We start from the raw sequence: 253835 nt of genomic DNA on the forward strand, positions 1-253835 counted from the left end.
CCTGTGCCCATCAGCAAACTCTTAGTCCTGGTTCACACTGAGATAAGAAGTTTGTACAGAATGTCAATCACTAATCACTAAGTACATAGATTAGTTCTTCTGGCACACTTTGGAGACAAAGCTTTCTTGATGAAGAAATAGTACATTGGTTTACAATCTGCCACAAGGGTTTCCTCTTGTATGAACTGGTGCTTCGAGGAGCATTGCCTTTGAGGTCCTTTACACTCTTATGGCATCAGCACTTACTTCTATTTGAAAAAAGTTCATTCAAATCAACATCTCTAACCCTAGCTTCTCCTCAGAGCTCCAAACCTGCATCTCTAGCTGCCTGCTAGACCCTAATCACCACCAACAACCTTTATATTCCATTAGCTCTTTAAATTCAACAAGTAAAAACTAAATTCACACCCAAATGCTTTTTAGAAACAAATAAACCAACTTACACACCTCCAGATATGTCTTCTTATATAAATTTTAATCATACACTAATATATGAATTCATTTTCCTTGTGAAAACTTTTAAAGTTACAGATAAGGTCCATTTTGCATACCACCAATAATCAAGGTCCATTCCTCTCATCCTCAGAATCATCATTGTTGACAGTTTGAGTTTTGGTATCCTTCTAGACATTTTCCTACACATTTGCATACATATACAAAATATGTACTTAGATAAGACATTGTTGTTTTTTCACATCTTGGTGCTATCATATTGTAATGTATCATTGTTAAATTGTTCTTTTTAATCAACAAAATATTCTGTAGATTTTTCCATGTCAATACATACAGATATATTTAATTCTTTTTAAATTAAATTTATTGATGTAACGTTGGTTATAACATTATATAAATTTAAGGTGTATAACATTACAATTAGAAATCTGTATACTCTATTGCATGCTCACCAACAAAAATTTAGTTTCCTTCCATTACCATATATTAGACTCCCTTTATCCAATTCACCCTCCCCCACTCCCTCCCCCTCTGGTAGTGACCATTCTGTTGTCTGTGTACGTATGAGTTTCTTTTATGTTTTGTTTTGTTAGTTCATTTGTTATCTGAATAGTAAAAAGACACCCATCGTTTATTTAGGCAGTTGCTATCTAAGGACCTTGTGTTAGAAACACTTCTATATGTTTAGGAAACCACTCCATTTTCCTCCTGGGCACACACAAAAAAATCACAGTGGGGCAATATAACTAGTTCTGGACTATGGAAAGTAGAAGTAAGTGATACCTTCTATTTCTAAGCCTGGGTGCTAAAATCTGCAACAAATTCCTCTGCTTTCTTTTCCTTCCATATTAATCACGGGGGCCACATGGGAACAATGGTGGTATTACAAGATTGGGGAAACTGGACCTCTGTATGGAACAGATGATCCCTCTCCTCATTGACCACATTGGACTGCCAAGTGAGCAATCCTTTATAATAAAAACCTAATATGCAAATCGACCAAACAGCAGAATGACCGGTCATTATGACACGCACTGATCACCAGGGGGCAAACGCTCAATGCAGGAGCTGCCCCCAGCCCACAGGCCCCAGGCCAGCCAAGGCAGGTGTCCTGCTGGTTGCCCTGCAGAGGGAGGTGACCAGCGGCAGTTGGGGGGGGCAGGGCCAGCGAGCAGGTGGTGCCAGGCTGGCCAAGGCAGGTGCCAGCAGGCCCCCCCCAATCACCCCACCAGTCACCCCACAGATCAGCCCTGATCACCAGCCAGGCCTAGGGACCTTATTCATGCACGAATTTTGTGTATCGGGCCTCTAGTATCTTTATAGGGTTAAATCATTGAGATTTTAAAATTGTTTATTACAACATCTATCATTGCTTATCCTGACTAATACAGACCTTTAGATTGTTTCCAACTTTTTGCCATTCCACACAATGCCACAGTAAACAACTTGTGCATGTGTACAGTTGTTTTCCTATGATAAATTCCTTTCTTACAATTTATACTTTGCTCTAGCTTAAACCTCATTATCATTATTAACTACTCCCATTTTTTGTCCTCTTCTCCATCCAATTAGTTAAAAGTTTTGGTAATTTCTCTTGCATTTCTCCTTTTTCTACCACCTCCTAATATTAACTCAAGTCAGGGCTTCTACCTCACATCTGGTCTCACTTGCTCAATCCTCTATCCACTCTAATCTATCTTCACAACCACAGCTGATCTAAGTCTCATAAACCACCACTTTGATTATGTCACTATTATTGCTCAAGAAAAAAATCACTAGTTCTTCATTCCTTATGTGAAAAATTATAAACACTTTGAACTGAAACTTAAGGGCACAATCTAGCTCCATTCTACCTTGCAAACTTTACCATCAGCTATCTCCACAAAGTACATTTCAATCAGAAGGACCTCTTCTTATATCTAAAATTGCTGCCTATATTCACAATGCTGCTTTTTCTTTTCCTCTTCTCTCTTATTCTGAGTGAGTTCTATTCATCCTTGAAGACCAATATTATACCCTTTCTTTTTGTGAAACTATTTCTGATCATTTTGCCTCACTGGAATCTACAAATCTACAAATTTCTTTAGCACTATTAATTTATTTTTGACGCATGAATACTCTCTCTTTAAATTTTAGAACAATCAGTTTCACACCATCACCCACATCAAGACCTCTCTATAGAATAACACAGCTTTCCTATCTGAAATATTCTACCATACACTTCTTTCCCCTTTCTACTTAGGAGTACTATGTCTCTCTTCCACCACTCATATTTCTTCTTTTGGTATTTTTTTCATAAATATTCCCATATCCTCAAGATCAGTTGCTCTTTCTCTTCTGGCCCTTTTCCACTGCCCCAAAAGATTCTCATCTTTCCTTACCAAAATTAGGATCAAAATGGGTAAGGGTGGGAATTTACAAGTACAGTTGTTGATAATTCAAGAAAAGCAGGAGCAGCAAAGATCTTGTGGTCATGTTGGGCATCTGCTGGGAATTTCATAAGAGAGAACAGAATCCTATATCATTAAAGAGTAATATGCAAATCAACTGAACAGCAGAAGGACCAGTTGGGGGGGGGGGGTGTGGAGCCGGTGGCAAGCAGGAAGTGCCAGGCCAGCCAAGGCGTGTGCCAGTGGGTAGAGGGAGGAGATGGTGATGGGCGGGGGGAGGTGGCAGCAACCAGTGGCAGTGGAAGGGCAATGAGATGGGGGTGGCGATGGTCGGGCCGCTTTCCCCTGATCAGCCTGCCGTGGCCTCCCACAGAGGACATCCCCTGAGGGCTCCCAGACTGTGAGAGGGCATGGGCTGGGCTGAGGGACACACAAATTTTCATGCATCAGGCCTATAGTTTAGGTGTAAAAATGGGTAGAAGTCATCCCAGGAGTTCCAGATAAAAAGAGAGGATTAGGAAATCTGGGAGAGGACAATTCCAAGGCAGAAATTGTGGCAAATATGTGACTAGATCCTTGTATTGAGAAAATAGGCTGAATGAAAAGTAAGGACCAGGTGCTCAGGGGGTGAAAAAAATTACCACTCCCAGGCAGCCAAGAATTTATAGTGGCTTTATCATTTTCTTCTTTGTTCCATTCATGATTCAACCAAAAACTCTAATTATGGTTGATGTGTGTAAGAGAAGTGCTGATGCAACCAAATGAAAGAATGAAGAGCCATATGCTTTAATATAAAATTAAACATGATTTTTTTATTTAAATTCTTTATTGTTTAAAGTTTCACATAAGTCTCCTTTTTCCCCCATTGACTCCTCCCTGGCTATCCTACCCCCCAACACGTGCCCTACCTGTCTTTGTCCATTGGTTATGTTCCCCCGCCCTGTCTGTGTCCATTGGTTTTGCTCATATGCATGTACACAAGTCCTTTGGTTGATCTCTTACCCCCTCACTCCCTGCCTTCCCTCATGGGTTGGACAGTCTGTTCGATGCTTCTATGACTCTGGTTCTATTTTTGTTCATCAGTTTATGTTGTTCATTATATTCCCCAAATGAGTGAGATCATGTGGTATTTATCTTTCTCTGACTGGCTTATTTCACTCAACATAATGCTCTCCAGTTCCATCAATGCTGTTGCAAATGGTAAGAATTCCTTCTTTTTTACAGCAGCGTTGTATTCCATTGTGTAGGTGTACCACAGTTTTCTAATCCACTCGTCTGCTGATGGGCAGTTACACTGTTTCCAAATCTTAGCTATTGTAAATCTGCTATGAACATTGGGGTGCATGTATCCTTTCTGATTGGTGTTTCTTTTTTCTTGGGGTATATTCCTAGACAGTCTCTTCAATAAATGGTGTTGAGAAAATTGGACAGATACATGCAAAAAAAATGAAACTAGACCACCAACTTACACCATACACAAAAATAAACTCAAAATGGATAAAAGACTTAAACATAAGACAGGAAACCATAAAAATCTTAGAAGAAGCCATGGGCAGCAAAATAGCAGACATTTGTCATAGCAACATCTTTACTGATACATCTCCTAGGGCAATGGAAACTAAGGATAAAATAAACAAATGGGACTACATCAAAATAAAAAGTTTCTGCACAGCAAAAGAAACCATCAACAAAACAACAAGAAAGCCCACTGCATGGGAGAACATGTTTGCCAATCTTATCTCCGATAAGGGATTAATATCAAAAATTTATAGGGAACTCATACAACTTAACAAAAGGAAGATAAATAATCCAATCAAAAAATGGGCAAAGGATCTAAATAGACACTTTTTGAAAGAGGACATACAGAAGGCCAAGAGACATATGAAAACATGCTCAAAGTCTCTAATCATCTGAGAGATGTAAATCAAAACAACAATGAGGTGCCATCTCATACCTGTCAGAATGGCTATCATCAACAGATCAACAAACAGCAAGTGCTGGTGAGGATGTGGAGAAAAAGAAACCCTCGTGCACTGCTGGTAGGAATGCAGACTGGTGCAGCCACTGTGGAAAACAGTATGGAGCTTCCTCAAACAATTAAAAATGGAACTGCCATTTGACCCAGTAATCCCACTTCTAGGGATATATCCCAAGAAAACTTAAACATGATTTTTAAAATACCTGTGCAGCCTCCTCTAATATCCTTAAAGCTGCCAAAATTCCTAACCAGAATCTCAACTAAAACCTTACTTTATCCCATTCCTAATTAAACCAGCTTCTTTTCAAGTACTAGCATAAAATCCACACTTGTTTCAACATTACAGTTCATTTTACTTAATTATTAGTACAACAATATTCTCATACTAGTTGTCATTACAAATATACAACATTTCAGCTGTATCATGAGGCAAATAGGATTTATGAATGTATCTATTAATGTACACATCTTTATCAAGTTTCTGATATAAAATGCATTCCTAGTTCCAAGCAACTGCTTTACAATCCAGCTTTAAAAGCACCACCTATTCTTCACTTTTCTATATGTTTGTTTCTTGTCTCATCAAACAACACATAAGCACCTCAAAGTTAGGGGAACCTGCCACTTTCACCTCTTATCCCTCCCCAGGGTTTCCCAAACATTATGCCAGGCACACAGCCTTCATATCTAGGGACAAGGTTCAGATAAGAATTCAGGTGAATGGCAAACCAAACCTGCCTTCTCCATAGCTATTTCTTTTCCTTCCCCTTTTCCTTCACCACCACATTTCTTTTTTTAAAATATATTTTTATTGATTTCAGAGAGGAAGGGAGAGGGAGAGAGAGATAGAAACATCAATGATGAGAGAGAATCATTGATTGGCTGCCCCTGCACACCCCCATGGAAGATCGAGCCCACAACTTGGGCATGTACGCTGACCAGAAATCAAACTGTGACCTCCTGGTTCATAGTTCAACGCTCAACCACTGAGCCATGCTAGCTGGGCACCACGCTTCTTAAAAGAGTAATCTGTCAGGGCAAGTCAATCAACTCTGAATTAGTTTCCACATCTGTGTCCTGGGAAACACAGTAATTAATTGGTATAAAGTGCCTGGCTATTTAATAAAAGTGGTCCATCATTATTATCTCACTCCTTGGCTCACTATCAATGAATTACCATTACTGATAGTGCAAATCAGACATCTCCCCCCCGAATGTGCCAGAGTAAAAAAAAAAAAAAAAAAAAAAAAAGGATTGAGCAACATTGTCTGAGATGGCACTGCATGGATTTCATAATTTAATTTTCATCACTGCCCTGAAGATCCCTAATAAACTCAGGAGTGCTCCCCAGCCTTGATTTGAATAGAAGTCTTTATGCCAAGCCCAGTAAAGGTACGCAGACAGAAGAGTGCTCCCAGCATGTGTAAATCCAAATGCTTCCAAGAGAGCTTCATGTCCTACAGGATAACATTCCCTCTGGGCTAGAAGTGGGGCTGCTTTTAGGCAAATAGAAGCTTTTCTAGAACCAAAGGAGTCAGTAGGTCTGTGGGCCTTACTCTCCATAAGGGATCTCCAAAACTGTAATTGATTGCTCACCCTATCAGAAACAAAGAACACCCTCATTATGTCTTTACTTATGTATATGTTATAAAAACTACAGCACAATATACAAAAAGCATGCACTATTAGATATAGATAAAAAAGCATCGGCTGCTAATCATTTTGGTTATGTACCTACCTCAGTGTACAACAGACCCTTAGAGCTAGGTTTGCTGTTATTGAAATATTTTTAAATTCTTATTTCAAAGTTAAAAGAGGGATAATCTGCAGTCTTCACTTCCTTTCATCTGATTCGTGTCTCAGCATACTTTGCCTGAGCTGCTTCTGGCACCATTCTACTAAATATGTTCTCTTTAAAATCACCAATACCCCAAGTACTGAATTAAGTGAGCCCTCCTCCTGTCATTATCTTTCTTGACCACATCTCTCCAAGTATTTAATACACATCTCTCCACTTTTTCTTCCTATCTCTTTTATTATTCATTCTCTTCCTTCAACAACTTATCTTCCTGTGTCTATCCCTTAAAGGTTACTATTTCTAGAGGTCCTATTCATAATGCCCTTTTCATGTTTCTGCAAAGTTTTCCAGGGAAATATCCATTCCCATGGCTTCAACGACCACATTGATGATACATATTTTTTATCTCCAACCTACACACCTCTCCTCTACTATAGACACATATATTGAATTATCTATGGATATCTATTAATGGCACTATCATCTATCAAGTCACCTAAACTAGAAATCCGGTAGTCACATAAAATGTTTCTTTCTCCCCAGTAACCACATCCAATTAGCCACAAAATACTATTATAATAGTCTTTGGAATTTCCTTTTAATCATATTCCTTCCTCATTATTTATATTGTCACTGCTTTTATTAGACTCTTATCACCTCTCACTTGCATTTTTGCAACAGCCTTCTAATTAGTTTCTTTGCATCCATTCTTGCCTCCTTCCAAACTGTCCTCCATGTACTTGTTGAAGTAAACTTTGAAAATTGCTAGTAATTCTGCCCCCAAATATTCAATACTAAATATAAGTGCTTTAGCATAACATAGGAAAGTCCTTTGTCATCACTAATTTCCCTTGCTAGCAACATCATCTGACATTGCTTCAATAAAACTGAACTTCTTGCAGATTCTTGAAAACTCTATTTCCCTTTATATTTCTGTATCTTTGCAAATGCTATTCCTTAGGCCCAGAATGACTTTTCCCTTTTTCAAACATATCTGAAATGTCACTTCCTCTGTGAACAATTTTATGGTTCCCTGGGCAATGATAGGCTATTCCTCTTCTGAGTTAGCATTTTATCCAGGCATCTAATCATCAAACTTATTACTCTGTATTTGAGTGATTTGTTTGTGGATATATCTTGAAGAGAGATCTGTGTGTGGAGCTGTAAGTCTATCAAAGAGAGAGGATTGTATTTTATGTGTCTTTATACCTTCAATACCTACTACAGTGTTTGGCACACAATAGGTGTTCAATAGATGTTTGGTGAAAGGATGAATACGGTTGGCTGCCTAGAAAGGCACTAAACCAAAAACAAACATAATAAAATAAAAAGAACCCCACAGTATTGCATGCATTGAGATCCATGGACTGGTTGGAGCTCAAGCATCTGGGTTCACAGTGAATATATGAACTCTATTCCAAAGGTGCCTAAGGCAATGATGGAAGATTCTATAGCAGCAACTGGAACTACAATAACCAAGAAGTTACATTATTTAGTTAACTTATAGTACTGTGATGTTCCTTTCTATTCTTTAGTATGCTCATTCTTGGCACTGAAGGAAAAAACCTTAGCCCTTAGGCTAGTGGTAGAGGTGGGAGTAAAAGGGGGAGTGATGATTAGTTGACTTCTTCAGTCTCATTCACACATTTTGGTTTCCATGGAGTAGTGAGAGCACATGTGTGATGTCGTCAAGACTACAAAATTGTCAGTCTCCAAAGAAGTCAAACCTCTTTTAAGAACTCTATCTTCTGACTTATACTCACCCACCTTCACAAGTCACACAAAAATGATCTTTTATCAAAGGAGGAAAATCTATGATATTTCAGTATGTAGTCAGTCAATCTAGTTGCCTCTTTTGTCATCATACCAGAAATATGTCTTGTTGGAGCTTAATATAGCACAAAAGAATGAGAGGAGTGAAAATTCAAATAGAACTCGGCAGAAAGAAAGTAGTTAAAGATAAACAGTGAGTCAGCTTTTCAGGCATTGCAATAGCTAATGATACCAAGGAAAACATGGACATTCATGCAAATCTCACCTAGGTTTGCTGACTAACTTTGTTGTCAAAGAACTATATTTTTCATTAAATTGACTAACGATAGGAGGAAGGTTCAATGGGGACCTGGCAAAGCAGAGTCTGATACTCTGCTATGGATTGAATTGTGTCTCACCAAAATTTGTAAGTTGAAGCCCTAACCCTCAGTGTGATGTTATGTGGGTGAAGCTTTTGGGAGGTAATTAGGTTTATATGAGGTCAGGAGGGTGGGCCCTCATTATGAGATTAGTACCTTTTATTTTTTAATTTAAATTTTTTTATTATTGACCCTCCTCCCTTTGCCCTCACCACACTATTGTCTGTGTCATGTATGCATCTATGCTCGTTAGTTAATCCGTTCAACTTCCTTTATCCAGTTCCCTTACCCACTCTCCTCTGGCATTTGTCAATCTGTTCCAGGTATTCATGCCCCTTGTTTTATTTTGTTCATCAGTTTATTTTGTACATTAATTTCACATATTGGTAAGATCATATGATATTTTTCTTTCTCTGACTGGCTTATTTCACTTAATACCTTTTAAAAAGAGACACCAGAGAGCTTGCTCTATTACTCTCTCTTCATCTTATGAGGACACAACAGGAAGGAGACCTCTGCAAGCCAGGAAAAAAAGTTCTCACCAGAACTAAACGATTCTCATGTCAGACTTCCAGTCTCCAGAACTATGATAAATAAATCTCTATTGTTTAAGCCACCCAGTTTATGGTATTTTGTAATGGCAACCTAAGCTGATTAAGACATCCTAGACTTCCCCCAAGGGGTGGCAACCCCGAGTAATTAGTGATGAGTTATTTAGTGTATATTGCCTGCTCCCAATTCCTCCAACACTTCTATTCCTCAAGAAAAGTCTCAAATTGCATTGAAATCACTTTTTCCTGCTCTTCTTGTTTGTCCTCCTCAAAGCTATGTTTATGTGAACAATTCAAGATATTTTCATCCTCAAGCCCTTTATTTCTTAAATTCCACAGAAGCTTGCAGATTGGGCAGAGTTTTCTTCTCTACTCCAAGCCTCCATTTCTTCTATGAAGAAGAAGTTGTGGAGTAGAATGATGCTGCTATTCTGTGTTGCTATTGAAAAAAAAGAGTAAAAATTCTTGGGAAATACTGAAAGCACAAGAGAGGATTTTGAAAGGAAACAATATTTTCAGACAAGAATGGGAGGAAGTGGTTAATGAAAGCGGAAGCAGTATGGAAAAAAGTTCAGATGCCTCCTACCACAGATTTAGAGTGGACACCAAACAAATAGGAATGGCAATGGCTGGAGTAATGTTCCCTTCTATCACTTTTAGAGAGCCTGACACAATTTTTAGTAAAACTACTCTCCCCAGAACTATATTGATTTGGAAAGTATCCACTTTAGGGATTCAAAGGTAATGAACTACAGATGGATATCTAACTCATGAGGCTATTAAATAAATTAAATTAAATAATATGGAAAGTGTTTAACATGGACCCTGGCTTATATTAATCACTCCATAAATGGGAGTTGGTGGTGGTGGTTAAATTGGGGTTTTTCTCAGGAGGTCATGGTTCAATTCCTGGTCAGGGCACATGCCCAGGTTGCAGGCTCGATCCCCAGTAGGGGGCATGCAGGTGGCAGCTAATCAATGATTCCCTCTCAGCGTTGATGTTTCTATTTCTCTCTCCTCTCCCTTCCTCTCTCTGAAATCAATAAAAACATTTTTTTAAAAGTTATAGTTTCCTTATCAAAGTAACTGCGTTCCTGACAATGTTAGGTTTGCTCTGAGTCAGTGTTGTGGTGACATCAATTGTGGTAGTGACGGAAGTTGGTTGATAGCAGCCCTGGAAAATAACTTGAGAAGCAGTGAATCATGAAATAGGTGAAATGCACCATCCATCCTGCTACATGAGCTTAGGAGCCATTAGTGACCTCTCTCTCTCTCTCTCTCTCTCTCTCTCTCTCTCTCTCTCTCTCTCTCCTCCCTCTTCTTCTCTCCCTCCCTCCCTCTCCCAAGTCTCAATCTATTGCCAATCTCTATTTCTCCTCTTAACTGCCTAACTGTTCTCCCAACTTCTCTATTCCTCCCTCATAGTCTATTCAAAAAGAAAAGGTCAGTGTAATCTTCTTAACATGTAAATCAAGACATACCATTGACCATAACAATTTGAACACATGCCTTTACCTCCATCGCTTTGCCAAATCTCTCTAAAATGACAGTAATTTGGGGAGAAAATGATTATAGCAATATAGTTTTTGTAGCTAGAAAATAGAAATACAAGGGTAATTTCCTGAGGAAATTGAATCCAAAACTGACAGTGGAGGTAAGTTGATAAGCAGCACAATTCACAGCAAGAATCTCCAAAGGCTCAGCAATTGGTAGTACCAACACTTTCAGAATTTGGGGTGAAAGTGAGGCTGAAAGTAGAGTATTGATTGAATTTTTATTAAGCAGTTAGAGCCCAAGATCCCATCCACAACTTCACACAGTTTAGTGATTGTCTCTAAGGACCTAAGTTGATCCCCAGTGAGTCCCACATCCTGGTGTTCATGTCTTTGTGTAATTCTCTCCCCTTAAATGCTGTTGGGACCTGTGACTTATTCCTAACCAGTCGAATATGGCAAAGATGATGTGATTCATTCTTATGATTAGGTTATGTAATATAAGGTTCTGCCTTAGCAGACTGGAGCCAGGGCCTCTTCTTGTGAGCTTGATGAAATAAGAGGCTATGCTGGAGAAGCCCACATGGCAAGAAACTTCCAGTGGCCTTAAGAAACTGTATGTGGCCTCTAGGATCTAAGGGTGGCCTCAGTCAACAGCTAGCAAAAACTAGGGTCCTCATTCTTATGGCCACAAGGAAATAAATTCTACCAAAAAAACTTAATGAGCTTGGAAGCAATTCTTTCCCAGTCAGTTCTCTAAATGAGAATGCATCCTTCATTGCAACCCCTGAGACCCTGAGTAGAGAACCCAGCTATACCAGGCTTTAACTCCTGATGCGTAGAAAGTATGAGATAATCAATGTGTGTCATTTGAAGCCACAAATTTTGTGGTAATTTGTTACCCAGCAATTGAAGACTAGTGCACTCATAGTCTACAAGTCTCACTCAATATTCTGACCTTTTAATAAGCTTTCTAGGAACATATTCATAAATTTGAGCAAATAGCCAAGGATGATTCAATATCTGAGGAGAGCTCCTATATCAAAGATAGAGATCTAAACCAACAAAAAACCAAGAACTGGGATTAAAAAAAAACAACCAAAGAAATGAAAAATAACCATTATTATTCTCAAAGAGATTGGAGAAGACATAGCATTCATCAAACAAGAACAGAGTGATTTTTTTTTTCTAAAAGGATACTCAGAAAACAAGAATTACTATTACAAATTCCTGCTCTTGAACACTTATTAGTAAGTGTTGTATAATAAGGAATTTGTCTGGTCTTTGTCCCAGATTCCTGGAATGGAGCTTCTAAACCCTTGGAATTTCTTGAGTGATAGGAGTATCTTTGTTATTCATGGTGGGTCTCTGGAATAATCTCCGAATTAATGTTAATGAGGTGACTCATGGTGGGCCCCTAGATAGTTTCAGGATGGGAGTTGACCATGCTGGAAAGATCATCCATGTTATTAGAGGGTTAGGGCTTTGAACTAGATGATATCAAACCCAATTTAACCTCTGGGGAAGAAGGGGGATTAGAGATTGAGTTAAATCACATGGTCAATGATCCAATAAGTCATGGCTACATAATTAAACCACAATAAAAACTCTTCTAGGATAATGATGAATCTTGATCCCATTGCAGGGCAGGGGAATGGAAACTTCCTTTGGGGATCCTCCCAGACCTCACTCTATGGGTCTCTTCATTTGGCTACTCCTCATTTGCATCCTTTATATAAAACTGTCATTGTAAACATAGTGTTTTCCTGAGTTTTGTGAGTTATCCTAAGGAATTATCAAACTTTAGGGGGTCATGGGAACCCCCGAATTTGTAGCTAGTTGGTCAGAAGTGTGAGTGGCCTGGGGACCCCTGAAAGAGGGCTATCATGTTTGGAATTGTGCACTTAACCAGTAAAGGATGCACTAGCTCTGTGCAGTGTCAGAATTGCACTGCAGTATTGCAGAAGAGTTAGAAGATAAAACTGAGGAGATCACCCAGAAGTAGAGCAAACAGATAAAAGAAGAGAAATAGAAGATAAAATATAAGCAAATTATAGGATCAGTGTAGGGAGTATAAGATAACAATGCATTTCAGCAAAAAAAGGTCAGGAATATTGGAGAGAAAAACATCAAATAAATAATTCAAGAAAATTTCTTACAATTAAAAGACAGTTTTAAGATTGAAAGGGCCCACAGAATGCCCACAATGGAAGAAAATAGATATGCACCAGGGTATATCAACGTGACACTGCATACTAAGGGCAAAACAAAAAACCTAACAACTTCTAGAAAAAAAAATTAAAGGTAACTGATAAGGGATCAGGAATCAGATGGCTTTAGACTTCTCAAAAGTTAGGATCTAGAAGATAATAAAGCAACGCCTCCAAAATTATTAGGGATATCACAGGATAAGAGCAATGCCACAAATCTAGACAGCAATTAGGCCATTTTGGAGCAATTCAAAAGTATGTCTCCCAGAAGATGAAGTTGATAGAAAAACCAATACATCTTCACATATTGGGAGAAGATTATACAATTGGAGAACAGTTTATAGGTGAAGCAATACTAAGTATATAGAAAATGAAAAAACTGAATAAACTAGATAATTATCAGCTCCATTCAAAATAAACCAATGTGCAAAAAGAAAAAGTAATTATAGTATGCTACATAATTCAATTGTGGATAGAATTTCCATAGTCAGAATATAAACACTAAATATTGATACAAGCAAAATTATAACACAACTGTATTGCGAGAGTGGTAGCATGGAAAGTTTGTGTTTGTGTATGCATGGGGGCTGATGGTGATAATGAGCTAAACTCTCCTCTTCCATAAAATGCTTTAATCTGAAAATTATTAATTGGCTTTATAAACATATCATTTAACTAAAGAAATTGAGTCTGGGGAGTAGTTAATGGGAGGGGGTGTGCCAGCTATGACAAGTAAGTATTTGTTTTGTTTATAAAGTAAAAATTTTAGAAAATAAAACCACTTTAAAAAGAAAATTTATAGGAAATCAAAACCACAATGAGATACCATCTCACACCTGTTAGAGTGGCCATTATCAACAAGACAAGCAATAATAAGTGTTGGAGAGGTTGTGGAGAAAAAGGAACCCTTATCCACTGCTGGTGAGAAGGTAGACTAGTACAACCACTATGGAAAGCAGTCTGGTGATTCCTCAAAAAACTGAGAATAGAGCTACCATGTGACCCAGCAATTCCTCTGCTGGGTATATATCTGAAAACCTCAAAATCATATATTCACAAAGATTTATGCACCCTATGTTCATTGCAGCATTATTCATGGTGGCCAAAACATGGAAACAACCAAAATGTTCTGCGATAGAGGACTGGATAAAGATGTGGTACATATACATGATGGAATACTACTCAACCATAAAAAGGATGAAATATTGTCATTTGCAACAGCCTGGATGAATCTTGAGAACATTATGCTAAGTGAAAGAGGTCGTCAGATAAAGCTAAGAACCATATGATTTCACTCATGTGGGATATAAAACTGAAACTCATGGACACAAACAGCAGTGTGGTGGTTGCAAGAGGGAAGGGGATGGGGGGGAAGGGGGTCCTAATATATGGTGACAGAAGAAGATTTGAATTTGGGTGGTGGGCACATGGTACAATATACAGATCTTGTAACATAAAATCCCACACCTGAAACCAATAAATTCATGTTGACCAATGTCACCCAATAAATTTATTTCTTAAAAAATGGAAAAAAAGAAAATGTAAATTAGAATATATCACCAAATTGCTTTAAACTCCTAGTGGTTTACCATTACAATTAGAATAAGATCCTAACTCTCACATCACTTACATGGCTCATCATGATCTAAATCCTACCTACCTTACTTCATCTCATACCACTGTTCCCTCCCCATCTCTAGTCTCCAGCCACTCTGGTCTTCTTTCTCTTGTTCCCATCTCGGAGATTTTGTGCTTGCTGTTCCCTCTGCCTAGAATCACTCTCTTAAATGCTTTTTGTGGCTGGATCCTTCTTTTCATTCAAAATTCAACCAAAAAAAATTGCCTCTTTAAAGGTGCCTTCCACAAGGCACATCCAAATCAAGGGATGGTCTAAAAGTCAAATGATCTGTACTCTTCAAAAATGTCAATGTCATGAAAGACATATAAAAGATGGGAAATATTCTAGATTAAAGGAGACTAAAGAGACAGTAACAACTGAATGTAATCTATGATTTGACTATCTATATTTTTAAAAGCTTTATGAAGCATTATTGGGATGATTGTAGAACTTTACTATGCATTGTGTATATGATGATAATGAATATATCATTGTTAAACTTCCTAAATATAATAATTATATTGTGTATATATAAGAATGTCCTTGTTCTTATGAGATACATGCTTAAATGCTTAAAGTAACTTTCAAATGATTCATTGAGAGAGAGAGAGAAGAAAGAGTTATAGATATCAAGTAAATGTCACAAAATGTTTAAAAAATGGTGAATATTAACGGATACTTACATATGTATTCACTATATTATTCTTATAACTTTTCTATAGGGTTGAAAACTTTCCAAATCAAATGTTGATGGAAAAAAACATCTTAAACTTTATTTGGGTTTAATGATAGCAATATTGGTGAAGTAATTCCAAACTTTTGAATATAAGATTAAGTGAATGAGTAAATATATTGACCAAAGTACCATTTTAGGCACTTTCTGTCATATTATCCTGTTTTGTTTTCTTCATTGTATTTATCATTCTCTAAAACATTTTTTAAATTTATATTTATTGTTGAAAGTATTACAGATATCCCCCTTTTTCCCCATTGACCCCCTCTACCCCATTCCTGCCCCTTCACCACACTATTGTCTGTGTCCATGGGATATGCATATATACATATAAGTTCTTGGTTAATCTCTGCCTTTCCCCCCAACCCTTCCCTCTGAAATACATCAGTCTGTTTTGTTGCCTACTTCAATGTCTCTGGATCTTTTTTGTTTGTCAGTTTATTTTGTTCATTACATTCCACATATAACTGAAATCATGTGATACTTGTCTTTTTCTGACAGTCGTATTTCACTTAGCATAATACTCTCTAGGTCCCTCCATACTGTTTTAAAGGGTAAGAGATTCTTCTTTCACAGCTACATAATATTCCATTCTGTAAATGTACCATTCATCTACGGATAAATAAACATTTTTAATTTATGTATTTGCTTGTCTTTTTAATGTCTGTATTTCCCTAGGTCCTGTCCCATAGTGCTAATTGAGCAGAGATGGTGTTTGCCTTATTTACTGGTGCATCCTCAGCATTCAAACAAGTACCTACCACATAATAGATGTTCAATAATTACTTGTGGAATGAATGAATAAAGCAATTCCAAGAAATCTTAGATAAAATCAATGTTCAGGCAAGTGCAATTTTTCCCCTAGGGCCAAGTTAAGGCTTTGAGACCCAGTTTGGAAAGGGCCTTGTTAATGCAGAGGTCTGTGAAGCTGAGAGAGAAAAAAAGAGGGGGGATTTAGCCTCCTTTTGGCATATGGATTGTGGCTAAAGGGATTAAGACCTACCAGAAATGGCAGTAGTCCTAGAGGTTTTTTTCAACCAGAGAAAAGGGCCTTAAAACTACATGGTAAATGATGACAGAGAGGTCCTGAAAATTGCTCCTTAATGCTTTAATTTTCAACTGAGTTATGAGTCACCTTGTCCTTGCAAGTCACTTCAATTGTGTATAGACTCTTCCCTGAAATTCCCTCTTACCAGAGAACCAATGAATTGTGCATTTTGAGCAAATTCTCAGTAACAGAGGAAAATTACAGGGAAAGAGGTAAAGGGGCATCTAAGAACACAACAGGTGATTCTTCAGGGGAAAAGAAAACTATCTTTCCTCCCAACTATCTTTATCACAGCAATTCTACCTGTCAACCTCTCTTTTTCTTAATTTCTTTTCCCTATCTGTTTTCCCCTCCTTTATCACTATCCCCTACCCCTGGCTGGTGCCAGAAAATATTGTTGAGAGTGGAAGGGTAGTAAAGTAATTTTGGGTGGGAGCCATTTTTACTAAAATAATACCTTTTCCTTTTTCAGATAAGAACACACACACACACACACACACACACACACACACACACACTTTCAAATATTGATAATGATTATCGCAGCTGTCTCCAGTATTAATACCACACCATGAAGTTTCTAAGATTATTTTATACTCTTCCTAAACACCATCATCTCAGAAGTACTATCAGTTCTACTCTCCCAAACCCCCACCCTACCCCTATCAATGCCAGTGACAGGTCACACCAAATTTTGCCGATATCTTTCTTTATGGCATTAGAGTGATCTGTTTTCTCTCATTAATCCGAGCTCAGTTTAGAATCTTGGCAGTTCAGGACCGAATGGCTGTTTCTCATCAGCTATCCCCTGTATCTAAGCCATAGTAAGTCAAATATTCCAAAAAGATGATCCCCCCTTTTTTTAATCCTCCTTCAAATTGCCATCAATCACTTAGTTTGCTTTCAGGCCCACAAACATCTCACTCTTGCCTGTCTAAGAAGACCTTTCTGTCATCTCCTTCATTCCCCTGGTCATTCATCATCAGTTAGAATTTTAAATTAGGGATTCCATTAGCATGTTGAGTCCATGAAAGCCAAATGACCCATTATGGACTGAATCCAAATATATAGGCAGGTGGTTAAGCAGGTCCAGCCAACAGCCTTGGCATAAGCCTTGGCAATGCAGGCCTGAAACTAGCGGTAGCAGCAAAAATCAAGAATTACGTTTTCACAAATGACCTCAAATTAACTATGCCTGCTCAAGAGGAACAAAATAGATCTGTAGATGCTTCCAGTACCATGTACACTGCCAATGATAATTTTTCTCACTGGTTGTTTTTACCATGTCACACCAATACTAAAACCATCTTCATTGGCTCCAAATTACCTTTAAATCAAATGTTTAAACTCTTTAGTCTGGCATTCAAAGCCTTTTACATCTCCCCTTCTTCCTACCACTTACTCTCTACTAACCTCATTTCTTATCAATCCATGGTACGGTCCTTTTACCTCAACCAGCCTGGCGTATTCTCACCACCATATTTCCTCTCTCTTTGCCTATAATGCCCATCCAATTCCTTCTTGCTGATCTATATTAATTACATCATTTAAGACCCACTTCAAGATTTGCCCCTTTCAAGAAGCCTTCCATGATTCACTCACAGTATCACTAATATTTTGTGCTAGAACAGACTTTATAGCTAATTGATCAAGTTCAACTTTACCCCACCTCCATTTTTCAGATGAAAAAACTTGAGTCCCAAAGCAATTAAATGATTTGTATAAGATAATGCTGTGAGTTTACTGGTAGAAACTTAATCTGAGGACAGATTTCCTGACTTCATTTGCATTTTCCTTTCCATACCATCACACTTTGTCCCCACTGTCCCACCCCACAAACAAGTATAAAGAAAGGGTGATATCATGATCATAAACTGGCATCTGTATTTGGATTGGTTTTCACCTGTATTTGGCTAATGTCAACCACCAAGTTCTAATAATTATTGAGGGAACAAATCATGTCTAATATTTCTGCACCCTCATCTCCTTCCCCATGGCATCTTATAGAACTGTATATACCTCAGACTGGCAGCAAATGTATCTTAACTGTGGAATGCTTAACTTCAAGAAAATATAAAAACAGAACAAATATAACAAATACACTCTGGGTGGATTATTTTATTACATACATATTCAAAAAGGTTCCTCTAAACAGGACTTCCTATAGTGAGCTTGGTTACAGATCATTAACTATTATCCAGAGAGAGAGAGAGTGAGAGAGAGCGAGCTGAGAAACCTCAAGGTAAAAATGTAAGAATAATGGCTCCTCTTAAAGGCTCAAGAAATAATAGAAGGGTATTAAAACAGACTTTCCACTTTGCAATCCAGAGGATTTACACAGTCTTTGTCTCACAACCCCCAACTCAGCACTACGTTCTGGTCTTCCTCAGCTGGACATTGAGTGATACAAGTTCTAAATGTCTGTTCCGCCACTAATTATCTCCATGACCTAAGACAACATCACTTAATCTCACTGGACTTGTGTTTTCTCAACTGTAAAAGGTTAGGGAGTGGAGTGGAGGATGGAAGTCCAGACTTACTTTGCCTCACACATTTGTTGTGAAGCTCAAGATGATATATGTGAAAGTACTTTAAAATCAAAAAGTATTTATAAATTCAAGTTATTAACTTCTAAAATCCCATTTCTGTCTTAGTCAAATCCTAGGAGATTAGAGCAAGTGAAGGATAACAGGTTTGCATGTTAATTACATCTAAATTAATTGTTTAAATCATCTACTTTCTCCATAAATACGGTGGCAGGAGGTGGTGGGGGGGAGTTTGACAGCTGCTAAGACTCAGGAAAAGCACCTATTTCTTCCATAAATTTCTCTAAAAGGGAGGGTTTAGGGAAATTGAAGATATTGGTTAGGGGAAAGAGGGCTTCCACTCTAGTTCTACAGTGTCATTCTCTCATTTAATAATGAAAAGAAAATTTAAAAAGAGGGAGGAAAGCTTTAATTTTGCACATGTTTCAGGTTTTCTCTCCTTTTCCTTTCCAGCACTCCTAGCATGCCTGAAATCAAAGGATCTCTGTGCTGGGGGTAGAGGTGAGGTAACACGTTGAATACTCAAAGATATGACCCCACTGTACTGATCTATCCTTCATCTAGCCCAATTAGATAACTTATATAGCATGTCCAAATGCCCCAGGTTAGGGACCATGTCTGCCCTGGGATAACCATGTCCACTCAAGCCTCTGTGGAGATGGTCATCATTCGTGTTCACATGTAGCTCTTGGTCAGTGTTGTTCATTTAGAAAAGAGCCTATTAGGAAATCAACAATCAGCTGAAATATAAAATACTGTAAAAAGCAAAAAAAAAAAAAAAAAAGACATCCTAACCAGTAACCTGCAATGAATCATATAATTAACAGACATTTTCTGAATCTTTACTATGGTCTCAGCCCCAGGTTAGGTTTTGAGGAAAATACACAAGCATCTAAATAAAGCTTTCTCTGAGACCCCTGGACTATGGGGGAGAAGAAGGTATAAATAAGATACAGCAAAGATGCCTGGAAGTCAGGCATCAATTAACCCATTCTAACTATTACCACCAGCCATATTTCCATAAAGCAGTGTATTCAATGCTGGGTTGAGGAGAGACTAAAAAGCAAAAGTAAACCTTGTTATAACATAAGGCAATAAGGTAGCTTGTGATGTGCCAATAATTTTTCATTAAATTAATCATAATACAATCCAGGCAGTATATATCTAGCAACCGACCCTAATGGAACAAAGGCTATGTGCAAACAACCATTTTAGTATTCAGCCTCAAACTGACCTTACAGCAAGAGTTTACATCATAAATTTTGGACTCTGTGATTAAGAATAGATTTATAGACAAGAGTACCAATGAACATATATGAAGCAATAGCTCCAAGTCATCCCCTGCTGGTGTCCTGCTTGAAGACACGCTATCTATGCCAAAACCCCACCCCATCATTCTAACCCAAGAGGCCATCCTATTCAGTGACTCCTCCGCCTTCAGCCCTTCTGACTATATGCTGCCAGGTTTTAGTGAAAACAAGATTTAAATGTGAGATATTGGCCCCTTCTAAAGACAAAGATTTCATCAAAGTCTGAACGTGTGAGAAGTGAATTACCAGTGTAGGCTTACTGGCTGGTCAGATCTGGCATCTGGGTGTTTCAGTCCTGAATTCTTAGGGTTAAAAGCAGCTTGGCTGCTTGAGTGTAGGATAGGAGAGAAGAGAAAAAGCCCAAGGAGGGTAAAAAGGAGGAGCTCTTTGTGTGGATTTACTGAAGGGAGGCCTGTCATCAGTGAGGGAACTTGATAGGGCTCACCTCCCCAGGGCTTCCCCTACTCCAAAGGTTAGGCATGGTCCCCACACTAGCTTAGTAGCTACCAAGCAATGTAACCTTTCTGCAAAAGGGTGGGCTTAAGCTGTGTTGCTGCAGTGAAGGTCTGGGAAATATAGATCTCATCAGAGATTCTGGTCTTGGGAGGAGGCGAGATGAGACTGTCTTCTCTGGTATTATTTACTGCTGGGATGTAGTGTAGGGAACAGAAAAATGCTGCAGATTTTAGAAAATTCTGGGTGGGTCAGTGTCAGTAGGAAAAAGAAGAGGAATTAGTGGAGGATATAGTCTGGGAGGAGAGGGTGAGAGGAGGGGCTGCAGAAGGAGGGTTGCTATCCACAACTGCAGCATTATGTGTCAGAGATAAATTCACTTGTCATCTTTCAAATTAGGTTTATAGGTACTCCTCCCCCCAACTCCCACACAGCAACGGCTTAATGGGTGGTCTTCTCAGTTTTTAATTGCAATTTTGCAGTATATTGGTGCCTAAAGTCTAGGTCTGACTGAGGTGATGCTTTGTATGTATGTGCCCATAAAAATAGAGAGAGCTTCTGAAGTCTCCCGATGTAGTGGGAAGGGTGCTGCGGCAGGGACCGCTGTTCTCTTCGCCAGATAATCTTCTGGTCCCTAATGTCAGAGTGCTTCCTAGGAATCAGGAGGTGAAAAAGATGTGGTGTTGCAGTGAATTTCCCCCAGTCCAAGACACACACACAAGCAAACACACACATACACAGTAACAAGTTCAGTAAAAAGTCCTGCTGATGCCTGGGAAGTCCAGCTAAAAGCAAACGGCAGGATCCCATGGTCAAGGCGCGCCCTACAGACACCCGGATCACTGCGGAGACCTGGACAGCCAGAGCATGCAGTCCCGCAGCCACTTCCTGGGCACTCTTGCCTAGCTCTCAGAGCTATATCTGCAGGCTGTGGAAAATCAGTGCTCAAGCCCTCCCTCGTCACATACCTTTCCCAAAGCACTTCAAACCCTGTACCTAAAGGCAAACCGCTCTGATCTGGCAAAGCTCAGAAATGCAAAAAATGAAGGTGGGGAGGCAAATTTTACTTCAATGGAAAGGATGAAAGGATTGAACACACACACACACACACACACACACACACACACACACACACACAAAGAACCCTGTGCTGGTTAATTTTTTCCCCAGGGTTAGCAAAAAGAATTACTTGCCCACAGAGGTTTGGAGATGGGGGTAAGAGGTTGGTCCGAGGCTAGGTTCACCTGCTGCTGAGGTGAGAGAGCAGACACAGGAAGGAAGCTGTTCTGAGCAGCAGCTCACAGCAGAGTGAATAAGGGGATGGCAAAGACCCTCAAGTTCGCTTCTGGCTTTTTTTTTTTTTTTTTTTTTTGCATTCAAGTCACTAAAGGGTTAAGCGCGGCTGGGCTCCAACTCCCCCTCTCTACTCCCCCTCCCCTATTGTCTCCCCCCTCCCCTCCCATTCGTCGCTAGGAGGTCATCAAGCCTCTGTCCAGTCGGCTTTCGCAAGCCCCTCTGATTCCCGCCCATCTGGCCCGTGGCTGCTTACGAAGAGGTGTGCGCACACCGAGGGGCGTGTTTCAGCTCTGGGAGACGCTGAGAGCCCCGGGTTAGAACTCAGAGCTCAGAGCAGAGCCAGCCATGGAGTGGGGCGGGGTAAAGTTTGGCACCCTGCAAGGGGTTGTCGAACTAGAGGGGGCGGGGCGCCCAAGGGTACTTTAGCCCTCCAAGCTCAGGGGCACAGGCTGACCAGACCTGAGGCGGTGTGAAGCCATGGACCGCGGGGCAGCCGCGGCCCGGGGCACTGCCCCGACTCAGGATGGAGAGCAGCCCTCGGAATCTTCAGAACCGCCGCCGCCGTGGCCGCCGCCGCCGCAAACGCTGCTGCAGCCGGCTCTTCCACCGCTCCACGCGCCTTCGCCAGAGCCGGCACCACAGTTCTGTCCAGAGCTTGCTCCAGAACCCTGTCCGGAGACGACCCCAGAACCAACTACAGAACCAGAACCAGAACCAGTCCCAGAACCAGATACAGAACCGGCGCCCGAGCCGACTCCAGAACCAGCTACAGAACTAGACACACAGCCAATCTCAGAACCGGCCCCAGAGCCGGTCCCAGAACCAGCCACAGAACCGGCCCCAGAGCCAGTCCCAGAACCAGCCACAGAACCGGCCCCAGAGCCGGTCCCAGAACCAGCCACAGAACCGGCCCCAGAGCCGGTCCCAGAATCAGCCACAGAACCGGCCCCAGAGCCGGCCCCAGAACCAGCCACAGAACCGGCCCCAGAGCCGGCCCCAGAACCAGCCACAGAACCAGCCACAGAGTCCTGCCCTGAGCCGGCTCCAGAGTCCTGTCCGGAGCCGAGTCCAGCACCTCATCTACTGCAGTGTCCAGTGATCACTCCAAAGACGGGTCTAAAGACCTCGGCATCGCCCCGAACGCCAGTGCCCCTGTCTAATATAAAGGTAAGAAAAAGACCCCCTGAGGCAGGCGAGGCCAATGGCTTTCGGGCTCTCAGGACTCTGGGTACCCTTAGCATCCCATTTGGCTGCCAACAACCAGAAAAGATGCTCAGAAAGATGCGGGGATGGCAGAGTGGGAAGGGGTTGGGAAGCGGGAAGCAACATGTGGAAGCGAAAGTGAGCTATTTGGGGCTAGAAACGGGGTGACAGCATGGGGTGGTAATTGGGACAGTTTTTTTCTCAAGGGGAGAAGTGACAGTGTGGCGAGCACCTATATCTTGAAAAAGAGACGGAAGATGCTCCCAGGGAGCGCAAGAGACCTAAAGAGGTGTTTGGAGCTGGCCCGGGATACACAGGATGGGATTGAGTGGGGACAGTGGAACACACCTCTTAGCGGTGGTCACTGCCTCACTGCCGCAGAGGCCCAAGCTGCGGAGCACACTCCCTATCTGCTTGGCACCCTCCCTATCACTGGGGAGGGGGTCCTCAGCTGGGGCATAACTGGTGGTTCTCCAGGGAGGTGCCCTGTGCCTCTGTCTGCTGCTGGACGCTGGTACTCCGGGTGGGGATGAGGGGATGGGCGGTGCCCACGCACACTGCAGGGGAAGGGAAGGGTTCGCCTGGGAGGAGGGGGAGAGCATGCGTATGTTGAAGCCACCGTTCATCTGTCTGCAGGATTTCCCAGCAGGTAGGTGCAAACACACTGATACAGTAATGGGTCCCTTCACAAGCAAGGTGACTGGCATCCTGCACCAGGACCACTTCAAATGGTACAGGAGCCCCGGTTTAGCGGCGTGAAAATAAGAGTTGCTATTTGAGAGCATGTAAATGGGAATCCTCATCTCTTCCACTCTTTAGAGATGCCTTCATAAATGATTCACTTAGCCGGGAAAAGAAGAGTGAAGAGTCCTCGTCACTGGCCCGGCGGGGGGGGGGGGGGGGGGGGTGGTGGTGGGGGGAATGAAGAAGGTTATCACTGTTTGCCTTGAACCCCAGAAACGAGTGCCTGCTTTTCAGCCGGAGTCTGTCTGTCTTTCTTGCTTTCTCTGTACTTCCCCTACTCTTCCCGTAAACTTCGCTCCACCAGACTGTGAAAATCATGGTAATGCATACATACACCTTCATTTAGCTTCCCCTGCAGGAAAAACAAAACACAGAAACAAACAAATAACATACCACACCAACAATGCCCATTCTTCCTGCTGCGTAGCAGGGCGGAGGGACAAGGCTCTGGAATTCTTCTGCTGTGGACCGCACACTTGTAGAATGTAGGGGGAGGGGGCACAGGTTGGCATCGTGCAAAATAGAAATGGAAGCAGCCTTGGTTGCTTTCTGAGTTGTTGTGAGCGGGGAGGATTGACTTTGCAAAATAATTGCAAAATTAAACGACTAAAAAAAAGAGAAAACCTAAAGGGAAAAGTTTCAAAGGGGAAAATACAGATGTTTAAAAATAAATAAAACAGGATCGTAGGAGACTAAGACAATTTTAAAAATCTAACAACCCTGCTCTCACCAGGAGGTGGGTCTCTCCCCTTCTTACAGTGGCCCTTCCCTGCAGTGATCTCCAGAAGGGAAAGGGCAGGGCAGCTAGACCTGGGAGGACACTCTAACCAGGTGCTTGCTCTTGTCTTTTTAAAAAGAATTTTCATAAAGCTGGTGAGAGGGAGACCAGTAGTGTCCACCTGGCCTGTGGCCTTCTTAAGTGACATTTTGAGAATGTGGCCGAGAAACTAACACCTGGGGTCTTAATTACCAGGCTGACCAGTGAATGTGTGGTCTCTCTGGTCTCCAGAAGTCTGACTGGAGGCCAGAACTACGGGATGAGCCCTGTGGCAGTGGGAAAGCGTCTCTCACCAGCTTGACTGGAAAATGTCTGTTGTCAGACAGATAAGGAGAATCAAGGTAAAGGTAATCAGGTTAGCTTCTTCTACATAGTACCCATTAAGGTGATTAGCTCAGAGGCACTTACTGCCCTGGCAGAGGACCCCGACCCCCCCCCACCCCCCCCACCCCGGGGGTTTGACTTTGCCCTTGATAGAGCTGGTCATTCATTCAGTCACTTATCTTGCAAAATAAGGTTAAGAATCTTGCCCTAGCTGGTTTGGCTCAGTGTATAGAGCGTCAGACTGAGGACTCAAGGGTTCCGGGTTCGATGCCAGTCAAGGGCACTTGCCTGGGTTGTGGGCTCGGTCCCCAGCAGGGGGTGTGCAGGAGGCAGCCAATCAAGGATTCCCTCTCATCATTGATGTTTCTATCTCTCTATCCCTCTCCCTCCCTCTCTGAAATCAATAAAAATATATTTGGAAAAAAAGAATCTTGACTATCCACTAAGGGGGCCATGTAGATGAACTCATCAGTGACTCTAAAGGATTCTGAAAGATGCCGATTATTTCTGCCTGAACCCTTCTCCAACACCCTAGTTGTTGCTATGCAATTGCTTGCTATAGATGGGACCATCTCTTCAGTGATAGGACCATTGTCTGCTGTATCCTCCTCAGGCAAATAACACCCCACAACCTGCTGACTTGCATCTTAACATTCAAAGTAAACAGGTTTCCATTTTACCTGGGGTGGCATTGTACTCAGACACTGCCTCCTTGAGGCAAACTTGCGGTGGAAATAAACACACAGGCCACACACACACACACACACACATTCAGAGATCAAAACAAAATACAGTTCTCATCTTACAAAAAAATTCTACATGGCAAGTATAGTCAGGACCAGTAGCATCCAACTATCCTGGTAAGTCAAAGAATGAAATGAACAAAACCAAGTGTTTGAATGTGACTGCAGGTTTCTCCCAGATAATTTTGCTGACTGGTATTGCAGTAAAAACAAAAAATACACAGCATCTTCCAGAGTGTAGTCTGCTTTTGGGGTTTGAGAACATGCTAATTGCAAATCTATGCCAAGAGTCAGGGTAGAAACTGATAAAAGGAGGTTCATGTTTTCTTTCTTTCAGAATAGCTACCAGGATAACAGTCAGTGAACTAAACCTGTCTATTTCCTTCCTTTCTAAAATATTTTGATTTTCAGGAAATGAGCCGTTGTCTCCCACCTGGTGGCAGTAAGTGTAAGTAAGGATGTGTGAATTGGTTCTTTAACAATGCTATAACTCTCTAGGGGGGAGTGGGACTTACAAGACATGGACCATGTTTGTTTTTCTCCATTCAACTATAGTTGAAGACAGTTTATATTTTAATTCATTGGATTTTGATCATCTAGGAAATTATAATCACATCATACAGGTGATTGATGAAAATCTGAGAATACATTTTTTGTGGCATATATTTCTGGGGTGGGGAGGGTATCTGTGTGCCACTCCTAATGATTACACAGCAATTGCCATTATACCCCAAACCATAACAGAACTGTATCCTGGTATTTTTTGCACACATTTTCTTGCAAAGTAGCAAGCATTTGTTTATATGATATCTGGTAATTTTTATCTGAATACACAATCTTGCCTATTTCTGAGCTTCCCAAAGTAGATATTGTGTCTCCCTCCCACCACCTAGTACAATTCAACCCTCCATATTTTTGCTTAATAAACACTTGTTGAAGCTTGAAACCTATCAAATCCATTTCCAGCAATGATGCAGAGATGGCTGCTGTGAATGAATAAAAATGCATTCTCAATGATTTCAGAGTAAGAAGTAAATGCTTTTTTAAATAGCCTGGAATTCATACACCTCGAGGGAATGCAGTCAATCTTTCCATTTTCAGAATGGATGTTACAACCATAATTAAGAAGAAAAGTACTAACAATTTCAGAAAAATGTTTTGGAAATTGTCCTTATCCTCTGCAGTCCTGACAGCAACATACCAAATATGTTGTTGTTTGTTTCAGGGGTAATAAATTTTTATCTTCAATAAACAGAATACCTGCAGTGATTGTAGATTTAAATGTTCAACCTGTTGAAGGTCAAGATGAAATTGCCTTCATTCCTCTTAGGTTCCTTCCCCCTTCCTCACTAGGTTTTGATCATACCATCTGACTTATTTGGTATATTCTGGAGCTCCTGAACATTTGCAGCAGAATGTTTCGGAAAAGATAATGAGGTATTTGGTCAGTGGTCTTTCTTTCCTGGGAGTACAATTCTTAGTGTTTATGAATAGGGCTTCTGCAGATCTGTTGCCCAAAAAGAAAAGCTGAGCCACTACCCCAACTGCTTACAAGGAAAGGGGAAATCCATAGAGGCCAGGAAACCATTCAGGAGCATTATAATAAGGATGATATAATTCCTTCTGCTAGTATGGCAATTTACAGTTTGCTTTCTTCTGCATTATTAACTCTTGTATTCCCCTGAAGAAGGCAGCAGGGTGGAAGAGGGCAAAAATAAAATTTGACACCTAAATAACAATTTGTCATGTATGGATTTTTAAAACTATTTAATATATGGCTTTCTGTGACACATAAAAATCTTCATTTGTCTAAAGACAATCTTTAAGCTGACATTCTATCAGTCTGGCTTTTTTTCCAAAGCAATGACTTCTGTTCCCTGTCTGATGCTCCCAGAGGGGACCATCATAGAACAGGAGCCTGAGAAGGAAGGAGACGCTGCACAAGACCCTGAACATATTACTTCCCCCAAAAGACCTTTATTTTGGAAAGAAAATAAATAGAAATTCTGTTAGGGATAGGGTATCTAACCTTTCCAAAGCCTGCTGACTGTAATTTCCTCAGTGGAAAAAAATAAATTAAGTATTAAAAAAAGAAAACATCCATTCCTAAAGAGAGATGCCCCCACCCTCAGCAAAACAAATAAACCTTATTCTCAAAATAGAAAAACAAATTTATGAATTAAAAATTGAGAGAAAGGAACAGTGACCCCAGATAATAGAACTCATTCCTCCCCTGAAATATTTTAAGAAAAAAAAGAAAGAATTTCTAAAGGGAGTGGGTCCTCACCAAAGCCCATGAAAGTTATATCCTTCAGAGAAAAATTAAAATTGAAAAGAAAGATAAATCATCTCAAGGTAAATAGTATTTCTAACCTTAAAAAAATTATGAAACTTACACACTTTATTTGTGCCTCACAGCCCATGTCCAATCCCTCACAAAAATTATGGAGGCAAATATAAATCTTCGTGGGGGGGGGGGGCGGGGAACCAATCTCACCAAAGCTCCCTAATGTTATTTTTTTCAATTATATGAAATTTCCAGGATAGGCAAATCCTTAGAGACAGAAAGTAGATTAGCGGTTGCCAGGGGCTGGGACAGGGAGTTAGGGAGGGGGAAAAGGGGAGGAAGTGGGGGTGATAGCTAAAGGATACAAGGCTTCATTTGGGGGTGATTAACATGTCCTGAGATTAGATAGTTGTGATGGTTGCACAACCTTGTGAATATACTAAAAACCACTGATGTGTACACCTTTAAATAGTGAATTTTATGGTGTGTGAGTTATGTCTCAATTTTTAAAATAGGTAAAAGAAAGAGATCATTTCTCCACCTTCAAGATAATGAACCTACTACCTTCCCACAAATAAATGATCAAATGAATAAATAAGAGGAAAGTTTTTTTAAAGGAACTAAAAGGGAGAGAAATCCTCTTAAGATTAGGGCCTCCATTCTCAACAAAGGAAATAACTTTCACTCACACACACACCTCTTATTTTTTCTTTTGAGAACAAACAAACAAAACAGGAAATACTTTGTTGTTGTTGACAATATTACAGATGCCCCCCATTTCCCACCCTCCTTTGCCCCCCTCCACCAGGAAGATTCTTTCAAAATTATCAGTCAATGAAATTTACTAAACCCTCCACCCTAGATGTACACAAATGTTTTAATTTAACAAAAAGAAAGAAATATGAAAGGACGGCTCCCTGATCTTAAATCTCCTGAATTTTTAATTTACAGAAAAGGGGAAAAATAGAAATAAATCACCCCCAAGGGGAGATGCCCCATTCTCACCAAAGCACATGAACCTTATTATTAAAATATACTTTTCTTAAGATGTCAAAGAGAATTAATAATAAAAAGGCATGCATGGAATTGGATATTATCAATGAAATAAAATCCTCTTAAAAAGAGGAGAAATGCTCCATCCTCACAAAGACCCAAGGACTTTTTTTTGTGTCAAAATGCAAGAAAAACAAATGCAATTTTTAAAAATAATAAAAGGAAATCCTTCTAATGGGAGCTAATCCAAATTCATCCAAACCCAAAAGCTTTATTCTCAATACAGGAAATTTTAAAATTGGAAGAATAAGTAGAAAAGGTAGGGAAACAAAACCAAGAAAGTCTTAAGGAGAGATGTCCCTAGCCCCTTTTCTCTCAAAACAAGTGAACACATTCTTATTTGGGAGTGAGCCAAGGAAGAAAATGAATGGGCTGTTTTAAAAGAGAAACCTCGTGTTTAGGGAATAAGATTCCACCAAAGTCCCTGAACATTTTTCTCCAAACAAAAAGAAACAGGGAGCCCAGCTGGTGTTGCTCAGTGGTTGAGTGTCCACCCATGAACCAAGAGATCCCCACCCAGTTGGATTTCTGGTCAGGGCACATGCTTAGGTGGTGGACTCGATTCCAGTAGGGGGTGTACAGGAGGCAGCTGATCAATGATGATCTCTCATCATTGATGTTTTTATCCCTTTCTCCCTCTTCCTTCCTCTCTCTCTAAAAAAATCAATAATGAAAAAACATATTTTAAAAAAAGAAAGAGAAAGAGAGGGGAAAAGAGAGGGAGAGAAAGGAAGGGGGGAAGTAAAATAGGGGATAATTTGTAAAAGACTAAAAGGGAGAAATTCTCCTCAAAGAAGGTGCAGCAATGTCTTATAGAAGATAATGTATATTATTCCTGATGATCAACCCACTCCACCCCTGCCCCCCAAAAGAAGAAAAAAAAATCACAACGTTCCCTTCTAAAGTTTCTCCAAGGGAAGATACTCCTGATCTTATTTATTCCAAATAAATTATTCTTTTTTAAAAAAGAAAAAAATCCTCCTAAGGAGGGCTCCCTAACCTCATTAACGCCAATGGCCCTTATAGCTTCTCCACAAAACGTAGTTTTTAAAAATGCAAATTATCCAACTTAAAAAGGTGCTTCCTCAAACTCACCAAAAGCAAGGAATCTTTTTATCCAGCGATTTTTTAAAAAATTGTCCCATCATAAGAAGAGATACCATCAACTTCACTAAAATCAATAGACCTTATTCTTCTCCACACCCAAAAGGAAAAAAAGTAATTTTAAGAGGAAAGAAGAGAAATTCTAATGGAAGGCAAGTTGGCTATAATCTCACCAACACCGCTGAACTTTATTCCCCTAAAGAGATTTTTAAAGAAAGAGAAAAAAGAGAGAGAGAATCTTTGTCTTTTAAGAAAAAGTGCCCTCCACCCACCCCACTTGAAAGACTAGAAAGTATTATACAAAGAAAAGGTAATATTCTAGAATGGTGCCAGTGAACCTTAAATTCAGCACCTGAGGCTGAATGGTAGTAAAACTTTAATCCCAGCCTGGCTTTCTTCTGTCCCCCAGACCATTTCTGGTTACCTTCCCATCAGTCAGTCTGTGCACTCAGGAAAGGCAAATCCTATCCATGGAAAACAAAACTATGATGGCTAACCTTCTAGGGAAAAATCATACCTCTTTTCCAAACCAAACAGAAATGATTTGGGGATTAGCTGCATTGCTGTTCTCCTCTAATACTATAGAAGCTCAAGAGTTGAGGATAAACTCTAAAGTAATGACACTCTTACTATTAACTTCCAAATCAGATGCACACCCCTACCTAGCAGAGAAGGACCCTTAGCCAGTTCAATAATGAGGTTTTACAGTGGTTGTCTAATCATGTGCTCACTGTTCTGTAGAGTGATAAAGGGCTCAATTTTTACAAGTATATAAAATTTGAAAATCTTATTTACAAGCAACGAATACAATGAAATGTTTTTCAATTTTAAAGCTTCATTTACTTATTTAAAAATTAAATTGAGTGCCCACTGTATGTCCTATCTGTTTAGCACTGAGGATTCCACATTGTGCAAAATCACATAGATGAGTCTTCCTTTAAGCAACTCTGGAAAATGAGATACCAAAACAGATATCCATGAAGTGATTATTTGTTTTACCAGATGCTTTACTAGATTCTCTCAGCATACATCTTCTTTTACAAAAATTTAATGTAATAAAATAAAGGAATAAATGCTGATTTCAGATAATGTGGAAAAATCAAAACTTTTTAAAAGTAAGTAAAATTTTGTAGCACCCCACCTCTCAAGAGATAATTGCTGTAAATATTTTTTAATTTTTTTATTTTTTATTGATTAAGGTATTATATATGTGTCCTTATCCCCCATTGCCTCCCCACCCCATTCCTATTCATGCTTGCACCCCCTTGGTGTCTCTGTCCATTGGTTATGCTTATATGTATACAAGTCCTTTGGTTGATATATTTTTATGTATTTGTTATTTAATTTCTCTGAATATATCTATGTATGCTCATAGTCCACAATAGGAACATGTTAGGGAATGTGCAGTTTTATCTCAGGCTTCCCCCTACCCCAATTACTTCCCTAATTTAAATCAGAATGTGTGTATTGTTCTACATAGTTTTTAGAAAAGACTTGTTAAATTTAGCTTTACGTTAATCCAGTGGTCGGCAAACTCATTAGTCAACAGAGCGGCAAACCACGGCTCTCGAGCTGCGTGTGGCTCGTGAGCCGCAGTTTGCCGACCACTGCAATCCAATCAGATGCCTGAATAATATGATTGATTAACATACTTGAAACATAACTGTTCAGGGATCGCTTTGCAGTATAAAGCAATGAGAGTATACATTTTATGTAGACACATTAGTTGTGTCTACACAAACAAATACCCCATATACAAATGGCAGTTTGAGCCCACATTTACTAACTGCGCTTTTTTGGACATCCAGATTTCATTTGTCTAGCTAGCTTTTATGACTTGGGTTTGAAGTAGGTGACCTGGGACAAAATCCACCTTCTTTCTACTGTTAAATTCACAAGAGGAAAATCTAAGTTTCTGAGACTTTATTGGATCCTTTTTATTTATTGAATGAATTTAACACGTGACACTGTGTAAGTTTAAGGTGTACAGCATGGTACCTTGATATATTATAATATTATTGCTGATATAGTTATATTTATCACATAACTATAGTATAATATTATTATCTATATCCATTATACTGTGAATTAGCTCTCTATGGCTTATTTACTACTCATTACAAGTTTGTACCCTTAAACACCATCACTCTTATCCCCTCCCCCATCCCTGGTAAACACCATTTTACTCTATTTTTTACAGGTTTAACTTTTTTTTAGATTTCACATATACATGATATCATATAGTACTTGTCTTTCTCTGCCTGACATTTTGATTAATATAATGTGCTAAGGTTCTACTAGGTCACTTTTAATAGTATGCAAAAATGTACCGTTGGCTTTATCTCTTTAATACAAAGTTACCCTGAATCATGCTCATCTGGGTACCTACTATTTAGAAAAAATACGTATGTGTGAGGACATTATCAAAAATTGTAAGGAGACAGAATATTCCATTCATCCAGCTTTCATTAACCAAATGTGGTAGAAAATTGAGAGCTAATAAACTATACAATCCAACCAAGGTTGAGTCAGTAATTTAAAAGGCAAGTGTAATGTGGTATTGCATAGATCAGAATCTTCAGCATTGTTGGATTTCATCTTTCAAAGCATTGCAGGTGTTCGTTAGCTGTTTAAGCCTTTGCTTTAAAGAACCTGTAGAAGAGAAATTGGCTTCTGAGGACAGGATTCCCACCCCATTTTCTCCCTGATAGCACAGGGTGATTCACCTGATACTGTGGGATTCTGAGAGATAAGTGTGATGCTCCCACCATGAGCTTTACAAGAGGCAATGGTCATGGGGACTGAGGAAGCACATTAGGAAATTTATTGTTTCTACCTGTTCTCTTCTGGGAGTTTGCAGCTTGAGGCAGGCAATGAAAGTTATCTGCTTTCATTTAAAGTGAAATTGTTAATCTCCTTCACTGTGAGTAAAGGCACTTAAAATCAGGAAAGTTTTCATTAATCCCGGGTTCTGTCAATTGAATCCTCACTCTGCTTGAAGCTGGCTCAGACATCACAGCACTATCCTCTGAACCCCAACTCTAACCTCTAACAGTAGTCTCTTAGTCCCATTTTAGAATTACCTTGATTGTTCAATTTCCCTTAATAAGTGTCATTACATTTATTATGTACCTTTAACATTATTTCGTGATTTGTTTACATCACTGTACATGTACCTTGCAGTATAAAAGGAACATTGTGATGTCACTTTATGAAACAGCTAGGCATAAATAGCAAAGAGAAAAAATAAATGAGGCTACAGAACAAGATTATTGATTTCAGAAAATTAACTAGTTAGTGCCCTTCTCACTAAGTTCAATTAATGTTTACTGTGACCATTTCCCTCCTGCCATACTTGAGTAAAAAGATAAGATTTTTCTTACTCAGAATTTTGGTAAGAGACTGTTAAGACTAATTAAAATGATAATTTTGGCATTTTCATGGTCTCATTTGTTTTAATTTACTCATCTTGTTGACAAGATCTCCAGGACATTTTGAGGGTGGGGCTTCACTGGTTTTACATAAAAATCAAAGCACATAATTGTAGTGGCTCTCTTCATGGTTTTCCTAATACATATATTGCTTTTCATTCGTGAATCTTCCTTCTAGAAATTCCTGGCAAAGTCTTACTTTGCCTTTCCATCATCCCTCATCAGCACTAAACTTTTTAAAGAGTTCCTTGACCTCTCTTCTAGTGGTGGAAAACAAAGCTAGACATTTATAGGCAGCTTCAAAGCTTGCTTTTATTTGAGGGGTGGAGTGTTTGTGTCCAGTATTGTATGACATCACTGTAAAGTACACATAAACATATCTACTAATTAGTCCATTAAGTGTTCAATAATAAAGCAATTGGTTTTTTAAATTTTACAATATGATATATGTTTGGAGGATTGTTACATGAATATTTTAGAGTGTTTTCATGATGTTTGAGGAAATTGTTGGGGTTTTTAACATGGTACAGGAATTCATTATTACTTTTCCAGTTTAGAATAATATAATAAAGTTTCCCACTATTCAAAATTCACTGTCCAACAGGGATGGATTAGATTCAGCTATGAGGGACTGCCTGATAGCAAATTCACTTTAACATAAGAAATTTAGGGTGGGAAACAAAGGAGTTGTTTGAGATAAATGGGAGGGATATGTCCTCCTCAAACCTAGAGAAAACAGAAATTAAATTAAGCAGTGACAGTGAAAGATACCAGGTAGAAGCAAGGTTATGCTTGAATTGGGCAGGTGAGGCCAGAGCCTACAGGCAGCAGTGATGCCTTAATATATAGAGTTAGGGGGGGGGGGGGGAGCCAGTTTGATAGAATTACAGAGTACAGACTGAAATATTGTGGAAAGTAAAGTAGGTGGGGAAAAGTCCTATTGAAACCTTGAAGGCAACTGACAAAATTGTGTATATCATCTGACTGAGGAGGTGCAAGCACATTGGAGGGCTATTAATTAGTAAAATATCATGGCTAAAGTGGAAGGTTTACTGATGGGGCATATAATTAAAAACTATCTAAATTTTAATTTTTTTTTGTATGTTGAATTCCAAACTAAATTACGAAAACTAAAAATTGGAAAAAATAATTACATTATCTAGTATCCTTTTTTCTACTGTTTTGGGACTTTTTTGACCCACATTCCACTTTTATAAGAGTCTGGTCTGTTTTCTCTATTTCTACATCAAAAGTAAAAAAATCATGATGGAATCCAGTGAAACCTTTTCTCTTCAGTATTGTACATCCATATAATGTCCTGAAAAGGGCCTTTGGGATTCAACTAGTCCAGTATTTTTAAAACCTTTTTAGCAGAATCTTTGCATCTTTTTCTCAATGAGAGCCCAATATTTAACATAAATACAAGAAGTGTTTCATTAGTTCTCTTCTATGCTAAAATGGGCTTCTGATGTACCTTCCCAATTGTTTTTTAACCTAATAGGAAAGTAAGTTTGCACTCCCTGCAAGTTGGCTTTATTACTGGTTTCTTAGCAAGGATGCTGGTGATGTAGGAACACATTAAATCGTAAAGAAAGTAAGTCCGAGTTTAAAATTTGGCCTAAAATATTCCAGAAAGTACATCATACTCTCCAGGAAACATGTCCATTCTTGAGATTTCCTCTCTCCCCCCACCTTAGGAATGTTACAACTATCTAATAAAGTGGTTTGTCATAACATGCACTGTCTTTGCTTGTAGGAACATTTTTATTATTGGGGATTGTGTTTCTGACCAAGGACAGCATACCAAGTAAATTGTAGAAATATCTAAAAATATGTGGTAAAACCCCGTCTATAACTGTAAGCCTCTGTAATAATTTAAAACAGCAAAATTGTTCCAAGTCCTATAAAATGGGCATAAATGTACCATACACATTGATTTTGTAAGATTCCCCAGAGTACTATAAAGTGTACACACAGTACATAAAAGAACCAATTTTACGTAAATTAAATGTATTGTTATTATTTATTTAGAATCTGTACTCTGTCTGCATCCAGAAAGGATATGAAGTATTCTACAAAATTAAATGCATATAAAGCAGGACAATTAGGCATAAATAAAAACAGGATAAAAACAATTCAAAGCAGTGGTGAATGGGACTTTAATATATACTAGTTATAATAAATCCTAATTACACATTCAATTAGCAGCACTTTTGTTTGCTGCCTTTGGTGGTTGAAGAACTTGGGGGAATGATCTGAAATGACTCAGGCCTCTATAAGTTGGTGTATGAGAAAGTTTGAGCCTCATTTTTATGCAATACATCTTCTTGCATTAAGCTGCAGCAACTATAAAATGAAAAACTAAAGTTTGCCAGGATTGTGGCATAGGTGTTAATTAGCTGTCCTAGAAGGCTGCAGGCGCAAGTTATTTTGGTGTGCTTTCATTTTTCTAATATTCTCATGCATGTTTCTGTGAGGCATATACATATGGAACTTTCTCAAATAAAATACTATTGCAAATAAATTTTATTTTTCAAATAAATCCAAATGGTATCTTATAGCCCAGGAATTCAATAGTTTGGACTCTCTAGATTGAAAGTTACTTCATGTTGGTTCTAATCATAATTCCACTTACATAGCTGTGCAATATACAGTAAATTGCTAAATCTTTTTGTGGTTTTGCCTTTGTGTCCCTTGAATGAAGCCAATAATATGCCACTGACCCAGCTCAGTTCATCAGTCTCCTTCAGTGAGTCTTAACTGGTTTCCCATCTGGGTTAGGTGCCCTCCCTCTGGGCTACCATAGTACCCTATAAAACCCTCTGCTTCTTTTTTTTTAAACTTGCTTGTTTGATATTTTTGAGATTAAGAGGCACTTTTACATAAATTATCTTTTCTTTTTTTTCTCTATTTTATTTTTGTCTATCACCATTTATCCCCCATATACCCTCTTCCAACTTCCCCTATCCCTCCCCCCACAATCACCTCACTGCTGCCCATGTCCATAAATTCATACTCTTTTTAAAAATTTTTTGCTCAATCCCTTCATCACCCCAACCCCCCACCCAGAGCTGTTTGCCTGCTTTCTATAAGTCTGTCTCTATTTTGCTTGTTAGTCTGGTTTGTTCATTAAATTCCACATATGAGTGAAATCATATGGTACTTGTCTTTTTCTGACTGGCTTATTTCACTTAGCATATTTCTCAAGGTCCATCCATGCTATTGAAAAGGGTAAAATTTTCTTCCCTTTTTATGGCCAAGTAGTATTCCATTATGTAAATGTACCATAGCTGTTTTATTCACTCATCTACTGATGGACACTTGGGCTGCTTCTGGATCTTGGATATTGTAAATAACACTGAAATGAACATGGGGATGCATATATCCTTTCAAATGAGTGTTTCAGGTTTCTTCAGATAAATTCCCAGAAGTGGAATTGCTAGGTCATAAGGCAGTTCCATTTTTAGTTTTTTGAGATAATTCCATACTGCTTTCCACAGTGGCTGCACCAATCTGTATTCCCACCAACAGTGCACAAGGGTTTCCTTTCTCCACATCCTCTCCAACACTTGTTGTTTGTTGATTTGTTGATGATAGCCATTCTGACAGGTGTGAGGTGATAGCTCACTGTGGTTTTAATTTGCATTTCTCTGATGATTAGTGACAGTGAGCATCTTTTCATATGGCTATTGGCCATCTGTATGTCCTCTTTGGAGAAGTGTCTATTCATGTCCTTTGCTCATTTTAAAAATTGGATGGTTTGGGGGTTTTTTTGGTGTTGAGCTTTGTAAGTTCTTAATAAATGTTGGATATTAACTCCTTATCAGATGTATCGGCAAATATGTTCTCCCATTCAGTGGATTGTCTTTTCATCTTGTTGATGGTTTCCTTTGCTATACAGAACCTTTTTAGTTTGGCCAAAACCGGTTTGGCTCAGTGGATAGAGCGTCGGTCTGCGGACTGGAAGGTCCCGGGTTTGATTCTGGTCAAGGGCATGTACATTGGTTTCGGGCACATCCCCGGTGGGGGGCGTGCAGGAGGCAGCTGGTCGATGTTTCTCTCTCATTGATGTTTCTAGCTCTCTGTCCCTCTCCCTTCCTCTCTGTGAAAAATCAATAAAATATTTTTTTTAAAAAAAAGAAAAAAAACTTTAGTTAGATGTAGTTCCATTTGTTTATTTTTTCCTTTGTTTCTCTTGCCCGAGAAGATATATCAGAAAAAAATATTGCTATAAGAAATATCTGAGATTTTACTGCCTATGTTTTCTTCTAGGATTTTTAAGGTTTTGAGTCTAACATTTAAGTCTTTAATCCATTTTGAGTTTATTCTTGTGTGTGGTATAAGAAAGTGCTCAAGTTTCATTTGTTTGCACATGTCTGTCCAATTTTCCCAACACGATTTATTGAATAGATTATCTTTAGCCCATTGTATGTTCTTGCCTTCTCTGTCAAATATTAATTTATTATAAAGGTGTGGGTTTATTTCTGAGCTCTCTATTCTGTTCCATTGATTTAAATATCTGTTTTTATGCCATGCCATGCTGTTTTGATTACTATGGCCTTGTAGTATGATTTCTCCAACTTTGTTTCTCAAGATCGCTATTACTATTCAGAATCTTTTGTGGATCCATATAATTTTTTTTAATATTTGTTCTAGTTCTGTGAAAAATGCCATTGGTATTTTGATAGGAATTGTATTGAATCTGTAGATTGCTTTGGATGGTATGGACATTTTAATGATGTTAATTCTTTCTATCCATGAACATGGTATATGCTTCCACTTATTTGTATCTTCTTTGGTTTCTTTCTTCTGTGTCTTATAATTTTCAGAGTACAGGTCTTTTACATCCTTGGTTAAATTTATTCCTAGGTATTATATATATATATATATATATATATATATATATATATATATATATATATATAGTTTAAAGTATTACAAATAGTAGTACATAGGTCTAGGTCTCCTTTTCCCCCCCCCATTGACCTTCCCCCAGCCTCCCCTACACCCCAGCACATGCCCTCACCCCACCCCCACCCCCAGTGTCTTAGGTCCATTGGTTATGCTTATATGCATGTATACAAGTCTTTTGGTTGATCTCTTACCCCCCCCCCACAACCTTCCCACTGTAATTTGACAATCTATTCAATGTTTCTCTGCCTCTGTAGCTATCTTTTTGTTCATCAGGTTATAATGTTCTTTATTATCCATAAATGAGTGAGATCATGTGGTATTTTTCTTTCACTGACTGGCTTATTTCACGTAGCATAATGTTCTCCAGTTCCATCCATGCTGCTGCAAATAATAAGAATTCCTTCTTTTTTACAGCAGCATAGTATTCCATTGTGTAGATGTACCATAGTTTTCTAATCCACTCATCTGCTGACGGGCACTTAGGCTGTTTCCAAATATTAGTTATTGTAAATTGTGCTGCTATGAACATAGGGGTGCATATATCCTTTCTGACTGCTGTTTCTGTTTTCTTAGGATATATTTCAAGAAGTGGTATTACTGGCTCAAATGGCAGTTCCATTTCTAAATTTTTGAGGAAATGCCATACTGTTTTCCACAATGGCTGCACCAGTCTCCATTCCCACCAGCAGTGCATGAGGGTTCCTTTTTCTCCGCATCCTCTCCAGCACTGGTCCTTTGTTGATTTGTTAATGATAGCCATTCTGACAGGCATCAGGTGGTACCTCATTGTTGTTTTGATTTGCATCTCTCATATGATTAGTGACTTTGAGCATGTTGTCATATGTCTCTCAGCTTTCTGTATGTCCTCTTTCAAAAAGTATTTATTTAGGTCCCTTGCCCATTTTTTGATTGGGTTGTTTATCTTCCTTTTGTTAAGTTGTATGAGTTCCTTGTAAATATTGAAGATTAAACCCTTATCGGAGATAACTTTGGCAAACATGTTCTCCCATGCAGTGGGCTTTCTTGTTGTTTTGTTGATGGTTTCTTTTGCTGTGCAGAAGCTTTTTATTTTGATGTAGTCCCATTTGTTTATGTTCTCCTTAGTCTCTCTTGCCCTGTGATCTATGTCTGTAAAGATATTGCTACAACATATGTCTGCAATTTTGCTGCCTATGGAGTCTTGTAGGATTTTTATGGTTTCTCATCTTACATTCAAGTCCTTTAGCCATTTTGAGTTTGTTTTGTGTATGATGTAAGTTGGTGGTCTAGTTTCATTTTTTTGCATGTATCTGACCAAATTTCCCAGCATCATTTATTAAAGAGACTGTCTTGACTCCATTGTATGCTCTTGCCTCCTTTGTCAAATATTAATTGAGTATAATGGCTTGGGTCAATTTCTGGGTTCTCTATTCTGCTCCATTGGTCTATATTTCTGTTCTTGTGCCAGTACCAGGCAGTTTTGAGAACCATGGCTTGGTAATATAGCTTGGTGTCTGGTACTGTGAACCCTCTTTGTTCTTCTTTCTCAGGATAGCTGTGGCTATTTGGGGTCTTTTTTTATTCCAGATGAATTTTTGTAGAGTTTGTTCTAGATCCTTGAAATATACCATTGGTATTTTAATAGGTATTGCGTTGAATCTATAAATTGCTTTAGGTATTGTGGACATTTTAATGATGTTGATTCTACCAATCCCTGAATATGGTATGTTCTTCCATTTGTTTATGTCTTTCTCTATCTCTTTTACCAATGTCCTAAAGTTTTCCGAGTACAGATCTTTTATGTCCTTAGTTAAGTTTATTCCTAGGTATCTTAATTTTTTGGTCCAATGGTAAATGGGATTTTTTTTCATTTCTCTTTCTGTAAGTTTATTATTGGTGTATAAAAAGACCATAGATTTCTGGGTGTTAATTTTGTATCCTGCTACATTGCCAAATTCATTTATTAGGTCTAGTAGTTTTTTTATGGAGTATTTGGGGTTTTCTATGTATAGTATCATGTCATCTGCGAATAAGGACAGTTTTACTTCTTCTTTTCCAATTTGGATGCCTTTTATTTCTTCTTCTTGACTGATGGCTATAGCTAGTACTTCTAGTACTATGTTGACCAGGAGGGGTGAAAGTGGGCATTTTTGTCTTTTTCCTGTTCTTAGGGGAAATGAGTTTAGTTTTTGCACATTGAGTATGATGTTGGCTGTAGGTTTGTCATATAAGGCTTTTATTATGTTGAGGTATGATCCTTCTATTCCCCCTTTTCTGAGAGTTTTTATCAAGAAAGGGTGTTGTATTTTGTCAAATGCTTTTTCTGCATCAATTGATATGATTATGTGATTTTTGTCTCTCAGATTGTTTATGTGATGTATCACATTTATTGATTTGCGGATATTGTACCATCCTTGCATCCCCAGAATAAATCACACTTGGTCATGGTGTATGATCTTTCTAATGTACTGGTGAATCCGATTTGCTAGAATTTTGTTGAGAATTTTAGCATCTATTTTCATCAAGAATATTGGCCTGTAGTTCTCTTTTTTTGTGGTGACTTTATCTGGTTTTGGGATTAGGGTAATGCTGGCTTCATAGAAAGAGCTTGGAAGTGTGCCTTCCTCTTGAATTTTTTGGAATAGTCTAAGGAGAGTAGGTTTTAGTTCTTCTTTGAATGCTTGGTAGAACTCCCCTGTAAAGCCATCCAGACCAGGGTTTTTGTTTGCTGGAAGATTTTTGATCTCTGCTTCAATTTCTTCGGTACTTATTGGCCTATTCAGGTTTTTTCATTCTTCTTGGTTGAGTTTTAAAAGCTTGTATTTTTCTAAGAACATGTCCATTTTATTTACGTTGTCCATTTTGTTGGAATACAGTTGTTCATAGTATTTTTTCATAATCCTTTGTATTTCTGTGGGATCGGTTGTTACTTCACATCTTTCATTTCTGATTTTTTTTATTTGGGTCCTCTCTCTTTGCTTCTTGGTGAACCTGGCTAGAGGTTCATCAATCTTGTTTATCCTTTCAAAGAACCAGCTCTTGGTTTTGTTGATCTTTTGTATTTTTTTTTGTTTTGTTTTGTATTTTTGGTCTCTATGTCATTTATCTCTGCTCTGATCTTTATTATTTCCTTCCTTCTGCTTACACTGGGCTTTTCTTGTTGCTCTCTTTCTAACTCTTTGAGTTGTAGGGTTAGATAATTTATTACCATTGTTTCTTGTTTTTTGAGGTAGGCCTGTAGAGCTATGAACTTCCCTCTCAAGACTGCTATCACTGTATCCCATGGATTTGGGATTGTTGTGTTTTCATTGTCGTTTGTTGTCATGATGTTTTTTATTTCTTCTTTGATCTTTCTGGTAACCCAGTCATTGTTTTATAGCATGCTATTTAGCCTGCAGATGTTTGATTTTTTTATTGTTTTTATTGTAGTTGATTTCTGGTTTTATGCCATTGTGATCTGAGAAGATGCTTGATATGATTTCTATCTTCTTGAATTTGAAGAGACTTTGCCTGTGTCCCAACATATGGTCTATCTTTGAAAATGTCCCATGTGCACTTGAGAAGAATGTATATTCTGTGGCTTTGGGATGTAATGTTTTGAATATGTCAATTAATTCCATCTGATCTATTGTGTCATTTAGGATTGATATTTTTTTGCTGATTTTTTGTTTAGAGGATTTGTCCAGTGGTGCTAGTGGGGTATTAAAGTCACCTACTATGACTGTATTGCTGTCCATCTCTCCCTTGATATCCTCCAGAAGATTTTTATGTATTTGGGTGCTCCTATTTTGGGTGTGTATATGTTTACCAGAGTTATATCTTCTTGTTGGATTGCTCCCTTTAGTATTATGAAGTGGCCTTCCTTATCTCTTTTTATGTCCTTCACCTTGAGATCTAATTTGTCAGATATAAGTATTGCTACCCCAGCTTTTTATTTTTTTCATTTCCATTCACCTGAAATACCTTTTTCCATTACTTCACCATCAGTCTGTGTGAGTCCTTTTTTTCTGAAGTGGGTTTCCTGTAGACAGTAGATACATGGGTCATGTTTTCTTATCTACTCAGCTACCCTAGGTCTTTTGATTGGGGCATTTAATTCAATTACATTTTAAGTTATTATTGATAGTTACTTGTTTGTTGCCATTTTTATTCTTTATGCCTTCATTCCTTCTTTGCTTCCTATTTCTTTTTTTTTACACCAGACCCTTTAGCATTTCTTTTTTAAAAATATATATCCTATTGATTTTTTACAGAGAGGAAGGGAGAGGGATAGAGAGTCAGAAACATTGATGAGAGAGAAACATTGATCAGCTGCCTCTTGCACACCCCCTACTGGGGATGTGCCCACAACCAAGGTACATGCCCTTGACCGGAATTGAACCTGGGACCCTTTAGTCCACAGGCTGATGCTCTATCCACTGAGCCAAACCAGTTAGGGCCTGTTAGCATTTCTTGCATTGCAGGTTTGGTGGTGATAAACTCCCTTAGTCCTTTTTTGTTCGTGAAGCTCCTGAGTTCACCCTCAATTTTGATTGATAGCCTTGCTGGGTACAGTATTCTTGGATTCAGACCATTCATTTGCATGACTTTTTATATTTCAATCCATTCCTTTCTGGTCTGATGTGTTTCTGTTGAGAAGTCAGTCGCTCGTCTGATGGTGGATCCTTTGTAGGTAACTTTCTGTCTCTCTCTGGCCACTTTTAAGATTCTTACTTTGTCATTGGTGTTTGCCAATTTAATTATAATGTGCCTTGGCATCGGTCTTTTTTGGTTCATTTTCTTTGGGACTCTGTGAGCTTCTTGGACTTGTCTGAGTATTTTCTTCCCTATATCAGGGAAGTTTTCTGTCATTATTTCTTCTATCACTTGCTCAGTTTCCTCTCCTTCTGGCATCCCTATTATGCAGATGTTGTTTCACTTCGTGTTGTCCCAAAGTTCCCTTAGGCTCTCCTCTTGTTTTTTAAGCTTTTTTCTAGATGCTGCTCTGCTTGGGTATTTTTTCCTACCTTGTTCTACACTGAATTGCCAGTTTATTATGATCTCTGAACGCATAATAATCTGGCCACTCAGTGTAGCTCACTGATGTGGTCCTCCACTTCTTCTATTTTACTTTTGATGCTTTCTACTGAGCTCTTTATTGCAGTGATGTCATTTTTCATTTCTTCTTGTTTCTTCTTCATTTCCTCTTGGTTCTTACACATATTGTTGAATTTCTCCTCTAATCTTTTCAGCAACCTTATGACTGTTTCTCTGAATTATTTCTCTGACATATTGCTTGCCTCCATTTTGTTTACTTCCTTTTCTGGTGCTGCCTCCTTTTCTTTGATGTGTGGGCTGTTTCTTTGTCTCCCTGTGATCTCTCCTCTCGGGTGTCTGGTTATGTAGCTCTCTCTCTCCTGTGTTGACTTAAAGGCACAAAATACAACACAACAAGGCACAACACACAAGGCACTGAACACAAATGTATTCATGATACTAATAACCCCAAATAAAGGTGATTACCAGAGAAAAGAGAATTAGGGCATAAAAAAACACAGGAGTGCAAAAATGATATTTAGAAAAGTAAAAAAGTAAGAGAGAAAAGAAAGAGAATAAAAAAGAAGGGGGGGAAACTAATTATATGGGGAGAAAACTTCAATAGAACAACAACTAATAAAAAATGCAAACAACTAACACCCAGATATGAATGAAATATCATTCACAGACTATGCTGGCCCCAACATCCGTGGATTTTGTGGGGCGCAGACTTCCTCTGTACCTCTAGATCCTGCTGCACGCGTTTCTCCCTTCAACCTGGATCAAAGACCTCACCTTTCCCTGAGCGAAATCTGACCTTTCCGTGAGAAGGTGCAGAGCTCATCTGAGTCCACATATTTGTGCTGCTTGAGACTCAGTGTTTGTGGGTTCACAGCTGGTCCCTGGGTGTTCTGGTTGTAGGGTCCCAGGAGGTATCTGATTCTTCCCAATTGAAGGTAAGGCTAGGCTTTCTATCACAGCCACTCTCCCCTTCAAGATGGCGCAGTCTCTGTGGCAGAGCTGGTCGCTCCAGGAGAGATTTCAGCAGCAGTGGAGGCTGCTCAGTCAGGGGAGCCAAGTCAGGCAGTCCCAGACAGTCCCTTGGAATATAGCTGTCCCTCACTCACAAATAGACACTCCCTATCCATCTGCACATTCTCCTTTCATTCTCTCACTCACACACTATCTTGCAGCCTGCCTTCCCATTGACAGCCATCTTCCTCTCTCTATTTTATTATTTTTGAAGCAATTATGAATGGGATTGTTTTTTAGTTTCCCTTTTTGATAGTTGATTATTGGTGTATAAAAATGCAACTGATTTCTGGGTATTTATTTTGTATTCTGCTACTTAACTGAATTCATTTATCAGGTCTAGTAGTTTTTTGGTAAAATTTTTAGTGTTCTCTAAATACAGTATTATTTCTTGCTTTTCAATTTGGATGTCTTTTATTTCTTCCTCTTGTTTGATTGCTGTAGCAGGACTTCCAGAACAATGCTGAATAAGAGTGGTAAAAGTGGATTCCCTATCTTGTTCCCAATCTTAAGAGGAACACTGGTAGTTTTTCCCCATTGAGTATGATGCTGGCTGTGGGTTTGTCATATATGGCCTTTATTTTGTTGAGTTATGGTCCCTCTGTTTCCACTTTTCTGACAAACCTCTGCTTCTTATTCGTCATATATCCTGAAATTATTAGCTTGCATATCTCGTTAGGGCTATAAGGACAAGGCCCTTAGAGTCTAACATCTGTCTGTCACTCAATAAATGGTGGCTGACCTACTTTATAAAAATACTAGAGGCCTGGTGCATGGATTCACGGACCAGTAGGGTCCCTCGGTCTGGCCTGCACACTCTGTCATTTGGTCTGATCCTCACAAGCCAGGCTGAGGGACTCCACCATCGTGAACTGGGCCTCTAGTATGTACATAAGATTTTTGGTCAATCTCTTCCCCTCCTCCCTCCTCCCTCCTTTCCTATGAGATTCATCAGTCTGTTCCATGTTTCCATGCCTGTGGTTTTTGCTCCTGCATTAAGCGTCTGCCCCCTGGTGGTCGGTGCGCATCAGAGCTCCTGGCCTGTCGGCTGGTCAGCAGTCAGCCTGTCACTTAGGTTTTTATATACTAGTATATAGAATCTGTATATATAAAAGGCTAATATGCCCAGTGTCCAACCATCCTACCAGTCGCTATGATGCACACTCACCACCAGGAGGCAGAGGCTCAACACAGGAGCTGCTGTGATGCTCACTGGCCATTTACAGAGAAAGGGCACCACAGACCTGGTGCCCACAGAGCATTTGGCATCCCCCAAGTGGGACACAGGCCCCACCACCACCCCAGAGTGACAGCCCACTAAATCGCAGCTGAAGCTGCTGAGACCCCATGGCACAAAATGCAGCCCATGGCCCAGCCAGAAAACAATGGCTGTGGGTGCCAGGTAATGATATGATGTAGCAACGCCTGGCTTCCTCTTCCTAGCGACGAGCCTCCTTGGAGTTTCTTCAGCCCAGGAACACGACTTGCTTTATAGCCAGGTAGAAACATTTTACACTTTAACCAAATGTCTGTGAAGCATTTTCCCGTGCCTCATTTCATTTGATCCTCACAGAAGTCCTGGAGTAAGTAGATAGGAGACTCGGTGGAATCCTACTTTCTTTTCATTAGCTGAAAAATGGATATTTAGAAAGCTTAGAAACTTGACCCGACTGAAAAGAAATAAGAAATGGTGGACCTTGAAAATGACTTCAGGTTTTCTTAGTGCACAGAATATAGTCGAACACTGCTGCAGTTAAATATTTTACCCTTTGTTCTCCCTGCATGATCTACAATAATAATCTGCTTCGTGTTGATATTTACTGTGAGTTGCTGACAATTACCTGAAAGAGAAGTTGGGGTGCTTCACTGGGCTGGGAAAAGTTGAGTGAAATCTGAAATCAGGTCTAATTAAGCAAGTTTATTATATATATATATAAAAGGCCGAGTTGACTCGCGCATGTGCAATACATATAAAGCTCTCGCTGGTGCCAATCGCATGCATATGTTTCAATCTGTCATTGTCGATTGTGAGTAGCGATATTAAAATATTTCTTCTAATTGATTTCCTTTTAATGTGCATGAATTCGTGCACCAGGCCACTAGTAGATTATAAAGGCTGAGTGAGAAATTAGATTTAAAACATGTATTCTAAAAATAAGAAATATTCGATCTCAAACAAAAGAAATATGCAAATGCTAGCTCATCTCAGTATCATTTATATATGTGCCATGATACTCAGTGTTAACACTTTAGGTATATAGATAAGTTTCAATATATTTACCCCCCAAAATGGACTTAGCAATTCAGATGCATTATCCGTAGGTGATGGTAGACAGGGCTGCCTCATAGCCAGAGGGGTGTTGTGTTTTCTAGCTTGCACAATGGAACACTATACGTAATAGCAGCCTTGTATTGATCATGTGATCTTGAATTACTGGTCTTTGGTCATAAGCATAGTTCATTTTGATAAAAATAAAAACAATGAGTTATCAGTTCATTTAAGAAAACAAAATAAAAATTTATTAAAACACTCAAGCATAGCAACCCTAAATTTTATACTTAAGTATATAGAGAGCAGGATTAAACACATAACTCAGTACCAGTTTCATTAATCTTAACTGATCATCATAATTTAACCTATTTATGGTATCCTTTTCACCTTAATTGAAAAGCTCTTAACTCATTACCTCGATGAGAAATTTCTCCTGTAGCTGGCACTTGTATTTGGAGCTAGATGTCAGTATGACTATTCTGAGGCTTCCCCTTTCTTGTGAGGACTAAGAAGCAACAACTAGACTTTGATATCCCTTAGGCAATTCAAGTTTTATCCAAAATAGCTTCCTACTAATTATAAGAAAGCCTTGCCCTGAACTTGAAAATGGTCTGATCAGGAAAGAGAATATGAAGTCTCAACATAAACAGCAGGAAACTCCAATCAGAAGCAACAACTTCTCTCTTTTTTTTGAAAAAACAATTTAATTTTAGAGAGGGAAAAGGAGAGGGAGAGAGGGAGAAACATCAGTGATGAGAGAGAATTATCAACTGGTCGCCTCCTGCACAGTTGCCTCCAGCAAGCCCCCCACCGAGGATTGAGCCCACAACCAGGGCATGTGCCCAACCAGGAATTGAAAGGTGACCTCCTGGTCCATGGTTCGATGCTCAACAACTCAGGCACACCAGCCAGGCCAACTTTTCTCTTAAATGAGATAGACTTCTACCTTTTCTAGAATAACTATTAGGCAGGATCACCATATAAAGTTGTGTTTGTACACTATATGAGGCTGCCATGTCTAAGGATGGGACATCTTTCACAAGTAGATAGATAGATAGATAGATAGATAGATAGATAGATAGATAATAGATAGATAGATGATAGATGATAGATAGATAGATAGATGATAGATAGATAGATAGATAGATAGATAGATAGATAGATAGATAGATAGATAGAGATAGATAGAGGATAGAGATTTCTAGCAATATTCCTGCAGGTGGCAGTCAAGTGCCTATAGTGCTAACAAAATTGGTAATTATAAAAACTTTCTGACAAATGAAAGTAAAATACCTTTAGCAAATAGTGCCTTTTCCTGATGTATCCAAAGGTGTCTTATGGGCTCATCCTGCTACTAATTTCTTACATTTAAATGCAATGGCTCCCTTAGGAACTCCGTAGAATCCTATAAATCATGTGCTAAGAACTGATATCCAAAAGTACTTATTTTATTAATTACATTTAACCTGAGCATCAGATTAAAACAGAAACCTGTAACAAGGATTTGAAACAAAATTTCTAAGGGTGCAGACACATCCATGGGTACACACTAGTACATTCACTCCCAGGAACATACCCAAGTTCATATACTCCAAGAATATATACTCCAATAGTTGAATAGTGGGATATAAAACTGAAACTTATGAACACAAACAGCAGTGTGGTATTAGCCAGAGGGAAGGGGGTCCTCATATAAGGTGACAAAAAATTTGACTTTGGGTGGTGGGCACATGGTGCAATATACAGATCTGTAACATAGAAACCCACACCTGAAACCTATATACCATATTAACCAATGTCACCCCAGTAAATTTAATTAAAAAAGGAAAAGAAGATGGATGTTCTAGAGAGATTTTTCAATCAGATAGGAGAGGTACTAAGTCAATATATATAGGAATTTTCCCTTTAGATGTAGAACTAGATAAATGTCATTAGATTTTAAAGCTTACTTTATCATTATTTCACTTAGAAGAAGAAAATCATTTTGTGTTGCCTTTCCTTCCACCCCTTTTGTTTTGAAGCTGCTACCAAAGAATACTGACAACTATATTTTCCTACTATCCCCTTGTAATTTGAGGTTGCAGTATAGCATGGCAGACACAATTTTTGATGCATGGATTTATATCCATGAGAAGAAGTGGATAGAACAAAGATATTCTGTTTATGCATTAATATTACAACATTTTCTACTATAAAAATACCTGAGCTTTAAAATGAGATTTGGCTGCTTTGACAAGGTCTCAAGGTCCTTTGTAGTGGACAATATCATGTATAACCAACTCTCCATTACTAAGTGAAAATAATACAGATTTAGGTATTTAATCCATGGTGCCAAGTAGCCTTGAAATTTCATGAAGGAACTCATGGCAGGCCATGTCTCTTGTCCTCTGGGAAATTCTTAGACTCAGTAGTTTAAACAGAACATTTAAATTCCAGCTATAGTAATTTAGATACTGCTTAAATGGTTGCATTTGCTAAGCACACACCTCAGAAGATAGGCAGCACTGCACTTCTGGGAAGTGTGAAGCAAATTAAACCGATTTATCATCCTGTAACAGGATCAAGTTCTGTCCACAGCTGACACTTAGTGGAAAGCTGCCACTTAAAGCCCACCAATAGAACAAGGTGGGAAGTATCAAAATGTCAGGGTACCAACATCCGAGTTACCATCATACCTGCACTCAGCTGAGTTGTTACTGTGTGGATTATAAATGAAAGCTGGACATTCAACAACCAGTATATGATGAGGTGATGTCATCAGAAGCCTAGAGAATAAAGAGAAGTTTCCAAGACACACTGAAACATAGCATGACTTGGCCTTGGACCTCTAGCAAATGAGTGTGTGTTCAAGCCATTCTAGCCAGGAACTCTCAAAAATAGAATATATTTTTACATATTGAGTCAAAGCTCTATCTTTGTTTCAAATGTATGGGGAAAAAAACCCGCCTGGCACAAGAAGTGGATAACACTGGCCTCAAGGTTTATATAAAGCATGGAAGAGATTGCCCCCACACTAAGTATTTAGAGCCATGGGTATGCATGGCTACTCATTACTCTCACCTATACTACGTTCTGGCATGAAGGACAACAATATGCACCTTATTTTTCAAGTCCATATTTCAGAAAGCTGACATACACATTATCTTTGATTTGGGATGCAGTGAGGAGGGAAGAAAAAGAAAAGAAGGAAAAAAGAAAAGAAAAGAAGAGAAAAAGAGGAAAGAAGAGAAGAGAAGAGAAGAGAAGAGAAGAGAAGAGAAGAGAAGAGAAGAGAAGAGAAGAGAAAAAAGAAAAGAAAAGAAAAGAAAAGAAAAGAAAAGAAAAGAAAAGAAAAGAAAAGAAAAGAAAAGAAAAGAAAAGCACCCAAACTTCATTATCCTTTCTAGGCTTAATACTAGGAATTGACTCTTTGTTGCCAGGGGCAGCTTCATGGGAAAAGTTAGTGTATCTGGAGACATCAGGCACGAAAGTTTCAACTTGTTTTAGAAGCTGTTGGGTCACTATATACTCTGTGTATCTGAGCAAGGGTGGGCATAATACTGATAGCAAAATGGTAGCACTGGGGTAGTTGTGAGACAGCTCAGCTCTTAAAGCCAGAGTGCTTTATTATTTATTGGCTTTTCCCTCTAGGGAGCTTGGTAACTAGGGTATGTGCATGACCCATTGCATTCTTTGCTCAGGGGCAGCATAAGATATCTGCTATCTTGGGTAAAGGGAGGGAAAATAAACAATCAAAGTGGTAGTCAGCCTTTTCTCTTTACCAAGTGTCTTCTAGTCCTATTGGTGATGAACTCTGTAGTAGCAGTTTCAATCAAGACTTTCAACAACACAGCAGCCACTTCCTTTATAGAGTGACTATTGGTGGGGCATTTGGATATTTCATCACCTTTGGGCAGGTTTTTCCCAGCTTCTGTTTGAGGAGAGGAAAAGTGGGACAAGTGAGGGAGGAGACGAAGCTTGAAATGGGTAATATCTCAGATGCTGTTACTTCCTTTATCTCCTTTCTGACTACTCCCTGGGCTGCCATTCTAAGGGGCCTTTATATGGTACTTGGATTTTGGTGTGAGTGTGTCACTCACATTCCAGAGCTGGGATTTCTTGCCAGCAGTAGCAGAGCAGTGGTGACTCGACAAAGAAGGAAATTGATATTATTTGTGAGAAACCAAGCTAGTGTGGGCAGGCTGTTGAAGCTGTGTAGACTGACAACAATGACTTCCGCCTTATCCTGCCTTTACTCTAGGATAAGAGGCCCAAAGACTAATTATAGGTAAAAATACCATTCATTTCATTCTAATATCCTGACAATTATTTTGTCAGGGTGAATACAGAGGCACCTCCCCATACCTCCCAACTTCACAGATCCCTGCTGTACCTCTTGGATAGCGAAGACCATTATTCTTAGGGAATTCTGCAAGGGAAGTTTCAGGTCAGGGAGCAGAATGGAGCCCTTAACCTTTGTGGAATGTAGGTTGATTCATACTGTTGGGGCACCTTACACAGTGACTCATAGTAGATACCTGATCTTCTGAGACACCACTAATAAGGGATACTGGTCATCCAGGGCTCATTATGAGCCCTGAATAACCATGCAGGCATTACAGACTCTAAAGAGAATAGGAGAATCTATTTTGAAGCTCACCTACTTTCCCACTCTGTGCATTATTGAGTGCATTTGTGGCTTGCTGTATACTTATGCACATTCATATTTATTTGCCCTTGCTGATATACTAGTATGTGTGTTTCTCTTCCTTCCAGTGTAAGTTAGTGTTTCTGTGTAGAAGTCTAGCATTATATTTTTAAGTCAAGTCCGGTGAGTTGCATTCTCAGGAGAATTAATAGAACAATTTGTTTAAAAAGCACTTTTCACCCACAGATGTCCCTGAGAAGACTGGTCTGATTACAAAAAGGATCAGTTCAAATCAGAACTCTTTGAGAAGTTCTCAGAAAATCAAATAGCCTGATTTCATATCAGCCATTTGGGATCTAGGAAAGAGTACTGGGGCTAAAGCCTGCAAGCTGGAGGTACTGGGGATGGGATGAAAAAAAGATAAGGAGAGAAAGAAGATTTGGTAAAAGGTTAAAAACAATAATAATAACAACAGACATAGTCCCTGACAGATGCCTAATTTCTCTTTCAATGTTTGGAAATACCACACAAATAGCAATTGCATTGAGATGTCCAGGTAGCTAGAGATCTATTTATTTTGCATTTAACCAAGGGTCAAAGGATCTTTGCTGATGTTTTTGCTTAAGGGTTCCAAATAAACTTTCCACCATGTTTATCTGGGGGTGGACTGGGGTAAAGGTAGTTTATTCAGTACTTAAGTTATTTTTAGATCACCTTTAAGTCACTCCTTTAGAAAAAAAGCAGCATTTATGCCCTGAAGGATTTCCAAAAAGAATACAGAAAGGCTGGGTTACAGCCCCCTCATTCCTGACTCTGAATTTCCTACTGGGAATCTGAGCAAGGCACTTGAACTCTCTGTTTGCCCTGATCTCAAAGAGTTATTGTGCAGATGACTGGAACTGGTTAAATAGTGATACAAACAAAAGCTAAGTACCAAATACCTAGCCCTACCTTAAGGCAAGTTGAGTTTCAACTCAACTGATAATGACAACTAGTCAGTGCTTGGCAATGTAAACTCATGGAATCTGATTGTCCTCATACAAAACACCTAAAACCAGGGTCTTGCTATGAGTTCTGTTTCACTGAATTTTGAATCTTACTAAAGTAGGCATGTCAAGGATTATTTGTACAGTGGTCTTCGGTCTCAACTTCTGTAAAAAGATATACTGCTTCTTCTAAAAGCTAAAGAATTTCAGATTTTTTGCCTATGTAAGGCAAAATTTGGAAATTTTCAGGGCAAAAATTTTACAGATTAATGTAATATTATATATAATAGTCGTGTTTTTTCTAGTTTTTTCTAAATGGATGACAGTACAATTTAAAGGAGAATTACAATTTTATGAGCTATTCCCCCCCTTGTTCACATCAGGCATGGTAAGTAAATGTAGTCAATAATATTGTAATAACTACGTATGGTGCCATATGGGTATTAGACCTATTGGAATGATCACTTCGTAAGGTATATAAATATATAATCAATATGTTGCACACCTGAAATTAATACAATATTTTATGTCAACTATAACTGAAAAATAAGTTTTAAAAAATAATTCCAAAAGAGCCTTGCTGGCATTGCTAAGTGGTTAGCGTCGACCTAGGAATCAAGAGGTCAGGGCACATTTCCAGGTTGCGGGCTTAATCCCCAGTGGGGGGCATGCAGGAGGCAGCCGATCAATGATTCTCTCTCATCATTGATGTTTCTATCTCTCTCTCCTTCTTCCTTCCTCTCTGAAATTGATAAAAAATATATTTTAAAACATAAAATAAGCAAAAGATATACACAGACATTTCATCCAAGAGCATATACAGATGCCAAATAAATACATGAGAAGATATTCAATATCATTAGCCATTAGAGAAATGCAAATTAAGACCAAAATAAGATGTCACTATATGCCTATTAGAATGGCTAAAATGGAAAACTAGTGACACCACCAAATGCTACAGAGGATGTAGAGAAACTAGATCACTCATACATTGCCGGTAAGAATGCAAATGGCACAGGCACTCTGGAAAGTAGTTTAGCAGTTACTTTTCAAACTAAAAGTAGAATTACCATATGGGCCATCAATTGCACTCATGAGCATATATTCCAGAAAAATGAAAACTTATTTTCACACAGAAATGTGTACCCATATGTTCATAGCAGCTTTATTCATAATAGCCAAATACTGGAAACTACCCAGATGTCCTTCAACGGATGAATGGTTAAACACATTGTGGTACGGGCATTACATGGAATATTACTTAGCAATACAACTTTGATGAACCTCAAGGAAATTATACTGAGTGTAAAAAGCCAATCTCAAAAGGATACACACAGAATAATTCCATTTATGTAACAATAGTAAAATAACAAATTATAGAGATGAAGAACAGGTTTGTGGATGCCAGGGGTTAGGGATGGGAGGGGGCAGAGGGAGTGGATATGGCTATAAAAGAGTACCATAAGGGAATATTGTGCTGATGGTATACAGTTCTATATCTTGATTGTCGTGATTACCCAAAGCTACACATGTAATAAAATTGCATAGAGTGACACACACACCACACACATACAACGAGTTCATGGATAACTGGTGAAATATAAATAAGCTCTATGAATTGTACCAATGTCAGTCTCCTGCTTTTGTTTCTGTACTATAGTCATTGGGAGAGGCTGGGTGAAGATTGCATAGGACCTCTATACATTTCTTTGCATTTTTTCCATTAATCTATAATTATTTCCAAAAATTTTAAATATTAAAAAGAGTAACATTTTTGAATACTGTTACTATACTTGTTTTATATGTAAGGCATAATTAATTTATTTTTGTATGAAAAATAATTTCTGAGCATTAAAAATCATTTTCTGTCTTTTTGTGCCTTCATTTTCCACAATATTTTTCAAAGTACAGCCTTTAATGTGAAAAGATGTTAATTTTCTGGTGTAGGGATGTGATAGTGGAAATGGGAGGTACCTGAACACAACTGAACCTAGAGACTTACAGCCCATTATTAAAGTACTAGGAGCCCAATGCATAAATTCGTGCACTTTGAAAGGAACTGCGGGCTGCGAGGCTGTGGTGGACACAGGGGCAGGTCTCAGCCCAACCTCCATGCCCCCACCCAGGCCCTCCCACCACAGGCCCTGGTCCTCTGTCTGCTGGCAGCCCCGCTCCTGCTGCCCCCACTCCCATGGGCTGACAGTGCCAGCCCCGCTCGCACCTGCTGACAGTGTGGAGTGGCTGGGGCCAGCACCAGCAACAGGTGCAAGCAGGGCTGGCACCGTCTGCGGCTGCAAGTGGTGGCTGCTGCCCCGATTGCCCCTCAGGAGCAGGGGGAGGTGGAGAAACCCTGAGGGGTGATCGAGGCCAGCAGCTGCTACTCGCACCTGCTGATGGTGCTGAGCAATTGAGACAGGTGCTGGGCACCGGCAGCAGGTGCTAGTGCGGCTGTCGCCAGCAGTGGGTGCAAGCAAGGCCATTGCGGGCAGCAGGTGCAAGTGGGACCTGCTGGCCCTGATCACCCCTCAGGAGCAGAGGGAGGTGGTGAAGCCCCGAGGGGCGATTGGGGCTGGCAGCCACCGCTTGCACCCACTGATGGCACCGAGCGATCAGGGCTGGCACCAGACACCAGTCACATGTGCAAGTTGTGGCACCGGCAGTGGGTGTGAGCGGGGCCAGCGCTAGCAGCAGGTACAAGCTCCTGGTGGGACTGCGGTGCGTGGGAACAAAGACTTTTAAGTAACCACCAGAGGCTTGCCCCAATGACAGCGACCAGCACTCCACCTTGGTCTGGCGCCCCCGCTCACCTGCTCCACCATCCTGCCACAGCCAATGCCCACCATATTCTGGGCTCTTCTGCCTGCTTTCAATGCCTTCCATGTTCCAAACATGCCTCCTGGTGGTCAGCACATGTCATAGCAACTGGTTGTTCCACCATTCAGTCTATTTGCATATTAGGCTTTTATATGTATAGATAATCAATAAATCAAATAGGGTTGTTTGTTTAGGATTTTGTCAGTCCTAGTTGTGGCACAATGACTAAAAATACATGTATATTTAGCTTTTAGAATGTATTTTATGCTTCCATTTAAATATGTTCATGAAAGGCTGAGTTACTTCATATTCCATTCAGAAAATAGATGGTATTATATCTAACATTAAAGCAAAGTACCCAGCAAAAGCAAAATGCCTGTCTTGAGATTTGAAAAGCATGTTTCTCACATGTTTCTTAGCTCTTAGTTGCTCTAAGTTATTTATTATGTTGAGAGATGGCCTTCTGACATTCCCCTTGAGGAAATTAAGCATTTTTATTCAAGAAGTTTCTTTTAGAGTTGTAGGTTGCATTAAAATTTAGAACTCAAAAAGAAAATTACGTTATCAATGGACTTTATCCATTTGTTGAATTGTATCAATAAGATTGAAAGCAGTTTGACCCAGGAAAATAATATCATGTCCTCTTAATTATCAATCTACTGAAAGGTTTCTACCTAGGCAACATATATATTCTGGGGGAAAATATGTGGCAATAATATAAAATGAACCTAACCTGTAAGACATTTTGACATTCTTAGAAATAGATGTTATTGAGAAAATATGGCATTTTACTGCACTTTAAACTTGGAGAAGGAAAAGTACTCTCTAAGTGTAGCTTTTAAGGTAATGAGTTATGAAGATGATAACCTACCTCCTCATTGCCTTTGTGGGATGTCAAAAGGATAAATCAGGCAGAATGTACAAAATATTGTAAGCTTCATGGTAATTGTATGCTTGATACTTTTTCCATACAATAAAAGGTTTTACACACTGAATTCTACCTTCCTGATATCCCATCACTGACATCTTTTCTTCCATCATTTCTCCTTTAATTTTCTTGTCTGCTGACTACAGAACCACCTTCTTTTATCCAAATATCCATATATCCACCTTAGTTTCAAACCTTTAATCCACATGTCCTCTTACCTCTGAACATGCTTTTTGGAGGACTTGTATATGCAAGACTCAATTAGGAAACTGAGGAAGACCAAAGAGCATCTCAAGGCACCTCTGAGTTCTTAAATTAGGAGATGGTAGGTATATATATTTTATTCATTTGGGGGTCAGAAAGATTGTCCCCTTTCATACTTAGTCAAGGTTTATGAGGTTTTTGGCTCACATTTCCTTTACTTTTCATTATGTAAGATGCTACTCCTGGCTAAAAATAGTTCAGTGAATCATGAGCCAGAAAAAGAGTCTTACCTTGTCTCTAGGTGAGAAAGAACTGGAAAAATAAAAAGGTCCATCAGTTGGGAATACCAAGGTGAACTGCCCACTGGAAAACCACAGAGATCATAGGCAGACAGGGAATTTACGTATAGCTTATTTCTCTGTAATACCCAAAGGGAGTTCATTGGCTTGGGCAATCTCTACCTTCTCTACACTCACTTCTCTGCATTAAAAGTGCTCTTGCTGTTCCACTGGTGTCATGTTAGTAGAGCAAATCTTCAGCTGCTCCTGCAGAATTGAGAGCTGAGTAGAATTAAGATTTCCTTTCTCTGCATCAAGGGTTAAAGGAACTTTCTCAGCATTAAGAAGAAGGAACTTTTAAGAAAAGTAAGAACAGCCATTTGGAGGGGATAGCTTAAGTATATAGTCATCCCATATAGCCATGGACAAGGAGATGGACTTATTGACTATGAAACCCACTCTAATAATCTTAAACTCTTCAAAGGTATACAGATAAAATGAGAAGACCCATTTGCTAGATTTCATTGTATAACTACACATTTAGACTTCCCTTGAAAGCTCAAGGCACATAAATGACAAAGTAATATAAGAAGGGATTGTAATTTTTGCATTGGGTTGGCAGAAGTTAAGTAGATAGTTGTAGACCACTGGGCTCTGTCCAATAAAGTCATTGGTCTTACTAGTTGGTATGATAACACCCTGCCTTAGTTGTTTGTTATGCAGGAAAATGGCCTTGTGATATTTACTTTATTTTATTTAACTAGCTTTGAGTTTTCTAGGTTATACATGTAAAAGCTAGTCATATCCTTCTAGGTAATTGCCTTGAATTAGGATATACTATCAGAATACATTGCCACTAGGTAAGTGGTGGTTGCTGCCTTAGTTATGGCAGATTTTAGCAGCATTTGAAATAGTTTCCCATAGTTGTGGTTAATGGAATACAACAGAAGAGGATGTTTTCAACTCAGACCTTCAGAATTTTTTGGTCCTTCAAAAATTACCTCAGTTTTAATATAAACATTAGAGAAGATTAGATTTGAAATGTCTATCTGCTAACTTAAAGAGATACAAACACTTGGGTTCACTGATCCTAACTGCTCTAATCACTCCAGGCTTGAATAGAACATTTAACTTATCTTAAAACTTCCTACCTATATAATCAGGAACCCTTCTAATGCTCCAGATTTTGTTTTCTGGGGAAGGAGTTCAAAAGCCCCAACACTATGAGTATCTTTGTGGGGACAGAAGGCACAAATTCTTCTACAGACTTAAGTTTAATTTTCTATTTATAGTCTTTATTTCCTTTCCCAGTAATCCCTGCTCTGCTCCTCATGGGAAGGAGAGAGTCTGTGCTTGCATGTACTAATCCACAAAAATCAAACACACTCTAACCTCTGGTAGTAAAGACCCACTAGGCTTGGACTATTAGTATGTAAACTATGCTCCAATATTTGGGGCAAAACACTGATTTCAAATTGAGCCCCCAATATGCTGTTTCAACCACATATATACTCACACTTAATAAGCCTTGTGTTCCAATTTAGGGTTAAAAAATATTATCACCATAACCACGGAAGGAAAGAAGAAATATGTATTGACTTTCTAATGAGCTCTAAGAACTTCCATGCATTCTCTTGATCTTTATTAAGAGTTAAGTGTCATATGTGCTTTTGTAGCTAAAAATTCTGAGGTTTTTGCCCCAAAACATACACCTAATAAGTGATGAGTGGAGTTTCAAATCCAGGTTTATCTAACTCCAAAATCTATACTTTTTCTATACTAAATTGGCTTTTGCCTGAATATATGGCTTTGGAAATGTCAGAATCTTCATGTGTTTCCTACAACAGCAACTGGCTTTTAGGAGCCAATTTATAGGAGCATTTGAGAACACCCTTTCTCACTGTCTTCCCCAAGTGTATTTTGCCCCACTTAATTTAACTTTATAAACATTCATCAAATACTTATAATGGGTAAGTTGTGGCACTCTGGGCACTGTGCCCATCAGACATAACTTGGTTATGACAAGTATTTGTGATTTACCATGAGAGTTTTATGCTGAGGTTTTCCTTTCTGACCTGCTCAGTTTTGGAATAATTTCTATTCCTGGTCTCAGGCTTATCCCTGCCATTTTTAATTTTATGGAAGGTTACTTTATGGCAAAAGACTTGAGCGATATTAATAGTTTTGCCTGTTATGTCTTGGTCTTCCCTTGTTGAAGCAAGTGCCAAATTTTAGCATCTTTATCTGAAGTTCTAGTAAGGAGATGGTGTCTTGGAGAACTGGTATGACTTGCTCACAATCAAGTTATTGCTGGAGTCCAAACTTCATGGAATTCAGTGCCTATTAAGCGCACTCTCTCCCAATGCTATATCGCTGCCCATACTGCACTGTGTACAAATGTTTCTGTGAAAAACACAAACTGGATCACTGAGATCCCTTGTGGTTTTGCAAACTATCTTCTCTCTCTCTCTCTCTCTCTCTCTCTCTCTCTCTCTCTCTCTCTCTCTTTCTCTTACACACACACACACACACACACACACACACACACACACACACACACTTCAAATCAACCCTCACTTTCCAGGAGAGGCAACATGTATTGTATAATTAGAAAAAAAATATGTCTAGGCTTTATAATCAGACAGACTTGGGTTCAAAATCGTCCCTCTTTGTATCTGTGTGTGATCTTAAAGAAGTCATTTGGCCATTCTGACATTCAAAACCTGATCTATAATATGATGTTAATAATACTTACCTTGCAGTGCTGTTGTGGGTATCAGTAGTAATATATACAATATGCCTAGCAGGATGCCTAGTCATAGTGGGCATTTCAGAAAAGGTGTGGATATCAGACACATGTTTATAAGTACATTACTCTTTATCATATGTATGGAGGGGTGAAAAGGGCAAGAAGAGTTAGCTGAGTTTCCATATTTCTTTGTGCATCATTTTTAGTGTGTGTGTAGTGCTATAAGTGAGTCTGTTTCACACTGGATTTCCCCTTGCTATCTCCCCTCCTCCTTCCCTCTCTTAATCCTCGTTTTTTAAGCCCTGTTTCCAATTAAAGGGCAGCCACCTACCCCTCCCAGAGGACAATTTTGTCTACTGTTTATTTTCTTGTGTGATTCAAGTGTAGCTGACCCCAGATCTCAGCTGATAATCTTTCTCTACCCATTTCAGTCAGTGCTGCCTTCTCCCCAGCAACTTTGAACAGAGAGATGCACACACAGTGATTAGAGCACAGTCTCAGAGCCAATGAAATGGTGCCTGAGAGATGGTTCTAGTGCCAGTGGTAATCCTATGTGCTACTGGTGGAAAGATGAGAATCTTTTGTCATCTACAAGGTTGTTAACCTTGATGCCACCCCCAGCCTCCTCTCCAATGCAATATACTTATCCTATTTTGATTTATTTTCTACTCCCCTTCACCTGTTCAAGGTCTATCAGCTTGAGTTAAAATATCACTGATATCTTCCTTCCTCTCTCTTTCTTTCCCTCTCCCTTAGTGCATTTGTACTTTTCTTGTGGCCCCTTCTGAATAGGCTCTCAAGAGTTAAACTGCACAAAATCCAAATGGCAATAGTCAGCCTTGATCTTAGCCCTGTCCAGTGAGTGTTAGAATTTAATTACTGTGGTTAGTAGCCATTTAGGAGTTGAGCAGTCTTAATCCCTTAAACATAGCTTGGCTAGAGAGGGGGTGTAGTTCTACCAGGTGTTTGCCTGCAAGGAAAAGTTGGAAAGGGCTGTAAGCCTAGATGGACATAAATGAAGGGCCAAAACTACAAGAGGATAGCAGTAGGTCTTAGGGTAAAGCATATGAATAAGCTGTGGGAAGTGGCCACTGGGAGGGGGAGGCAATAGTAACAGTACCACTTTCAGTCTTTCCTAGTAATATCCTTGCAGAATGCCTTTAATCAGTAGTTGCAAAGCCAAATTAATTTTTCATTATCACTACTAGGAGCCATCCAGGTCAGAAAAGACTTTCCCTTTGGGCTCAGCATGGTATTACCCTCTTTTACTACAAGGATGCCTGCCAATTGCACACTGATTACACCATACTTCTTTACCAGCAACAATGGTGGAGAGTTATATTGCAGGATGGCAGAAAAGGGATAAGAAGGAGAAACTAGGCTTTGAAAAAGAGACTGCTAATTAAAATGATACCAAATAACACAGAAAACATACAACTTAGAGATACAGTGAAAAGAGTCTTATACTGGAAGTCGGAAGACCAAAACTAGTTTACACATAGTGACATTGGGTCCTTACTTAAGTCACAGTCTTCTTATCTGGAAAAAAGCCAATGGCATTAAGTACCTTCCCTGCTCCTCAGGGTTGTTTTCAGAGTCAAATGAGAATCTTCAAAGTCTCTATAGCTGACAAACTGCTGTGTAAATTAAACAATTATTACCTTACTTAAGCATTTAATATTAAAAACAAAAACAATAGCCGAGATTCACACCACCCATCTTCCCCCCAATCCTACCTCCTGTTAATTGACAAAAAGGTATAATTAGCAATAAGACCAATTATTTAAACCTCACTTTTTTTATCTTTCACTGAGGAGTAACTGGTCTTCCATGTCCTGTAAAACTCTGAGAGATTTTTAGCTCTGCCAGTTATTAACCTACTGGGGAAGTTAACTAATCTCCTCAAGCCTCAGTTCTCCATGAAATATGATTTAACTAGAGGCCCAGTGCACAAAATTTGTGCACTGGGGTGTGTCCCTCAGCCCATCCTATACCCTCTCCAATCTTGGACCCCTCGGGGGATGTCCGACTGCTGGTTTAAGCCAAATCTCACAGTCGGACATCCCTCTTGCAATCCGGGACTACTGGCTCCTAACCATTCGCTTACCTGCCTGCCTGATTGCCCCTAACTGCTTCTGCCTGCCAGCCTGATTGCCCCCTAACCGCTCCCCTGCCAGCCTGATTAATTCCTAACTGCTCCCCTGCCCACCCAATTGCCCCCAACTGCCCTCCTTTGCCGACCATCTTGTGGTGGCCATCTTGTGGTGGCCATCTTGTGACTATATGGGGGCAGCCATTTTGGGGGTGGCCATCTTGTGATGATGTGAGGGCACAAAGGCCACCTAGGCTTTTATTAGTATAGATATGTGTTTCCCACATAGTAAAGACCCACCAACTGTTAGCAATTGTTAGTATTATTACTCCAGGAAGCTTGTTCCTGTTGAGCCCCTTTTACCAATTGTCAAAGCTTTTCAATTTTGTTACCTGGCCAGTAATTTCTCTGGAATCAAGGCTCACAACATAGTGTCTTCCTTGACAGATTAGTGTATTCTGCAATCATAGCTGTTCCCTTCCCTCCAGTTTGGTGGGTTGTCAAACTACCATGCCTCCTGCCTCCATATGAGGCAATTTTGCTCAGCCAGGGACAGTCCTCTTCTCAGAGGCTACTAAGCTATCCACAGCTTTAGAGCTTGAGTAGAAACTCCCTCACCCAATCCACAAGCCAATCTCACCCCTGAGGTGCCCTTACCTGAGAACTTGTTCCTGCTTTTGACTACCACTGGTGGAATAAGACAAATAAGCATGCAAACACACACACACACGCATATAAATGCACACACATGTGAATTGGTGAATTTCATCTTCCCACTATTGCTGCAGAAGAAAGCAGAATCAACACTTCTAGCATTCTTTTCTGACTACAAATCTCATGATTCTTATCAACACGACTTCATAAGGCTGAGAAAAAGTAAAAACAAAAATTCAACATTCCCTCTTTATTATCTAACCACTTCATCCCCAGAAGACCTGTTAGTGAATGTATTCTTAGGTCCTATGCACGCCTTCAGATGGCTGTCTGCATGGGGCCAGTTTGGCAATAAGGCAATCTCTCCAACTCCCCAATTATTAGGTGATGTGGGCTTACTACACCCACATTATTAGAGACAAGTGATGCCATGATTTGAATGAGACAGATATTTTTAAAGCCCAGTGAATAGAAAGCAATGCTGAGTCTTCATCACTCTCTGAGTTGTAGCCAAATGAGCAACAACTTTTCATACTTGGAAAGTTCCTCTTGGCATTAGGTTGAAAGCATTTAAAAATAGCTCTAAAGGTTGAAGTCCCCAGATTTAGGAGCTCCAGGACATGGTTCAGCATGTTGTTACAAAGTATTAACATATGCAAAATGTGGGATTATGACATTTCAGACACCTCTTCAAAGAACTATGGTTTTTCTTCCTCCCCATTTAGTAAATCATTTGCAGTATATGGTCTCCGTTAGCTAAACTAATGGGAAATCTGTACACATTATTCATCCATGGCTTTTCCTGCTGGGTGAAATAATGGCCCCTGGGAGAAAGAAATAAGTAAATTGAAGTGATTCCCAAGTTGGATCAGACACTCAACCTAGATCAGAATGATCATCATCTTGTAGATGCTAAATGGCTTTTTCAAGGACTCATAGTTCAATGCAACAAAACCAGCATTCAAACCTGTGTGAAGGTCTGGGAAGACTCAGCCAAACTTCCCCCTTCCTGGTGGCTACTAGTCCCAGGGCAATTACCAAGAGCCAGGTTATTGTTTTCTGTACTTTGTCAGCATGGGTCCAAATTGCTCACCTCCTCCCTAAGCCCCAATTAGTGATTCTTACCCTCCCTAGAAAACTACAATAATAGAAAAAGGAAAGGGAGAGAGAGCAGAGAGATTTGCAAAGACATATGTTTTTAATGGTCCCAGTGGACTCGTTTTAAAGTCACCAACCCTTGATATTTATCTAATCAATGTACTCTCACCAAGGCAAAATGACATATATATACAGTCATTGGAATGTTGTTCATACTAGAATATGATTTTAAACCACTGTCCATCAATAGGAGACTGTTTAAAATAAATCACATTAAATCACATTACATTCATACAAAGGAATGTTATCCTATATAATAAAGAGGTAATATGCAAATTGACCCTCACACCCTCACATCACAAGATGGCTGACCCCATGTTGTCACAATATGGCTGCCCCATGTCATCACAAGATGGTTGCCCCCACATCATCACAAGATGGCTGCCCCATGTCATCACAAGATAGCCACCACAAGATGGCTGCCCCTACATCATCACAAGATGGCCGGCAGAGGAGGGCAGTTGGGAAGACCGGGCTTGCAGGAGAGGGCAGTTTGGGGGTGACCGGGCTGGCAGGGGAGGGCAGTTGGGGGTGACTGGGCTAGCAGAGGAGGGCAGTTGGGGGTGATTGGGCCAGCAGGGATGGCAGTTGGGGGGAATCAGGCCTGCAGGAGAGGGCAGTTGGGGGCAACCAAGCCTGCAGGGGAGGGCAGTTGGGGGAGATTGGGCTGGCAGGGGAGCAGTTAGATGTCAATCAGGCCAGCAGGGGAGCAGTTAGGGGGCTATCAGGCTGACAGGCAGAGTGGTGAGGGGCAATCAAGCAGCCAGGCAGGCTAGTGGCTAGGAGCCAGTATTCCTGGATTGTGAGAGGGATGACCAGGCCTGCGGGATCAGGCCTAAACCAGCAGTTGGACATCCCCCAAGGAGTCCTAGATTGGAGAGGGTGCAAGCTGGGCTGAGGGACACCACCCCCCCCCCAGTGCACGAATTTCATGCATCAGGCCTCTAGTGTAATTATAAAAAGAAATAAGGCAGCTCAGTATGTACCAATATTGAAAGAGCTTCATTATATATTATGTGTTGAAAGCAAGAAACAAACATTGTGCATAGAATGCTGATTTACATGAAGAAGAAATAATACATGTATTTATATGTTTGCACATGTGTATAAACTATCTTTGGGATAACATTCAATAAGCTCATTAAAGTTTTTGCCTATACAGAAAAAAAGTAGCATCATTTTAAACTTTATTTTATTTCACTAATAGAGAGCAGGGACATGGAGAATCCTTTATAGTTCTTCCTTAGCACAGGAGGCTGTGGGAGGCATTTGTAGCTACAGTCCTTACAGACATGAGCAATAAGAAGATCTCCTTCCTCAGTGCTAGGGTGCCCAATAGGTCTTGGTTTACCTATGACTTTCCTTGTTTTAGCAATGAATGTCCTAGAAAAACTGGGATAGTTAGCCAACCCAATCCTCATCCTTTTGCTGCTGCCCTTAGCTAGCCAGGCTTGCTAGTGCTGGGGAGGGAAGCTTCCAGTAGCCAGATGAATGGAGCAGTATCACAAGTCCCTGTCTTCACAATCCACAAGCAACCAATATTTATAGAGTGGCAGGCACATGCTCTGTGAGGTATCCTCATCTAACAGACAAGTAAATTGAGTCTCAGAGAGGTTAAGTGATTTGCCCAAGGTCACACAGCTAGTAAGTGCTGGAGCCAGTCTGTCTGACTCCTGCCAAGTCAACAGGACCCTGGGGAATATAAAGCTTTTCAGCAAAGCAGCAAGCCTGGCCTTTCTTAAAGCCTAAGGCACCCGGAGTTACATTTTAACTAAATCAAACATTGTTGCTCTGAATCAACTTTGGCAGGCCGGAGTTAGGAAATGGCTTTCTTCCCATCACCCTTGGCCCCAAAGCAAAGACAATAGATGTTCCAGGTTTTTTAACTGAAGGAGCTATGGGCAAATAGCTGCTTTCCCTGGTTGTATACATAGTGGGAGTCTGGTTTTCACTTGGGAAGTAATAAACTATTCATCCCCAACTTGATTCAGCCTCCCTCCCAAGAACAGCACGAGAATAACAGGTAGTGGTACGTGACATGATGCTTGCCTACTGTTTGATTGAGTGATGGTGGAATTCAATTTGGCTATCTAATAGGGTTCCTTTTGCTAGCAAAAGGCAAAAGCATCCCTCAAAACCTCATCCATCAAAAATCCACTGAGCCACAGAAAAACAGACGTAGCATTTATAGTAGAAGCTTTGGGGACTGGGGAGGAACATAGGAAAAGGTCACGGCAGCAGCTGTACTTGCCCTTTTCCAATTAAGCATCAGGCAGGTGTTAATTATATAGAGGAAACTGGGCTGCTTTACAGGCCCTGTTGAGATATTTTATAGGAGATATTTCATAAATATGGAGCAAGGGAAGTGCTTACTTTCACTGTTGATAATTCATTTATACATGCTGAGTTGTAGAGCATCAAGGGAGAGAGCACCTGTGCCAGGGAGCAAAAATTTCATGGAATATTGGACAATAGTGTGGTGATGGTAGGGGGGAGGTGGAAGAGGGTATAGAAGGGATAAATGGTGTTGGGGAAAATATTTTAATGATAAAATAAAATAAAATTTACTCTCTTAGCAACTTTCAAATATACAATACAATATTGATTTTTTAAAAAGAATTTCTGCCTGACCGGCATGGCTCAGTGGTTGAGTGTCGACCTATGAATTAGGAGATCAGGGTTTGATTCCCTGTCAGGGCACATGCCCAGGTTGTGGGCTCTACCCCCAGTAGGGGACTTGCAGGAGGCAGCCAATCAGTGATTCTCTCTCTCATCATTGATGTTTCTATCTCTCTGTCCCTCTCCCTTCCTCTCTGAAATCAATAAAAAATATATATTTCAGGGAATAATGTATTTGGAGATTGGATTATCAGAGAACCCAAAAGGAAATTAAGCAGAGCTTTTCAAAGTTCTAGCTTTCTCTGTAAGGGATGCCACAGTTTAGGCAAAGACTTTTTGCCTATACTTGGGACCTGAATTACCTATGCCTTAATAAGTCCTGTATTCTTGGATTTAAATGAAGCCAAATGACCTACAGTAATTTAACTCAGCATGACACTCAGTCCACAAAATAGCCAGTCTTGAGAGTTTAAGAGGAAAGACTGCAGTGCTATTCGTATTTAAATGTGAGGTAGAATTGGCAGGAAAGACTAGGAAGCCTGCCTGTAGTATGTTCTGGTTTAAGAAGCAGCAGGTGGGTCACATGGCATTGCAGTATGCATGAGGACCCTATTATCCTTCATAACTTCTTCCTATCTGTAGCATCACAAATACTGATTGCCACAGGAATGTGGCAGCTTGGACCAAGAATGTGTGCCCCATTATATGAAGTATCTATATACCTGTAAAGATGGTCACCAAGAAAAATTTCCCATATAGAATGCTGTTTCTCATTGCTTTACATAACATGACATGCATTTTTCTGACAAATATTTTAGCCCCAAGATGCTGCAAAATCTCAAAAACGGAAAACAAACATTGGTGATCTTTTTTTAGAGGAAAAACTTCAATTGGCTTGATAATGTCTTAGAAATAAAAATGCATGGGCAAGCCACTTAAGGAAATTGAAGTTCAAAGTGTCTTTTATAGAGCAGAATTGAGTTAGCTGCCTTTCAGAGGGTGCCTGAGAGGATTCAATAACTAAAGTAAAAGCATTTGATCAATTGCAAAGTGTTGTATACATGTGAATTCTCATTATTCTTCTATTCAATCTTAGTCACTTTAAAAATCAAAAGAACTTATCTCTTATCCACCATGGATTACCATTTGCCTCTTGGAGGGAAAGTCCTTAACAGTTTAGTACTGAGTTCAGGTATCCCCTGCTTTTTGAAAGTTCACTTTATATCACTTCACTTTTACGAAAGATCTATATCAGTACCTGATTTTGCTAACAAAAGAAATCAGAAGAGGAGTTTTGCTCTTATAAAAAAAAAAAGGCAAAAAGTGAAAATAATGTTCAGCATTTGTTTTGCAGCAGCTGTTACAGAGGCAGTGTGCACCCTGAGCAGCTGGAGTGGTACCTCCTAGTTCCTTCCCCTGGGAAGTCAGCATCTCAGCATCAAGCCCTCATAGCTTTGAACTGTGTCTTTAAGCATCTGTACTTTATCTTCATTTATTTTGTGCATCTATTAGCAAAATGTGGTCTTGGGTATCAGAATAGCCTAAGAGAGCTTGGGTGTTACACTTAGTGTAAAACTGGAGGTAATAAAGTTATTTTATGTCTTATGTGTTATCTATATATGTATATATATAAAAGCCTAAGCCACCAAATGACCAAACTACCAGTCAACTGGTCACTATGATGCACACTGATCACCAGGGGGCAGATGCTCAATGCAGGAACTGCCCCCTGGTGGTCAGTGCACTCCCACAGCGGGAGCACTGCTCAGCTGACCAATAGGCACCAGACACTGGGCTCATGGTTGGCATGTGCAGCTGTGGGTGCAAGCCTCTCCCACCTCCGTGGTAGCACTACCGAGCAGCAGCGGCAGGAGCAGCGGGGCCAGGATGAGTGGAGCATCGCCTGGCCCGAGCTCAGGCTCCTTCCTAGCCACCTGCCACTTTACACACTACTACATCCCTTGGGTGATGTCTGACTACCAGTTTCAGGTGGGGATTGGGCCAAAACTGGCAGTCTGACGTCCCCCAAGGGGTCCCAGATTGCGAGAGGGCACAGGCCAGGCTGAGGGACCCCACCACTGCACAAATATGTGCACCAATCCTCTAGTTTAGTATAATTTTGTAGTTTATTTTTTGGGTCTGGGAATCTTAAAAAATTTTTCCATATAAATTAATGATAATTGCTTCTTCACTTTATGCCATTTCCACTTCCCACAGATTTCATGGAAATGCTCTACTTTCAGATAGCAGGGCATGGCTCTATATTCAGAGCTGTTCACAGAATACCTTTTAATTCTTAGCAATCTACTGTTTTCTTTTTCAAAACAAAGTTTGGGGGCATAGTGTTTTCACTCTGTGGTATACATATTAATCAGGCACTCCCAGTTTTCTTGTCATGGGTAGAATAGTGGAAAGAGCACAGAGCTCACCAGCATTCTGTAATTGTGCATCTTCAAGCAAAACAATAGAAAATGCCCAAGCCTCAGATTTACCATCTGGAAATTCGAGGTAATACTCTACATGGTTGTGGCGAGGGGGCAATGAGATGATGTTATCTGCAAGAGGCCAGGAACTGGGAAGCACTGAGCAAATACTCTTAGGGAACAGGCAAGGGCTCTCCTTCCAATTCCTGCCTTTACAGGATGTGCTTGTTTGTTTGTGTCTCCCAGTTTTTGTCTTACATCCTATTAAGTTTACCGGCCCCAGACAGGTAAAGGTTGATTTGCATGCACATATTTTATTGACCATTAATTGATTTTTAGTTTCTGCTTACACAATGGTTTCTTTAGAAACAGTGATTGGATTAGTACATTTCTCCTGAAGGGAAAACAGAGTTTAAAAGGTAAGGAACTTTACCTTCTCCCAATCCAGGTTTAGATAGTTGTTGAAGTTCTGAGTGTATGATATAGAGCCTGTGTTTAGAATTTTAAAAACTTCTTTAAAAGAATTGTATGGCCTTCTAACCTTTCTCCCTACTATACATAAATTATATCAACATTTATATGCTCCCAACTTAGTAATATACAGAGTAGCCAGATTATTATGATCTCTGAATGCATAATAATCTGGCCACTCACTGTATATCCTGTATAATAAAAGGCTAATATGCAAATTGTCCCCTCGAGCAGGAGTTCGACCAGCAGGCCGACCAATCTCCCATGTCCCCTCCCCCTGGCCAGGCTGGCCAGACCCCACCCATGCACGAATTCATGCACCGGGCCTCTAGTATATATATATACACACTCACACATATATATACTGAGTGGCCAGATTATTGTGTGTTCAGAGATCATAATAATCTGGTCACTCAGTGTATATCTCAAATGTATAGGCTCTTCACACACAAACTCTGAACCCTTACACTGCAACCTCCTCTGATGCCAGGAATACCCACCACTCACTCACTTTGTCCTCTAGACAAAAGTGATAGTAGTTATAATTTAGAAATTGCAAAATGGTTGCCTGTGGGCTCACTTTGGTATGAATATGAGTGTGTGTTTTTTTGGGGGGTCTCACAATTTTTTTAATTCAATTAGTTGCTAACATTTCAATTTGATAAAATTTCACACAAATTTTAGCCTGGATTGCTAGCTTCCCTTTAATAAAGGAATGAGCTAGTAACACTTGTTAGGGTTCCATAACAATCACCTAAAACTTGGTAGCCACTTGGCTTGGGCTCTTCAGTTCCCCTACTAGGTTTTGTTGACTATTCTGTTATCAACCAGCATGGAACAGACAGCCCTGCACTTAAAGCTAGTTCATTCAAAGTGACCAATTTAATATCATAGCAGAGAGAGGAGATTACTGTTCTTTGGTTAGTGTACCCAATGACAGGGTATATGAGTGGATAGCCACTGTCCTGGTGGAATCCCTCATCTGAACCTGAAGGTAAACATTTACAGCAATGTACATGAAGCCCCAAGGCTCTTTCAAATGGTTCTGAGCTTAACGTTGTGTTTGTCTACATGGATTGCTGTTCCCTCCTCCTCCACTCCCCCTATTCATACCTTTGAGACAGGAAATGTGCCTGCAACTTATTTAGCTGCCCCAAAGGGCCTAGCAAAAGGTGGAGTCCATAGTTGAAGCTCAGAAAATATTAATGAGGCACTCTATCCAATGATAATTGCATCACAAAGTCCTTCTTTTCTTGACTTGACAAATACTGGATTTATGGAATGAGAATTTAAGGTTTTGATGATTTTCTGTGTCCTCAAATTAACAGATTAATAATTATTTTTTCTGTGTTGAATGAATAGCAGGACATCATTAATTATCATGGAACAAGTAAGGGAAGAAAAAAATAATATTTCTTAAGTAGCAAGAAGGGGAATTAAATAATGATCATTAGTAAGGGTTGATAGAAGGAAGTAACTTAGGAGAAGAGGCTAATTTATACTTATTTCAGTATTTCAAATCACCAGTGGCTTGGAATTTTCTCAAGGGACCAGAAGGTCCAGGGTTCTAGGAATTTCTTGAGGAACAAATCTCCCTCCATGTTTTCTCATTGCCACCTCACTCCACCATCCTACCCCTGAAGAGAAGAGAGTGCTGGATATGGCAGCAAGGGTAAAAGAAAGCCGTTAAAGGTGACAAAGGATTTAAACTGAAAATTGAGGGAAGGGGAAAATATCCAGCCAAAAGTTGTAAAAATGAGCTATTACATTGGATACTATATTGATAGAATAAGAACAGTAGGAGAAGCATTTAGTAATTAACAGAGTAGAATAACTCAGGGAAAAGACAGGAATAATGGATGTGGCTCCAGTTGTACAAAGTTGGAGCAGTTAAAATTTTGAACTTAAGTGTTTAACAGAAAGGGATATTTATGACTGCCTAGATTTTATAAAGACTTAGTATAGAATAATAAATGGTGTTGAGGTGAGAAAATCAAATACCATCATTGAGAGTATATACCATAGGCTACCTGACCAGAGAAAGGAGAATGATGTAATCACAATGCTTAGACAAGACTTTTCTCATTGAGGACTTAGTTTCAACAATTTAAATGTAATTTCTCACTCTCCTTGCCATCATTTCCCTTCCCACAAGATCTTATTGTTTTCTGTCTTGATTCCTTGGTGCCATCCTATCTAATAAAGAGGGAATATGCAAATTGACCATCACACCATCACAAATATGGTGTCACCCACAGCAGAGGCAGGGTTTCCATAACACAAGATGGCTGCACCCACAGTGGAGGCCAAGTTCCCGTAACAAACCTTAACGAGCAATCAGCAGGGACCTGAGGCTGCATGGTGCTGGGCTGAGGCAGGGGACCTGAGGCCGCACCCCCCACCAAGTGAGGCTTCATGGGGGACCTGAGGCTGCGCTCCCCACCCCACCCGACGGGACTTGACAAGGGTGGGGCTGGCTAGGTCTGAATCTTGCCCAATTTTGAGGTGCTGCGGATGGGTGGGGACTTGACTCTGGGTCCTGCAGCACACCCCAGACTCTGACAGGAGGAAGATTTTCATATACATTTTACTAATTTTCTTTGATCTCTAACACTTTTATTATAGAGAAAGGGTAAATAGCAATATTAAAATATTTCCTCTAATTAATCCTTTTAATGTGCATGAATTTCATGCACTGGGCCACTAGTTCTTTTATAAGCATCTCAAGAATAGTACAATATGTTGAAACTCCCATAAATTCTCAAGAGGACTCAGGTAAACACAGATTGCTCATAAACTGACTTTTCAATGGACATACAGAGGTTCTGTCCACCCTATTGGTTAGAGAATTGAAAATAAAGTGTAATAGATGTATGTATATGTGGGAGAACAGGAGTAGCAAAGGATTGTTTAGGTTGGGGTCCCAAACTCAAATGCCTGCTGGAGTCAGGTGTCCCATCTGAAAAGCACAGCTGCTATTCCATTCCAACAGATTGTTGCCATGTGAGAACATAGCTCCAAGGTTACCAAACATTCTGAATATTCTAAAGAAGCAGAAACTTAAATTTTAATGTGAAATGTTCTGCCTTTTAAATAGTATCAACTAATTTAAAACTTTGAAATATATTAGGTAGGCCAAACAAAATAATTCCACAACCACTTAATGGTGATTCTAATTTAAGTGATAGATGGAATTCATGACACAGCCTTGATTTAGTTACTTAAACTAAGCCTGGCTCTTTGTCCATTCAGCATAGGTTTGGTTCCAGCTTGGTTGGTGTGAGTACTTTTCCCAAATAGCAGTCTTGCGTGTTGGTTTGTATCTATAAATATAACTGAAAACTTGCACAATGATAAAAATGGTAAGTAGATTCTATGTTTGGTTCAAGTCAGTCTATTCAACAAGTAACTGAGAAATCAGTGGTCAGACTCTGAATTATGTAAAGAAAGTAATCAGAAGGCAGTAACTTTTTGCTCTCTAATCAGACCATGAATCCTTTGAAAGCTATGGTAAAGACTTTCGATTTGGTCCTAAAAATATGTGGAAGCTATTGGAAGTTTGTGAGCAGGGAAAGGGTATGATCTAACTTAATATTCTAAAAGGAACACTCTAAAAGACCTGATAGGAAGGCCCTGTCTGGAGCTACAACCTGTAGACATCAAGAAAGTCTGCCTTTACTTAGTGCAATATGTTTCCCTACCACTTTTTTATTAGGCATGTTGTTCTCATAGTCATGTGTTAATGTCTCTTCTCCACATCTCCTACCACCAATGGAGATGTTCTCCATGGCTCTTAGGCCACTATCCTAAGAAATGTATAGCTTATATCATACTGAATGTGTTATCCAAAGGTAACCAATGCATTTTCTGATTTAACTAACTTCCTTGAGTTCTTTCCTGGCCCTCAGGCCATTTCTCAGATGTGTAAAAGATATGGAGCCTTCCAACTATCTGATCTTTTCAACTTAGAGGACAAGTGATATAGTCTTGCAAATTGATCTAATTACTCAACGCTATGCTTCTATCTTTCAGAAAATACTGAAGGAAGGACCTTTGCTGAAGAGCTGTAACTCCTTCAAGAGATGGAAGCTTAGATATTTTCTGGTTCGAGGACAAAGGCTCTGCTTTGCACACCATCCTGCGGTAAGAGAATACATAGCATACGTGTGTGTGTGTGTGTGTGTGTGTGTGTGTGTGTGTGTGTGTGTTAGTATGTATAAAATCTTGTCCATTGGGTTAGCGTGTGGGTGCCAGAAAATGTGTTATGAGGACACTTGGCAAACATTGAGGCAGAAGTTAGTCTTCCTTTAACTTGGACTTTTGGGGCAAGAGAATAACTTTTCTCTCCCCTCCCCTTCCCATTTTCCTCCCCTTTCATAAGTTCCTCAGTTAGCTCTTCTGCACCCAGAACCAACTACATAATTTGTGGAGCCCAATATAAAATAAAAATATGGGCCTCTTATTTAAAATGGAAAGAGAAATGCTAATAAAGATACAAAAATATAAAGCAATGACTTGTCGGGGCATCTTTTATTTGTCATTAGATGTCATTGTAAGTAAAGAAAAAATAAAAATTTAAATTATTAGCAATTTTGCCATCTTTGTATATTGTACAATGCCAGTTTTAAAAGCAAACAGGAAAGCATTTAACTCATGAAGAACAATCAAAATTATACAGTTTGCATATGGTGGTTCATACACACACATATATTTTGTTCTTACCAGTACACAAAACTACACAAAAGTAACTCAACTGTTTTTATTTCACATCTTGACACTTATACATTCTACCAACACTTTCTAAAAGGAAAATGAATTATGGGTTTCCCTATCATTTCCTTTCCTTCAATATTATAACTTTCAACATAAATGATTGGCTAATTCAGGGAAGTAACATATTCAAGAAAGAATATAAGAGGGTTACTTGGTTGTTCATGTTTCTTAGAACACCACTGCTATGTTTGAAACAAGTTCTAGTTCCAACCAAAGATGTGGTCTCTGAGGGCTGTCAGATCCCCTACTCAGTCATAGATGTAACATGTTTATTTTATACTTGTTTTGAATCTCACTGAACTTTCACACATCTTGAGTCCACTGGAATTCTATGATCATGTGTATCCTGAATTCAAATAAGTGACAAGATATGGGGTGGACATGCGTATTGTGCATATCTCTTCTGCTCATGTTCATGACCCATTGTCCCACTGGATTTCACTTATAAAACACAAGTTAAATGATAAACATATTAAAAATTTCAAGACTGCAACAGCAGAGCATTAAACCAAGTGTGAGGCCCTTCTGAACATGATGTCGTTTATGACTGCACAGGTTGCATACCATTGAAGCCAGTCCCCTCTGTATACATAGTACTGATTTCCTGCTGCTGGCTAGGTGTTACCTACTATAGCCAGTGTATAACAAGACACAGCTTTAAAACTAGAAGGGATTAGCAACAAAGGCTGTTGGCTGATAAAATTGGAGCTACTAACTCCTATCTGCTCCAGTAGGCCCCTAGCTAGACCTCATCAAATTATCTTCTCCAACATAAACCTTTAGTTTTGGATAATTCTGAATTACCCAGGCCTTCCTATAAATCCACATCAAAGTTTTGGAAAGAGTTGTGTTTGGTTTAATATGGTTTGTTTTTTATTTGTCACATGTTTTATCAACAAAAAGCATGATGCTAAATAAATCCCAGCACTCAAGCCAGAGCAATGATTACATCATGACTGCCAAAAATGCCTATTAGTGTGTGTGTGTGTGTGTGTGTGTGTGTGTGTGTGTGTTTACTTTTTAGTGTATCTGCCTCATTAACCAGATGGTTCTTTTTCCTTCTCCCTCTTATCTTTCCAGTTTGCACACTTTGAAACTGTTGATCTGTCTCATGTCGCCTTGGCAGAAACTAGCTGTAGAAACCTTTGCCACAGTTTTTGTGTAAGTAAGGTTGAGAATGAGTGAATGGCCCAGGGTGGGAGCTATCTGGGAAGAAAGTTTACCACACCTACTTGTTTCCTTTTCGGAGTTCAGGTCTCCCAAGTCTTCTTTGATCCCAAATGTATATAGAAATCCACTTAAAATAGCATTGCAATCAAGTGCTAAAGCTTATTCATGTAAACACTTTGACCATTCCACCATAGGAGGAAAAAAGTGATGGCCCTATTCCCTATTACCAATCTGTGATAAAACTGAGATGATTTGGGAGTAGGGGAATGACTATTACAAAATCAATCCTAATGAAGGTGATTTAGAAAATCACTGGGAGGCTTTCAAGAGACTGCTAATATGTTACCAAAAATATCAGGATAATCAAGCTATATGACATACTCTCCTTTGATGAAGCAGATAAGAGCCTAAATCCAAAGTGAAAACTACCCTATCCTCAGATTACTAATGAGAGTACCTCAAAGAAAGCAGAGGATTTTCTGCTTTTCAAGGATTTGGCACTGCTGAAATTTCATAAGGCTTTGGGCACTGAAGTGAGTCCAGATCAGAAAGCTCACTGAAAAATAGCAAGTCCATTGATTCAGGTATTCTCCTACCTATCTCCTCCCAGAACTGTCTCCTCCCAGCCTCAGTGTTGGATCATGGAGACTGGGTTTCCTCTTCAGGCAGGTAGAAGGTTATACTTAGCAGACTAAAAAGCTACAGGCCCAATATCCTGCTTCTGTGGCTGGTCCGCATTCTATTCGCTTTTGAAAGGAGAGTAGGGTCTAGATATAAGAGAGACCCTACTCTCATTTCTCTCATTATATCACATTTACCCAGGGTAAAGCTAATGATTTTGTTGACCTATACCCAAAAGCTTAATTTTTGGCTGGTGAGCATACAGGCTAATGTTTTTGGTCTCCACTTTACAAAGAAATCCCAAGGGCTAGGTTGCCCCTTAGCCTAATTGAAACACAGAGACACTGTCCATCAGCCCCATACAAAAATGGATTTCGCCCAAAAGAGTGGTTATTATCACAATTCCCACTAGTTCTTATTCCCATTTATCACAGAAGGAAAAATAAATTGCTAGTTCTAAGATGTTCGGGGTTGGTAGTAATGGCAAGTAGGGCCATTGAAGCAATGACTGATGCTATTGCTATCCATGTCCCCTCATTCCCTCTGGGAAAAGACCAATTCATGGCCATAGTCTACCTCTGTTAGACCCTCAGCATGGATTTTTCATTCTTGCCTTGGTTCTTGCAATAAGCAAGATTAAGGGATACAAAGGTAAAGTTCTCTTCAGGTTGTCCCTGGCTGTAAGAAAAAAATAAGCTAGATTTTTAGATTTCTCACTCCATTCTCTCTTCCCAAACAGAGAGGCACACCTTTATGAACCATATACCCTTAAATCATCTTTTTAATTTTGTTATTGATTTCAGAGAGGAAGGGAGAGGGAGAGAGATAGAAACATCAATGTTGAGAGAAATTCATTGATTGGCTGCCTCCTACACGTCCCCTACTTGGGATCCAGCCCACAACCTGGGCATGTGCCCTTGACTGCAATGGAACCCAGAACCCTTCAGTCCACAGGCCTACACTCTACCCACTGAGCCAAACCAGCTAAGGCCCCTTTTGCCATTTTTAAGTAGACAAAGCAGTAGTGAGTAGGATGTTCAAACAACCTCACTTGAGGTTTAAAAGCATGTGCTCCAGAGCCAAATAATCTGGATTTCAATGCTGGCTTAGCTTTTTACCTGTTAGGGGGCCCTGGGCAAGTCATTTAATTTCCTTAGCCTTGGTTTTCCTGACTATGAAGTGGGAAAAAATCCCTATATCATGGGGGTGTAATGAAGATTGAAATAACTAATATACATACATGGCAATAGAACAATACAAGGAACATAGTAAATGCCATTAAAGTGTTATTTGTTACTATTATCATTACTATTATTTTGGGTGGGGATTTAGGGAGCTGCAAGTGGTTCTGGGAACACCTGACTTGTGTTTAAAAAGTTGCTTGGGTCATGCTTGGTAGACCTGTCTAGGCCCTTGAGAATTCACAGGCTCTGTTTGGGGGCAAATTTGTGGAGTGTGAACCAGCTAATAATGTGACTTTTTGTTTAGGTAATCACACCACAACGAAAACTTACCCTGGCTGCGCCCAACCGGAAAGACATGGAAGAATGGATTAATGTCATAAAAACTGTTCAACAGGGAGAAATTCGTAAGGTAAGGAAATAGTAGAGAATCCACGCAACACTGAAGTATAAACTCATAATTGACTGAGTTAAGCCATCTTTCAAACGGGGAAATAACAAGATGGAAGCAGAGACCATCTGGTCAGGAATTATAGATGAACATCATTAGGAAACCTATTTAAAACTATTTATAAATAGCAGTGATTCACTTGAACTCAGACCTTGAAAAGTATGTGGTTTAGATACCTCTGTACACATTCATTTGATATGTAGATGTCACTATATGTCAGTGGATAAGGCACTCAGATGTATGTGAGCATCTAATTTAGATGTTCTTATGTTAGAAATCAGTAGTCTTGACTTGGGTCTGCTGAGTAACTACAGTAACAGCTAAGGAAACAGACTCAAAAAGGAAAAGCAGACCAAAATGAAGCAACCACTCAGTGGCAAAGCTTATATCATTAACCACTACATAATTCTGCCTTTATGTTTATTATCTACCAGAAAAGAAATGTTGAGGGAAGAGCAAGGAGTGGTCCTACTCAAAGCTTAGCAGGGTTCTTTTTCTCTGTAGCAATATCAAACCCCACTGCTGCCTGCCATAAATGGTGCCACCATTCAAACTCTGGGCTATGCCTTCAGCCCACTATTTTGCAGACCTACCACAGTTAGAAGTCACATAAGTTTTAAAGGGGAAAGGATTTTTGTCATTTGTTTACTTAGAACAGTGTTTGGCACATAGCAGAAGCTCAACAAATATTTGCTGAATGAATAAATGAGGGTAATCTATTATGAAGCTCTTGGAGATAAAGGGGAAAACAAATATACCCTTTAAAAAACCCTGATGTCTTAAATAACTAGCAAAGGGTAGAATATTGTTATAGGCATTTGGGAAAAAGCAGTGCAGACTTGGTAATAATGGGTTTTAGAAGTAAAATCAATGCCATGGAGAAAAGCTATCTGTCCTCACTCCCCTAGATTTCTTAGGCTTTTGACCACTTAGTTTCATAATTATACATTCTGCTAATCATGGCTATGAGACATCACAAGTTCATTGAACTGGGGCCTACATACCTCTCCACATATCATTAAGGCCTCTCCTAGGACATATTGAATATGATTAATTGAGAAATTCTTTGCTTAGAAACTGAAGATGGTCTTTGTGTGACTTAGGACTCAACATTTCACTCTTTTGTTATCTTCTTCCTTCCCTGATGGAGAAGCACATCCTGTCCCTCCTGCCCACCCACAATGAGGCCACTATGGCACAGCACTAGAGATAGCCACAAAAAGAAATTATGACTTCCATGCTCCCATCTTCCCTTCTGTAGAGAAATCCCTTTCCTTCCCCCAGTTTATCTCTATCCAAACTGGAGCACTTCTCATGAATCACATATTTTCAATTTGGTGAAAAAGGCCACATAGGATATTTTGAATTTTAATTATTATTCTGATAATGCAAAAACTTCTAAAGTAATCCATAAGAGCACTTATCTGTAATTTCTGGCTCAATTGAATTAAACACCTTGTTGTTGACTACCCTGCACAAACTACAAAGGAAAAAAAAATAACAATCTGCCTGTTTACACTTTTGAAAGTTGAGTTTCAGGTTGTAATCACAACCTCTGTAGAGCTGCTCTCGGGACCTAAATCTATTAAGGAATACTTTTAGCTGAAAGTAAAATGTCTCACCACCAGCATCTTAGCAATTCATCTTGCTTAAGGCTTCGAAAGTCAAATATACTTTCTCTCATATAAAGCTCAACTCCAATGATCTGTTCTATCTTCTGTCACAACCAATGCCTGATATGGGTTGAAGAAAGATTAATAATTAACTAAGTGGTTTATTAAAGTCACTACAAAGCAATTGGATAACTTATTGGAAACTAGTCAGTACACATTAAGGAGTGAGTTCCTACTAGGTGCCCAGTTCTGTTCTATAGAGAGTTGGAAAAAAAATGTGTTGCTGCTCCTTACCACAGTAATATTTTTAGGTAGTTGGGGGAGACAAAATATACACAAAGAAATAGTTAAGTGACAGTACTCAAGATAAATAACAATTTTCAGAGATGTTACAAGGCAGTGAATGACTGATTGCCAGATTAATAAAACAGACATTAAAGTAGTATGGGAGTTCAAGGCAGGAAAACATAAATATGGGCTGGAGTACTCTGGGAAGAGTTTATAGAAGAAAAATTTGTGACTGAACTTGAAAGATGAATAGGATTTTATTGGTGACAGGGGATTAGGGACAGGCGGAAGTCCTGAGCAGAGGAATTGACATAAGCAAAATCTGAGTAATAGAAAAACAGAAACTTTTTGGAATAGAGTGAAAGGGGACTCTATTTGACCAGAAGAGTTTGGGAAAGTGAGTTTAAGAAATGTGTATGAAGAGGTAAGTTGAGCTTTATTCTGAAAGATTATCAATGTCAGGATAAAGAGAAGGGAAGAATTGCAACATGAACAAAGTTCAGTTTAAGGATGGATTAGAAAGGGGAGATAGTTTATCAAAGGAATACTTTACAAATATAAGCTGGATTAGACAAGGGATAAACTGGAGACCAAAAGATCATAGAGGAGACTATAAATTAATGCAGGAAAGACAAAGTTAAGCCTCAGGATGAGGATAGAAAGGGAAGACAAATAGTAGATACCAAGTTGGGGTGGGGAGAACCAAAACATATGAGAGGTAAATGAGAGAAATAAGTCACAGGCAAATTAAAGGTTTGAGCCTGGGAGACTTAAAGAATAAAAGAGAAGAATGGAAATAGAGCTACATGGAAAACTAGATTAAAAGTTTAGCTCTTTCTATTAATTGTCATGAAACCATTAACTATGGGAACAAGAATGAACCTTAGAAGTAGACTACAGATTTTAGACTCTAAAGCATCTTTAGATCAAGTCATGTAGCCTTTACTTGAATTACCCCAAAGATGGGGAACTAAGACTCTTGCAAAAGACTCCTTTCAATGTTCCTAAAGTTCTAAATTTTAGAAAATTCTTTCTTCACCTTTGGCCTAGTAGAATAACTTTCTAACATTCAGTGTGAGCTGAAAGAATGGTATCAGCTGCCATTTGAGGTAGAAAGCTCCATGTCATTGGAAGCATTTATTTATTTATGTATTTATTTTTAGAAATTTTCAAATTGTTTAGAGAGATGAGAGAGAGAGAGAGAGAGAGAGAGAGAGAGAGAGAGAGAGAGAGATGAGAAATATTGATCAGTAGCCTCCTACATGTGCCCCAAAGATGATGGAACCTGCAACCTAGATATATGCCTTGACTGAGAATACAACCCGCCATATTTGGTGTACAGGATGACATTCCAACCAACTGAGCCACCACTGGCAGAGCTCACTGGCAGTATTTAAAACAAACTAAACAACTTTTTAAAATACTGTATAGAAAATTAATTTTTATAGTGACATCAGCAAGATGGCAGACTAGGAAATCTCAAAGCTTATCCTCTCCCCTACAAAAACAACAAATAAACAACCATGTGCCAACTAGAATGCTTATGAGAGTTTCAGAATACTATAAAGAAGCTGCAGAAACTCTATGGAGCATAGAGACAGACTCGCCACATAGAAAATCATAGTAAGCCATTTACCTACATAGCTCCATCCTCTAGTTTGGCAGAGCTTGAGGCCAACAGTAATTCCCTTGGCCTGATCTCTTCCTACAAGGGAAAAGGAGAGCAGAATTCCAGCAACTCTTGAGAGGCTGACTAAGTGAAAAACAAAATCTAGAAATATGGTGTCTACAAGAGACTCACTTTAAAATTAAACAGCATAGGCTGAAAGTAAAGGATGGAACATATATTTCATGTAAGTGGTAACCAAATGAAAGCATGTGTAGCTATACTTATATCAGACAAAATAGACAGTATATCTAAAACTGTCTTTAGAGACAAAGGAGGACATTATCTTATATAATAAAAGGCTAATATGCAAATTGACCAAACAGTGAAACAACCGGTCGCTATGACCATCAGGGGGAAGATGCTCAACACAGGAGCTTCCCCCTGGTGGTCAGTGCGCTCCCACAGGGGGAGTACTGCTCAACCAGAAGCTGGGCTCACAACTGGCGAGCACAGTGGCAGTGGCGGGAGCCTCTCCTGCTTCCGCGGCAGCACTAAGGATGTCCGACTGATGGCATAGGCTGGTTCCCCGCATGGGTCGGACATCCCCCGAGGGCTCCCGGACTGCAAGAGGGCACAGGCCGGGCTGAGGGACCCTCCAACCCCCAAGTGCATGAATTTCGTGCACCAGGCCTCTAGTTTATATATATAAAGAGCCAGGGTCTGTAATGACCAAGGCTCCACTGAACACCAGAAGTCAGTGCTGGGTTGCCGTGGTGACCCAGCACTGACTGCCTAGGGGGCTGCAGATCAGGCCCAGAGAGAGACCTGCAGAGAGAGAGAGGCATGGTCTTATCCGCAGCCTCCGTGGCAGCTGTTGATCAGGTGTTGCCTCTCTCTTTCTCTCCCAGCTTCGCCAGCAGCCGTGCCTCTGTTTCTCTCTGGGCCTCCTCCGGGGCTGCTGATCAGCCCCGCCTCTTTGATCAGGCCCAGAGATAGGCCTGGAGACGCTGACTAGCATAGAAACCAACCAATCACAACCTAACCTGGGTGAACTGTGAAGGCAGAACCTAAGATGAGGGCTGCAGAGGGGTTTTAAGGGCAACAGCTGTTTGGTGTAAGGTGTAAGAAAGTGGTTCAATTTTTTAATGACCAGTTTGGCAGTATAGTGCATATGGCTGGCTATCAGTCCAGATATAGAAATTATGTGTTTTTGTCTGCCAAGAGCATCTCCTCTTGCTGAAAAAGGCTTCCCCCCATTTAAGCAATCCTATCCTATATAATCTATCTATACTAATAAAAGGGTAATAAACTAATTAGACTGGGTCGACCAGCCATCTTCCAGATGTCTGACTTCCTTACAAATAAAGCCATGGTGGTGGTGGCTGAGGCAGAGGCAGTTAGGGGTGATCAGACTGGCAGAGGAGGGCAGTTCAGGGATAGATCAGGCCGGCAGGGCAGTTGGGGGCAACCAGGCCAGCAGGGGAGGGCAGTTGAGGGCAAGATCAGGCCAGCAGGGTTTAGGGGCAATAAGGCTGGCAGGGGAGGGTAGTTGGGGGCGAGATCAGACCAGCAGAGGGTTAGGGGCAATCAGGCTGGCAGGGGAGGGCAGTTGGGGGAGAGATCAGACCAGCAGAGGGTTAGGGGCAATCAGGCTGGCAGGGGAGGGCAGTTGGGGGCGAGATCAGGCCTGCAGGGCAGTTGGGGCAACCAGGCCGGCAGGGGAGGGCAGTTGGGGGCGAGATCAGGCTGGCAGAAGAGGGCAGTTGGGGGCGAGATCAGGCCGGCAGGGGAAGGCCATTGGGGGCAAGATTGGCTAGCAGGGGAGGGCCATTGGGGGCGAGATCAGGCCGGCAGGGGAGGGCAGTTGGGGGCAAGATTGGCTGGCAGAGGAGGGCCATTGGGGGCAAGATCAGGCCAGCAGGGGAGGGCAGTTGGGAGCCACCAGGCTGGCAGGGCAGGGCAGGGCACTTGGTGGCGAGATCAGGTCGGCAGGGGAGGGCAGTTGGGGGCAATATCAGGCTGGCAGGGGAGAGCAGTTAGGGGTGATCAGGATTGCAGGCAGGTGAGTGGTTAGAAGCCAGCAGTCCCAGATAGAGGGATGTCCATAGGTATCAGGCTTAAACTGGTGGTCGAACATCTCCCAAGGGGTCCCCAATTGGAGAGGGTGCAGGCTGGGCTGAGGGAACACCCCCCCATGCACAAATTCTGTGCACTGGGCCCCTAGTATAATGATAAAAGAATCAATTCAATACAATTATAAGTATATATGCATGTAACATCAGAGTACCTACCTAAATATATAAAACAAATAATGAAAGATCTGAAGGCAGAACTTGACAGCAATACAATAATAGTAGGGGACTTCGCTACCCCATTTACAATAGTGGATACATTTTCTGCAGACAGAAAATCAATAAAGAAACACCTGACTTGAATAACACTATTGACCAAATGGACCTAACTGAAATATACAGAAATTTATACCCAACAATAGCAGAAGATATATTCTTCTCGAGATTCTTCTCAAGGGCACACAGAATATCCTCCAGTATAACTAATATGTAAGGTGACAAAATAAGCCTTAGCAGATTTTAAAAGCATGGATATCATTCCAAGTATCTCTTCTGAACATAAGGTAATGAAATAGAAATCAATAACAGAAAAAAAAGAAAAGAAAAGAAAAATTCACAAATACATAGAAACTAAACAATTCAGTCTTGAACAACCATTTGGGTAAAAGAGGAAATCCAAAGGAAATTTTAAAAGTATATTGAGAAAAACAAAAATGAAAACACAACATACCAAAACCTACGGATGCAGTAAAAGCAATTATAAAATGGAAGTTTATAACAATAAACAATACCATTAAAATAGAAAGATCTCAAATAAACAACCTAACCTTACACCTCAAGTAACTAGAAAAACAACAAACAACCCAAAGTCAGAAGAAGGAAGAAAATAATTAAAATTAGAGCAGAATAAATCAACAGAAAAAAAAATTAAGTAAAAAAGATGAAGAGGTGATTTTAAAAAAAAATAATAAAATTGAAAAACCGTTAGCTAGACTATGAATAAAAGAGACAATTCAAATAAATAAAATCAGAAATGAAAGATGAAATATTACAACAGATGCCTCAGAAACAAAAAGGATCATAAGGAACTATTATGAACAAACTATATAACCTAGAAGAAATGGATAAGTTCCTAGAAACATACAAACTACTAAAACTGAATCAGGAAAAAATATAAAGCCTGAACAGACCAGTAGCAAATTAAAAAATTGGATCAGTAATAATAATAATTTAAAAAAACTCCCAACAAAGAAAAGTCCAGAACCTGGTAGCTTCATGGGTGCATTCTACTCAATTTATTGAAAGAAACAGTTCATTTGAAGAATTAGCGCAAATACTTCTTTTTAAAATATAATTTTTATTGATTTCAGAGAGGAAGGGAGAGGGAGAGAGAGATAGAAACATCAATGGCGAGAGATTATCATTGATCGGTTGCCTTCTGCATACCCCCATACTGAGGATTGAGCTCAAAATTCATGACTTCCTGATCAGTAGGTCAAAGCTCAACATGTAGTCAGCTGAGCAAGGAATTCTTTATACTTCACACTCTGTGTACTAAATATCAGAAAACATGCTAAAAATATGAATGTGGTAAAGTCTCCTATTATGACTCAAAATGTGTTACATTTCTGAAAATTCCTAACAGAGAATGACCCTATTAAAATATTTTGTGAATGTGCCTTTTGCCATGGAAGATACTTTTAAAAACATCATTTGTGAAGTATTTATGTTTCTATAACTTTTAACTTCCTTAGTCCTCTTTCTAGTTAAAGAGTACAGCAAATCACAAATTAATTCTTTCTGGGTTTTCCCCAGGATTTTCCTTAAACTTTATTGTATCAAAATAGCATTTTAGTTTGGCTACAATTAAAGAGAAAAAAGTATCTATATTTTTTTAGAAAAAAAGTATATATAGATTTTGTACACTCAAGCTTGCTTGATTTGTTACATTATGTCAGTATTAGGGACCATCCAGTTCAACAAATCCTACTTAAGAAAAAAAAAAAAAAAACAGGCAAAGACACTACAAGAAAAGAAAACCACAAGAGAGTAACCCTGATGAACATAATGCAAAAATCCTTAATAAAATCCTAGCAAACTGAATTCAATAGCACATTAAAAGGATCACACACCCTGACCAAGAGGGACTTAGGGCAGTGATGCAAAAGTGATTTAATATATATAAATCAATCTGAAAACAAAATGAAAGAAAAACCACAGGATCAACTCAATAGATGCAGAAAAAGCATTTGTCAAAGTTCAACACCTAGCCATCATTTAAACCTCAACAAAATAGGTATAAAAGAATCTTATTTCAATACAACAAAGGCCATATATAAAAAGCCCATAGCTGCCCAGGCAGTGTGGCTCAGTGATTGAGTTTCAACCCAGGAACCAAGAGGTCACCGGTTGGATTCTGGGTTGGGGCACAGGTTGCGGGCTCAATCCCCAGTAGGGGGTGTGCAGGAGGTAGCTGATCAATCAGTGATGTTTCTCTCTCATCAATGTTTCTGTTTCTATCCCTCCCCCTTCCTCTCTATAAAAACCAATAAAATCTTATATTTTTAAAAAGCCCATAGCTAGCATTATAATCAACTAGTGCCCCCATGCACAGATTCATGCACATTGAAAGGAAATTAATTAGAAGGTGGCCAGCGGAGTGGTGCTGGGCGAGACGGGATGGGCACGCCTTGGAGCAAACCTCCTGTGGTCCCTCCCTGGCCTGCTGCACCTGGGGCGGCACTGGGGCTCGAAGGGCGTCTGCGGAGTGAGTGGTGTCCCTCCAGCAGGTAGGGTCCCTCTGCCTGGCCTGTAGGGATCGGGCCAAAACCAGCTCTCTGCCCCTAGGGGTCCCAGATTGGAAGAGGGTGGTTCTTGGGTGACACACCCCAGAATTGGGCTCCCCCCTCTCTGGTTCCAGGGTGCATCACCCGAGAAATGCCACTGCCAAGTCACCACAGCTTGGCAGCTCCTGCTTTGAGCATCTGCCCCCTGGTGGTCAGTGTGCATCATAGCTACTGGTCAGACAGTCAGACGGTTGCTTAGCCTTTTATATATATAGATGGGGGAAACTGAAAGCTTTCCCTCTAAGATCTGGTACAAGTCAAGGATTCCTACTCTAACCACTTCTTTTTAACCTAGTAACTAGAAATCTTAGCCTGAGAAAATAGCAAGAAAAAGAAATAAAGGCACCCAAATTAGAAAGGAAGAAGTTAGATTCTTTCCATTTGCAAATGACATAATCATATACATAGGAAAACCTGAAGACTCAATAAAATAATGGTTAGAACAAACTAATTCATTTTAAAAAATCAACATACAAAAATCAATTGGGTTTCTATACACAAATAACTATTCAAAAGGGAAATTAAGAAAACAGCTCCATTCATAATAACAAAAAGTATGAAAAACATAGAAATAAGTTTAACAAAAGAGATGAAAAACTTGTACACTAAAAATGACAAATCATTGATGAAGGAAATTAAAAAAGACATAGATAAATAAATAGATATCAAATGTTTATGAATTGTAACAATTATTATTGTTAAAATGTGCATACTACCCAAAGTGACCTACAGATTCATTGTAATCCCAATCAAAATCCCAATGGCATTCCTACAGAAATTTTTTTAAAAATCTAAAATTCATATGGAACCTCAAAAGACTCCAAATAGCCAAATCAATCTTGAGAGAGAAGAACAAAGTTAGAGGCACCACATTTCCTGATAACAAAATGTATTGCAAAGCTATAGTAATCAAAACAATATTGCACTAACATAGAAGCAGAGAGTAGAATGATAGTTACTAAGTGCTGAGGAAAGAGAGAATAGGAAGACATAGGTAATGGATACAAAGTTTCTTATGCAGGATGACTAAATTCTGGAGACCTATCATACAGCAATGTTACTATAGGTAACAATAATTTACTAAACACTAAAATGTGCTAAGAAAGATTTTAAGTATTTTCAACACAAAAAAGAAGGAAAAATTTGGTAACTATCAGAAGTAATGAATATGTTAATTAGATTGATTGTGGTGATTATTTCACAATATATATGTATACCATATCATCAAATTAAATTAAATATATACACTTTTTTAAAAATATATTTTTATTGATTTCAGAGAGAAAAGGAGAGGGAAATAGAGATAGAAACATCAACAATGAGAGAGAATAATTGATTGGCTGCCTCCTGCATGCCCCCTACTGGGGATCGAACCTGCAACCCGGGCATGTGGCCTTGACTGGAATCAAACCTGGTACCCTTAAGTCCATAGGCCAACACTCTATCCACTGAGCCAAATCAGCTAGGGCTACACACTTTTTAACTGTCAAATATGCCTCAATTTTTTAAAAAGTCACTTAAAAAAGAAGACTAGATGAATTCCAATATTCCTTTAAACTTGAAAAGCTGTCCTTCTAAGTGACCCCGTGAGACTAGCAACCAGGGGAGCAATGGGCAGCAGCAGCTCCTCCCGGGCTAACCTCTAAACTTATCTTAAGGCCACCTTTTCTCTGACTTTCCAGAGGGCTGACAGCAACCCTAACTTGGCTCACTTCTTTCCCATAACATTTCTAGAAAGCCAAAGCAGCCCCACCGAGGCTCTCCTGTTGCTACTTCTACCCTAACTACTGTCCATGGCTTTAATAAAACTACTCTTTAAAAAAAAAAAAGCCTAGCTGGCAAGGCTCAGTGGTTGAGCATCAACCTATGAACCAGGAGATCATAGTTCGATTCCCAATCAGGGCACATGCCCGGGTTTTCAGTTCAATCCCCAGTAGGGGGGCATGCAGGAGGCAGACGATCAGTGATTCTCTTTCATCATTAATGTTTCTATCTTTCTCTCTCTCCCTTCCTGTCTGAAATCATTAAAATATATTTTAAAAATAAGTAAACTTGAAAAGCTTATTATTCTATGATTTCATTAAGTAGATGAGAAAACTGAACCTCAGAGTTCAGTTGCCTTGCCTGAAATCACAGTTTATATAGCAGAATTGAGTTGTTAGATCTCCTAACTCTTAATCCATGCTCTTGGAAGGACATCTTAAATTCTTCCTAATTAATTATCTTCCTTTTCTTTTCTAATCCCCACTTGTGATTACGGGGTAGTCTGATGGGCAACTAAGTGGTACAAGCCAGACAACTTGATTGTATAGATAAACAAATAGATTCAAATTGGCTAAATGACTCTCTAACTCATGCATAGTGTCTCCATGACTAGTGGTTTCCTCAGGATGACCACAGTTCATGCTAGTTGTCCCAGCATAATTACTTTTAGCTCCCCATTTTACTATTAAAGTGTCCTAATTTAGATTATATGGCCACCCTATTAAAGGCCAAATATTCTGTATACATGACACAGTTTATCATCTGCATTCAAATGCATTTTTAATCTGTGTCAACTATCAGAAATGCCTGTAATGACATACTGTCATAACATACTGTCATTGTTATGATTGCCATTACAATGACCACAAAGTGGGTGAATTAAAACAACAGAAACTTATTCTTTCATAGTTTTGGCGTCTAGAAGTCCAAAGTCAAGGTGTTGGCAGGACCTAAGTCTCTCTGAAAGATCTAAGGGGTGATCTTTCTTTGCCTCTTCTTAGCTTCTCGTGATTATAGGCAGTCCTTGGTATTCCTTGACTTGTAGATACATCCAATCTCTGCCTCTATTATTACACTAGAAGCCCAATGCATGAAGATTTGTGCTAGAATGGGTTTTCCTTTCCCTGGCTGCCAGCACCGCCTTTCCACTCGGCCCAGCCCCTTTCTGCTCAGGCCCTGGAGCCGCTTCTTTCCGCTCCAGCCCTGCCTTCCCACGCTGCCCAGAGGTTCTGAGAGACTGGGGGCGGGGCAGAAAGCCTGTGTCATCGCCATGGTGACGACGCGAGCGTCCTACCTGCCCCCCGTTACTCAGGTGCCTGTGTATGCAAATTAACCACCATCTTTGTTGGGTTAATTTGCATACCACTCCTGATTGGCTGGTGGTGTAGTGGAGGTACGGTCAATTTACATGTTTGTCTATTATTAAGTAAGATGATGTTCCCCCTGTGTCTGTGTCCAAATTTCCCTCTTCTTATAAGAACAGTTATTGGATTAGGGCCCAATAAAATCCATTATGACCTCTTCTTAAGTTAATTACATCTGTAAAGACACCTTACATACAACACAAACTCACCCAAAGTTGGATGCAACCAAGTTTCCTTATGGAATAGGATGCACATAAGGAATATAAGTCCCATCTCTTCAACTGCTAAACCGAAACAACGTCCATTTTACATATTCTTTTATATTCTATAACTAATGAGACAATGAATTTCAATATTCTACCCAGGCAGAGCTCTGCATTTCTTCCATTTGTCCTGTAAAACCTTGCACATTCTAGGAGAACTCACTTTTGACTCTACTTGAATGATCTGTTTAGGAAGCTGTCTCCTCCAATAGACTATGAGCTCCTTGTGGCTCATTCATCTCTGTAACTTTAATGATGCAAAGTGGGCCCTTATTAATTATTGGGGGAGGTAAGGAGATAGGAAAAAAGGAAGGTACTTAATAGAGTTATAATCTAGTAGCTTAGGAAATAGAAAGTTGCTGGGAGCTCAGAGTGCCAAATCCAAGACTATGTCACCTCCTCATGACTCTCCACTTCTGATTATTTTGAAACACTGTCAGGGTCTCAGCATGCAATAAACATTACAATCATCTTTAGCTCATCAAAGTACCTTTCCTTTTCATAAGCTTTCTGATCAACCAAGCAACAGTTTAGTATATAACCAGCATGCCAGAAGGAGGAAGGAGGGATTAGAGTACCCTGTACAGGCTATGTTTTAGATGGATAAACTGATCAAATTTAAACACTTAATGCATGGGAGCCCTCAATAGCATGAGCTATCTCTCTAATGAACAAACTACTATCAGCTGGCATCAAGGAGAATATACACTGAGTGGCCAGATTATTATGATCTCTGAACACATAATAATCTGGCCACTCAGTGTGTGTGTGTGTGTGTGTGTGTGTGTGTGTGTGTGTGTGTGTGTGTGTATTAGAGGCTTGGTGGGGGGGACATGGGCAGTTGGCCAGTCTACCTGCTAGTCAAACTCCTGGTCGAGGGGACAATTTGCATATTAGCCTTTTATTATATAGGATATACACTGAGTGGCCAGATTATTATGCATTCAGAGATCATAATAATTTGGCCACTCAGTGTATAGTTCTTTTTAAAGTCTTGTCATGCCTTTACACACCCAACCCATTATAATCCTAATATATAAAAACCCTGGGTCCATCACATCCACAACAACTGGAGGCTTGACCAACCAGAAGTCAGTCCTGCAGTCAGCACTGGGTTGCTGTGGCGACCCAACACTGACTGCTGATGGGGCTGTGAATCAAGCCTGGGGAGAGGCCTGAAGAGAGAAGCAGAGTCTGATCCATAGCCTCTGTGGCAGCTGTTGATCAACACTTGCCTCTCTCTTTCTTTCTGGGCCTGGCCAGCAGCCTCACCTCCATTTCTCTCCATGCCTCCACCAGGGCTGCTGATTAGCCCCTCCTTTCTGATCAGGCCCCATTGATAGGCCCAGAGATGCTAACTGGCATAGAAACTGACCAATCAGAACCAAATCTGGGTGAAGTGCCAGGAGCCAATGGCTGCCTAGGAGGCAGAGCTTTTGACACTGACTGGCATAGAAACAAACCAATCAGAACCAAATTTGCTGGCAGAGGAGGGCCATTGGGGGAGAGATCAGGCTGGCAGGGGAGGGCAATTGGGGGTGAGATCAGGCTGGCAGGGGAAAGGTTAGGGGGGGTGATCAGGTTGGCAGGTAGAAGTGGTTAGGGGCAATCAGGCAGGCAGGCAGGCAAGCATTTAGGAGCCAGCAGTCCCAGATTGTGAGAGGGATGTCTTACTGCCGGTTTAGGCCCAATCCCACATCCCCCGAGGGGTCCCAGATTGGAGAGGGTACAGGCTGGGCTGAGGAACAACCTCCCCCAGTGCACGAATTTCATGCACCAGGCCTCTAGTGTCAAGAATAAAAAAACTGAACGTGTAAGCCTATGTCTACATTCCAGAGGAAGTCAGAGAAGGAAAAGTCGGACATTCATAAGAATTAGAGAATAAGAAGAGTCCTATAGAATGCACACCTAGAACAAACGGGAGTTTTTTTGTGCCTACCTCTTCCCTTATCCTTTAAATTCCAAAACTAGTTGCTGGTATACCCTGTGCCTGTCCCACAGTCATGAGAGTCAGGCTGTGATAAATGCAGAATTTATAGGCAGGTTAACAGTAAATGTCAAATTCAATACCATGAAAGAGGACACCAAATATGGTGTCATTCCATGAGGGCAAAGACTTTATCTTATTTATCACTATATTCCCCAATGCTTTGAAACATGCTAAGCACATAGTAATCACTCAGTAAATATTTGTTGAATTAAGTTTGAATGGATTAAATTGATTAACCAGGAAACTACTATAGGCAGTCAGAGCATGGCATTCAGAAAAAAAAAATGCTTGGGCAAAAAGCCCTTGAGATGAAACTGTGGCAGCAGTGGGGCTAGGAAGGGGAATATATATTTCCAGGATGTAGGTAAAGCCTGACAAGCACAGAGTCAGAACCTTGCCTCCTTCCTTTTTTTTTGCTTGGCCAGAGGACCTGGATATCACTGAATTTCCAATTCACCACCTCCTTTTACTGACTACTCAAAGAGAGTCAAGGCCACGGCTAAAAGAACTACTTTTGCTTAAACTAAACCAATGCACCATAAAGATCATTTGGCCAAGCACCATAAAGATCATTACTCTACCTTTAACTTCTATTCCAGGATTTACCCCCCTATTCTTTTCCCTTTTAAAAATCTGTGTGTGTGTGTGTGTGTGTGTGTGTGTGTGTGTGTGTGTGTGTGTGTGTATGTGTGTGTTTAGAGGGGAACAGGGGTGAGAGATTTGTTAGGTAATGACTTTAACATTCATTCTTCCTCTTCACATGCTCTGAAGCCTTAGCAGCAGATTTTCTAGCCTTACCTAATTTGTCTCTGTGATTAATTCTCCATTATCTCTGATTTATTTTAGATACCGTCAGCAGAAAACAACCCTTACCTTATTGGAATGCACTATTGGTATTCTAGCCACAGCCCTCGGACCCAACACTGCAATGTTTGCCGGGAGAGCATTCCTGCCTTATCAAGAAATGTTATCACCTGTGAAGGTGCATTTCTGATTTCTTTTAAAAATGGAGTTAAGTAGATAGAGATAGAGGTGAAAGAGCTCATGTGACTTTAGTATCACTGACTCACACTATGTCACTGACTCTAGTGCAGTGATGGGCAACCTTTTGAGGTTGGTGTGTCAAACTTCGCCAAAAAACTGAGCATAACTCGGGTAGTGTGTCACTTTGAGGAAAAATCATTATTTCACAAATGTTTCATCCTCAGGAGCAGCAGATGTTTCATCCTCGGCATGCGGCCGCCTCAGCGGCCGCGTGTCATCAGAAATGGCTACGCGTGTCAGTGCTGACACGCGTGTCATAGGTTCGCCATCACTGCTCTAGTGTAAGGTTAACTCTGACACTTAACAGAATGAGGAAAGGAGATGGGAAGAATCTTTCATGAGAGGGGATTCTTATGAATCAAAATGGAGGACTGGGTCTGGGAGGATCAAACAATATGGTCAAAAGGGTTGGAAAAACATAAATCACCTCATTCTTATTGATTTCCATTCAAATCAGACAGCAGAGAATTGCAATTCAGTAAGAATAAAAAGGAACTGAATCATATGGAAAATTGGCCTATGAAAGTACATCAGGACTATTTAGATGCATATAGGTTCTAACTTTCAGAGAAGCTTAGGGAAGGGAATTAGACTCTTCATTATTACCAGATTTACATCCATCTTTTTTCTTCCTCCTTTTCACAGTATGCAAAGTGAAGTCTCACAGATTATGTGCTTTGAGAGCAAGCAAAGATTGTAAGTGGAATACTTTGTCCATCACTGATGACCTCCTCATACCTGCAGATGAAATAGTGAGTACCAGCCATTCTCTCAGGCACTCTTTTCTACCTCCCCTTCAGTCAGAACACATAGGGGAAGGAAGATTTCTTCCTGTCTTCAGACAATCCAAGTAAGCTTCTTCCCCAGGCTCATGATCCAAACATTCTAGAATGATTAAGGCCCCCCACAACTACCTGTCCTTGCTCACTAGCATTTGAGTGGGGGGGGGGGGGCAGGACTAGGAGGAACTTCCTTGCAATTACCTAATGTCCTTCATGGGATAGTATAGTTATTCCAGCTCACTCTTTCTCTCCTTATATCTAAATTCTACTTCTTGTCTCTTTTTACCCTTCAGGAAACTATGCCCCATCAATGGGTAGAAGGAAATATATCTGTTAGTTCTCAATGTGCAGTATGTCATGAGAACTGTGGCAGTAATCAAAGACTTCAAGATTTCCGATGCCTCTGGTGTAATTCTACGGTAAGACTCTTCTCATCTCCTTGATACTTAGAGAACTTGACTTGTAGAGAAGGGGTGGATTGAGGGTTGACTGTGCCTACACATAGATAGACCTCTCAGAGACTGTTACATCTAAATAGATTATGCAGGTTCCAGAGTATCAAGCTCAGTATCCTGCCTTTCCAGATCTGGCTATGGAGTCTCTAAGAAAAATATTTAAGACTCTCATGTTTTATGGTTCTTAATTGGTGAGGCCCACTAGCAAAAGGGAAAAGCTACTAGGGAAAAGCTTAATTCTCTTTTGACAGTCTGGGCAATTAAAAATTAAGTTCTGAATATACTGTTAAAAAAACCTTCTCCATTCCTCAATCAACATTTCCTAGAAACTTGTGATCTTTGTTAATTAGTAAAGGTTAATAATAACACATTCTTATTTCTACTATGTATTGAGAGTTTTATACACATGATCTCATTTAATCCTTACAACAACCCTAAACAAGGCCTCATTGTCCTCATTTACAGATGAAGAAAATGAGGTTCAGAAAAATGAAGTGATTTGCCCAAGGTCATGCAGCCAATAAGCAAAATACTCTTGATTGATACATAATTCTGTAAAAACCATGCTCTTAACTACAACACTAACATATCTCTAAGTTAGAGATTCTAAACTGGGTGTGATTATGCGCCCCCGCCGCCCACAAGACATAAAACAATGTCTTGGAGAGATTTTTGATTGTTACAAACAGGGAAAGAGGGTGTGCTTCAGGCTTCTAATGAGCAGAAGCCTGGAATTCTGCTAAACCTCCAAAGCACAGGGCAGCACAAAGTACTGTCTGGCCCAAAGTATCAATAGTGCCAGCACTGAGAAAGCCTGATCTAGACTTTCTAGTCTTTTAGGGGCTACTTTCAAACTGATTATTCTAGACAAGAAGAAACCAAACTATAAGCATCTTCTTAGAAGATTCTAGTTTCCTCTGCCTAGGTCCAGCAGATGGGTACCATCTTTGTGCTCTCCCTCTGCTTTGATCCAGCTCACAAGCACCACCTGGAAGGGACTTGTACCTGCATTGGGTGCCCTGATTTTTGTGGCTGCCACCAGGAGACACCTGTAGATCACCTGGATATGATGACCAGTGGGGCCTATTGCTGATAGGTTACACAGAACTGTAACCAATGCAGAAAGAGTTATAAACCAGTTATCACCCTCAGGGCATAGCAAGAGGGAACAGTCTGAGAAGTTCAGTCTTTCTGTAAAAAGAAAAAATATATTCTCTTTGAGACAGCATGGGGAAATATGGGATGGGTTGGGGGTTGGATGGAGGGGGCAAAAAGGAAGAAAATGGGATACATCTGTAATACTGTCAACAACTTTAAAAAATAAAAACTAAAAATATAGATTTGAAAGATGGCAGCATAGATAAATGACTGTACTCGCCACTTCCCACGACCACATAAAAATTACAACTAAAATATAGAAGAACCATCATACAGAACCACTGGAAAGCTGGCCAAATGGAAGTCCTACAACTAGAGAAGTAAAAAAGAAAGCACACTGAGACTTATAGGAGATGCAGAGGAGCAGAATGGACTGGTTCTGCACCCATGTGTGCTGCGTTTTTAATCGAAGGGATATGTCTCTGTGGAGGCCACCCAGAAGAACAAGGGGTCCCAGCTCCACACCAGACCCTGAGCCCAGGGTCCCAGGGATGGGAAAAGAAGTTGATATGGGCAGTAAGAACTATGAGCTGTAAAAACCAGTGTGGATTGGGGCTCAGTGACACAGAGGCTGCTGGAGACCCAGCTGCTCCTCTTAAAGGGCCAGCACACAAACTGAACTTACAAGGTACCACTTCCTCTGAGCTCCAGCACCAGAGCAATGGTCTGGGGGACACAGACACATCCAAGGAGGAAATGGATTGTCTGGCAACAAGGCAGTAACACGGGGGTGGCTTCCTCCCAGATGAGGTGCTTGCAGAGATCATTGTTCCTATGCTGGGACCTCCCTCGTCTCAGGGCTGACTGGCAGCCATTTATTTTTGCTCCACCCTGGTGATTCCCTAAGACAATGCATCATCCAATTTGCAGGCCCACCCAACCTGTGGGCAGTGGATTTTGCATATGAATGGTCTGTCCTTGCTCAGGCTAAAATCTGTCAAACAAGCTGCAGCTGTGTCAGGGAGCAACAAACCTATCAATAAAAGGTCCAAGACCTGACACCAGCAGCAGCCTGCCTTGCTTTATAGCTGAGCCTCATCTGGGCACTTCCAAACCTGATACAAAGAGGAGGAATCTGCAGAACTTTCTGTAGCTCCTGCTATGTGTCCCCAGGCAATGAATGACTTTGCCCCTCCTTGGAGACCCAAGAGCCAGTGTTCCAAGTGGCCAATATCAGACCATAACAGATTACAACTCTTCACATCCATAAGCAACACATTCAAAGCATAGACTCAGTGAGCACCAAAGCCCCACTGAAGCAAGTCCTGCTCCATAGGGATGTCTCCTGCACAGCAGATTTCCCACTGTAGTCCCAGCTGGTCCTCACGGCCAATTGGCCTGGAGGTCAATTCCTCCCAGTGACAGCAACAGCAATCAAGGCTCAACTATAAGAAGACTGTGCTCACAGCTCACAAAGGGGTGCACCTAGAGCTCCCAGCTCAAGTGACTGGGGAGGCTGAGCCACTGGGCCCTATAGAACATGTACTACACAAGGCCACTCTACCAACTTAAAGAGACTTAGCAGCTCTACCCAATACATAGAAACAAACACAGGGAAGTAATCAAAACGCAGAGAAAAAAGAAACATGTCACAAATGAAAGAAATGGAAGAAAGCAAACTACTGCATATAGAGTTCAAAACCATGGTTATAAGGTTACTCAACAATCTTCTAGAAACCTCTCACCAAAAAAGCCCACAAACAAACAACAAAAACAAAAAAAACACCCAACCAGAAGAACAAAAAGGAAATAGAATCCAAAAATGTGAAAATAGTGTAAGGAGCCTCTGGGACAACTTCAAGCATACCAACATCCACATTATGAGGGTGCCAGAAGAAGAGAGAGAGCAAGATATTAAAAACTTATTTGAAGAAATGATGACAGAAAACTTCCCCTACCTGGGGAAAGAAATAGACTTACAAGTCCAGGAAGCGCAGAGAACCCCAAACAAGAGGAACCCAAAGAAGACCACACAAAGACACATCATAATTAAAATGCCAAGAGCAAAAGACAAAGAGAGAATCTTAAAAGCAGCAAGAGAAAAACAGTTAGTTACCTACAAGGGAGCACCCATACAATTACAATTATCAGCTGATTTCTCAACAGATACTATGCAGGCCAGAAGAGAGTGGCAAGAAATATTCAAATTGATGAATAGCAAGGACCTACAACCAAGGTTACTCTACCCAGCAAAGCTATCATTTAGAATTTAAGGTCAGATAAAAAGCTTCACAGGCAAGGAAAAGCTAAAGGAGTTCATCACCACCAAACCAGTATTATATGAAATGTTGATGGGTATTCTTTAAGAAGAGGAAGAAGAAAAAGATAAAAAATATGAACAACAAAATGGCAACAAATATATACCTATGAACAATTGAATCTAAAAATCAAAATAAAGGAATAATAAATCTAATGAACAGAATAAACTGGTGAATAAAATAGAATAAGAGGCATGGAAATGGAACAGAATGAGGATTCTCAGAGGGAAGGGGAGTGGGGGTGGGCAGGAGGGGATTAAACAATTATCTTATATGCATATATGCATTAGCTATTGACACAAACAATAGGGTGGCAAAGGTCTGGGGTGGGGTGGGAACCAGGTGGAGGAGGTAATGGGGGGGGGGGGGGGAAAGAAGGACATCTTTACTAATCTCAAAAGTAAAGATTTTTTAAAAGGAAAAAACAAACATAAATAATAAAAATATAACAAAAAGAGATACAGGAGATAAAAAGATACATGAGATAAAGATTGTGGAATTCAAAACAAAATGTGGTGTGAAGAGTTCCACAATGGCAGTGGGTTAACTGGAAGTTACATTGATGCTCTCCCAGGACTAAACTGGAATTATAAATAAAATATAGAAAATTCACCCTGAATAATCAACTGAATACTAGCTGGAGAGAACCCTTATAACCAAAGATGGAAAGTGGAGACCACATAGAGACTGGTAGAAATGCAGAGGCAAAAGAGGGCAGGCTGGGTTCCCATAGACAGCAGCTGAAGTTCTGGAAGGATATCTCAGCTGTGGGGGGGTCCCACTGACAAATATGGGGTCTAAACCCCAAGCTGGACTCCTCAGCCCAGAGCACCAGAACTGAGAATGGTGCCCACATAACATGTGGTTGTGAAAATCAGTGGGGTTGCTGTTTGCCAGGGAGAGATGGCTGGAAGTGCAGGCACCCTCTTAAAGGGCAAAAACCATAAAATTTCATGTGCAGCCACTCACCTTGACCTCTGGCATAGGGAGGGCAGAGTGGACTAGAGCTGTGCGAGGAGAATTCATGGTTGAGGACTCTGGGTTAGAGTTTGGAAGGCAGCCACCCCCATTTCATGTGCTGAGTCATTCATCAATACTGCAGAGGAAATCTTTCTCAGGCAGACCTTTACTATCCAGGCACCTTTATCCCAGGGGTGAAGCAATTTCCCTTCCCTGTTGGAAAACCTCCTGCCCCACCCTGTTCAGTCTACACTTTGCTGTGGTCTATAGCCTGAGGTTCATTAAGAGGCTGAGAATAACAATCAGACTGCAGGCAGAGGTGGATTTCTGGATGCAATGAGTCTTTTCCTGATCTTGTTCTGGACACAGGGGTAGGAAAAACAGACCCTGGTGCACTTATTTTTCCTTTCCAAAGGCACCCAGCCCAAGCAGAGGGAGCCACAAGTTGTGCATTGCTGATAGCTCCAAACATGGTACTCAGGGCCAGTCACAAACAGCATTTGGACATTATCCTATACTAGAGATTTGGAGCAGTAGCAGATCTACCTAATGCATAGACACAAACCAAAACAGGCAGCCAAAATGGAGGAAAAAAACCTAAATGAAAGAACAAGAGAATTCTTTAGAAGAGCTAAACTAAATGAAGATAATAAATTTCTAATCTATAGAGTTCAAAATAATGATAGCAAAGATGCTCACCAGCATGAGTAAAGATATAGTAACTATGAAAAAAAGACCAGTCAGAAATAAACAATGACATAGCACTAATAAAGAACACAGTGAAAAAATACACAGCAGATTAGGTTGAAGCTGAGGATTGGTTCATTGAATTACAAGACAGGGTAGAGAAAATCACTCAATCAAATCCAAAAAGAAAAACAATTAAAAATAATAATTGAAGAAGAGGTTAAGGAAGCTTGTGGGACAACATGAAACATAACATTATTTGTATAATAGGAGTGCCAGAAGGGGAAGAAAGTGAGCAAGGGTAGAGAACATGTTTGAAGAAATAATGGCAGAAAACTTCCCTAACCTGGTGAAGGAAAAGTCACACTAGGTCAGGAGGCACAGAGATTCCCAAGCAAGAAGAACCCAAACAAACCCACACTCAGACACAACATAATTAAAATGCCAAAATTTAAAGACAAAGAATCTTAAAGGCAGCAAGAGAAAATAAATTTGTTACCTATGAAGGAGTTACCATAAGGCTTTCAGATGGTTTCTCATCAGGATCTGAAACTGATATTATTATACCCAGCAAGGCTATGATTCAAAATACATGGTGAAATAAAGAGCTTATCAGACAAAGAAAAAAAAAAGACTAAAGGAGTACATCATCACCAAGCCAACACTGCAAGAAATGCTGAATGGACTGCTGCAATGAGAAGAAGAAATAGAGAGAAACAGGCTTACAGAATTAAAATGGCAATAAATAAGTACCTATAAATAATAACCTTAAATGTAAATGGGTTAAATGCTCCAATCAAAAAACGTAGGGTAGCTGAATGGGTAAAAAACATGATGCAATTATATGCTGTCTACAAGAGACCTCCCTGGTCACAGTGCTGACTGGCAGTCATTTCTGTTCGCTCCACCCTGGTGATTCCCTAAGATCCCACCTCATCCAATTTACAACCCCACCCAAGCTGCATGCAGCAGCTTTTGCATATGAATGGTCTTTCCTTGCTCAGGGTAAAATCTCTCAAATGAACTGCAGCTGGGTCAGGGAGCCCCAAACCCATCAATAAAAGGCCCAACACCTGGCACCAGCACCAGCCTGACTTGCTTCACAGCTGGGCCTCGTCTGGGCACTTCCAAACTGGATACAAAGAGGAGGAATCTGAATATCTCTCTGTAGCTCCTTCTGGGTGGCCCCAGGCAGTGGCTGACTCTGCACTCCCTGGATACCCAAGAGCCAGTGTACCCAGTGATCAGTATCAGACCATACCAGATTACAACTCTAAACATCCATAAGCGACTCACATAGGATGAGAGTGAAGGGAGGGAAAAAATTGTCTATGCAAATGAAAATGAAAAAAAAATGGAGTAGCAATACTCATACTTGACAAAATAGACTTCAAAATGAAGGTCATCACAAGAGACAATAAAGGTCACTACATAACAATAGTGGGATAGATCCAGCAAGAGCTTGTAAACCTGAGAAACATATATGCATCCAATATAGTAGCACCTAAATATATTTAAAAAACACTTCTAGAGGACTTTAAGGGAGAAATTGACAGCAATACAATCATAGTAAGGGACTTTAAAATCCTGCTGACTTCACTGGATATATCTTCTAGACAAAAACTTAACAAGGAGGAGAACAAGATGGCAGAACAGGCAAGCCCCATGCTGCCTCCCACAACCACATAAAAATTACAGCTAAAATACAGAATAACTGTAATTCCTAACTGCTAGAAAGCTGGCTGAATGGAAGTCCGACAACTAGAGAAGTAAAGGAGAAAGCACACAGAGACTAGTAGGAGGTGTAGAGGCGTGGAATGGGCTGTTCTGGCACCCACATGTGCCACTTTTTTAATCCTGAGGGAGATCATCTCTGTGGAGGCTGCCCAGAGGGGCAAGGGGGCGCAGCCCCACACCAGACACCCAGCCCAGGACCCCAGAGCTGGGAAAAGAAGTCACTGTAACTAAAAGCTGTAAAAACCAGTGAGGATAGAGGCTACTAGAGACCCAGCTGCTCTACTTAAAAGGCCAGCATACAAACTGAACTTACAAGGTCTGCTTCCTCTAAGCTCCAGCGCCAAGGCAAGGATCTGAAGGACACAAACACATCCAAGGAGAAACTGGATTGTCTGGCATTGGGGCAGGAACTTGGAGGCAGCTTTCTTCCAGATGGAGGTGCTTGCAGGGGTCATTGTTCCAATGCTGAGACCTTCTGGGTTGCAGGGCTAACTGGCAGCCATTTCTGTTTGCTCTGCCCTGGTTATTCCCTGAGACCCCGCCCCATCCAATTTGCAGCCCCACCAAACCTCTGGGCAGCAGATTTTGCATATGAATGACCTGTCATTGCTCAGGATAATATCTGTCAAACAAGCTGTAGCTGGGTCAGGGAGCCACAAACTTATCAATAAAAGGCCCAAGACCTGGCATCAGCAGCAGCCTGCCTTGCTTCACAGCTGGTTCTTGTCTGGGCACTTCCAAACCTGATAAAAAGAGGAGGAATCTTCAGATCTCTCTGTAGCTCCTGCTGGGTGGCCCCAGGCAATGAATGACTTTGAACCTCCCTGGATATCCAAGAGCCAGTGTACCCAGTGGTCAGAATGAGACCATACCAGATTACAACTCTACACATCCATAAGTGACACACTCAAGGGGCAGACTCAGTGAGCACCAAAGCCCCACTGAAGCAAGTCCTGCTCTATAAGGGGTTTCTCCTGCACAGCAGTTCTCCCACTGTAGTCCCAGCTGGTCCTCATAGCCAATTGACCTGGAGGTCAATTCCTCCCAGTGACACCAACAGCAATAAAGGTTCAACTACAACAAGACTTTGCACACAGCTCACAAAGGGGTGCATCAAGAGTATCCACCTCAGGTGATTGGGGAGGCTCAGCCACTGGACCTTATAGGACACCTAGCACACAAGGCCACTCTGCCAACTCAAGGAGACATAGTAGCTCATTTTCAATACATAGATACACAGGGGAGTAGCTAAAATGTGGAGACAAAGAAACATGTCACAAATGGAAGAAAGCAAAATACTGGATATAGAGTTCAAAATCACTGTTATAAGCTTACTCAAGAACCTTCTAGAAACCTCCAAGGGAGTTAGTGAGACTTTCAAGGATCTTAGTGAGAATGCAAAAAAAAAAAAAAAAAAGGGACCAACTAGAAATTAAACATACACTGACTGAAATAAAAAAATAATATACAGAGATCCAACAGCAGACTAGAGGATCACAAGAATCAAGTCAAAGATTTGAAACACAAAGAAGCAAAAAACACTCAACTGGAAAAGAAAAAAGAAAAAAGAATACAAAAATATGAAGTTAGTATAAGGAGCCTGTGGGACAATTTCAAGCGTACCAACATCTGAATTATGGGGGTGCCAGAAGAAGAGAGAGAGCAAGATACTGAAAACCTATTTGAAGAAATAATGACAGAAAAATTCCCCTACCTGGTGAAAGGAATAGACTTACAAGTCCACGAAGCACAGAGAACCCCAAACAAGAGGAGCCTAAAGAAGACCACACCAAGACACATCATAATTAAAATGCCAAGGGCAAAATACAAAGAGAGAATATTAAAAGCAGCAAGAGAAAAACAATTAGTTACCTACAGGGGAGTACCCATACAACTGTCAGCTGATTTCTTAACAGAAACTATGCATGCCAGAAGGGAGTGACAAGAAACATTCAAAGTGATGAATAGCAAGGACCCACAACCAAAGTTACTCTACCCAGCAAAGCTATCATTTAGAGTTGAAGGTCAGATAAAAAGCTTCACAGACAAGAAAAAGCTAAAGGAGTTCATTCTCCGCAAACCAGTATTATCTATATACTAGGGGCCCAGTGCAAGAACTTGTGCACTTTGAAAGGAACTGTGGGCCATGAGGCTGAGGTAGGCACAGAGGCAGGTCTCAGCCCATCCTCTGCGCCCCTACCTTGCCCCTCCCACTGTGGCCCCTGGTTCCCTGTCTGCTGGCAGCCCCACTCCCTCTGCTGCTACTCCCATGTGCTGACGGTGTTGACCCCACTTGCACCCACTGACGGCACGGAGCAATTGGGGCCAGCGCCAGCGGCGGGTATGAGTGGGAGCAAGCAGCGGCTGCTGCCCCAATCGCCCCTCAGGAGCAGAGGCAGGTGGAGAAGCCCTCAGGGGAGATCAGGGCCAGCAGCCACCGCTCATACCTGCTGATGGTGCAGAGTGATCAGGACCAGTGTCAGGCACTGGAAGCGGGTGTGAGCAGTGGCTCTCGCATTGGCTGCGGTGCAAGTGGAGCCAGTGCTGGCAGTGGGTATGAGTGGGGCCAGCGCGGGCAGCAGGTGCGAGCGCTGGATGGGACCGCAACATGCTGGGCAAAGAATTTTCAGTAACCACCATAGGCTCGCCCTGATGACAGCGACTGGTGCCATGCCTTGGTCTTGTGCCTCCGTTCATCTGCTTCACCATCCCGCCACAGCCAATGCCCACCATGTTCCACACACACCTCCTGGTGGTCAGTGCATATCATAGTGACCGGTTGTTTGGTTGTTCAGGTTGTCCCGCTGTTTAGTCTATTTGCATATTAGCCTTTTATTATCCTATATAATAAAGAGGGAATATGCAAATCAACCACCACTCCACCACAAAGGTGGCAGCACCCACAGCGGAAGCAGGGGTTTCCGTAACACAAGATGGCTGCGCCCACAGCGTAGGCCAAGTTCCCATAAGGAGCCTTAATGAACAATCAGCAGGGACCTGAGGCTGCGCCCCTCCCCCTGCCCCTGTGGTGCTTGACAGGGGACCTCAGGCCATGCCCCCCACCTAGCAGGGCTTGACAGGGGACCTGAGGCTGTGCCCCCACCCTGGTGCCAGGTTGGAGAACCTGATGCCATGCCCCCCACCTGGCAGGGCTTGACAGGAGGCCTCAAGGTACGACCCCCACCCCAGTGCTGAGCCAGGGGACCTCAGGCTGCTCCCCCTGCTCCAGCCAGGTCAGGGACATCAGGTTGCAGCCCTCACCTTGGCGCCAGGCTGGGGGGACCTCAGGCCATGCCCCATGCCCTGGTGCCAGGATGGGGGACCTCACACCACACCCTCTGCCCATCAGGGCTTCAGGTGCGCCCCCCTACCCCAGTGCTGGGCCAGAGGATCTCAGGCTGTGCCCCCCCACCCAGCAGGCCTTGATGGTGGACCTCAGGCTGTGCCCCCCCACTCAGCATTCCTTGACGGGGGACCTGAGGCTGCACCCCCCTGCCTGGAAGGGCTTAACAAGGGTGGGACCAGCTGGGTCTGGATCTAGCCCAATGCGGGGGGCTGGCTGGGTCTGAGTCTCATGCGATTTTGAGACACATGTGGGTGGGTGGGGACTTGACTCTGGGTCCCATGGCATACCCCAGATTCTGACAGGAGGAAGATTTTCATATACATTTTACTAATTTTCTTTCATCTTTGACACTATTATAGAGAAAGGGAAAATATCAATATTAAAATATTTCCTCTAATTAATCCCTTTTTAATGTGCACAAATTTCATGCACAGGGCCACTAGTATAGGATATAAAAGGCTAAGTGACTGACCATGCGTCCATCCGACCAACCGGCATAAAGGATGGCATGCTTTATGCTATAGATGTGAAAGAGAGGAGAATATAAGTGTGAAGTCACAGAAATATTTGTTAGGTTACTATAGAAACATCACCTGTCTGTCAATGCATCAGATGTTTTCGCTTACAATTTTGGCAATCTGATCGAAAAGATTGATACTATTTGATAGCAATATGCTCATTAATGGTACAGGGTGACATTGTCACATTATTAAATAAACATCAAATTGTGATGCTTCAAATAAAACAAATGAAAAGTGTATGGAATTGATGAATGACAAGCATCTTAACAGCACAAAACATAGCCAAACACATTTACAATTCAATCTAAACAGTCAACATTAATATTTGATAATATTTCTAAACTAGAGGACCGGCGCATGAAATTCATACATGGGGGGGGTGTCCCTCAGCCCAGCCTGCACTCTCTACAATCTGGGACATCCCTCTCACAATCCAGGACTGCTGGCTCCCAACTGCTCGCCTGCCTGCCTTCCTGATTGCCCCTAAGCACTTCTGCCTGCCAGCCTGATCAACCCCTAACCACTCCCCTGCCAGCCTGATTGCCCCTAACTGCCCTCCCCTGCCAGCCTCATCACCCCTAACTGCTCTCCCCTGCTGTTCTGGTCCCCCCCAACTGCCCTCCCCTGGAGGTCTGGGTCCCCCCACACGGGGTCCCCCCCTCCCCTGCAGGCCTGGTCCCCCCAAAACTGCCCTCCCCTGCAGGCCTGGGTTCCCCCCAACTGCCCTTCCCTGCAGGCCTGGTCCCCCCCAACTGCCCTCCCCTGCAGGCCTGGTCACCCCCAACTTCCCTCTCCTACAGGCCTGATCCCCCCCAACTGCTCTCCCCTGCAGGCCTGGTCCCCCCCAACTGCCCTCCCCTGCCAGCCATCTTGTGTCCACATGGGGGCAGCCATTTTTGACCATATGGGGGCAGCCATCTTGTGTGTTGGAGTGATGGTCAATTTGCATATTAAGCTTTTATTAGATAGTATAAATTATATAATGTTTAATTTTCTATATTTTTAAAATATTTATAAAAGTCATTAAATTAAAAAATGAATGTTTATTTATGTATGTGCGGCGCATATGACACACACTGGCAATTTAAAAATAAATGTTTACTTACGCATGTGCAATACATATAAAGCTCTCGCTGGTGCCAATCACACGCATGTGTTTCAATTTGTCATTGTTAATCTTGGATTTGGTTGTTTTTGTTGACATTCAACATAAACCACCACATCGCTATTTATTCATCAGTTTTCAATAGTGGACACAATTCTTTACTTTATCTTTTATTGTTATTTTATTATCTTTTAATATTAATAATAATAGTAGTAGCAGTAGTATTATATTTTAATAATTTTGATTTGTTTTAAATATATACATATCAAATAATTTTATAATACTATTAGTGGCCCAGTGCATGAAATTCATGCACATTAAAAGGGGATTAATTAGAGGAAATATTTTAATATTGCTATTTGCCCTTTCTCGATAATAGAAGTGTCAGAGATGAAACAAAATTAGTAAAATGTATATGAAAATCTTCTTCTTGTCAGAGTCTGGGGTGCACCATGAGACCCAGAGTCAAGTCCCTGCCTACCCACGTGCACCTCAAAATCGTGCAAGACCCAGACCCGGCCAGTCCCACCATTGGACTAGATCTAGACCTGGCCGATCCCACCCTTGACAAGCCCCACCAGGCGGGGAGTGCAGCCTCAGGTCCCCTCACCCAGCACTGGGGTGGGGAGTCATGGCCTGAAGTCCCCCAGCCCCAGCCAGGGCACAGGGTGTGCCTTGAGGTCCCCTGTCAAGCCCTGCCGGGTGGAGGGTCCAGCTGCAGGTACCCCAGCCTGGCTCCTGGAAGGGGGGGCGCAGCCTCAGGTACCCCATCAAGCCCTACCAGGAGGGGAGTGCAGCCTCAGGTCCCCTGTCGAGACCCACTGGTCAGGGGGGGCATAGCCTGAGGTCTCCTGGTCTGGGGCAAGATGAGCAGCCTGAGGTCCCCCGGCCCGGCACTGGGGTGGGGGATCACACCTTGAGGTCCCCCATCAAGTCCCGCTGGGTGGGGGTACAGCCTGAGGTCCCCAGGCAGGGCCCCAGGGCAGGGGGAGCAGCTTGAGGTTCCCCATCAAGCCCCATTGGGTGGGGGGCATGGCCTGCGGTCCCCCTTCAAGCCTTGCTGGGTGGGGGGAATGGCCTGAGGTCCCCTGGCCTGGCACCAGGGTGGGGGGTGTGTCCTGAGGTTCCCTGTCAAGCCCCATTGGGTGCAGGGCATGGCCTGAGGTCCTGCATCAAGCCCTTCTGGGTGGGGGGCATGGCCTAATGTCCCCCGGCCTGGCGCCAAGGTGTAGGGCACAGCCCGAGGTCCCCTGTCAAGCCCCATGAGGGCGGACGGGGGGCGCAACCTCAGGTCCCTGCTGATTGCTCTTTAAGGCTTATTAGGGGAACTCGGCCTCTGCTGTGGGTGCAGCCATCTTGTGTTACGGAAACCCCACCTCCGCTGTGGGCACCGCCGTCTTGTGTTACGGAAACCACCGCCTCCGCCTCCGCTGTGAGCGCCACCATATTTGTGGTGGAGTGACGGTCAATTTGCATATTCCCTCTTTATTAGATAGGCTATTATATATAGAGTATTTTGACATGTAATTTTTTTGCAGTAACATAATTACCAAACAAATCTTTCTTTTCGTTTCCTAATATGAAATGTTGAAGGGTATTCTTTAAGAAGAGGAAGAAGAAGAAAAAGATAAAAAATATGAACAACAAAATAGCAACATATACAGACCTATCAACAATTAAATCTAAAAATCTAAATAAAGGAATAAGAAATCTAATGAAAATAAACTGATGAATAAAATCGAATCAAAGGCATGGAAATGGAACAGAATGACAATTCTCAGAGGGAAGGGGGAATGGGGAGGAGGGAAGAGATTAAACAAAGATCTTATATGTATACTAGAGGCCCGGTGCACGAAATTCATGCACGGAGGGGGGTTGTCCCTCAGCCCAGCCTGTACCCTCTCCAATCTGGGTCCCCTCAAGGGATGTCCCAGGGATCGGGCCTAAACGGGCAGTCGGACATCCCTCTCACAATCCAGGACTGCTGGCTCCCAACTGCTTGCCTGCCTGCCTTCCTGATTGCCCCTAACCGCTTCTGCCTGCCAGCCTGATCACCCCCTAACCACTCTGCTGCCAGCCTGTTTGCCCCCAACTTCCCTCCTCTGCCAGCCTGGTCACCCCTAACTGCCCTCTCCTGCAGGGTTGATCACCTCCAACTGTCCTCCCCTGCAGTCTTGGTCCCTCTCAACTGCCCTCCCTTGCAGGCCAGGTGCCTCCCAACTGCCCTCTCCTGCTGGCCATCTTGTGGTGGCCATCCTGTGTCCACATGGGGGCAGGATCTTTGAACACATGGGGGCAGCTATATTGTGTGTTGCAGTGATGATCAATCTGCATAGTACTCTTTTATTAGATAGGATAGAGGCCTGGTACAGGGGTGGGGGCCAGCTGGTTTGTCCTGAAGGGTGTCCCGGATCAGGTGGGGGTTCCCATGGGGCATGGGGCGGCCTGAGCGAGGGGCCTGTGGTGGTTTGCAGGCGGGCCATGCCCCCTGGCAATGCAAGCGGAGGCCCTGGTATCTGGAATTTATTTTCCTTCTACAATTGAAACTTTGTAGCCTGGAGCAGAGCCAAGCCTGGGGCTCCCTCCGAGGCCCGCAGCCATTTGTGTTGGGGTTATAATTGAAACTTTGTTGCCTTAAGTGGGTGGGCCTGGCCAGGGTGTGTGGAAAGCTTTGCTTCCCCTGTTGCCGACGGCAACCCTGGCCTGCTCTCTCAAGCTCCATTCTGCCGCCATTTGTTTGAATTTGTTTACCTTCTATAATTGAAACTTTGTAGCTTGAGTGGAGACTTAGGCCTGCAACGGCTGGCAGAAAGCTTGGCTTCCTCTGTTACCTAGGAAACCTTGCTCTCTGTGGCTGTAGCTATCTTGGTTTGGGTTAATTTGCATAGTAGCTCTGATTGGATGGTGGGTGTGGCTTGTGGGCGTGGCTTGTAGGTGTGTCGGAGGTATGGTCAATTTGCATATTTGTCTATTATTAGATAGGACTAGAGGCCCAGTGCATGATTGAATCATGCACGTGTAGGGTCCCATACACGCTTTCGCTTTTCGCGGTGGATCTGGGTGCCTGTCCGCTGGTGCCGGAGCAGACAGGCACCCAGCTCCCCCACTTTTGATGGTTTGCGGCCGCTGAGGGGGGCTACCCTGCTGTTGAGAGGCGCAGGGGGCGCCCCCTGCGCCTCTCAACAGCAGGGTAGCCCCCCTCAGTGGCAGCAGATCCGTGCCTCTCAATGGCCCCAGCCACGCTCCGCCCCCGCCGCGCCGCGCTCCGCCGCGCTCCGCCCCGCCCCGCCGCGCTCCGCCCCCGCCACGCTCCGCCCCCGCCGCGCCGCGCTCCGCCCCCGCCGCGCCGCGCTCCGCCCCCGCCGCCATCTTTGTTGGGTAATTTGCATACTCGCCCTGATTGGCTGGTGGGCGTGGCTTGGGTGTAGCGAAGGTGCGGTCAATTTGCATATTACTGTTTTATAAGGTAAGATATGCATTACCTATTGACACAGACAATAGGGTGGTGAAGGCCTGGGGTGAAGCAGGACCCTGGTGGAGTGGGGCTGTGGAGGATAAAAAGAGGGATCTGTAATAATCTCAACAATAAAGTTTTTTAAAAAGCTCCCCAGTAACAAAACTGAAAATCTGAAATAAAAAAAAAAGTATAACAAGGAAACTATAAATGACACACTGGATCAGATGGATTTAGTTGTCATTTATAGAATATTTCACCTCAAAGCTGCAGAATGTACATTCTTCTCAAGAACACATGGGACATTTTCAAAGATAGACAACATGTTAGAACACAAAAAAGTCTATACAAGTTTAAGAAGATTGAAATCATATCAATATTGAAATCAGAAAACAATGAAATGAAATTATAAATCAACTACAGTAAACACACTAAAAAACATTCAAACACATGGAGGCCAAATATCATGTTATTAAGCAATGAATGGGTTACCAATGAGGTCAAGAAATAAATTTTAAAAGTTCATGAAAATTAACCAACAACAGCCCCAAATTTCTGGGATATAGCCAAAGCAATCCTGAGAGGGAAATTCATTGCACTACTGGCCGACCACAAAAAAAAAATAATAATAATAATAATCACTAACTATTTAATCCTACAAATAAAAGAATTAGATAGATAACAAGAAAAGCCCAGAGTAAGTAGAAGGAAGGAAATAATAAAGATGAGAGCAGAAATAAATGACATAGAGCCTAAAATATGATACAAAAAGTCAATGAAACCAAGAACTAGTTCTTTTAAAGGTTAAACAAATTTGATGAACCATTAGTCAGATTCATCAAGAAACAAAGAGAGAGGACCCAAATAAATAAAATCAGAAATGAAAGCGAAGAAACCACTGACACCACAGAAATACAAAGGATTGTAAGAAAATATGATGGCTCTAGCTGGTTTGGCTCAGTGGATAGAGCGTCAGCCTATGGACTGAAGGGCCCAGGTTCGATTCCAGTCAAGGGCACATGCATGGTTATAGCTCAGTCCCCATTGAGAGGGCATGCAGGAGGCAGCTGATCAATGAATGTCTCTCATCATTGATGTTTCTATCTCTCTCTCTCCCTTTCCCTTTCTCTCTGAAATAAATTTTAAAATTTTAAGAAAACACAAACACTATGAACAACTATATGCCAATAAGCTGGACAATGTGGATGAAATGGAAAAATTCCTAGAAAAAAATAAAAATTTCCAAAACTGAATCAGGAAAATCAGAAAACCTGGATAGGCCAATAACAACTGATGAAATAGAAGCAGTAAGAAAAAAACTCCCAGCAAACAAAAGGCCTGGTCTGAACAGCTTCACAGGGGAGTTTCACCAAACCTTCAATGAGCAACTAAGTTATCCTCCTCAAACTATTAGAAAAAATCAAAGTGGAAGGAACACTTCTAAGCTGTTTTTATAAGGCCAGCATTATCCTAATTCCAAAACCAGATAAAGACACTACAAAGAGCCCTAGCCGGTTTGGCTCAGTGGATAGAGCATCGGCCTGCGGACTGAAGGGTCCCGGGTTTGATTCCAGTCAAGGGCACATGCCCGGTTGCAGGCTCAATCCCCATTATGGGATGTGCAGGAGGCAACCAATCAGTGACTTTCTCTCATACTGATGTTTCTCTCTCTCTCACCTTCTCCCTTCCTCTCTGAAATCAATACAAATATATTTTTTAAAAAGACACTACAAAAAAAGAGAAATACAGGCCAATATCCCAGATGAACATAGATGGTAAAATCCTCAACATAATTCTAGCAAATAGGATCCAGAAATACATTACATTACAAAGATCATACACCATGGCCAAGTGGGATTTATTCCAGGGATGCAAGGCTGGTACAATATCCACAAATCAATAAACGTGATACATGACATAAAAAATGAGAGACAAAAATCACATAATCATATAAACTGATGCAGAAAAGGCATTTGACAAAAATTCAATACCATTTCTTGATAAAAAACTCTCAGCAAAGTGGGAATAGAGGGATCATACCTCAACATAATAAAAGCCTTATATGACAAACCTACAGCCAACATCATACTCAATGGGCAAAAAATAAATCCATTTCCCCTAGGAACAGGAACAAGACAGAGATGCCCAATTTCACCACTCCTGTCTGACATAGTACTGGAAGTGCTAGCCATAACAATCAGACAAGAAAAAGAAATAAAAGGCATCCAAATTGGAAAAGAAGTAAAATTGTCATTATTTGCATATGACATGATATTGTACGTAGAAAACCCTAAAGACTCCTTAAAAAAATACTAGAATTAATAAATAAATTTGGCAATATAGCAGGATACAAAATTAACACCCAGAAATCTATGGCATTTTTATACACCAATAATGAACTCTCAGAAAGAGAAATTTAAAAAGCAATCCCATTTACCATTGCAAGAAAAAAATTAAGATACCTAGGAAAAAATTTAACCAAGGAGATAAAGGACCTGTACTCAGAAAATTACAGGATGCTGACAAAAGAGCTAGAGGAAGACAAACAAATGGAAGTATATACCATGTTCATGGATTGGTAGAATCAACATCATTAAAATGTCCATACTACCCAAAGCAATCTATAGTCAATGCAATCCCCATTAAAATACCAATGGCATATTTCACAGACTTAGAACAAACTCTCCAAAAAATCATATGGAATAAAAAAAGGCCCCAAATATCTGCAGCAATCCTGAGAAAGAAGAACTAAGTTGGAGGGATCACAATACCAGATAGATATCAAGCTATACTATAAAGCCTCTGTTCTCAAAACTCCCTATTACTGGCACAAGAACAGATATATAGACCAATGAAACAGAACAGAGAACCCAGAAATTGACCCAAGCCATTATGCTCAATTAATATTTGACAATGGAGGAAAAGCATACAATGGAATCAAGACAGTTTCTTCAATAAATGGTATTGGAAAAATTGGACAGATACATGCAAAAAAAATGAAACTAGACCACCAACCTACACCGTACACAAAAATAAAATCCAAATGGATAAAGGACTTAAACATAAGATGAGAAACCATAAAAATCTTAGAAGAAGCAATAGGCAGCAAAATAGCAGACATATGTCATAGCAATATCTTTACTGACACAGCTCCTAGGGCAATGGAAACTAAGGAGAAAATAAACAAATGGGACTACATAAAAATAAAAAGCTTCTGCACAGCAAAAGAAACCATAAACAAAACAACAGGAAAGCCTGCTGCATGGGAGAACATATTTGCCAATGTTATCTCCTACAGGGAACTCATACAACTTAACAAAAGGAAGACAAACAACCCAATCAAAAAATGGGCAATGGCCCTAAATAGATACTTTTAAAACAAGACTTAAGGAAGGCCAAGAGACATATTAAAACATGCTCAAAGTCACTAATCATCCAAGAGATGCAAATCAAAACGACAATAAGATACCACCTCACTCCTGTCAGAATGGCTATCATCAACAGATCAACAAAGGAGAAGTGCTAGCGAGGATGTGAAGAAAAAGGAACCCTCGTGCACTGCTGGTGGGAATGCAGACTGGTGCAGCCACTGTGGAAAACATTGTGGAGTTTCCTCAAAAAGTTAAAAATGAAACTCCCATTTGACTCAGTAATCCCACTTCTAGGACTATATCCCAAGAAACCAGAAACACCAATCAGAAAGGATATATGCACCCCTATGTTCATAGCAGCGCCATTTACAACAGCTAAGACTTGGAAACACCCTAAGTGCCCATCAGCAGATGAGTGGATTAGGAAACTATGGTACATCTACACATGGAATACTATGCTGCTGTAAAACAGAAAGAACTCCTACTATTTGCAACAGCATGGAGGGACCTAAAGAGTATTATGTTGAGCGAAATAAGCCAGTCAGAGAAAGATAAGTATCACATGATCTCACTCATATGTGTAATCTAATGAACCAAATAAACTTATGACCAAAAAGAGACCCAGAGTCATAGTAATATGAACGGACTGTTGAACCTCAGAGGGAAGGCAGGGGAGAGTGGGTGGGAAGAAATCAACCAATGAACTTGTATGTATCTATGCATAACCCGTGGACATGGAGAATGGGGTGGTGAGGGTCTGGGGGAGAGAGGGAGGATGGGAGTGGGCTGGAAGAGGTTAAGGGTGGGGGGAAGGAGGACCTATGTAATACTTTCAACAATAAAGCTTTTTTTAAAAAAATGGATTAAAGACATGAAAATAAGACATGAAACTCCTAGAAGAAAATATAAGCAACTAAAAGATAGATACAGAGACAGTAAAGCATCAAACAGACTGTCAAATTACAGGGGGAAGGTTAGGGAGAGGTGGGGGAGATAAGAGATCAATCAAAGGACTTGTATGCATGCATATAAGCATAACCAATGGATGCAAAACTCTGGGGGGTGAGGGCATATATGGGAGTGGGGTGGGGGGGCAATGGTAAGATATGTACACATATAATACCTTAATAAAAAAAATGGGGAAAAAAAAGAAAATATAAGCAACTCCTAGAAGAAAACATAAGCAGTAAGCTCCTTGACATCGGTCTTGGTGATGATTTTTTGGATTTGACAATAAAAGCAAAGGTAAATAAAGCAAAAATAAACAAATGGGGCTACATCAAACTAAAAAGCTTCTACACTGCAAAGAAACCATCTACAAAATCAAAAGGCAACCTACTGAATGGGAGAATATTTGAAAATTATATATTTAATAAGGAGTTAATATCCAAAATATATAAAAAACTCATACAACTCAATACATCCCATTAAAAATGGGCTCAGATGCCCTAGCCAGTTTGGCTCAATAGATAGAGCATTTGCCTGTGGACTGAAGAGTTCCATTCCAGTCGTGGGCACATGCCTGGGTTGTGGGCTCGATTCTCAGAGGGGGCATGCAGGAGGCAGCCAATCAATTATTTTCTCTCATCATTGATGTTTCTATCTCTCTCTCCCTCTCCCTTCCTCTCTGAAATCAATAAAAATATATTTTAAAAGAAAAAAAATGGGCTAAGGATCTGAATAGACATTTTTTTCACCTAAAAAAACATACAGATGGCCAACAGACACATATAAAGATGCTCAACCTCATAAATATCAGTGAAATGCAAATAAAAATCACAATGAGATATCACCTCATCCTGTTAGAATGTCTATTATCAAAAAGACAAGTAAAAACAAGTATTAGCCAGTATGTGTTGAAAAGGGAACCCTCCCCATTGAGCGAGGCTGTGTCACGTGGCCTAATGTTGGCGTGACGGTTGGATGCGGGCGCGGTACTGCGGGTCCTGATTGCTGCAGCTTCTTGTCAGTGTGATGAAGATTGGCACCCAGGCCATAGAACCTGTTCCTCAACATCTGCTCTTTACTGGGACATGCATCTCTGCTCTGCTAGTTGCTCAGATACCATTTGCTTTTGACTCAAGATGATTTGATGTCTTATAATAAACTTATTAACCATGATGGCTACACAGACATTAAGCATAGACAGTTATCAAGATGGGCAACAAATACAAGTAGTTACAGAGTTAAAAATGGAGCAAGATCCCAACTGCTCTGAACCTGTTGTGGAAGGAGTGAGCCCTCCCCCTGTGGGGTCCCAGACACCGATGGATGCAGACAAGCAGGCCATTTATAGGCACCCACTGTTTCCATTATTAGCTTTGTTGTTTGAAAAATGTGAGCAATCCACGCAGGGCTCAGAAGGTACAACTTCTGCCAGTTTTGATGTGGACATTGAAAATTTTGTAAGGAAGCAAGAGAAGGAAGGAAAACCCTTCTTTTGTGAAGATCCAGAAACTGACAATTTAATGGTCAAAGCAATCCAGGTTTTACGTATTCATCTTCTTGAGCTGGAAAAGGTTAATGAACTCTGAAAAGATTTCTGCAGTCGATATATTGCTTGTCTAAAAACGAAAATGAACAGTGAAACTCTCTTAAGTGGAGAACCTGGAAGCCGGTACTCTACTGTCCAATCCCAGCAGATTCAAAGTGCCATCACAGGCACTCTCAGCACCCAAGGAATTGTGGTGCCTGCATCCGTGCTGCAACAGGGAAATGTAACTATGGCAACAGTGGCAGGTGGTACAGTTTATCAGCCTGTTACAGTCGTCACTCCTCAAGGTCAAGTGGTGACACAGGTGTTGTCAACCTGGGACAATCAGAATCCAGAACTCCCAGCTTCAGTTACAGTTAAACCAAGATTTGAGCATCTTGCATCAAGACAATGGCTCATCCAAGAACAAGAGGGGAGTTCTGCCAAAACATGCCACCAGTGTGATGCGGTCCTGGCTCTTTCAGCAATTAGGGCATCCCTACCCAACAGAAGATGAGAAAAAACAGATTGCTGATCAGACAAAGTTGACACTACTCCAAGTTAACAACTGGTTCATCAATGCTAGAAGATGAATTCTTCAGCCGATGTTTGATTCTAGTTGTTCAGAAATTCCAAAAACAAAGAAGAAAACTGCTCAGAACAGACCAGTTCAGAGGTTTTGGCCAGACTCCATTGCATTCGGAGCCAAACAGCCACCACCCAATGGGCTCGCCATGTCAGAAGGAGCTGTTGTGACGATCACCATGCCCATGAGCATGGACGTGGACAGCCTCCAGTCTCTGTCCTCAGACGGCGCCACCCTGGCCATGCAGCAGGTCATGATGGCGGAGCAGAGTGAGGACGAGTAAATAATGTAAATAAATAATGTAATTAATTAATGTAATTAATGTACACCATGGTGACTATAATTAATAATACTGTATTGTACATTTGAAAGTTGCCAAAAGAGTAAATCTTAAAAATTATCATCACAAGAAAAAAAATTTGTGACTATGTAACATGACAGATGTTAACTAGACTTATTGTGGTGATCACTTTGCAATATATAAAAATATAAAATCATTATGTTGTATACCTGAAACTAATATAATGTTGTTTGTCAATTATAATCTCAAATAAAAAAAGAAGATTCTTGTATCCTCTGGTTGTCTTTTCATTGTTTTTGCATAATTAGTCAAGGTTCATGTCCTCTAAAAATGGTATAATTGTCCAGGAAGTGGTGCTTGAAGATGTCATAAATTTCAGAAAAATGGCCACTAGTGTGGAAGACATCAGAGTCTCAGCTCTGTCACTTCCAAGCTGTTTGACCTTAAGCAAAATCCTTTACTGCTATCAGCTTTGGTATCTTCATTTCTAAAATGAACTTAATGTCTTCTCTACCACACACAGTTGTTGTAAGGATTAAAGTGTAATAGCATATTATTAGGATTAACACTCTCATGCTGCAGGTAAATTCCCCATTTTATAGTCCACTATGTTTGTACCTTAAGACTGGTGTCCTCTCAGTGCCTATGATGGGTATCTGCTGAAAGCCACCTTTGAAAGAAACTGAGTTCAGAGGCCACACTCAGGGATAGTTCAGGCTCCAGGTAGAGCGAGGGTGTCCAGGTTGAGTCAGGGGTATGTGTATGGCACTTAATCTCAGAAAGGGAGATTTGAAAACTGTGTGCTCAAATCTTAGAATGGGAACTCAAGACTGATCAATGTTATTTCTTTCTTGTCATTTCAGGTGCATGATGACTGTAGAAGGCGGTTTTCCAAGGAATGTTGGTTTGGCCGTTTCCGAAAATCAATCATTCCTCCAACCGCCTTAAGCGACCCTAAAGGAAATGGTGAGTAGCTAAACTTTAATCTCAGAAATACACTGGGGAGGAAGGGAAGGTGAAAAGATTGGAGAAAAGGACTGCAATTAAATTATTCTCCTTAGCCAGTTAAATATTTCTGAGGAGTAGGAATGTGCATATGTGTAGAGATAATTCATTTCTCTTTAGACCTTTGGGATGGTGAATGTTGATATTTATGGTGTATATGTATGTGGGCATATTCTCTGTAGTCTCTGTCACAATTGTTTCTGAATGATCAGAATTGGAAAGGCTCTTTCAGACTGTTGGCTCATCTGGAGCTTAAAGTCAACTAAGTCCCTTAATCCCTCTTCACACTTGATGCTGCTAAGCTAAATTTCTATTGTCTTGTTCTGCTGCAGTGTATGTCCTCAAGCCTAAAGGTCAAGCTTAAAATTTACCCTTTTTTTGTCTTGTTGATGCATCTGCCCATCTGGGTACTTCAAAGTTGACAAGCTAGCCTTCTATGTTTTCATTTGAATTGATTAAAATTGTTGAATAATACAGGACATTCCCTTAAAGTTAACATCAGCCTATACAAAAGCAATCTTGTGGACATAAGCATTTACCTGGTTATGAATCTGCCTGACATTGCTACATTTCAATCTACATTGCCACCCAATTTTAATCAAATTGTTCACAAGATTCTCTGGACAAACTTGGCCTTGCTCAAATGCAGATGTTCCTAACTCTGAGGTAAATGCTAAATGGGGTTGCCAGTGTTTCTGTTTTCTTGGGATATATTCCTAGAAGTGGGATTACTGGGCGAAGTTCTATTTTTAATTTTTTGAGGAAGCGCCATACTGTTTTCCACAGTGGCTGCACCAGTCTGCATTCCCACCAGCAGTGCACTAGGGTTCCTTTTTCTCCACATCCTCGCCAGCACTTTGTGTTTGTTGATTTGTTGATGGTAGCCATTCTTACAGGTGTGAGATGGTACCGCATTGTCGTTTTGATTTGCATCTCTCAGATGATTAGTGACTTTCAGCATGTTTTCATGTCTCTTGGCTTTCTGTATGTCCTTTCAATAAGTGCCCATTTTTTATTGGATTGTTTATCTTCCTTTTGTTAAGTTGTATGAGTTCCCTGTAAATGTTGGAGATTAGGCCCTTATCAGATATAACATTGGCAAATATGTTCTCCTATGCAGTGGGCTTTCCTGTTGTTTTGTTGATGGTTTCTTTTGCTATGCAGAAGCTTTTTATTTTGATGTAGTCCCATTTGTTTATTTTCTCCTTAGTCTCCATTGCCCTAGGAGCTATATCGGTAAAGCTATTGCTACGACATATGTCTGATGTTTTGCTGCTTGTGGATTCTTCTAAGATTTTTATGATTTCACACAGTCTCTCTTTTCTGGGTCTTAGCACTTATTTTTCATCCCCACCCACCAAAAAAAAAATCTTCATCCAGATATCTGCATTGCTCACTTCTTCACTTTATGCAAGTCCCATCTCATATGTCACCTCCACAGGAAAGCTGTCCCTGACCACCTGTCTAAAATAACACCCCCTCCAGTCTCCGTTCCCTTTTCCTACTTAGTTTTCTTCATATCACATTATTTTTAATATTTCTGTGTTATGCTCTGTCTACCTCCATTAAAATACAAGTTCCACTAGATCAGAAATTGTTGCTATCTTGTCTACCACTGTATTCTCATAATATAACAAGGACGAGCACAGAGAATGCCCGCAATACATATTTTTTAGATAAATGAATTAATGTTTTAACTACTATTGTGTTAACATATTACCTTTTGTTTAAAAAATGTTGAAAAGGGTACTACTTTTGGATAACATGTTCAGGGAGAGTAACTACTTCAAAGCTATACTTCTGAAAGGATATAGCAGATGCCCCTTAGCTGAATCCTGGAAAGCCCTGAAAATTTGGTGCATGACTGGCTAGCTGGCTTAGACATTGGCCCACAGAGGAAGACTGCTTTAGATTTTTCCAGGCAAAACAGCCATGCAATCTTCTCAAGTCAGCACTTTTTCTTCAAGCTCCCTTTCACACAGATTACAATAAATGGGACATCTCAACCCACCCCCCAGCCCAAACCAATCAGGACCGAGCCACATGCTTTTTTCCCTTTGCATTTATTTTTGCTGAGGTATCCCTAGAAAGCCACAAGCTCAGAGGTTTGGAGGCTTACTATTTGTCTACCATCTCCTAGGGGGGGGCATTGCTCAGTGCCTATTCCCCTGCCAATAGGCTCTAAGACTCATAAGGAGCTGGCAGGCTTTGGCAGTTTGGAGTGCTGTAATGATACTTCTCTATGGAGAACTTCAGTGTTGGAAGCTTCTCTCTTGTTCAGATAATTTCCCTATAGTCTTTTCCCCACTCAAAGTTGGTGTGACAGCTTGGAGTGCTCTATCCGAGCCCAAGGGGAGTCACTAAAGCTCCCTGCTTCACCCCACATTGAAATGTTCAATCATTTGTTTGTGGATAAAAGGCAGCCTTTCCTCCTCTCTTTCCTGACCTGGTATCTTCTCACTATGAGAACCAAGGCAGACCCCAGGCAGAGAGTGGACTAGTTGATGTGCTGATCCTCCTTCTCAGCTCTCAACCTTTTCCTTCTCAGTTTCTCCTCAGCATTTTATTAATTCTTGGTTGTGGCACCAATTTTTTATTCCTTATATTCCAACATACTCTTGTGTATGAACCTGTCTCCTCAGCTTAAGAGCAGGGGCTATACTCCAGCAATATCCAGCATGCTTATTAGAATGTAGTAGTTGCTCACAAAATGTCAGCTGCAGGGCAACAGTTGGAAAAGCCCCTTGGGTTTTGTATCGATTTCCCCTCTGTTCCTCTATCTCAGAATCTAGGATAGAAGGAAACTCTGGGAGATATTGGAAATGTCTATTAGCTTGATTATGATGATGGTATCATGGGTGTTTGCTTATGTCTAAACTCATTAAATTGTATACATTAAATATGTTCAGTTCTTTGTATATTCATTGTACCTCAAGAAAACTTTTTTAAAAAAGTGTTTGCAAAATTTAATATTAAGTTATATCTTGTTTCCATCTCAATGACCTTGTTCTTTTTTTCCTTCTTTTTCTCTTTGTATCAGGCCAATTAGCAGTATCTTCAGACTTCTGGAATCTTGATTGGTCATCAGCCTGTTCATGTCCCCTTCTCATCTTCATCAACTCTAAAAGTGGCGATCATCAAGGAGTCATCTTCCTCAGAAAATTTAAGCAATACCTTAACCCATCTCAAGTGTTTGACCTGTCGAAGGGTGGACCTGAAGCCGGGTAAGCATGGCATAAGGGATATAGTGGGTATATAGAAGGCTTTGCCTTTTATACATTCTAGACTAGGATAGGCTTCCTGGAATTAGTTCTAGTATCTGGGCAGGAAATACCTATTTTCTGAAGTCAGGACACAGACACATAATTCCTGAGTATTTGGGGTTGACTGGTATTTTGGAGGACTTTCAGCCCTCTCCCAGAAATCCTTTCAAGCCCATATCCTGCTCTCAGATTTGCTCCACCTTTTCTGGTTAAAAAGAAGTAAAACTGTCTCCTTACCTCAAAGGAGGCAAATAGATATTGCTGTCAATATTTCCTATCATTCATTCCCCCCCTCCTCCCCAATGGGGCCAAATAGTTATATCTCTACTACAGGCCTCTTTTATTTGAGGACTATCTGGCTTTTCAGCCCTGGCTTCTGTGAGCCCATTGGCCACCATGTGAGACACTCTTCCTGGACCTCAGCAGGTAGATTTAGCTAGGTAACTAGTAGCTTCCAGAGCAAGGTTTGGCATAGGATTAGTATGGGCTAAGGCAAGGCCTGATTTCCAGGACTGCCTATGGGAGCATTGCCTATAATTTTAGGAAAGCAGAGAGATAGGGGCTAAGGGAAAGAAAGATGTAGCTTGTTAGCAGGGTAAAGAAGGAACAGTCCTTGGGCCCTTTGTAGGAAACATTGTAGGAAAGAGTTGTAAAACCCAGCAGTCCATTAAATGTTTCCCTTTTCTCCTTTTTCTTCCAGGCTGTCCATGTTCAAGAACTTTGTTCGCTTTCGCATTGTGGTTTGTGGTGGAGATGGCAGTGTCAGCTGGGTCTTATCTCTGATTGATGCCTTAGGATTGCATGAAAGGGTGAGTCCCTAGCTGACTCAGTTTACCCATTGCTAGGAAGACTGGAGTGTGAAGCTTCTCATCCCAAAAAGTCCCTAGTCTTCACTCTCCCTGTCTGTAAAATACATGTTTCCCATTGGTTTGATACTTAACCTGACTGGTAGATTTCCAATCTAAGCCTGCTCACCTAGACCAGTGGTCGGCAAACTCATTAGTCACAGAGCCAAATATCATCAGTACAACGATGGAAATTTCTTTTGAGAGCCAAATTTTTTAAACTTAAACTTCTTCTAATGCCACTTCTTCAAAATAGACTCACCCAGGCCGTGGTATTTTGTGGAAGAGCCACACTCAAGGGGCCAAAGAGCCGCAGTTTGCCGACCACGGATCTAGACCATTTTCTGGTTGTCTATCTGTGGATAGAGAAATGAGGAAGTTAACAGGAAAAAAATGAGCAGTGCTCTATTTTCCAAGACCCAAAGTGAAGATTTGAAGGGGAGGAGAACAAACAAAAGTGGCCTCAGGCAACGTTCAGCCCCTAATTTCCTCCACCTGCTGAGGCAATTGATTTCCTTCCTTGAGTCTCAAGAGTAGCAGAAACTTTCCTCTACCTCTCCCCCCTTTTCCCTAAGCAACACTCTGCTCTTCTGAATCCAGTAGCTTTGTCTCTCAAGACACCTTATGTCTTTGGCCCAGCCTAAATAGAAATCTGTGACTATATTTTTCTTTTATAAACATAGCTATACATATTAGCATATTCCGTCAACTTTTCCCTTTACTGGGTAGGCTCTGTATGGCCAAGAGTGGGGCTCAACCCCTTTGGGAAAATTTCACTCAATTTCAAACATCTTCCTAACATAATTCCCAGAACCATAAATCCCTTACTGCCCCTGGCTTTGAGACCACAATCTTTCCCAAAGAATGCCTTCTGTGTTCTTTTATGGGTGACTCTTCATAGTTCTGTCTGAAAAGGGTACCTGGTTTTGTTCTTGCAGTGTCAGCTGGCAGTCATCCCGCTTGGAACCGGCAATGATCTGGCCCGTGTCCTAGGCTGGGGTGCGTTCTGGAACAAAAACAAGTCACCTCTGAACATCCTCAACAGAGTGGAACAGGCCAGTGTGAGAATTCTAGACAGGTGAGTGGCTTAAAGATCAGGCTATTTTGCCTTTTCTACTTGTACACTAGTTATTTCCAGTTACATCATTTAAATCAGGAATGCTTTCATCCCCCTCTAGAGCCTTTATGTCTTCAGTTTGGGGGAGTTTGGGAGGTAGGGGACTTGGCTATTAGGAAAGCAGGGCCTACTATGTATCCTTCAAACATCACTGAAGCCCCTCATCAACTCAAAATATCCTAAATAAACATCCCCATGGGTAAATTTCAAGGGTTCTGTGAACCTTCTTTAAATTGCATAGCTATGTAAGCACATTTTTTCCTTGGGGAAGTGTCCATCTCTCTATTCTATTCTAGAATAGTATAGAAACTATTATACACCTTCATTGAGTTATCAAAGAAACTTAAAAAATGAGAGTTCATACACAATTAGCCTAAACTGTCTATGCTTTACAGAAGATAGAGTATTGCCATCTTATCTTCTGATAAGAAAGGCTTTCTGTGCTGGGGCATAGTATTTGATATATGATTTCCCATGAGGATATCTTGGGTGCTTTCTCAAGATACCAAGCTAGGACCTATCAGAAAGATTCTTGTTCAGTGGGTCTTGGATAGGGCCTGATATGTGTATTTTATAAAAGCACTTCAGGTGATCTTGATATTTACCTCTGGTTACGAAGCACTGCTTTCTGAGAACCCTATGATGGAATTCCTTCCATCACATTGTCCTAGAGAAGCCATGGGGACCCTCCTACCTTGTAGTATATCTTGAGGTCAGGTGACCTGAGATAGCTTGGGCATCCCCTACATCTCTCCCCAACACATAAACATTTTTATCTCTTTTTCACATGTGAAACACTGATACCAGCCTGTGATGAAACAGAGTCCTAAATGTCTGTCTGTCTGTCTTTGAACTTCATTTCAGATGGAGTGTGATGATTCGTGAGACTCCCAGACAAACCCCATTGCTAAGAGGACAAGTTGAAATGAATATACCCCGATTTGAGGTAATTACTACCCAGCTGTATTTCAGGCCAATATCTTTATTGCACAGTGGAATAATAGGCAAAACCCAGAGAGAAGCTATTGTATTTTCTATGAGCTTGATGAGAATGAGATCATTGAAAATTGGGGACGTGTCAATCAGCAACTATTTACCAAAAATGGTGATAGGTACTGTGGGCATAATTCATTCAGCCATTTACTAGTAATTATTCATCCACTCAAAATAGGTATGGAAAATATTTATGAATTAACTACTAAGTGTGAGATACTGTTCTAGCAGCTGTTTTTATATGCTAGTTGTTAAAGAAGAATGACAGTCCATCCTGTCATAGAGCTAATAGTTGCAGTGGTAGAAAAAATTTATTAAGTAGTATGAGTGTTAGTATATAAAGAAGTAGCAAGGGTGGTAACACCCAGCAGGTGTACCTAAGCCAGTCTGGGGGAAATCAGGGAAAGCTTCTCAAAATAACTACCATTTCAGAAGATATTTTAAGGACCAGAGTTAACCAGGATAATGGGAAAGAGGAGGCCTCTTCCAAGTGTGTGTTGTTCCAATGGCAAGAGAGAGCATAGAATATTCACACAACTGAAATGCATTCATAATGGCTGAGGCATAGAGGCCAGGGCATATACAGGAAGTTCTACTAAAAATGAAACTGGAGAAGTAATCAGGAGCAGGCCAGGAAGAACATGGTAAACAATGGTAGGAAGTTTGAACTTTTATCCTAAGAACAATGAGAATTATAGAAGATTTTTTTTTTACCTTATTAGGAAATTTTTCAAACACATAGGAAATGTTAAATGGTAGATTCTACCATTAACATTTTAATATACTTTATCACAATCTATCCATCTATCCATTCTGCTATATAATAGAAAGGTTTTAAGCAGGGGAGTTCCATGGTAGGTGGAGAAACAATTGAAGGAATAAAGATTAGAAGAAAGGAGAAAGACAGATGTAATTGTCTAGATCCGTGGTCAGCAAACTGTAGCTCTTGAGCCACATGCAGCTCTTTGGCCCCTTGAGTGTGGCTCTTCCACAAAATACCACAGCCTGGGCGAGTCTATTTTGAAGAAATGTCATTAGAAGAAGTTTAAGTTTAAAAAATTTGGCTCTCAAAAGAAATTTCCATCGTTGTACTATTGATATTTGGCTCTGTTGACTAATGAGTTTGCTGACCACTGGTCTAGATAAAAGATAATGATTTGTACTGATGAGGTGGTAACAGATATAAGGAGAAGTGGACTCATTTAAGATATATTAAAGAGATAGGCTCATCAGGACTTGGTAGACACAAGTTGTAGTTAAAATTACAGACTCAAGAGCCAAACTATCTGGAATTGAATCCTGACTCTGCTACTTATCAGCTACCCCTTTTCCTATGCCTCAGTTTTCTGTTCTGTGAAACTGGGATAATAATAATCCTTATTATAAGGACTAAATGAAAAAATATATATAGTGTAGAACAGATCCTGGCACATAGTAAGTGCTATATAAGTAGATGCTGTTATTATCTACTAGAGGCCTGGTGCACGAAATTCATGCATGGGGGGGCCCTCAGCCCGACCTGCACCCTCTCCAATCCAGGAGCCCTCCAGGAATGTCCTACTGACGGTGGCTTAGGCGCACTCCCCATGGTTCTCTGCTCTCTGCAGGGCCTGCCTGCTCCACACCATAGCGATGGGCAAGAAGGTCCTGCTGGGTGCTTCCTGCGGGCCCGCTTGCTTGCTCACAGGTCACTGCAGCTATGGCCAAGCAGGCCCTGCTATCTGCTGTCAAGCTACATGGCCGCCCTCGCCTCCCAGGGCTGGCGATGGTCCCAGGAGGCTGTGGGCTTGGTGCCCATCCCTGGGACCCAGGCCGCTTGGCATCACCCCACCCCTGGCCGCTTGGCACCTACATATGCAAATTAACGGACCATCTTTGTTGGGTTAATTTGCATACTCATGCCTGATTGGCTGGTGGGTGTCGTAGAGATACGGTCAATTTGCATCTTTCTCTTTTATTAGTGTAGATAATAATAAAAGTATAATATGCTAATTAGACTGGATGTCCTTCCAGACATCCTTCCTTCCATACAAAGCCATGGTGGGCAGAGGCTGAGGCAGAGGCGGCCGCCATGGCAGCAGGGGCCAAGTCCTTCCACTAATTTTTGCATTGGGCCTCTAGTTACTAGTATTATTATATAAGAGGATATAATCTGGCACTGGGAAAATGTGGGTTCAAATCCCAGATCTATTATTTACTATCTATGTAATATGAGATTGTTCATTTGAAACAAGGAACAAATATTATCACCTTTATATGAGTTTTAACCTTTTGCACTCGGATGTTGAGTGTGACTCAACATGGTTAGCATCGGTAGCAGCTTGAGAAAAAAGCAAGCGAGTGCAAAGGGTTAAATATTAATTTAAATGAGAGGAAACAATATAGATCTTTTATTTTTAGAATGACCACAAAGCTAAGATTATGAGGATCTTCAAAAAAATTCCTTAATTATGATTATTTCCAGAGAGGCAGTTGCATTGATGGTAAAGAGTCAGTAAGAAATAATGAGGGAATGAGGATGGGCAGCATACTATGTCACATTGCTAAGGTTCCAAGTCTGAACACTCCTTTTCTCCCTAGGCTGCTGCCATCCAACACTTAGAATCTGCAACCACTGAGTTGAACAAAATCCTGAAGGCCAAGTATCCTACAGAGATGATCATCCCAACCAGGTCAGTCTTCCTTTGGCTCTCAACCTTTGGGGTTTTTCTTGCCCCTCATGGGCTGTCTTCAGTCAGAGGTAGGATTCATTTTAACAGTTTGGGGTGTTGAGGCCAAGGAAAGTACAGTAAATCCTCACTTGACATCGTCAATAGGTTCTTGGAACTATGGCAAAACAACATATAGTTAAATCAGTTTTACCATGGGCTAATTGATATAAACAATAGTTAAGTTCCTACGGCATCTCATGAACATTATAATAAAGTGATATTAAACAATACTATGTTATTTGAGGGTCTGCTGTATATGTTTATCTTTCCAAATCAAATTTCTCCCTACTCAAACCTACTGAATAAAAATATCAGGATAAAAAGATGAGATTGGGATGAGGGGTCGTGCTACTCCTAAAAGACAAAATAGCAAACCAGAGATTTGAAAAAAGGGGAGGAATTGTGGTCAAGATGGCAGAATAGATAAACACTAGGTTGACCTCCTCTCATGACCACATCAAAATTACAACTAAATTACAAAACAACCACCTTGGCCATTGTAGCTCATTTGGTTGGGTATCATCTAATGCACTGAAAGTTTGCCAGTTCAATTCCCGGTCAGGGCACATGTCCAGATTGTAGACTCAATCCCTGGTAAAGGTCATTCAGGAGACAGCTGATTGATGTTTCATTCTCATGTCAATGTTTCTTTCTCTCTTCCTCTCTCTGTAAAAATCAATAAAAAAAATATAATTGCAAAATAACCACTATTGAGAACCACCTAAAGGCTAGCTGAACAGAATTACTATTACTAAGGATGCAAAGAGGAAGTCATATTGAGACTGGTAGAAGGGATGGATACACGGAACAGGTAGGTCCCTCACTCATGATGTGGCAGTTTTCTTTTTTTTTTAATATATTTTTATTGATTTCAGAGAGGAAGGGAGAAGGAGAGATAGAAACATTAATGATAAGAGAGAATCATTAATCAGCTGCCTTCTGCATGCCCCCTACTGGGGATTGAGCCTGCAACCTGGGCATGTGCTCTTGACTGAAATTGAACCTGGGACCCTTCAGTCCATAAGCCGACACTCTATTCACTGAGCCAAACCACCTAGGGCAGTGGTCAGCAAACTCACTAGTCAACAGAGCTAAATATCAACAGTACAACGATTGAAATTTCTTTTGAGAGCCAAATTTTTTAAACTTAAACTCTTCTAACGCAACTTCTTCAAAAGACTCACTTAGGCCATGGTATTTTGTGGAAGAGCCACACTCAAGGGGCCAAAGAGCCGCATGTGGCTCGTGAGCCACAGTTTGCCGACCACTGACCTAGGGTGGTGTGGCAATTTTCAACAGAAGGGAAAATTGTTGGTTCTGCCTGAGAATCGGGGAGTCCCAGCCTCACACAAAACTCACCAGCCCAGGTATCCAGTGCCAGAAAGGAAGTCCCTATAACATCAGGCTATGAAAACTAGTGAGGATTGTGGCTGAGTGATATGGATGGCTACTGGAGTCCCAGGCACTGCAGGTCTTAAAGGGACTGCACACATACTCATACTAGTGGCTCAGTGCATAAAATTTGTTCACGGGGAGGGGGTGTCCCTCAGCCTGGCCTGCACCCTCTCCAATCTGGGACCCCTCGGGGGATGTCCGACCCTAAACCGGCAGTCAGACATCCCTCTCGCAATCCAGGACTGCTGACTCCTAACTGCTCACCTGCCTGCCTGCCTGATTGCCCCTAACCACTCTGCCTGCCAGCCTGATTGCCCCCAACTGCCACCCCCTTCTGGCCTTATCACCCCTAACTGGCTCCCCTGCTGGCCTCATCACTTCCAACTGCCCCCGATGCCAGCCTGCTTGCCCCCAACTGCCCCCCTGCCAGCCTGCTCGCCCCCAACTGCCCCCCCTGCCGGCCTGCTCTCCCCCAACAGTGACCCCCTGCTGGCCTGATTGCCCCCAACTGACCCCCCTGACAGCTAGCTTGCCTCCAACTGCACCCCCCTGCCAGCTACTTGCTCCCAACTGCCCTCCCCTGCCAGCCTGCTCGCCCCCAACTGCCCCCCTGCCACCCTGCTCTCCCCCAACAGTGACCCCCTGCCGGCCTGATTGCCCCCAACCACCTCTGCCTTGACCCCACCACCATGGCTTTGTCCGGAAGGACGTCTGGAAGGTCTCTTCGAAGGTCTCCCAGTCTAATTAGCATATTACTCTTTTATTAGTATAGATGCTCACAAATTCACTCACTCTGAGCTCCAGCATTGGAGCATCAGCTAAAAAAGCACCAATGACATACAAGAAGGAGCTGAATTGACTAGCTCCAAGGCAAAGGCTAAATGGGAAGGAGACAGGGCAGCTCTCCTTGGGATAGAAGTGCTGGCAGAAGCCACTGTTCCTTTGCTGAAAACCTCCCTTCACTCAGGCAGCAGATGCAGTTGGATGCCAAATATGAGCTCTCCATTAACTTGGTTAAGACCATTCACCCACCCTGGTGATTTGCTGAGACCTTGCCCCACCCAATTCACACATGCCCAGACTAAACCTCTTGCAGAAGCTTTTCCACACAAGTTGCCTTCCACTGCTAATGTTGTGGATTTCCTTAAAATTTCTCAAAGGTTCATAAACACCAAGCAAGCAGTAGCTGGCTTCGGCATGCCCAAAATCTCTTGCTAAGCAGCCTGAAGCCCAACACTGGTGGCAACTGTCCTCTCTTCACAGTATAACAGCTCTCAGGGGCCTCCAAGCCCAGCACAGATTGAAACAAACCACAGATCCCTTTGTAACTCCTACTAGGTGGTCTTGGGCTGGACGGAGGCAGTGGCTGACTTGGCCTGCACCAGAGCCCCTCATAAGAGGCCCCAGAACCAATAAACCTAGTAGTCAGCTTCAGACCACACCAGACACCACCCAAACAGCTTCACGTATGACACACCAGATTCAACAAGCACCAGAGCCCCAGTACAGCAAATCCCACTCAGTGGGGTCAGCCCCCCGCACAACAGCTTGTCCACTATAGTTATGGCCAATCCTTATTGATAGTCAATCAGAGAATCAATCACATACATGACATGCCAACAGCAATCAGGGCTCAACTACAATAGGAGAGCACACATGACCAATAAAAGGGACACCCCTGAAATACCAGGCTCAAGTGACCAGAGAGACTGTGAACCACATGACACCTATTACATAAGGCCACACTGCCAAGACTGGGAGACATAGCCAATATACCAAATATATAGCAACAAAGGAAGTCAGCCAAAATTAGGAGACAAGGAAGCATGTCCCAAATGAAAGAACAGGACAAAACTTCAGAAAAAGAACTAAATGAAATGGAGACGAGCAATCTACCAGATGCAGAGTTCAAACCGCTAATTATATGGATGTTCAATTAACTTAGGGGAAGAATAGACACACTCAATGAGAACTTATAGGAAACATTTAAAAAGAGATAGAAAACATAAAAAAGAACCAGTCAGAAATGAAGAATATAATAACTGAAATGAAGAATATATTAGAAGGAATCAACAATAGATTAGATGAAGCAGAGGATCAAATCAGCAATCTGGTAGAAAAGGTAGCAAAAAACACTCAATTATAATAGGAAAAAAAAGAATTTTAAAAAATGAGGATAGTTTAACTCTCAGACAATCTCAAGCACACCAACATTTGCATCATAAGGGTACCAGAAGGAGAAGAGAGAGAGAGCAAGGATTGAGAATCTATGTTAAGGAATAATGACTGAAAACTGCCCTAATCAGGTGAAGGAAATAGACAAGTCCAGGAAGCACAGAGGGTCACAAACAAGATGAACCCAAAGAGGCCCACACCAAGACACCTCATAATTAAAATGCCAAGATTAAAAGCAAAGAGAGAATCTTAAAACTAGCAAGAGAAAAGCAGCTACTTATATACAAAGAAACTCCCATAAGATTGTCAGCTTATTTCTCAGCACAAACTTTGGAGGCCTGAAAGGATTAGCACAAAATATTCAAAGTGATGAAAATCAAGGACATACAACCAAGATTACCCTACCCAGCGAGGTTATTGTTTAGAACTGAGAGATAAAGAATTTCCCAGTCAAGAAAAAAACTAAAGGAGTTTGTTCCCACTAAACCAGAACACAAATAATGTTAAAAGGACTTCTTTAAGAAGAAAAGAAAAGATTAAAAATATGAATAGGAAAATATTGGAAAGAAAACAAATTCTCACTGATAGAGGTACACATGTAATAAAAGCAGTGGATCAACTAAAATACAAAGCTAGTACAAAGGTTAAAAAGTAAGAAGATTGTATATAATTACAACAATAAATTGAGGGATACATACAAACACACACAAGAGGTGAAAAATAATGACAAAAACATAAATGTGGAGAGAGTAATTTAAAAATGTACTTATTTTAGAATGTGTTCAAAGTTAAGAGACCATCAAATTAAAATAGATTGCTATAAATATAACTTGGTATATAGGAAGCACATGGTAACCGCAAATAAAAAAAATCTACAAGAAAAAAAGAGAAAGGAATCCAAACACAACACTATAGAAAGTCATTAACATATAAAGAAAACAAGAGAATAGATAGATGATAGATAGATATATAGATAGATATAGATAGATATAGATACCTCCCAACAAACAGAAACTGCAGAAAGAACATAAAAGAACTACAAAAAACACTCAGAAAAATAAATTATAAAATGTCAATAGCTAAATACCTGTCAATAACCACTTTAAACGTAAATGGAGTAAATGCTCCATTAAAAAGAAAAAGGGTGGCTGAATGGCTAAAATATCAAGACCCATACATAGGCTTCCTACAGGAGACCCCTTCAGATCAAAAGACACAGACACACACAGACTAAACATAAAGGGATGGAAAAAGATATTTCATGCGAAAGGAAACAAAAAAAAGCTTGCATAGCAATACTTATATCAGACAAAATAGACTTTAAAACAAGGAATGCAATAAGAGACAAAAAGGGCATTTCATAATGATAAAGGGACCAGTCCAACAACAAAAAAAAACTCTCGCCCTAGCCAGTATGGCTCGGTGGATAGAGTATCAGCCTGTGGACTGAAGGGTCCCAGGTTTGATTCTGGTCAAGAGCATGTACCTTGGTTGTGGGCACATCCCCAGTGAGGGGTGTGCAGGAGGCAGCTGACCGATGTTTCTCTCTCATTGATGTTTCTAACTCTCTATCCCCCTCTCTTCCTCTCTGTAAAAAATCAATAAAATATATATTTTTTAAAACAAAATAACTCTAATAACCACCTATGTACGCAATATAGGAGAATCTGAATATATAAAGCAAATTTGTCAGACATAAAGGCATGTATCTCAGTAATACACTCATTAACATCAATGAATATATCATTCATACAGAATATCAACAAGACAACAGTGGCCTTAAATTACACATTAGACTATATAAATGTAATGAATATTTTTAGGACACTTCAGCAGAATATACATTTTCCTCAAGTGCACATAGAACATGTTCCAAGATAAACTACATGCTGGGCCACAAAACAAGTCTCAATAAGTTTAAGAACATTGAAATCATATAAAACATCTTCTCTAATCACAATGGTATAAAAGTAGAAATCAATTATGGGGGAAAAAACTGAAAAACACACAAACATATGGAGGCTAAATAACATGTTACTAAACAATGAATGGGTTCACAAGGAGATCAAGGAAGAAATCAAAAGATGCCTTGAGTCAAATGAAAATACAGCAACCCCAAATCTATGGCACACAGCCAAGGCAATTCTAAAAGGAAATTTTACTATATAGCAATACAGGCCTGCCTCAAGAAACAAGACAAATAAACAATCTAACCTTACGTTTAAAGGAAATAGAAACAAAAGAACAAATAAAGCCCAAAGTGAGTACATGGAAGGAAACAATAAAGATCCAAGGGTAAATAAATAGAGTCTAAAAACACACCTAAACCAAGAGCTGATTCGTTGAAAAGATTTTTAAAAAATTAGTAAACCTTCAGCCAGTTTCATCAAGAAAAAAATAGAGGAGGCCCAAATAAATAAAATCAGAAATGAAAAAGGAGAAGTGATGAACCAACACTACAAAAATACAAATGATTATAAAGAAACTAGAGGCCTGGTGCACGAAATTCGTGCACGGGGGTGTGTATCCCTCAGCCCAGCCTGCACCCTCTCTAATCTGGGACCCCTCGAGGGATGTCCGACTGCCCGTTTAGGCCTGATCGCAGTAGGATCGGGCATAAACGGGCAGTCGGACATCCCTATCACAATCCAGGACTGCTGGCTCCCAACTGCTCTCCTGCCTGCCTTCCTGATTGCCCCTAACCGCTTCTGCCTGAACTGCTTCTGCCTGCCAGCCTGATCACCTCTAAACACTCCTCTGCCAGCCTGTTTGCCCCTAACTGCCCTTCCCTGGGGGCCTGGTCACCCCTAACTGCCCTCCCCTGCAGGCCCAGTCCCCCCCAACTGCTCTCCCCTGCAGGCTGGAGTCCCCCCAAACTTCCCTTCTCTGCACGCCTGGTCGCCCCCAACATCCCTCCTCTACCAGCCTGGTCACCCCTAACTGCCCTCCCCTGCAGGCTTGATCACCCCCAACTGCCCTTCCTTGCAGGCCTGGTCCCTCCCAACTGCCCTCCCTGCTGGCCATCTTGTGGCAGCCATCTTGTGTCTACATGGGGGCAGGATCTTTGACCACTTGGGGTCAGCCATCTTGTATGTTGGAGTGATGGTCAATTTGCATATTACTCTTTTATTAGATAGGATAGAGGCCTGGTGCATAGGTGGGAGCCAGCTGGTTTGCACTGTAGGGTGTCCTGGATCAGGGTGGGGGTTCCCTTGGGGCATGGGGCAGCCTGGGCGAGGGGCCTGTGGGGGTTTTCAGGCCAGCCACACCCTCCAGCGACCCAAGTGGAGGCCCTGGTATCTGGAATTTATTCATCTTCCATAATTGAAACTTTGTAGCCTTGAGTGGAGGCCTGAGCCTGCCAGGGTGTGCGGAAAGCTTGGCTTCCTCCATTGTGGGGGAAACCCAAGCCTCCTGCTCACTCCATGGCCACAGCCAGCTTGGTTGGGTTAATTTGCATAATCCCTCCTGATTGGCTGGTGGGTGTGGCTTGTGGGTGTAGCAGAGTGATGATTAATTTGCATATTGCTCTTTTATTAGATAGGATATTATAAACAATTACATGTCAACAAATTGGCTGGCCTGGAAGAAATAGACAAAAATTCCCAGAAACATACAATCTTCTAAAACTGAGTAAGGAATAATCAGAGAATCTTAATAGACAGATTACAACTAGTGAAATTGAAGCAATAATAAAAATAGGTAGATAGATGATAGATATAGAGATAGATAGATGATAGATAGATAGATAGATAGATAGATAGATAGATAGATGATAGATAGATAGATAGATGATAGATATAGATAGATAACTCCCAACAAACAGATGGTTTCACAAGTGAATTTTACCAAATATTTAAATAATAATTACTACTATTCTTTTCAAACTGTCCCAAACATCAAACAGAATAAAATACCTAGGAATAACTTTAACCAAGGTGGTAAAATACCTGTATTTTGAAAACTACAAGACATTGAAAAAAGAAATTGAAGAAGATACAAATAAAATAAAGGATATACTAGTACCATGGTCACAAATCAAGAATTAACATCATTAAAATGTCCATACTACCCAAAGCAATCTACAGATTCAGTGCAATCCCTATTAAAATACCAATGGAATTTTTCACAGAACTAAAACAAATTATACTAAAACTTTTATGGAACTACAAAAGACCCTGAATAGCCAAAGCAATTTTGAGAATAAAGAACAAAGTTGGAGATATCATGCCAACTGATCTAAAGGCTATACTACAAAGCTATAGTAATCAAAACAGCATGGTACTGACATAAAAATAGACCCAGATTAATGGAAGAAAATAGAGAACCCAGAAATAAACTCATGTTTATATGATCAATTAAGCTATGACAAAGGAGACAAGGATATACAATGGGTTACTGAAAGTCTCTTCAATAAATAATATTGGGAAAATTGGATAGGTACATGCAAAAAATGAAACTTAATCACTTTGTTACATCATATGCAAGAATAAATTCAAAATGGGTTAAAGACTTAAATATAAGACCCAAAACCATAAAATTTCTAGGAGAAAATATAGGCAGTAAAGTCTTTGACATCACTCTTAGCTATGTGTGTGTGTGTGTGTGTGTGTGTGTGTGTGTGTGTGTGTGTGTGTGTCCTTGGGCAAGGGAAACAAAAAAAATAAATAAATACAAATGGGACTTACATCAAACTAAAGAGTTTTTTGCACAGTGAAGGAAACCATCAATAAAACAAAAAGACAACCTACTGAATGGAAGAAGATATTTTCCCATGATATATCCATTAAGGGGTTAATATCTAAAGTATAGGGTGTCCCAAAAAATGTATACACACTTTGAATGATTATAAAGTCAGTGTTTATTAACATAGAGTTCATTTTCAACATTTAAAAGAATCTATAGAAATGATTTTTTTGTCAATGCCTGTTTTCAAACTGATGACCGTTCTCATCCAGGCACTGCTGATAATGTGAAGTGATGGAATCGCAAACATCAAGAATCATTTCATTAGGTATTTGAGCGTTCTCGATTTGTCAACTATTGCCAGTTTCATACCGTAAACTTTATCTTTTATGTATCCCCATGAAAAATTCTAATGGCCCTAGCTGGTGTGACTCAGTGGATAGAGCATTGGCCTGCAGACCGAAGGGTCCCAGGTTTGATTCCAGTCAAGGGCACATACCTTAGTTGCAGGCTCCTTGCTTGCCTGGGACCTGGTCAGGGCATGTGCAGGAGGCAACCAATAGATGTGTTTCTCTCACATCAGTGTTTCTGTCTTTCCCTCTCTCTCCCACTCTCTCTAAAAATCAATGAGAAAATATCCTCATGTGAGGATAAAAAAAAAGTTTAGTGGATAAATTTTCTTTGTTTAAAGCTTAATCTGGCTTCACCCATTATTTCAAATCAGTTACACCTGAAAAGGGGTGAAAATTTAATTTTCAGCTATTAAAGTGTGTATACATTTGAATAATTATAAAGGCAGTGTTTGTACTTCAACTGCATTTTCAAACTTGCAGTAGCATTTTTGGATGAATTTCCTTTGTTCAAACTCAGTCTGGTTGGAAAAAAACAAACATCAATTGAGCTATCAGCTATTAATGTGTGTGTATACATGATTTGGGGACACCCTGTATATAAGGAAGTCATACAACTTAACACACACACACAAAAATAACAACAAAATAAAACAAACAAAAACCCAATTTAATTAAAAAATGGAAGAGGACCTGAATAGACACTTCTCCAAAGAGGATGGCCAAGAGACATATGAAAAGATCAGCATCTCTAATCATCAGGGAAATGCAAATTAAAACCACAATGTGATGTCACCTCACACCTGTCAGAGTGGCTATCATCAATAAATCAACAAACAGCAAGTCTTAGCAAGGATGTGGAGAAAAGGAAACCCTCATGCACTGTTGTTTGGATTGCAAATTTGTGCATCCACTATGGAAAACAGTATGGAAGTTCCTAAAAATATTAAAAATAGAACTATTATATGACTGAGCAATTCCACTTCTGGGAATTTACCTGAAGAAAAGCCAAACACTTATTTGAAAAGACATATGCACCCCTATGTTCATTGCAGCATTACTTCCAATGGCCAAGATAAGGAAGCAACCTAAGTGTCCATTGATAAATAGATAAAGATGTGGTACATATATACAATAGAATAATATTCAACCATGAAAAAGAATGAAGTCTGTCATTTAAAACAACATGGGTGGACCTAGAGAGTATTATGCTAAGTGAAATAAGTTAGACAGAAAATATGTGGAATCTAAGAAATAAAATAAATGAATAAACAAAACAGAAGCAAATTTATAGATTCGGAGAACAAATTGATGGGTGCCAGGAAAGAGGAGGTTGAGGCTGGGTAAAAAAAAAAAAGGATTATGATGTACAAATTGCCAATTATAAAAACAGTAATGGGGATATAAAGTACAGCATGGGAAATATAATAGATAATATAATAATAACTAGACGCCTGGTGCACAAAATTTGTGCACTAGGGGGGATCCCCTCAGCCCAGCCTGCACCCTCTCCAATCCGGGACCCCTTGGGTGATGTCCAACAGCCGGTTTAGGCCCAGGATTGGGACCACTGGCTCCTAACTGCTCACCTGCCTGCCTGCCTGATTGCCCCTAACTGCCCCCCCCCGCCAGCCTGGTTGTCCCTTACTGCCCCCCCTGCCAGCCTGGTCACCCCTAACTGCCCCCCCTGCTGACCTGGTCACCCCTTACTGCCCCCATGCCGGCCTGGTCACCCCCATCTTCCCCCACCCTGTGGGCCTGATCGCCCCATGCAGCCTGCTGTTTGGTCATTTGGTAGCCCCTCACTGACCCCCCCCCCCGCCGGCCTGGTCACCCCATGCTGCCTGTTGCTCAGTCATTTGATTTCCCCTCACTGACCCCCTCTGCTGACCTGGTCGCCCTACACAGCCTGCTGCTCAGTCATCCATTTGGTTGTGATGGTCGCTTAGGCTTTTATATATATAGATTATGTATGGTGTCAAATGGGTACTTCACTTATTGGGGTGATCATTTTGTATGTTATATAAATGTCTAATCACAATGTTGTACACCTGAAACTATTATAATATTGTATATCAACTTCAATTGAAAAAATTTTAAATTATTTTAAAAAGGTAATAAGCCAGTCAGAGAAAAACAAGTACCACATGATTTCACTCATATGTGGAATTTAATGAACAAACTGAACTATCAAGAAAAATATAGACAGACTCATAGATAGAGAGTAGGCAGACAGTTTTGATCGGGGGTGGGGGCAGTGGAGGGTAGAAGGATTGAGCAAAAAAGAAAATAAAGAGAGAGGGAACTCATGGACATTGACAACAGTGTGATGGTTGCAGGGGGGGGTAGTTTTAGGAGGGCATAGAGGAGCTAAATGGTGATGTAAGAAATAAAAATCCTCTCTAATAAAATGGTAATATGCAAATTAACCATCACTCCGCTACATAAGCCACGCCCACCGGCCAAACCACGCCCACCAGCCAATCAGGGAGAGTATGCAAATTAACCCCAATCCAAGATGGCTACAGCCACAGAGAGCAAAGTTTCCCAGGTAACAGAGGAAGCCAAGCTTTCCATAGCCGTTGCAGGCTTAAGCCTCCACTCAAGCTACAAAGTTTCAATTATAGAAGGTAAACAAATTCAAACAAATGGCGGCAGAATGGAGCTTGAGAGAGCAGGCCAGGGTTGCCGGTGGCAACAGGGGAAGCAAAGCTTTCCACACACCCTGGCCTGGCTCACCCGCTTAAGGCTACAAAGTTTCAATTGTAGAAGTTGAATTAACTGCCACAGAAATGGCTGCCGCCCCAGAAATGGCTGCCGCCCCAGGCTACAAAGTTTCAATTGTAGAAGGAAAATAAATTCCAGATACCAGGGCCTCCCCTTGGGTTGCCAGGGGGCGTGGCTAGCCTGCAAACCACCACAGGCCCCTCGCTCAGGCCGCCCCACACCCCAAGGGAACCCCCACCCTTATCTGTGACACCCTTCAGGGCAAACCAGCTGGCCCCCACCTGTGCACCAGGCCTCTATCCTATCTAATAAAAGAGTAATATACAGATTGATCATCACTGCAACACACAATATAGCTGCCCCCATGTGGTCAAAGATCCTGCCCCCATGTGGACACAAGATGGCCACTACAAGATGGCCAGCAGGAGAGGGCAGTTGGGAGGCACCCGGCCTGCAAGGGAGGGCAGTTGTGAGGGACCAGGCCTGCAAGGGAGGGCAGTTGAGAGTGACCAGGCTTGCAAGGGAGGGCAGTTGGAGGTGATCAACCCTGCAGGAGAGGGCAGTTAGGGGTGACCAGGCTGGCAGAGGAGGGAAGTTGGGGGCAAACAGGCTGGCAGGGGAGCAGTTAAGCATCAACCAGGCTGGCAGCGGAGTGGTTAGGGGGTGATCAGGCTGCCAGGCAGAAGCGGTTAGGGGCAATCAGGCAGGCAGGCAGGCAAGCAGTTGGGAGCCAGCAGTCCTGGATTGTGAGAGGGATGTCCGACTGCCCGTTTAGGCCCGATCCTGGTGGGCAGTCGGACATCCCTCCAGGAGTCCCAGATTGGGGAGGGTACAGGCTGGGCTGAGGGACAACCCCCCCCCACCATGCACGAATTTCGTGCACCGGGCTTCTAGTAATAAATAAAAACTTTAAAAAATATTTTTAAAAGGGTTACAGAAGGGAAACACAATATTTCATACCATTCAAGAGCATATTATAGCTCACTATAGTAGGGACACCTTGCTTTTACTCTGACACTAGGAAAGGTCTCTGTGGTATCTACGATAGCTCTTTTTTCTAGCCTGAACAACACATTCTCCCCTTCTAAATATATGGATCATTCATTCCTCCAGGACTCTTTGGAGGGTTACTGCCAAGCCTACAACACTCTCCTTTGAGAAACACATGCCACAGGGAGAGTTCCCCCAATATCATGTTTATACTAAACTAGTGGCCTGGTGTCCAAAATCCGTGCACATTAAAAGGGAGTTAATTAGAAGAAATATTTTAATATTGCTATTTGCCCTTTCTGTATAATAGAAGTGTCAGAGATGAAAGAAAATTAGTAAAATGTATATTAAATCTCCCTCCTATCAGAGTCTGGGTCACGCCATGGGATCTAGAGTCAAGTCCCTGCCCACCACCCGCACACACTTCGAAAATGCAGGGGACCCAAATCTAGCTGGCCCCACCCCCATTGGGTGAGACCCAGACCCAGCTGGCCCCACCCCCATCAAGCCCCTCAGGCTGGGGGCGCAGCCTCAGGTCCCCAGGCCCAGCGCCGGGTCAGGGACACAGCCTCAGGTCCCCCAGCCCAGCACCAGGACAGGGGTTGCAGCCTGAGGTCCCCCGGCACTGGGGCAGGTGGGGCAGCCTGAGGTCTCCCAGCCTGGCACTGGGATGGGGGTGCAGCCTGAGGTCTCCCAGCCCGGAGCTGGGGTGGGGGCATGGCCTGAGTTCCCCCGTCAAGCCCAGCCCCCCACCTCCCCCCAGCGTCATGTCAGCACTGAATAGGGATGCACACAGGCAGTGTCACATCCCTAGCTGGGGATGCAGGCAGGCAGCTTCACCTCAGTGCAGGTTGGGGATGCACTCAGGCAGCGTGATGTTAGCGCTGGGGGTGGAAGTCCCTGCCCCTGTCCCCACCCACAGACTGGTTGTGACTGGGACACCGTAATGGACAAATTAGCATATTACCTCTTTATATGTATAGATTAGCTGGGCCCTTGAGCTATAGCTGATTTGACCCAGGCTGAAATTCTTGAATTCTGCTTTCTGAAAATTTGGAATTAGGACTATGAAATGCTAATTAAACTCTCTTAGGTACTTGTATATTTTACTATAAATACATGAAGAAGCATGGAAAAAAACAAATAGAGAAGGGAGAAGGTATTATGGAGGAGAGGCAAAAGCAGATGGAGGGAGGAGATACCTGGAAAGAGAGACAGAGAGAATGATGAGGAATATGGAGACTAATCTACATACTATATAAAAGCCAAGTGACTGAAACAACCAGAATGACTGGAATGACCAGTCGCTATGATGTGCATTGCTGCTGACCAACTGACCTGATCAGGGGCAGGGCTGGCCAGCAAACCTCATGCAGCCCCTCCCCCTGGCCGGCCAGGCCCCCAATCAGTCCCCCTCCTCCCCGATCAGGGGCAGGGTAGGCTGGACAACCTCCCATGGTCCCTTCCCCCAGTCGGCCCAGCCCCGATCAACCCTGATCGGGGAGGGCCAGCCAGACTCCACCTGTGCATTAATTCGTGCACTGAGCCTCTAGTGATATTATAAGAAAAAAGGGCTCTAGATCTCATGGTGCATGTCACATTGTGCTATCTATCTCATCTTTCCAGATTCCTGTGCTCAGCAGTGGAAGATTTTGTGGTTGATATTGTAAAGACCTGGAGTCAGATAAAACAGAACAATGCAACAATAGCGTCTGTGATTTTGAAAGTAAGTTTCCATTCCTTTTGTCTTGCCCTCTGTGGAGCCAGGTGCTTCTCACTAGAAATTATAAAAGAAAAGCAGGGAGGAGCAACTCCCTGATGGTGAAAAGTCCACCTCATCAAATTCCATATTTTACTAAATGAAGAGTGACACTATTCATGCTTATATATGTATCATGTACCTAACTATATGCCAAGCATCTGCCCACATCAGGCACAAGTGTACACCAAGCATGTATGCACATGGTTGTATACCAGAACATGCTTGAAAACATGTACAAAAAATACATACTAGAAATATACTCACATTTGCCACTTTAACAACAGCAACAATAGATAACAATTATAACAGTACTTACTCTGTGCCAGGAACTGTTAAGCACTTTTAATTTATTAACTTATTTAATCCTCACACTTGTCTTGGAATACAAAAGCACAAGGTTAGGTAACTTGCCTCAAGTCACAAACTATTAAGTGATATAGCTGGGAATCAAGCCATAATTACTCAGCACATTCCCAAACATACACATATACAAAGGCAGACACACCAGGCACCCATGCAGGGACATGTCCACATCCATAGGATCATGCCCATGAAAATACCAGTTCAGAAATATATAACTTTCCTCAAGTTGTCCATATCATTTTATAGCCCAACTAGAGGCCCAGTGCATGAAATTTGTACATAGAGGGGGTCCCTAAGCATGGCCTGCACCCTCTCCAATCCAGGACCCTTCAGGGAATGTCTGACTGCCAGTTTAGGCCTGGTCCAGTTGGACATCCCTCTCACAATCCAGGACCGCTGGCTCCTTAACTGCTCACCTGCCTGCTTACCTGATCGCCCCTAACCACTCTGCCTGCCTGCCTGATTACCCCTAACCACCTCTGCTTGCCTGCCTGATCAGCTCTACCCACCTCTGCCTGCCTGCCTGATTGCACCTAACCCCTCTGCCTGCCTGCCTGCCTGATCACTCCTAAGCACCTCTGCCTGCCTGCCTGATGCCCCTAACCACTCTCCCCTGCTGGCCTGATCACCACTAACCTCTCTCCCCTGCCACCGTGGCTTTGTCCAGAAGGACATCTGGAAGACATCCAGTCTATCTGGTCTAATTAGCATATCACCCTTTGATTAGTATAGATATGACATGAGAAAAACTTGGCAACTGGCACTGGTTCCTACAGCTGTTCAGAAACAAATGAAATCTGTTTGATCCCCAAACACTTTTCAGTTATTTCATCACATCTACCCAAGTATTTCTTTACCCAAACTTTCATCTCCCCACAGATAACTTTCTATGCTCAATGTTCCTGGCCAGCTACTACCCCTTCCCACCTCTTCCCATATCACCCCAGCACCTCATTCTGTCCTCTCAAGCACTGGTCCCTTATAACAATGTCCTGTCTCCTTTCCTCCCTATACAGAGCGACTTGATATATGACAAGCTCAGTGTCCTGATTGATGTCCTGGCTGAGGAGGCAGCAGTTGAGAAGAGTGCAACAGTATGTGCAGATAGTAGCAAGGCAGATGGAAAGCCCTTCATCCCTCAAATAGACCACATAGCCAAGTGCAAGTTGGAGCTGGCCACAAAGGCCAAGAATCTCCAGAAATCCTTGAAACTCATTGTATTCCAAGTTGAACAAGGTAAGGGTCCCGGGGTTGTGGAGATTGAGGTAGGACAAAAAGAAAGTTCTGGTGAATGGTTTACTGATCTCCCTCTCTGTAAGTTTTCTACTTGACTCCACTACCAAAACTTGACTAGATTCTGCATTCACATAGCATCCAAAATCAGTCCTCAGACTCTGCTGATTTGAAAAGTGTCAGTCCTTATGATAAGCTGCCACTTTGGCTCCTCCTATCTCCCAGGCACTCAACTCTTGCTACTCATTTATTTTTGGAACTAATGCTCATTCTAAAAAATTACAGCTGTTCAAAGCTCTGTCAGCTTCCACCCCCAGCCATGAATTTTTCCACCCATTCCTGTTTCCATCCAACCACCAAGCCTGTGACTATGTTAGAAGGAAAATAGTACTTATCTCTTCATGTCTTGCACAGTATCAATTAAGCACAAGGGCCCTGAGAGTGGTCCTGGCAGCTCTGAAATTGATTGCCATTTCCCAAACTCATGAGAAGTTGCAAACTTTCAACTCAGTATGAAAACTCTTTCAACTCCTTCAACTTCTTAATTTAACATTTTGGTTCCCACTTCTTCCCACAATGCTTCTTTGAAAAACAGATCAGAAGATGGTATAAGACCAAGTGTGTTCTACCTGAGCTATTGAAATTGAGCAGATGTCCATGTAAAAGTCCTTTGACTTTTAGCCATGGTACCTTCTTCTGCCTTGGTACCTTTAAACACAACCTCAGCCAAATTTCCAAGAAAGAAAGGAAATATCCCTTCTGCATTGTGAAAGAATTGAACAGTCAGTTTGCCTCTATTTCTGTAGTAGTTTCCAAGTAGTGATGCTTAGATTACAACCAACCCTCAGCCTGCTCCATCAACACATAAGTCAGATTTTAGAAGTGCAGTTTGTGGCTATGGGATAGAGAAAGCCACCCCTGTTAGGATAGAGATTGAACCTATGTGCTTTGGCATAGGCTGAGCACCTGAGCTATACACTATATAGAAATGAAGGAGACTTCTCAAATATTTTGTGTATGGGTAAGACATTTGAGTGAAAGAATGGCATGTTCCTAGAGGCTCACATTTGCAGAAAAAGTCATGTGAGTAAATGAATTAACAGAGAGCTAATAATAGAGGTAGAAGAGCAGAGGGTTTCCCATAGTGCCCCACCCCCTTCCCACAGCTGGCCCTGAGCTTCTACTCACAATCACATTTACTGGGTGACAGAAAAAGAGTGACCAGTAAAACAGAGAAAGCTCGAGCATGGATATGAAGAGATATGGGGGCAATACTGTAAGAAACCTGAGACTACAAAAGTATCATGGAGGAGAGGTGATGGTCCAAATGAAAGTCTCTGTTGTCTAACCACACACTGGCATTAACTAAATAAAGGAAATTCTGGAGAAATGCCTGATAAATGTGACCAATCCTCCCCCCACCCCCACACACCACCCTTTTTTACTTCACTTTCCTTCCCCTTCCCTTCCCTTCCCTTCCCTTCCCTTCCCTTCCCTTCCCTTCCCTTCCCTTCCCTTCCCTTCCCTTCCCTTCCCTTCCCTTCCCTTCCCTTCCCTCCTTACTTCCACTTTTTCTCTAGTTCTGGATGAACAAAGCCGACGGACGATATCGGTTAAGAACTTTACTTCAACTTTCTTCCCGGAAGATGACTCAGAAGATATTAGCCAGACGAGCCCAAGACACCGTAAGGATATTTCTGTTCTTCTTCTCTTATTCTACCCTTTATCACTGTCTTCTAGTGGCAGAAAATAAAGATGTGTTTTCATGCATTTTCATTTAGCCATAATCCTACTCTGCAGTATATTCCCCTTCCTCTTTCTCAGAAAACTCACACTATTAAGACCCCATGCCAATGTCCACAAGTAATGACGCTATTAGGTCCTTTGAAAAGGCTGGCCTGATGAAATCCAGCCTGTGAAGCTGTTTTCACTGCTAGAAAGCAAGTAACTCAGCTTCACTGTCCTCTCAGTGGAAGCACCTGTCTATCCAAGATGATCCCTCTTTGGAATGCAAACCCTGAATGTTATCTCAGAGAAAGTCATTGAGCTTGACCCTACTTCCACAGACAAAATAGTGTGAAACACAAGTGAAGACAGGGATTTCTTGTTTGCATCTGACACCAAGGTGATATCATTTGTGTCTAGGTTCTCGTTGTGGCATTTTGTCTTCTATACCTTCTCTCAAAAGTGAAGACCTAGATAACCTTAATTTGGAGCACTTACATTTTACACCTGAAACTATGTAAGTATTTAGCCTTATGACCTTTTTATGGCTTTCTTTTCTCTGGTTAAGAGCATAGCCTAAGAATGCCCAGAGTCAAATCTTTACTGTACTTTACTAGTTGTCCAACCTTATGCAACCAATATGAGCCTCAGTTTCCTTACATGTAAAATAGAGGTAATTGTAGAACTTGTCACATAGGTTTGTTGTATTTATTGAGTTTATATATGCAAAGTACTTTCACTGAGCAGTGCTTGCCACCCATAGTTAAATGCTATATGTGTTAATATTTATTATTGTTGTTATTATTATAAACAATAAATGTTAGCTGTTGTTCTTTCAAATGACTTGTTTTTCCACTGTTGCCTTTAACAGTAACGATTGAAGGGACTAAAAGAATAAATGGGCATTTAGGGGAGTAGTCAGTAAATCTAAAGATGTTTGTCTCACTAGCCCTACTAGTTTAGAATATTCCCAGCAGCCAAGTTCTGTCCTATTCACTCATTTTGAGTTACATTAAAAAGATCAGTTAGAAAGACCTCAATTTCTGGACTGTGGTTGAGGGAAGCAAATCTCATGTGAGAGATGTAGGGTTAGTTAAGTAATGGCTACACTGTACCCATTTTCAGTTTCCCAAACGAAGAACACAGTAGCAATTACTGAAGTTTTTTGCAGCTTTCCATTTATTCCTCTCTCCAGCCCCCACTCCCTTCTCCTTCACCATTGGCTTAAGTTCATAGACTTACCTAATGAGTTTTGATCAATGGTGTGCTACAAAATGTTTAAAACCAGCTCTCTGGATTGGGGAAAGGGAAACCCTGATTTATTTCCTGGTATAAACTCTCCCACCATAATCTATTTCAAGCTACTTATACAATTCCATTAAATTTAGAGTTGAGAAGTGATAGGAATAATCAGCTGACATGAACTGGTACAAACAGGCTTCAGCACACCACTGGTTTTGATGTCAACACCTGAGAAGAATGCAGAAGAATAAAAAAACTGCCTGACATATATCCTCTTTTATCAGTCTTTTCTCCCAAATGTGTGGTCACTTTGATTTTTGGTGTGAACACACCACAAAGGAGTTCAGACATATCTTAAAAAAATAGTGCAGGCTTTACTCTCATACATTTTTTATTGTTTTTAAATATGTTTTTATTTATTTTAGAGATAAAAGAAGGGAGAAGGAGAGAGAGAAAAATTAATATGAGAAAGAAACATTGATTGGTTGCCTCCCATATGCACCCCAACTAGGAACCAACCCCACAACCTGGGTATGTGTCCTGACCCGGAATCAAACCAGCAACCCTTTGGCACAAGGGAGGACACAACCAACTGTGCCACACCAGCCAGGGCTACTCTCATACATTTTTATCTGAGATACTCAAAAGTTCTTTGTGGGAATAAACCAATGACTCTATTCCCCTTTATTATATGTGGAAAAATATTGGCCACTCATATCTGAGGACTTCCAAAGATTATTTCTTTATTATGAGCCCCAAATCCACTGAATCCTCCCAACTAGGTGGGTGCCCTCTTTTACAGCTAACAATGCTAGTTGTTAACACAATAGGAAATCTACCTGTGCTTCCCAAGAACATTAAGGCTTATGTCCAATGTATAGGAGGCCTTCCTTCAGTGCTTTTTTATCATGCATATGAAGTCTGCTGCCAATTAATAATGGCACCTCTTTTGTGCACCAATGTCTGTCCTCCTCTTCGCTTTGCCTAATTTCAGACGTTTCAAAGAAAAGTGCGTCATGAACAACTATTTTGGAATTGGACTGGATGCTAAAATTTCTCTGGAGTTCAACACCAGAAGAGATGAACACCCAGCACAATACAAGTAAGGAAAAGAAACTCCTCTTCCTACATGAAGACAGACAATAACCATATATACATAGTATATTGCTACATACCCTACCTCTCAGACAACCAACAGAAATAAGAGGTCCTTTGGAAGTAAAACACATTAGTCCCAAGATTATCCTAATGGTACTGCTTGCCCCGAATGTTAACTTGGTCTGTGATGACTCTGCATTTGGCATCCTGAACTTTGGCTGCCTTCTTAATCTAGGCATGTAAGTTATTGTGTAGACACAACTAACTGTATTACTGTTATTTTAAACAGATTACATTGACTTACCTTTGTTCTGTGAAAACTTGACCAGATCCTAGTAGGGGCTTCAGGTCTGTTTTTTATTAACAAGGATGCAAAGTATCAACTGACTAGTTATTTGTGTTACCAACCTGGTTCCCTTGGACCTACTTATTTTAGATTATCATTTCTGTTCCACTGATTTATGTGTTTATTCTATACAAATACCACACTATCTTGCTAACTGTAGCTTTATAGTTAGTTTTGAAATTGAGAGATGAAAGTCCTCCAACTTTGTTCTTTTTCAGAATTGTCCTAGTTGTTCTAGGTATTTAGCATTTATATATAATGAAACCATTTTTATAGATAAAGCAACTAAAGTGCCCAAAGTATTTGTTGTTTAAAACATAAAACAAGTAATTTTATACTAGCCTTCTTACATTTCAAAGCTCATGCCCTGTGGTGGCTTATTTCTGTGGCTTTACTTTAAAAACAAAAACTCATCGACACAGACAATAGTATGATAGTTACTAGAGGGACAGGAGTGTGGTGGGGGCATTAAAGGATAAAGGGGGTCAAATATATGGTGAAGGAAGATTTTATTTTGAGTGGTGGGCACACAATGCAATATGCAGATGATGTATCATAGAATTGTACACTTGCATATAATCTTATTAACCAATATCACTCCAATACATTTAATATAAAAAGAATTGAAGGTCAGATAAAGAGCTTCACAGACAAGAAAAAGATAAAGGAGTTCATCACCACCAAACCAGTATTACGTGAACTATTGAAGGGTATTCTTGAATAATCCTATATAATAAAAGGCTAATATGCAAATCGACCAAACGCCAGAACGACTGGTAGTTATGATGCACACTGACCACCGGGGACAGAGGCTAAACACAGGAGCTGCCCCCTGGTGGTCAGTGCGCTCCCACAGGGGGAGTGCAGCTCAGCCAGAAGCTGGGCTCATGGCTGACAAGTGCAGTGGCAGTGGTGGGAACCTCTCCCACCTCCACGGAGGTAAGGATGTCTGACTGACGGACATCCCCCAAGGGCTTCCGGACTGGGAGAGGGCACAAGCCGGACTGAGGGACCCCACGAGTGCATGAATTTCATGCACTGGGCCTCTAGTAATTCTCATATATAAAAACCCAGGGTCCATAACATCCAAAACGACCAATGGCTCGACCGACCAAAGTCAGTGTGGGTTGCTGTGGCGACCCAGCACTGACTGTGACCACTTCAGGCACCCTGACCCAGCACTGACTGTCAAGGAGGCTGCGGATCAGGTGTGAAGAGAGGCCTGGACAGAGAAGCAGGGTCTGATCCGTAGCCTTCGTGGCAGCTGCTGATCAGCACTTTCCTCCCTCTTTCGCACCGGGCCTGGCCAGCAGCTGTGCCTCTCTTTCTCTCAGGCCTCTGCTAGGCTGCTGATCAGCCCCACCTCTCTGATCAGGCCCATTGATAGGCCCAGAGATGCAGACTGGCATAGAAACCGACTAATCAGAACCAAATCTGGGTGAAGTGCAAAGGCAGAACCTAAGGTGGGGGCTGAGGAGGGGTTTTAGGGCAACAGCTGTTTGGTGTAAGGTGTAAGAAAGTGGTTCAATTTTTCAATGACCAGTTTGGCAGTATAGTGCATATCGCTGGCTATCAGTCCAGATATAGGGATTATGTGTTTTTGTCTGCCAAGAGCATCTCCTCTTGCTGAAAAAGGCTCCCCCACCTAATTAAGCAATCCTATCCTATATAATCTATCTGTACTACTAAAAGGGTAATATGCTAATTAGACTGGGTCGACCGGCCATCTTTCGGATGTCTGACTTCCTTCCAGACAAAGCCATGGTGGTGGGGGCTGAGGCAGAGGCCATTAGGGGTGATCAGGCCTGCAGGGGAGGGCAGTTGGGACAACCATGCCAGCAGGGTAGGGCAGTTGGGGGCAAGATCAAGCTGGCAGGGGAGGGCAGTTGAGAGCAAGATCAGGACGGCAGGGGATGGCCGTTAGGGGTGATCAGGCAGGCAGGGGAGAGCAGTTAGGGGTGAGATCAGGCCAGCAGGGGAGGGCTGTTGGGGGCAACCAGGCTGGCATGGGAGGGAAGTTATGGGTGAGATCAGGCTGGCAGGGAAGGGCAGTTGGGGGCAAGATTAGGCTGGCAGAGGAGGGCAGTTAGGGGCGATCAGCAGGCAGGCAGAGGCAGTTAGGGGCAATCAGGCCTGTAGGGGAGGGCCATTGGGGGCAACCAGGCTGGCAGGGCAGGGCAGTTAGGGGCAATCAGGCAGGCAGGCAGAGAGGTTAGGGGCGATCAGGCAGGCAGGCAGAGGGGTTAGGGGCAATTAGGTAGGCAGGCAGAGGTAGTTAGGGGCGATCAGGCAGGCAGGCAGAGGGGTTAGGGGCAATTAGGTAGGCAGGCAGAGGTAGTTAGGGGCGATCAGGCAGGCAGGCAGGTGAGCAGTTAGGAGCCAGCAATCCCCGATTGGAGAGGGTGCAGGCTGGGCTGAGGGAACTCCCCCTCCCACTCCCATGCATGAATTTCATGCACCAGACCACTAGAAATAATAATAATAATAATAATAATAATAATAATAATAATAATAATATAAGAAGAAGAACAGATATGAACAATAAAATGGCAATAAATACAAGCTATCAACAATTGAATCTAAAAATCAAAATGAACAAAGAATCTAATGAACAAAATGAACCAATTAATAAAATAGAACCAGAGGCATAAAAACATGGAACAGACTGACAAATCTCAGAGGGATGGGGAGCGGGAAGAGATTAACCAAAGAACATATGCATATATGCATACCTATGGACACAGACAATAGGGTAGTTAGTGAATGCCTGGGGTGGGGTGGGAACTAGGTGGAGGAAGGTAATGAAGGGTTGGGGAAGGGAGACATCTGTAATACTCTCAATAAATATTTTTAAATAAATCAAAGAAAAGGATAAATAAAAACTCATAGTAAACTCTAGCCAACCTTTCTAGTGATTGTAAAGCCCTCTGCTTGTTTTGATCAGAGATCCTACAATCAGCAGGATCCTGCCCTTTCTACCTCCACCCCAAGTCTCCTGATATATTTGCCTGCCCCATCTTCTCTCCACTGGATCCTCCTCTATAATCTACCTAGTAAACTTAAGTCTAATTCTATAGCACTAAATTAAATTATTAATATACAGATCTCAGAAAAATCCCTCCTCTTTGCCAGAAAAAAAGAAGTGCTTCAAAGAAAAGGTCATATGTTTCAAATGAAATTGATTCCAAGAAGCTGAAATCTTGAGCTCCTAGAATGGTACTTGACAAGGTAGCTAGTGTCTACCAGCCAGCTATACTCAAAGCTTTTTATAAGCATTACTTGCTGAATATTGGCTGTCTCTTCCAAGTCTGAACCAATATCAGAAGCAATGAAAATGGCAAACTTATGTACCGATAGGATGCTAAAGCATTCAAGGGGGCCAGGAACCCATTTCAGCAGATGTTTGAATGGAGATACCAGTTACACCATCCTAGCATATCCTCTTGTGTTTAGTTACCATTCAATATGACTCCTCTCTATATGAAGGCACTTGAGGAATAAAATGGTGTCCCCTCTTGCTTTTCCTCATCCATTTACCTTTATATTATTCACCCTGTGGCTACCTTTCTCTACTTTATCTCCCTGTAGTAGCCGCCTTAAGAACAAGATGTGGTATGGTCTTTTGGGAAGCAAAGAACTTTTGCAGCGCTCTTATAGGAACCTGGAAGAACGAGTGCACCTGGAGGTTAGTAGAAAAGAAGGTACTCTTTCCTGAACATAGAAGAAAAAAAAAAGAAATCTCATGACTTTGGGAATCAGCTTTCCCCTATATTCTTGCTTCTCTCTGAGCTTTACCTCTGATCCTCACAGCTCATGGGAGGAAGGCATGAAGATAGATTTCCATTTTATGGTTGAGAAAATGATAGCATGAAAGAAGACAGAGCCCTTCCCCTATCTCTATAATGTTCCTTCACATTTCTATCTTTCAGTGTGATGGAGAAGCTATCTCTTTGCCAAACCTGCAAGGCATTGTAGTGCTCAACATTCCCAGCTATGCTGGAGGCATCAACTTCTGGGGAAGCAGCACAGCAACCACTGTAAGTATGAAATAAGGGACAGGGAGGGAGAAATGTTTGGTCCCTCTAAGATATCTCAGAAAGGAGAGTTGGACTCACTGGGGTAGAAAGAAAGTGGACAATGAGGGGATAGGAGGTGGGCTGGGAACCTTTGTTGGTAGCAGCTGTATAAGCAGTATTTTTATTAGCATTTCAGAATACTAAAAGAGAATCAACCAAAGACCCCAGGATCAAATCAATTCTTAGGTGTCACCTGGACTTTGAATTTTTCATTCCTCAGGCCTGACAGATCCTAATAAGGTTACCTAAGCCATGCTCTTTTCTCCAAAGAGGTCTGTCAATAAAATCTCCTGAGAAACTGGAAATGACCATTTCCTCTAAGCTCACTCAAGAAGGCCATGAGGCTAATGGGACTAGCCTTGGGCATTTATTATGCTAGATTAGACAGAGAGAGAACCAGCGCAGAGCAGTGATCTCAAAAGGAACTAAGAGTTATTATCTCAGTGCCCTTTTCCCAGGTGGGCTCCTGACCTCATCTTTCCCCTTTTAATATATAGTTACTCCACTCTTCATGAGCTAGAAAAATTCTCACTAGGAGCCTTCAAAGCATACCTGTTCTGTGATAGACAATGTATGGTTTCTCAAGTGGATATGTGACACAGTTCTTCCTCCTCAGGAATATGAGGTACCTGCAATAGATGATGGAAAGCTGGAGGTAGTGGCAATCTTTGGTTCTGTACAGATGGCAATGTCCCGTATCATCAATCTGCATCATCATCGCATTGCCCAGGTAGGCAGGGGCTGGGTTGGCACCAGAAAGGGACTGAGCTCTGTAGCTACAATGCAGAATATGGAGTTGTCCCAGAAATTAATTGGGAATAATTGTCAGGGTGGAGTGTTGAGGTTATCTGGTGGACAGCAAGGTACTGGCTAAGGTTGGAGACAAAGGTGGTAGGGGCTGAAGGAGCAAAAAGCCCATAGATTGCAGGTATTTCATCCCTGAAATAATCTGATTTACATCCTTGCCAGTCCTGCTTCAGATACACATTATGGCCATGACTGTGGTATTATCAGATTGGTCTACAGTAGTTGCCTCATTTTTCTGCCCTATTCTCCCTCCTCTTCCCTGGCAGTGCCGTGAGGTGATGATAACCATTGATGGTGAAGAAGGTATCCCAGTGCAGGTGGATGGGGAGGCCTGGGTTCAGAGGCCAGGCCTTATCAAAATTAGATACAAGAACGCTGCCCAGATGCTGACAAGAGATCGGGTAAGAAAGGAAAGGCTTGTCTCGGGCTCCTGCATTGTCTCATGTACAACTCTTGCTGAGAACTGAATAATTCCAGTCAAGCAGAATTCCTCAAAGGGATGCGTGTTTGCTACTTATATAAGTCACCTCGATTTCTTGCTAGAAATGCACACCCCGGGCCACACACCAGACCTAATGAATCAGAATGGGGATGGGTAGTTTCTGGGAACTTGCATTTTTAAACAACCCCCTCCCCAAGACATTCTGATATATACTGACATTTTCAAACCTCTGTCTAAGAGAGTGAGACAAGGAGCTTCCCTCCTATGGTTTTAGACAAAGCTGTCCTCTCTCCACTGCACATAGAGCTAAGACTTTGGGTAGTTAAAGAGAAATCTGTTCTTTCAACAAGAGATTCTTCATTGACTATGGTCTTTAGGCTCCTCTAAGGTTCCTTAAAGTGCTGCATTCATAAGTGTCACCCACTTCTGCTAAGCCATCTAAATCTAGAGAGGAGTCATTATTGATCATATGTTCAGTGCTTGGACGCTTTCTTCCATTCTGACCTGAAGACAGTCCTTAGAAGCAGCAACAAAGAGGAGAGGGCAAGTCTAGTTTATAAACTGCCTACATTGTGGTGGACAGTTTAAATATATTATCTCAAATAGGTCCTCCCAACAATTTGATAACATAGATACACTTATTCCCATTTTATGGGTGAAGAAAATGAGGACCAAAGAGGTTAAATAACTTGCTAAAGGTCTTACAACCAGTAAATGATAGAAGGATGATTCAAAATTAAATCAGATATTTCTGGTTCTAAAGTCTATCACAACATATTGCTTAGATTTGGCAAAGAAAGGAACATGAAAGATGCTCCACTATCTTATTGATAATGGTGCAAACATATAAGAGTATCTGGAAGGCAGACGTCTATCTGATTGAAACATATTGTCCCAAAACTCACAATAGTAACAACAACAGCAAAAACTAAAAGTGCCTAGTACAGAAGAGACATTGAATAAAATGATGGATATTTGTATAGGTGTGTAGTTGGGTGTATGGGGGGTGAAGGCCTTCTTTTACCTTTACCCACGATACCCACAAATTTCAGACTCACATACAGATCTGTCACATGCCCTCTTAGCTACATAAATCATTAGGATCTGCCACTGTCTTCATCTCCAGGACTTTGAGAACTCAATGAAAATGTGGGAGTGCAAGCATACTGAAATTCAAGCTGCCTCTCAACCCCAGTTGGACTCCCAGGAATCTCAAGATAGCCTCTCTGATGAGGAGTATGCCCAGATGCAGCACTTAGCTCAGCTTGCTGAAAACCTCATCAGCAGGTAAGTGAAACTAGCCTAGACACAGGGCTGAAAATCCTAAAAAGGGATATAGGAAGAAGCCGGTTTGTATCTATTGGCTACTGGGGAGCTTGTTCTCAGAAAGAAGTTTTACCCATAGCTCTGAAGTTTGACAGTTACCCTGACAATCCAAATAGGAAATGGTCTTTGTGCTCAGAAATAAGCCAACTTGGACCTCTCCCATTAGACCCAGAGATGAACTTTTATTTCCTCCTATTTTCCCAGACCCAATAGGACTAAGAATGTTTATCCTTTCCCTTAAATATCAGCAGGGCCTTGGAGTTTCTGGAGTCATCTGCCCTCCTATACTATGGCCTCCCACTGTCCTGAAGCACCTACAACTGAGACAAGATAGACAAAGATGAATACCTAAAGTAGAGACAGTTTTTTTGGCATAGATGGCTACCTAAAGAAAAATAGAAATAATAGGAGGTGCCAATTTGGGTACCCAGGGCTTTCTATTCTTAGCCAAGCCCTCACCAGCACCCCAGGACAGAAGTCCTTCAGAACTACAGACTTATCTATCTGTCCTTGTTTTATTACAGACTTACTAACCTGAGCAAGGTCCACCAGCATGTATCTGTCCTCATGGATTCTGTGAATGCCAGTGCCAAAATCCTGGATGACACGTTTTATGGCCAAGACAGCAGCAATGAGGCGGGTGCAGCTTCCTGTACTCCCATTGAGGTACGGGTGCAAAGGGCAAACCAAATAGAAAAGGTGATGAAAAGGAAGGAAGGGAATACGTCCTAGGCTGCATGAAGAAATTGGGCAAATGATATGTCAGGAAACTGATGGATGAAGTGGAAGGGAAGGCAGGTATTCCTTGACTGTTACAAGTCCAGAGTGGCTACTAGGGGAATCCTATAGCAGATTTCATCATCTGAGACCTAGCCTTCTTCTCTGATAGCCACCTACCACACTGACCTTAGGGGGAAAAGGGCAATTAAATGGAGAGAAACTTGACCTTGGCCCTTCTTAATTCCAGGTAACCTGTTAAGGCAACACCTGTCATTGAAACCTGAGCTCCAGGCTGCCTTGGTTTCCCTCTTAAAGGGAAATATCCAGATGAGAATGCTTTAATGTTTGATGTTAAATATGCCATCCCATCACTTTACCCATTGCCAGAAGATTTATGGGATGCTTTTATTTTTAAAATATTTTTTATTGATTTCAGAAAGGAAGGGAGAGGGAGAGAGCGGTAAAAATATCAATGATGAGAGAGAATCATTGATTGGCTGCCTCCTGCATGCCCCACACTGGGGATCGAGCTTGCAAACCAGGCATGTGTCCTGACTGGGAATCGAACTGTGACCTCCTGGTTCATAGGTCAACGCATAATGACTGAGCCATACCGGCTGGCCTATGTGATACTTTTAAAAAGTAATTTTAGTGCTAGGCAAATGATACCAAAGGGCCACATATAGAGACAGGGCTTCCTAAAATGTTGGTTACCTATATATTTGGGGCCAGTTCCTAGTTAGAGGAGGCCTTGAGTTTCAAGAAGAGAGAAGGTTGGGCCTAACTTCACCTACCATGGGAAAGGTACTGGTAGTTTTATTCCAGTGGCAGCAAGTAGCCTCAAGGTTACTCTTTGGTTTTCATAATTCCTATTTTCCTATGCCCATAGCACTCAATCAATGATGTCAAATGCCAAATTGTGCTGTCCCACTTCATAGGATATGCCAATACAACTACAGTAGTTGACAGCTGGCATCAGTTCTAATTTGGTTCCAGTGCCTATGCTGTACTAGTTGTATTATATTTTGAATATTACTTTTTTACCTACAGCCACATCCCACTAGCCTGTTCCTCCCTTCCCACAGAGAAGTCAGCTGCTGCATACTTACTAACCAACAACTCCTCTGTCTTTGTCCTTTCCCTCACTTTCTTTTCCATTTTTCTCCTCTCAGGCTCTAAGCAGAAATGATGCAGTCGATGTTACATTTAGTCTTAAAGGGCTCTACGATGACACCAAAGCTTTTCTGGAAAAAAACTTGGTGAGTGGAGGGGGTTGGAACAAGGGAGGGCAAAGTATCCCATCTGAAGATGATCATGATCTATACTTGGTTCTAGGGAATTGGAAGACCTGGAGGAGCATTTTAGCCAGGTGCTTAGCTGGCAATCCCTGCTGTGTTATACTCACCCAGGGTTGTCATTAACTGTGTCACTTCATAGGTTATGCTAATCCACTGGACTGCCATATCCTTGAATAAAAGTCTCCCCCTCTCCTTTGGCAAATGTCTCCTAGATCTAGGCCAATAAAAAGTAGGTTGTTCCCATCATACCTAAAATAGCTTCAGTAGGAAAAGGTGAGCTCTTTCAAGCTGCTCTGTATCTCCCAGGTGTCCACATACCTCTCTCACCATGAAGACAGTATGGAATAGTGGGAAAAGTTGGGAGACTCTAGGTTCAAACTCCAAATCTGCTCCTTACTAACTATATTAGTTTCCTAAGGTTGATGAAACAAAGTACTAAACTCTGGGTGACATAAAACAAGAGAAACTTATTGTCTCACAGTTCCGTAGGCTAGAATCCTGAAATCAAGGTATCAACAGGGCCATATTCCCTCTGAAACCTGTACTGGAATCCTTCCTTGCCTCTTCCTACCTTCTAGTGACTTCCTAGCAATCTTTGTTGTTCCTTGTGTTATAGATGCATTACTCCAATCCTCCATCTTCATGTAGTGTTCTCCCTGTGTCTCTCTGTCTTCAAATGGCCATCTTCTTATAAGGATAGCAGTCATACTGGATCGGGGGCCTATCATATTGCAGTATGACCTCATCTTAAAAATGAATTACATCATCAATTACCGTATTTCTAAACAAAGTCACATTCTGAGATACTGGAGTTAGAATTTCAATATAACTCTTTGTTTTGGCAGGGGAGGGAAGGAGGGGGGAGAACACAATTGAATCCATAACACTAGCTGTGTGAAATAATTTCACCTCTCTGGATCTCAGTTTCCCTATCTACAAAATAGAAATGGTAATCTCTACCTTTCCAGGTTGTTGTGAGGATTAAGACAATTATTGTATAACATCAGTTTGATAGATGGTAAATTTTATTAGCCTTAGGGAAAATGGACTGAGGCTAAATTTTTGAGCTACAAAAATAGTTGCATGTTTCACAGAAGGCAAAGCCCATAGGCACACATGGTGAGTGTGCTCTGATGAGTCAACTGATCATGATTACCCCACTTTTGGGTTGGCTGTTAGGGCAATGTGGCAGGTGCTGTTCTTGCTTATCATCTAATTATGGTTTATTTGAAGAGGGGCTTCTGAGTTGATATTCCAAGAAGTGCATCCACTTCCCCTTTTCCATTTACACACTAATTGGCACACTGCACAGGCAGTGGAGTGCCTAAGGCAATCAGGTCAGGTTGACCCAGAATCTGAACCCCAAGCTAGAGTCTTTCAGCCTTAGACAATAGCAACAGAAATACCTTCTATATATTAGCAGAATTCAATGGCCTTGCCAGTTTGGGTAGCAGGAAATATGGGAACTTGGACTTTCATTGCCACTCAAACTTCCTTGAGGCTCATGGCATGAATATTGGTTCCTGCTAGCCAACAACCCAAATTGAGCACACAGCATATTTAACATAAGGCCTGATAAGGACCCACACACACATCCACACATCCAAATGAGACCAGGGGTCAGGCAGAAGCTAACTAAGAATGACCAAGCATCTCCAGAAAGGCTGTTTCATAGAAGGAGCATGGAGATAAGACTTATTTCATTTAGCCCTAGCTGGTTTGGCTCAGTGGACAGAGCATTGGCCTGTGGACCAAAGGGTCCCAAATTCTATTCTGGTCAAGGGCACATACCTTGGTTGCAGGCTCCTCCCCAGTCTGGGCCCTGGTCAGGGTTCGTGCAGGAGGCAACCAATCAATGTGTTCCTCTCACATCAATGTTTCTCTCTGTCTTTTCCTCTCCCTTCCACTCTCTCCAAAAATCAATGGGAAAATGTCCTCAGGCAAGGATTAACAAAACAAGACTTATTTCATTGGGGGGGGTTGTTATTTCTCCCCTTGAAAGAGGATACCGCAGAGCTCACTGTTGGCAGCTGGATATAGATTTATGATAAAGTAAATACCACCCAGGAACTCCCACTTTCCTTATTTGGCAACCTCATATGTGTTGGGACAGGAACCAAGAAATAAGCACCCAAGTCCTCTAAGTCAGTTTGCACATCTACCTCAGAGAAGAGTCCTAGACAAGTTTTCCACTGGAGCCAGAAGGACAGGAAAATAGAGTACAAGACTCAGGCCCACCCACCTACTATTTTTCAGAGCCTGAGTCTCCAGATGCCAAATATGAAGTCATTAGGAAGCCATTTTATTGCTTTACTATTATGATTAGGAATAATTTTCCAAGGCCTGAAATTCCTTTCTTTTCTATACCTTTGGGTTTGACTACCAAAGTGTTGTTAGTAGGTATGCCCCTAAGGACTCCCTGCCCCTTCCCTCTTTACCTTGAAGTGATGGCAATTTCTATCTGACACCCATTCTCTCCCATCCCACTGTCATGTGTACACAAATGTCCTATGCATCTGGGCTACTTTGTATTGTCCTAAATCATTAGCTGTAAAACAAAATCAAGAGATATTTGTCTCTCTCATATCCCATTCTGAGTGGTCATAACCTCCAGCCTCATCCCTCACTCATTCCACCTGCCACTTATTTGTGACAGTTGGCAAGGTTCCATTATGGCTGGTACATCAAGTGGCCACTACAAGAAGCCACATAAGGGCCAGGTTGAAAGTTGAGTGTATGTCAGGGGGGAAAGATGAGGCCAAGTTAGGTGAGCTGGAAATCATGTCCAGGTTGAAAATATCAGCATATATCTATACTCCCAGCTCACTATTTACTGGAATATGAACAATCTCACCTATGTTGCTGGTCTAGAACTTGGTTTGTCTGAGTTGGAGATTGTCCCAGAAGAGTCCATTTTAAGTCTCCCATGGACTGAGTAGAGTTCATTCTGTGGGTGCTGGGAGTCGCTAAGGAATACTTAAGCTGTGTTTCCTGAACCTGTAGGACAAGCATTCTGGAACTCATTTCTTACTAAGAGTGAATATATAGGGGCTAAAGCACAGCCTGAAGAGGCAGACCCTCTTTGCCAGGAGGGGAAATTGAGCCAATCTCTCTCTAGGTCTCTCCTTACTTCACAAAGAAGCCTTTAAATTACAGTAACTATGTAATAAAGATTCCTCCTAGCATCCAGTCACCCCACATATCCTTTATGAGACTGTGTGGTATAGAGGATAGGCTATAGTGTTAAACTGATCTGGGTAAGTCTAGCCATATTCTTTTTTTCTTTTCTTTTTTAATCTTTATTGTTGAAAGTATTACATATGTCCCTTTTCTTCCCCCATTGACCTCTTATAGCCTGCCCCTACCCCCTCTAACCCTTTTAAGAGGGTGCCTGCATTTCCAGCTATCTCTCCCTGGCAGGCAGCAACTCTACTGCTTTTCACAGCAAGATGTCATGGGGCACCTTTCTCTGTTCTGGTGCTCTGGGTTAAAGAGCCCAGCTTAGGGTTTAAACCCCAGAATTCTCAGCGGGAACCCCTCCCCCCACACACACACACAGCTGCGATATCCCTCTGGAACTTCAGCTGCTGTTTGTGGGAGCCTGGCCAGCCCTTTTGCACTTCTGCACTTCCTACCACTCTCTATGCAATCTTCACTTTCCATCCTTGGTTATCAGGGTTCTCTCCAGCTAGTCTTCAGTTTATTTTTCAGGATGTTTTTCTTTTCTGTATTTTAGTTGTATTTCCAGTTTGGTCCTGGGAAAGTGTCAGTGTAGCCTCTACTTACTCTGCTGTCGTTTTGGAAGCTAGCCATGTGATTTTGAACACTAAACTTCTTTGAGTCTGTTTTCTCACTTAGAAAATTAGAGCAGTAGTACTTTGCAAACTATTGAAAAGATGAAATGAAATTCTGAATGCACAGTTCCTGGCATATAGTATGTGCTCAAAAGTTGGTAGCTGTTATTTATAGAGACCCTTGTCCTGGACCCTAAACTGTAGAGGTATAACTCAATATTAATTGATCCTGGTCAAAGGGCCTTTCTGCTTGCCAAACTGAACATCTCCAGCCCCAAGGAGAGCCCCATCATTTTTCAGGGTCTCCCTATTGAGAAAGAAAAGAGCTCACTACACTTTTCCATTACTCCACAGCCGAAAAAGATGCAAGTTGGCACCCTGTTTTCTCATGGCCACTAGCAGAGAATAGGAGTCGGGGGGAGGCAAGAGTCTATGATGCAGGGTGGTAGGCTTTGGACACTCACTCTTTTTCCTGTCTTCACCAGTTGAGAAATGCTGAGGATGAGGCCACACTGCAAATCACCCTGGATGCCATGAATGAGGAGTTTGAAAAGCTATCTGAGATCAACTGGATGAATTCAGTCCTTTTTCCAGAGGTACGTGACCTGAGGATTGGGAAATAAATGGGAAGAAGGATTATTCCTTGGTGCTCTACCTTCCAGTATGGGCCAAGACAATGACTGATACAGCAGAGGGAATCTAATAGTAGATTTTGGCTTTAGCTTAATGAGCCTCGTCTTCCCATCCCCTTATCATAAGTATATAGGATAAGACAGAAAGCACATTGAAAAATCATATGGCCATGGGAAAGTAACCAGAAACAACTATTCTGTGGAAGGAGATGATTGGGAAAGAATAAGCAAGTTTGCTTTTCTCTGTGCTGTTCTCCTTGCCACAATTCCCCTTTCCTGCTGAGTACGTGCTGCCAGGACTGAATTTCATCTGGTACATACCATTTTGACCATACCAGTAGTTTACAGGCAACCTCTGTTCTAAATGGTTGGTTCCCAGATCTTACTGGTAGTTAACTCTTCCAACTATCACCAGTTCCTCCCCATCTGGAAGAATAGTAGGCTTTCCAGTGCTTTCCCCAGTAGGTGAGTGGCTTAAAAATAAATCAAGCATGCCACTAGTGGCTACGATATAATCGCAGGGACACTGTCATTTTTTGACAACTCTGAGTACTTTCCTGAGAATGAAAAATAGTCCCATTTAATAAATCAAATGACCCCAAAATGCTCACCTATTACTAGGTAAATTATTCTCTTTATGGTCTTAGTTTTTCTTTAAATTTCTGCACCATAGAATGGCTCATTTCAAACTGTAGGAATTCCTGGTTCCCCTTCTCATTATACCTGTTTCTGGCTTCATACACCAATTATATGTATGTTGTGAGCAAGCCACACATGCATGTTTGGACTTGTGTAACAATCAGGTTATTGTTTAAGAGAAAAAGCCACATACAACCTTAGGTCCTAAAGGATTTAATAACTTTCTCATATGCCTTTGCTGATGATTTTGCTGCTTTGGGAGGGGAAAACATGTTGTTATGCAGAAAAGGAAGCAAACTATTGGAGCATCTTATTTCTCTTATTACTCAGGCAGCTATATCTCACCAAGCTCCCAAACTAAGCAACTGGACTGGATACTGAGAGAAATGAGAAAGATTGTCCATGGTCTAAAGCAGGGGTGGGGAACATCTAGCCGGTGGGCTGTATAAGGCCAGAGAAATCATTTGGTCTTGCCCTGCCAAGGCATTAGGGGTGAGTTAATTAAATGTTTGACCAAATATAGCAGGTCAATTTTTAAGCTGTCAATTTTGTATGGCCTGTGAAGGATGTCATAAATATCCAAATGGCCCTTAGCAGAAAATAGGTTCCCTACCCTGGTCTAAGGTCTCAGTATGTGAGTTGGTGTGGCCTAGGGTCATGGTCAGCAAACTGCGGCTTGCGAACCATATGCAGCTCTTTGGCCCTTTGAGTGTGGCTCTTCCACAAAATACCACGGCCTGGGCGAGTCTATTTTGAAGAAGTGGCGTTAGAAGAAGTTGAAGTTTAAAAAATTTGGCACTCAAAAGAAATTTCAATCGTTGTCCTGTTGATATTTGGCTCTGTTGACTAATGAGTTTGCCAACCACTGCCCTAGGGCATAATCTCTTTTCTGGATTTCAATATTACCATAAAGATGAAGAAGTAAGGCTCTAAAAAAGGGCAGAGTGGTTTGAAAGAAAGCCAGGAAGATGTTGCTCATTCATGTGACACTAATCTTGCTCACCTTAAGACCACAGAAGATTCAGATCCGTTTTGGTGAAAAAAGCAGGATGACATTCAGTTATTCATTGGGCTTTCCAAGGCTTTGGCTGAGAGGAAAGGACTTGTGCCCGTCCTTTAGGTTACTTCTCAAAGACAATTCTGAAGGCCCTGTACAGAGCTTTAGAGGAGAAAGGGTAAGTAGGAGCCAGAGCAGGAAGAGGATGAGGTCAGGGATATACTCTTCTTTTAATGTAAGGGATCAGAGGCATACATAATATTGAAGAGAAGAAAATCCCCAAGTTTCTTGGATTGTGTTTGGCTGGACTTTCTGGCAACAAGGTTAACCTCAGGATATGTTTTACTGAGACCAGTAGTAAAACAAACACAGGTTAGCAGGAGTGAGAGGACTGGGAAGCTACACTGGAATTAAATAGCCTGAATAATCTATACAGCAAATAACCCACACTCATAATTAACAGCTATGTGTAGAGAACCTTCTTTGCATTCCAGACATAGAAGTAGGTGGCCTACGAGGCAGGTTCTTCCTTATAGCAAGGTATTTACCCAAGGGAATGAGTTGGGGCTTACCAAACCATATGTCTAAAGGAAGGAGTGAGTTTTTCTAATTCATGCAGAGATGCCACATGCGCCAGCAGTGGCTCTAGCAATCTCACCCTACTAATAGTTAGATGCATGACTTCAGGTGACATACTATACCTCTTTGAGCCTCTGCTTCCTCATTTCTATAAGGGTAATAGTAGCTACTTTATGAGATTGTTTTGGGGCTTATATGAGAGCATTTATTAAAGTATCTAGCAAGGCACCTGGCAGAAAATAGGATCTTGATAAAGAAAAGTTGCCTTCCTAGGGCACAGGACTAGAGGTGTCTCCCACACCTGGATAAATAGCAGATCTGCCTGCTTTCTGCCACCATCCTTGTTCATCATCTTGCCAGGCCTCCAAGAATTATTTCTGAATGTTAGGCAACTAATATTTTGACCTTCATCTTGCTGTGGTTTCCCAGGAAAAATCTTCAGACACTGACAGTAGAAATCTCAGATTGAAAGTTAAGTTCTCCAAATCGAGAAAGAAGAAGCTGGAAGAGGAAGACAAGCCTAAATCAGGCCAAGGAGTCCAGGGTTTTATTGGTAAGTCTCTCCCATAGGGATAAGGGCCACAAAGACCTCCACAGCAGTCCTTGTTCCTCCCAGGGAGCTGAAGCTCCAATTAGAAATGTTCACGGTTATGATGGTGATGGAGGAGGCTGCCTGAGAGCCAACCTTAGGCAACACTAAGCGATCTATTGGGAAAGGTATGAGTTAGAAAGTGACATGGACACTGGCCAGGGAAGAACCTGAGAAGGAACCTTGCGGTGTGATCTCTGTGATGTAGACAGCTGATGAGAAAAATGCTAAGAGGCAGTTACTTTTCTGCTTGCCCTGTTCCTGCTCTGGGTTGATAAGTATGGCAAAATAACCATATTTAGATCTCTCTCCTAGTCAGCTACAACTATAAGATTTTAGTCCTGTTCCAGAAAACAGTATTATTTGAAATGGGTCGGGGGTATCAGTGCTAGGCATCCACAGGGTCAGGAACAGGTTTCATGACATCCTATCTAATAATAGAGTAACATGTAAATTACTATCACTCCGCTATGCCCACGATTGGGCGGCGGGAGGCTGGGGGGCGGGAATCGGGGTGGCCTATCCAGCCATTGAGAGGCACGGATCTGCTGCCACTGAGGGGGGCTACCCTGCTGTTGAGAGGCGCAAGGGGCGGGACTCCCACCCCCTATGCCTCTCAATGGCCAGATCCGCGGCCGTGGAGGGGGCCTGCCGTGGACACCCAGCTGCGCCTCTCAATGGCAGGGTAGCCAGGTGTCCGCGGCAGCCCCACTCAGCGGCCGTTGAGAGGCGCAGGGGGCGACTCTCAACAGCAGGGTAGCCCCCTTCAGCGGCCGCGGACCATCAAAAGTGGGGGAGCTGGGTGCCTGTCTGCCGGAGGCTTCTGGAAGGCCTGGTGCACCAGCGGACAGGCACCCAGCTCCACCGCGAAAAGCGAAAGCGTGTAGGGGACACTACACGTGCATGATTCAATCATGCACTGGGCCTCTAGTATATAAATATTTTTATTCACTATCTCTTATAGTAAGTCCCTGTAAATACAACATTTCTATGTTGCATTATCTGAATTTTGGTTCCATCCCATCTTCAAAATTGAACTTATACATTATTGAAATGTCAGTGAGGCTCAAAAGAGGTCCTCTTAAAGTTGTCAGTTATGCTAATTCTGATGTCAATGTTCTCACCTAAATTTTGGGCCTAGACAACCTAGAAGCTTGAGAGATAAAGCAATAGTGGACATAGGGGAAAAGGGATGGAGGATATCAGTTTGTTTCATTTTTAGGAAATGAGAGTTTGCACAAATGCCAAGAGAGAATCTCCTGGACCAAGCTGTATTTTCTAAAGTTTGGTCCAAGGTGTTTGATTTCCTAAGAATCTGCCTGTTGGGAGATAATGGTATTTAAGAGTCTGAAGTTCCATGAATTTTCACGTTCTGAGAACTCATCCCATTGTGTTTGGCTTACATAGTGTCAGCTGGGTTTTCTCTCTCTCTCTCTCTCTTTCTCTCTCTCTCACTCTGTGTGTGTGTGTGTGTGTGTGTGTGTGATGGTTCAGAGATGGTGGGTACAATAGAAACAAACCAGTCTCTCTTCTTTGTTTGCTCTCTTTGTGATCCATACATTTGCACATCTGGCAATGTGCTAACCTCATTATTTCTATATTTGTGTGTTTTTTTCTGAAGGAAATTTGTGGCATCGCAGAAATCGTGAAGATGAAGCAAAAAATGATGACCCTCCAACATCATCAAGATCTCAGCCGTAGCCTTTAAAAGCTGGAAGGAGAACTCACAATGTTTAGAATTTTACTAAAAAGCTCTCAAAACCTCAATACAGGCGAGACTAAATTATTTCAGAACAAACATGAGCACCACCAAGAAAGATCCTCCAATTCTTTATACTAATACACTTTTCCTGGACTCAATCAGGTCTCCTTAGAGGTTTACATCATTTCATTGGCCAAAGATTCCTATTCGAGTTGTCTTATTCAGTTCTCCTCTTTGTGCACATTGAGCAACTACAGTATTTAATTGGGATAAGTTCTTTATGAATGGCCTGGGATCTACAAAGGATTCAAGGTAGTTCACCTCTTCAGGGAGTTTGGGAATGGTTTTCTCTGACTAGCAGAGAAACTATTGATGCTGGGAATAAATGAAAGAAATACGCTCAGGGAGATGAGGAGAGGGGTCAGGGTAGCCAGGCCTGGTTGTGTGTCTCCCCCAGTCCTCCCTGTTGCAACTTCAGGAGGTCTGTTCTAGTTTGTTTATTAAGATGACAGCGAGGTCCTGGGAGCTTGTCCATTTGCCTATTACAATGATCATGTGAAATCTTTTCTTGTAAATTTGGTGACTGCTCTCCGCAAATTTTTTGTTTTTTCCATGTGTGCATGTATGTCTTTGCACATGTACAGGTGGTGCTCTGGTGGCTGTGTGGGCCCATTGGCTGGAATTCATCCCTATGGCAACCATATAGACTCTCTTCCTACTGCCTTGATCCTAGCCTGCATGCTTCCATGGAGTGTTTGCCTGCATTCTTGCTGAATTTTTTAACTCAATATTTTGCCGCTGTGCTGCAGTATAGATTATATAGAGAGACATATAGATGTATATATTATATATTATATATATATTTTTAAGAGCTGAGAATACAACTCGACCTCTAAGTGACCCTATAATTTATTGTGCTAACCCAGGAATCCCTCCCCACCCTGATCCCATCACCCACCCCCATTACCCTACACAAATGCACACGCACACGCACACACACATACCTCTACCAACTGCCCGACTTCTTGGTGGAACTTCCAATCTTTTGGTGCATTTTCAGCGTCTTTGAAGTGGCTGGGACCTACTTATAGCCCAGCTAATTCAGACGCTTCTTTAAAATTCTGAGCCAGGCCAGGAACAGGAGAACAAAACACCAATGCCCCAGAGAAGGGGGCTAAGCTGGCATGCTGCCTTTTTTCTCCGTTTGTCCTGGACTCTACATCAGCAACTGCCCCAACCTGTTCTCTCCCCTTCCCCAATCAAATGACCTTTTTAGAGCAACCAGGCCTAAGCTCTGTGACTTAGATGCCTGAGTTAGGGACTGCCTGACAATACAGTAAGAGCGTAGGCCCTTCCTCACAAGCTCCATCTGCTGGGCCTGCATCTGCTGGACAAGCTGTTGGGTGAGTCCCCAAATCACCTTTGAATTTCCCATCTTGCTCTTTCTCTTGAGTAGAGGGGCATTCAGAGTAACCAAAAAGAACATGGTCCTGGGGAAATGGAGGCTACTAGTCTCTGCTTCTCTAATGGTTCTTCCAAATTTCTCATGGAAACAAAGTGTGCCAAAATTGCTCCCAATCCCAATTAGCATTTTTTTTCAATGCCCACTCCCAGTCAGGCAAACCTAATCAAACTCCAGTGTCCAGAGAGGTTCTCTCTGTTTGGCCTTGTATTCCACATCCCACCCTCAACTCACACCTTTACGTAAGTGTCCCTTCCCACTGATCAAAAGAAAGCCAGAAAACTGGCCTCTCCCTACTTCTCAAACAAACTTAGCGTGCTCAATCACCTGACTCCATCCAGGCTGGTTCATCGAGGTGCACAATCCAGACTCCAACCACTGGTTCTCAGCTCTGGAATTCCACCAGCCTAGCCCACTTAAACCAGCCGCCTGTGTTTTACCTCTGCAGGGGTGAGGAGAAAAATACTAACAAGGGGATAGTCCCCAAATGTCTGATTACTGTGCCAAACAAATTAAGAAGTTCTAGCTCTACAACTTTAGAACATTAATGGAAACATTTAAACACGGAAAACTTATTTAAGCATCAGCATATGTTAACTTACTGTACATATTTCAGTGGGGGTGTGTGCTGTTGCTGTATCTTTGGCTTTCTCTGCATCATTCTTTCTTCCCAGGAGGAGGTATTAGATCAAATCAGACAAGATTGAGCGTGTTTAGGGTGGTATGGTCATAGACATGTATTAAATCAAATCAGGAAGGTCACCATTGCAGCCTGACTTGACTTCTCTATGGCTGCACACATTGACACCTGCACACTTACTTACAGAGTTGGGAATCAAGTTGCATTTTTCTCAGAAGGACCTTTTCCAAAATGGAAATTTTCCAAATGAGCAAATTTAAGGAAGAAGAAGAAGTCCTAGAAGAGGGTAGCCTTATCTTGGCAGTGCCTAAGCATGGCTCTGTCTTCTAATTATTTTTATCGCTGATAATAGTAAACTATAATAAGACTCCATCTCTTGTGCTTACTTTGCTGACTTACAATATGTCTTTGTATACTGTAGTGCTATTGTTGCTTTGTTGTACCATCTGGATTCCCTTTTACCCACTCTGAGCCAGAATGATATTGAACAAAACCACTTGGATTTGAGGCTGGAGTCAACTCATGGAGAATAACTGATAGGTGATTAGGCCCAGGAGCAGGTGTGGTTTGCTAAATCGCTTAGTTATCTCCTAAATTGCTTAGTTACCAGTTGCTTCCTCAAAAGGAAGACAGCTTGCTAAGCACCTGTTCTTGCACGTACTAGCTTGAAAACAAAGAAAGGAATGGTAATCTCTTTCTCCAGGGAGCTGTTTATCCTCTGGATGCATAAGTTCCTTTCAGGACTTCAGTATTAACTATTTTCAGTAATACAATTGCTCGGGTGGTGGGACCAGACACCAAGTACCCATCTTAATTATGTTCAGAAATGCCATTAAGAGCCAATGTTCTGGGTTTTGTTTGCATCTTTGGTAGCACTTTCTGAGGGATTGAGCAGGCAATTCCTGGATAGAACAGTGGGGAAGGAGAACATCAAGAGACTTGGACTGCCACCAATTGCTTTCGGTGTCAATACTACAGGTCAACCCTCTCTCTAAAAAGGGCCTGCACTGTGTCCAAAAGGGCAGGGGAAAAATAAGAAAGAGATTTTCAATCTAATAAATTATGTTAAAGATTGATTAGAAGACACAGTTGTGGTCAACATAATCTTCCCTCAGGACACAAGTAGAATAATTTTGGTTTCATAAAAGACAGAAATGAATACCAAAGCAAACAAACCCATTAGCATCATTCCATCCTGTAAAGGACCTCAATTGGCAATATGGCTTGTGGAATTGTATTTGTATCTTTGTCTGCTAATATGTAATCCATGCTGTTCTCTGTTCCATTATTTTTCTTTTTTTCAAAGGCCCCTGCAAATCAGCAGGGCCAGGGGCTGGATGGGGAGGAAACTGGGGTAGTTGTGGGGTAACAGATAAAAGCAGAAAGAAAAGGTCCATAAAGTGAGCCTGTTCCTCCCCCCCCAAATAATGGAACACCAGTTTTCAAAGTTAATAGTTTTGCTTCTTAAAATATTTTAATAAATGTATAAATGTAATCATACCAGTGGCTCATCATTTACTTCAGGATGGGGGGAGATGAATGGCAGTGATAATGGTGGATGAGCTTGGGTGGTATCCAACATCTAAACAAACCACATGCATGTAGGGATGGCAGGTCAGGAAGGACAGCAGCAACACAAGCCAAGAATCTCCATCACGGTGATCATAACATTGAAAGGGATGCCATAAAAAGTTCTAAAACATAGCTGCAACTCGGGACAATTCTGTGGAGAAATACCTGCCACTGTAATTGTTCTAAAAGCCAATTCTCTGCAAGACCCAGATTTCAATGAAATGAACTGTAGAGGGAAAGTGATATAGAGAAGTACAGTCCTGACTGCTAAATAGATGCATAAATGCAAAATGCACACTAAAGAACTTTTGACATTACAATCTGCCCACCTCACACATACATTACATACTCCTCACCCCTCCAGAAGGGTTTGAGTAGTCTGTTTAGATGCAAAATTGGTGAGGCCTGGAATCAAAGATGGTTCAATTTATGCCCAACTAACAGAGACCCTAATCACATTTAATAGGTAGGCAAACTAGGCTATACTAGACCAGGATTCCACAAAACACTACACCTGGGTAAGGAGTTGGATCTTCTAAATCCTTGACTTACCAATACTAAAACTATCTCTTACTTAGAGACGAAACAGATGTGATCTTAAGGATCATATTTCAGTCTACCCCCATAAAAACTATATTCTTGGGCTTTCTGATGGAAAGAGCCCTGTTTCTGAGGAGCTATCACCATGTTAAGAAATTTATAATACATCCTGTAGGCTAGGGAAGTACCATCTGAATTGAATTTAAGTCTGCTTATTAAATCATGGTACAATAAGATTGCCTTTTTTCTTTTGGTGTAAAAGTCAATTAATTTTAACACATGTAGATATTCTAGTAACCACCACCACCACTATCCAGGATACAGAATAGTTTTCACTGCCCCATAAATCTCCTTCACATCATCCTTTATAGCCACATCTTAACTCTACCTCTAACACTGACCTATTTTCCATCACAATAGTTTTTTTTTCTTTCAAGAATGTCATAGATTTAAAAGGGAACCTACTGTATGAGAAAGCATATTTGCCCATAATCCATCTAATAAGGGTTTAATTTCCAAAATATACAAAGAATTCATGCAACTCAACACCATGAAGACCAACAATCCTTTAAAAAATGGGCAAAGGACCTGAATAGATACTTCTCCAAAGAAAACATATAGATGGCCAATAAACCTATGAAAACATGCTCAACATTATTAATCATCAGAGAAATGCAAATTAAAACTACAAGTAAGATAATACCTCATTCTTGTCCAAATGCCTATCTTACCTAATAATCTTACCTAATAATAGACAAACATGTAAAATGACTGTACCTCCGTGATGCCCACCAGCCAATCAGGAGTATGCAAATTAACCCGCCAAAGATGGTGGGTTAATTTGCATAAGCAGGTGCTGAATGGCCCTGGCAGGGTGCTGGCCACCAAGCAGCCAGCAGGGCAGGACTCTGAGTAGGTGCTGAGCAGTGGGGGGTGGGGCGGGATGCCTGGCTTCCTGGCCAAGTGCCCTGATTGCTCTGGCCCAGAGGGCTGGGATGGGGGCATGCCCCCAGCCATGCTATGGCTGCTGGGAACACGCCGCCAGCCCAGGGGACACAACACTGGGCTGCCAGGCTGGGGCTGGACCTTCTGGATGCTGAAGCTGACCCAATGCAGACACTGCAGGGCGGAGCCCACAGGCACGCAGCCTGCACACCTTCCCCCATGGCCTTGGCTGATCCCTCCCTCCTCCCACATCCCCCGTTCTAGGGCCAAGCCCCAACCCAGAACGGAATGTGCAGCCTCACCTCCCATTGTGCCCTCAGAGCATCCCCTCCATGTATGTGGCCCGCCCACCCGTTTCCAAGCTGCTGCACCCGGCCTTCCTCCTGCCGGGACATTGTCCTTCACCTCCACTCTCCACCAGCGCCCTGAGCATCAAAGCTGGCCGTGGACACCAGCCCTCTTCCCGCACCCCAGACTGAGGCCCCAGGAGTCTGAGCTGTGGGTCCCTGCCCTGCGTCTTTGTGCGACCGCTGGGAGGCCTCTAACTCTCCCCCAGGGGCACCAGCTCTCAGGGCTTCCAGCGCGTCCCAAGTCAGGTCTGTGGCCTAAAGGGACCGGATGTGCAAAGCTGGGTCATGAGTGGCCCCCACTGTGCCGGTCCTGGGGATTTGAAAAGTGGACCACAGGTGGTTCGGGAGCTTCAGAGTTCGGCTCTAGACCTGAGAGGATGCTCTCTCCGCGTCCAGCACGCTGCCCTCCAAGGGCTGCACTGCACTCCCCGGAGGCCTGAGGGCCTGCCGGCGGGCGGGGGCGCTGCCTGAGGGCCCTGAGCAGCCCTGGGGCGGAAAGGGAAAGCCCGCCATGTGCGAGCCAATGTTCACCAAGGGAGCCTTAAGCCTCTAAATGTGACTTATATTTGTAGACTTTGTGTGTAAACACACTAGGAAAGCCAGCAGCCACCAGGGGCTGATTTTCACTTTAAAAGCAGAGACCCCATAATAAAAATTACTTCTAAAAATGGGCCTCTGTAGCACATGCCCATGCCAGGCACATAGCTGACGCCGTTAGAGTGTATCTGTGTACATGTAACTCTCATACCATGTGCATTTGTAACCTTTGAGACTTATGAACTTTAGAAACTATAAAGATTCAAATACAAATCGGCCAGGGGTTCACTGGGTCCCGAGGACTAGAACCCCTGAAGGCTGGCGGGGAGGGTGCTGAGCCCATGTCTCCCGCCTGAGGCCAGAGGCCCGGACATACCTGCAGGAAGCTGCTGGGGCTGCGGTGGGGCGGTGGGCGGGCGGGGCTGGAGGCGGGCCGCTGCAGGGCGTCTGCACTGGGAAGCAGGACCTGGCTCTGTGGGTACCTGTGGGTGTCACGCAGGAAGAAGAAAGAGACCTTTAAGGAAGGTGTCGATGTGACCCCACTGGCACAGCCACAGTGGGGAGAGGACACACTGGGCTCATCAAAACGAAAACCGTCTGTGCATCAGAGGACACTGTCCACAGTGTGAAAATGCCCCGGAAGTGCCTGCAGGTCCCCCTTCTGTGAAGGGACCGACACCTGGGACCTGGAGCGCTCCCCTCACTCAACCCCAGCACCAACCTGACAGAAAATGGGCAAGGACCTCGGAAGGACATTTCTCTAAAGAAAATATGCAAATGGCCGATGAGCAGCTGAACAGATGCTCAACACTCACCTGCAGGGAAACACAGTCAAAGGAGAGATGAGATGACACTCGCACCCACTCCCTGGCTGTGATGAAGCCCCTCCCCTGAAACAACAGTGCTCCTGGGATGCAGAGAAACCAGCGTCTGCACCGCTGGTGGGAAGTTAAAGTGGGGCAGCCACTGTGCAAACAGCCTGGTGACTCCTTAAAAAGTGAAACATAGCCCAGCTGGTGTGCTCAGTGGTTATCATCCTGTGCACCCGGAGGTCATGGTTTGATTCCCAGTCGGGGCACATGCCTGGGATGCAGGCTCCATCCCCAGTGGGGGGCGTGCAGGAGGCAGCTGATCAATGATGTTTCTATCTCTCACTATTGATGTTTCTATCTCTTTCTCCCCCTCCCTCTCTGAAATCAAGAAAAAAAATCCTATCTAATAAATCCTTCCCCTGGTCACCAGGTCGCCTCCTGCCCCTGAGGGCTCCTGGACTGTGAGAGAGGGCAGGCTGGGCTGAGGAACGCCCTCTCCAGTGCATGAATTTTCATGCACCGGGCCTCTAGTCATCAATAAATCAACATCAACCCTAGTGCACTGTTGATAGAAATGCAGACTGGTGCAGCCACTGTGGAAAACAGTACGCAGGTTCCTTAAAAAATTAAAAATGGAACTTCCATTTGACCCAGTGATCCCACTTCTAGGAATACTAGTATATCCTAAGAAACTCAAAACACCAATCAGAAAGAATATATGCACCCCTAGGTTCATAGCAGCATTATTTACAATAAAGATATGAAAATAGCCCCAAGTGCCCATCAGTGGATGAGTGGATAAAAAAAAGCAGTGGTACATTTACACAATGAAATACTATGAAGCTTTAAAAATGAAGGATCTCTTGCCCTTTGAGACTGCATGGAGAGAACTGGAGATGACTATGCTAAGCAAAATAAGCTAGTCAGAGAAAGATACATATCATATGATCTCACTTAAGTGTAGAATCTAATGAACAAAATTAACTAACATACAAAATAGACCCAGAGACATGAAAGCATGGAACAGACTGACAAATCTCGAAGGGAAGGGGAAGGGGGAGATGAGAAGAGAGTAACCAAAGAACTTATATGCGTATAAATATAACCTATGGACACAGACAATAGTATGGGAAGGGCTGGGGTGGGGTGGGGGTTGATTGGAAGGGGTCAAAAAGGGAGAAAATTAGAGTCATCTGTAATATTATCAACAATTAAAAAGAGAATGGCAGCATAGGTAAACACCTGAACTTGCTGCCTCGCACAACCACTTCAAAACTACAACTGAAAGGCAAAACAGACATCATCCAGAACCACAGGAAGGCTGGCTGAGTGGAAATTCTACAACTAGAAGGGAAGAGAAAAGCACACTGAGACTCAGAGGAGCTGCGGAAGTAAAGTGCAGAGGTACGGGGGTGCGCACGAGCATGGAAAGGGCTGGCAACTGAGTATGCGGCTGTCTTTTTCAGATTCTTTCAAGTTGTCCTGCGAATCAATAATATGTTCCTTTGTATTGCTGAACAGTATTCTATCCTATGGATCCACCAGTTGATTTATTCATTCATCCATTGAAGAAACTTCATGAATAGAACTGCTATAAACATTCATATATAGATTATTGCATTCACTTCTCTAGGATAATTACTCAGGAGTGGGATTGCTGGGTTATGTAATAAACACAGGTTTAACATGGTAAGAAACTTCCAAACTGTTTTCCAGAGTGGCTGTACCATTTCGTATTCAAACTAGCAATATATGAGAGTTCCACATGCTCTACATCATCAGCTCTTAGAATCCATTAATTTTTTAAAATATATTTTTTTATTGATTTCAGAGAGGAAGGGAGAGGGAGAGATAGAAACATCAATGATAAGAATCATTGATAGGCTGCCTCCTGCACTCCCCTACTGGGGATCAAGCCCGCAGCCCAGGCATGTGCCCTTGACCAGAATTGAACCCAGGACCCTTCAGTCCATAGGCCAATGCTCTATCCACTGAGCAAAACCAGCTAGGCCCATTGATTTTTTTTATTTTAGCCATTCTAATAGGTGTTTAATGGCATCTCATCATGGAAATCCCCTAACAGCAAATAATGTTCAACATCTATTTATGTGCTTGTCATACTTAAATCCTCTTTGGTGAAGTATCTGTTCAATTCTCTTCCACTTTTTGTAATTGTGTTTTTCATTTACACATTGTTGAGTTTTCAGAATCCTTTATATATCCTAGATCCAAGTTATTTGACAGATACATAGTTTACAAATATCTTCTGAAAGTCTGTAATTTATCTTTTAATTCTCTTAATATCTTTCAGAGGAAAATTTTTACACTTTTGTAAAGAACAAGTCATCTTTTTTTATTTTACTTTATGGAGTGTGCTTTTTGTGCCTTATCTAAGAACTCTTCCTCTAACTCAATTGTTTTCAACCATGGGTGATTTGCCCCCTGGGAACACTGAGCAATATCTGGATACATTTTTGGTTGTCACAACTTGGGGAGGGCTCTAGGTATCTAATTGGTAAAGGTGATGGATGATACTAAATATCCTACAATGACAGGACATTTCCCACAACAAAGAATTGTCTGGCTGAAAATGTCAATAGTGCTGCTGCTCAGAAACCCTGATTTAACCCCAGGTCACAAAGATTTTCTCTTATGTTGCCTTCTACAGGTTTTATACTTTGTTTTAACTAGAGGCCCGGTGCACGAAATTCATGCATGAGGGGGCGGTCCCTCAGCCTGGCCTGTACCCTCTCGCAATCCGGGACCACTGGCTCCTAACTGCTTACCTTCCTGCCTGCCTGATCACCCCTAACCACTCTGCATGGCTGCCTCGTTTCCCCTAACCACTAACATGCCTGCCTGATCACCCCTAACTGCTCGCCTGCCTGCCTGCCTGATTGCCTCTAACCACTGTGCCTGCCTGCCTGATCACCCCTAACCACCCTGCCTCCCTGCCTGATTGCCCCTAACTGCTCACCTGCTTGCCCAATCACCCCTAACCACCTCTGCCTGCCTGATCACCCCTAACTGCTTGCCTGCCTGCCTGATCGCCTCTAACCACTCTGCCTGCCTGTTCACTCATAACCACTCTGCGTGCCTGCCTGATTGCCTCTAACTGCTCACCTGCCTGCCTGATTACCCCTAACTGCTCACCTGCCTGCCTGATCACTCTTAACCACCTCTGCCTCAGTCCCTGCCACTGCAGCTTCATCCGTAAGGACGTCTGGAATGATGTCTGGATGGTCGTTTGGCTGTCCGGTCTTATTAGCATATTATGCTTTTATTATTATAGATTTTAACCTTTTGCACTCGAATGTCGAGTGTGACTCGACACGGTTAGCATTAGAATAAAGGATTCGAGAAAAAAGCAAGCGAGTGCAAAGGGTTAAATCTGACTCAGTTTGAAGTAGTTTTTGTAAAACAAATGAGGTTTGTTTTATTTATATCCTCACCTGAGGCTATTTTTCCATTGATCTTTTAGAGAGAGTGGAAAAGAGAGGGAAAGACAGAGAGAAACATCAATGTGAGAGAAACACATCGATTGGTTGCTTCTTACATGTGTCTTGACCATGGCCCAGGCCAGGGAGGAGCCTGCAATCAAGGTACATGCCCTTGACCAGAATCAAACCCCCTTTGGTCCGCAGGCTGAAGCTCTATCCACTGAGCCAAACTGTCTAGGGCATAAGTAAGGTTTAAATGAAGGTTCATTTTTTGGCATACAGATTGTTCCAACACCATGTATTAAAAAGACTGCTTCTATAAGATTCATAGAAGAAAATGTAGGCAGAAGAATATCAGACATCTCAACTAGCAGAATTTTCACTGATACATTACCTAGGGCAGTGGTTGGCAAACTCATTAGTCAACAGAGCCAAATATCAACAGTACAACCATTGAAATTTCTTTTGAAAGCCAAATTTTTTAAACTTAAACTTCTTATAATGCCACTTCTTCAAAATAGACTCGCCCAGGCCGTGGTATTTTGTGGAAGAGCCACATTCAAGGGGCCAAAGAGCCGCATGTGGCTCGCGAGCCGCAGTTTGCCGACAACTGACTTAGGGCAATAGAATGAAACAAAGGAAAAAATGAACAAATGGAACTACATCAAAATAATAATCTTCCACACAGCAAAAGAAAACAGCATCAAAATGAAAATGGAACCCACTGTGTGGAAGAACATATTTGCCGATGATACATCTGATAAGGGGTTAACTTCTAAAATATATAAAGTACTCCCATGGCTGCTTAGCTTCCCATGCCCAGCTCAAATTGGGACCCAGGTAACAGACAGAGACTTGGCCGACAGCAGCTGCCCTCTCACTGCAACAAGAATTGTTTGAGTTGTCTTGTACCCATGATGTGGGAAAGTGGGTTTTTGATACCTAAATCCAGCCTACCACCAGGAATGCTCAGGACCTACTCAAGAAGGCAAATAATCCTTTCCACTAATATTTACAGGGTAAAATAAAACTGTTGTTAGAGTATTAAATTTGACAGTAAAATAGTAGTCAAGTTTTCAGGCTAATTTAAATTGGCTAATTGAAATAAGCGAATATTCTAGAAAAATTAATTGTACTGGACAAAAAGCTGTTCCTAAAGTGTTAACTAAAATTTTTATTGGTAGTTCATCTCATGGTAAAATTGCGTAACATGTAATGAACCTAAGGCAGTCATATTTTAGTGCAAAAAATTAAAATTTAAAAGCTATCAAGACTATATTATAAAATTTCCAAAAGCCTCCAAATATTTAAATCAAAAAAGGGGGGATAGTAGAAGAATATCATGTAAAGAAAAATTTCCTGTAAGTGAATTACATCTAGAAAATTTTTACTTTAGAAAATTAACTTTCATGTGTAATGCTAACAGCAAGACACCCATGTAAAACATACATGGTGTCAAAACAAGCCAAAGGAAAATCATTTGGGCAAAAAATGAAAAAGGATCACAAGTCAAATTTATAGAAAATATTCCTTTATTAACTTTTGGTCGAAAATATGCTTGTATATTTTCAGAAAACAACTCCGAGACCATGTGGATTCCTTCAACAGAGAGGAATTGACAGGACTACTCCAGCCATGAAGACAGAAGAGAAACAGTCCAGAGATGGAAGACGCTGACGACGCCTTGCCATACTAGCAGTCAGCAGCTGTGCATCGCTGCAGGTTGCCCAGGACAAAACCAGAGAGGGTCGGACCTGTATTACCACCATTTGTCCACCATCCAGAACTGAAATATAATTGCTGACATGTACACATAAGGAACTGTTTGACATTGAAATTGGGACTCAAAAGAACTTTTGGCCCAGAAAGAAACTCACTACAGACTGATTCATTTGCCTCTCAGTATAACCATTATTGCTTGTCTCATTTTCAGTTCTTATAAGTGTATTTCTAGTATCACATGATCTCACTCATCTAGGGGAAATGATGAACAACATAGACTGATGAACAAGAACAGACCCAGAGACAAGGAAGCATAGATAAGACTGTCGGACCTCAGAGGGAAGGTAGGGGAGGGTGGGGATAAGGGGGAGAGATCAACGAAAGGACTTGTGTGCATGCATATGAGCCTAACCAGTGGTCACGGACAATAGGGGGGTGGGGGCATGCATGGGGAGGGGTTTGGGATGGGAATGGGGGATGAGGACAAATATGTGATACCTTAATCAATAAAGACATTAAAAAATATAAAAATAAAATATATAAAGTACTCATAAAACTCAACAAAAGGAAGACCAACAATCCAATTTTTAAAATGGGCAGAGGACATACAAATGGCTGAGAGACATATGAAATAATGCTCAATGTCACTAATCATCAGAGAAATGCAAATTAAAATGACAATGAGATATCACCTCATACCTACAAGAATGGCTACCATCAATAATTCAACAAACAACAAGTGCTGGCAAGGATGTGGAGAAAAGTTAACCCTACTACACTGCTGGTGGGAATGCAGACTGGTGCAGCTACTATGGAAAACAGTATGGAGTTTCCTCAAAAAAAAAAAAAAATGGAACTGCCATTTGACCCAACGATCCCACTTCTGGGAATATATCCTAAGAATCCTGAAACTCCAATCAGAAAGAATATATGCATCCATATTTCATAGCAGTGTTATTTATAATAGTTAAGATCTCAAAACAGCCCAAGTGCCCATCAGTAGATGAGTGGATACAAAAAGCTGTGGTACATCTACACAATGGAATACTATGTGGCTGTCTGAATTTCCTTATGCATTGCCAGGATATAGACATGTGCTTGATTTTGTGTGTGTGTGTGTGTGTGTGTGTGTGTGTGTGTGTGTGTTGACCTTGTGTTCTGTGACCTTGCTAAACAAACATATTAGTTCTAGGAGGGGTTTTTTGTGGATTCTTTGAGATTTTCTACACATATAATCATACCATCTACAAAAAAAAGTCAATTTTATTTCCTCCTTTGCAATCTGTATTCTATTTTTTTTTGTCCCGTTGCACTGGATAACTTCTAGTATAATGTTCATAGGGTTGATGAGAGTAGACATCCTTGCTTTGTTCCTAATCTTATGGGAAAGTATTCAGTCTTTCACCATTAAATATGATGTTACATGAAAATTTTTGGTGACAGCCTTTATCAGGTTGAGGAAGTCTCTATTTTCAGTTTGTTGATCATTTTTGTCATGGATGCATGCTGAATTTTGTCAAATGCTTTTACTCCATCAATTAATAATATGGTTGATATACTAGACGTTTTGAATATGACATTATGAAATTGCTTACGTAAATTGTATAGAAAACATTTATATTTTTACTTTAGCAGTCAATCTGATTTTCAGGCCACAGGTTCTCACTATCTTTCTGTGGGCTGAAGGCTCAATGTCAGTTCAGTTTTTAAAGCCTTTGCAGTGTTTTTAGATATGTCTGGTGTGTGTATGTGTGTGTGTGTGTGTGTGTGTGTGTGTGTGTGTGTGTGTGTGAGACTAAGCGGTTAGTCTGGAACCAGATGTGCTGTGTAACTTCCAGGACCTCTAAGTAATAAACCTTGTCTCTTTCAAACTTTCCTACTGGTTATTGCTGAAAGTGTCTCTCAATCATAATAAGAAACACAAAGGCCAGTCCAGCCACAACATTGGTTATTGATAGGCTGAGACTGGTACAAAACACATGATTAGAATATTTAATATGGTTAAGATGGCAATGATCTCCGAATTTATCTATAAATTCAATGCAATCTCTTTCAAAATCCTAGCTTTCTATTCAGAAATTGACTAGCTGATGCCAAAAAAAAAAATCACATAGAAATGTGAGGGACCCAGGGAGAGGCCTCGCGCCCCTGGGTCCAGGTGAGGCCACGTGCCCCTGGGTCCGGGTGAGGCCATGCGCCCCTGGGTCCAGGTGAGGCTGGGTCCTGGGTCTGGGCGAGGCCGTGGGCCCTGGATCCGGGTGAGGCTGGGTCCCAGGCCCAGGAGAGGCCACGCGCCCCTGGGTCCGGGTGAGGCCATGCGCCCCTGGGTCCAGGTGAGGCTGGGTCCTGGGTCTGGGCGAGGCCGTGGGCCCTGGATCCGGGTGAGGCTGGGTCCTGGGTCCGGGTGAGGCCGTGGGCCCCTGGATTCGGGTGAGGCCACGCGACCCTGGGTCCGGGTGAGGCCACATGCCCCTGGGTCCGGGTGAAGCCGTGCCCCTGGGTCCGGCCGAGGCCAAACCAGAGGGAGTTGGACCTGCATTACCACCATTTGTCCACCATCCAGAGCTGAGGGGTCAGTGCCGACATGTACTCACAAGGAACTGGTGGACATTGATATTGGGTCTCAAAAGAACTGTTGGTCCAGAAAGAAACTCACTACAGACTGATTCATTTGCCTGTCAGCATAACTATTATTGCTCGTCTCACATTCAGTTCTTATAAGTATATCTCTAGTGACACATGATTTTGCTCATCTAGGGGAAATGATGAACAACATAGACTGATGAACAACAACAGAACCAGAAACAAGGAGGCATCGATCGGACTATCAGGCCTCAGAGGGAGGATAGGGGAGGGTGGGGGGAGGGGGGAGAGATCAACCAAAGGTCTTGTGTGCATGCATATGAGCCTAACCAATGGTTAAGTTCTACAGGGGGTTGGGGCATCCGTGGGGAGGGGTGTGGGATGGGAATGGGGGGATGAGGACAAATTTGTGACACCTTAATCAATAAAGAAATTAAAAAAAAAAAAAGAAATGTGAGGGACCCAGAATAACCAAAACAATCTTGAAAAGGTTGAAGCTGGAGAATGCACATTTCCTGATTTCAAAATTGACTACAAAGCCACAGTAATCAAAGTGGTGTGTTACTGGCATAGGACAGATATATGGGTAAATGGGATATAATTGAGAGTCCAGAAATGAGCTCTCAAATTTACATTCAATTAATTTTCAATTAGGGCACTAAGATTTTTCAACAAATGATGGTGGGGCAACTGGATATCTATCTACATGCAAGAAAATGAAGTTGGACCCCTATGTTACACCATATATAAAAATTAATTCAAAATAGATTTAAGGCCTAAATGTAAGAGCTAAACATATAAAACTACTAGACAAAAACATGGGAGTAAACCTTCATGTCCTTGGATTAGAACTGTTCTGATTAAACCAATCAGAACAGTTGGCAGCCCTAGAGGTCTTCTGCTGTGACAGACATTACTTGTTTCAGTGGCTAGATTGTGGGGCAGACCCAGAGGTCCTAGAGGCAGTGTTTCTCTATCAACTGGAACAGGATGTTCAAATCTTCTGTGAACAAATGAGATATCTGTACCAGTACACATCACCCCAAAGACTAGATGATAGATGATAGATAGATAGATAGATAGATATAGATAGATAGATGATAGATAGATAGATAGATAGATAGATAGATAGATAGATAGACAGATATAGATAGATATAGATAGACAGATGATAGATTATAGATAATGATTAGATAGATAGATAGATAGATAGATAGATAGATAGATAGATAGATATAGATGATAGATAGATAGATAGACAGACAGACAGACAGACAGACAGACAGACAGATAGATAGATATAGATAGATAGATCCTCACCCGAGGATATGTTTCTATTGATTTTTAGAGAGAAACATCGATTCGTTGCCTCCCATATGCACCCTGACCGGGGATCAAATCCATAACCAAGGTATGTGCCCTGATCAGGTTTCAACCCACAACATTTTGTTATATGGGACAACGCTCCAACCAACCGAGCCACCTGGCCAGGACAGAAATTTCTCCTCTTGACAGAAGATAAAGGCCATAAGATTTCAGCATGTCACTCCAAGCAGTTTTTTTATTTTATTTTATTTTATTTTATTTTATTTTATTTTATTTTGACTCTAAAAAACTGCCTAACTATGAAACTAGGGCTGCCTTGGGTGGCAAAATCCTGATCCCTGCCTTTTCATCATCTAGGAAGAAGGAAAGAAAATAAGCAATGTAAGATATGGACCAAAGGGTATTGGTCCAGATCTGAACACTGAGGCCTGTCTGCCAAGTAAAGTTCTCCCTCCTTAGACTGGGCACTACCACCCAACCCCAGCCTCACTCCAATGATCCTCCTTCTACAGACTCATCCATCAATTCACACCGAAATCAACTCAATTCCTACACCCCTGAAGTGAAAGACTCCAACAGAGAAAGAAATTGGATAAGCTACACTCTGAGGCACAACCTTGACAAGGCAGGGGGGGGGGGGAATCCTTGGCCTATGCAATAATATATAGAGAACAGACTGACAGCTGTCAGAGGGAAGGGGGTTAGGGACTGGGTAAGAAAGGTGAAGGGATTAAGCAAAGGAAATAAAGACTCATGGACACAGACAACAGTATGGTGATTGCCAAATGGGAGGATAGGGGCAGGTAGAAAAGGGTAGAGGGGTATAATTGGTGATGGAAGGAGACTTGAGTTGTTGTGGTAAATACACAATACAATATACAGATGATGTATTGTAGAATTGTATACCTGAAACCTATAGAATTTTATTAACCAATGTTGCCCAAATAAATTCAATTCAATTTTTTAATTTTTTTACATAAAAAGGAGAGGTGAGCCATTTTAGCAACAAATATTAATTTTTATTTTATTTCTAAATAAATACTACAATACTTTTTTTTTCTTTCATAAAAAAACTTAAACATTTATAACATTCAGTTTTGGAAAAGACAAACAAAGAGTAAAAATGAAGAAAAGTGATCAAGAAAATTCAAGGACAGAATAAATATAGCCTAGTTATATGATGCCAGCGTTCTAGGCCCTCATTTCAGAATTAGCGGGAGTTCAAAATTTCCTCCAGCTTCAACTTGTCCAAGAGGGGGATTTTGGTGACTTCATAGAAGTTCCTGCAAAAGGAAGAGACATCTGCTCAGTATAAAATAGGCCAAAGCAAGCAGGCTTCATGGAATAAGTGGGATATAGGACCCTTGGTTCCCTATCTTACTTTAACCCTGGAGCAGAAAGTAAGGTAAAAAGTACCTCAATCTTTCTTTTTCCTTAGGCAAGGCTAGTCTGGGCCTCCCCATGACTGAGCACAAACCCAACCTCATCAGGAGCTTGGTACTTACTTGTGAGAATACTTGAAACGCACAGCCTTGAACCTATCATTGTAAGGATACAAAGTCAGCAGCTTGTTAAGCTTTTTGACCAAGAGGGAAAGATCAGAGGGCTTGTAGCCAAAGTGATAATCCAGTAAATGAGCCTGAAAGAAGCAACATAAACAGTGACTTTTATGACAGGAAGCAGACCCTTCCTCTGTGTCTACTATCCCAAATCCAAACTTCCTATCCATGGTACAGAAAGGAAAGAGAGTGAAACATTTCAAAGACTCATACGTCATAAACACTAACCAATTATTATAGGAAAATAGGTTTCAGCCACAAACTAGTGGTGTGGCTATATTCATATGTACCAGCTGGATATTAGCCCTGGCCATAGATATTCAGGTATGCTGAAATCCACTATCAAAAAATCCAAGGAACATGACTGACTTTGTAATTTATTCACTTTCAGGTCAAGAGCCAATGGTCAGGCAAACCTCAGAACAAAGTTGAGGTCCCAACTCAACAGCCAACAGAAACTTAAAGCTGTTCCTTCTCTCTGGATCTACCAGCTATCATTACATGCATTCATTTTCTCATTCAATTTTAAGGATGCCTACTATGTGGCAGAAGCAATATAGCAACATATTTAAGAGCAAATGTTCTGGAGGCAAACTACTGGGGTTCAAATTCTATTTTAACTAATAGTATGGCCTTAAATTGGTCATTTAACCTCTCGGTGCCTCATTTTACCAATGGGGGTCATTACAGTAATTATATTGCATGATTAAATGAAATAATATATACAAAGCACATGTAACAGTCTAGCATATAGTAAGTGCCTAAATAATGCTAGCTAGGATTAATAATATTGTCAAGCCCTGTATAGGATGCTGGGAATATAAAGATGACCAAAGCTCCTGCCCTTGAGGAATCTATAGTCTAGTGGAGGAGACAGGCATGCACAGAGAGAATTACAAAATGTGTGGGAAGTGCTATGAGGGCGCTGGAGTCACAGGGCAACAAGACCCATGCACTCTGGCTAGGAGAGTAACAGAAAGCTTCATAGAAGAGGGAACATCTACAATGAGCGCAGAAAGTCAAGTAGGAGCTCCACAGGTAGAGAAAGGAAGATTTATTCTATAACGCAGTGGTTTTCTAAAAATATCTTAAATTAGCCCGGCTGGCATGTCTCAGTGGTTGAGCCTCAACCTGTGAACTGGGAGCTCACAGTTCAATTCCCATTTGGGGCACATGCCTGGGTTGAGGGCTTGATCCCCAGTGTGGGGCATGCTGGAGGCAGCTTATCAATGATGGTCTCTCATCATTCATGTTTCTATCTCTCCCTTTTCCTTCCTCTCTGAAAGTAATAAAAATATTTTTTTAAAAATAAAAATATCTTAAATTATTTCTCCAACCCCCCCTTTTAAAAATATCTTACCTGGAAGCCCAAATATCTTACCTGGAATTGGAGGCAAAGGCTAAGAATCTCACTAATTTGAATCCCCTTATCTTTATACAGCCCCTAAGACACTCCTGCAGGAATCTCAGGGCTCTACCGAATACTGTTTGAAAACCACTGCCACAGGCAAAGGGTAGTCATTAGCATGCGGAACAGGAGAGTAACATGCGGTAACACATTATTCTATTTAGTGTGTTAAATAAGATTAGTGGCCCCTTTGTCACTGCACCAGTTCAGGCCCCAAAGCTTCACCTTGACTATTACAAAAGCTGACTTGCCAATGTTGCACTTTTACACTCTATTACCTAGTATACCTCCTATACTACTTTCCCAGTACTATTTCCAAAACATACAAACAGGAACATGTCATTCCCCTGCCTCAAAAACTTCCAGTACCTTAGTATAAAAATAGGTCTCTCAACATAACATCAAAGGTCTCTTATAATCTGAACACATCCTACCATTCTGGTCTCATCTCTCACCATTCCCTATTCATGTAGCCTTTGTTCTATCCACAGGAAATTCTTATTCTGCCCCCTATACATTACACTCTTTAATTGTTGCCTTCATGTCTTTTTAATTATTGTTCCCTCTACCTAGAATGCCTCCTCTCATGGGTTCCTTTCAAGAGCCAATTCAAAAGTCACCTTCTTTGTGAAACCTTTCTTACCTATAAAAGCAGGATATATAGCATAGAGGATTGTGGAATCTAGACTACCAGAATTCAGATCAGGGTTGACATTTAGCTGATACTCACTGATACAAGCATGCCATGTGTTTAAACATTGAAATATTTCCATACTGGTTGGCAAGAAATTTGTTGCCCTGAGACATTCAATTTCCCCAGGATCCATGGGTCAGAGCCTGGCTCAGAATGGGTCCTCCAGGACCATGGCTCCAGAGCTATGGCCACACCCATTCTGATTATGCAGTACTGGTTGTACACCACTCCTAGTTCTGCCTCTCCCTAGCAAAACATGTGAATGTATTTCTTATCTATAAAATAGGGATAATACTGATCTTGTGGGGTTACTGTGAACATTAAATGAGTTCATACAAAGTGCTTAGATCACCAAGCACTCAACTCCTATAAACACAACTGTTTATAGAGTTTTTTCTCAGCACACAGAAGCTTTCCCATCAGTTGTGGCTCTAGGACCTCTAAGTTGGAGGGGCTCAGGGATGGTTGGGAAGAGCATGCACATTTGTCAGCATACTCTTTCTATTTGGATTGTATGTTACATATCAGTAAAAATTCTTAGTTCTCTGAAGTTGCTTTTCATAATTTTTCATAAAATTTAGAAAACATCAAACATGAGTTTTATTTATATCGGGGAAGGAGGCTCTGGGGCCTTCCTCTTTAGAAAAGAAAAACACTATAATATACCTATAAGTCCCCTTTTACACATGGACAGTTGCTTTCACTACTCTGTTCTCTGGGTCAGTGCTTCAAATTCCATTCTAACAAGCTCCCTCAGAGAGTAACCTTGCTGAAGGGACTACAAGGGGCAGAGGTGAAATGGGGTCAGGTAGGAAGTGGGCTCACCTCAGCCCTGCTGCAACCAGAATAATTTCACATTAGTTTGTTTTGTGATATTGTGTTTTCAGATAAGCTTTCCTTGGAACTGTGACTAAGAAAAATGGTACAAAATACTTCAAAACAATTGCTATAGAAACCCTTTAGGCAGCCAGGATCCTAAGATGTTGAGGTGTCAAAGAATTCATAACTGTGGGTATATGGCAGTTTTGGCACTGAATCTCCCACAGCCTTAATTTAAACCTTCCTTCTCAGCCAACCCTGTGCTTCTGAATCCCCACCCCGTGCCCCTGGTCAGTGTTTACCACGCTTTTAAGCTTCGTCATGTAGAGGGCCAAGAGAAAGGAAGCAGCAGCTAGCTCGGAACCCTTTTCCTGGATAAAGTCATATTCATGCAGGGTCAATTCACAGATGAATCGGGATAAGACCACTGTTTTTATGTCGACATGGATATTCTAAAGGGAGCAAAAAGAACATTTCAGCAAGCAATTCAGAAAACCAGCACTAAGCAGAAGACCCCCTTCACCTACTCTCTCCAGTTATCTCACCTTGGGCCTAAATGGCTCTCTGCCTGAACAATGTACTTCTCCTACCATCATGGTTCACACTAAGGCACTCTACCCTTGAAATCACAGAATCTTAAGCAGGGGGAAGGGAGGCAATTCTGAAATCAGCATTAGAATTCACTACCTTTATGTTTTGTAACCACATTATCAAATGTACTTGTGGTACCTTCCCATCTACTCTTTCTGTACAAGTCATCCTTTGAAGAGCCAAAACTTTCCAACTATAACTTTGCACCTGGTTCCACCCTAGGATGTATTCCATGCTCCAAAAGAACTCTCTCCCCTTTCTTGTTTGTATCTTTTTTTATTATTATAACCTACTAGAGGCCTGGTGCACGAAATTCGTGCATGGAGGGGGGTTGTCCCTCAGCCCAGCCTGTACCCTCGCCAATATGGGACCCCTCAAGGGATGTCTGACTGCCCGTTTAGGCCCGATCCCACAGGTGGGATCGGGCCTAAACAGGCAGTCGGATATCCCTCTCACAATCCAGGACTGCTGGCTCCCAACTGCTTGCCTGCCTGCCTTCCTGATTGCCCCTAACTGCTTCTGCCTGCCAGCCTGATCACCCCCTAACCACTCTGCTGCCAGCCTGTTTGCCCCCAACTTCCCTCCTCTGCCGGCCTGGTCACCCCTAACTGCCCTCTCCTGCAGGGTTGATCACCTCCAACTGACCTCCCTTGCAGGCTTGGTCCCTCTCAACTGACCTCCCTTGCAGGCCGGGTGCCTCCCAACTGCCCTCTCCTACTGGCCATCTTGTGGTGGCCATCTTGTGTCCACATGGGGGCAGGATCTTTGACCACATGGGGGCAGCGATATTGTGTGTTGCAGTGATGATCAATCTGCAGATTATTCTTTTATTAGATAGGATAGAGGCCTGGTACAGGGGTGGGGGCCAGCTGGTTTGCCCTGAAGGGTGTCCTGGATCAGGTGGGGGTTCCCTTGGGGTGTGGGGCGGCCTGAGCGAGGGGCCTGTGGTGGTTTGCAGGCCGGCCACGCCCCCCGGCAACCCAAGCAGAGGCCCTGGTATCTGGAATTTATTTTCCTTCTACAATTGAAACTTTGTAGCCTGGGCGGAGCCAAGCCTGGGGCTCCCTCCGAGGCCGGCAGCCATTTGTGTTAGGGTTATAATTGAAACTTTGTTGCCTTAAGCGGGTGGGCCCGGCCAGGGTGTGTGGAAAGCTTTGCTTCCCCTGTTGCCAGCAGCAACCCTGGCCTGCTCTCTCAAGCTCCATCCTGCCGCCATTTGTTTGAATTTGTTTACCTTCTATAATTGAAACTTTGTAGCTTGAGTGGAGGCTTAGGCCTGGTTAGGGCAGGCGGAAAGCTTGGCTTCCTCTGTTACCTAGGAAACCTTGCTCTCTGTGGCTGTAGCCATCTTGGTTTGGGTTAATTTGCATACTCGCTCTGATTGGATGGTGGGCGTGGCTTGTGGACGTGGCTTGAGGGTGTGTCGGAGGTATGGTCAATTTGCATATTTGTCTATTATTAGATAGGATAAAACACACACACACACACACACTCACTCACACACACACACACACACACACACACACACACACAGAAAGTACACAACATCCACTTGTAGAATGCAATGAGTAATTATGAAGTGACCTCCCCTGTAACCAATATTCACCTCCCCCAAAGTTCTCATATGTCCTTTCCTCATAAAAGAATCTTCTCTCCTTCTCCTACTCTGCCCTCACCTCAAAACTTTACAGGCATACTATACAAAGCTCCAATTTTCTTCCTCCTAACACTTCATAAAGGTTACTAATCTAGGAGTGTTGGATTGAAGAAGAAATTCCTCTGTCCCCAATTGTCTCAGTCCCTTTACCTACCACTCAAGCAGTCACTCTTGGTATGGAGGAGACAAACCCAGCAGGAAGAAGGGAGATATGCTTTCTCTCTCTTACCATAGAATACATGCGCAGAAAATGATAGGCGACAGGAATGTTGACTTCATATTCGAGGGTTCTCAGGATGTTCATTTCCATGGCAAGCATCTCATGTCGCTGATAAGCCTCTTTACGGGATTTCAGGAATTTATCCAACTTAGGTGGGTAGGTCTCCTACAGGTGGAGAGAAGAAACAGTCACACCAGGCCAAGACAACCCACTCCTCTGCTTGGAGATGAAAAGGAGAGGGGAAGGGGTTGAAGGATAGAAGGTAATAACATTTCCTAGAATAAACCGTCAGGTTAGCTCTGAGAGCCAGCTTCTGGATGATTTGAGTGGCCCATCTGAAACACAAAATCAGAAATACAAGAGAGATCTGCTACAAAACTGCACCACTAGAGAAAGGATGGTGCCTCTGGAGATGGATTCTTACAGCACTGGAAGCACATAATATGGCACAAGGGCTGGGAACAGTGGTCTCTCTTTTAATGGGTGAGAGCCAGGAATGGGAAATCTAAGTCCTACCGTGGGGGAAGGAAAGAAAAGAGGCCACAAAAAGGGGAGTTAGAGATGGAAGATAAGTCCTCACTATGTGTGCTAGTCTAAGGAATAAATAAGGATGTTTGGGAGGGGGCACCACTGGAGTAATAAGCAGTGAGAGAGAGGCAGGCACAGAGGGAGCCTAAGCTGAAACTGAGGACTACAGGGGATCCAGGCCAGCCCAAGGGTGAGAAGAACTCTGTCTGGGAGCACCGTCCCACGTCCCACCCTCTGCAGACTGAACCTTGATTTTGGGGAGGCAGAAAGACCACTGAATTTTTTCTCTACAAGCATCCACCTGCCTACCCCAGCATTTAATTCAAACTTTGCTCTGTCTCTCTAGTTTCAGATCACAAACTGGATTAACCTTCTGGTTTTTCAGACGGGAAATTGAGGCCCAGAGAGAAGTAACTTGCTCAAGTTCACAAAGCAACCTAGTGGTTAAGACCAGGACAAGGCACTCTCTCTTCCATTTCTCTAATCACCACTGGTTCCTTTCTTCTCTTCTCATACCATCTCCACACCTCCCCTTGCAAAAGTCTTTCTGTACTTATAAATCCTGTGAGGGGAAGACCTCCTTCTACAACAAAACAAAAAAAACTTAGTGGGGGGGGGGGGCCTTTGTCCTGGCAACCAAAAGAGGTATGCTCCTGGTTCCAAGGTTTGCTGAGAACCACCCCCTCTTACTCTCCTCCTCCCTCCAGCTCTCTAAGGACCCATGCTACTTTTTAAAAAATTTATTTTTATTGATTTCAGAGAGGAAGTGTGTGTGTGTGGGAGAGAGGGGGGGAGAGAGAGAGAGAGAGAGAGAGAGAGAGAGAGAGAGAGAGAGAGAAACATCAATGATGAACCACTGATGGGCTGCCTCCTGTAGGAACCCGGGACCTTTCAGTCTGCAGGCCAATGATGCTCTATCCACTGAGCAAACTGGCCATGGCCCCAGCTGCTTTTTTAAGGGGGCATTGCTGTGGTAACAGGCAGTGGGAAAGAGGCTGGCATTTTTATTCAAGCCATAAAAATGGCCCTAGGTAAAGAAAGGGAAAGGGGGAAGGGAGAGAGAGAAGAAGAGAGAAGGAGGTGGAACAAGGGAAATTGTAAGCAAGCAGTAGAGAAAATGAGCCATAAAGGAAAGCAGTAAGGGAAGGCACGAGAGAAGAGAGGGGAGAAAGAGAGAAAGGGGAAAAGGAGGCTAGGGAGCAAAGTAGGGAAGGACAATGGAAGGGAGCAAGTGAGAGTGAGTTGGAGAGAATTAGCAAGGATGCAAGCAAGAGAGGAAGCTATTGGAGAAGGAGCAGAGAGGAAGCATGGAAGAGGGAGATCAAGGGAACCAGAGAGCAGGTGGATAGGGAAGGAAGTGAGCCAGAAAGGGAAACAATGAAGGAGAGAGCAAGGGAGGGAGAAGAGAGAGAGGAAGCAAGAAAAGAAGACTAGGTGTAGGGAGCGGTTATAGGGTTAAACCTCAGACTGACCTGCTAGCAAAGCCGCAAACAAGTCCCAGCTTAGAGGGCACAGACCTCTTAGAATAATTAAGCTTGACCTTATGATGCTCCCTAGATCCTTCCTGGGTAGCTGATGGGCTGTGGGAGGTGCAGCAAGTGCTGCCAAAACAAGTGAAACTCACAAGAACATTGCAACTATTGTGACCACCACCTTGTTTACTTCTGACTATAAAATAAAGGCTCAGCTTGCAGTCTAGATCTGTTCTGTGGTCTCAGCCAGGCACAGGAGGTCCACCTAGACCCAGCTTATTCTCTGTCTGTCTTTCCTTCATCCTTCGCCGGCCCCCCTCAGGATCTCCCAACCCTTGGCTGTGCTGGCACGGCACAACTAGGGAGTGAGTGCGGTAGGTAGGGAAGGAAGGAAGGAGCAAGAGAGGAGAGGAGAGAACAAATTAGCAAAAAAAGGTGGAGGAGGTAGGGTAGGGGGAAGCCAAGGAGAGGGTAGGAGCAAGGCACAAGGGAAGTAAGGTAGGGTAGGTAGGGACAATGAAGGGATAGGAGAGAGGATGAGTTAGAGCAGAGAGAGTTAGCAAGAGAAGGGGAGGGGAGAGGAAGGAAGGGAGGAGGATGGAATAGGACCTAGGGAAGGAAGGGTGTGAGAGTGGGAGGGTGGGAAAGTGTCAGGGAGGGTATGAGGGTAACAAAGGTGGGAGGAAGGGAAGGAAGAAGGGGACCAGTGAGTTAAGGAAGGATGGAGCAGGGAATCGAACAAGGGAGCAAGTGAACAGGTAAGGGAGTGTGAGCAAGAGAGGGAGCCAGAAAGGAAAGAAAAAAGCCAGAGGAAGGAACCAGTATGATTGAGTGAATACACAAAGTAGGTAGTGATGGTGAAATCGAGGGATGCATTAAGAGAAGACTGGAGAAAGATTGTTAGAGAGTGAGGACATAAGTGAAGTGAGGGCTTAAGTAAATGGAGCACAGAAGTGAGATGAGGGCAAGGACAAGCAAGTGAGGGAGGGAGAGAAGGAAGGAAGGAAAGAGCAAAAAAGAGAGGGTTGGAGTTTGAGAGGGAGGTACTGAAGAACTAGGGAGGGAGGGAGGGAGCAAAGGAGGGAGGAAGGCAGGAAGTGAGGTAGGGATAGAGCTGGAGAGGTAGGGAGCTGGCAGAGGAACACAAAAACAAACCCATAGTTCTAGACCTCTTTGAACTCAGTAAAAATAGCTACTACCTTTCTGCTCCCAAAACCTAAGGTTTCATACAACTAGCCTATCTAAAGGAAAAATGGGAATTGTATAAGATCATTTAAAATCTAAAGAAGAGGAAAAAATCAGAGAAATTGGGTGGATTATGGTTAAAAAGGAAAGCCCAGCTACTTGCTTTTATACTATCACTTCAAAAATAACTATTTCACTTAGACTCACTACCAGGCCATTTTCTCTTAAATGTCTCCAGCACCCAGGTTTGGAAACTCTTTCTTAATATACAGTTCAAGACTCCACTTGAAAGAGATGGAGTTGGTGGGAAGAAGAAAAGAGTGGGGGGGAGGGGGCAGAGAATCATTGGGCCACAATGAAGCTTTAAAAATAACAACCCATTAGATAGGCACACTCCCACATACATATATCTTAGAGAAAATGAAAAAATCTTATTGATGCCAGAAAACAAATACATCACCATTGCCACTTAACACCAGCTTCCCTGCTGGGGAAAATAGATAAAAAATTAGTAGGAAATGCTATTTTCATACAGACATAGGTACAAATATATGTATACATATACATATACACACATACATAGACATGTGGATATATATGACTTGGATAGAAATCTGATTAATTAGTTCTCTCCAGGTCCTATGAACTCAACCTCAAGTTTTGCTGCAATCAGAAAAGCAGTGGCACCAAGGAGTTGCATATTCTCTTTCTTGCATATTTTCTTCATAAGGTAGCGATCCACCAGCTTCACCGCCAAGTAGAGGCTCTCATGAAGCAGATCACAGTTAATCTGGAGGAATACACAAACAGGGCAAAAATCTGCATATTGTCCAGCTCCAAAATCACATTCAGATAAATCTAACTACCTGGTCTGTGGCATTGAGCACAGTAGAGCTACCAGACCTGGCCAGCTGAGATTCAACTATGATTATGGGAACTAGTTCAGGTAGATGTCTGACCATATATCCTGTGACTCTGAGAACTCTGGCATTATCTATCCCTAAATTTGGGTAGGTAACCAGTCTTATAAGTCAGAGAGAGACTCTGCCTTCTCTAGGAACACCCTGAGTGAATAGACCCTCTCTCCTTGATTTCCAATACATAATTGATACTCTTGCTTTCCCTATTTGCTATCACCTTATATAATGAATTCCCAGAAGAGATCATGTTTACTTAGCTCTGAGGCACAGAGACTTGTTTTATTTATTAGTTTATTCATCCATTACTACCTATTAAAATGTATAGATTGGGAGCAAGTACCAATAGTACTATTTGGAAGTGAGTTGAGAAGCTGAAGAAGCCAGAATGAGGTTAAATAATTAGTAGTATAACCCTTCTTCCCCTCTTTTATTTATCCTGCCCTCACCAATTCCAAAAAAAACCAACATCTCTTATAAAAGTAGTCCCAGAGTTAGTGTTGGCATCTATATAGCATCTTTGTAAAAATTAGGAAAAAGATAACTTCTTTGGGTGGATGCAGCCCTGAAGGCATACATCTTATCAAGTAGACAATACCTTTATAGAAATTAGCAAAAGGTACCCCTGCCTCAGAGCATAGCAGCCCCACGGCCAGAATGCACAGCTTGGCAAACAAGAGTATAGCTGGATTCCATTGCCTGCTTTTGCCTTGACTACAGGCAATGTATAGCCACAATTTGCATTGTACACAGGGGTCCTACCCAATCCTCAATGATGCTTCTTCCTCACAATCCCTTGGGGCCTTAGGGTTTGAAAACAATAAGATCTATATTAGTCCAACAGCTCAACCAATGCCTGAACCCTCTCTTTAATGTCTCCACCAAGTAGTTGTTCAGTTCCTGCCATAAAACCTCCAAATACAGCCCAATCTCTCATTGAATAGTTTTAACAGAAAAATCTTCTTTATATTGAATTTAAAAAATCCTCCCTGTAAGTTTCACCTACTTCATTGGGATTCCTTTTATTTAGGCTACTCTTATTGATTAGAGCCTAGTTGACTACAAAGTAGGTCAATAAGAAGCTTTGGAGATGCCCTAACCGGTTTGGCTCAGTGGATAGAGCGTCGGCCTGCAGACTCAAGGGTCCCAGGTTCGATTCCGGTCAAGGGCATGTACCTTGGTTGCAGGCACATCCCCAGTGGGGAGTGTGCAGGAGGCAGCTGATCGATGTTTCTCTCTCATGGATGTTTCTAACTCTCTATCTCTCTCCCTTCCTCTCTGTAAAAAAAAATCAATAAAATATATTTAAAAAAAAGAAGCTTTGGAGAAGTGGGTGTATATTAGTATACATGAATGATTATCAGAAGATAGTTGAATACATTGATTCAGCAATAGAAATATTAAGTTTTTGAATAACAGAAATACCAAAAAAGCTATTCCTATTGTTCCTAGGATATGGCCTTGTATATTCTCAGAAATTGCCTTCCTTTCCTATTACTGCTATAATAAATTATTACACACTTAGTGGCTGAAAATAACACAAATCCATTATCTTACAGATCTGGAGTTCAGAAGGTCAAAATAGTACTCACTGGGTTAAAAAAAATCAAGGTGTTAGCAGGGCTATGTTTTTTTTCTAGAGGTTCTAAATTAAGAATCCTTTGTCTAGCTTCTAAAGGATTCCTGCACTCCTTGGTTTGGGGTCCCTTCCATCTTTAAAGCCAGCAATGGCCAACTGAGTCTTACTCACACTACATCACTTTCTGACTTCCTGTTCCACAATTAAGGACTCTTGTAATTACATTGGGCCCATTTGGATAATCAAGGGTAATCACCATCTTAAATTCAGCTGATTACAGTCCTAATTCCATAGTCTACTTAATTTCCCTTTGTGAGTATGCAAAACAAAGTTTATTCTTACATTATTATTTATTAATTATTGTATTATTTTCCATATGAACAACTGTAAACCTACTTTTGGCCACTCCTGTATTCATAGGCTTTGGGGATTAAGATGTGGACATTTTAACTGTCTACTACATCTTCCAAAGAAATGTCATTAAGAAAGGAAAGAGGAGAATTCATGCAGATGAAGGTTAATGACTACCACTTTAAATATCAAGAAATTTAGGTCAATTACAAAAAAGTAGAAATGGAAATCAGCAATTCTCTGAGGATGATGCCTCTGTGAACAAATGACAAAGTCAGTGCTTGTGTAGCCTCCTGCCAGTACTTAACATAGGCACTTGGCCACCCATGCAGCAGGTTATCAAATGGAAACATCCAAAAGTGTGGGTAATACCTGAATGAATGGTTGAAATTTGGAGTCAATAAATATTTAATTCAGCAGCTGTGACAGTTACAGCAATCCTTCTTCCTTGAATGTAAGACATTCTAACATAATTCTTCTAATATAATTCTACTACTTGGGACTACAGACAGTCCTCGGGTTACATCTGACTCGACTTAAGTCGTTTCATGGTTACATCGCCATCTCCCATTTATTTATTTAAAAAAAATGTTCCGTCATGTCAACGTATGTACATATGTGCTTTATGTTTTTTATTATTTATTTACCACAAGTAAAGGTCAGGAATTGTTATCTTTCAATTTTTTTTTTACTGTTTCACTTCATTACTGCTATGTATGTGCTCCATGTATGTGACGTAAGTGCTTATGTAGGTGAGTTCCGACTTATGGTGAAAATCACGTTACATCACACCATAGGAACGGATCTCCAATGTAACCCGAGGACCTACTGTACATGAAATAAGCTAATCCTTCTTGTGACAGCCCTTCAACTAGGGGGGCATCTGTGATAATGTCAACAATAAAAAATAAATTAAAAAAAGAAAACAGTTATTATGTCTCATATAAATCTCCATTCTAGACCAAATAGCTTGACTTCACATATGGTTTTCTGTCCCCTCAGCATCAGGATCCAAATGAAGAGCCTAACTTTGTGCCAGTTAGAGAAGAGCGGAAGTGCTCTCTCAAGCAGCTACAACAAATGTAGATAAGAAACCTTTTAGCACAATAGCAAGGTTCTCTTCCTTGTAACTGCCTTTGGCTAGCATACCCTTTAAATTCTTCATAAAGACTATTCTTCTTATCTGGAGATGGGTAAGAAGAAAGAAAAGGGAAGTGATAAATAAAACTATAGAAAATATAAAAATTAATCTTAGTCTTGAACTAGAAGACAAATCTGACAAAATTCAACTTTCTAAAAATAATTCTTTATTGTTAAAAGTATTACATATGTCCCCCTCTTTCTCCATTGACCCCCTCCAGCCTGCCCCTTTTGCCCCCCCAGGCCTTCAGTACCCTATTGTCTGTGTCCATGGGTTATGCATATATGCATACAAGGTCTTTGGTTGATTACCTGCCACCCACCTACCCTCTCTCACCTTTCCTCTGAGATTACACACTCTGTTCCATGCTTCTATTGACAAAATTCATCTTAAATTCTAAAACTAAAAGATCATCTTAAATTCTAAAATCAAAAGTGATGAATAAACAGAGAAAATCAACCAGCTATATGAAAATGACAAGTAATTTTTCAAGGAGAAATGTTCTGAAGAATTAGAGCAAATGTCTACTTATGAAACCATTTTATTCCACAAAACTGAAATAAACTTTTAAAAATTATACTCTCAACAAGATCTGAGAGGATATTGAATCCATGAAAAGAGAACACTGGGATCCAGAATGTCTAGTTTCTGGTGAAAAAGCAATTACTTAATTTTAAAATGTGATAAAGGCAATGAACAGTATATTCATAATCATGACAACAAACAGATAAATGATTTCAAAGGAATTCTCCCAGAACTGAGAGGTAATGAGTGAAAACTTGAGACACAAAGAAAAACCTGAGACACAAAGAGAATAGATTCTGGAGACACTCACACTCACACACACACACACCATCAAAATGAAAGAAAAGGCAGAAGAGAAATAATAAAGACATAATAGATAATGTCTCTGAGCCACAGAAAGACTGAACCTTTAGATTGAATGAACCAACAAAATTAAGTAAAACAGGTCTACATCTAGAAAATTAAAAAAAATAATTATTTATAGGGAAGGTAATGTATTAAACAAGAATCTGGATCTAAAAGCCTAAAATTTTACTAACAATAAAAGAAGAAATAAATTAAAAGTATATAATGACATCTTACATGAGGGGCAATTAATAGATCAGACACATCAAAGGGGTTAAATAACTAAATAATGTCTATCCTATATAATAAAAGGGTAATATGCAAATAGACCAAATGGCAGAACAACCAAACAACCAATCAAAGTGTAATATGCTAATGATATCTAAAGCTGCTCAACCGCTCGCTATGACATGCACTGACCACCAGGGGGCAGATGCTCCCACCGGTAGGTTAGCTTGCTGCTGGGGTCCGGCTGATCTGAGCGAGATGGGCTGGACATGCCCTGAAGCCCTCCAAGGTCCCTTCCCGACCTAATCATGCACCTGTGGGGTCCCTCAGCCTGGCCTGCACCCTCTCACAATCTGGGACCCCTCAGGGGATGTTGGAGAGTCGGTTTCAGTCCTATCCCACAGGCCACTCCCCTTGGGAGGGTGCCAGATGCAGGGCTCATGGCTGGCAAGTGCTGCTGTGGCAGCAGGAGCCTCTCCCAAGCAGGACTGATTGGGACCGAGCCTGCGGCAGGCACAGTGGGGCCAGGATGAGCTGCAGGCAGTGTTGGACGGCCAATCCCTGCAGGCCACCCAGAGGGACGCCACCCAGAGGGACCCACCCATGCATGAATTTGTGCACCAGGCCTCTAGTCTCCACATAATAGAATATTATACAGCAGTTTAAAAGAATGAGGTAGATCTATATTTAAAAGCAACGATTATTAGGATTCATTCTTAAGAGAAAAGAACAAGTTGCAGTGCAATATGTACAGCATGACTTATTCACATAAGAAAAATATCATAAAACCCACTCATTAAAGAGCTGTATTTTATATGTGCATATATGCATGTATGTGGATGCATCCTTTTATTACTCATACTAGAAGCCCGGTGCACGAAATTCATGCACGGCGGGGGGTTGTCCCTCAGCCCAGCCTGTACCCTCTCCAATCTGGGACTCCTGGAGGGATGTCCGACTGCCCGTTTAGGCCCGATCCTGGTGGGACTGCCCACCAGGATCGGGCCTAAACGGGCAGTCGGACATCCCTCTCACAATCCAGGACTGCTGGCTCCCAACTGCTTGCCTGCCTGCCTTCCTGATTGCCCCTAACCGCTCTGCCTGCCAGCCTGATCACCCCCTAACCACTCCGCTGCCAGCCTGGTTGATGCTTAACTGCTCCCCTGCCAGCCTGTTTGCCCCCAACTTTCCTCCTCTGCCAGCCTGGTCACCCCTAACTGCCCTCTCCTGCAGGGTTGATCACCTCCAACTGCCCTCGCAAGCCTGGTCCCTCTCAACTGCCCTCCCTTGCAGGCCTGGTCCCTCACAACTGCCCTCCCTTGCAGGCCGGGTGCCTCCCAACTGCCCTCCCCTGCTGGCCATCTTGTAGTGGCCATCTTGTGTCCACATGGGGGCAGGATCTTTGACCACATGGGGGCAGATATCTTGTGTGTTGCAGTGATGATCAATCTGTATATTACTCTTTTATTAGATAGGATAGAGGCCTGGTGCACGGGTGGGGGCCAGCTGGTTTGCCCTGAAGGGTGTCACAGATAAGGGTGGGGGTTGCCTTGGGGCGTGGGTTGGCCTGGGCGAGGGGCCTGTGGTGGTTTGCAGGCCGGCCATGCCCCCTGGTGACCCAAGCAGAGGCCCTGGTATCTGGAATTTATTTTCCTTCTACAGTTGAAACTTTGTAGCCTGGGGCGGCAGCCATTTCTGTGGCAGTTAATTCACCTTCTACAATTGAAACTTTGTAGCCTTAAGCGGGTGAGCCCGGCCAGGGTGTGCAGAAAGCTTTGCTTCCCCTGTTGCCGCCGGCAACCCTGGCCTGCTCTCTCAAGCTCCATTCTGCCGCCATTTGTTTGAATTTGTTTACCTTCTATAATTGAAACTTTGTAGCTTGAGTGGAGGCTTAGGCCTGCAACGGCTATGGAAAGCTTGGCTTGCTCTGTTACCTGGGAAACCTTGCTCTCTGTGGCTGTAGCCATCTTGGATTGGGGTTAATTTGCATACTCGCCCTGATTGGCTGGTGGGCGTGGCTTGGCTGGTGGGCGTGGCTTATGTAGCGGAGTGATGGTTAATTTGCATATTACCATTTTATTAGGATAATTTAAGACTTTAAAGAAAGGATAGTCAAATATTAATAAAAATGATAAGACATGCAAAACGAGATTTGAAAGGATATACTCTAAACTATAGTTGTTACTTCTGAGGAATAAGAATAGAGGAAAAGAGTTGTCGACTTTATAGACACACACACACACACACAAATATATATGAATACATGCATACATACTATAAACATGTTCATTTTGTAGTTTTTAAAAAAAGTATATTGGGCAGAGAAGTTAAGGTGAGATGGAGGGGGTGAAGAATTGCCAGAAAAAATTAACTAAACAACATTGATAGTGGGTGGTCCCCACATTGCTCTCAGACTTTTTGATAACTTAAGCAGAAGACAATAAATTATCATATACATTATATAAGAATTAAGCCAAAATTAATTGATATAATGATTCTTTGTACCTATAGAGAATACATATTTTCTTCAAACATCAGTGATAAACCTCATTAACTTAAGAAAAGCAAAATTCATCATTCAGATCACATTCTTGATACACAAGGCAATAAATCTAAAAATTGGTAATAAAAAGATAAATCAAACAAGCCAATGAAAAACAAAGCATTTTTTGGGGGGTGAGGGAGGAAGTAAGCACTATTTCTTTAAGAAAAAAACAAAATCTGAGTCAAAGAGGAAGTAAAATTGCAATTACAGTTTATTGAGAAAAAACAAGATAGCTACAACACTGTCTGTCAAAACTAATGGGGTGTAGTCAGAACTGTTACTTAGAAGAAAATGTACAGCTTTGGAGCTTTTATTATGAAGTCAGAAATAATTAAAATAGACTATGCATTCATTTCAAGAAGCTAGAGGAAAACAACAAAATAAATCTAAATAAAATATAAAGATGAAAGCAGATGTTAATGAATTTCCTTTTTAATTTATTGATTTTAGAGAGATAGTAAGGGAGACAGAGACATACATAGATTTGCTGTTCCACTTATTTATGCATTCACTGGTTGATTCTTGTATGTGCCCTGAATAGGGATTGAACCTGAAACCTTGGCCTATGGGGGTGACACTCTAACCAACTGAGCTATGTGGCCAGGGCTGAAATTTTTATTTTTATGTTTTCAAATTTTATATCTTAATTAATTAATTAATTAAGTTAAATCTTTATTGTTGAAAGTATTACATATGTCCCTTTTTTTACCCATTGACCCTTTCTAGCCTGCCCTGTCCCCTGTCCCAGGCCTTCACCACCCTATTCAGGGCCAAAATATTTTAAAGAAAAAGATACACATTTATCCATGAACTGGTTCTTTGACCACAGGACTGAACAAAACTTTTGTGAGGAAAGAGAGTGTGTACATACAACATTTTGAGAGCTTGTTTCGAGGTTCTAGCAGGGGAGCGCAGCTACTCGTATACCCTTGACCAAAGACCGGTCCTCTCCTCTGGGGGGAAGGTCGTCCTCTTCCACTGAGCGCGCAGCTTCGGGAGGGACGCACATGGATCAGTGAGGGAGGAGGGGGACACCCGCCTAGCCAGCCAGATCAGCCGAATCAACCCTGGCGATCAATGGGGTGACAGATGTCGCAGCCAGATCGCCCTCACATCCCATACAACATTTTGAATAAGAAAAATAATTACAAAGGATAATAACAGAATACCATACACAATCTATGATAATAACTGTGAAAATATCCATTAAATGAATGATTTTAAAGGGAAATATAAACTACAAAAATGACTCAAGATTAGGAATAAAACCTTAGTAGGCTAATAACCATCAATGTTATTAGAAAATGTTATCAAAAATGACACACACAAAGAGCATCATGTATCAATGGGCTCATGGGTAAGTTCTTCTAAAAAAATAAACTTAGTAGTGTAGAAAATTTTCCCTATAAGATAGAGCAATCCTTGTACTAAATTTAATAAAAAATTGTATCCTCTACCACACTTATAAAGGAATCTTATTTGTGAATATAGAAGCAAATATATCCCAAGAAACCAGAAACACCAATCAGAAAGGATATATGCTCATAGCAGCACAATTTACAATAGCTAAGATTTGGAAACAGCCTAAGTGCCCATCAGCAGATGAGTGGATTAAAAAACTGTGGTACATCTACACAATGGAATACTATGCCGCTATAAAAAAAAGAAGAAACTTTTACCATTTGCAACAGGATGGATGGAACTGGAGAGCATTATGCTAAGCGAAATAAGCCAGTTGTAGAAAGATAAATATCACATGATCTCACTCATATGTGGAATACATAATTTGATCAACATAATTTGATGAGCAAGAAAAAAATCAATCTAGAGACAAATGGTAGGGGAAGAGGGTTAGAGAGCAACTAAAGGACTTGTATGCATGAATATTAGCATAACCAATGGACACAGATACTGGGGCTATGGAGGCCTGCCCGGGGTGGGAATGGCTGGGGGAGGGTCAATTGGGGAAAAAGGAGACATATGTAAAACTTTAGACAATAAAAATAAATAAATAAATAAATAAATCAGAAAGAAACAATATAGGATAATAAAAAAAAATAAACAGACACAACCTAACTGGCTTGGAAAGTTCAATATTGTAAAATCTCCCTGAATTAATCCCAATGGACTATTTTTGAAGAATTGAAAAAATTATTCTGTAGCTCATCTTGAAGAATTTAATGTGTAAGAGCCATGAATATTTTGTAAAAGGTAAGTAAAGTGGCAATAAATATCTTTCAAAGCTGTAACAATAAAAACAGCATACTACTGATGTTAGACTAGACAAACATAAAGAAACCCACCTATATGTGATTAAAGATGTCATTTCAAACCAGTGGATGGCTAAAACAAATAAATGGTATTGGAATAACTAGATAATAATTGGACTGAGGTATATAGATGCTGATATCAAACCAAAATAAATTCCAGATAAAGACGTAAATGTGAACATAAAGCTATAACTGTTCTAGAAAAAAATTCAAAGAAATCTTTATATACGAGTAATTATCACTAGAGAAGACTTTTCTAGGCAAGAAAGAAATTTTAAAACCATGAAGGAAAGAATACACCTGACTACTTAAATGCCAATGTTCCTATACATAAACCTAAAATAACATATTAAAATGTTTCACTTAGCAGATGGCAAAAAAATATAACACCCTATCCTATGTTGGTAAGATTATGAGAAAATAATCATTTTCATTGAGTGCTGGTAAAAGCACAAATAGGCATGACTCTTCCAAAGGACAGTTGCCTTTATGTACAAAAATTTGTAATGTGCATTGTTTTGATCTAATGCTTCTATTCCTAGTAATTTATTCCAGAAAAATAACAGTGCAGTTATGAACAATGCAAGTGTATGCATGTTCACTACAGGGATATTTCTAAGAGAAAATTTTGGAAATAAACTAAATGTCTAATAGGAGGTTGGGTAAATAATGACAGTTGAACAGAATACTATACAGTCAACAAAACGAATGCAGAAATATGTCAATTTGACTAGAAGATGTTCACAATTACATGGACATTGTTATAGGAGAGAAAAAGGCAAGTCACAAAACACTATAAAGAGGACATAACAATCCTAAATGTGTATGTTCCTAACAACAGATTTTCAAAACACACAAAGCCAAAAAATGATAAATCTGAAAAGAGAAATAGACAAGTTCACAATTATAGTTGAAAACTTCAGTACTCCTCTCTTAGTAACATAATTAGTACACAGAAAATCAGCAAAGATAATGCATAAATTAATAACAACATCAACCAAATGGATCCAACTGACACAGAACACTCCATCCAACAGCTCATAGAATATTCCCAAAGACAGACCATATTATGGGTAATAAACCTTTTAAAATTTTTAATGAATTAAAATCATACATAGTGTTTTATTTTACCATAATGGAATTAAGCTAGAAATAGATAACAAAAAAATAATGGTGAAGACTCAAAACACTTGTAAATTAAACAACAGACTTCTAAATAGTGTAAGAATAAATAAGAAGGGAGTCTCCCCAAATTTGTAACATGCAGCTAAAGCAGTGCTTTTGGAAAAATTTGTAGCAGTAAATGTTTATATTAGGAAAAAAGAACAGTCTGATATCAATAATCTAAGCTTCTACCTTAAGATATGAGAAAAAATCCAGTCTGTGTGGCTCACTGGTTGAGCATCGACATGTGAACCAGGAGGTCACTGATTCTGATCAGGGCACATACCCAGGTTGCGGGCTCAATTCCCAGTGTGGGATGTGCAGGAGGCAGCCAATCAATGATTCTCTCTCATTGATGTTTCTCTCTCTCTCTCTCTCTCTCTCTCTCTCTCTCTCTCTCTCTCTCTTCCTTCCTCTCTAAAATAAATAAAAATATATTTTTAAAAAATAAAATAAGAGCAAATTAAACCCAAAGCATGAAGAAATGAAACTATAAAAATTAGAGCAGATATCAATAAAACTGAAAATAGAAAAACTATAGAGAAAATGAATGAAACCAAAAGCTGATTCTTTAGGGAGGGGAAATCAATAAAACTGATAAACTTCTAGCAAGACTGATTAACAAAAATATAGAAAAACAAATCACCAAGTATCAGGAATGAAAGAGTAAGTAGTACAGGGAATTCTATAAACAACTCTATGCACATAAATTCAACAACTTAAGATGAAACAGACTTATTTGAAAACTACAAACTACCAAAATTCATCTAAATGATATAGATAACTTTAATAATCTTATAACTATTAAAGAAATTATATCTTTAGTTAAAGTTGTTTGGTGAAAAGAAAAATACTTCAGACTCAGATGGTTTCACTTGCAAATTCTATAAACATTTAAAGAATAAATAACATCAACTCTACACATCTCTTCCCGAAATAGAAGAGGGGGGGTGGAGATAGTTTCCCAAATTGTTGTATGAAGCCAGTATCATTCTCATATCAAAAAATAGACAAAGACAATAAAAATAAAAATTTTTTAAAAGAACACTACAAACCTACAGGCCAACATCCATCAGAAATATAGATACAAAAATTCTCAACAAAATACTAGCAAATAAAACCTAGCAGTATATAAAAAGAATAATATAACAGGGCCAAGTGGTGTTTACCCTAGGAATATGAGCCTGGTTTAATATTGAAAATCAGTCAATGTAATCTACCATATTAATAATTATTATCAATAGATCCAAGAAAAAATATAACATTCATCTATGATAAATATACATCAGCAAACTAGGAATGGAAAGTAACTCTCTCAACCTGAACAAGGTATCTACAAAAACTCTAGAGTTAAGATCATACGAGTGGTGAAAGACTAACTGCTTTCTTCCTCAGATTAGGAAGAAAGGCAAGGTTGTGCACTCTTACTGCTCCTATTAAACATCATAATGGAAGTCCTACACAGCGCAATAAAACATGAAATTAAATACATGCAGATTGGAAAAAATAAAACTGTTTTCATTTACAAATGACAATTATCTATGTAGATAACATCAAGAAATCTATTTTAAAAAACTAAGAATCAATAAGTGAGTTTTAGCGAGGTTGCAGAATATGAATATCAAACACAAATATCAGTATTTCATAACAACAGTGTAAATCTGGAAACCTAAATTTTAGAAAAATACCATTTACATTAGCTCCAGGAGAATAAAATATAAATAAGGTGTAAACCTAACAAGACAAGTACAGGATCTATATGGTAAAAATAAATAAATAAATGAGATACATAATACATTCATGGGTTGAAATATTCAACATAGAAAGTATATCAATCATTTTTAACTCCACCTATAGATATGTGTTGGGGATCCTCAAGACCACATTCCTAGGAGGACTCCCGGGACTCAGTATATAGTCATATTCATGGCTATGATTTATTATAGCAAAAGGTAACAAGCAAAATTAGCAAATGGGAAAAAAGCATGGGCAAAGTTTAACAAAAAAACAAAAGCAAGTTTCTAAGAGTCCTGTCCCAGTAGAGTAGTTTAGGATGCACTTAATTCCTCCGGCAATGAGATGTGACAACACGTGTAAAGTATTGTCTACAGGGAAACTCATTAATGACTCAGTGCCTAAGATTTTATTGGGAGCTGGTCACGTAAACACTCTGTGCTTAGCATGTACCAAAATTCCAGTCTCCCATAAGGAAAGCAGGTATTCAGAATAAACACATTGTTTGCACAGAGTTCAAGCACAGTTATCATTAAGGGAGGGTTTTATAGCAGTACAGGGAACTGTTTATCAGTCAAGTTCCCAGATGCCAGCCAAGGGCCAACATTGCAAACAGGCCTTTCTAAGGATAGCAGTACTAGGCCCATTATGTTAACTCTTTTCTGGACAAAATGTAACACAATTCCAATCAAACTCAGCAGGATTTTTTGTATATATAAACAAACTGATTCTAAAATTTATAGAAAGGCAAAGGAATTAGAATAGCTAAAACAATTTTGGAGAAAAAGACAGAACAGAGTTGAAAGAATCAAGCTACCTAGTTTTAAGAATTACTATAAAACTGCAGAAATAAAGACAGTGTAATATTGGCAAAGAGATAGATATAGAGATAATGGAATAGAAGAGAGTATAGAAATAAGTATAAAATTAAACCCACACAAATAAGGCCAATTGATTTTTGGCAAAAGCACAAAAATAATTTAGTGAAGAAAGTTTTTTTTCCACAAATTGTGTTAGAATAATTAGACACACATATGCAAAAAATGTACTTTGACTTCAAAATCTTCATACCTTATACAAAAATTAACTCAGAAGGGATTATAGATTTAATGTTAAAACTATAAAACTGTTAGATAAAATATAGGAGAAAATATTCATGACCTAGGTTCAGTCAAAGAGTTCTTAGACATAACACAAAAGACATGATCCAAAAAGAAAACATTTTTAAAAACTAGACTTTATCAAAATTAAAAACTTATATAATATTCGTGAAGTTAAAAAGTTATAAAGGTGGAGAATAAATTAGGAGTTTCTAGAGACAAGAAGGTGAGAGGATGGAGATGGCTATGGTTATAAAAGGGTAACATGAGAGATCCTTATAGTGATGAAATAATTCTGTATCTTAACTGTGGTGATGGTAGTGCTTACAAAATTCACATGTATGATGAAATTATATAGAACACACACACACACACAAGTACATGTAAAACTGATGAAATTTAAATAAGGCTTGTAAAACCCTGATTGTGACACTATATTACATTTATGCAAAATGTTATCATTGAGAAAAAGGTAAAGGGTACACAGGACCTCTCTATACTATTTTTGCAATTTATTATAAATCCATTATTTCGAATGTTACAATTTCATAGAACTACATACCAAAATACTCAACTGTGATTCTCTATCAAAAAGATGTACATTAGCATCACTTGCAGAGCTTTATAAAAATAAGTGTACCTGGGCCACACCCCCACGATTCTGATTTGATAAATCTGGGATGGGACCTGGGCACCTGTGATTCTGTGATCTGCACACTGAAAATGCATCCCTATGGATTACCACTACTTTAAAAGTGGAGGATGAGAAATACACACATTAACAGTGGTTGTGGGATCATAGGTAATTGTAATTTCCTACCCTGCTGTAATAAATGTGTAGTTTTGTACAATAAAAGTAACAAAAGCTGTTATAAAAAAGATTCAGTTCATCATTCTAGCTGGTAGATATATTTTATCTCTGTTATCCATTCAATTCCATTCATACAACAAATATTTATTGACACCCTTCTATGTGCCAGGTACTATTCTAGGCTATCTTTCTTTAGTGTAAAGTGATAATTAAATATTCATTGTAGTATTCCCTCAATAACCAACTCTAGACAAACAGCTACCCGCCACATTTGGTGCTACACTGTCCTTCCTATTATCTATCCCACCCAAACTTGAAAGACTTTGTCACTGACCCCTATCAAAATCACTAGATATACTTTTACAAAATTTTAAGAATTAAACTACCATATCACTTTCTCTCTTTTTTTTTTAAGAAATCATCTCTTCTTTCATTTGTTTCTCCAGTATCTAATTTATAACTTTCTTATGTACTTGGTGTATTCTACTATGTATTGTACTTATTTGTTTGCATGTCTTACCTTGACCTATCCAATATAATAAAAGGCTAATAGGCAAATTGACCGAATGGCAGAAAGACTGGTCTCTCTGATGTGCACTGACCACCAGGGGCCACTGAACGCAGGAGCTGCCCCCTGGTGGTCAGTGTGCTCCCACAGTGGGAGCATCATTCAACCAGAAGCCAGGCTCATGGCTGGTGAGCTCAGCAGCAGTGGTGGAAGCCTCTCCCACCTCCACGGCATCACTAAGGATGTCTGACTGACAGCTTAAGCCCGCTCCCTGAGACATCCCTTGAGGGCTCCTGGACTGCGAGAAGACGCAGGCCAGGCTGAGCCAAGTACACGAATTTCGTGCAATGGGCCTCTAGTATATCATAAGCTTTCCAAAGGCAGGAACCATGGCTTATTCAGCTTTGTAGACCCAGTAAATTTTTACCAAGTCTGAAACCTAGCATTGCTAAATAAATAATTGATAAACAGAATAGCAGTTCCTTAAAGCAGGAGTTGCCAGGCTCACCTGTATTTTCACCAACCAGTTCACAAGAAGGGCCCTCGTGTCACTGTTTATGTCAGTCTGACTGCTCATGTAATTTTTAAGTCTGAACTTTTCCTGGTGACAATAAGAAATAAATGTTAATAAACTATTCTTATAGTTCAAAAGTTGTATCTGAGGAAAAAATATTTGCAATTAATATCTCAGAAAAAAGTTATAACTTAACATAATTAACTTCTTCATGATTTAACTCATTTTCAGCTGGTATCTGATAAAGGCAGATCAAAGTATGCTTTCCCAGTTCTTTGGGAAATGGACACATATGATATTCAAGTGTCACAGTGGATACTGAGGAATCCAGCGGAAAAACAGGTAGAAACATACCTATGACTATAGATGAATATCAAAAAGGTTCTGATTCCTTTTTGAAATTTAACTAAAAGCACAATACCATGCTATGTAGAGCAATGCTTCTCAAACTTTAACATGCATATATACCACTTGAGGATATGTAAAATTCACATTCTATTTAGAAGGTCTGGGGTGGGTCTAGGTTTCTGCATTTCTAACAAAATCCCAAGTGAAAACTATAGTGCTGAGCTAAGGCCTACACTTTTGGCACAGCAAAGTTTTCTCTTACTTCCTCTAAAAAATGTAGGCTCTGGAGTCAGTTAATCAAAAGCTATGCCTCTAGAGAGAATATGAGTTATTCATCCTCCCTCTCATGCATGGCCTGCTAAAATTCTAGTTGGCACATAATCTTGGTCCCATCTGTTCTATTAAAAAGAGACAGGAAAAAAAACTTGGAATTGATGACTATTAGTAAGTAGTAAAGGAGACTGGCAGATTTCAAAGGAGGAAGAAAATTTCGCCAGATTGGAGAGGTAAAACCATGGGTGTGATTTTATATATGATGCCAGAAACTTACATAGAAAAGGGAAAAGATCTCTAATAGCAGCTACTCAGAGGAGACTGCTTGACTATTTTTGTGTCTGAGACGGTCTCCTCGGCAATTAGAGGTGTAGGCTTATGTTCTTCTAGGTAATAATACTTTATTTCATATCCCAACTCTACCACATACTAGTTGTGTGACTATGGACAGTTTCCCCCATCTATAAAAAGGAGATAATAATACATTCCATCATGAAATTAATGTGAGAATTAAACAAGATTATGTCTATAAATTCGTTAGCACAATGTATAACTCATAGTAAGATACCAGAAGATGCCAGTTGTTGCTCCCCTTTCAACTCATATTTGAAGGATGAAGTGATGAGGAAATGAGAACTAGAAATCATTCCCACCCCCCACCAGCCATCTACATACCTCTCTCTCCTTCATGTATTTGAAGATATCTTGGGTGTATGATAAATTAAAAAATGGATCATAATGGGTCTGATCAATAATCTCCAGTATAGTTATCTGGTTGGAAATCACCAAAAAGTCATATTAGAAGAAATATTCCAAGGAAAGCTTAGCATATGCATATAAAGAATGACTTATTTCTTCCCACTGTCATCTTTTGCTGAGGTTCCTCAAGCTTCATACATCCTGGACCATAACAGAGCACGCTTGCACCCTGAAATCCTCATGCTGCTGAGTGACCAAGAAATGCTTAGTATTCCTTGTACATGTCTGCTCTACCCTAGGAACCTGGAACCATTTTTACAGGTAAGCTCAAGATTCTTCAACAACACCATTATTTTACTATTTCATCTTATGTCACCTATCTTCTTAGGTTCCTTGTCCCAAAGCTTTGATCTGACCCAATTCATCTTCTTGGCAGCCTTTTCCATCATTCTACACTTTTTTTAAAATATATTTTATTGATTTTTTACAGAGAGGAAGAGAGAGGGATAGAGAGTTAGAAACATCGATGAGAGAGAAACATCGATCAGCTGCTTCTTGCACACCCCCTACTGGGGATGTGCCCGCAACCAAGGTACATGCCCTTGACTGGAATCGAACCTGGGACCCTTGAGTCCGCAGGCCGACGCTCTATCCACTGAGCCAAAATGGTTTCGGCATCATTCTACACTTTTATTCAGGTTGTTTTTGCCTACAAAAGGGGTATTTCTCTTCCTACTTGCCAAATCTCATCCCTTTACCCTTTCAATTTACAACTTAAAAAGCATCTTCCTTAGGAGATGAACTTTATCCATCTTTGACTTCCTCCATAAACTTTACCCATCTTTGACTGAAGCCTACTTGAATTTAGATTGCAATTACTAAGAAAGGCAATTTCCCAAGAAGTAAACACTACTGCAAAGCCTATATACATTTATATACAGTATTACAGGCTCTTGTGGGTATTCCTAGAATAAATACTCTCTAATTGCTTAGGTGAATCACTATGCCAATCAGGAAGTCAAGAGTTCTACAAGGCCAACTTGATTTACTATAGCTTAAAATATATAGCTCAGTTGCTGTTTAAGAAAAAAAAAAATCTCTTTGCTAGCAGCTACCTCTAGGACAACAAAGAACTTTTAATCTAATGTAAAAAGAGAGCAGAATACCTCCTTCTTTGATATACGGCGCCAATCGGAGACACGTTTTTTGGTACTGGGTTTACGAGCACTGTGCTTCCTTGAGGTACGATACTTGCTCACAATAGACAGGATGTCAGAGAGGGACATTGCTGTTCTGGATTCAGGGGGAGAGTTGAACACATGTGAGCTAGTATTAACTGGGAGGATTGATACATCTTTAAGACTAGTGTCTTCCTTTTGGGTGGGATTATCTTGCAAGACCAATGGCTCCTTAAAGGACACCTTCTTCCCAGTGGTGGATTTCTTATTCAAGGATAACGTCTTTAAATTGAATGAGTCATTGATGGCAAGCTTCCTCTGAAAAGTTAATTCTTCAATGATGGGGGATTCCTTCTCAATACTGGGCTTCTGCTGCAAGGACAATTGCTTCTTCAAGAGGAACACCTCCCCTTGAGCAGTGGACTTCTTCTTTAAAGATAATTGACTATCTGTGCTTATTATTGCCTCAGTGGAGAGCTTCTTCTTCAGAATCGATGGTTTCTTACAAAGGGAATCCTCTTCAGTGGTGCTTTTCTCCTGCAAAGTCAACAGCTTCTTCAAGGAGTCCTCTTTGGTATCAATGATATGCTTCTTTTTAAAAGATAACAGTGTCTTGGTATCAATTGTCTCCTCAGTTGAGGACTTCTTCCTAAATGGCCCTGGCTTCATAACAAAGAAATCCTTATCTTTGCCAATCATATTCTGCAAGTCCAACACTTCTTGGCAGATAGACGTCATTATTTGAGTGGTGCGCTTTTTCTTCTTTAAAGATAATGGCTCCTTGCTGGAGATTGCCTCGTTTGTGGTATGTTTCTTCCTAAAGGAAACTGGCTCCATAAGAAATTCATCTTTACTGTGAATATTCTCCTGCAATGCCCAAGGCTTCTTCAAGAGGGCTACTTCCCCCTGAGTGGTGTGCTTCTCTGGCAACACAGATGATTCCTTGAAGAGGAACTCCTCCTCCGTGGTAGGCTTCTTTTTAAAGGACAATGGCTCCTTAATGAGTGACTTCTCTTCAGAAATGGTCTGCAATACTAGTGGCTTCTTCAACCAGGATAGCCTATCTTTAGTGGTACGTCTCTTTACAAACACTAGCACCTCCTTGGGGGTCGCCTCTTCAATGGTATGCTTCTTCTTAAAAACCAAAGGCTCCTTTAAAAGTGACTCCTCCTCAGTTGGATTCTTTTGCAGGGTCAAGGGCTTCTTTATGACAGAAATGTCCCCCTCAGTGGTGTGCTTCTCTTGGAATGGCTCTTGGAAAAGGAACTCCTTAGTGATAGACTTATTCTCAAAATGAAATGGTTCCTTATTGAGCAACTCCTCTCTGGAGGTGGCCTTCTGCAATATTAGTGGCTTCCTCTTATAAGACACCTTCTCCTGAGTGGTACACTTATTTAAAGTTAATAGCCTCTCGGTAGTGGTTGACTCCTCAGTTTTAGGTTTCTTTCTAAAGTTCATTGGCTCCATAAAAGAATCCTTTTCAATGTTATTGTCCAGTGAGGTCAGTTCCTTCACACAGCATAACTCCTTAGTGGTAGACTTATTCTCAAAAGGAAATGGTTCCTCATTGAGCAACTTCTCTCTGGAGGTGGCCTTCTGCAATATTAGTGACTTTCTCTTATAAGACATCTTCTCCTGAGTGGTACACTTATTTAAAGTTAATAGCCTCTCGGTGGTGGTAGACTCCTCAGTTTTAGGTTTCTTCCTAAAGTTCATTGTCTCCATAAAAGAATCATTTTCAATGTTATTGTCCAGTGAGATCAATTCCTTCACACAGCAGAACTGCTTCCCTTGACTTATATACAACTTCGTGGATGGTAATGTTCTCTTAGGGAAAGTTGCCTCCTCAGTTTCATACTTATTCCCAAAAGTCACTGGTTCTGAAACAAACTCCAAATCACTCTCAGTCTCCTCCAGCAAGGATAGTGGCTCCACAAATCCAGATGTCTTATTCCAATTTATATCCTTCTTTAAAGATAATGACCTCTTCATGTACATTGTGTCCCTAGTAGTGGGTTTCTCTTTTAAAACTAATGGCTTTTTTAAAAGAGATGCCTCTTCAGTAGTGGGTGCTTTAGAAATGGTAGATATATTCACAGTGAGTGGTTTCTCCACAGAGTTTAGTATCATGGTGGTAACTGCTGCTGATGAGGGTTCCAATTCATATCTGTAAAGAAAACAATATCTGGGTAAGAAGAATGTAATTCCTAGAATCTTCACCTACCATCTCATTTTGTTGCCCTATTTAATGAAGGTATGGAAGTGAAAAGGCCTTCAACTCCAGGAGACAGATTAGAGTGTAAAAATCAATGTGTACCATAGTGAATCAACTAAGTAGCACAGTGTATAGTTTCTTTGGCCTACATCCCCTCAATTTTCTGAAAAATTTCTCCTGAAATCCATGCTATACTTTTAGCATATATGATTTATTACCTTTATTTATATGTAAAGGCTTTCATTGTAATACCACATTGTATGAGTTATCTGCTCACATATCAGTCTCCTTCACCAGCTGCAATTATTTGTCTTTATCTATCAGAACCAGGCATCTGGTAAAATTCAGGTTGAAATTAATATTTTTGAAAGCTTATGAGAGAGGATTTTAAGAGAGAAGTATATAAGAGGCTCATGATGGCTTATAAGTGAAAGCTGGGCACTTAACGTTGGTGGTATCTAACCACAGTCCCTTTACCCTAGACCAGTGGTCAGCAAACCGTGGCTCGCGAGCCACATGCGGCTCTTTGGCCCCTTGAGTATTCTAATGCCACTTCTTCAAAATAGACTCGCCCAGGCCAAAAACCGACTTCTGCGCATGGGCCACGAAGTTTCAATCGCACTGTACATGCGCACCCGCACGTGGTATTTTGTGGAAGAGCCACACTCAAGGGGCGAAAGAGCTGCATGTGGCTCGCGAGCCGTGGTTTGCCGACTACTGCCCTAGACTATTCACAAGATATTTTCTCAGTGGAGGACATGAAAAAAACAAAATAAACATTGTTCACATGTGTCAGATGCAAAGCTTTGTTTTGTATAGGATTTCATGTCCAATCAGAGTGAGTAACTTGGTGCAACTAAATCATTGGATGACTAGAAATCAGAATAAGAAAGAAGATTAAAAACAAATACAATCATCAGTCTGAACAAGAGCAAGTACCTCCAAAAAACTATACATCATAGGATTCCACTTATCTGAAACACCCAGAATAGACATATCCATAGAAGATATTCATAACAGAAAGTAGATTGGTGGTTGCCTGGGGCTGAGAAGGGGCGGGGGCTGTGAAGGGAAGGGTAGAAAGGAAGACTGAAAAGGGAAGGGACTGGTAATAGGTATGAGTTTCTTTTGGGGGTACAGAGTATTGGAAAAGTTCTAAAATTAGATAGTGGTGATGTGATGGCTATACAACTAACTCTATGAATATAACACAAAAAAAACAACCAATGAATTATTTTTAAAAGGGAAGTACCAGCTGTATTATTAGAAATTTACAAGCTGATTCTAAAATTTATATGGAATTGCAAGGAACCCAGAATAGCCAAAACAATCTTGAAAAAAAGGACCACAGTTAGAGTCATACTTCCCAATTTCAAAATGCCTTACAGAGCAACAATAACCAAGATAGTTGTGGTACAAATATAATGACAGACATGTAGATCAATGGAATAAAATTAAAAGATCAGAAATAAACACTTACCTTTAACAGTCTATTCATTTTTGACATGGTTGTCAAGACAATTAAGTGGAGAAAGATTAGTTTATTTAAGAAAAGAGTGCTAGAACAACTGGATATGTACATGCAAAACAATTAATTTAAACCCCTAATATACACCACCAACAAAAATTAACTTAAAAAAAACCTAAGAGCTAAAATTTTAAAACTCTTAAAAGAAAATCTTAAAAAGAAGCAAAGTAAAAAAAACACATCATGGATATAGACCATAGTATGGTGATTAACAGAGGAAAAGGGGGGTGGGGGAGGTAGAAGAGATTAAAGGGGGATAAATAGTGATGGAAGGAGAATTTACATGGGGTAGTGAACATACAATCTACACCAATAAAAGAAGAATATGCAAATTGACCATACCTTCATTATGCCCACCAGCCAATCAGGAGTGAGTATGAAAATTAACCCAACAAAGATGCCGGCTTAATTTGCATACACAGGTGCCGAGCGGCTGGGGGTGGGACGCTTGCGTCATCGCCATGGCAATGACACAGGCATTTCGCACCGCCCCAGCCACTCAGGGCCTCTGGGCAGTGTGGGAAGGCAGGGCCAGAGCAGAGAAAGGCAGCTCTGGGGGCCGGAGCAGAAAAGCAGTGCTGGCAGTCAGGGAAAGGAAGGCCCATTCTTACATGAATCTTCATGCATCGGGCTTCTAGTACAATATATAAATGATGTATTATAGAATTGTACATGTGAAACAAAAAAAAATTTCAATAAAATTTAAAAATGTAAATCTCTACAACTTTGGATTTGGCACTAATTTCTTATTAAATACTAGAGGCCTGGTGCATGAAATTCGTGCACGGGGGGGGGGTGTCCCTCAGCCCAGCCTGCACCCTCTCCAATCTGGGACCCCTCAAGGGATGTCCGACTGCCTGTTTAGGCCCGATCACAGGCAGTCGGACATCCCTCTCACAATCCCGGACTGCTGGCTCCCACCTGCTTGCCTGCTTGCCTTCCTGATTGCCCCTAACCACTCTGCCTGCCAGCCTGATTGATGCCTAACTGCTCCCCTGTCAGCCTGATTGCCCCTAACTGCCCTCCCCTTCAGGCCTGATCACCCCTAACTGCCCTCCCCTGGAGGCCTGGTCACCCCTAACTGCCCTCACCTGCAGGCCTGGGTCCCCCCACAACTGCCCTTCCCTGCAGGCCCAGTCACCCCCAACTTCCCTCCTCTGCTGACCTGGTCACTCCTAACTGCCCTCCCCTGCAGGCTTGATCGCCCCCAACTGCCCTCCCTTGCAGACCTGGTCCCTCCCAACTGCCCTCCCCTGCTGGCCATCTTGTCACCGCCATCTTGTGTCCACATGGGGGCAGCCATCTTGTGTGTTGGAGTAATGGTCAATTTGCATACTACTCTTTTATTAGATAGGACTAGAGGTACCCTCAGCCCAGCCTGCACCCTCTCCAATCTTGGACCCTTCGGGGGATATCTGACTGCCTATGGGCCTAAACCAGCAGTCGAATATCCCCCTCACAATCCTGGACCACTGGCTCCTAATCATTCACCTGCCTGCCTGCCTGGTCACCCCTAACTTCCCCCCCCCCGCCAGCCTGATCGCCCTTCACTGACAATGTGTGCCAGCCTGATTGCCCCCAACTGCCCCCTCTCTCCTGGCCTGGTTGCTCCTAACTGACCCTCCCACCAGCCTAGTCACCCCTTACTGCCCCCCCTGCTGGCCTGGTTGCCCCCAACTGCCCCCCACCAGCCTAGGTTGCCCCTCACTGACCCCCCTGCCAGCCTAATTGCCCCCAACTGCCCCCCCTGCCAGCCTTGTCACCCCTAACTTCCCCTCCACTGGCCTAGTCTCCTCCTACTGCCCCCCCCCCCCGATGGCCTGGTCACCCACAACTTCCCCCTTGCCAACCTGGTCACCCCTCACGGCCCACCCACTGGCCTGGTCACCCCATGCAGCCTACTGTTTAGTTGTTTGGTTGTCCCTCACTAACACCCCTGCTGGCCTGGTTGCCCCATGCAGCCTGCTTGTTCAGTCATTTGGTCATCCCTCACTAACCCCCCTGTAGGCCTGGTCATAGGCAGCTATCTTGGGAGGGCATGACAGTCAATTTACATATTACCTCTTTATTATATAGGATGACACCAAAAAATATAAGCAACAAAAGAAAAATATAAATTGAATTCCTCAAAATTAAAAATGTTTGTGCCTCAAAGGACACCAACAGGAAAGTGAAAATACAACCCACAGAATGGATAAAAATATTTCCAAATAATTTATCTTATCAGGAACTAATATCTAGAGTATGTAAAGAACTCTTACAAATTCAATAATGAAAAGCTCAATGACTAAATTATAAAAAGGGGACAAAGGATCTGAATAGATATTCTTCCAAAGAAGATATGCAAGTGGCCACTAAGCATATGAAAGATGTTGAATGTCAGAGAAATACAATCTAAAGGAGATACTACTTCACACCCACTAGGTTGGCCATAATTTTTTTTTAAGAAAAAAGATAGCAAGGGTTGACAGGGATATGGAAAATTAGAAACCTTCATATATTGCTTGTAAGACTGTAAAATAGTGCAACCATTGTAGAATATTGTTTGGCAGTTCCTCAAAGAGTCCAACATGGAATTGCCACTTGACCTAGAAATTACATTCCTAGGAATATACACAAAAGAATCCTATATAATAAAAGCCTAATATGCTAAGTGTCCGGTCATCTGGTCATCTGTTCAACCAATCAAAGTATAATATGCTATTGATATGCTAAGGCTGCTCAACCACTTACTTTAATGTGCACTGACCACCAGGGGGCAGACAGTCAACCAGTCACTATGACGTGCACTGACCACCAGGGGGAAGACGCTCTGACGAGGTTAGCTTGCTGCTGGAGTCCAGCTGATCGGGACTGAGCGAGATGGGCCAGACACACCCTGGAGCCCTCCTGTGGTCCCTCCCCAACTGGCCAACCTCCTGCATCCCTGCCTGGCCCTGATCATCCACCAGTGGGGTCCCTGAGCCTGGCCTGTGCCCTCTTGCAATCCAGAACCCCTTGCGGGATGTCGGAGAGCCATTTTTGGCCCGATCCCACAGGCCAGGCTGAGGGACCCCACTGGTGCATGAATTTGTGCACCGGGCCTCTAGTCTATCCTATCTAATAAAGAGGGAATATGCTAATTGACCATCACACCCTCACAAAGGTGGCAGCACCCACAGCCAATAAGGAGGGAATATGCTAATTGACTTCCATGCCCTCAAAGATGACAGCACCCACAGCCACAAGATGGTGGCACGCAGTCCCCTCAAACCCCCAGCCACCCAAGGCTAGCCCGAGGCAGCAGCAGAGGTGTGATGGGGGTGTTGCCTTCCCCTGATCACCAGGTTGCCTCCCACTCCTGAGGGCTCCCGGACTGTGAGAGGGGGCAGGCCTGGCTGAGGGACCCCCCCCTCCAGTGCATGAATTTTCATGTACCAGGCTTCTAGTATATATAAAAGCCTAAGCAACTGTTATGAACAAACATCCGGAACTACCGGTTGACCAATTGCTATGATGCACACTGACCACCAGGGGGGCAGATGCTTAATGCAGGAGCTGCCCCCTGGTGGTCTGTGCACTCTCACAGGAGGATCACCGCTAAGCTAGAAGCCGGGCTCACAGCTGCCACGGCAGGAGCTTCTCCTGACACTGCAGCAATGCTACTGAGCGGTGGCAGCAGGTGCAGCAGGCTGGGATGAGCACAAGCAGCATGACACCAGCTCAGCTGGGGTGGGCTCCTGCCTGGCCACCTGCTGCTTGGCACACTGCTACATCCCTCGGGGGATGTCTGACTGCCTGGCATGGCCTGTGGGGATTGGACTAAAACAGCAGTCAGTCATCCCCTGAGGGGTCCCAGATTGCATGAGGGAGCAGGCCAGGCTCCCATGCACAAATCCATCCACCACACCGGGCCTCTAGTTGAAAATAAGTGTTCAAACAAAAACTGGTATATGAATATTCATATGAGTACTATTCAGAATAACCAAAAGGTGGAAACAACCCAAATGTCCACCAACTGATGAATGGATAAACAAAATACGGTATAACCATCCATGGGATGGAATATTTGGAAATAAAAAGGAATGAAGTACTCATACCTGCTACAACATTATGCTACACGAAAGCAGCTAGACACATAAGACCACAAATTATATAATTCCATTTATATTAAATGTCTAGAATAGGCAAATCTATAGAGATGGAAAATAGATTAGTAGTTGCTTAGAGCTCAGAAGGATGGTGGAATTGAGATATGACAGCTAAGGCACAGGGTTTCTTTTGGGGCTGAGCGTAGATCTATGAACCAGGAGGTCACAGTTCAATTCCTAGTCAGGGCACAAACCTGGGTTTTGAGCTGGATCCCCAGTAGGGGGTGTGCAGGAGGCAGCCAATCAATGATTCTCTGTCATCATTGATGTTTCTATCTCTCTCTCCCTCTCCCTTCCTCTCTGAAATCAATAAAAATACATTTAAAAAATAAATCGAGTAGGGCTAACTGCTAATCTTCTGGTTTGATTGCTTTTAGTTAGGTAATTCACAGTATCCTGTGGACCTGGCATGTTAATTTTCTGAAGTTCCCCAACTTTCCCCCTTACCATTTGGAACCCTTGCTTAGCCCCATTATAGTTATCTATCTAACTTATTATATTCTTCCCTGAAGAAGTAATTCTCACTAGAATGATGAGAAGATATAGAAACATCTCACTCCACTCTCTAACTTCCAATAAAATTTTTCCTAAGGTTAAATCCTTTCTCTAATCCTAGATGGGAATACTTCTATCTACCGTATTTACAGAACCTATGAACAGTTCCCTGTAACATCTGGAAAACACATGTTTTTGGACTAGGGAAACAGTAATTTCTATCCAATAACAAGGAGAAAACCTCCCCTAAGGCTTCTAATGGACAAGCAGACTAGCAAGCTATCAAATAGCTGCTAAGAATTCTCTAAAAATTTAAGTTGCCCCCAAACTCTCAGGTACAGATAGTTCAAACAGGGACTGAATTGCTAAAAGATACAAAAGGTGAACACAAGATCTTTTGGAAAATTCCCCAATGACAACAGCTCTTTCAATATGCAAACACCCCGTGGAAAAAGAGAGGGAGAAAAGAGGCCTGTAACATTTTAGCAACCACAGCTGAGCTCACCTCAGCAACCAAAGTTAATGTAGTAATCACCAACATGGCTTATTAAACATGTTTTCAATGTGGAAAAAAGGAAGTCAAAAGGATGTTACACACTGTCCTTTACCATCTAAAACAATGCCATCTGTGTCACCTCTTACTTTTTATTTATCTCATTATTTTTGGCCAACTCCAGAGCAGGTGTGTTCCTGTTTATCTTCTTGGAAATGTCTTTAACAACCTCCTTATTGGCTTCCTTCTTGGGTTGGTCAGATGGACTCTGAGAAGCCTACAAAAAATAGGGGAGAGAAGGCAGCAAAGAAATTGAGAAAACAATGAATTACCCAATAGGTGGCTCTTCTAGGAAAGTCCTGATCCACATCCCCAACCTAGACACTTTGGTTGAGTGTTCCAGGAATAATCAAAATATCTCACAACCAGTATAGTACTGGTGTGGACTAATCACAGTGAAAGCTAGCAGAACAGTACAACTGGTAATTATTAGCTAAATAGCAGCCCTAAATCAAGCATGTCAAACTCACGGCCAGCAGGGCACATGCCTCATTTATTTAAATGATTCTAAGAAATAGCCGAAACCGGTTTAGCTCAGTGGATAGAGCATCGGCCTGCGGACTCAAGGGTCCCAGGTTCGATTCCGGTCAAGGGCATGTACCTTGGTTGCGGGCACATCCCCAGTAGGGGGTGTGCAAGAGGCAGCTGATCGATGTTTCTCTCTCATCGATGTTTCTAACTCTCTATCCCTCTCTCTTTCTCTCTGTAAAAAATCAATAAAATATAATAAAAATAAATAAATAAATGATTCTAAGAAATATAGTAAGTAGTTCTTATCTCCATGTTAGGCATACTGGCTGGCAAATTCTCCAAAAGATGTTTTGCTAATATCACATTCCACTTTCACCCCAGAAGATGTTCAGAGGCGGGGGTGGGGGGGAGGCAATATAACTGGCTTTGCTGCCTGGCTATACTAAGGTAAACTAGGTTTTCAGGGTCAAGCTCTAACACAACACTACTTGTGATACATTTATTCCACTTCATTGAAGGGATATTTAATCCACCCCATACTCTAATCATGACTAATTGTATTAAACAGTAGGAGAGATCCTGGATCTACGAATAATGTCAGTAAAATTAAATTTATAAGTTATACCTTTAAAATGAAATAAATTTAACCTATGATATTACAAATAAATACCATAAACATACTAAAGAAAAAAGAAGATAATATAAGAAACAATTAGCTTAAGTAAACACAGTATTAGACTATACAGTATACCCTCAATATATACACCGTCAATCAGGGTAGATTTGTGGAGTGTCAGGGAATATTGCCAATAAATATGGACCTCTTTTTAGTAGGTTTATTTATTATGATGGTATAGATACAGTAATTCTGAAACTCTTTTAGAAATATTACAGAATTGAGTAAATGTGTTGATGTTCTTGGGAACCAGGATTCTTATTGTAGAATAAGAAACATAAAAGCAGGGATCAGAAAATAAAAGAAGGAATCCTGTTTATTGGAATGAGGACTGTGTGAACTCATGATTTTTAAATATGGGTATCTATATATACATCTGAACATCTATAATAATAAAGGGTAACATGCTAATTAGACTGGATGTCTTTCTGGACGACCTTTCAGACAAAACTGCGGCAGCAGGGGCCAAGGCAGAGGCGCCTGCCACAGTAGGTGGGGCCAAGGCACCTGCTGCCACAGGGGGGGCCATGCTCCTTGCATGAATTTCATGCATCGGGCCTCTAGTATAGAATATGTGTGTATCTGTGTGTATAGATATATGTGTATGTATTTTTATGTACACATATGCATGGATGGATGTATACATGCAGATATTTCCTAGTTCTGTATATTGAAAAGTCAGAAAAATGAGACATCCCACTAACACACCTAGCACTGAGATCTTGATCTCTGGTACCATTCCAGAGCTGAGATAAAATAGGTACAAGATGAATCTGGAACATCCTGTTATGCTGGAAAGAAACTGCTAAAGAGTTTGCAGGAAAAAAGATGGCAACTGGCAGGAAGGTAGGGAGGGAGAGTGTGTGATCGAGTGAAGGAGTGACAGAGGTGTGTGTGGACACGTGTGAGTGTGTATGTGAGTGAAATAGGGACACTTAGACCCTGCAGTTCTTCCAGGGGCTTCCAATCTGAGCAGTCTTAGACAACAAAACCCCGCAGCCGCTGCAAACACTCTGGGGAGGACACCAGCGGCACAGAGACCATGCCATCTTGAAGAACAGAACTGCTTGAGACTAGAATCCTAGCCTTGCCACCACCCAGTCTGGTCTCGGAAGCAAACCAGGACACTACAGCCACTCTGGTAGAAGACCTGCCACCCCAGCTGCAGACACGTGGACCCTGGGACCTTCACTTCCAAAAGTGCGCCGCTGAAAGCAGTAAGTACAACCTCCCCCTCCCCAGCGCTGGAACTCAGGATTCACCGCGTTCCGAGCCCCCTAGGTACCTAGGCACTCCACTACCCAGGCAGTGCTTAGGAACCACTAAGAGCCCCCGAGGGTGTGATTCTGCACAGACAAGGGTGCGGGGCCCTGCAGTACAAATTCTGAACTGCTTCTTCCAAAATAACTGCCCACGGACACCCCGGCTGTGCAACTTCAGTGCCAGGGCCCCTCAAAGTGCATCAGAGCTCTGCGCAGGCTGGTGCGCCACCAGTTCGCGCGCACACTTCCAGAGCCGGCAAACTCATGGCCACAGACAAGGGAAGGTACCCTGCACCAATATATCTACAGGGTCCTCTGGGGAGCTGCTTGGAGCCCCTGCTGGGTGTGATTCTGTACAGGCAAGGACACGTTGCCCCACAGCAGAAACTCTGAACTCCTTTCTCCTGAATAACTTCCCACATTCACCCTAGCTGCTCAAGCTCAGTGCAAGGACCCCTCAGAGCGCATCAGAGCTGGCAAACACACCTCCACAGATGCGAATTTCCAACAGGCAGGCACCCTGAGCCCATCTACACACAGGGCGCTAGTGGGAGCCACTGTGAGCTCCCCCAACAGACGGTTCCTGGGTACCACTGTGAGTCCCCGCTGGACACACGTGATGTCAACTAAGGGTGCAAGACAGCAAAAACTGGGACACTCTCCTCCATAGCTGCTGACTTCTAGACACCACAGTTGTGCCTCTCAAGCTTGCAGGCCTACATCAAGAGAACCCAAATAGCTCAAGTAGGGAGCTACACTAGATTACCAAGCCCAGGAGAACTGAGAGATTACACCAGTAGCACCATCCCCAAAAGAACCTGGGTAGCAAAGCAAGCGGATCTACAACTAAAACATTACAGGAAAACATGGGAAGACAAAAAAGCAATCCCCAAAGGAAAGAAAAAGAGGAATCTCTAGAAAGGGAGTTAAATGAATCCGAAGTTAGCAGCTTATCAGAGATAGAATTCAGAGTAATGGTTATAAGAATGTTTAAACGGCTGGAGGACAAATGCACACAACTCAGTGAGACCTATAAGGAGCTGAATGAGAATGTCACCAACATGAAAGAAAACCAAGAGGAGATGAAGAATGACATAGCTGCAATAAAAAAACACAATGGAAGGCTTAAAAACTAGACTACAAGAGGCTGAGGACCGCATAAATGAAGTAGAAGACAAGGTAGAAAAAAACACACAAACACAGCAGCAACTGGAAAGAAGACTTAAAAAGCAAGAGGAGAGCTTAAGGGAGCTTTGGGACAACACAAAATGAAACAACATTCGCTTAATAGGTATACCAGAAGGAGAGGAAGAGAAGCAAGGAATAGAAAACCTGTTTAAAGAAATAATGACAGAAAACTTCCCTGATATTGGCAAGAAAAAAACTATCTAAGTCCAAGAAGTACACAAAGTCCCAAACAAGTTGAACCCCAAAAGACCAACACCAAGACACATCATAATTAAATTGACGAACACCAACAACAAAGCAAGAATCTTAAAGGCTGCCAGAGAGAGACAGAAAGTTACCTACAAGGGATCTCCTATAAGAATATCAACTGATTTTTCAACAGAAACACACCAGGCCAGAAGGGAATGGAATGAAATATACAAAGTGATGCAAAGCGAGGGTCTGAATCCAAGAATACTATACCCAGCAAGGCTATCATTCAAAATTGAAGATGGAATCAGGAGCTTCACAGACAAAAAAAGGGCTAAAAGAGTTTATCACTACCGAGCCAGGGATGCAAGAAATGCTAAAGGGACTGCTGTTAAAAGAAGAAAGAGAAAGGCAAGAAGAAACACAAACACTAAGGAAAAATATGACAACAAACAGATACTTATCAATAATAACAGTAAACGTAAATGGATTAAATGCACCAATCAAAAGACATAGGGCAGCTGAATGGATAAGAAAACATGACCCATATATTTGCTGTCTACAAGAGACCCACCTCAGAGCAAAGGATTCCCACAGACTGAGAGTGAAGGGATGGAAAAATATTTTTCAGGCAAATGGAAATGAGAAAAAAGCTGGGGTTGTGATACTTATTGCTGATAAAATAGACCTCAAAGTAAAGACCATAATAAGAGATAAGGAAGGCCACAACATAATACTAAAGGGAGCAATTCAACAAGAAAATATAACTCTGGTAAACATATATACACCCAATGCAGGAGTACCCAAATACATAAAAAAATCTCCTGGAAGATATAAAGGGAGAGATCGACAACAATACAGTCATAGTAGGGGACTTTAATACACCACTGACATCACTGGATAAATCCTCTAGACAAAAAATCAGCAAAGAAACAGAAATTCTAAATGATACACTATATCAGTTGGATCTAATTGACATCTTCAGAGCATTTCACCCCAAAGCCATGGAATATACGTTCTTCTCAAGTGCACATGGAACATTTTCAAAAATAGACCACATATAGGGTCACAAGCAAAGTCTTCCCAAATTCAAAAAAACTGAAATCATATCAAGCATTTTTTCAGACCACAATGGCATAATATTAGAAATAAACTACAATAAAAACATTCCAAAAAAACCAAAACACTTGGAGGCTGAATAGCATGCTACTAAACAATGACTGAGTTATCAATGAGATCAAAGAAGAAATTAAAAACATCCTGGAGACTAATGACAATAATAACACAACATTGCAAATCCTATGGGACACGATGAAAGCAGTCCTGAGAGGGAAGTTTATAGCTCTACAGGCCTACCTCAAAAAAACAAGAAAAAATGTTAATAAATCATCTAACTCAACAACTCAAAGAATTAGAAAGGGAACAACAAGAAAAACCCATGGTGAGCAGAAGAAAGGAAATAATAAAGATCAGAGCAGAAATGAATGACTTAGAGACCAAAAAAAAAAAAAAAAACAATACAAAAGATCAACAAAACCAAGAGCTGGTTCTTTGAAAGGATAAACAAGATTGATGAACCTCTAGCCAGGCTCACCAAGAAGCAAAGAGAGAGGACCCAAATAAACAAAATCAGAAATGAAAGAGATGAAATAACAACAGACCCCACTGAAATACAAAAGATCGTTAAATTATACTATGAACAACACTATTCCAACAAACTAGATAACCTGGAGGAAATGGACACATTCCTAGAAAAATACAACCTTCCAAAACTTACTCAGGAAGATTCTAAAAATCTCAATAGGCTGATAACTATGGAAGAAATTGAAGCAGTCATCAAAAAGCTTCCAGCAAACAAAAGCCCAGGGCAAGATGGCTTCACAGAAGAATTTTACAAAACATTCAAGGAAGAACTAAAACCTATCCTCCTCAGACTATTCCAAAAAATTCAAGAGAAAGGAACACTTCCAAGCTCCTCCTATGAAGACAGCATCACCCTAATATCAAAACCAGAAAAGACAACACAATGAAAGAGAATTACAGGCCAATATCCCTCATGAACATAGATGCCAAAATCCTCAACAAAATTCTAGCAAATCTACTCCAGCAGTACATCAGAAAGATCATACACCATGACCAAGTAGGATTTGTCCCAGGGATGCAAGGACGGTACAATATATGTAAATCAATAAACGTGATACATCACATAAACAAATTGAGAGATAAAAATCATATAGTCATATCAACTGATGCAGAAAAAGCATTTGACAAAATCCAACACCCTTTCTTGATAAAAACTCTCAGCAAGGTGGGAATAGAAGGATCATACCTCAACATAATAAAAGCCATATATGACAAACCTACAGCCAACATCATACTCAATGGGCAAAAACTAAAACCATTTCCCCTAAGAACAGGAATAAGACAGGGATGCCCACTCTCACCACTCCTGTTCAACATAGTACTGGAAGTACTAGCCATTGCAATCAGACAAGAAGAAGAAATAAAAGGCATCCAAATTGGAAAAGAAGAAGTAAAACTGTCCTTATTCCCAGATGACATGATACTATATATAGAAAACCCTAAAGAATCCATCAAAAAATTATTAGACTTAATAAATGAATTTGGCACTGTAGCAGGATACAAAATTAACACCAAGAAATCTATGACATTTCTATACACCAATAGTGAACTTACAGAAATAGAGACTAAAAGAGCAATCCCATTTACCATGGCACCAAAAAAAATTAAGATACCTAGGAATAAACTTAACTAAAGAAGTAAAAGACCTATACATGGAAAACTACAGGACACTGAAAAAATAGATAGAGGAAGACATAAACAGATGGAAGAACATACCATGTTCATGGATTGGTAGAATCAACATAATCAAAATGTCCATACTACCCAAAGCAATCTATAAATTCAATGCACTTCCCATTAAAATACCAATGGCATATTTCACAGACCTAGAACGAACTCACCAAAAATTCATCTGGAATAAAAAAAGACCCCGAATAGCCACAGCAATCCTGAGAAAGAAGAACAAAGTAGGTGGGATCCCAATACCAGATTTCAAGCTGTATTACAAGGCACTGTTCTTAAAACAGCCTGGTACTGGCACAAGAACAGACATATAGATCAATGGAATAGAATAGAGAACCCAGAAATCGACTCAAACCACTATGCCCAATTAATATTTGACAAAGGAGGCATGAACATACAATGGAGTCAAGATAGTCTCTTCAACAAATGGTGTTGGGAAAATTGGACAGATACGTGCAAAAAAATGAAACTAGATCACCAACTTTCACCATACACAAAAATAAACTCAAAATGGATAAAGGACTTAAACATAACACTGGAAACCATAAAAATACTAGAGGAATCCACAGGCAGCAAAATCTCATACATATGCCAAAAGAACTTCTTCACTGATACTGCTCCTAGGGCAATGGAAGCTAAAGCAAAAATAAACAAATGGGACTACATAAAAATAAAAAGCTTTTGCACATCAACAAAACAACAAGAAAGCCCACTGCATGGGAGAACATATTTGCCAATGATATCAAAGATAAGGGTTTAATCTCCAACATTTACAGAGAACTCATACAACTTAACAAAAAGAAGATAAACAACCCAATCAAAAAATGGGCAACTGCCTAAATAGATATTTTTCGAAAGAAGACAGAAGGAAGGCCAAGAGACATATGAAAACCTGCTCAAAGTCACTAATCATCAGAGAGGTGCAAATCAAAACAACAATGCGGTACCATCTCACACCTGTCAGAATGGCTATCATTAACAAATCAACAAACAACAAGTGTTGGTGAGGATGCGGAGTAAAAGGAACTCTTCTGCACTGCTGGTGGGAATGCAGACTGGTACAGACACTGTGGAGAAGAGTATGGAGTTTCCTCAAAAAACTAAAAATGGAACTCCCATTTGACCCAATGATCCCACTCCTAGGAATATATCCCAAGAAACTAGAAACACGAATCAGAAAGGATATATGTACCCCTATGTTCATAGCAGCACAATTCACAATAGCTAAGATGTGGAAACAGCCCAAATGCCCATCAGCAGATGGGTGGATTAAAAAACTGTGGTACTTCTACACAATGGAATACTATGCTGCAGTAAAAAAAGAAGGAGCTCCTACCATTTGCAACAACATGGATGGAGATGGAGAGCATTATGCTAAGTGAAATAAGCCAGGCAGAGAAAGATAAATATCACATGATCTCACTCATTTGTGGAATATAATGAACGGTATAGACTGATGAACAAGAACAGATCCAGAGACAGAAACGTCGATCAGAACCTCAAACCTCAGGGAAGGAGGGGGTCAGTGGGAGAAAGGGGGAGAGATCAACCAAGGGACTTGTGTACATGCAATAAGCCTAATCAATGGACACAGACAACAGGGGGATGGGGCACGAATTGTGGATTGGGGGTAATGGGAGAATAAGGACACATATAATAAAAATAATAATAATAAAAATAAAAAATTTAAAAAATATAAAAAAGAAATTCGTAGGTAACCAGAACCCCAAGGATGCCTGAGAACATCTTACCTGCCATGCTGGCAATCATCAGCTGTATGGTAATATTACCTGGGGCTAATGGGGAAGTATTTTTTACTTATGTTCCTGACCCTTCATGGGTAAGAGCCCTTACATGGGCTGATCCCCCTCCTAATGTAGTCACCAATAATACCAAACACCTTGGTCATCCAGAAGGACCATGGGGGGGGGGGCGGGCAAGGAAGTATAATTACACAGGGGTCTCTACCCAGCTTCCCTTTTGTATGACACAAAATCAAACCATTGCTCCTTTGTATGTAAAATTAAAGAGAGATTTTTGGCTTGTGTGGACATCAAAGAAAGGGACTATCACTACTTGCTCCTGGGAGAGGAGTAGAAAATGTAACTAAGACCTTGTCTATACAAAAAGAAATTGGCAGCCAGTTTGAAATGGAATTGCCATGGCCTAGAGCAAAGAATATTCTTACATGATATTATTCTACAATGTCATTATAATTTTCCCCAGATTTGTGTTATCCCCGTTACCTATAATAATACCTTGCACCCTTGGGTATGAATAAAAAATCATCTTTTTGGTGCTTGGAGACAAAGGTAACACATCTCTAGATATTTTAGAATTACAACAGCATAATATACAATTAGCCTAAACAAACTTACAAACTAATTCTTTGAATGTCTGGAAGCAATTTAAAAAGGACATGAAAGGATTTAATCCCTTCCAATGTGTAGAGGGCCCCCTGGGAAGGCACCTGAGCATTCTATATTGGCTCCTATTGCCCTTTTGGCCAAGAAGGACCCTCTTCGCACAATCCAATTGTCCACAGCTGTTGCCTGAGCTTTCCGTTCATGCCAAGGTTGAAGCCTCACGATGGCTGGTACCATGAATCTGTCTCTCGCCCACTGGGGTGAGCTGGGTCCTCCCTTCAGAAGAAACCTGGGTTCCACAAGATATGTAATCAGTGCTGGGGCCCTGCCAGCAGGCGAGGGGATCCCAAGGCAGGTGCTGGGCGTGGAGGCCACAGGAGCGTAGGTGACCAAGGAGACAGAACTGAACCTCACATCACCCTGCTTGGCCCCGGAGGATGGCTGGTTAGCCAGAGACGGGTAAGATTCCTCAGGGAAGGAACAACCTAAGACAGGCACAGTTGCAAAGGGGCCATCAGGAGAGAACTTGGGGGTCAACAGAGGTGGGGCACAGACCTTCACCCCCCCAAGTCTGCAGGGGCCTGAACCCTCACCCCTGCTGAGGGAGGTCTCCTGCCCTCATGGCTGTTTAGCTTCCCATGCCCAGCTCAAATCGGGACCCACAGCAAACATCATACTCAATGGACAAAAACTAAAATCATTTTCCCTAAGAACAGGAACAAGACAGGGATGCCCACTCTCACCACTCCTGTTCAACATAGTACTGGAAGTACTAGCCATTGCGATCAGACAAGAAGAAGAAATAAAAGGCATCCAAATTGGAAGAAGAAGTAAAGCTATCCTTATTTGAAGATGACATGATGCTGTACATAAAAAAACCCGAAAGACTCCATCAAAAAACTACTAGACTTAATAAATGAATTTGGCAATGTAGCAGGATACAAAATTAATGCCAAGAAATCTATGGCCTTTCTATACACCAATAGTGAACTTACAGAAAGAGAGACTAAAAAAGCAATCCCATTTACCATCACACCAAAAAAATTAAGATACCTAGGAATAAACTTAACTAAGGAGGTGAAAGACCTATACGCAGAAAACTACAGGACATTGAAAAAAGAGATAGAGGAAGACGTAAACAGATGGAAGAACATACCATGTTCATGGATTGATAGAATCAACATAATCAAAATGTCCATACTACCCAAAGCAATCTATAGATTCAATGCACTTCCCATTAAAATACCAATGGCATATTTCACAGATATAGAAAAAACTCTCCAAAAATTCATCGGGAATAAAAAAAAAAAAGACCCCGAATAGCCACAGCAATCCTGGGAAAGAAGAATAAAGTAGGAGGAACCTCAATACCAGATTTCAAGCTGTATTATAAAGCCACTGTTCTCAAAACAGCCTGGTACTGGCACAAGAACAGACATATAGATCAATGGAATAGAATAGAGAATCCAGATATCAACCCAAACTAATATTCTCAATTAATATTTGACAAAGAAGGCATGAACATACAATGGAGTCAAGATAGTCTCTTCAACAAATGGTGTTGGGAAAATTGGACAGATACATGCAAAAAAAATGAAACTAGATCACCAACTTACACCATACACAAAAATAAACTCAAAATGGATACAGGACTTAAACATAAGACAGGAAACCATAAAAATACTAGAGGAATCTGCAGGCAGCAAAATCTCAGACATATGCCAAAAGAACTTCTTCACCGATACTGCCCCTAGGGCAATGGAAGCTAAAGAGAAAATAAATAAATGGGACTACATCAAAATAAAAAGCTTTTTTACAGCAAAAGAAACTATCAACAAAACAAGAAAGCCCACTGTATGGGAGAACATATTTGCAAATGGTATCACTGATAAAGGTTTAATCTCCAACATCCACAGGCAGCTTATACAACTTAATAAAAGGAAGATAAATGATCCAATAAAAACATGGGCAACGGACCTAAATAGAATCTTTTTCAAAAGAAGACAGAAGGAAGGCCAAGAGATACATGAAAACATGCTCAAAGTCACTAATTATCAGAGAGATGAAAATCAAAACGACAATGTGATACCATCTCACACCGGCCAGAATGGCTATCATCAACAAATCAACAAACGACAAGTGTTGGCGAGGATGCGGAGAAAAAGGAACACTCATGCACTGCTGGTGGGAACGTAGACTGGTGCAGCCACTGTGGAGAACAGTATGGAGTTTCCTCAAAAAACTGAAAATGGAACTCCCATTTGACTCAGTAATCCCACTCCTAGGAATATATCCCAAGAAACTGGAAACACCAATAAGAAAGGATATATGCACCCCTATGTTCATAGCAGCACAATTTACAATAGCAAAGATTTGGAAACAGCCTAGGTGTCCATCAGCAGATGACTGGATCAGAAAACCAATGGAATACTATGCTGCCATAAAAAAGGAATTCCTACCATTTGCAGTAACCTGGATGGAATTGGAGAACATCATGCTAAGTGAAATAAGCCAGTCCATGAAAGAAAAATACCACATGATCTCACTCATCTATGGATAATAAAGAAAATTATAAGCTGTTGAACAAAAAGATAGATACAGAGACAGTAAAGCATCAAACAGAATATCAAATTACAGCAGGAAGGTTAAGGAGAGGTGGGGGAGATAAGAGATCAACCGAAGGACTTTTATGCAAGCATATAAGCATAACCAATGGACACAAAACTCTGGGTGTTGAGGTCATGTATGGGAGTGGGGTGGGGGTGGGGGCAATGGTAAGATATGTACACATATAATACCTTAATAAAAAAAAATGGCAGAAAACTTCCCTAACCTGGTAAAGGAAAAAGCTACACAAGTCCGGGAGGCACAGAGAACCCCAAACAAGAAGAATCCAAACAGGCCCACGCCCAGACACATAATAATTAAAATGCCAAAAATTAAAGACAAAGAAAGAATCTTAAATGCAGCAGTAGAAAATAAAACTGTTTCCTACAAAGGAGTGCCCATAAGGCTGACACCAGATTTCTCATCTGAAACTCTACAGGTCAGAAGGGCGTGGCATGAAGTATTCAAGGTAATGGAAAGCAAGGATCTGAGACCAAGATTATTATATCCAACAAGGCTATCATTCAAAATAGATGGTCAAATAAAGAGCTTCCCAGATTAAAAAAAAAAAAAAGGCTCAAGGAGTACATCACCACCAAGCCAGCATTGTAAGAAATGCTAAAGGGATTGCTGTAATAAGAAGAAGAAACAGAGAGAGAAACCTAGCCATACAGAATTAAAATGGCAATAAATAAGTACCTATCAATAATAACCCTGCTGAAACCGGTTTGGCTCAATGGATAGAGCATCGGCCTGCAGACTGAAGGGTCCCAGGTTCGATTCCAGTCAAGGGTATGTACCTTGGTTGCGGGCACATCCCCAGTAGGGGTTGTGCATGAGGCAGCTGATCGATGTCTCTATCATCGATGTTTCTAACTCTTTATCCCTCTCTCTTCCTCTCTATAAAAAATCAATAAAATATATTTAAAAATAATAATAATAATAACCCTACCCCTGACCAGTTTGGCTCAGTAGATAGAGCATTGGCCTGCGGACTGAAGGGTCACAGGTTTGATTCTGGCCAAGGGCATGTACCTTGGTTGCATGCACATCCCCAGTAGGGGGTGGGTAGGAAACAGCTGATCGATGTTTCTCTCTCATTGATGTTTTTCTCTATCCCTTCCTCTCTGTAAAAAAATCAATAAAATATATCTACACTAATGAAATAGAAACATGCAAATTGACTGTACCTTTGCTATGCCCACCAGCCAATCAGGAGTGATTATGCAAATTAACCCAACAAAGATGGTGGGTTAATTTGCATATGAAGGTGCAGAGCAGCCAGGGGGCGGGGCGGGACACTTGCATTGTCGCCATGGCAATGACGCAGGTGTTCCGCACCACCCCAACAGCTCTGGGCCTCTGGGCAGCATGGAAATGCAGAAAGGCGGCTCCGAGCCAGCGCGAAAGCAGTGCTGGCAGCCAGGGGAAGAAGGGCCTATTCTTGCGCAAATTGTCATGCATTGGGCCTCTAGTTTAAAAATAACAATCTATACTAATAAAAGAGAAAGATTCAAATTGACCATCACTTCACGTCGCCCACCAGCCAATCAGGAGTGAGTATGCAAATTAGCCTGACAACGATGACGGGTTAATATGCATACGCAGGTGCAGAGCGGCTGGGGCAGCCATTTGCACGTGCACCAGCACCAAGCAGCCTGGGACCCAGGGACGGGCGTCCTCAGGACCCAGGTCGCTCTGAGCCTGTAGGCCCATAGGCCTGAGCACCCAGGGTCCCAGAATGACCCCAGGCCACTCTGGGCCTATGCACACAGGTGCCAAGAAGCCAGGGGGGAGGCAGGAACATCCCCAGGACCCAGGCGCTCTGAGCCAGCGTGTGCACAAGCAGCTGGGGGCAGGGCGGGAACATCCCCCACAGAGAGCGAGCAGACAGCGGGGCCCTGCTTGCCCCTGGCCATGGCTGAATACTTTAAAAAACATGACCCAGCCCTAATTGGTTTGGCACAGTGGATAGAGCATCGGCCTGTGGACTGAGGGGTCCCAGGTTCGATTCCGGTCAAGGGCATGTACCTTGGTTGTAGGCACAACCCCAGCAGGGGGTTTGCAGGAGGCAGCCAATCGATGTTTCTCTCTGATCGATTTTTCTAACTCTCTATCCCTCTCCCTTTTCTCTGTAAAATAGTCAATAAAATATTTTTTAAAAAACATGATCCAACTATATGCTGTTTACAAGAGACCCACCTCAAAACAAAAGACACACACAGGATGAGAGTAAAGTGATGGGAAATTTTTTTTCATGCAAATAGAAAAGAAAAAAAAAAGCTGGAGTAGCAATACTCATATCCAACAAAACAGACTTTAAAAGAAAGGCCATCACAAGAGACAACAAAGGTCACTACATAATACTAAAGGTATCAATCCAACAAGAGGATATAACCCTGGTAAACATATCCTATCTAATAAAATAGTAATATGCAAATTAACCATCACTCCACTACAACCACAAGCCATGCCCATCATCCAATCAGGAGCGAGTATGAAAATTAACCCAACCAAGATGGCTGCAGCCACGGAGCAAGCAGGAGGCTTGGGTTTATCCAGCAATGGAGGAAGCCACACTTTCCGCACACCCTGGCGGGCCCAGGCCTCCACTCAAGGCTACAAAGTTTCAATTATAGAAGATAAATAAATCTCAACAAAAATGGCTGTGGCCACAAACAAGCAGGAGGTTTGGCTCCACTCAAGGCTACAAAGTTTCAATTATAGAAGACAAATAAATTCCAGATACCAGGGCCTCCGCTTGGGTCACCAGGGGGCATGGCCAGCCTGCAAACCACCACAGGCCCCTCGCCCAGGCCAACCCACACTCCAAAGCAACCCCCAGCCTGATCTGGGACACCCTTCAGGGCAAACCAGCCAGCCCCCACCCATGCACCAGGCCTCTAGCCTATCTAATAAAAGAGTAATAATGCAAATTGACCATCACTCCAACACACAAGATGGTTGCCCCTATGTGGTCAAAGAACCTGCCCCCATGTGGACACAAGATGGCCAACACAAGATGGCCAGCAGGGAAGGGCAGTTGGGAGGGACCAGGCCTGCAAGGGAGGGCAGTTGGGGGTGATCAAGCCTGCAGGGGAGGGCAGTTAGGGATGACCAGGAATGCAGGGGAGGGCAGTTAGGGGTGACCAGGCCTGCAGGGGAGGGCAGTTAGGGGCAATCAGGCTGGCAGGGTAGTGTTTAGGGGGTGATCAGGCTGGCAGGCAGAAGTGGTTAGGGGCAATCAGGAAGGCAGAAAGGTGAGCAGTTGGGAGCCAGCAGTCGGGAGCCAGCAGTCCTGGATTGTGAGAGGGATGTCCAACTGCCCGTTTAGGCCCAATCCTACTGGGATTAGGCCTAAACGGGCAGTTGGACATCCCTTGAGGGGTCCCAAATTGGAGAGGGTGCAGGCTGGGCTGAGGGACACCACCCCCCCCATGCACAGATTTCGTGCATCAGGCCTCTAGTGTGTGTGTGTATGTGTGTGTGTGTGTATGTATACACACACACACACACACACACATACATATATACATACATACTAGTGGCCCGGTGCACAAAATTTGTCCATGACGGGAGGAGGGGTCCCTCAGCCCAGCCTGCACCCTCTCCAATCTGGGACCCCTTGGGGATGTCTGACTGATGGCCAGTAAGTACAACACAGATGAGTAAGAGCCTATAATCTGATAAATAAAATTATTGGGAGGTACTGTTTTGAGGTATTACTACATATTCCCACACATTCTCCTTTGTTTTCTCTTTTTCCTCTCTCCAAGATAAATAGTTGGTTCTGCCTTTATTGCTAATGGAGAAAGATTCAACAGAACATTCTGGATGGTGGCTACCTGGGTGTAGACAGAGGTAAACATTTATTGAGCTGTACAATTGAGATTTCTGTATTTTACCTGGCATTTGGTTCTTGTGTTTGCATAAACATAAGCAGTGGCTTCTAACCCACAGGTTAGAATCATTCAGGGACACTTAAAATTTACTGTTGGCTGGATACTCTCCAAATCAGCAAAATAAGAATCTATAGAAATTGAACAGAATTGGAACACTAATTTCTGAAGGGATAGATTTGTTGTTTGGAATATTTTATACACACACACACACACACACACACACACACACACACACACACACACTCCTCAAGTAATTCCCATGAACAGCTATCATTGAAAATCAACCCCCAAGGGAATTTAGAGTCCTTGTAAAGGGGCAGAAGAATTCAGGCACAATAAATAGACAATTGTGTTGCTAGAAACAGCAGGAAATGTAGGCCTTCCCTCATGCCCTACAGCAGCCTAAAAAGCCTCAAGCTTCCCACCTGGACTCCCCGGGCCCCCAACAGAATGGGACTTTTCCTGCAGGGCCTGGCACTGCCTGTCCCGCCTCCTGGGTCCTCTATGGACCTGGACCCCTCATTTGGGGCCTGGTGCTGCCCGCCCCGCCTCCCCCGACCCCCAATGGGCCTGGACCCCACGGTTGGGGCCTCAAGCTGCCCGCCCCACCTCCCCAGGCCCCCTATGAAACAGAACTTTTCGAGCAGGGACTGGCGCTGCTCACCCCGCCTCCCCCGACTCCTGATGATACAGGACTTTGCAGGTGGGGACTGGAGCTGCTCGCCCCACCTCCCCGGGTCTTCGATGGACCTGGACCCTCAGTTGGGGCCTGGTGCTGCCCGACCTGACTCCCCGGGCCCCTGATGAAACAGGACTTTGCAGGGCGGGGACTGGAGCTGCCCACCCCACCTCCCCTGGCTCCCCAATGGACCGGGACCCCGCGGTTGGGGCTTGGCGCTGCCCACCCCTACTCCCCAGGCCCCGATGAAACAGGACTTTGCGGGCGGGCCCTGGCACTGCTCACCCCGCCTCCCTGGGTCCCCTTATGGAATGGGAGCTTGTGTGTGGGGCCTGGGGCTTCCCACCCCGCCTCCCCTTACCCCCAATGGACCAGGACCCGCGGTTGGGGCCTCGTGCTGGTTGGGTCTGCGATCGGGGCTTGGGTCAGTGCCTGCCAGCGGCAGCGGGCCCTGACCCATGCCCCGCCTGCCCCGGTCTGCAATCGAGGCTTGGGTCAGTGATCGGGGCTTGGGTCAGTGCCCTCCGGCGGTGGCGGGCCCTGACCCACGCCCGCCTGCCCCGGTCTGCGATCGGGGCTTGGGTCCGCAATTGGGGCTTTGGTCAGTGCCCGCCAGCAGCAGCGGCGGGCCCTGACCCATGCCCCGCATGCCCCAGTCTGCGATCAGGGCTTGGGTCTGCGATCGGGGCTTGGGTCCGCGATCGGGGCTTGGGTCAGCACCTGCCGGCGGTGGCGGGCCCTGACCCACGCCCCACATGCCCTGGTCCGCAATTGGGGCTTGGGTTTGCAATCGGGGCTTGGGTCAGCGCCCGCCGGCAGTGGTGGGCCCTGACCCACTCCCCGCCTGCCCTGGTCAGCGATCGGGGCTTGAGTCCCAACAGCTGTGACGGGCACTGCCCCCTTCCCCCACCATCTTTGCTGGGTTAATTTGCATAGCACCCCTGATTGGCTGTGGGTGTAGCAAAGGTATGGTCAATTAGCATATTACTCTTTTATTAGGTAGGATATATATATATAAAATCTCCAACATAGGAGCACCTAAATATATTTTTAAAATATTCCAGAGGACTTTAATGGAGAGATTGACAACAATACAGTCATAGTAGGGGACTTCAATATCCCTCTGACTTCACTGGATAGATCTTGCAGACAAAAACTTAACAAGGAAACAGAGACTATAAAGGACACACTGGATCATATGGATTTAATTGAATATATAGAACATTTCACCCCAATACAGCAGAATATACATTCTTCTCAAGTGCACTTGGATCATTCACAAAGATAGACTACATGTTAGCACACAAAACAAGTTTCTACAAGTTCAAGAATATTTAAATCATATCAAGCATCTTCTCAGATCACAGTGGAATGAAATTAGAAATCAACTACAGTAAAAACACCCAAAGTCATTCAAACACATGGAGGCTAAATAGTATATTACTAAACAATGAATGGGTTACCAATGAGATCAAGAACAAAATAAAAAAAGTTCATGGAAACAAATTAAAATGAATACACAACAATGCAAAATCTCTGGGACACAGCAAAAGCAGTCCTGAGAGGGAAGTTCATAACACTATATGCATACCTAAAAAAAAATCAGCAATAAACTATTTAACCCTACAACTTTACAACTTAAAGAACTAGAAAGAGAACAAGAAAAGCCCAGAGTAAGTAGAAGGAAGTAAATAATAAATTAGAGCAGAAATAAAGAACGTAGAGACTAAAAAAAATACAAAAAATGAATGAAAATAAAAACAAGAGCTGGTTCTTGGAAAGGATAAACAAAATTGATGAACCATTAGCCAGACTCATCAAGAAACAAAGAGAGAGGACCCAAATAAAAATTTAAAAACAGAAACAAAAGTGGAGGAGTAACCACTGACACCACAGAAATACTAAGGACTGTAAGAAAATACTATGCACAACTATATGCCAACTGCTGGACAATGTGGATGAAATAGACTACAAAAATATAATCTCACAAAACTGAATCAGGAGGAATCAGAAACCCTGAATGGGCCAATAACAACTGATGAAATAGAAGCAGTAATTAAAAAAACTCCCACCAAATAAAAGCCTAACTCCAGACAGCTTCACAGGGGAGTTTTACCAAACATTCAAAGACTAACACCTATACTCCTCAAACTATTTCAAAAAATTCCAAGAGGAAAGAACACTTCCAAGCTCTTTTTATGAGGCCAGAATTATCCTAATTCCAAAACCAGATAAAGACACTACAAAGAAAGAGAGTTAAAGGCCAATATCCCTGATGAATATAGATGCTAAAATCCTCAACAAAATATTAACAAATGGCATCCAGCAATGTATTAAAAAGATCATACACCATGATCAAGTGGGATTTATTCCAGGGATGCAAGGCTGGTACAATATTCACAAATCAATAAACATGATACATCACATATACAAACTGAAAGACAAAAATTACATGATCACATCAATAGACACAAAAAAAGCATTTTACATAATCCAAAACCCATTTTTTATAAAAATTCTCAGCAAGGTGGGAATAGAGGGAGCATATCTCAACATGATAAAGGCCATATATGACACACCTTCAGCCAATATCATACTCAATGGACAAAAAATAAAACCATTTCCCCTAAGAACAGAACAAGTCAGGGATGCCCAGTTTCACCATTCCTGTTCAACATAGTACTGGAAGTTCTAGCCATAGTAATCAGACAAGAAAATGAAATAAAAAGCATCCAAATTGGAAAAGACTATCATTATTCACAGACACAAGATATTATACATAGAAAACCCCAAAGACTCCATCAAGAAACTACTAAATAAATGAATTCGGCAATGTAGCAAGATACAAAATTGATACTCAGAAATCTATGGCTTTTTTATACACTAACTAGTGGCCCAGTGCATGAAATTCGTGCACGGGGGCGAGGGGGGAGGAGTGTCTCTCAGCTCAGCCTGCACCCTCTCCAATATGGGACCCCTGTGGGATCAGGCCTAAACCAGCAGTCGCACATCCCTCTCACAATCTGGGACTGCTGGCTCCTAACCACTCACCTGCCTGCCTGTCTGATTGCCCCTAACCACTCTGCCTGCCAGCCTTCTCACCTCCAACTGCCCCCCCTTGTCGAACTGATCACCCCAAACTGCCCGCCCCACTGGCCTGCTCACCCCAACTGCCCACCCTGCCAGCCTGCTCACCCCCAACTGCCCCCTACTGTCCTGCTTGCCCCCAATGCCCCCCTGCTGGCCTGATTACCCCCAACTGCCCTCCCCTCCTGGCCTGCTCACCGCCAACTGCTCCTCCATGCTGGCCTGCTTGCCCCCAACTGCCCCCATTCCAGCCTGCTCACCCCCAACTGCCCCGCCTTCCAGCCGGATCACGCCCAACTGCCCCCATCCTGGCCTGCTCGCCCCCAACTGCCCTCCCTTCTGGTCTGATCACCCCCAACTGCCCCTCCTGCTGGCCTACTCACCCCAACTGCCCCCCTCCTGACCTGCTCATCACCAACTGCCCCTCCCTGCTGGCCTGCTTGCCCCCAACTGCCCCCCTTCCAGGCTGCTCACCCCCAACTGCCCCCCTGCTGGCCTGCTCACCCCCAACTGTCCCCACTGCTGGCCTGCTCGCCACAAACTGCCCCCTCTACTGGCCTGCTTGCCCCAACTGCCCTCCCTCCTGGCCTGCTCACCCCCAACTGCCCTCCATGCTGGCCTGATCACCCCCAACTGACCACTTCTAGACTGCTTGCCCCCAACTGCCCCCCCCCTGCTGGCCTACTCACCCCAACTGCCCCCCTTCTGGCCTGCTCACCCCCAACTACCCCCTCTTCTGGCCTGCTCGCCACGAACTGCCCCCTTGCTGGCCTGCTCACCACCAACTGCCCTCCCCTCCTGGCCTGATCACCCCCAACTGCCCCCCCCTGCTGGCCTGATTGCCCCCAACTGACCACTTCCAGACTGCTCACCCCCAACTGCCCCCCCTGCTAGCCTGATCGCCCCAAACTGACCACTTTTAGACTGCTCACCCCCAACTGCCCCCCTCCTGGCCTGCTCATCAACAACTGCCCCTCCCTGCTGGCCTGCTCGCCCCCAACTGCCCCGCCTTCCACCCTGATCACCCCCAACTGCCCCCCTACTAGCCTGATCGCCCCCAACTGCCCCCCTGCTTGCCTGCTCACCCCCAACTGTCCCCACTGCTGGCCTGCTCGCCACGAACTGCCCCCTCTGCTGGCCTGCTCGCCCCCAACTGCCCTCCCTCTTGGCCTGCTCACACCCAACTGCCCCTCCATGCTGGCCTGCTTGCCCCCAACTGCCCCCCTTCTGGCCAGATCACACCCAACTGCCCCCCTCCTGGCCTGCTCACCCCCAACTGCCCCCTTGCTGGCCTGCTCACCACCAACTGCCGCCCCTGCTGGCTTGCTCACTCCCAATTGCCTACCTGCTGGCTTGATCACCCCCAATTGACCATTTCTAGACTGCTTGCCCCCAACTTCCCCCCTACCAGCCTGCTCACCCCCAACTGCCCCCTGCTGGCCTGCTCACCCCCAACTGTCCCCACTGCTGGCCTGCTCGCCCCCAACTGCCCTCCTTCTGGCCAGATCATGCCCAACTGCCCCCCTCATGGCCTTCTCACCCCAACTGCCCCCCTCCTGGCCTGCTCATCACCAACTGCCCCTCCCTGCTGGCCTGCTCGCCCCCAACTGCCCCGCCTTCCAGCCTGATCACCCCCAACTGCCCCCCTCCCAGCCTGCTCACCCCCAACTGCCCCGCCTGCTGGCCTGATCGCCCCCAACTGACCACTTCTAGACTGCTCACCCCCAACTGCCCGCCTTCCACCTGGATCACGCCCAACTTCCCCCCTACCAGTCTGCTCACCCCCAACTGCCCCCTGCTGGCCTGCTCACCCCCAACTGTCCCCACTGCTGGCCTGCTTGCCCCCAACTGCCCCCCCCCGCTGGCATGCTCACCCCCAACTGCCCCTCCATGCTGGCCTGCTCGCCCCCAACTGCCTTCCTTCTGGCCAGATCATGCCCAACTGCCCCCCTCCTGGCCTTCTCACCCCAACTGCCCCCCTCCTGGCCTGCTCATCACCAACTGCCCCTCCCTGCTGGCCTGCTCGCCCCCAACTGCCCCGCCTTCCAGCCTGATCACCCCCAACTGCCCCCCACTGCTGGCCTGATCGCCCCCAACTGACCACTTCTAGACTGCTCACCCCCAACTGTCCCGCCTTCCAGCCGGATCATGCCCAACTTCCCCCCTACCAGCCTGCTCGCCCCCAACTGCCCCCCCCTGCTGGCCTGCTCACCCCCAACTGCCCCCCTGCTGGCCTGCTCGCCCCCAACTGCCCCCTCTTCTGGCCTGCTCACCCCCAACTACCCCCTCTTCTGGCCTGCTCACCCCCAACTACCCCCTTGCTGGCCTGCTCACCCCCAACTGCCCCCCTGCTGGCCTGATCACCCCCAACTGACCACTTCTAGACTGCTTGCCCCCAACTGCCCTCCTGCCAGCCTGATTGCCCCCAATTGACCTCCCCTGATGGCCTGCTTGCCCCCAACTGCCCTCCCCTCCTGGCCTGCTCACCCGCAACTGCCTCTCCATGCTGCCTGCTTGCCCCCAACTGCCCCCCCTTCCGGACTGATTGCCCCCAACTGCCCCCTCCCAACCTGCTCACTACTCACTCCCAACTGCCCGCCCCTGCTGGCCTGCTCACCCCCAACCATAAAAATCTTAGAAGAATCCATAGGTAGCAAAATATCAGACATATGTCGTAGCAATATCTTTACCGATACAGCTCCCAAGGTAATGGAAATTAAGGAGATAATAAACATATGAGACTGCTTCAAAATAAACAGCTTCTGCACAGCAAAAGAAACCATCAACCAAATAACAAGAAATCCCATTGCATGTGAAAACATATTTGCCAATGATATTTCAGATAAGGGTTTAATCTCTAAAATTTACAGGGAACTCATATAACTTAACAAAAGGAAGATAAACAATTGAATCAAAAAATGGGCAAAATACCTAAATAGACACTTTTCAAAAGTGGACATACAAAAGGCCAAGAGACATATAAAAAATATGCTCAAAGTCACTAAACATCTGAGAGATGCAAATCAAAATGACAATGAGGTAATATCTCACACCTGTCAGAATGGCTATCATCAACAAATCAACAAAGGACAAGTGCTGGAGAGGATGTGGAGAAAAAGGAACCCTCTTGCACTGCTGGTGGGAATACAGACTGGTGCAACCAATGTGGAAAACCATGTGGAGTTTCCTCAAAAAATTAAAAATGGAACTCCCATTTGACCCAGTCATCCCACTTCTAGGAATATACCCAAGAAATCAGAAACATCAATCAGAAAGGATATAGGCACCCCTATGTTCATAGCAGCATAATTTACAATAGGTAAAATTTTAACAGCCTAAGTGCCCATCAGCAGATGAGTGGATTAAAAAACTGTGGTATGCCGAAACTGGTTTGGCTCAGTGGATAGAGCGTCGGCCTGCGAACTCAAGGGTCCCAGGTTCGATTCCAGTCAAGGGCATGTACCTTGGTTGCGGGCACATCCCCAGTAGGGGGTGTGCAAGAGGCAGGTGATCGATGTTTCTCTCTCATGGATGTTTCTAACTCTCTATCCCTCTCTCTTCCTCTCTGTAAAAAAATCAATAAAATATATTTAAAAAAAAACTGTGGCACCAAGAAACTAGAAACACCAATCAGAAAGGATATATGCACCCCTATGTTCATAGAGGCACAATTTGCCATAGCTAAGATTTGGAAACAGCCTAAGTGCCCATTAGCAAATGAGTGGATTAAAAAACTATGGTACATCTACACAATGGAATACTGTGCTGTGGTAAAAAAGAAGGAGTTCTTACCATTTGCAACAGCATGGATGGACCTGGAGAGCATTATGCTAAGTGAAATAAGCTAGTTAGAGAAAGATAAATATCACACGATATCACTCATTTGTGGAATATAATAAACAACATAAACTGATGAACAAAAATAGATCCAGAGACAGAGAAACATTGATCAGACCATCAAACCTCAGAGGGAAGGTAGGGGAGGGTGGGGGTAAGGGGTAGAGATCAACCAAAGGACTTGTATGCATACATATAAGCCTAACCCAGTGGTCGGCAAACCGCGGCTCTCGAGCCACATGCGGCTCTTTGGCCCCTTGAGTGTGGCTCTTCCACAAAATACCACGGCCTGGGTGAGTCTATTTCAAAGAAGTGGTGTTAGAAGAAGTTTAAGTTTAAAAAATTTGTCTCTCAAAAGAAATTTCAATCATTGTACTGTTGATATTTGGCTCTGTTGACTAATGAGTTTGCCGACGACTGGCCTAACCAATGGACACAGACAACAGGGTGGTGAGGGCATGAGTGCGGGGACAGGAGGTGTAATTGTGGAATAAAGACACATATGTAACACCTTAATCAATAAAGAAAATTTTTTTAAAAAACTGTGGTACATCTATACAATGGAATACTATGCTGCTTTAAAAAAGAAAGAATTCCTACTATTCACAATGGCACAGATGGGCATGAAGAGCATTATGCTAAGCAAAATAAGCCAGTCCGAGAAAAATAAATATCACATGATCTCACTCATTTGTGGAATATAATCAACAACATAAACTAATGAACAAAAATAGATCCAGAGATAGAGAAGCATCAAATAGTCAAACATCAGAGGGAAGGCAAGGGAGATGAGGTGGGGCAAGAGATCAACCAAAGGACTTATATGTATGCATATAAGCATAACCAATGGACACAGACACTAGGGGCGTGAGGGCATGTGCTTGGGGATGGGAGTGGCCGGGAAAAGGTCAACAGGAGAAAAAGAAGACATAGGTAATACTTTAAACAAATAAAAATAAATAAAAAATAAAGATAAAGTGGGCAAAGAGGGTCAATATGCTGATGAATAGAAACTATACTTTTGATGGTGAGCATACTATAGTGTATACAGATATCAAATTATAATGTTGTACCTGAAAATTACATAATATTATTAACCAATGTTAGCTCAATAAAAGAGCCCTAGTTGGTTTTGCTCAGTGGATAGAGCATCAGCATGCAGACTGAAGGGTCCCAGGTTCGATTCCGGCCAAGGGCACATGCCCGGATTGTGGGCTCGATCCCCAGTAGGAGGCATGCAGGAGGCAGCCGATCAATGATTCTCTCTCATCATTGATGATTCTATCTCTCTATCCCCCTTCCTTCCTCTCTGAAATCAATAAAGAAATATATTTAAAATAAATAAATAAATAGAAATAAAAGAAAAATATTTCTCTTAAAAAAAGTTTCATTCAGAAGAAACTTGATACCTGTGACAGGATGACTTTACATTTCTATTTAAATTTATGTTAAATTTTGTTTAAATGAATTATAATATACTATACTCTTATTTGCTTTGATTTCAACCTGGAAATATGATATAAAATAAAAGTACATTTTTATATTAAAAATAATACTTAAGCACAATAATGAATAATAAACCACTGAAAAATAGGTGTTCATAAGTCCATATCCATAATAAAATAAACAGGGAAGAAGGGAAGGCTCATGCTTGTAGTAGAATATCCAGATTAGTCTAATAAATGGGGAGTGAGTGCTAGAGTTGGAAAAATCATCATAAGGATTGATTTAGGGAAAAAAATCATCAATGGATGCTAAATCTAGGGGACATTTTTGATGAAGAGCATGTTATTTGCAGGCTCTTAAGAGTGTGTCCCACAGATTGCCTATTTGTTGCAAGAGGAAAAAAAGAAACAGTAATTATACATTGGAGAAACCAGACAACAGCTTAACTCAGTGATCAAATTTAACATTATCAATGAGGGACAGATGGGCATTGTGTGTCTCCAGATGCGATAGCCTAAGAAGGACACAACATCACCTACACAGTATTCTAGCCAAGAATGTATAACACCAATCTAATCACTTGGAAACATCAGATAAACATAAAATGAGGAATGTTCTATTTTTAAAAGGGGAAGTTGGGTGGGACTGTATTCTTCAAAAAGGGTACTGTCATAAAAAATAAAACAAAGAAAGGCTATGGAAATGTTCCAAATTAAAAGAAGCTAGAGAAATGACAAGCAAATGACCTTAAACTGAATCCTTTACTGGAAGAGGAAAAATGTTTATAGTGTTGATCTTATAAAGTTAACTGGAAAAATTAGAATATGGACAATAGATTACAATATATCATAAAAATAGTGTATCGATGTAATTTTATAAAGTTATCTCTACTGTGGTTTCTCCAAGAAAATATACACTAAAGTACTTGGGACTAAAGGACCATGATGGGTGTAAGCAAATGCGATAAAACAGTAACATAATACATGACTTTAGGTAAAGACTTTATGTGTATTCTTTGTACTTTTTTTATTTTTGCATATTTGTATATTTGAAATTATTTCTAAATAAATTACTTTTAAAAGTGACACCTTTGTATCATGAGATCATAATAAGCAACTACAATCCAATAGGGAATTCTTTCTTAGGCACTCAAGTCATCCCCCTCTGCTCTTCAAAGAGCTTAGCACAGTTTTTATTTTAACTTTACTTGAAGATTTATTAACTCCTAATATATGCAATTGATATTCAGAATTGAAAAATAAAGTACATTCTTGGCAGGAAAGAGGTGGAGACCCTAACCCCCAGGGTGAAACTCTGTACCTGCCAAATGTAAAGGTTCGAAGCACAAATATTTTCAGATCTAAGCTCAAGGAGACCTTTAACTGTACTTCCCCATAATTCTTTCATCAAGACATAGGAAAATAGAGTTGAAAATCCTACTGACACAAAATCATTTAGGTAAACGTGGATATGGACCCTATCTCCTTGTCTACTGGCTTAAGATCAGCTCTTACATATCAGAATCCGTCCCATGCCAGAATGACAAAGGAGAGGAGGAAAAAACTCACAGCGGATTAATTAATTAAAACAGGTAAAAACTTTTGGCAGGCTAGGACCTCACTATTGTGAATATTAAGGAGAAAACAGATATGGATATAGGGAGCCTATTAATGCTGATAGAAAGCAGAAAATAATCATATAGGGAACCCCAAAATTCATGGAAAAAGGAGCCCTAAACCCTCAAATAGATTAGCTTAGACATCTGCAAGTGCCCAACCCTCGGAATGGCTTAAGTACATTGTAATAATGTAAGGTTCTCTGGAAAGCACTGGTGACCAAAGTGAATCCTCAGAACTTGAATGCAAAATGTAAATGGGCTTCTGGAAGTTGGAAAGCTAGAGGCAATGATGCTGCTCAGGGATACCTTTCTAACCCCATCCCCACCCTGAATGAGGATGTGGCCTAGCAGATGTTGAATTCAGTTAGAGTATCAGGAGGGTCCTGGATATCTGCATGTACTTACTATTAGTTTATTTGTGTTTATTCTTTATAAATAGCCATATAAACTTAATGAGAAAGGACTGAGACATAGCAAGCAAGTTTCTCACATACTGTGAGACCTTGCTTTGCATACACTGTCACCGCACTCTCATCACAGACTCTGCAGGCCAAGGGAAGCTACACCAAGATGGGCTGCACCTGCTCCTGATGTGTGTGACTTAGTTCAGCCAAGTTTCTAGATCCATGGTTAAATAACTCAGGAAACAAACCTAACCCAACAGATCTGAATGGAAGGGGTCTCTTTCAACCTTTCTATAGTAAATCTGAAATTAGGCAGAAAGCTATAACCTAATCATATATGTTGTAATCTCTATGGGGTAGAGACTATATTAGCACAAAGATGGTCACATAGCATCTAGAGAGCAGAGATCCAAAGGGGAGAACTTTATCAATGCTTATCCAATCCTGGCCAAGAGGATAAATATTATCTGGTAGAGACAAGTATTCAGGTAGCCACAGAAGGGCACTTTATTATAGATGGCAGCAACAGTTCACCAGGTTCTCTGTATCATAGCTGAAACAGACTTCAAAACAAACATTGAACAAGTCCTCATTTGTAAAGTGGAGATAATGATAGCATCTACCTCAAAGGCTTATATGAGGATCAAGTTGATACGGAAAAAGTGCTTAGAATAGTGTCTGGCAGATGGTAAGCACTCAGTAGGCATCAGTTACTATTATCTAAGGCCAAAGATTACCTTTAGCCCAATTCTATATTCAATTAGGAACATTCCATTAATTCTGGGTTTTGCTGGTACTTACATAATACCAGAAGGGAGTAACTTGGAAGTGAACTCAAGAATTCTAGTCAAAATTGAGTTCCATAGTTGAAGATCAGATCATGGAGCTGTGGTGCCCAATGGTTCTATATATCAGGGAGCATTTTTTATTGTCACTATGACTGGGATGCTACTGGAACTTAAACTCTGGGGTCCAGGGATGTTGCCTGAGGTAATTCCTACACAACAACAACAATAATGTCCTGTCCCAATAGTGCTTGAGTTGATAAACATTGCCCTAGACTACAATGAATGCACCAAAGTACTTACCTCCAAAGCCGAGGCAACCTGTTGACCAACTTCTGTGCTTTATATAAATGTAAGATCCCACAGTTCTCATATTTATCTACAATTTCTTATCTAATAATCACTCTATCTACTACTTCAAGAGAACTCCAACAAATTAATCCAGATGCATGTGCCAGCAGAGGAGCCCCTCCAGTTTCTGAAATTGGGTCATTGATTCCAAATAAAATCAGCTCTCTACATTCCAGAAAGGGTCAGAGTCTGGTAAACTGGAAAGGCCCCTCAAGGAAGAGGTTGTCTAAACCTTATGCAACATCACAGCAGAGGATTGGACTAGCATACTCACATTAGTGAGATCGTCCAAAGCTGATCTCATTTTGAGCAGTCCCTGAGGTGAAGATGGAGATATCACTGCTTGGTACTCTTCCTCACTCTAAAAAAGTAAAAGAGGTAAATGATTATACCCAACTGTGAACAGTCTTTTTCAGAGTCATCTCTGGGGCTCAGAAGGAAACTCCAGAATCTCCAAGCAACTGCAGATGCATAATATAAACCGCAATAAACTACAACAAAAGGACATTTTGACATTCACTGCTGCTTAGAGAATTACTGAAAGAGGTAATCATTGATGATAGGGACAAGGCTGTGATGAGACAAGATGACAATCAGTGTAACTCTTAGAGTTAGGTGGATGAATGGATAACAAAACAAGGCCCTCACATATGCTGTCTACAAAAGACTCACTTCAGCCCTGGCCAGTGTTGGTCAGTGGTTAGAGTGTCAGTCCATGCACCAAAGGGTCCCAGGTTCAATTCCTGGTTAAGGGCATGTACTTGGGTTGCAGGTTCAATCCCTGGCCCAAGTTGCATTTGGAAAAATAACTACCACAAAAGAAAACTTACAATGGCAGAATCTAATAAGAAAATCCAATATAGACAAAAATCTGATAAATGTAGCAAATATTTCTTGCCAATTTATAAAGAAAAACATATTAATCCCCTACATGAAAATCATTTTATTAAAATGAAAATGATTAGAAAATGTATATCTGTACTGAAAGGAAAGTAATCAAGGAAAATAAATTGGCCTAATGATGTTTGTTTTAGGAAATACTCTCTTAATGACAACTCATTAGTGTTAGTAAAATTCTTATTAAAATATGTATGATGATAAATGAATACAAAGCAGCTCAGGACTGGAATGACTATGTCAAACTACCCCCAAGATCAAAACAGCAGAATCAAAATAGACCCATTCTTCTAATTAAATAGTTATAAAAAGCATGGTAATACATTTGTTGTATTATCTTCATAATCTACCCAGGATTTACCACGCAACCTCCTGGAAAGGTGCTTTGAGCATCTTAGGCAAAGTAGGAGTATGGATATGATCATTAACAAGAGGTGAATATTGTTTGCTTTGGAAGATTGGGGAGGGTGGCCTTCATTTCAGCCATGCATTTATGGGAAAGAAAAGTTCATATTTTCTCCCCAAGTTCTAATTTGCTGATCTTCTCCAACCACAGGGGCTCTTATTTCTTGCCCTCCTTCTTAAATGAAACCACACATAATCGGAAAGATTTAGGGTGAGGATAGGGACTAAGCCAACAAAGGAAGAGGCTGCTTGAGACACTATTAGGAGAGACAGCTTGCTCTAACCTTTTCAGATTCGCCATCATCACTGGGCACAATTTTGTTGGACTGTGATTTCTTAGTCTCATGTGTGTCGCTTCCAAGTGGTGGTGTCATCTCTTACAGATTCAGCAGGGTTTATCCAAGGCAGGGCTGCAATCAGAAAGAGTCTCTTTAAAATACTACTCACCAGAAACATCACAGAATTATCTGGAGACTTTTGAGAAAACCCAGTCTCTCTATAGCATCCCTCAGAGGAAATAGACTTTGAGTTAGGCAGATCTTGGTTCTACCACAGTTAACCTTGGGTAAGTGACTGAAACTCCCTGGGCTCCAGATATCTCATCTATAAAATGGAGATAAATATACTTACCTCTGCAGGACACTGTTCAAATTAAATTAGATACTCTATGTAAAAAGCTTAGCATAATGCCTGCCATCCTCTGTGGGCACTGAAATTATGGCATAGCCCCAAGTTTAGGTCTGGGAACATTGGGAACAACTTATGTTATTTACATTGAAGACAATAAAAAATGTGACAGGTCATAGAGTATGGAGGCTAGTTAGTAAGAATAAGGTTCTTTAAAAGGCATGGGATCCTGGCCACGGAAATTATGTTACAAAGACAACACAAGAATGCACTGCACACACACATATGCACAATAGGCCAGAGAGTACTCAAAGGTTGCATTCAAGCAGAAGAAATTGTAATACAGTTCTAGACACCTGATAGGAACATTTTTAAAAAATGAGCTAATAGCAGAAGAAAGTAACGTATTGGAAAATCATTTGATATAACAATTTAAAGTCATTAGAACTCTTAGAAGAATCCTACCTTCACCTCATCTCAGTATGGAATCCCATTCTATATTTCTTTTTTAAAAATCTTTATTGTTGAAAGTATTACATAGGCCCTCGTTTTCCCTCCATTAACCTCTTCCAGCCTGTTCCCGTCCCCCTCCCTCCCCCCAGGCCATTCTATATTTCTTAAGGTTCTTGTAGTTTGTGAGTCCTCAATAGTTAGGATACACTTATGTGTCTTACAAGCAAATACATTATTAGGAGGAATTATTTTTTGGATACACAAGAGACCCTTCCCACTCAGACACAACTGACCTTTCAACCCCACTCATATTCAATCTCCAAGTTCAACTGCATTTGACAAACAACAGGCTTCCCTAAGAAAGACCCTAAAGGGAATATAACAAAGTTCCCACTATGTACCAGATACTTCAGGCAATAGAGATACAAACACAAATAAAACACAGATCTTATCCTAGAAGTATTTGCATGCATAGCTCTAACAGTAACATAAAAATGTGAAAAATGGGAGAGCGGTGGCGGGGGTGGGGGGGTGGCGGGAAGAGGCTAGGAGGGAGATGTGGCCTGACTCTGCCACCTCCTCCACCACCTGCAGCCAACTCCCCTCCCTGCGGCTGCCAGGGCACACTTCCGGGTCTCCCGGCACCCATCATAGTCAATGGATTCTGCCCCCTGACCCCCTCAAACCAATGGGCAGCCAGCCCCCACACTCTCTAAAATAACCAGCTCTCCCCTTACCTAGTATAGAGCCCTGTGTGGTTGACCCCCTGCAATAGGCCTAAGCTGGAATGCACCACTATGCAGCAGCAGCCTACCCATCGGCCTATGCCCCGGAGAACATAGCTTTTCCCCAGCAGCCTTCAGCCCTGCCCCAGCAGCAAAAAGAAGACCTGAAGGCTACAACCTCTTATCTATTCCTCAGGAGTTTGGTGATGCAGAACTCATACAGGCACCCCTGTCATTTGGAGTTGTAGTCTCTGCCAAAGTCTTTGTGGATCAAGCCCCAACCAGAGCAAGTGTTTTGGGTTTGTTAGCTATGACAATCCAACCAGTGCCCAGACAGCTATTCAAGCCATGAATGACTTTTAAATTGCCACGAAGAGGCTCAAGGAACAGCTAAAGAGGCCCAAGGATGCCAACAAGCCTTACTGATCTGCTCTCACTGACCATCCACAGAAAGATTCAGAAGAGTGAGAAGAAAGGGGAGGAAAAGAACAGAAGTGCTTAAGCAGCCCTTCTTGAAGAAGCAGCTGGAGATGGAGATGGACTGGACCTAAGTCCAGTGCCTGGGGTTCAGGCCACTTTAAGGATTGTCTTCATCAAGTGGGTTGTTCTATGCCTGTGGCATAAAGCTCAGGCTGGCAAGGCAGCTGGGGCTGGCTGAAGATGGACTATGGAAGGGAACCAGGAGAGGGCCTTGGGGTTGCCAAGGGCTTCCTGGCAAGGGAAGCCCAGATTTACTTAGTTCAAAATCATATCATTCCTTAGAGTTTAGGGACCAAAGAACTATTGCTTTAAATATATATATATATATATTATTTTATTTTTTTCAAAACAAGAAACACAAAAGAGCTCTAACTGGTTTGGCTCAGTGGATAGAGCGTTGGCCTGCCCAGGTTCCATTCCAGCCAAGGGCATGTACCTTGGTTGCGGGCACATCCCCAGTAGGAGGTGTGTAGGAGGCAGCTGATCGATGTTTCTCTCTCATCAATGTCTCTAACTCTCTATCCTTCTCCCTTCCTCTCTGTAAAAAAAAAAATTAATAAGATACATTTTTTTAAAAAAAGAAACACAAAACACAGTATAGAATCTCATAAAGCTGCCTTTAAATATCCCTAGGAGACAGGGTGAAGGGGATCTTTAGAAAGACCCAGCCTACTTAAAGGGAGGCTGTGGAAAGATTGTTTTGTGTCTCATATTCTCTTAAACCATCTCCTCACCCTGCCTTTTTTAAATAATTAAAGACTTGAGGCCTAGGCTCAGATGCAGGTGACAAGAGAGTTATGGAAGCAGTGAACCCACAATACCCAAACACAGAGAGCATCACTGAAGAGGCCTCAGGAGGAACTCTGCCCTGCCCTGGCCTTTGCTACTAAGTGTAGGAACCTGCCTTTCTTTCCTGACATGTGGAACCATTGCTTCCCCAGGCTGGAAGAAGGAGGGAGTTTTGGGCATCCTAGCTTTTCCTTTCCCCCTCCATATAGGCAGAGGCCCTGACTTTGGCTGAGTAGAGACACCTTCTGTTTGCCCTCACCTTGAGCCAGCCCCAGTGTCCCCTTGTTCTGGGTCACCTTCTGTTTCTAAGTCTAAGTTTGCCCACCCGTAAAGTAGATTCGGGAGTGCAGAGGGCTGTGACAACAGATTTGGAAGGTTTGCTGCTATATATACTGCCCTTGAGAAGGGAATAATTTTCAATTTAGCTTCAGAATGTAGAGGTCCCTCTTTACCCAGGACCTGGGAGAGTAGATGTTTTGCCAAAATACGTCTTCATTCCTTTAAAAAGTACATCTTTCTTATGCAAAAAAAAAAAAGTGACAAATTATTTTTAAAAGTACTAGAGAAACATAATGGAAATATAGAGGAGGTTATATATGATCTGGACGTTCCCAAGTAAAATGGGGGGGCTTTCCAGGCAAAGAAAGCCTGAGCCCAGGCAGAGACTTGAACATGCAGAGAACAGAAGGTTCCAGGTATATCCAGGTTGTCTGAGTTCAAAGTACGTATAAAGAATGGGCTGGGGAGGAGTTATAAAGGGGTTGAAAGCTAGGCTGGGGGTAGGCTGGTAACAGAGAAGTCTTCGGCTTGAGGGGAAGATTTAAGAAAGGGGAAAGGATTTGGGTTTTGCTTTGGATGGAGAAATATTACACATTTTGTTGATGAGGAAAAGTCAGTAAAAGTATGTGCCTTCACAGTTACTACATCAGTTGATTCTCACAACAAAACTGTTTCCATTTTATAGTCCCAAATGAGTTACATGACTTACTACACAGGACAAACTATTAAACAGTATACATCACCCAGCTCTTTCCAGGGTTCTTTCTAACAAAACATAAAATCTCTTTGATCACAGTAAAAAAAAAAAAAAAAAAAAACACTTCAGAACAGTCCATGGTCCAAAACAAAAGGCCCTAGTTTAGTAGAGAGAGGAGGTAGAATTAGCACAGGACTTTTTAAAAAGAAGCAATTGGACTTCTTAACCAGCCAAGTTAGCATGTTTGAGCCTCAACTTCCTCTTTTGCAAAAAGATACACTTGCAGAGGTATCCTGTGGTGCAAATGTAAATTTTTACATGAAAGCCTAAGCATGGCAGGCACTCAGAATAAATGGTGAGTATTACTCTCCTCTTCCTCAAAATTGAAAACTATTTTCCATCTCATCCTCAAAACTCAGCCAAGCAGCAATAAAGCTAAATTGGGTGCACCTACCCCTAACTGCACTCTATGAAAACTACTTACCCCACTATTATCATTCACACCACATACAATTTTTTTATGGATGACCAAAGACTCATGTTCTGAAACATTTACCTTTCAAGGGAAAAGAAAAAATATCAGATTGAAGCAAAGAAAAAAAGTCTAAAATTTTTTCAGCTGAGTGTCATAGATCCCATTAAACCTCAGAGAAAACAAGGTTATTCATATGATGGTCATGCACCACCTTCACTATCCTGAACAATAATCACTTGCTTTGGGAGACACACACACTGACTCAAGTAGCTAATTTTCCTGCTACTAGGAGAGGGGAATGACTCCACTAAAAACATGCTTTCATAAAAGGACACTGCAAAACACTCTAGACTCCTACCACCTACAAAATGCTGAGCCTTACTTGGACAAGAAACTTAGAATCCTTTCCACTTCCCAGACTCTCCATACCCCCTACATGTTGAAGACCTCATTGAGTATCCCAGAGCAGTACTGAAACCCACACAAGGGCAATTTGGCTCTTTTAAAAGCCCAATTGTTCAGATTCCAAAACTGTAGACCAAGACAGTATACAGGAAACAGTAACAAGTTCGTTTTACATATAAAGGCAGATTACAGACAGCAAGACATTGGGGAGAGTAAGGGGCATGGTGTCTGTCAATGAAAGCAGCACTGGGCGGGAAAGTATGCCTAGGGTCTAGTTCTAACACTGCAGGTAGCTGGCGAGGTGACACTAGGCAAGTCCCTTTTCCCCCTGTAGGCTTCATTTCTCCACCTAATAAAATGAGGCAACGGGACCAAAGCCTCCATGTTATTCAAACTGTGGTAAATGGACCAGCATCATTAACAACACGTGTGAACTTTTAGCAATTTAAAATCTCAGGCCCCAAGCTAGGCCTTACTAAATAGGTACAGGCAAGTTAATATCCCCAGGTGATTTGTATGCACTTTATTTTGTTTTAAATTCTTTATTGATTAAGGTATTACATATGTGTCCTCATCCCCCCATTAACCCCCAAACCTCCCCCCCCCCCCACTCATGCCCTCACCCCCCTGTTGTCTGTGTCCCTTGGTTAGGCTTATATGCATGATCTCTCCCCCTTACCCCCAATCTTCCCTACCTTCCCTCTGAGGTTTGACAGTCTGATGGATGCTTCTCTGATCGATGCTTCTCTGTCTCTGGTACTTTAAAGTTTAAGAAGCATGGTTCTAAGGCACCTTCGACATCTGGCCTTCCAGGAGTCTAATCACATAGCAGAGAGCAGTGGGCAAGCCAGGGTTGAAGGGTTGGAGGCAGAGATAGAAGAATGGAGATGTTAGAAGTTTAACAAAGGGGAAAGGACATTTCCATTAACCTGTAGTTCAACACACATCCCTCAAATAGCATTCTCTGACTTAAGTGCGTCATCTTGTGGCTGAAATTGATTTTGCATACTTTCACTTGTGAAAAGAATTTTGTAAATGTACTCTGATTCAGGCATGTGTACTGGATGCTCCATCTAAATGATGGGACCTAGTCCCATTTACTTTGTCAGTTCAACCTCTAATACACACTCCCTGTCCAACCTCGTGTGGGGCTCACTTCACAGACTGCTGACTGGCAGGAGAACAAATTAAAGGTTTCCTGACAGGGACGCCGCGCACCCTGGCAAGAGAAGACAGCGTGTAACAAGGGACACTCCGTGGCTAATACCGGACATTAGAGCGGGCAGTACAAAACCGAAGGCTCCTACCTCACATAGAAATTGGGGGCATAACAGGAAAGACCACGGACACACTCCTAAATCAGGAGTAGCCCCGATAAATGAATGGAGCACCAAGTCGTAGCGACCGGTGTGGATCTCAGCCTGACCTGTGTTCCCCCCAATCCATCCGCCAGCAGTGAATTTTTTAAATTACAGTCCTAGAGAAACTGCAGTGGTGATTGGCCAACAAGGACCAATCTGCGTGCAGAGTTGCGACGTGGGCTCGCCCAGCAAGTAGGGGCGGGGCTAGGGGAGTAATTGATTGAACTCCGCGTCAAATTGACTACATTGGGGCTTGGTTTCCCGTACAATTGGTAGGAATATGCTGGTTTGACAGGCGGGAGTACTGGGTCTCTTTAAAGAGGCATTTTCCTTTAAATAACCCTGCTGGAGGAAGGGGAGAGCGGCTGTACAATTTAGGTTCAAACCAGTTAAGAATTCTTTGTAGAATCAAACATTAACTCCTGCTGGCTTCACAAGTGGCCTTGTGATGTGAAGCAGGGTAGAAATTATTGCCCCTATTTTATGGGTAAGTCCTCAAAGTGCAGAGAGCTACTAATAGTAGTAGCTGACATTAATTCAGCGCGATAAGTGCCAAAACAAGGTGAAAATACAACTTCTAAAGATTTCAGAGGCTTATATAAGCCTAACCAATGGACACAGACAACAGGGGGGTGAGAGCATGAGTGGGGGGGATGGGGGAGGTAATGGGGGAATAAGGACACATATGTAACAGCTTAATCAATAAAGACATTTTTTAAAAAGATTTCAGAGGACACATGATGTTCAGCACGTCATTATTGCCAACCCAGTCACTGTTGTCATACACCAGCATCACCAATAGTGATTAGTGTCTTAGGTACATGTGCCACTGTTAGGGTCTATTCAGAGAGTTAGACAGACACTTCTTCCTTTGAACCTAACATACCTTTATGATGAGACAAGTAAGGAAATATTGCATTAATATTATATGTATATTATCTGTATTATAAATATATTAAGTCAATAAATATAACATAAAAATGCATTTAGGATGGAGAGTGATTATATGAGGGGGGGGGAGGGAATCACCAAATTCCCTTTTGAGAAATACTTGGCAAAATGGATTTTTGTATAGGGTGATCGTTCACTGTATGGAAACGTTTTCTAAGCAGCTGCGACCTCCTAGTGGCCACATGAACTCATTACCCCCATTTACCATCTAACTTTGAGAGCAACAGGCACAGAAGGGCTAAGCGTTACTGACATCCCCATCCCCGCGCAGGGCAACTACCTGACAAAGTTGTAGACTAGGCCAGTCTTCATCCCATTTTAATGCCCCTAAAACTAGGGGGATCCTTAAGTGTGTGTATAGAGGGGGAGGATGCCTATAAGTGCTATGAGGGAACCTGAAGAGGTTCATAATTTCAGAACCCCTTCCTCTCCTTTGTAGTCTCTGTTTAAAACATTTATTCACGAATAAAGATACTATCTGGAGGAAAGGAGAAAAACTATCACCAATTAATACTATATTTAAGTACTTTTCTGTCAGATGTTCGAGACAAATTGGTCTGACAGGAAAAAATATTCCGATTAACAGCTTATTTTCCTCAGTCATATCTCCAGCTCTGACATAAAATAGATTTATATGTGTAAGGCAAAAGAACCTTTAACAACCTATTAATGGGATTGGAACTAAAACTACGCATGGGAAAGGAGTTTCCCGCCAGTCAGAAACAGAATCAAAACAAAAATAGATGAGGGGCAGAGGAAGAGGGAACTAAAGGCCTCAGAATTATCGCCTTACAGAATTACCGCCTTAGAATTACCACCTCAGACCAACCGCCTCAGACCAACCGTCTCAGACCAACCGCCTTAGACCAACCGCCTCAGACCAACCGCCTCAGACCAACGGCTTCAGACTAATGGCTACCAACCGCCCCTCACTAACAGCCTCCAGCAAGCATGCGCACAGAGGAGGCGCGCCGACTGTACCATTCTAGCCAGAAGGGGGAGATAACGGATTGACCCTTTTTAGTCAGAATTGAAACCGCTAGATGGGGCCAAAAGATCATACTAGGTACCCTTTATACATTTTTTCTCCTCAAGAAATTTCTTTTCTGCATCTTAGAACCCTAGAAGAAAGAAAACGCTTGCTAATCTCTGAACGCATACACATAACACCCCTCCTCCAGGATGATGGAAGTGGCTAGTGCCAGAACTGGCTGCACCGTCAATCAAATGCCCTCTCTGGGCTCCCGTGAGCCATTAATAATAAAATAGTACCCGTATCATAAGTCTGTTTGAGAATTAAATGAGAGAGTGCATGTAAAACACAACACCAGGCAAATATTCAGACCTGAAGAATTAGATACTCTGGGATGGGGCCCAACTATAGTTTAATAAGCACTCCAGGTGATCCTAAGTCACGTCTAATGTGTAAGAATTGTTGCTCAATGAGGAAGTCTGCCCACTCAAATAGCTAACCAAGATATTTGTCATTATTTCAGATTCCATTACTTCTGCCTGAACTTCCAAAACCATCATTTGTTTCTTGACCCCAACTGTATGGCCAGTATCATGGTGGATACAATGAGAAAGAAACAGATAACCTGCCCTGGGGCTTCAGTGTAGGT

General features: G+C 41.8%; 2 protein-coding genes and 1 pseudogene across 10 annotated transcripts; 2 read left to right on the plus strand and 1 right to left on the minus strand.

Annotated features, from left to right (window-relative positions):
• The first annotated feature begins 22338 nt into the window (after window positions 1-22338).
• Window positions 22339-166364, plus strand: DGKK (diacylglycerol kinase kappa). The gene is made up of 28 exons (XM_079764664.1): window positions 22339-23176; window positions 72925-73035; window positions 74746-74826; window positions 76945-77049; window positions 91744-91879; window positions 92587-92693; window positions 93017-93142; window positions 115999-116101; window positions 119181-119364; window positions 120104-120212; window positions 121187-121326; window positions 122230-122311; window positions 124939-125030; window positions 139019-139118; window positions 140534-140753; window positions 142331-142435; window positions 142896-142992; window positions 144712-144819; window positions 148750-148846; window positions 149091-149198; window positions 149854-149967; window positions 150311-150445; window positions 151613-151773; window positions 152337-152478; window positions 153705-153791; window positions 158110-158220; window positions 160901-161024; window positions 162682-166364. Exons 1-28 carry the CDS (start codon window positions 22487-22489, stop codon window positions 162759-162761), a joined length of 3855 nt encoding a protein of 1284 aa, XP_079620790.1. The 5' UTR covers window positions 22339-22486; the 3' UTR covers window positions 162762-166364.
• Window positions 113672-115117, plus strand: LOC307095477 (homeobox protein PKNOX1-like; annotated as a pseudogene). The gene has a single exon. The product of its transcript is annotated as a homeobox protein PKNOX1-like (transcript).
• Window positions 166365-179794: 13430 nt separating the features above from the next.
• CCNB3 (cyclin B3) lies at window positions 179795-253132 on the minus strand. 8 transcript variants are annotated; one of them, XM_079764670.1, is made up of 13 exons: window positions 253057-253086; window positions 250597-250718; window positions 245256-245381; window positions 243944-244030; window positions 216065-216192; window positions 207043-209221; window positions 205853-205948; window positions 204551-204643; window positions 189477-189614; window positions 185649-185804; window positions 183477-183623; window positions 180197-180330; window positions 179795-179974 (listed from the first exon to the last, which is right to left on the minus strand). In XM_079764670.1, exons 3-13 carry the CDS (start codon window positions 245343-245345, stop codon window positions 179902-179904), a joined length of 3321 nt encoding a protein of 1106 aa, XP_079620796.1. In that variant the 5' UTR covers window positions 245346-245381; window positions 250597-250718; window positions 253057-253086; the 3' UTR covers window positions 179795-179901. The 8 variants fall into 8 exon arrangements, with proteins under 8 accessions (XP_079620796.1, XP_079620791.1, XP_079620793.1 ...); XM_079764665.1 differs by having other exon boundaries at window positions 183474-183623; XM_079764667.1 differs by having other exon boundaries at window positions 183474-183623; window positions 253032-253057.
• Between the last annotated feature and the right edge of the window lie 703 nt (window positions 253133-253835).

Source organism: Cnephaeus nilssonii (assembly GCF_951640355.1).
Source record: "Cnephaeus nilssonii genome assembly, chromosome: X".
In the NCBI taxonomy this organism is placed as follows: Eukaryota; Metazoa; Chordata; class Mammalia; order Chiroptera; family Vespertilionidae; genus Cnephaeus; species Cnephaeus nilssonii.

Excerpts from the sequence above, each read along its gene's own strand:
- DGKK (XM_079764664.1), top strand. The coding sequence starts at position 22,487 with ATGGACCGCGGGGCAGCCGCGGCCCGGGGCACTGCCCCGACTCAGGAT. Across the intron at positions 92,694-93,016 it reads TCATACCTGCAGATGAAATA|GAAACTATGCCCCATCAATG; the intron begins GTGAGTACCAGC and ends TTTACCCTTCAG. Across the intron at positions 119,365-120,103 it reads AAGGGTGGACCTGAAGCCGG|GCTGTCCATGTTCAAGAACT; the intron begins GTAAGCATGGCA and ends TTTTTCTTCCAG.
- CCNB3 (XM_079764669.1), bottom strand. The coding sequence starts at position 245,345 with ATGACACCACCACTTGGAAGCGACACACATGAGACTAAGAAATCACAG. Across the intron at positions 216,193-243,943 it reads CTTTGGACGATCTCACTAAT|GCTTCTCAGAGTCCATCTGA; the intron begins GTGAGTATGCTA and ends TATTTTTTGTAG. Across the intron at positions 183,624-185,648 it reads TTCTGCGCATGTATTCTATG|AATATCCATGTCGACATAAA; the intron begins GTAAGAGAGAGA and ends TGCTCCCTTTAG.